The sequence below is a fragment of the Capra hircus genome, chromosome 8 (assembly GCF_001704415.2).
Source record: "Capra hircus breed San Clemente chromosome 8, ASM170441v1, whole genome shotgun sequence".
Classification (NCBI taxonomy): Eukaryota; Metazoa; Chordata; class Mammalia; order Artiodactyla; family Bovidae; genus Capra; species Capra hircus.
Genome location: NC_030815.1, coordinates 84235606 through 84523963, shown reverse-complemented (window position 1 = coordinate 84523963; position 288358 = coordinate 84235606). Strand labels below are relative to the sequence as shown.

The 288358-nt window shown below is 46.7% G+C and overlaps 3 protein-coding genes and 1 pseudogene across 5 annotated transcripts; 2 read left to right on the top strand and 2 right to left on the bottom strand.

The window, feature by feature from the left end:
- On the bottom strand, nt 66462-213870 carry WNK2 (WNK lysine deficient protein kinase 2). Its single transcript, XM_018052501.1, is given in 31 exon segments — nt 66462-66666; nt 69486-69597; nt 89838-89992; nt 89995-90096; nt 91543-91587; nt 98049-98147; nt 98878-99066; nt 99940-100154; nt 101387-102078; nt 102175-102257; nt 104252-104321; nt 104504-105327; nt 137867-137986; nt 138482-138527; nt 138798-138968; nt 139319-139435; nt 139522-139690; nt 140468-140517; nt 141088-141381; nt 143494-144048; nt 145781-145972; nt 146336-146491; nt 149112-149314; nt 152563-152845; nt 160460-160679; nt 162858-162946; nt 165645-165802; nt 169284-169504; nt 169737-169909; nt 212404-213077; nt 213650-213870. Coding segments are annotated over 30 exon segments (6501 nt in total). The 5' UTR covers nt 213076-213077; nt 213650-213870; the 3' UTR covers nt 66462-66640.
- On the top strand, nt 224291-227118 carry LOC102190785 (annotated as a pseudogene).
- On the top strand, nt 252917-264229 carry NINJ1 (ninjurin 1). The gene is made up of 4 exons (XM_018052500.1): nt 252917-253118; nt 261400-261625; nt 262403-262565; nt 263648-264229. Exons 1-3 carry the CDS (start codon nt 253044-253046, stop codon nt 262555-262557), a joined length of 456 nt encoding a protein of 151 aa, XP_017907989.1. The 5' UTR covers nt 252917-253043; the 3' UTR covers nt 262558-262565; nt 263648-264229.
- On the bottom strand, nt 271715-287621 carry CARD19 (caspase recruitment domain family member 19). 3 transcript variants are annotated; one of them, XR_001296018.1, is made up of 6 exons: nt 284519-284581; nt 275787-275929; nt 273836-273989; nt 272558-272617; nt 272245-272316; nt 271715-271979 (listed from the first exon to the last, which is right to left on the bottom strand). XR_001296018.1 is itself a non-coding variant. In XM_005684173.2 (6 exons), the coding sequence occupies exons 1-6, from the start codon at nt 287193-287195 to the stop codon at nt 271864-271866; spliced, it is 552 nt and encodes a 183-aa protein (XP_005684230.2). In that variant the 5' UTR covers nt 287196-287612; the 3' UTR covers nt 271715-271863. The 3 variants fall into 3 exon arrangements, 2 of the variants coding, with proteins under 2 accessions (XP_005684230.2, XP_017907988.1); XM_005684173.2 differs by lacking the exon at nt 284519-284581 and adding an exon at nt 287189-287612; XM_018052499.1 differs by lacking the exons at nt 272558-272617; nt 284519-284581 and adding an exon at nt 287189-287621.

Below are 288358 nucleotides of genomic sequence, written 5' to 3'. Positions count from 1 at the left end.
TTAAAGAAAAAAGTAATTAAACAGAGTCTGTCCCTGAAATAGACTTAATGGAATATATATTTAACAAATGCTTTAAAACAATTGTCCTAAGATGCTCAAAGAACTACCTTATGATCCAGCAGTTCCATTCCTGTGTATATACCTGATGAAAACAAAAACACTAATTCAAAAGATATATGTACCCCAGTGTTCACAGCAGCATTATTTACAATAGCCAAAATATGGACGCAACATAAATGTGCACCATCAGGACACTGAATGAATAAAGAAAATATGATGTGTACGTACAATGTACATTCTTTAATTCAGCCATTAAAGAATGCAGTGTTACCACTTGGAACAACATGAATGGACTTGGAACATATGATGATAAGTGATATTAATATAAATCAGACAAAGACAAATACTGTATGATATCACTTATATGTGGAATATAATGGAAAAGGCAATGGCACCCCACTCCAGTACTCTTGCCTGGAAACTCCCATGGATGGAGGAGCCTGGTGGGCTGCAGTCCATGGGGTCACTAAGATTCTGACATGACTGAGCGATTTCACTTTCACTTTTCACTTTCATGCATTGGAGAAGGAAATGGCAACCCACTCCAGTGGTCTTGCCTGGAGAATCCCAGGGATGGGGGAGCCTGGTGGGCTGCCCTCTATGGGGTCGCACAGAGTTGGACACGACTGAAGCAACTTAGCAGCAGCAGCAGTGGAATATAAAAAAATTAAAAACAGTGACAATGGCATTAAAGGAAAAGCATTAAAGGTGCTTACCATGGGGAGGAGGTGTCCCTGGTGGCTCAGATGGTGAAGAATCTGCCTGCAATGCAGGAGACCCAGATCCAGGTCCAGTCTCTGGGTCAGGAAGATCCCCTGCAGAAGGGAATGGCTACCCACTCCATTATTCTTGCCTGGAGAGGAGTCTGGCAGGCTATAGTCCATGGGGTTGCAAAGAGTTGGACACAACTGAGCGACTAATACTTTTGCTTTCACCACGGGGAGAGGCAAAGGGGAGGAGCAAGAGAGAGAAAAGAGATTAAGAAGTAGGGATAGGATGGGGGGTAGATGGGAGGGGGGGTTCAGGATGGGGGACACATGTACACCCATGGCTGATTCATGTAAATGTATAGCAAAAACCACTATAATATTGTAAAGTAGTTGGCCTTCAATTAAAATAAATAAATTAATTTACCGAAAAAAAAGAAGTACAAACTACTATGTATAAAATAAATAAGCTACAAGGATATACTGTACAGAACAGGGAATATAGCCAATATTTTATAATAACTATAAATGGAATATGGGTTTCCCTCATAGCTCAGTTGATAAAGAATCTGCCTGTAATGCAGGAGACCCAGGTTTGATCCCTGGGTCGGAAAGATCCCCAGGAGAAGGAAATGGGAACCCACTCCAGTATTCTTGCCTGAAGAATCCCATGGACAGAGGAATCTGGCAGGCTAGAGTTCACGGGGTCACACCAGTTGGACACGACTTAGTGACTAAACCACTACCACATAAATGGAATATAACCTTTAAAAATTATGAACCACTATTTGTACACCTGAAACATACAATATTGTAAATCAACTATACCTCAATTTAAAAAGAAACTTCAAAATGCTAATGAAATAATCATGGAAAATCTAAATAAAGAGATACACAACATTTTATGAAATTCAAAATACCTACATTAACCAAAATAACTTTGAAGAAAAAGAGAGAACAGAAATAGAGGACTCACATTACCTAATTTAAAGATTTATTCTAAGTCTAGATTACTTAGGGTAGTGTGATACTGGCATCATGATAAAGAGATCAATGTAACAAAGTAGAGAATCCAGACCTGCACATTTTGGGTTAATATTCAATAAAGATGCAAAAGCAACTTATGGAAGAAGGTAACCTTTTCAAGAAGTGGTGCTTACATAATTGGATATCCATATGGGAGTAAAACAAATAGTTAAGTTTAATCTACATCTCAAGCCATATACAAAAGTTAGTTCAAAAATTAGTAAAAAGAAAAATAATTATTAGACCTAAATGTGCAACCTAGAAGTTTAAAAGGTTTAGAAAGGAACATAAGGGAAAATCTCTGTGTTATTTTGTTTTTAAAGGTATTTTAGATAGTGCCAAAGGCATGATCTGTAAAAGAAAAAAATGAAAATTTAACTTCATCAAAATTAAGAATGTGAACTCTTCAGAAGATACTGTTAACATAATGAAAAGAAAGTTGCAATTGTAGAAAATATTTGCAAATCATGAAAAAATATGAGTTCATACATACATTCATTAATACATATAATACATAATAAGACCAAAAACTCATTCAGAAAATAAGGAATATACAATTTGGGAAATAATTTGATCAGACCCATCACTAAAGAAAATACAGAGCTGACATATAAGCACATGAATGGACGTTCAACGTCATTAGTTATTAGGGAAAGACAGAGCCACAATGAAGTGATATCAGGAAATGCGGCAGAGTAGAAAGCCCCAGGAATTTGACTCTCCACAGAAACGACATGTGAGCTGGTAGGAACTGTCTGAGCAACTATTTTGCAACCCTAGTCTAATAGATCCTGTACAGGATCCAGAGGAGTGCTTAATGAAGAAGCTGGTAAATTTCATTTTGGTGAATTTTAGTGATTGCATGGTAGTGGCTACCATGCCTCACATCCCAGCACCCCACAATGCAGCAACTCAGTTCCTGGTGAAAATTTCTGGGGCCTTGTTCGGGAATATGGACCTTGTCTTCCAAAAACTTCGGATCATAAGTTTTTTATTGCTAATCATCAAGGGGCTGAGACAGAAGTTAGCCATTGTTTCATCCCCAATGGGCTAAAATGTCTTCCTGATTTGTAGAGGATTTAAAGAGAGAGCATCTATGTTTTCCCCTTTTGGGAGCCAAATGCTTAAAGATATCTTTGTCAGGTTGCACTTTGTCTGCAGAGACAAAGGAATAGAAACTTGACTGATCACAGACAAGAAGCACATACTTCCAAAAACAGTTTGGAAAAGTTACAATTGTATGGTTTCAACCTTCAACAAGCAAAACCCAACAATCCCTGATGAGACAGAATTGGAATTTTAGAATTCCCACAGCGTTATAGTTTGAGTTGCCACAACTCAAAATGCTCGGTTTTCAACAACAAAAAAAAATACAGTACATAGAAAGAAACAGTAATGTACAACCCCTTTAGAGGAACAAGAGTTAGACAGAAACCATCCCTGAGGAAGCCCGGACATTTAAGTTATTAATCAAAGACATTAAATTGACTTCCTTAATTTTATGTAAGGAAATCATGGACAGAGAGCTAAAGGGAATTAAGAAAATAATGATTGTAAAAAATAAAAATACAAATGAAGATGAAAAATAAGGAGATAGAAGGAACTGAATAGAAATTTTGGAGGTGGAAAGTACAAAAATTCAGATGAAAAATTCTCTGCAAGTGTTCAAAATCAGATTTGAGCAGGCAGGAGAAAGGATCAGTTGACGATAAGGACAAATGAAATAATAAATACAGAGAAACAGAAAAAAATAATGAATATAAATGAACAAAGCCGCAAAGGACCTGTGGGATACCATTAAGTGTTCAACATATGTATTATAGGGCTCCCAGAAGATATTGAGACAGGAATAGGAAAACATATTTGGCAAAAAAATTCCCAAATCTGATGAAATTCATGAATATATATATCTGAGAAGCTCAACTAACTCCAAGCTGGATACTTATAGACTCTACACCAAGTTGATCTTGAAAGCAGGAATATAGAAATCACTCATCACATACGAGTGATTCTCAATAAAATTAATAGATGATTTCTCTCCAGAAATCACAGAGGCCAGAAGACAGTAGTATGACATGTTTAGTATCCCAAAGGGGGAAAAAAAAGTGTCAGTCAAGAATTCTGTATCTGGCAAAACTATCCTTTAACAATGAAAGAGATATTAAGAAAATCCCAGGTAAACAGATTATCATACAAGAAATTACTAAAGAGACTCCTTCAAGATGAAATGAAAGGACACCAGACAGTAACTCTCAGACATAAAAAAATAATAAGGTCCAGTAATACCGGACTTTTGAATGAATGAAATTGTATGTTTCATTTAATTTATAACTTCCCTTTTTTTCCTAAATAAACTAAATGACAAGTGTGTAAAACAATAATTATAAATTCATTTTAAGGGGATTACAATGCATAAGGTGATAATCTGTAATAATAACAACTCAAAGGGTTGAAGCAGAGAACCCAAAAGGAAATAAATGGAGATGTAAGGAAGCAGAATTTTTGTAAATTATTATGTACTATTATGTATATTCAAACCATGGGTTTAATAAGTTTAACATGGTAATTGATATCCTCCAAATGTTAACAATGGAAAATTGAGGTACAAAAGCATAAATATAAATAGCCACATGGCAAAGTAAATGCTTGTTTTTCAGTAATCAAATTAAATATAAAAGGATTACTCTTTCCTATTAAAATAAAGGTTTAGAAGATTATATTTTAAAAAATAGAATCCATCAACATTCTGTTTACAAAATATTCACTTTAGATATGAAGATGAAGCTAATTTTAGGTAAAAGGATGGAAAAAGATATTCCATGAAAACTATAACCAAAACTGAACTGACTTGGTTGTACTGTTATTTAAAAAGGTTTCATCGTATATTGGGTCTTCCCAGTTGGCTTAGTGGTAAAGAATCCGCCTGTCAATGCAGGAGACATGGGTTCGATCCCTGGTTCACTAAGTTCTTCTGGAGGAGGAAATGGCAACCCACTCCAGTATTCTTGCTGGGATAATCCAATGGACATAGGAGTCTGGTGGGCTACAGTGCATGGCGTCTCAAAGAGCCAGACATGACAGAGTGACTGAGCATGCACCCATCATATACTGATAACATTTAATACAGCAATGTGTTAGTCACTCTGGCATGTCCAACTTTGCAATCCTATGGACGGTAGCCCACCAGGCTCCTCTGTCCATGGCATTCTCCAGGCAAGAATACTGAAGTGGATTGCCATGCCTTACTCTAGGGTACCTTCCTAACCCAGGGATTGAACCCACATCTCTAATATTTCCTGCATTGGCAGGCAGGTTCTTTATGACTGGAGCCACCTGGGAAGCCCATATATACGATATACTGGCCACAAAATAAGTCTTAATAAATTTTTAAAAGATTGAAATCATCCAATGTATGTCTTTTGATCATAATGGAATGAAATTAAAAATGAATAACAGAGGCAAACTGGAAAATTCACAAATATGTGGAAATTAAACAATACAAGGAAAATTAGGAGACCTTAAGAGGGAAGGACACAGCACCTCGAGAGGTGAGGCAGCAGGAAGGATGTACACTCAGCGCTCAGCAAGATATTGAATCCCTAACAGGAGGGCTGACTGCTTCTAAGGGGGTTGATTTTCCAAGATCAAGCCCTGAGCCTTTGATGTGGGAGCACTAACTCCCAGACCCTAGAGTATGAGAGAACTAACCCTGCTGCTGCTGCTGCTGCTAAGTCGCTTCAGTCGTGTCCGACTCTGTGCGACCCCAGAGACAGCAGCGCACCAGGCTCCCCAATCCCTGGGATTCTCCAGGCAAGAACACTGGAGTGGGTTGCCATTTCCTTCTCCAATGCATGAAAGTGAAAAGTGAAGGTGAAGTCATTCAGTCGTCTGACTCCTAGCGACCCCATGGACTGCAGCCTACCAGGCTCCTCCATCCATGGGATTTTCCAGGCAACAGTACTGGAGTGGGTTGCCATTGCCTTCTCCAGAACTAACCCTACTGCTGCTGCTGCTGCTGCTGCTAATTCGCTTCAGTTGTGTCCGACTCTGTGCGACCCCATAGATGGCAGCCCACCAGGCTCCCCCATCCCTGGGATTCTCCAGGCAAGAACACTGGAGTGGGTGAACTAACCCTAGGGAGTATCAAATAGTGAGAACTCACACAAACAAAACCACTTGAATACGAGACACAGCATCACCCAACCACCAATAGCACCCTGTTCAGGGCACCTCATCTTAACAACAAAAAAGTAAGTAAGTAAAAGTAAAGTAAAGTCACTCAGTCGTGTCCAACTCTTTGCGGCCCTGTGGACTGCAGCCCACCAGGCTCCTCAGTCCATGGGATTCTCCGGGCAAGAATACTGGAGTGGGTTGCCATTTCCTTCTCCAGGGGATCTTCCCAACCCAGGGATCGAACCAGGGTCTCCCACATTGGAGGCAGACACTTTAACCTCTGAGCCACCAGGGAAGCCAAACAAAACAAAAATACAAACCAAATCATTAGGAGACAGTATTACCATCTCACTCAGCCTTGCCCATCAGAAGAAAAACAAACAAACAAAAACTCAGCACAAATCTCACCCTGTACAAAGCTTACACAAACCACTGGACCAACCTTAGGATCGCAGAAACCAAAAGGAAAAAAGAATTCAACTTTCCTTAAAGCTTGAGAAAAGGAGAACTCAAACACAATAAGTTAAAAAATATAATGAAAAGGCAGAGAAATACTACACAAATGAAGGAACAAACTAGAAACACACAAGTCCAAATAAATGAAGAGGAAATAGGCAAACTACCTGAAAAAGAATTCAGAATAATGATGTAAAGATGATCAAAAATCTTGAAAACAAAATGGAGAAAATGCAAGAGTCAATTAACAAAGACCTAGAAGAATTAAAGAATAAACATACAAACAACACAAGTACTGAAATTAAAAATACTCTAGAAGGAATCAATAGCAGAATATCTGAAGCAGAAGAATGAATCAGTAAGCTGGAAGATAAAATGGTGGAAATAACTTCTGAAGAGCAGAATAAAGTAAAAAGAATGAAAAGAACTGAGGTTAATCTCACAGACCTCTGGGACAAAATCAAATGTGCCAACATTCAAATTATAGGGGTCCCAGAAGAAGAAGAGAAAAAGAAAGGTTATGAGAAAATTTTTGAAGAGATTATAGTTGAAAATGTCCCCAACATGGAAAAGGAGATAGTCAATGAAGTCCAAGAGGCACGAAGAATCCCATACAGGATAAACCTAAGGAGAAACATGCCAAGACACATATTAATCAAATTAACAAAGACTAAACGCAAAGAACGAATATTAAAAGAAGCAAGGGAGAAGCAACAAGTAACATACAAGGGAAACTCCATATGTTTAACAGCTGATCTTTCAGCAGAAACTCTGCACAATGCTATGAGACTAGATATCAGTTACAAGAAAAAACCTGTAAGAAACACAAACACATGGAGATTAAACAAAATGTTTCTAAATAACCAACAGGTTACTGAAGAAATCAAAAGGGAAATAAAAAAAACTTCTAGAAATAAATGACAATGAAAACATGACAACTCGAAACCTATGAAATGCAACAAAAGCAGTTCAAAGAGGGACATTTATAGCAACACAATCCTACCTCAAGAAAAAAGAAAAACATAGAATAGACAACTTAACTTTACACCTAAAACAACTGGAAAAAGAAGAACAAAAACCCCAAAAAATTAGTAGAAGGAAGGAAATCATAAAGATCCAAGCAGAAATAGATGAAAAAGAAATGAAAGAAACAATAGTAAAGATTAACAAAACTAAAAGCTGGTTCTTTGAGAAGATAAACAAAATTGACAAACTTTTAACCAGACTCATCAAGAAAAAAGAGAGAAGAATCAGATCAACAAAATTATAATGAAAAAGGAGAGGTTACAACAGACAATGCAGAAATACAAAGGATTATAAGAGAATATTATGAACAACTATATGGCAATAAAATGGATACCCTTGAAGAAATGGACAGATTCTTAGAAAAGTTCAATCTTCCAAGACTGAATCAGGAAGAAATAGAAACTATGAACAACCCAATTACAAGCACTGAAATTGAACCTGTGAGCAAAAATCTCCCAAAAAGCAAAAGCCCAGGATCAGATGGCCTCACAGGAGAATTCTATCAAACATTTAGAGAAGAGGTAATGCCCATCCTTCTAAAAACTCTTTCAAAAAATTGCAGAGGAAGGAACACTTCCAAGCTCATGCTATGAGGCCACCATCATCTTGATACCAAAATCAGACAAAGACAACACACAAAAAGAAAACAGCAGGCCAATATCATTGATGAACACAGATGCAAAAATCCTTAACAAAATTTTAGCAAACAGAATTCAGTAACACATCAAAAAGATCATACATCATGATCAAGCTGGGTTTATTCCAGGAATGCAAGGATTCTTCAATATATGCAAATCAATCAATGTAATAAACTATATTAACAAATTGAACAATAAAAACCATATGATAATCTCAACAGATGCAGAAAAAGCCTTTGACAAAATTCAGCACCCATTTATGATTAAAACATCAAAAAACGGGCATAGAAGGAATCTACCTCAACATAGTAAAGGCCGTATATGATAAGCCTACAGCAAACATTATTCTCAATGGTGAAAAACTGAAAGCATTCCCCCTTAGATCAGGAACAAGACAAGGGTGTCCACTTTCACCACTATTATTCAACACAGTTCTGGAAGTGCTAGCTATAGCAATCAGAGAAGAAAAAGAAATAAAAGGAATCCAGATCAGAAAAGAAGTAAAGCTCTCACTGTGCAGATGCCATGATACTGTACATAGAAAACCCTAAAGATTGTATCAGAAAATTACTAGAGCTAATCTTGAATTTAGCAAAGTTGCAGGATACAAAATCAATACACATAAATCACTTGCATTTCTATATACTAACAATGAAAAATCAGAAAGAGAAATTAAGGAATCAATCCCATTCACCATTGCAACAAAAAGAGTTAGATATCTAGGAATAAACTTACCTAAAGAGACAAAAGAACTGTACACAGAAAATTATAAGATACTAATGAAAGAAATCAAGAATGACATAAACAGATGGAGAGATATTCCATATTCCTAGATAGGAAGAATCAATATTATGAAAATGACTATACTACCAAATGCAACCTACAGATTTCATGTGATCCCTATCAAATTACCAATGGCATTTTTCACAGCACTAGAACAAAAAATTTCACAGTTCATATGGAAACACAAAGACCCTGAATAGCCAAAGCAGGGCCTTGCCAACAAATGTCCACCTAGTCAAAGCTATGGTTTTTCCAGTAGTCGTGTGGATGTGAGAGTTAGACTGTAAAGAAAGCTGGGTGCTGAATAATTGATGCTTTTGAACTGTGGTATTGGAGAAGATTCTTGAGAGTCCCTTGGATTGCAAGGAGATCAAACCAGTCCATCCTAAAGGAAATCAGTCCTGAATACTCATTGGAAGGACTGATGCTGAAGCTGAAACTCCAATACTTTGGCCACCTGACATGAAGAACTGACTCATTGGAAAAGACACTGATGCTGAGAAAGGTTGAAGGCAGGAGGAGAAGGGGACAACAGAGGGTGGCATGGTTGGATGGCATCACCAACTCGATGGACATGAGTTTGAGTAAACTCCAGGAGTTTAGGAATGGTCAGGGAGGCCTGACGTGCTGCAGTCCATGGGGTTGCAAAGAGTCGGTCACAACTGAGCGACTGAACTGAACTGAGCCAAAACAGTCTTAAGAAAGAAGAATGGAGCTGGAGGAATTAACCTTCCTGACTTCAGATTTTACTACAAAGCTGCAGTCATTAAGACAGTATGGTACTGCCACAAAAACAGAAATATCGACCAATGGAACAAGATAGAAAGCCCCAAAATAAACCCATGTACCTATGGGTACCTTATTTTTGACAAAGGAGGCAAGAATATACAATGCGGCAAAGACAGCCTCTTCAATAAATGGTGCTGGGAAAACTGGACAACTATACGTAAAAGAATGAAATTAAAACACTTCCTAACACCATACACAAAGATAAACTCAAAATGGATTAAAGACCTAAATGTAAGACCAGAAACTATAAAACTCTTAGAGGAAAACATAGGCACAACACTCAATGACATAAATCAAATTAAGATCCTCTATGACCCAAACTGTAAGCAAGGTGAAAAGACAACCCTCAGAGTGGGAGAAAATAATAGCAAATGAAACAACTGACAAAGGATTAATTTCCAAAATATACAAGCAACACATACAACTCAATACCAGAAAAACAAACAACCCAATAAAAAAGTGGGAAAAAGACCTAAACAGACATTTCTCCAAAGAAGATATACAAATGGCTAACAAACACATGAAAAGATGCTCAACATCGCTCATTAGTAGAGAAATGCAAATCAAAACTGCAATGAGATATCACCTCACGCTGGTCAGAATGGCCATTATCGAAAAGTCTACAAGCAATAAATGCTAGTGAGGGTGTATAGAAAAGGGTACATTCTTGCACTATTGGTGGGAATGTAAATTGATACAACCACTATGGAAGACAGTATGGAGATTCCTTAAAAAAAATAGCGATAAAACCACCATATGACCCAGCAATCCCACTCCTAAGCATATACCCTGAGGAAACCAAAATTGAAAAAAACACATGTATTCCATTGTTCATTGCAGCACTATTTACAATACATAGAAGATGGAAGCAACCTAGATTTCCATCGACAGATGAATGGATAAAGTTGTGGTACATATACACAATGGAACATTACTCAGCCATAAAAAGGAACACATCTGAGTCAGTTCAAATGAGGTGGATGAACCTAGAACCTATTATACAGAGTGAAGTAAGTCAGAAAGAGAAAGATAAATATCATATTCTAATGCATATATATGGAATCTAGAAAAATGATACTGAAGAATTTATTGACAGGGCAACAGTGGAGAAACAAACATAACAGAATAGACTTATGGACATTGGGAGAGGGTAGGAGAGGGTGCGATATATGGAAAGAGTAACATGGAAACTTACATTACCATATGTAAAATAGATAGCCAGTGGGAAGTTGATGTATATCTCAGGAAACTCAAACAGGGGTGGGGAAGGAGATGGGAGGGAGGTTCAAAAGGGAGGGGATATATATATACCTATGGCTGATTCATGTTGAGGTTTGACAGAAAACAACAAAATTCTGTAAAGCAATTATCCTTCAATAAAAAGTAAATTTTAAAAAAGAAATAATGATAGTGCTCAAAAAAAATACAAGCTTAAAGAAACAATGGGTCAAGGAAGAAATAACAAGAAAAATTAGAAAATGCCTTGAGACACATGAAAATAAAAGCACAACGTACAAAACCTCATGGGATTCATCAAAAGCAATGCTAAAGTGGAAATTTACAGTTGTAAATATATATGTTAAGAAAGGAGAAATAAACCAATAACTGTACACCTTAAAAAACTCTAAAAAGAAGAGCAAGCTAAACACAAAGCTAGCATAATTTCAGAAATGATAAAGGTCAGAGCAGAGATAAATAAAATAGAAAGCAGAAAAGTAATAGAGAAAATAAAAATAATCAAAAGCTGGTTCTTCAAAAAGATAAGGAAAATTGACAAAGAATCAGTAAGAAAAAAAAAAAAAGACTAAACTTCCTTAAATCAGAAATGAAAGTGGAGACATTGCTACAGTTTTACATAAATAAAAAGAATTAAAAGTGAATACTAAGAACATTTGTATGCCAACAAACTGGATAACCTAGATGAACTGAACAAATTTATAGAAACATACAATCTGCCAAAACTGAATCATAAAGAAGTAGAAAACCTCCATAAATCCACATCAAGTAAGGCAATTAATTCAGTAATCAAAAACTTCCCAACAGAGAAAGTCCAGTACCAGATGGTTTCAAAGTAAGTTCAACTCAACATTTAAAGAAGAATTTAATTCCAATCTTTCTTAAAGTCTTCAAAAAAAAAATGAAAATAATGAAACACTTTGAAACTCATTCTAAGAGGCCAGAATTATCCTGATACCAAAATCAGATAAAGTGAATACAAGAAAACAGATCAATTTTCCTTACAAATATAAGTGAAACAGTCCTTGATAAATTACTAACAAGCTGAATTCAGTAGCGTATTAAAAGGATTATACATCATAACCAGATGGGATTTATTCCCAGGATGATTCAAGGGTGGTTCAACATTAACAAAAATAAATCAATGTAATACAGCATGTTGGGCTTTGAAGGTGGCACTAGTGGTAAAGAACCTGCCTGCCACTGCAGGAGACATAAGAAACCCAGATTTGATCCCTGGGTCAGGAAGACCCCCTGGAGGTGGGCACAGCAATCCACTCCAGTATTCTTGCCTAGAGAATCCCATGTACAGAAGAGCCTGGCAGGCTATAGTCCATAGGGTTACACAGAATTAACATGTTAGACATGACTGAAGCAACACAGGCAAGCACGCATGCAATACACCATGCTAATTGAATTAATGGAAAAAATCCCACTTGATCATCGCAATTGATGCCAAAACAGAAAAATTTGACACATGTTCTTGATGAAAATACTCAATAAACTGAGACTAAAAGGGAACTTCCTAAATGTGATAAAGGCCAGATATGAAAAGCCCATAAGTAACATCATACTCCATGGTGACAGACTGAAAGCTTTTCCTCTAATAGCAGGAACAAGACAAAGGTGTCCACTTTCATCATTTCTAGTCAACATTGTGTTGAAAGTCTTAGCTGAAGCAAGCAAGCAAGAAAAAGAGATAAAACATTCAAACTGGAAAAGAAGTTAAATTCTCTACACAGATGACGTGATCTTATATAGAGGAAACCCTAAGGAATCCACAGAAGTATTGTTGGAGCTGATAAATTAATTTGGTTAGAATGTGAGGGTGTGAAATACAAAATCAATTGCAAAAATCAGTTATATATCTATATACTTGCAATGAACAATCTGAGAAAAAAATTTTTAAACTGCATTTACAACAGTATCAAAGAGAATAAAATACTTAGAAATAAATTTAACTTCAGAGCAAAAGACTTCTACACAAATACTACAAAACATTGCTGAAAGAAAATTTAAAAACCTAAATGCATGGGAAGATATGGCATGCTCATGAATTGGGGAGTTTAGATTTGATATTATTAAGAAGATAACACTACCCAAAGGGATCTACAGATTTAATGAAACCTGTATCAAAAATCCAACAATTTTTACAGAGATAGAAAACTCATCCTAAAATTCAAATGGAATCTCAAGGAACACTAAACAGACATTATTTTTAAAGTTTATTTGTTTCTTTATTTTTTTGGCCATGCCATGAGGCATGTGGTATCTTAGTTCCTTTACCAGGAATTGACCCCATGCCCCTGAGGTAGAAGTGTGAAGTCTTAACTATTGCACCACCAGGAAAGTCCCAAGACATCATTCTTGGGAAAAAAATTTAAAAAGTTGGAGAACTCATATTTGTCAATTTCTCAGCTTACTTAGTGCTACAGTAATCAAAACAGCGTGGTTCTGACATTTTGTTGTTGTTCAGCTGCTCAGTCGTGTCCGACTCTTTGCAACCCCATAGACTGCAGCATGCTAGGCTTCCCTTTTTCACCATCTCCCAGAGTTTGCTCAAACCAACCCTGAATATTCACTTGAAGGACTGGTGGTACCAACATAAGCACAGACATATGGACCAAAGAGATATAAAACAGCACCCAGAAATATAAACTCACATAGACAATTGATTTTTTATAAGGATGCCAAGAGTATTCAGAGGGGAAAGGGAAGTCTTCTCAAATGGTGCTGGGAAAACTGAATAGCCACATGAGGAAGAATTAAGTTGGACCATTATTTCATACCAGGGCTTCCCTGGTGGCCCAGTGGTAAAGAATCCTCGTGCCAATTCATGATAACCCTGGATCAGGAAGATCCCCTGGAGAAGGTGACAACAACCCGCTTCAGTATTCTTGCCTGGGAAATCCCATGGATAGAGGAGCCTGGTGGGCTACAGTGCATGGGGTCGCAAGAGAGTCAGACAAGAGTTACCAAATAAAAAACAACAGATTACCTCATACCATATTCAAAACTTTTTTCAAAATTGATCAAATACAATATTGTAAAGTAATTAGCCTCCAATTAAAATAAATAAATTTATATCAAAAAAATAAAAAGCAGAGACATTTAAAAAATTGATCAAAGACCTAAACTTAAGAAATAAAAATATAAAATTCTTAGACAAAAACTCTTAGAGCTAAAATTATAAAACTATAAGTAAAAACGAAATGCAAAAGGCAAAATGGTTGTCTGAGGAAGTCTTACAAATAGCTAGGAAAAGAAGAGAAGCAAAAGGCAAAGGAGAAAAAGAAAGATATACCCATTTGAATACAGAGTTCCAAAGAATAGCAAAAAGAGAGAAGAAAGCCTTCCTCAGTGATCAGTGCAAAGAAATAGAGGAAAACAATAGGATGGGAAAGACTAGAGATCTCTTCAAGAAAATTAGAGATACCAAAGCAACATTTCATGCAAAGATGGGCACAACAATGGACAGAAACAGTATGGTCCCAGCAGAAGCAGAAGATATTAAGAAGAGGTGGCAAGAATACACCGAAGAACTGTACAAAAAAGATCTTCACGACCCAGATAATCATGATGATGTGATCACTAATCTAGAGCCAGACATCTTGGAATGTGAAGTCAAGTGGGCCTTAGAAAGCATCACTACGATCAAAGCTAGTGGAGGTGATGGAATTCCAGTGGAGCTGTTTCAAATCCTGAAAGATGATGCTGTGAAAGTGCTGCACTCAATATGCCAGCAAATTTGGAAAACTCAGCAGTGGCCACAGGACTGGAATAGGTCAGTTTTCATTCCAATTCCAAAGAAAGGCAATGCCAAAGAATGGCCAAACTACTGCACAATGACACTCATCTCAAACACTAGCAAACTAATGCTCAAAATTCTCCAAGCCAGGTTTCAACAGTACATGAACCATGAACTTCCAGATGTTCAAGCTGGATTTAGAAAAGGCAGAGAAACCAGAGATCAAATTGCCAACACCCGTTGGATCATCGAAAAAGCACGAGAGTTCCAGAAAAACATCTATTTCTGCTTTATTAACTGCGCCAAGGCCTTTGACTGTGTGGATCACAATAAACTGTGGAAAATTCTTCAAGAGATGGGAATAGCAGACCACCTGACCTGCCTCCTGAGAAATCTGTATGTAGGTCAAGAAGCAACAGTTAGAACCAGACCTGGAACAACAGACTGTTCCAAATCGGGAAAGGAGTAAGTACATCAAGGCTGTATATTGTCACCTTGCTTATTTAACTTATATGCAGAGTACATCATGCGAAATGCCAGGCTGGAGGAAGCACAAGCTGAAATCAAGATTGCTGGGAGAAATATCAATAACCTCAGATATGCAGATGACACCACCCTTATGGCAGAAAATGAAGAGGAACTGAAGAGCCTCTTGATGAAAGTGAAAGAGGAGAGCGAAAAAGCTGGCTTAAAACTCAACATTCAAAAAACTAAGATCATGGCACCCAGTCCCATCACTTCATAACAAATAGATGGGGAAACAATGGAAACAGTGAGAGACTATTTCCTTGGGCTCCAAAATCACTGCAGATGATGACTGAAGCCACCAAATTAAAAGACACTTGCTCCTTGGAAGAACAGCTATGAAAAAGCAGAGACATTATTTTGCCGACAAATGTCCATGTAGCCAAAGCTATGGTTTTTCCAGTAGTCATGTATGGATGTGAGACTTGGACTATAAAGAAAGCTGGGCACTGAATAATTGATGCTTTTGAACTGTGGTGTTGGAGGAGACTCTTGAGAGTCCCTTGGACTGCGAGATCAAACCAACCATCCTGAAGGAAATCAGTCTTAAATATTCATTAAAGTACTGATGCTGAAGCTGAAACTCCAATACTTTGGCCACCTGATGGGAAGAACTGACTCATTGGAAAAGACCCTGATGCTGGGAAAGATTGAAGGCAGGAGAAGGGGCCGACAGAGGATGAAATGGTTGGATGGCATCACCTCAGTTCAGTTCAGTTCAGTCGCTCAGTCGTGTCCGACTCTGCAACCCCATGAATCGCAGCACGCCAGGCCTCCCTGTCTATCACCATCTCCCAGAGTTCACTCAGACTCACGTCCATAGAGTCAGTGATGCCATCCAGCCATCTCATCCTCGGTCGTCCCCTTCTCCTCCTGCCCCCAATCCCTCCCTGCATCAGAGTCTTTTCCAATGAGTCAGCTCTTTGCATGAGGTAGCCAAAGTACTGGAGCTTCAGCTTTAGCATCATTCCTTCCAAAGAAACCCCAGGGCTGATCTCCTTCAGAATGGACTGGTTGGATCTCCTTGCAGTCCAAGGGACTCTCAAGAGTCTTCTCCAACACCACACTTCAAAAGCATCAATTCTTCGGCGCTCAGCCTTCTTCACAGTCCAACTCTCACATCCATACATGACCACTGGAAAAACCATAGCCTTGACTAGACAGACCTTAGTCGACAAAGTAATGTCTCTGCTTTTGAATATGCTATCTAGATTGGTCATCACTTTTCTTCCAAGGCGTAAGCGTCTTTTAATTTCATGGCTGCAGTCACCATCTGCAGTGATTTTGGAGCCCCAAAAAATAAAGTCTGACACTGTTTCCACTGTTTGCCCATCTATTTCCCATGAAGTGATGGGACTAGATGCCATGATCTTTGTTTTCTGAATGTTGAGCTTTAAGCCAACTTCTTTGCTCTCCTCTTTCACTTTCATCAAGAGGATTTTTAGCTCCTCTTCACTTTCTGCCTAAGGGTGGTGTTATCTGCATATCTGAGGTTATTGATATTTCTCCCGGCAATCTTGATTCCAGCTTGTGCTTCTTCCAGTCCAGCGTTTCTCATGATGTACTCTATATATAAGTTAAATAAGCAGGGTGACAATATACAGCCTTGACGTACTCTTTTTCCTATTTGGAACCAGTCTGTTGTTCCATGCCCAGTTCTAACTGTTGCTTCCTGATCTGCATACAGATTTCTCAAGAGGCAGGTTAGGTGGTCTGGTATTCCCATCTCTTGAAGAATTTTCCACAGTTTATTGTGATCCACACAGTCGAAGGCTTTGGCATAGTCAAGAAAGCAGAAGTAGATGTTTTTCTGGAACTCTCCTGCTTTTTCCATGATCCAGCGGATGTTGGCAATTTGATCTCTGGTTCCTCTGCCTTTCCTAAATCCAGCTTGAACATCAGGGAGTTCACAATTCATGTATTGCTGAAGCCTGGCCTGGAGAATTTTGAGCATTACTTTACTAGCGTGTGAGATGAGTGCAATTGTGTGGTAGTTTGAGCATTCTTTGGCATTGCCTTTCTTTGGAATTGGAATGAAAACTGACCTTTTCCAGTCCTGTGGCTACTGCTGAGTTTTCCAAGTTTGCTGGCATATTGAGTGCAGCACTTTCACAGCATCATCTTTCAGGATTTGAAACAGCTCCACTGGAATTCCATCACCTTCACTAGCTTTGATCGTAGTGATGCTTTCTAAGGCCCACTTGACTTCACATTCCAAGATGTCTGGCTCTAGATTAGTGATCACATCATCGTGATTATCTGGGTCGTGCAGATCTTTTTTGTACAGTTCTTCGGTGTATTCTTGCCACCTCTTCTTAATATCTTGTGCTTCTGTTAGGTCCATACCATTTCTGTCCTTTTTCGAGCCCATCTTTGCATGAAATGTTCCCTTGGTATCTCTAGTTTTCTTAAAGAGATCTCTAGTCTTTCCCATTCTGTTGTTTTCCTCTATTTCTTTGCATTGATTGCTGAAGAAGGCTTTCATATCTCTTGCTATTCTTTGGAACTCTGCATTCAGATGCTTATATCTTTCCTTTTCTCCTTTGCTTTTCGCCTCTCTTCTTTTCACAGCTATTTGTAATGGATATGAGTTTGGGTGAACTCAAGGAGTTGGTGATGGACATGGAGTTGGTGACGGACAGTTGGTTGATGCTGCAGTTCATGATGTCTCAAAGAGTCGGACACAACTGAGCAACTGAACTGAACTGAAGGAAAAATCTATGACATTGGATTTAGCAATGATTTCTTAAGTATGACACCAAAACCACAGACAATAAAAGAAAAAATGGAAAACTGGACTTCATCAAAATTAAAACTTTTGTATATCAAAGGTCAGTATCAAAGGAGTATATAGAAACCCAAGAAACGGGATAAAATATTTACAAATCATATCTGATAAGGAATTTAATTTTCAAAATATATGAAAAACTAGAATTCAATAACCAAAAAAGAAACCACAATGATGTTTAGAACGGCTATAGTTAAAGGTGCTTATTACTAAATGCTGATGAAGATGCACTGAAACTGGAACTCTCACATGGCAGATGGTAAACAGTCTGGAACTTTCTTTAAAAGTTCAGTAATGGCGCCCCTGCAAGCCAGAGTGTGGCAGTACCCCTCTTTTGTTTTTTTCCTAACATTTCACTCTTTCAGACTTGGACTGAAGTTGACCCTACTCATGGAGAAGCCCTGCAGAGGCCGAGGAGATAGCAGTCAACTCAGCCCTGAGAGAAGACTTGTCTTTCCAGCCATAGAGGCATGGAGAAGTGTCCCTTCTGAAGAACATGGAAGGAATCTATGTTTCTTTTTCTCCCCTCTCTTTTCCTGAGGGCAGTTCCTTTTGACAATATCATGGGGCACATTGACAGGTAACAGTCAGACAGAATCCCCATCTTTCTAGCCAGATCCCCAGGAAAGGGGGCCCATAAGATCCAGAGAGCCTAGAGGACATCTTGGAGACAAGACGCCTGGAAAGGAGGCTCCCCAGTTCTGGGTATGAACAAACATATGTCTTGCTCAGTACAGAGCTGCACAGCAGCACTTTGAAAATGAACTGATGTTGGAACCATCACTAACAGAGGGCAAGACAAGATTTTTCAGTCAGGCTAAACTGGGTGATTGCCTACTAAAACAAACAAAAAAATCAACTTTTTCCAGATAAATATTTTTAGAATTTTAGCACATGGGGACTCCCAATATAAAACAGATGGTTTTTGTTTTGCCCAACAGTATGGGACCATAAAAATGACTGTGCAAGCTGAAACTGTGCCATATAATTTTAATAACGAAGGGGAAAATTATGACTTTCCCTGACTTCTAGAAATTTTCATCAATACATTAAAAACGCATACTACCACTTATAAATGTATAAGGAAATGAGCAAAGCAGTAAAATTAACCTTCATTTTGTATACTATAATTGAAAACATTAGCAGCACTGAGAATTAAAGTGCTTTTAGTCTTTGTAAAAATGTATCCTGAGTCATTTGAACAGTACTTGTCTTCTTCATATAACTTATTTGACAACTTGTAATATTCCTTTCTAAGTCTGCATTAGCCTCTAACATTTTCTCCTTTATTCTTTTAATGTCATGGACTATCTCCAAGTCTCTTTAATGTGACTTTTTGCTGGAATGCCGTCATTCCTTTCGTCACAAACATTTTCCTTATATATTTGATAAATTTATCTTTACTATGTTCTCCTGGCTACACATCTGCATGTCTGGAATGGTCGCAATACTGACATCCCCACAGTCAGTTACTTCTTGAATGACATATCTTATGATGGATTTAAATTTCACTTTTAGTGTTTCCAGTTTTCTTTACTGTACTTTCATCATTGGATGATCCATGTTTGTAAACTGTCATGTAAGTTTATCACTGAGAGACATGGAGGCAACACAACCACATGCTTTGTCTGTGCATGAATTAACTCCTTAATTAGACTGTTTGTGATCAGTCATTGATAGACTCTGCAAGAAGTGACATCATTGGTCACTGAGCGTGATATCGTGAATTGACATAATGATTGGTGGACTGTGGAGTTAGCAGTACAGTTTGTAGCAAGTTCATTCTTAAAGCATTTACTCACAGTTAATCTACTGTGGTAACTAAAACTTGAACCATGGCCTTGGTGTACTGGTGTCAACCAAACTGTGGTAACTGCAATTTCAGAATCATAAAATGTCACTTCTACTATACTCTATTATTCAGAAATGAATTACCAGTTCTGGCTCACCTTCATCAGGAGGGGAATTGGGCTCCAACTTTTGAATGGAGGATAAGTATGGATTGTGGACATATTTTAGAATCACCATATTCCTGAAGAATATTTTCACTGAATATAGAATTTTGGGTTAATTGTCCTTTTCCGTCAATACTTTAAAGATGTTGTTTCAGTGAATTCTGGCCTACACAATTTTTTTGGGGGTATTTGTGGTTATCTGCAATTCAAATTGTTGTTCTTTGCATTGAATGTGTTCTTTGTCTCTTATTGCTTTCAAGATTTTTTATCTTTGGTGTTCAGCAGTTTAATTATGATATACTGGGCATTTTGTTTAGGTTTTACTGAGATTCTTGAACCTGTAAATTTATATTGTTCACCAAATTCAGTTTTCAGCAATGATTTTGTCAAAACATTTTTCTTATGAATAATTTTTTCTCCTTCTCTTTATAAGACTCCAATGGCAAAAACATTAGGCCTTCTGATATTGTCTCACAGATTCTGAAACTGTTCATCTTCTTTTATCCTTTTCTTTGGTGTTCCTAATATTGGTTAATTACTACTGTTCTGTCTTCAGTTTATTGATTCTTTGTTCTGTTATTTCCATTCTGCTGTATCATCCATTATTATTTTAATTTTAGAAATTGTATTTTTTCAATTATAAAATTCCCAGTTGGAATTTTGATTGCTTCTATGTTTCTGCCCAAAATTTCTGGGGTTTTTTTGTTTGTCTTAAGAGTAGGGTTACTCCTTGGAAGAAAAGTGATGACCAACCTAGACAGCATATTCAAAAGCAGAGACATTACTTTGCGGACTAACGTCCGTCTAGTCAAGGCTATGGTTTTTCCTGTGGTCATGTATGGATGTGAGAGTTGGACTGTGACGAAGGCTGAGTGCCGAAGAATTGATGCTTTTGAACTGTGGTGTTGGAGAAGACTCTTGAGAGTCCCTTGGACTGCAAGGCGATCCAACCAGTCCCATTCTGAAGGAGATCAGCCCTGGGATTTCTTTGGCAGGAATAATGCTAAAGCTGAAGCTCCAGTAATTTGGCCACCTCATGCGAAGAGTTGACTCATTGGAAAAGACTCTGATGCTGGGAGGGATTGGGGGCAGGAGAAGGGGACGACAGAGGATGAAATGGCTGGATGGCATCACTGACTCGATGGACGTGAGTCTGAGTTAAGTCCGGGAGTTGGTGATGGACAGGGAGGCCTGGCGTGCTGCGATTCATGGGGTCACAAAGAGTTGGACACGACTGAGCGACTGAACTGAACTGAACTGAAGAGTAGGGTTATAACAGATGATTTCAAGTTGTTGTTTGATGAGCCAACATCTGGGTCATTTTTGTCTGAACATGTTTTGATTGTCTTTTCCCTTGTGAGGACATCATATGTACCTGCTTCTTTGTGTGCCGAGTAATCTTGTATTGGATATTTTGATTGTTTGTGAGATTTTGCAACCTATTAAAGTCCTCCAGAGAATTCTTATTTTAAGCAGGCAATCATCCCAGTTAAGTTCAGGCTGCAAATTTTGTCTGTCCTTCTATAGGTGGTGCTTCCAATGACAGTTCTGATTTCGGATACTTTATCTACTTCTTCGAATCTATCCATGAATGTGTGTCTCCAACCTGAGGCCAGGGTTTGTGCCAGTGCATAGGCAGAGTCAGGGGTTCCACTTCCCTAGGATTTCCCAAGAACCTGTTTGGCTCACAGGAAATTTTTGGAGTTTTTGTTGCCCATGCTGCCTTTTTTGATAGTACCAGAACTGGAGTCTTCCTCAAGCAGAACTGGAAAAGAAAAAATAGGAAGATATAACTGTGGAGAAACAGCAAATTAGCCTGGGTGGCATGTTCAGGCTCTCTCACCCCACATTCTGTAAATAACGACTGTGACTGAGATCATTTATAGCACTGTGCATATGCATCATGAGGTGCCCGCTTGACCATGGGCTACTTTATGCGTTATGCCCATGCCCATCATCTGCGGTACAGCTGTGTCCATTGGGCCAGCCACGAAAGGAGAGGATAACTATGTCTGCAGTTCCTACAGCTCCTCGAATCTTCTTCCAGCCTCTTAGCTTGAGCCTTGCCTACCCTGGGTTCGGCGAACAGTGCAAACAGTGTGAACAGCAAGACAATTGGTGTCATGAACTGGAATAGTCATACATATAAACATATCTATATCTGTATCTACATCTGTATCATCTATATCTGTCAAGAGCCAGTGCAATCTTTCTGCCTCACTGACCTCTTTCCTAATCTCTAGCCAGAAAGGGCTTCTCTTGGACGTTTTGTAGTGTGTGCCAACTAGGGAGTTCTCTGACTGGGGCTGCTTTCATGTCAAAGCTGAAAGTGTTAAAGGAATGAAAACTAGGAAACTCACTCCTATACATGTTGCTTTTTCAGATTTTGACCCCATACCCCACAAAGTGCCTGTCATTATTTCCTTTACAAAATTTACAGGTGGGTGCTATATAATTTTGTCCAGAAAGTTTAGTTATAATGGAGTGGGAAAGATAGGCTGTAGCATGCCTACTCTATCTTGACTAGCATGAGAAGTCCAAAACTTTGAAATCTTATAAACTGTTAGCTTGAATTTATTTATTTTAGATAAATGTTTTTTTCCAAGTGATATTTAGCATTCTTCTTCTCTTTTTTTATCTCCTTCCCTAGCAACAGGGACTTTTAGAACAGTTTATTTGGCAGGTGAAGAATCTGACGTTATGATTGTTTACAGCTAAATGAGAAGCTGCCAAATTGTACCTTCTCTACACTTGTTCCCTGGTTCAATAGACCTTAACTTTAAAATTTCTTAAAATTTTTCTTAAAGTTTTTATTTCTTGGAGTACAAGTACTGCACTTATTGGCTTGAGTGCACTTATTGAATTCCAAATTTGTTTCTATGTATTTTAATTATATGAAGATTAATTTGTCACTGCTCTATTCAAAACACTATTTGTATGAAGCACATTTCAGTAAGAAAAGGTATTTTAAAGAAGTTTATGATCAGCTTAAAATAATGTCTGTTTCTTTGGTTTAAATATAGCGGGGAAAGATTTAGCTTATTTCAATTGAAAAACTTTTTTTTTAAAAAGATTGCTTTAAAATCAAGTCAAAAAAAGCAGGCAGATTTTAATGAGAAATGTTTGATTTTAAAACACACTTTTTAAATAATTTTGTTGCAGTTTAAATACAGACAAAATTATATAGTCCATCAGTAATACAACCTAAGAAACTGTATCTGTAGTCATTTGATGAGTAAGAGTGTGTGGAGGTTTTGATCAGCTCTTTTGCAGTATGCCATAGAAAGAAAGAGTTAGTTAACCTGTTGCTAAGCAACAATGCTTCATAGATCAGAACTTCTGAAAACCAAATAGAGGGTAGGGGGTTGAATTGTCCAAATTTACAAAGAGAAAGAGACTGTGCAGAGTACAGATGAATAGAGATCCGGGAAACTACCTTTTGAAAGCTAAGCAAAGGCAATTCAAGTGAGTATTTGAGAAATAAACCAAAGGCCCAGTTCTCAAGTTATTCCATGAACATAACACGCTCTGAACTCTAAGGAGTTTTGCATGTGTAACAACCAAAAGATTAACCCCCAAATAGCTCAATGAAATCAAAATTTAAAAAAATAATAAAGTGAATTTTTATTAACACATACAATGCATTTTGCTAAAACTGCCACCTTTTGTAGGTAGCAAAAAAAATAAAATTTTACTGAGATTGTTAAATTTCAAATTTAAAGCACAAAGAATTTAGTAAAACCAAATAAAATGGTTAGTATTATTATATATTTGAGAACTGAATTTTCCCTTAAGTTGCTAATGTTACAGAGAGAAAATGTTTAAAGGAAAATAAGAACATTTCTCTTTTAACACTGTGAAGATATGAAAATTTCAATCTGTCTTTAGAAGATCTTAAATATGAAACTAAAGAGTTTTTTCAAGCAAAACCAACTAGGCCTGCACACATCGCCTTTCTAAATCTAGGAAAAATACTAAACTGAAAATATAGAGAACTGTTGGAATGGGAGATACCATTATCCCAAGTGCTATGGTTACCCAATTTTATTTTTTTTAATGATTTTATTAAAATTTTCCAGCTTTTTTTGAGGTAAGATTGACTAATAAAATTATAATATATTTAAAGTATACAATGTGACGAGTTTATATATTTGTGTGTGTGTGTATGTGTGTGAAGTCACTCAGTCGTGTCCGACTCTTTGCGACCCCGTGAATTGTAGCCTACCAGGCTCCTTAGTCCACGGGATTTTCCAGGCAAGAGTACTGGAGTGGGATTTCATTTCCTTCTCCAGAGGATCTTCCCCACCCAGGGATCAAACCCGGGTCTCCCACATTGTAGGCAGACGCTTTACCGTCTGAGCCACCAGGGAAGTCATATATATATACATATATATATATATATATATTTACAGATTATAAAATTATTCCCATAATCACATGCATAACCTCACATAGTTACTTTTTCTTTTTTTGTGAGAATGCTTAAGATCTATCTTAGTAAGTTTCAATTATACAATACAGTATTATTAACTATAGTCACAGTGCTTTTTAAAATTTATTTTTAATTGGGGTATAATTGATTTACAATGTTGTGTTAATTTCTGCTGTACAGTAACCTGAATCAGCTATATGATACATGTATTCCCTTTCTCTTGAGCCTCCTTCTCACCCTCCCCACCACCATGCTTTACATTAGGTCCTCAGAACTTATTTTTCTTATAACTGAAAGTTTGTACCCTTTTACCAAAGTCTCTAATTTCCTCCATTTCTCACCCTCTGGCAACCACCATTCTATTCTCTAGGTGTTCAACATTTTTTTTCTTTCTTAAAATTCCATATATAAATGATACCATGTAGGACTTCCCTAGTGGTCCAGTGGTTAAGAATCCACCTGCCAATGCAAGGAACATGGATTCAGTCCCTGGTCTGGAAAGATTCTACATGGCATGGGGCAACTAAGCCTGTGCGCCACAGCTACTGAGCCTGCATGCTGCAACTACTGAAGCCTGCATGCCTAGAGCCCATGCTCTCAACAAGAGAAGTCACTGCAATGAGAAGTCCATGCACCACAACAAAGAGTAGCCCCCGCTGGCCACAACTAGAGAAAGTTTATGTTTCATTTTCCCCTGGCTTTCCCCTGACACATGGGGGAGCCTATGACAATGTGTTTGGGAACTGCAGAACTACAAGATGAGAGAAAATGGTATTTCTGAACAATAGTGTGAAACAAAACCACTAGCTGACTTAGACTTTGTCACCCATGACTGTTATAAGACAGAGAAATAAACTTCTATGTTCCTTAAAAAAAAAAAAAAAAAAGACCCAATACAGCCAAAAGACAAAAAATTAAAGGTGATACCATGCTGCATTTGTCTTTCCCTGTCTGGCTTATTTCACTTAGTATAATGCCCTCGTTTCACCCATGTCGTTGCAAATAGCAGAAGTTTCTTCCTTTATAAGGCTGAATAATATTCCATTGTTTTACATAGCTCAGTCAGTAAATCATCTGCCTTCTACAAGACCTGGGTTTGATACCTGGGTCAAGAAGATTCCCTGGAGAAGGAAATGGCAACCCACTCCAGTATTCTTGCCTGGAGAATCTCATGGACAGAGGAGCCTGGAGGGCTACAGTCCATGGGGTCGCAAGAGTTGGACATGACTTAGCAACTAAACCACCACATGTGTGTGTTTGTGTATATCTGATTTTTTTTGTCCATTCATCTGTTGATGGATGTTTTTTCCCACACCTTGATTATTGCAAATAATACTATAGTAAACATGGGAGTATTAAAAAAAACTCTAGGTAGCACAGTGGTAGAGAATCTACCTGCCAGCGCAGGAGACACAGAGATATGGGTTCAATCCCTGGGTCAGGAAATTTCCCTGTAGTAGGAAATGGCAACCTGCTCCAGTATTCTTGCCTGAAAATTTCCAAAGGACAGAGGAGTCTGGCGAGCTGCAGTCGATTGGGTCACAAAGAGTCAGACATGACAGAGCAAACAGCAGAGCAGCAAAAATGGAAGAACTGACATCTTTTCAAGGCAGTGGTTTTATTCCCTTTACATATGTATCTAGAAGTGAGATTGCTAGAAAATATGGTAGTTCTACTTTTATTTTCTTGAGGAAACTATACTGTTTTCCACAGTGACTAGGCCAGTTTACACCCCCTCCCCCCGCAAGAGTGTACAAGTGTTCCCCGTTTCTGGCATCTCACCAAAATTTCCCTCCTGTCTTTTTAATAATGTTAGATTTACTAACAGTTGTGAGATGATAACTCATTGAGGTTTTGATTTGCATTTCCTTGATGATTAGTGATGGCAACTTTTCATGTATCTATTGTTTCTGGAAAAATGTCTGTCTGGTCCTTTGCACATTTAAAAATCTGGTTATTTATTTATGTTATCGAATTGTACGAGTTTCTTATATACTTTGGACATTAACCTTTTATTGGATATGTGGTCTGCAAGTATTATCTCTCATTCCATAGGTTGCCTTTAATTTTGTTGATGGTTTCATTTGCTGTACAGAAGCTTTTTCACTGGATGTATCCCACTTGCTTATTTTTGCCTTCATTGCCTCTGACCTTTTTTTTTCCTTTTGGTGTCAAATCCAAAAACTCATTGCCAAGACCAATATCAAGGAGTTGATCCCCTATAAGCTAATAGTGTCATGGTTTCAGGTCTTAAATTCTAGTTTTTAATCCATTTGAGTTAATTTTTGTGTATGGTATAAGATAGGAGTCCAGTTTCATTTATTTGCATATAGGTATACACTTTCTTCAGCACTATTTGTTTAAGAGGCGATCCTTTGTCCATATATATTCTTGGCACCTTTGATGAAAATTGTTGCTCTATTGCTAGGTCATGTCAGACTCTTTGTGACTGCAAGAACTGCAGCACACCAGGCTTCCCTGTCCTTCACTATCTCCCGGAGTTTGCTCAAACTCACATCCATTGAGTCAGTGATGCCATCCAACCATCTTATCCTTTGTCACCCCCTTCTCCTCTTGCCTTCTTTCTTTCCCAGCATCAGGGTCTTTTCCAATGAGTTGGCCCTTCACATCACTTGGCCAGAGTATTGGAACTTCAGCCTCAGCATCAGTCCTTCCAATGAATATTCAGGGTTGATTTCCTTTAGGATTGACAGGTTTGATCTTGCTATCCAAGGGACTCTCAAGAGACTTCTCCAGCACCACAGTTTGAAATTTGTTGGTGCTCAGCCTTCTCTATTGTCTGACTCTCACATCCATACATGACTACTGGAAAGACAATAGCTTTGACTATATAGACCTTAATCGATCATATGTGTTGGTTAATCTCTGGGTTTTCTATTCTGTTTCATTGATCTGTTGTCTGTTTTAATTATTATAGCATTGCAATATAGTTTGAAATCAGGAAAAAGGAAGCCTCCAGCTTCCCTATTCTTGCTTAACGTTGCTTTGGCTATGTGAAGGTCTTTAGTTTTTAAAAAATTTCTGTGGGTGGGAGGGAGGTTCAAGAGGGAGGGGACATATGTATACCTATGGCTGACTCATGTTGATGTGTGGCAGAGGCCAACATAATATTGTGAAGCAATTATCCTTTAATTGAAAATAAATAAAGGCAATGGCACCCCACTGCAGTACTCTTGCCTGGAAAATCCCATGGACGGAGGAGCCTGGTGGGCTGCAGTCTATGGGGTCATCAAGAGTTGGACACGACTGAGCGACTTCACTTTCACTTTTCACTTTCATGCACTGGAGAAGGAAATGGCAACCCACTCTGGTGTTCTTGCCTGGAGAATCCCAGGGACAGGAGAGTCTGGTGGGCTGCCATCTATGGGGTCGCACAGAGTTGGACATGACTGAAGCGACTTAGCAGCAGCAGCAGCAGCAAATTTATTTAAAAAAACTTCCTGTGGAAAATGTCATTGGAATTTTGACAGGAGTTGTTTTGATAGGATAGGAATCTATTGCTTTCATTAAGGATCTGTAGATTGCTTTCATTAGGATGAATATTTCAAGAATATTAATTCTTCTAATCCATGAGCACAGACTGTCTCCATTTGCTGAGTTTTCTTCAGTTTCTTTTACCAGTGTTTTATAGTTCTCAATGTACAAATTTTTCACCTCCTTGATTAAATTTCCTAAGTTTCTGTTTTTTAGTTTATTGTAAATGAGATTTTTTAAAATTTCTCTTTTCAATTTTTTGTTGTTAATGTATAGAAATGTAACTGATTTTTATGTATAGATTTTATATCCTGCAACTTTACTGAGTTTGCTTATTAGTTGTAATAGTTTTCTTTTGTGGAGTCTTTAGGGTTTTCTATGTACAGTATCATGTCATCTGCAAGCAGAGACATTTTACTTATTTCCAATTTGGATGAATTTTATTTTTCCTTCCATAATTATTCTGGCTTCCAGTACTTCCATAGACTTCCAGTACTATGTTGAATAGAACTGGCAAAATGAACTTCCTTGTTTTATTTTGGTGTTAAAGGCAAAAACTTTTAGCTTTTTATCATCAAATATGATGTTAACTGTGGGCTTACATCATTTCTATTATGTGGAGGTACATTCCATCTATACCTAATTTGTTGAGGGTTTTTATCATTAAAGGATGTTGAATTTTAAATTTTGTCAAATGTCTCTTCTGTGTCTATTGAGTTGATGATATGACTTACCCTTCATCTTGTTAATATATTAATAGCGTTTCACATTTTGCATATGTTTAGCATATGTTGAACCACTATTGCATCAGTTCAGTTCAGTTCAGTCGCTCAGTCATGTCTGACTCTTTGTGACCCCATGAATCGCAGCATGCCAGGCCTCCTTGTCCATCACCATCTCCCGGAGTTCACTCAAACTCACATCCATAGAGTCAGTGATGCCATCCAGTCATCTCATCCTCTGTCGTCCCCTTCTCCTCATGCCCCCAATCCCTCCCAGCATCAGAGTCTTTTCCAATGAGTCAACTCTTCGCATGAGGTGGCCAAAGTACTGGAGCTTCAGCTTTAGCATCATTCCTTCCAAAGAAATCCCAGGCTTGATCTCCTTCAGAATGGACTGATTGGATCTCCTTGCAGTCCAAGGGACTCTCAAGAGTCTTCTCCAACACCACAGTTCAAAAGGATCAGTTCTTCAGTGCTCAGCCTTCTTCACAGTCCAACTCTCACATCCATACATGACCACTGGAGAAAGCATAGCCTTAACTAGACGGACCTTAGTTGGCAAAGTAATGTCTCTGCTTTTGAATATACTATCTAGGTTGGTCATCATTCTTCCTCCAAGGAATAAGCGTCTTTTAATTTCATGGCTGCAGTCACCATCTGCAGTGATTTTGGAGCTCCCCCCAAAAAGAGTCTGACACTGTTTCCACTGTTTCCCCATCTATTTCCCATGAAGTGATGGGACCAGATGCCAGGATCTTTGTTTTCTGAATGTTGAGCTTTAAGCCAAATTTTTCGGTCTCCTCTTTCACTTTCATCAAGAGGCTTTCTAGCTCCTCTTCACTTTCTGCCATAAGGGTGGTGTCATCTGCATATCTGAGGTTATTGATATTTCTCCTGGCAATCTTGATTCCAGCTTGTGTTTCTTCCAGTCCAGCGTTTCTCATGATGTACTCTGCATAGAAGTTAAATAAGCAGGGTGACAATATACAGCCTTGACGTACTCCTTTTGCTATTTGGAACCAGTCTGTTGTTCCATGTCCAGTTCTAACTGTTGCTTCCTGACCTGCATACAGATTTCTCAAGAGGTAGGTCAGGTGGTCTGGTATTCCCATCTCTTGAAGAATTTTTCCACAGTTTATTGTGATCCACACAGTCGAAGGCTTTGGCATAGTCAATAAAGCAGAAATAGATGTTTTTCTGGAACTCTCTGGCTTTTCCCATGATCCAGCGGATGTTGGCAATTTGATCTCTGGTTCCTCTGCTTTTTCTAAAACCAGCTTGAACATCAGGAAGTTCACGGTTCACGTATTGCTGAAGCCTGGCCTGGAGAATTTTGAGCATGATGTTACTAGCGTGTGAGATGAGTGCAATTGTGTGGTAGTTTGAGCATTCTTTGGCATTGCCTTTCTTTGGAATTGGAATGAAAACTGACCTTTTCCAGTCCTGTGGCCACTGCTGAGTTTTCCAAATTTGCTGGCATATTGAGTGCAGCACTTTCACAGCATCATCATTCAGGATTTGAAACAGCTCCACTGGAATTCCATCACCTCCACTAGCTTTGTTCGTAGTGATGCTTTCTAAGGCCCACTTGACTTCACATTCCAAGATGTCTGGCTCTGGATTAGTGATCACATCATCATGATTATCTGGGTCGTGAAGATCTTTTTTGTACAGTTCTTCCATGTATTCTTGCCACCTCTTCTTAATATATTCTGCTTCTGTTAGGTCCATACCATTTCTGCCCTTTATCGAGACCATCTTTGCATGAAATGTTCCCTTGGTATCTCTAGTTTTCTTAAAGAGATCTCTAGTCTTTCCCATTCTATTGTTTTCCTCTATTTCTTTGTATTGATCGCTGAAGGCTTTCTTATCTCTTCTTGCTATTCTTTGGAACTCTGCATTCAGATGCTTATATCTTTCCTTTTCTCCTTTGCTTTTCATCTCTCTTCTTTTCACAGCTATTTGTAAGGCCTCCCCAGACAGCCATTTTACTTTTTTGCATTTCTTTTCCATGGGGATGGTCTTGATCCCTGTCTCCTGTACAATGTCATGAACCTCAGTCCATAGTTCATCAGGCACTCTATCTATCAGATCTAGGCCCTTAAATCTATTTCTCACTTCCACTGGATAATCATAAGGGATTTGATTTAGGTCATATCTGAATGGTCTAGCGGTATTCCCTACCTTCTTTAATTTGAGTCTGAATTTGGTAATAAGGCGTTCATGATCTGAGCAACAGTCAGCTCCTGGTCTTGTTTTTGGTGACTGTATAGAGCTTCTCCATCTTTGGCTGCAAAGAATATAATCAATCTGATTTCAGTGTTGACCATCTGGTGATGTCCACGTGTAGAGTCTTCTCTTGTGTTGTTAGAAGAGGGTGTTTGCTATGACCAGTGCATTTTCTTGGCAAAACTCTATTAGTCTTTGCCCTGCTTCATTCTGCATTCCAAGGCCAAATTTGCCTGTTACTCCAGGTGTTTCTTGACTTCCTACTTTTGCATTCCAGTCCCCTATAATGAAAAGGACATCTTTTTTGGGTGTTAGTTCTAAAAGATCTTGTAGGTCTTCATAAAACCATTCACCTTCAGCTTCTTCAGCATTACTGGTTGGGGCATAGATTTGGATAACTGTGATATTGAAATCTTACATAATTCATGGTATATAATCCTTTTAATTGGAATGTGGGTGTCCAGGAGTCTCCGGCAAAGGCGTGGGTTGGTGGTGGCCTGCTGCAGGGTTGAGGGCACTGACTGTATCAGTACATGCATCTTTTGAGGGAGGTCACCATTATCTTCATTACCTCCACCATAGTTTGGCCCCAGGTAAACAGCAGGGAGGGAACACAGCTCCACCCATCAATAGAAAATTGGATTAAAGATTTACTGAGCATGCCCCACCCCATCAGAACAAGACTCAGTATCCCCTTCAGTCAGTCTATCCCATCAGGAAGCTTTCATAAGCTGCTTCTCCTTCTCCATCAGAGGGCAGACAGACTGAAAACCACAATCACAGAAAACTAACCAATCTAATCACATGGACCACAGCCTTGTCTAACTAAATGAAAACTATGAACCATGCACTGTAGGGCCTACCAAGACGGACGGGTCATGCTGGAGAGTTCTGACAAAATGTGGTCCACTGAGAAGGGAATGGCAAACTACTTCAGTATTCCTGCCTTGAGAACCCCATGAACAGTATGAAAAGGCAAAAAGATAGGACATTGAAAGATAAATTCCCCTGGTTGGTAGGTGCCCAGTATGCTACTGGAGATCAGTGGAGATAACTTCAGAAAACCAAAACAAAAACAACATCCAGTGTGGATGTGACTGGTGATGGAAGCAAGGTCCAATGCTGTAAAGAGCAATATTGCATAGGAACCTGGAATGTTAGGTCCATGAATCAAGGCAAATAGGAAGTGATCAAACAAGAGATGGCAAGAGTGAACGTCCACATTTTAGGAATCAGCAATCTAAAATGGATCGGAATGGGTGAATTTAACTTAGATGACCATTACATCTACTACTGTGGGCAAGAATCCCTTAGAAGAAATGAAGTAGCCATCATAGTCAACAAGAGTCCAAAATGCAGTACTTGGGTGCAGTCTCAAAAATGACAGAATGATCTCTGTTTCTTTCCAAGGCAAACCGTTCAATATCCTGGTAATCCAAGTCTATGCCCTGACCAGTAATACTGAAGAAGCTGAAGCTGAATGGTTCTATGAAGACCTATAAGACCTTCTAGATTAACACTCGAAAAACATGTCCTTTTCATTATAGGGGACTGGAATGCAAAAGTAGGAAGTCAAGAGATATCCGGAGTAACAGGCAAATGAAGCCTTGGAGTACAGAATGAAGCAGGGTAAAGGCTAACAGAGTTCTGTCAAGAGAATGCACTGGTCATAGCAAACACCCTCTTCCAACAACACAAGAGAAGACTCTATGCATGGACATCACCAGATGGTCAACACCGAAATCAGACTGATTATATTCTTTGCAGCCAAAAATGGAGAAGCTCTATACAGTCAGCAAAAACAAGACCAGGAGCTGACTGTGGCTCAGATCATGAGTTCCTTATTGCCAAATTCAGACTTAAATTGAAGAAAGGAGGAAAAACCACCAGACCATTCAGGTATGACCTAAATCAAATCCTTAACAATTATCCAGTGGAAGTGAGAAATAGATTTAAGGGACTAGATCTGATAGAGTAGCTAATGAACTATGGATGGAGGTTCATGACACTGTACAGGAGACAGGGATCAAGATCATCCCCAAGAAAAAAAATGCCAAACAGCAAAATGGCTGTCTGAGGAGGCCTTACAAATAGCTGTGAAAAGAAAGAAGCAAAAAGCAAAGGAGAAAAGGAAATATATACCCATTTGAATGCAGTGTTCCAAAGAATAGCAAGGAGAGATAAGAAAGCCTTCCTCTGTGATCAGTGCAAAGAAATAGAGGAAAACAATAGAATGGGAAAGACTAGAGATCTCTTCAAGACAATTAGATACCAAGGGAACATTTCATGCAAAAATGGGCTCAATAAAGGACAGAAATGGCATGGACTTAACAGAATCAGGAGAGATTAAGAAGAGGTGACAAGAATACACAGAAGAACTGTACAAAAAAGATCTTCATGACCCAGATAATCACGATGGTGTGATCACTCACCTAGAGCCAGACATCCTGGAATACAAAGTCAAGTGGGCCTTAGGAAGCATCACTACAAACAGAACTAGTGGAAATGATGGAATTCCAGTTGATTTATTTCAAAACCTAAAAGACGATGCTGTGAAAGTTGTGTACTCAATATGCCAGCAAATTTGGAATACTCAGCAGTGGCCACAGGACTGGGAAAGGTCAGTTTCATTCCAGTCCCTAAGAAAGGCAATGCCAAAGAATGGTCAAACTACTACACAATTGCACTCGTCTCACATGATAGGAAAGTAACGCTCAAAATTCTCCAAGCCAGGCTTCAACAGTATGTGAACCTTGAACTTCCAGATGTTCAAGCTGGATAGAGAAAAGGCAGAGGAATCAGAGATCAAATCGCCAAGATCCGCTGGATCATGGAAAAAGCCAGAGAGTTCCAGAAAAACATCTATTTCTGCTTTATTGACTATGCCAAAACCTTTGACTGTGTGGATCTCAACAAACTGTGGAAAGTTCTGAAAGAGATAAGAATACCAGACCACCTGACCTGCCTCTTGAGAAATCTGTATGCAGGTCAGGAAGCAACAGTTAGAACTGGATGTGGAACAACAGACTGGTTCCAAATAGGAAAAGGAGTACGTCAAGGCTGTATATTGTCCCCCTGCTTATTTAACTTCTATGCAGAGTACATCATGAGAAACGCTGGACTGGAAGAAACACAAGCTGGAATTAAGATTGCCAGGAGAAATATCAATAACCTCAGATATGCAGATGACCCCACCGTTATAGCAGAAAGTGAAGAAGAACTAAAGAGCCTCTTGATGAAAATGAAAGAGGAGACCGAAAAAGTTGGCTTAAAGCTCAACATTCAGAAAACTAAGATCCTGTCATCCAGTCCCGTCACTTCACAGCAAGTAGATGCGGAAACAGTGGAAACAGTGACAGACTTTATTTTGGGGGCTCCAAAATCACTGCAGATGGTGATTGTAGCCATGAAATTAAAAGATGCTTACTCCTTGGAAGGAAAGGTATGACCAACCTAGACAGCATATTAAAAAGCAGAGACATTACTTTGCCAACAAAGGTCCATCTAGTCAAGGCTATGGTTTTTCCAGTGGTCATGTATGGATGTGAGAGTTGGACTATAAAAAAAGCTGAGTGCTGAAGAATTGATCCTTTTGAACTGTGGGGTTGGAGAAGACTCTTGAGAAACCCTTGGACTGCAAGGAGATCCATCCAGTCCATCCTAAAGGAAATCAGTCCTGAATGTCTGTTGGAAGGACTGATGCTAAAGGTGAAACTCCAATAGTTTGGCCACCTGATGCAAAGGACTGACTCGTTGGAAAAGACCCTGAAGCTGGGAAAGATTGAAGGCTGGAGGAGAAGGGGACCAGAGGATGAGATGGTTGGATGGCATCACTGACTCAATGGACATGAGTTTGAGTAAACTCTGGGTTTGGTGATGGGAGAACTGGTGTGCTGCAGTCCACGGGGTCACAAAGAGTCGGACACGACTGAGCAACTGAACTGAACTGAACTGAATCTTTTTAATGTATTGATGGATTTGGTTTGTTAGTTTTTTGTTGTTGTTGAGGATTTTTTGCAATTATATTTACCAGAGACATTGGCCTGTAATTTTCTTTCTTGTAGAGTCTTTAACTGCCTTTGTTATCAGGGTAACACCAGCCTCATAAAAAGAATTTGGAAGTGTTCCCTCCTAAATGTTTGGAGGAGTTTTCTGAAGGATTAGTAGTTAATCTTTCTTTAAATTTTTGGCAGAATTTGCCAGTGAAGAGATCTGGTCCTGCTTTCCATGTTGGGAGGGTTTTTGTTTGTTCATTATGCTTTTTACAGGTCCATGAATCAAGGCAAATTGGAAGTGGTCAAACAAGAGATGGCAAGGGTGAACGTCGACATTCTAGGAATCAGCGAACTAAAATGGACTGGAATGGGTGAATTTAACTCAGATGACCATTATATCTACTACTGCGGGCAGGAATCCCTCAGAAGAAATGGAGTAGCCATCATGGTCAACAGAAGAGTCCAAAATGCAGTACTTGGATGCAATCTCAAAAACGACAGAATGATCTCTGTTCATCTCCAAGGCAAACCATTCAATATCACAGTTATCCAAGTCTATGCCCCAACCAGTAACGCTGAAGAAGCTGAAGGTGAATGGTTTTATGAAGACCTACAAGATCTTTTAGAACTAACACCCAAAAAAGATGTCCTTTTCGTTATAGGGGACTGGAATGCAAAAGTAGGAAGTCAAGAAACACCTGGAGTAACAGGCAAATTTGGCCTTGGAATGCAGAATGAAGCAGGGCAAAGACTAATAGAGTTTTGCCAAGAAAATGCACTGGTCATAGCAAACACCCTCTTCTAACAACACAAGAGAAGACTCTACACGTGGACATCACCAGATGGTCAACACTGAAATCAGATTGATTATATTCTTTGCAGCCAAAGATGGAGAAGCTCTATACAGTCACCAAAAACAAGACCAGGAGCTGACTGTGGCTCAGATCGTGAACGCTTATTACCAAATTCAGACTCAAATTAAAGAAGGTAGGGAATACCACTAGACCATTCAGATATGACCTAAATCAAATCCCTTATGATTATCCAGTGGAAGTGGGAAATAGATTTAAGGGCCTAGATCTGATAGATAGAGTGCCTGATGAACTATGGACTGAGGTTCGTGACATTGTACAGGAGACAGGGATCAAGACCATCCCCATGGAAAAGAAATGCAAAAAGGCAAAATGGCTGTCTAGGGAGGCCTTACAAATAGCTGTGAAAAGAAGAGAGATGAAAAGCAAAGGAGAAAAGGAAAGATATAAGCATCTGAATGCAGAGTTCCAAAGAATAGCAAGAAGAGATAAGAAAGCCTTCAGCGATCAATACAAAGAAATAGAGGAAAACAATAGAATGGGAAAGACTAGAGATCTCTTTAAGAAAATAAGAGATACCAAGGGAACATTTCATGCAAAGATGGTCTCGATAAAGGGCAGAAATGGTATGGACCTAACAGAAGCAGAATATATTAAGAAGAGGTGGCAAGAATACATGGAAGAACTGTACAAGAAAGATCTTCACGACCCAGGTAATCATGATGATGTGATCACTAATCCAGAGCCAGACATCTTGGAATGTGAAGTCAAGTGGGCCTTAGAAAGCATCACTACGAACAAAGCTAGTGGAGGTGATGGAATTCCAGTGGAGCTGTTTCAAATCCTGAATGATGATGCTGTGAAAGTGCTGCACTCAATATGCTAGCAAACTTGGAAAACTCAGCAGTGGCCACAGGACTGGAAAAGGTCAGTTTTCATTCCAATTCCAAAGAAAGGCAATGCCAAAGAATGCTCAAACTACCACACAATTGCACTCATCTCACACGCTAGTAACATCATGCTCAAAATTCTCCAGGCCAGGCTTCAGCAATACGTGAACCGTGAACTTCCTGATGTTCAAGCTGGTTTTAGAAAAAGCAGAGGAACCAGAGATCAAATTGCCAACATCCGCTGGATCATGGGAAAAGCCAGAGAGTTCCAGAAAAACATCTATTTCTGCTTTATTGACTATGCCAAAACCTTTGACTGTGTGGATCACAGTACACTGTGGAAAATTCTTCAAGAGATGGGAATACCAGACCACCAAACCTGCCTCTTGAGAAATCTGTATGCAGGTCAGGAAGCAACAGTTAGAACTGGACATGGAACAACAGACTGGTTCCAAATAGGAAAAGGAGTACGTCAAGGCTGTATGTTGTCCCCCTGCTTATTTAACTTCTATGCAGAGTACATCATGAGAAACGCTGGACTGGAATAAACACAAGCTGGAATCAAGATTGCCAGGAGAAATATCAATAACCTCAGATATGCAGATGACACCACCCTTATGGCAGAAAGTGAAGAGGAGCTAAAAAGTCTCTTGATGAAAGTGAAAGAGGAGACTGAAAAAGTTGGCTTAAAGCTCAACATTCAGAAAACAAAGATCCTGGCATCTGGTCCCATCTCTTCATGGGAAATAGATGGGGAAACAGTGGAAACAGTGTCAGACTCTTTTTGGGGGGAGCTCCAAAATCACTGCAGATGGTGACTGCAGCCATGAAATTAAAAGACGCTTATTCCTTGGAAGAAGAATGATGACCAACCTAGATAGTATATTCAAAAGCAGAGACATTACTTTGCCAACTAAGGTCCGTCTAGTTAAGGCTATGCTTTTTCCAGTGGTCATGTATGGATGTGAGAGTTGGACTGTGAAGAAGGCTGAGCACTGAAGAATTGATCCTTTTGAACTGTGGTGTTGGAGAAGACTCTTGAGAGTCCCTTGGACTGCAAGGAGAGCCAACCAGTCCATTCTGAAGGAGATCAACCCTGGGATTACTTTGGAAGGAATGATGCTAAAGCTGAAGCTCCAGTACTTGGGCCACCTCATGCGAAGAGTTGACTCATTGGAAAAGACTCTGATTATGGGAGGGATTCAGGGCAGGAGGAGAAGGGGACGACAGAGGATGAGATGACAGATGGCATCACTGACTCTATGGATGTGAGTCTGAGTGAACTCCAGGAGATGGTGATGGACAGGGAGGCCTGGCGTGCTGTGATTCATGGGGTCACGAAGAGTCGGACACGACTGAGCAACTGAACTATCTGACTGAAACTCCTTCCTCAAAATTGGTCTGTTCAGATTTTGTATTTCTTCATGACTCAGTACTGATTGGTCATATTTCTCTAGGAATTTGTCCATTTCCTCTAGGTTATCCAATTTCTTGTATATAGTTGTTTATAATATTGTCTGATGATCCATATATTTTTGTGGCATTAATTGTAATATCTCCTTTTTCTTTTATGATTTTGAGTCTTCTCTCTTTTTTCTTTGTCTAACTAAAAGTTTGTGGGTTTTTTTTTTAATCTCTTAAAAGAACGTCTTCATTTTGTTGTTCTCTGTTTTTTTCTAGTTCCTGTTTCATTTATTTCTGCTCTTTGTTATTTCTTTCCTACTATTTATTTGGGGCTTGGTTTTATCTTCTTTTTCTAGTTCCTTGACATGTAAATTTATCTTGTTTTATATAGATATTTATCTCTATAAATTTCCCTCTTAGAACTATTTTTGTTGCATCTAATAAGCTTTAACAGCCTATGCTTTCATTTATCTCAAGATGTTTTTTGATTTCTCTTTTATTCCTTTTTTAACCCATTGGTTGTTCTGGAGCATGTTGCTTAATCTTCACATATTTGTTAATTTTCCAATTTTTCTCTTGTTATTGTTTTCTAGTTTCATACCATTGGGGTTAGAAAAGATTCTTTTTTAGAATAAGAATGAGTATTTTTCTTTTTAAAGAATTTGCTTATTTATGGCTCCACTGGGTCTTCATTACTTACTGTGTGTGGGCTTTCTATAATTGCAGTGAGCAGGAATTACTCTCTAATTGTGGTGCATGGGCTTCTCATTGCAGTTGCCTCTCCTATTGCAGGGCATGGGCTTAGCTGTCCAACAGTATGTGGAATCTTCCAGTACCAGGCATCTTGTCTCCTGCATTGGCGTGTGGTTTCTTAACCACCGGCCTGCCAGAGAAGTCCTAGGAAAGATTACTGATATCATTTCAATCTTAAATTTGTTAATACTGTTTCACAGTCTATCGCTTGCTCTATCCTTGAAAATGTTCTGTGTGCACCTGAGTGTGTATTCAACTTCTTTCGGATGAAACGTTCTGTACATGTCTGTTAAGTTCATTTAACTTACTGTAAAGAAATCAGGTATGCCTGATTTCTTTAATGACTTTCTGTCTGTATGTTCTATCCATGGTTGAAAGTGGGGTATTGAAGTCCCTTACTATTACTGCATTGTTGTCTATTTCTCCCTTCAGGTCTACTAATATTTGCTTTATACATTTAGGCATTCTGATGTTGCATGAATAAATATTTATAGTTGTTACATTCTCTTGATGAGTTAACCTCTTTATCATCATATAGTGACCATTTTGTCTCATTACAGTCTTTGACTTCAAGTTTATTTTGTCTGATATAAATACAGCTACACTCATTCTCTTTTGATTTCTATTTACATCAAATATCTTTTTTTATATCCCTTGGCTGTCAGTTTAGGTGTGTCCTTAAAGCTATAGGGAATCCCTTTAAGCAGTATATAGCTGGTTAACATGAAATTTACATAAAAGATCTTATAGTCTAATTTGTTAATAACTCTGCTTTGAATATATATGCATACAAAAACTCTACATTTTTATCCTCCCCTTGTTTCTTGACTTTGGTTGTGTTTAATACTTTTTTGTCTTTTAACTTTTATGCTAGAGTTAGAAATGATTTACATATCACCACTGTAATATTAGAGTTATGTATTTAACTCTATATTTACCTTTACCAATGAGTTTTACAGTTTCATCTATTGTCATGTTACTAATTAGTATTCTTTTATTTCAACTTGAAGAACTCCCTTTAACATTTTTTATAAGGCATTTCTAGTGTTGATGAACTCTTTCAGCTTTTGTTTGTCTGGGAAACTTTTATATCTTTTGTCTTTTTCTTTCAGCACTCTGAATATATTAGTTTGCTCCCTGTGGCCTGCAAGATTTTGGTTGAAAAATCCACTGATAGTTTTACTTGCATGTAACAATTTGTTTTCCTCTGCTACTTTTAAGATTTTCTCTCTACCTTTAACTTTAGACCACTTAATTGTAATGTATCTTGATGTGGGCCCCTTTGGATTCATCTTTTTGGGTAGTTTTTTGGGCTTCCTGGATCTGGATGTTTGTTTCTTTTTCCCAGCTTGGAAAGGTTTCAGCCTTTATTTCTTTAAATAAGTTTCTTGTCTCTTTATTTTTCCCTTTCTCCTTCTAGGACACCCCTAACTCATGTATTGGTCCATTTGATGGTATTCTCTAAGTCCCTCATGCTTTCTCTGGTTTTCATTCTTTTTCCTTCTTGCTCCTCCAATAGATGATTCCCATTCCTCTTTAAGTTCATTGATCCTTTCTTCAGGTTCATCTAGTCTGGTGTTGAACCCCCAATTGAAATTTTCAACTTATTTATTGTTGTTCAGTTCTATGATTTCTGTTGGTATTTTAAAAAACATTTTCTATGTGTTGAAATTCTCATTTTGTTCATGCATTGCTCTCCTTACCTTAGTGAGTATCTTTATGACTACTATTTTAAACTCTCTTTCAGGTAAATAGCTAATCTTCATTTCATTAAGCTTGGTTTTTAAAGATTTTTCTTGTTCTTTTGTTTGTAACATTTCCCTCTGTTTTCATTTTTCTTTTAGCTTTCTAAATTGATTTCTTTACATTAAATAAAACAACCACTTATCCCAGTCTTGAGAAATTGGCTTTGTGTAGGAGATGAACCTTGTCAATACACATTGCCTGGGTTCCTGGTTGCCTCTCAAATGTTTGTGATTGTCCAAACCGACTTCCAATAGATTAGAATGAGCCAAGACTCATCAATGTCTCAAAGGTGTTGGAAATGCCCATATTCCTGTTCAGGCTCCTGGAGGACTAATAATTGCCTGCCCCATTCAGCTCCTGGATATAAGTTAAATGGAAGTCCAATCTTCAGGCAGAAGTTGGGAAAATTGGGACATTAACTTAGACTGCATATTAAAAAGTGGAGACATTACTTTGCCAACAAAGTCCATCTAGTTAAAGCTATGGTTTTTCCAGTGGTCACGTATGGACGTGAGAGTTGGACTATAAAGAAAGCTGAGCACCGAAGAATTGATGCTTTTGAACTGTGGTGTTGGAGAAGACTCTTGGAAGTCCCTTGGACTGCAAGGAGATCCAAGCAGTTCATCCTAAAGGAAATCAGTCCTTAATATTCATTGGAAGTGCTGATGCTGAGGCTGAAACTCCAGTACTTTGTCCACCTAATGTGAAGAACTAACTCATTTGAAAAGACCCTGATTCTGGGAAAGATTGAAGGCTGGAGAAGGGGACGACAGAGGATGAGATGGTTGGATGGCAACACTGACTTAATGGACATGAGTTTGAGTAAACTCTGGGAATTGGTGATGGACAGGGAGGCCTGGTGTGCTGTAGTCCATGGGGTCGCAAAGAGTCGGACACGACTGAGTGAACTGAACTGAACTGAATAAAGTAGTAAGGAACCAGAAACAGGTTTTTGCTTAGTCACTCTCTGTTGAGTCAGAGGAAATAGTCACTGGAGTGCTAGTGTGCCCACATAGAAACATTTCTTTGGTTTTCTGTGGCCCTCTGGGACTCACGAATGCTAAGCCCCATTATCTCCCAGAGATCAATGATTTGGGAGCCAGTCCCTCAGGTGGCAGTCATAACAGTTGGGATGCTAGATGCATGGAAAAGCTTTTTTCAGTCATAAGCAAGAGACTTGGTATTACTGTTGGAATGAGTCAGGGATAGATGAGGATAGCTGTGCCCATCAGTTCTTTCAGGCTCCTGAGAGTATCCCAGTCAGTCACATACAAGGAGATTAGAAGCAAAACCCTTAGGTAGCAACTGGAAAAATGTGCTGTCAATTCCCTTCCAGTGAGAAACTGGGAGATGGGTATTTTTGACTGCTACCTCTGTGGTGAGCTTGAAGCTGTAAGTGCAAAGGAATGCTCACTCACTCATTTAAAAATTTCTTCCTTAAACCTGAAATGAATATAATGTTATATATCAATTATGCATCAACTAAAAATGCTTCTTTGTTTTTCATGGTCCTGTGAGACCATGTTGCAAACCCTGTTGATTCCCAGAGCTAGGTGATTTGAGGGCTTATCACTCAGGTGGTAAACTTAAAAACTGAGGTGTTACATGTGTGGTCCAAATCCTTTACTCCTCAGGCATCCTTTCTGATTGTAATGCACTGTGCCATGGGTGGAGTTTATGATGAGAGTGTATCTCACCATAATGAGTCAATGGGCGAAAGTAAGAAAGGAAGAGGAGAGAAATAGCAAAGTGTTTCTCAAAGTATTTCAACCCACATGCCTCCTCTTCCTCCTGTCAGAGAGTGAATCTCACTAAGATAATAGACCCTTCCCATAGCTCCAGTTGGAGAAGGCAATGGCAACCCACTCCAGCACTCTTGCCTGGAAAATCCCATGGATGGAGGAGCCTGGTAGGCTGCAGTCCATGGGGTTGCTAAGAGTCGGGCATGACTGAGCGACTTCACTTTCACTTTTCACTTTCATGCATTGGAGAAGGAAATGGCAACCCACTCCAATATTCTTGCCTGGAGAATCCCAGGGACAGAGGAACCTAGTGGGCTGCCGTCTGTGGGGTCACACAGAGTCGGACACGACTGAAGTGACTTAGCAGCAGCAGCAGCAGCATAGCTCCAGTAACCCATTTCGATCCGTTTGTTGGGAAGATCCCCTGGAGAAGGGAATGGCTACCCACTCCAGTATTCTTGCCTGGAGAATCCCATGGAATGAGGAACCTGGTGGGCTACAGTCTGCGGGGTCACATAGTCAGACACAAATGAGAAATTTTCACTTCAGGTAGACTTAGCTTTAGAAAGGAACGCTACAATTATTATTATTCAACCAAACTTGGATCTCCTCATCCATATGCATTAAAAATAATCTACAGACAGCAGTTTGTGGTTAAGGAAAGTACAGCATTTTTTGCAAGGTACCATTGTGTGGCAAGCAAGAACAGGCAGATCATGCTCAGTAGACCTGAACTCCCTAACGGCTTTCTGGGAAGAACTTTAAATACATTGTGAGGGAGAGAGTCCCAGGATGTGATCAGCTTGTGCTCAATTCTCTGACTGATGGGTGGTGTTTCTGGAGTCAACATCATCAACCTTCTGCTTTGAACTGGCCTGGGTCTACTTGCTGCTGGTAAGCACTTAACTTCTTCCATCAGTTTGGGGTTTTAGAACCTGCAAAACAACTCAAGGATGTGGCTCAGGATATTATTTATAATCCTTGAAGAGAAACTTAATATCCCTGACTTTGTTTTATGACTAAACAATTCTTATTTTGTCTTGCTTAACTTTTTCCCTTTGTTTCTGCATTTTCTCACTTCTCTGATTAAATTTGCTCTTTGGAACTTGAGGAAGGCCTAGGATGTTAAAGGTTTTCTATAAACAAGAGATAGGTAGGGGACATGTTGGGGGGAATGTCCCTGGAAAGGCCCCAAAGGGTCCTAAGCAGGAACATTATTACTTTTTTCTAACCCAAATTCCAAAGCAGGTTATATACAAAGCTTATGATTGAGTGCTTTCAATTTCAGATGATAGAGTAACAATCTACTTCACCTCACCTCCTGAGACCTCACTAAAACTAGACAAACAATGAAACAATAAAAATATATTAAATCTACAACTATAAAGAAAACAGGAAATGAAACATCAACAGTAAGAGTTATTTTTGGAGAAAGAGAGCATGCAGCAGCAGCAACTGGAGTCGCAAAATAGTAGCTAAATCCTAACGAGCTTGCAACAGAATTCACTGGCAGTTCCAACACTGTATACAAAAATAAAATAAAAATGGATTAAAGACCTAAATGTAAGACTGGAAACCATAAAACTCTTAGAAGAAAACATAGGCAGAACACTCAGTGACAAATTATAGCAGTAATTTTTTGATCTGTCACCTAAAGCAAGGCAAATAAAAGCAAAAATAAACAAATGGGACCTAATTAAACTTAAAAGGATTTGTACAACAAAGGAAACCATTGACAAAATGAAAAGACAGCCTACTGAATGGGAGAAAATATTTGCAAATGGTGAGACTGATGAGATTAATTTCAAAAATATACAGCTATACAGCTCAACATCAGAAGGAAACACCTTGATTTAAAAATGAGCAGAAGACCTAAATAGACATTTTTCCAAAGAAGAAATGCAGATGGTTAACAGGCATGTGAAAAGATATTCAACACAGTTAATCATCAGGGAAATGAAAATCAAACACACAATGAGATATCACCTCACACTTGTCAGAATGGATAACATCAAAAAAAAACCCCAAATAACAAATGTTAATGAGAATGTGAAGAAAAGGGAATCCTTGTACACTGTTGGTAGCAATGTAAATTGGTATAGCCACTGTGGAAAACTGTATGGAGGTTTCTCAAAACACTAAAAATAGAATTACAATATGACACAGCATCTCCATTCCTGGGTAAATACATGAAAAAAATGAAATACTAATTTAAAAAGATGCATGCATGCATCCCAATGTTCATAGCAGAATTATTTAAAATTGCCAAGATATGGGAACAATGGAAGTGTCCATCTCAACAGATGAATGGATAAAGAAGATATGGTCTGACCTTAAATGACACATTAGACCAGATGGACTTAATTAATACTTATAGAGCATTCCATCAGAAAGCAGCAGAACACACAGTTTTTTTTTTTCAAGGATATTCTTGAAGGATAGATCATATTCTAGGCCACAGAAGAAGTATCAGGAAATTTTTTTTAGCATCTTTTCCAACCACTGTATGAGATTAGATATCAGCTACAAGGGAGAAATTGCAAAAAACACAAACACATGGAGGCTAAACAATATGCTACTATACAACCAGTGGATCACTGAAGAAATCAAGTAGGAAATTTTAAAAAATAACTAGAGATTAAAAAAAACTTCAACAGTCCAAAACCTATGACATGCAGCTAAAGCAGTTCTAAGAGGGAAGTTAATAGTGATACAACCTTATCTCAGGAAACAAGGAAAATCTCAAATAAACAACCTAACTTTACACCTAAAAGAACTAGAGAAAGAAGAACAAACAAAATTCAAAGTTAGTAGAAGGAAAGAAATATACAGTCTTATTTTTGTATCCATTCTGTGTCTTTTGATTGGAGCATTTAGTCCATTTATATTTAAAGCAATTATTGATATGTATGAGCCTATTACCATTTATTGTTTTGAGTTTGTTTTTGTAGGCCTCTTCTTTCTCTTGTGTTTCTTATCTAGAGAAGTTCCTTTAGCATTTGTTGTAAAGCTGGTTTGGTGGTACTGAATTTTCTCAACATTTGGTTATCTGTAAAGTTTCTGATTTCTCCTTTGAATCTGAATTAGATCTTTGCTGAATAGAGGAATCTTGTTTGTAGATTTTTTTTCTTCTATCACTTTAAGTATATTCTGCCACTCACTTCTGGCCTGCAGAGTCCTTGCTGAAAAATCAGCTGTTAACATTATGAGGATTCTTTTCTATGTTATTTTTTGCTTTTCCCTTGCTGCCTTTAATATTTATTCATTGTGTTTCATTTTGGTTAGTTTGATTAATATATGTCTTGGTGAATTTCTCTTTGGGTTTATCCAGTATGGGACTCTCTGGGCTTCCTTACAGTTAGTCACTCAGTCATGTTCAACTCTTTGTGACCATATGGACTGCAGCACACCAGGCCTCCCTGTCCATCACCAACTCCGAGTTTACTCAAACTCATGTCCATCGAGTCGGTGATTCCATCCAACCATCTCATCCTCTGTTGTCCCCTTCTCCTCCAGCCTTCAATCTTTCCCAGCAACAGGGTCGTTTGAAATGAGTCAGTTCTTCCCATCAGGTGGCCAAAGGTTGGAGTTTCAGCTTCAACATCAGTCCTTCCAATGGACACCCAGGACTGATCTTCTTTATGATGGACTGGTTGGGGCTCCTTGCAGTCCAAGGGACTCTCAAGAGTCTTCTCCAAAAACAGTTTAAAAGCATCAATTCTTAAGCATTCAGCTTTCTTCATAGGCCAGCTCTAACTTCCATACATGACTACTAGAAAAATCATATCTTTGACTAGATGGAACTTTGTTGGCAAAATGTTTCTGCTTTTTAATATGCAGTCTAGGTTGGTCATTACTTTTCTTCCAAAGAGCAAGTGTCTTTTAAATTCATGGCTGCAGTCACCATTTGCAGTGATTTTGGAGCCCCCCAAAATAAATTCTGCCACTCTTTCCACTGTTCTCCCTCTATTTGCCATGAAGTGATGGGACCAGATGCCATGATCTTCATTTTTCTGAATGTTGAGTTTCAAAGCAACTTTTCCACTCTCCTCTTTCACTTTCATCAAGAGCTCCTTAGTTCGTCTTCACTTTCTGCCTAAGGGTGGTGTCATCTGCATATCTGAGGTCATTGATATTTCTCCTGGAAATCTTGATTCCAGCTTCTGCTTCATCCAGCCCAGTGTTCCTCATGATGTACTCTGCATATAAGTTTAATAAGCAGGGTGACAATATACAGCCTTGATGTAGTCCTTTTCCTATTTGGAACCAGTCTGTTGTTCCATGTCCAGTTCTAACTTTCGCTTCCTGACCTGCATACAGATTTCTCAGAAGGCAGGTCAGATGGTCTGATATTCCCATCTCTTGAAGAATTTTCCACAGTTTGTTGTGATCCACACAGTCAAAGGCTTTGGCATAGTCAATAAAGCAGAAATAGAAGTTTTTCTGGAACTCTCTTCTTTTTCAATATCCAAAGGATGTTGGCAATTTGTTCTCTGGTTCCTCTGCTTTTTCTAAATCCAACTTGAACATCTGAAAGTTCACAGTTCACATACTATTGAAGCCTGGCTTGGAGAATTTTGAGCATTACTTTACTAGCATGTGGGAGGAGTATAATTGTGCGGTAGTCTGACCATTCTTTGGCATTGCCCTTCTTAGGGATTGGAATGAAAATTGACCTCTTCCAGTCCTGTGGCCACTGCTGAGTTTTCCAAATTTGTTGGCATATTGAGTGCAGCACTTTCACAGCATTATCTTTTAGGATTTGAAATAGATCAACTGGAATTCCATCATCTCCACTAGTTTTGTTTGTAGTGATGCTTTCTAAGGCCCACTTGACTTCACATTCCAAGATGTCTTGCTGTAGGTGAGTGATCACACCATCGTGATTATCTGAGTCATGAAGATCTTTTTTGGATAGTTCTTCTGTGTATTCTTGCCACCTCTCCTTAATCTCTCCTGCTTATGTTAGGTCCATACCATTTCTGTCCTTTATCAAGCCCATCTTTGCATGAAATTTTCCCTTGGTATCTCTAATTTTCTTGAAGAGTTCTCCAAGTTTTCTCATTCTATTGTTTTCCTCTGTTTCTTTGCATTGATCCCTGAGGAAGACTTTCTTATCTCTTCTTGCTATTCTTTGGAACTCTGCATTCAAATGGGTATATCTTTCCTTTTCTGCTGCTGCTAAGTCACTTCAGTCGTGTCCGACTCTGTGCGACCCCATAGATGGCAGCCCACCAGGCTCCGCCGTCCCTGGGATTCTCCAGGCAAGAACATTGGAGTGGGTTGCCACTTCCTTCTCCAATGCATGAAAATGAAAAGTCAAAGTGAAGTCACTCAGTCATGTTGGACTCTTCATGACCCCATGGACTGTAGCCTACCAGGCTCCTCTGTCCATGGGATTTTCCAGGCAAGAGTACTGGAGTGGGTTGCCATTTCCTTCTCCTTTTCTCCTTTGCCTTTAACTTCTCTTTTTTTCTCAGCTATACGTAAGGCCTCCTCAGACAGCCATTTTGCCTTTTGCATTTCTTTTTCTTGGGGATGTTCTTGATCCCTGCCTTGTGTATGGTTTCACAAACTTTCATTCATAGTTCTTCAGGCATTCTGTCTATCAGATCTAATCCCTTGAATCTATTTGTCACTTCCCCTATATAGTCGGGATTTGATTTAGGTCAAACCTGAATGGTCTAGTGGTTTTCCCTACTTTCTTAAAGTCTGAATTTGGCAATAAGGAATTCATGATCTGAGCCACAGTCAGCTCCTGGTCTTGTTTTTGCTGACTGGATAGAGCTTCTCCATCTTTGGCTGCAAAGAATATAATCAATCTGATTTCAGTGTTGACCATCTGGTCAACAAGAGATGACCCTGTTCAGAGTCATCTCTTGTGTTATTGGAAGAGGGTGTTTGCTATGACCAGTGCATTCTCTTGGCAGAACTCTGTTAGCCTTTGCCCTGCTTCATTCTGTACTCCAAGGCAACATTTGCTTGTTACTCCAGGTATCTCTTGACTTCCTACTTTTGCATTCCAGTCCCCTATAATGAAAAGGACTTCTTTTTCGGGTATTAGTTCTAGAAGGTCTTGTGGGTCTTCATAGAACCATTCCACTTCAGCTTCTTCAGCATTATCGGTCAGGGCATAGTCTTGGATTACTGTGATATTGGATGATTTGCCTTGGAAATGAGCAGAGATCATTCTGCTGTTTTTGAGACTGCATCCAAGTACTTCATTTCATACTCTTTTGTTGACTATGATGGCTACTCCATTTCTTCTAAGGGATTCTTGCCCACAGTAGTAGATATAATGGTCATCTGAGTTAAATTCACCCATGTTAGTCCATTTTATTTCATTGATTCCTAAAAGGTCAATGTTCACTCTTGCCATCTCCTGTTCAAGTACTTTCAATTTGCCTTCCTTTTCCATATGTTAGGAAATTTTTTTACTATAATCTCAAGTATTTTATCATGCTCTTTCTGTCTTCATCTTTGGGGACCCATATAAATAAAATTTTGATGCGTTTAATATTGTCCCAGAAATCTCTGAGACTGTCCTCAATTCTTTTAATTCTTTTTTCTCTATTCTGTTCGTCAGAAGTTATTTCTGTCATTCTTCTTCCAGCTCACTTATCCATTCTTCTGCCTCTAGAGTATTTTTAATTTCAGTAATTGTTTTTTTTCCACTGTTTGTTTATTCTGTATTTCTTCCAGATCTCTGTTAAATATGTTAAATGTTTCTTGCATTTTCTCCATTCTTTTGTTGATATTATGAATCCTCTTTACGGTCATTATTCTAAATTCTTTTTCACATAGATTGCCTATTTCCTCTTCATTTATTTGGTCTTATAGCTTTTTACCTTGCTCCTTCATCCTTAACATATTTTTTTTGTTGTTTCTTTCTATTTTTGATGTGTGGGACTGCATTCTTGTCTCACTAGTTGTTTGGCCTGAGGTTTCCAGCAGCGGAGGTTGCAGGCAGTTGGATAGAGCCAAGTCTTGGTGTTGAGATGCTGACCTCTGGGATACATCACTCTGATTAATATTCCTTGTGGCCTGACATTCTCTGTTACTCCAGAATTTCAAACTCAGTGCTCTTGCCTCATTAAAGGGGAACCCATGAGCAGTGGAGTGTGGGGGGAAAAAAGAAAGAAAGGAAAAAGGGAGAGTAAAGCAGAACAATAACAAAGAATAACGCAAAATAAATAAATTTAGAATAGTAACAGATACATAACCCACTCCAGTACTCTTGCCTGGGAAATCCCATTGGCAGAGGAGCCTGGTAGGCTGTAGTCTACATGGGGTCGCGAAGAGTTGGACACGACTGCTGAGCGACTTCACTGTCACTTTTCACTTTCGTGCATTGGAGAAGGAAATGGCAACCCACTCCAGTGTTCTTGCCTGGAGAATCTCAGAGATGGGGGAGCCTGGTGGGCTACCATCTATGGGGTCGCACAGAGTCGGACACAACTGAAGCCACTTAGCATCAGCAACAGATACATTAGAAAAAGTAAGAATATATTTTAAGTGACTCTGGAGGGTAAAACTGGACTCTAAAAAATATATGTTATTGGAGTCCAGTTTTACCCTCCGGGGTCACTTAAAATATATTCTTACTTTTTCTAATGTATCTGTTACCATTCCCTGGTGGCTCAGAGGTTAAGGCGTCTGCCTGGAATTCGGGAGACCCGGGTTCAATCCCTGGGTCGGGAAGATCCCCTGGAGAAGGAAATGGCAACCCACTCCAGTACTCTTGCCTGGAGAATCCCATGGAGGGAGGAGCCTGGTAGGCTACAGTCCATGGCGTCACAAAGAGCCGGACACGACTGAGCGACTTCACTGTTACTATTCTAAATTAATTTATTTTTTTAATTCTTTGTTATTGTTCTGCTCTTTTCTCCCTTTTTTCTTTCTTTACTCCCCCTGACATAAAGTCAAGAGGGAACAGAATAGTAAGAGAGTAAAAAACAAAATTTAGAAAACTAATAGAAATAGTAGAGAAAATAAGAATATGTAAAATATGTATCAAAAAACCACTGGAGGGTAAAACTGAACTCCACTCTCAAATAGTAGAAAAACAAAACAAACCAAAACTCCCCCAAACCAACAACAACAACAAAGGCAGAAAAAACCATGCCTGTGAAGGGCAGAGTCTAGGTGGGGAAGGGCGTAGGCAGTGTCACTGTTTAGGTGGGGGTGAGATTTAGACAGGGGTGGGGATGTAGAGTCCTGAGTCTAGACCCATGCCTTCAGAAAAGGCCCTAGTGGGCATGGGCTGGGGTGGGGGGTGGGAGTGGGGTGAGGGTGGGGTGGCCTGGTTGCACCCAGTCAAGGAGGCCTCTTCAATGCCTCTAGCTTCAAGCTGCAGAGGAACAGGCCAGGGCTCCAGGAGGCTCCCCAGGGCCAAGTGGGAAGGGGAACACTGGATGGGTTCTCCACAGCTGCAGGGACCCTCCTCCTGCCAACCCTGCTCTGTCTCCCCTCTCTCTTGTACTCACAGGACCTACATGGGCAGAGAGTGCCCTCAGAAGGGACGCTGAAAGACAAAGGGGACTGTAGAGGGTGGAGGTGGGTCCCCAGTAGATGGAGGTGCCGTGGAGGAGGGAGCCCCTAAAGGTGGAGGATATGGAAGGATGGGGGGTTGCCCAAAGGATGGGGGCCTTGGAGGGAGAAGGAAGCTGGAAAGCAGAGGGGGACCCTAGAAGGTGGAGGGGGCCCCTGAGTGGCGCAAATCTCAGCCTGGAGGGAGGAGGGGACCCTGGAGGAAGAAGGGGGCCTTGGAGGGCAAAGGGGATCCCTGGAGAGTGCCTGGAGAGTGGAGGGGATCCTAGAGAGCAGAGGGGGACCCTAGAAGGTGGAAGTGGCCCCTAGGTGGTGCAAATCTCAGCCTGGAGGGAGGAGGGGGCCCCAGAGGGAGGAGGGAGGAGGGGGCCCCAGAGGGAGGAGGGAGGAGGGGGCCCCAGAGGGCAAAGGGGATCCCTGGAGAGTGCCTGGAGAGTGGAGGGGATCCCAGAGAGCAGAGGGGGACCCTAGAAGGTGGAGGGGGCCCTTGGGTGGTGCAAATCTCAGCCTGGAGGGAGGAGGGGGCCCCCGAGGGAGGAGAGGGCCCTGGAGGGCAGAGGGGATCCCTGGAGGGTAGAGGTCCTGGTCCAGAGTGTGGATGGGGGTCCACAGAGGGATGAGAGGGAACCTAGATGATGGCGCCCTGGGGGGAGGAGGGAGCTGGAGGGCAGAGGGTGGCCCTGGAGAGTGGAGGGGATCCCAGAGAGCAGAGGGAGGGCCCAAAGGGTGGAGTGCTAGACCTGGGACCTCAAAACACTCCCCAGGGCCAAGTGTGTTGGGACCTACCAAATGCCATGATAGACTTCAGGGACTAAGGTAGAACTCACGGAAAAGCTGAGTCATTGCCCAGTGAGGTCATCCCCGCGGATGCCAGGACTTGTCTAATCAGCATACTCCCCGTAACCTGGTTTGAGTTTATCAGGACGTAAAAGACATCCCCCTGCAGCCAATAGCCAATTAGTAAATACCAGGAAACCCCTGCAGCCAATAAAGATTAGCCAATTGGTAAATACTAGGAAACTCCTGCAGCCAATCAGCCCTTGCCAACTCTGTTCTAAAACCTATAAATACTGCTGTAAATCTGGGCTCAGGGCTCCTTGCTGCGTTGGATGTGGCAGGAGCCCTAGCTCGAGCTAGAAATAAAACCCCTTCGTGCTTTTGCATTGCTGTGGACATCTTACTCTCTCAGTTTTGGGGACTCGGACTCTGGGCATAACAAAGTGGACATGGAAACACCAGGAAGTTCCCTGCTCTGCAACCCTGCAGAGCCTCCCCCAGGATCCTCCCCTCCTTCTCGTGTCCACAGGACCCACCCTGGCAGCGTGTGCCCCCAGGACAAGAAGACCCTAGAGGACCGAGGGGGCCCAGAATGCAGAGGGCTCAGCCAGGGGCCTCAAGGGATTCCTGGGTGGGGGGATGCTGAATGAGTGGTGGAACGCCAGGCAGTTCTTACCCCTCAAACCCCAGAAGGAGCCTTTCTTGTTGGCTTGGCTCCCCACCCACAGGACCCACCCAGGCACAGGGATCCATGAAGAGCAGAGGGTGCCCTGGAGGGCAGAGGTCTCGGCTGGGAGGGTAGAGAGGGCCCCAGAGAGCAGAGGGTCCCCAGAGGGTGAAGGCCCCATCTCAGGGCTCCAGTAGGCTCCCTGGAGTCAAGAGTAAGGGGAACCTCAGGGGCTTCCCCTAATGGATCCTATGCTCCCCTACTATCCCTCCCCCCATCAAGCAGACACGCCACTCCCTAGCACCCAAACAATCCCCCTCCCCCAGCAGCCCCTCAGTTGCACTGGTCCCCTGGCTTCCACCCTCCCCAACTCCCCGCACCCAGTAGCTGGTAAGCCCAGGGCTCCTCCTGTCGGCCTGTCTGCTGGAGTGCCCCTCCAGCATCTGCTGAGCGTCCTAGGTCGGGGAGGCCCCGGACTTTTGGTCGCCACCTTGGCTCTGTCTTCCAGAACGTTTTTTCAAATGTAGAGACTTCTTTAATTTTACAATAGATCAGTGTTTTCCTTTATTGTTTCTTCTTTGCTTTTATGCTTAAAAAGTATATTCCATGCTTTTTCCAAAACCAATCCTTTTCCACACCGATCTGAGATCAAATCTTAACTATATTTTCCTTTGTTGCTTCCTCAGTTTCATTTATATTTAATTTTTAAATAACTTATGAAATTACCAAGGTGTCTGATGTGAAGTATGATTTCATACATTTTCCAGCTAGTTAATCAATATACTAATCCCTGGGAGGGATTGGAGGCAGGAGGCAAGGGGATGACAGAGGATGAGATGGCTGGATGGCATCACTGACTCGATGGACATGAGTCTGAGTGAACTCCGGGAGTTGGTGACGGACAGGGAGGCCTGGCGTGCTGTGATTCAAGGGGTCACAAAGAGTCGGACATGACTGAGCAACTGAACTAAACTGAAGTGAATCCCTTTTACTCATTTATTTTAATGTTTGAATTAATTTTTATTGGAGTATAATTGATTTACAATGTTGTGTTAATTTCTGCTGTACAGCAAAGTGAATCAGTTATGTATATATTGTAATACACACAAGAGAAGACTCTACACATGGACATCACCAGATGGTCCACACTGAAATCAGACTGATTATATTCTTTACAGCCAAAGATGGAGAAGCTCTATACAGTCACCAAAAACAAGACCAGGAGCTGACTGTGGCTCAGATCATGAATTCCTTATTGTCAAATTTAGACTTGAATTGAAGAAAGTAGGGAAAACCACTAGACCATTCAGGTATGACCTAAATCAAATCCCTTACGATTATACAGTGGAAGTGAGAAATAGATTTAAGGGACTAGATCTGATAGATAGAGTGCCTGATGAACTGTGGATGAAAGTTTGTGACATTGTACAGGAGACAGGGATCAAGATCCCCAAGAAAAAGAAATGCAAAATGGCTATCTGAGGCGGCCTTACAAATAGCTGTGAAAAGAAGAGAAACTAAAGGCAAAGGAGAAAAGGAAAGATATACCCATTTGAATGCAGAATTCCAAATAGCAAGGAGAGATAAGAAAGACTTCCTCAGTGATCAGTGCAAAGAAATAGAGGAAAACAATAGAATGGGAAAGACTAGAGATCTCTTCAGGAAAATTAGAGATACCAAGGAATATTTCACACAAAGATGGGCTCAATAAAGGACAGAAATGATATGGACCTAACAGAAGCAGAAGATATTAAGAAGAGGTGGCAAGAATACACAGAACTATACAAAAAAGATCTTCACTACCCAGATAATCATGATGGTGTGATCACTCACCTAGAGCAAGACATCTTGGAATGTGAAGTCAAGTGGGCCTTAGAAAGCATCACTACAAACAAAACTAGTGGAGGTGATGGAATTCCAGTTGAGCTATTTCAAATCCTGAAAGATGATGCTGTAAAAGTGCTGCACTCAATATGCCAGCAAATTTGGAAAAGTCAGCAGTGGCCACAGGACTGGAAGAGGTCAGTTTTCATTCCAATCCCTAAGAAGGGCAATGCCAAAGAATGTTCAAACTACCGCACAATTGCACTCATCTCACACACTAGTAAAGTAATGCTCAAAATTCTCCAAGCCAGGCTTCAATAGTACATGAACTGTGAACTTCCATATGTTCAAGCTGGTTTTAGAAAAGGCAGAGGAACCAGAGAACAAATTGCCAACATCTGCTGGATCATCGAAAAAGCACGAGAGTTCCAGAAACATCTATTTCTGCTTTATTGACTATGCCAAAGCCTTTGACTGTGTGGATCACAACAAACTGTGGAAAATTCTTCAAGAGATGGGAACAGCAGACCACCTGACCTGCCTTCTGAGAAATCTGTATACAGGTCAGGAAGCAAAAGTTAGAACCTGGACATGGAACAACAGACTGGTTCCAAATAGGAAAAGGACTACATCAAGGCTGTATATTGTCACCCTGCTTATTAAACTTATATGCAGAGTACATCATGAGAAATGCTGAGCTGGCTGAGGCACAAGCTGGAATCAAGATTTCTGTGAGAAATATCAATAACTTCAGATATGCAGATGACACCACCCTTAAGACAGAAAGCAAAGAAGAACTAAAGAGCCTCTTGATGAAAGTGAAAGAGGAGAGTGAAAAAGTTGGCTTAAAACTCAACATTCAGAAAATGAAGATCATGGCATCCAGTCCCATCACTTCATGGCAAACAGATAGGGAAACAGTGGCAGAATTTATTTTGGGGGCTCCATAATCACTGCAGATGGTGACTGCCGTCATGGAATTAAAAGACGCTTACTCTTTGGAAGAAAAGTTATGACCAACCTAGACAGCATATTGAAAAGCAGAGACATTGCTTTGCCAACAAAGGCCCATCTAGTCAAGGCTATGGTTTTTCCATTAGTCATGTATGGATGTGAGAGTTGGCCTATGAAGAAAGCTGAACACTGAAGAATTGATGCTTTTGAACTGCAGTGTTGGAGAAGACTCTTGAGAGTTCCTTGGACAGCAAGGAGGTCCAACCACTCCATCCTAAAGGGAATCAATCCTGAATATTTATTGGAAGGACTGATGTTGAAGGTGAAACTCCAATACTTTGGCAACCTGATGGGAAGAACAGACTCATTTGAAAAGACCCTGCTGCTGGGGGAGATTGAAGGCTGGAGGAGAAGGGGATGACAGAGGATGAGATGGTTGGATGGCATCACTGACTCAATGGACATGAGTTTGAGTAAACATCGAGACTTTGTGATGGACAGGGAGCCCTGTGTGCTGTAGTCCATGGGGTCGCAAAGAGTGGGACACAACTGAGGGAACTGAACTGAACTGATACATTTATGACTCTTCTTTACAGTCTTTTCTCATAGACGTCATTACTAAGTATTGAGTAGAGTTCCCCTTGCTATACTAAGTAGGTTCTTATTAGTTATCTTTTATATATAGTAGTGTGCATGTTGTTTCTGTTGTCCAGTCACTAAATCATGTCTGACTCTTTGCCACCCCATGGATTGCAGCGTCTCCCAATTTCTCTCTCCTTCCCCTTTTCCCCTTGGTAATCAATGGCTTCCCTGGTGGCTCAGAGGTTAAAGTGTCTGCCTCTAACGTGGGAGACCTGGGTTCGATCCCTGGGTCAGGAAGATACTTCTCCAGAAGGAAATGGCAACCCACTCCAGGATTCTTGCCTGGAGAATCCCATGGACGGAGGAGCCTGGTGGGCTACAGTCCATGGGGTTGCAAAGAGTTGGACACAACTGAGCAACTTAACTTCTAATCATAAGTTTGGTTTCTACATTTGTGACTCTATTTCTGTTTTGTAAATAAGTACATTTGTACCATTTTTTGAAGTGAAGTGAAAGTTGCTCAGTCATGTCCAGCTCTTCATGATGCCATGGACTGTAGCCCACAAGGCTCCTCTGTCCATGGAATTCTCCAGGCAAGAATACTGGAGTGGACTGCCATTCCCTTCTCCAGGAGATCTTTGCAACCCAGGGATAGAGACTGGATCTCCTGCAAGGCAGGCAAATTCTTTACCATCTGAGCCACTGCTGCTGCTGCTGCTGCTGCTAAGTCACTTCAGTTATGTCCAACTCTGTGTGACCCCATAGACAGCAGCCCACTAGGCTCCCCCGTCCCTGGGATTCTCCAGGCAAGAACACTGGAGTGGGTATCTGAGCCACTAGGGAAGCCCATTTTCTTAGACTCCACATATAAGCGATACCACATGATAATTGTTTTTCTCTGTCTGACTTCACTCAGTATGACAATCTCTAGATCCATCCATGTTGCTGCAAATGGCATTATTTTGTACTTTTTAATAGCTGAGTAATATTCCATTATAAATATGTACCATATCTTCCTTATCCATTCCTCTGTTGATGGACATTTATGTTGCTTACATGTACTAGCTTTTGTAAATAGTGCTGCACTGAACATTGTAGTGACTGTGTCTTTTCAAATTATGGTTTTCACTGGATCATATGGTAGCTATATTTTTAGTTTTCTTTAAGGAACCTTCATATTGTTCTCCATAGTGGCTATACCAATTGACATTCCCACCAACAGTATAGGAGGATTCCTTTTTTCTCTGCACCATCTGTTGTTTGCGGATTTGTTGATTATGGCCATTCTGACTGGTGTGAGGTGATACCTCATTGTAGTTTTAATTTGTATTTCTCTAATAATTACTGATGGTGACCATCTGTATGTCTTCTTTGGAAAAATGTCTATCTAGACCTGCCCATTTTTTGATTGGGATGTTTGTTTTTTTGATATTGAGCTGCATTAACTGTTTTATGTATGAGATTAATCCCTTCTCTGTCTCTTCATTTGCAAATATTTTCTCTCATTCTGAGGGTATTTTCATTTTGTTTACGGTTTACTTTCCAATTTGAAAGCTTTTAATCTCCCATTAGTTAATTTTTTTAAATCACTCTAAGAGATGGATCCAAAAAGAACTTGGTGCAATTTATGTCACAGTGTTCTGCCTATATTTTCCTCTAAGAGTTTCACAGTATCTGGCTTTACATTCAGGTATTTAATACATTTTGAGTTTCTCTTTCTGTATGGCATTAGGGAATGCTCAAATTTTATTCATTTACATGTAGCTGTCGAGTTTTCCCAGCACCACTTATTGAATAGACTGACTGTTCTGTGTGCACTTGCATAGAAAGTGTATTCTGCTATTTTTGGATGGTGTGTCCTATAAGTGTCTATTAAGTCTCTCTGGTGTGTCATTTAAGGCTTGTGTTTCCTTATTAATTTTCTGTCTGGATGATCTGTCCATTGGTGTAAGTGGGGTGTTAATGTCACCCACTATTATTGTGCAACTGTTGATCACCCCTTTTATGGCTGTTAGTATATGCCTTGTATACTGAGGTGCTCCCTCAGTATATGTTAGGTGCATATTTACTTGTAATTGTTATATCTTCTTGGATTGATCTTTTGATCATTGTGTAGTGTCCTTCCTTGTCTCTTATAACAGTTTTTATTTCAAAGTTCATTTTGTCTGATAAGTGTGTTGCTACTCGAGTATTCTTTTGATTCTATTTGCATGGAATATATTTTTCCATCCCCTCATTTTCAGTCTGTGTCCCTGGTCTGAAGCGGGTCTCTTGTACACAGCATATATATAGATCTCTCTTTTGTATCCATTCAGTCAGTCTGTCTCTTTTGGTTGAAGCATTTAATCCATTTACATTTAAGGTAATTATCAATATGTATGTTCTTATTGCCATTTTCTTAATTGTTTTGGATTTTTTTTTTTTTTTTTTGGTTTTCTTTCTCCTTTTCTTCTACTCTCTTATGATTTGATGACTATCATTAGTGGTGTGTTTGGGTTGTTTTTACTTGTGTGTTTCTACTGCAGTTTTTTGGTGTGCACTTCCCATGAGATTTTGGTATAGTAGTCTATATAGGTGTAGGCTTGGTTTTTCCAGTAGAAATGGATGGATGTGAGAGTTGGACCAAGAAGGCTGAGTGCCAAAGAACTGATACTTTCTAACTGCAGCGCTGGAGAAGACTCTTGAGAGTCCCTTGGACTGCAAGATCAAACCAGTCAGTCCTAAAGGAAATCAACCCAAAGTTAGTAGAAGGAAAGTGTTGGTTTCTGCCATACATCAGCATGAATTAGCCACAGGTATACATATACCCCCTCTCTCTTGAACCTCCCTCCCGCCTCCCAGAGCCCAGGTTTGAGTCTCCTGAGTCATACAGCAAATTCTTTTTATTTCCTAACTGATGCTACATAGTTTGTACTGAAGTTTGTTATAGCATTGTAATTATAAGACAGCATTTTTTAAATTTTGTATTATTTTTAATTGGAGGATAATTACTCTACAATACTTTGCCCACCTGATGAAAAGAGCCAGTTCATTGGAAAAGACCCTGTTGCTGGGCAAGACTGAAGGCAGGAGAAGGGGATGACAGAGAAAGAGATGGTTAGATTACATCACTGACTCAATGGACATGAATCTGAGCAACCTCTGGGAGATAGTGAAAGACAGGGAAGCTTGGTGTGCTACAGTCCACAGAGTGCAAAGAGTCGGACACGACTGAGTGACTGAACAACAACAATATTATTCTGAAAGGTGAAAAGCTGGAAGCATTTCCTCTAAGATCAAAAAGAATAAATGATGATAAATGGGATTGTTTCCTTGATTTCTTTCTCTGCTCTTTCATTGTTAGTGTATAGGAATCCAAGAGAGTTCTGTGTATATATTTCGTATCCTGAAACTTTGCCAAATTCATCGAAGAGCTGTAGTCACTTTCTGGTAGCATCTTTAGGATTTTTCTATGTATAGTATATCATTTACAAAGAGTTAGTTTTACTTGAAGCTGGCTTAAAACTCAACATTTAAAAACTGAGATCATGGCATTTGGTCCCATCACTTCATGGCAAATTGATGGGGAAACAATGGAAACAGCGACAGAGTTTATTTTCTTGGGCTCCAAAATCACTGCAGACGGTGACTGCAGCCATAAAATTAAAAGACACTTGTTCCTTGGAAGAAAAGCTATGACAAACCTAGACAGTGTACTAAAAATCAGAAACATTACTTTGCCAACAAACGTCCACTCTCGCCACTATTATTCAGCATAGTATTGGAAGTCCCAGCCACAGCAACTAGAAAACAAAAAGAAATAAAAGGAGTCCAAATTGGAAAAGAATAAGCAAAATTGTTTATAAAGCACAAATCAAGCCTCAGTAATTTTAATAAAACTGAAATCATATCAAGCATCTTTTCTGACCACAATACTATGAAATTAGAAGTCAGGTACAGTGAAAAAACTGAAAAAGGCACAAACACCTGGAGATTAAATAATATGGCATTAAATAATCAATGAATCACTGAAGAAATCAAAGAGGATGTTAAAAAACATACTGAGAGACAAATGACAGTGAAATCACCATGACCCAGAACCTATGGGAAGCAGCAAAATCCCTTCTGAGAGGGAAGTTTATAGCAATACAGTCTTACCTCAAGAAACATGAAAAATCACAATTAGGTAACCTAACCCTACACCTAATGCAGTGTGGCTTACTCTAGAGATGGTCAAAGAGGATCTTGCTGTGATGCATGGCACAGTGTTCTGCCTACATTTTACTCTAAGAGTTTTATAGTTTCTGGAAGTGAAGTGAAGTCGCTCAGTCGTGTCCAACTCTGTGACCCGGTGGACTGTAGCCTACAAGGCTTCGCTGTCCATGGGATTCTCCAAGCAAGAATACTGGAGTGGGTCGCCATTTCCTTCTCCAGGGGATCTTCCCGATCCAGGGATCGAACCCGGGTCTCCTGCATTGCAGGCAGACGCTTTAACCTCTGAGCCACCAAATCTTTAATCCATTTTGAGTTTATTTTTGTGTATGGTATTACAGTGCTCTAATTTCATCTTTTTAAATGTAGCTGTCCAGTTTTCCCAGCACCACTTACTGAAGACATGGTCTTTTCTCTGTTGTATATTCTGGCCTCCTTTGTCAAAACTAAGGTGCCCATAGGTGTGTGGCTTTATCTCTGGGGTTTTTATCTTGTTCCATTGGTCTGTTTTTCTGTTTTTGTGTCAATACCATACTGTACAAGTTTGCATGCCCACCAACAGTGTAAGAGAGTTCCCTTTTCTCCACACCCTCTCCAGCATTTATTGTTTGTAGACTTTTTGATGATGGCCTTTCTGACTGGTATGAGGTGATGCCTCACTGCAGTTTTGATTTGTATTTCTCTGATAATGAGCGATGTTGAGCATCTTTTCCGCTTGTGCCCGTTGGCTTTTGTTGTTTAGTTGCTCAGTCGTGTCTGACTTTTGCGACCCCATGTACTATAGCTGGCCAGGCTCCTCTGTCCATGGGATTTCCCAGGGAAGAATACTGGAGTGCGTTGCCCTTTGCTACTCAGGATATCTCTCAACACAGGGATCAAACCTATATCTCCTGCATTGGCAGGCAGGTTCTTTACCACTGAACCACCAAAGAAACTCTATGTTCATTTGCCATCTGTATGTCTTCTTTGGAGAAATGTCTATATAGATCTTCCACCATTTTTGGATTGGGTTGTTTTTGATATTGAGCTGCAGAAGCTGTTTCTATATTTTGAAAAGCAATCCCTTGCCAGTTACTTTGTTTTCAAATATTTTCTCTGATTCTGTGGGTTGTCTTTTTGTTTATGGTTTCCTTTCCTGTGCAAAAGCGTTTAAGTTTAATTAGGTCCCATTTACGTGAATCGTGAACTTCCAGATGTTCAAGCTGGATTTAGAAAAGGCAGAGGAACCAGAGATCAAATTGCCAACATCCACTGGATCATCGAAAAAGCAAGAGAGTTCCAGAAAAACATCTATTTCTGCTTTACTGACTATGCCAAAGCCTTTGACTGTGTGGATCACAATAAACTGTGGAAAATTCTGAAAGTGATGGGAATACCAGACCACCTGACCTGCCTCTTGAAAAACCTATATGCAGGTGAGGAAGCAACAGTTAGAACTGGACATGGAACAACAGACTGGTTCCAAATAGGAAAAGGAATATATCAAGGCTGTATATTGTCACCCTGCTTATTTAACTTATATGCAGACTACATCATGAGAAATGCTGGGCTGGAAGAAGCACAAGCTGGAATCAAGATTGCCAGGAGAAATATCAATAACCTCAGATATGCAGAAGACACCACTCTTATGGCAGAAAGTGAAGAGGAACTAAAGAGCCTCTTGATGAGAGTCAAAGAGGAGAGTGAAAAAGTTGGCTTAAAGCTCAACATTCAGAAAACTAAGATCATGGCATCTGGTCCTATCACTTCATGGGAAATAGATGGGGAAAACAGTGGGAACAGTGTCAGACTTTATTTTTTTGGGCTCCAAAATTACTGCAGATGGTGACTGCAGCCATGAAATTAAAAGATGCTTACTCCTTGGAAGGAAAGTGATGACCAACCTAGATAGCATATGAAAAAGCAGAGACATTACTTTGCCAACAAAGGTCCGTCCAGCCAAGGCTATGGTTTTTCCAGTGGTCATGTATGGATGTGAGAGTTGGACTGTGAAGAAAGTTGAGCACCGAAGAATTGATGCTTTTGAACTGTGGTGTTGGAGAAGACTCTTGAGAGTCCCTTGGACTGCAAGGAGATCCAACCAGTCCATCCTGAAGGAGATCAGTCCTGGGTGTTCATTGGAAGGACTGATGCTGAGGCTGAAACTCCAGTACTTTGGCCACCTCATGTGAAGAGTTGACTCATTGGAAAAGACTCTGATGCTGGCAGGGATTGGGGCCAGGAGAAGGGGACGACAGAGGATGAGATGGCTGGATGGCATCACCGACTCGATGGATGTGAGTTTGAGTAAACTCCGGGAGTTGGTGGACAGGGAGGCCTGGCGTGCTGCGATTCATGGGGTTGCAAAGAGTCAGACATGACTGAGCTACTGAACTGAACAGTTTACTTTTGTTTTTATTTCCATTAATCTAAGAGGTGGATCGAAAAATAGTGCTCCAATTTATGTCAGAGTGTTCTCCCTATGTTTTCCTCTGTATAGTATCCAGCTTTCATTTGAATCTTTAATCTATTTTGATTTTATTTCTGTGTAGGGCGTTGTGTTCTAATTTCATCTATTTATAGGTAGCTGTCTAGTTTTCCCAGCACCACTTCTTGAAGAGAGTGTCTTTTCTCCATTGTATATTCTTGCCTCCTTTGCCACAGATTAGGTGACCATAGGTGTGTGGGTTTGCCTCTGGGCTTTCTATCCGGTTCCATTGATCTATGTTGCTGGTTTTGTGCCAGTAGCTTTGTAGTATAGTCTGAAGTCAGGGACCCTGATTCCTCTAGCTGTTTTTCTTTCTCAGGATTACTTTGGGTATTTGAGGTCTTTCATGTTTCCATACAAATTGTTAAAAAAAAATTTTTTTTCTTATTCTGTGAAAAATGGCATTGGGAGTTCGACAGGGATTGCTCTGAATCTATAGATCACCTTGGGTGCATGTGTGCAGGCTTATTTGCTCAGTCATGTCCAGTTCTTTGCAGTCCCATGGACTGTAGCCCACCTGGCTCCCCTGTTCATGGGGTTCTCCAGGCAAGAATACTGGAGTGGGTAGCCATTCACTTCTCCAGGAGATCTTCCTGACCCAGGGATTTAATCTGGGTTCCTGCATTGTAAGCGGATTTTTTTTTTCTTTCTTTTTCTTTTCTTTCTTTCTTTCTTTTTTTTTTTTTTTTTACCATCTGAGCCACCAGGGAAGCCCAAGTCATTTTCACAATGTTGATTTTTTCAATCCAAGAACATAGTATATCTCTCCATCTGTTGGTGTGATCTCATTTTTTTCATCAGTATCTTTTAGGTTTCTGAGAAAGGTCTTTTGCCTCCTTAGGTAGGTTGATTCCTAGATATTTTATTCTTTTTGATGCAATGGTGAATGAGATTGTTTCTCATCTGTCTGATCTTTTGTTGGTGGTGTATAGAAATGCAAGAGACTTTTGCATAGATTTCTCAGTTTTATTGAGTTTCTCATATATTGTCTTTTGGTTACATTGATATTCTCTATTGTTCTTCCTGTTTTCTATTTTACTGATTTTTATTACTCCACTTATGTTTACTTTGGACTTAATTTCTTAAGGTAGAAGATGAAGTCATTAATTTGATCGTCTCTTCTAATATAGGCTTAGTGCTATCAATTTCCTAAGTATTGTTTTAGCAATATACCATCAATTTTGATGTTTTCATTTTTATTGTTTAACTTGTTTTCTAATTTCTCATTTGATCTCCTTTTAATCCTTAGGTTATTTCGAAGTATGTTACCTCATTTCCAAACATCTCTGGATATCTTCCAGAGATCTGTTCCTAATTTCTAATTTAATTCCATTGTGGTCAGAGAATGTCATTTATATGACTTGAATCCTTTAGAATTTAGAATTGTCATTCATTTTTATGACCCCAAATCTGGCTTATCTTGGTATACAGATCACATATACATAAAAAGAATGTGTTCTGTGTGGCAGGTGGAATTTTAGAAATGTTAATCAAGACAGCTGATTGAGAGTGTTGTTCAAGTTTTATATGTTCTCAGTGATTGCTGTGGTCAGAAACAGGAGGGACCTCCAGCCAAATTTTGGCTTGGATATTGAGACACACACGCATACACACGTGCACAGACACACGCACACATCAAAATAAGATAAACAGGCTTGTTACTCACATTATGAGGTGTTAAGATCCAAAACATTGAGTGAGCAGGCACAGAAGACGGGCAGGGAAGGGAGACTGGCTTGGGGTTTCTATGGTTATTAGGGAATACAGTCAGGATGAGGCTTCCACTTATAGCGTGAATTTCCCGTGATGCCAGAATTTCCTGTGATGCCAAGGGATGGGCACTAGGGTTTAGCTAATCAGCATGCCCAGATAGGGAGTGGAGAGGGGAAGTGACGCTTAAAAGCTGGTAGCACTCAGACCTCAAAAATGGAGTCACCTCTATTACAATGGCTTTCTGTCTACTTGTTGGGTCATTTTTTGAAATAGCTAATTGTGGCTGTGAGTTTGTCTATTGCTCTCTTTGCAGTTTTATCTGTTTTCCAGGGTTTTATCTGGGACCAGGGTTTTCCTGGAGGCTCTAGAGAGCCACTGAGCACTTCTAAGCAGTGGCTGAAGCTGTGCATGCAGATCCCCAGGACAGCAATATGCAGGATCCGCCCCCTGGGATAGTGGCTTGACCATCAGCATCACCTGCTTGCTCCTCTGCCTGTGCTGATGAATACAGCAATTGAGCTGCTTCCAGAGGGCCACCCCCATTTTCAGGAGCAGGGGACTGCTCCTGTAGTCGGGGTGATGTTAACCCTACTACATGGGGGTCCTAGGAGGTAAGGTAGCCGCTGGCTTCTGCTCCCAAGATGTGCCGTGGTAAGTGCTCAATGATGCTGTAGTGTGAACAGGTATTCAGTCTGTTCCAACCCAGTCTCTCCCCTTTGCCCAACCAGAAACATACCCCCTAATAAAGGAATCTGACAGCTGCCGACTCACATTCTGGAGGAAGCTTGTGCCCTCATAGGTGTTCACATCCAAGGGCTACTGGATGTGAATCTGTGAGCCCACGCTGGGTTTCCACATTTCAGCCATCTGCCCTTGCAATTTTTGCCATTAGATCATAGCACCCCACTCCAGCACTCTTGCCTGGAAAATCCCATGGACGGAGGAGCCTCATGGGCCACAGTCCATGGGGTTGCTAACAGTTGGACATGACTGAGCAACTTCACTTTCACTTTTCACTTTTATGCACTGGAGAAGGAAATGGCAACCCAGTCCAGTGTTCTTGCCTGGAGAATCCCAGGGACGGCGGAGCCTGGTGGGCTGCCGTCTATGGGGTCTCACAGAGTCGGATGTGACTGAAGCGACTTAGCAGCAGCAGGATGTGCTACTTTTAGCTTTGAGTACAATTATCTTACGACCAATCTTTACCATTAGCTCATACTTGCTTAAAAGGAATGATTTAAATAAATTTGCTGTCTGAAAAAGTAAACTGCGCATTATTGCCATCGATAGAAAACCTAAGTAACACAAGCCACAGACGGACAGTGAAAAAATGAACACAATGAAAATACACAATGTTGTGACACGTGGTAAAACATTTGCCTACTCTGCTTCATCACAGAGAGCACACACCGGCACATGTCCACTTGGCCTGGGCAGCAACACCAAGAGCTGACAAGGGATGAAGTGGGCAGCCCCTATGTATGTCCAAACACTTGACCTGCGCACCCTCTGGGAAGCTGTGGGGAGGCAGGAAGCCTGTGCTGCTCTGCTTCTGTTAGCCAGTTGGACAGGTATTGAGTCTAAGGGGCTGGCAATTTGTGTGACAACCATACGTGATACTTGGGGACACCTTGACAACTACAGTGTCATACAAAGCATCTGTGGGCTCCAGTGGTGACATAGCCCAGGTGCTGCTGCTCCAACTCCACATTCTTCACTGGAGGAAACACTAAATTGCACTCAGAGATTACTGAAAACCAAGATACAATTTTCTCATCCCAATGAATGGGACCCCCTGAATTCTACACCAAACTCCGGGTCCCAGTGTGATTCCCCTTTCCAGCTGGCCAGGCTACAACTTTACTACCACACGCTACTCTGTGAAGCCCCTAGCCGGTTCCCTGGCTTTCACGCTGTGCTTTGGACACCCTCCCATGGTGGTAGTGCAGCCCTACAAGGGCCACTGGGCCGATCCTACCCCCCACTGAAGTCAGGGGCTTCAGACCTGGGCCTGGCCCCTCCCAGTGGTGCGTGTGAAATCCGAACGAAGGGTCATTTCAAGCCACTGTGGATGCCTGTCCTGTGCCTGGGGGGTGTATGATCATGAGTCTTCAAGTGACATAGTAAGGAAGCCTGAGGGGCGGCATAATGAATGGAGCTGTGTGCACAAAGGCCCAAGCCTGGATGGGCCAAGGAGCCATTAACAGAGATGGGTACCACTGTTCAGCCTCCAGGGCTCTGCATAGAATGGGGCTGTCCTGGGTGTGAAGGAGGAGAATGCCTGAAAATTGGGGCTAGGATGCTTGTGATCCACAACCTCAACTGCTTCTCTGAGAGGTGGGTCTTTATCACATGTCTGACCCATCCTAGCTGCTATCCGGACACAAGGACCTTGAGCTATCCTGGGCACTATTAAGCACCATAGAAAGTGTCATCCCTATATTCAAGAACCCCTTAGCTAAGTACAGCTTAGCTAAGTACTTACCCCCAGACTCGTCCAGCTGTGCAATCCCAGGAGTTTCTCCAACACCCTCATTCACTTACCACCATCACAGGTTACCTCCCTGTCTGGGGACCACCAGAAAGGAGAGTTTGAAAAACCAAAGTCCTGTTTCCCCCAAAATATTTTTTTATTCTTGCTTACATTTGTGTTTCCAATTGTGAATAAAAAATGCTTAGAAAGTGATTACAAAACATCGTGAACCGGACACGAGGCGTGGGCTCGCCTTCTCTGCGTGAGATGACACAGGGCCTGGCGTCTGGGTCTGGGTCGGCCTGCCTGGGCTCAGTCGGGCTTCTCACTTTCAGAATCTAGAAAACAAAACCGCCACAGCTCATTATAGGCCTGCCGTGACCACGTGAGGCCCTGGAAGCTGGAATGGTGACACCAGAGTGGTCACACGCCTTGGAGGGCCGGGCCGCCTGACCATGACCCAGGCACTATACAGGTAAGACTCCTGGCTGCCTCTGCCATCTGGCCACCTTCCACACTGAGCAACCGCCTGAACCAGGCAGGGCCTCCAAGGGTCCGCACAACTGTTGCTCTGGAGAGTGAGGGACCTCTGGCTCCTTGGGCACAGAAGCCACCCCGGCCTCTGTTCAGAGCCAGTGCTGAGGCGGAGCACTGCGGGTGGCCGAAGCAGAACGCCTGACTGCACCTTGGTGGAAACACAGGACAAACAGAACTGGGCAGTGACCCCAGCTGGGTGGAGTGGGAGGAACCACAACTCCCAGCTTGAGTGCTTGCAGCAGGCATGCAGGGGCACTGCCAGCTGAGCAAAAGGCCATCAGGGCCGCTAAGCCAGGAAAACGTGCTGAGCCCTGCAGGGCGCCTCCTCCAACTTGCACCCTGCTGGACAGCAGAGCCGCTCAGGTGACCGGAGGGCAGGTGGCCCAGCCCCCCACCCAGCTCTGTCCGGAGTGAGTCACACAAACCTGGCTTTCTGTTGGACAACATGGACAGGGCTCAGAGACACCTTTCAGTTGGCCATGAGACTCATACCCTCCATAGGCAGAGGCTACCATACATCCAAATACAGTTCAGATTCAGAGTCTGAAAGCCAAGTGAACAGGCCAACCTAGGCCCGGAGCCACAGAGCTAGCCTACGAGCCCTGCCCAACACCCCACTCGCATCCTCCGAGTCAGGTCGGCTCAGCGTCAGTCACACCAGATCCTGTCAGGAAGACAGCATCTGCCACTCAGCGCCCTGGCCCCTCCTGGCCGCCCCGGCCTCCTGGATAAGGTGCTGACAGCAGGCGTGTTGCTGAGAGTGAAGCTGTGCCAGGACAGAGCAGTGCTGCCTGCCAGGGCTGCCCACCCAACGCTCCCTATGAGACTGGCTGGTTCAGCTTCTCTGTGGCCAGAAGTTAAGAAAAAGATGTGGCTCCACACTGTTTTCAAGCAAAAATGTTTATTTTTCTCCTTCAAATATACAATCTCTTGGAGAGTCTGTGCCACTGACCATTCCTGTTACAGGCCAGGACTCCAAACCGCATGTCTGGCACAGCAGGGGGAGTGGGAAGAGGGCAGTTTCCACCACCCTCAGGAACCACGCGCACATGATTCTCAATCCAAGGACCCAGGGGCACATTACAGAGAACAGAAATCTCTTACTATAGCTTCATGCCCTGGCAGAAGATTCTGCATAATCACCTAGAAAATTCAATTCTAACTGAATTGATGGAATAATACATTTAAACCAAAAGAATTCAGCCAGTCCTAGTAAAGTCCCAAAGTACAGCAGAACTATAGAATTCACAGCTGGGCAGCCCAACCAGCCGCCTCCCAGTGGGAAGTGGGAAACATCTTGGCCAGTGGGGAGTGGGGCCTTCAGCTCCCACCCTGGGCTGTTGGGTGCCTGTCTGAGACGAGTAGCACTGAAATTTCCAGGAGAGGAACACTCCTACCCCCCAGCACGATGGCTTGGTGCCTGCAGAACAGTCTGGAGGCCAGAGGTGGGCAGAGTAGCCTGTGAAAACATGGGAAAGCTAGGCCCAGATGACCACAGGCCTCTGTGCAAACAACAGAAAAGGAAGGCAGGCTGGGAGGGGAGGTTGGTGGGCCCCCTGAGCAGAAGGGGCCACACTCTCTCTGCAGAGCAGGTGGCCTGCCTGTGCTTCTGCACCTCCAGACACACACCTTTACATCCCCCCCACTCATAGTAGCCCTGCAGGCTCTGGGTCATGTCTGCTTACACAGCACTTTACAGCAGGTTCCACGTAGCCAAACACAGATGCTAACATTCCTGACTAAGAGATCAACTGCCATTAGCAATGCACTGCCCCAATAACCATGCACCCCTGGGCAGTCTGCTGGCAGTGCCCACGGCACTGCAGTTGAGGGAATTTGTCCATCTGTTTGCTATCTGTGACCATACAGCTGGAGAGATCTCATTTTATGAGTACAAAGCAGAGTTACTCTAGCATTTCCAACTCTTCAATATTCAAGGTCACTAGTTCAATTTTTTTAAAGCATGTACAACAGAAAAGATCAGACTTTAGCTTCAGATTTGTAAACCATTCATATCTCTGCAACGTAAAATGGGAAATAGAGATATCAATGCACAAACCAACTATAAATGAAATACACCTTTTCTGATACACGGTTTTTTAAAATACCTCTTTCCATCAGGGAATGGAAAAGCTGGAATTCAAGGCACTGTACTTCTGCAGGGTTATTACAATGTTCTAACCATCGATTCAAGTACAGGAAGTGAGTGCAAAGACAGCAAGTGTTGACCACAGGAACCTAAGAGAAAATACGGTCTGCAGCAATAAAGGAAGCAAGGATTGCTGCCCATGTGCCAGCTCCCTGGCTGGGCACCCATGAGCAGGCAGCGCAGGACTCGGAGGCCAAACCACAACCCGACTCCTCCAGGCAGTTCAGTGTCTTCCACTGGCAAGTAGTGAGACAGACAGCTACATGATCTGCAGCCTGGGGCCGGGCATGCTGACCACAGTTGGCCTGAAGAACACAGGGAGGGCTGGCGCATCTGCTGCCCCCAGGCTTGGCCCCGCGTTGAGGCTCCGGCTGCCTGCCTGGGCTGCCCAGGGACCCCAGGACACTGGAGCTGGGATCAGGCTTCCATACTGGCCCAAAGGTGGGGCTGGGAGGCAGGAGAGGGCAGTACCTGGCATGGGCACAGGAAGGGCTGAGGCAGCTCCAGGAATGACCACGGTGGGTACAGGGCTGGGTACCGGGGCCAGACATGGCATCCCCATTGCTGTTCGAGAGGTGTTCATCTACAAGACAAGAAACATGGCTTCAATCAGCTAGCATAACTCAAGTCGCCTTGGGGGTCCCTGCAGTTTCTCTATCCTCAGGAGAGGGTGGTCTCAGGACCTGCCCTGGGGCACCTTTTAATGGCTGACAACAGAGTGAAAATGTGGGGCAAGAAGGCAGCCACATGCCGTGAATGTCCACAGGCCAGAGTGGGCTTCAAAGCAGACCCAGCAGGACCTAAGCCCTGAGTAACAGGGAGGGAACAACACACCCCCACCCAAAGACGTCCTGCTTGACTAGTCAGTGCCATTATGGGAGGTCGAGAACAGCTGGGAGCTCTGCAGGGTTGTGCCCAGAGATCTGGAGTCGGGGGCAGGGTGGCGCCTCTGCTCCCTGCACCTCAGGTACAGCCCAGGAAGAGAAGCAGCGCAATGACAGGGAAACGAGCTGTGATGGTTAGTGAGGCCCATGGCCATGATGTAGAAACCTGATGAAGCTACTGCAAGAAAAGAGATGACGGACCAACAGCCTTCAAACTCTCTAGACACAATGTTGGCAGATATAACCAAGCAACTACCAAAAAAAGATAAATCAGAGCCAAGTGAGGTTTTGCCCCACAAATGCAATGATGTTGTCTCAGCAAAAATCACTGCATCTTACCACTGTTACATACAAAAGGAGAATTCCATGTGATGCTCCCCACAGATACAGGGGGAGTATCTGAGAAGTTCCACACTCCTTCACAGAAAGCACAGGGGCTGAAGCTGGAGGGTCCCTCCTCCATCTGGAAGAGCCTCTGTAGAACCCACAGCCAACCCTGTGCCAATGGTGAAACGCCAAATGTATTTCCCCTTGCCCCTTGCTCCCCTTGCCCCCAGCCAACACTGTATGGGAAAGTTCCAGCCAATAAAAGAAAAGGAATAAGGAACACGGACTGAAAAGAAAAAGGAAAACCATCCTTATTTGCAGACAACAAGACCATGTATGGAGAAAACCAAAAAGAGCAGACAAACCAATTTCTAGGACAAAGAAGTAAATTTAGCAAGATTGCAGGATACAAGGTACAAAGATAACCACATTTCTATATACTACCAACATAATCTGTAAAAGGATATTTTAAAGTAATAAAATTCATAATCACATTCCAAAACATCAAACTATCTCAGGTTAAATTTAATGAAAGACGTGTAACACCTTTACACTGAAAACTAGAAAACTTCACTGAGAGTAAATTCAGTTCAGTTCAGTTCAGTTCAGTTCAGTTCAGTCGCTCAGTCGTGTCTGACTCTTTGCAACCCCATGAATCGCAGCACGCCAGGCCTCCCTGTCCACCACCAACTCCAGGGAGAAAATTAGACATAAACAAAGAAACATCATGTTTATAGTAGACTCGCTACTGTTAACATGTCAAATCTTACCCAGATGATCAACAGACTTAATACAATCAGAATAAAAATCCAATAAGGCTATTTTGTAGATATATACAGGCTATCTCTAAAATGCAAATGGAACTATTAAAGACCTAGAAAAATCAAGAAATTCTTGGAGGACAAATAAGTATTAACAGATACAAACTATATATAAAAAGAACATCAAGAATTTACTGTGTAACACAGAATTATACCTGATATCTTGAAATAACGTATAATGGAATACAATTTGAAAAAAAAAAAAAAATGACCACTAACTAAGCCTTCAGCAAACAAAACCAGCAAATGCTGGGGAAGGCAGGACTCTGTTTTCCAGAGTTATCACTTATAATATTCAGATGTCCAGTTTTCACCAAGAAATCACAAATATTTACACACCGAAAATGGAAAGTATGATCCATACAAAGGGGAAAACTCATTAATAGCAACTGTCCCTGAAGAAGTCTAGACACTTACAAAATAAAGACTTTAAATCAACTGTTTCAAACACATTCAAAGAATTAAAGGAAACATGGAGAAAAAGGAAATCAGGATAATGACGCATGAACTACATGAGAGTATCAATAAAGTCAAAGAAGTTATAAAAGGAACCAAATATTAGAGCTGAAACATTAGAGCGAAAAAGGATAATAACTGAAATTAAAATTCCACTAGAGGCTTCCCTAGTGGCTCAGACGGTAAAGCGTCTGTCTGCAATGCAGGAGACCTGGGTTCAATCCCTGGGTTGGGAAGATCCCCTGGAGAAGGAAATGGCAACCCACTCCAGCATTCTTGCCTGGAAAATCCCATGGATCACGGAGCCTGGTAGGCTACCATCCATGGGGTCGCAAAGAGTCGGATACGACTAAGCGATTTCACTTCACTTCAGAGGAGCTCAAAAGCAGATCTGAGCAGGCAGAAAAAGAATCAGCAAATTTGAGACCATATAATTGAAATAGGCAATTCTAAGAAACAGCAAGAGAAAAAAAAGAAGAAGATAAGTGTCCAGAGCCTTTCAAGAGGAGAAAACTAGAGACAGGGAAAAATACTTGAAGTACAGAAAGAAAAGACTGTCAACCAAGATTCTACACTGAGCAGGTTGAAGGAGAAATCAAGACTTCTAGATAAACAGAAACAAAGGCAGGTTGTTACTAAAAGATTTGCCTCACAAGAAATGCTAAACGAAAAACTTCCATTTCAGGTTGAAATGAAAGGATAATAGACAGTAACTCAAAAGTCATGAGAAGAAATAAATGAAGCAACTACATAGCTAAATACGAAAGCCAATAGTATTGTTTAAGTTTGGTTTTAATTCCTTTTTCCCTTATATGATTTAAAAGGCAAATGCATTATATAACAATTATAAATCCATGTGAATGGGCAACAATGTAACAAGATGCAGTCTGTGCAAAAACACAAAGGAGAAGGGATGGAGATATACAGAAGTAAAGTGTTCTCACACTATTGAAACAAGGGGGTATCATTCAAATAAAGCTGTTATAAGGCTAAGATTTTAATTATAAACCCTAAGGTAATCAATAAGAAAATAAAAATATACACAGAAAAGTTAAAAGGGGGAGGAATCAAAACAACACACTACAAAAAAAACTTAAGGCAATAATGAAGTAATTGAGGAATAAAAAACTGTAAGAAAAAAAAACACAGTAGAAATCTTTTATTATCCATAATTACTTTTAATGTCAATGGATTGAAATCTCCAAATAAAAAACTGTAAGAAAAAAAAAACACAGTAGAAATCTTTTATTATCCATAATTACTTTTAATGTCAATGGATTGAAATCTCCAAATAAAAGATTGGCAGACTGGATAAAGAAGCACAAGTGATCTATATGCTGTCTACAAAATACTCACTTTAGACACAAAAACACAAAGACGTGGAAAGCAAAAGGATGGAGGAGAGGAGATCAAGATGGCACAGTAGGAAGATGATGCCAACCTCACCCTCCCCCGTGAACCCATCAAAAATACATCTAATATGTGGAGCAACTCTCTCTGAAAATGAACTGGAAATGGAAAGAAAAATTCTTCTAAAACAAAAGCTGTAAAAGAAAGAGCCATATGAGTGACGTAAGAAGGGAAAAGAGCCATGAGGCTGGGATCTGGGCCCACAGAAGAGAAGGGTGATATGTGGTGGTCACGAGGAGATCTCTCCTGGTGGTGATTTGACCTACATATTTGGTACTTCAGCCCTGGGGTTCAACATGCTGACATTTACAGTACAGGAGTTCCAGAAGGATATATGTCTTCTTCAGTGGTCTGAAAATCAACTGGACTTCGAGGAGGGTGAGAAACCTAGAAACCTAGACCCATGCTTGCTTACTCCCAGGAATGAAGTGTAGGATGGGGTTCTGGAGAGTTTCATGAAACTGCCTAGCATGTGCCCAGCCCCTCTACCTCTGGAGATTTCCCACCAGGTTGAAAGCTATCATTGCTAAGAAGAGTGTGTAGCTGGGGGTGGAGCTGGCTCAAACCTAACCCTGCATATACATGGGGCAAGTACAGCCACGGCTGGTACTCAGAGGCAGCAGATCAGGAGCTGATTGGAGCTGACTAGCCTGCTGGGACTGTCCCACTGTACACCCTGCCCCACACCTGGTGCCCACTGCAGCCCTTTCTGCTCTAGCACTGTGCCTCCTGGGGCAAAACTGCCATTTCTAGGAGAGGGCAGAGTGCACTCTTAGAGGGAAAGCAACCAGCTCAGCTACCACCCCAGCTTCAGCACCTGGTGACAAGGCCCCACCCCTGGTAGGGTAGTGATGACCATTCAGCATAGAAGAAGCTTTAGTTCACACTTGGCTATGGCTCTAGTCCCTCCATCTCTAGCCCCATCATCCACCAGGTGATACCAGACAGCACACCCTGGTGGGCAGACATGACCCATCAGATCCACCTCTCACATCAAAACTGCTGAGCACAGGCAGACTGCATAGAGGTCTCCACGTAAGTACAAGACCAGGATAGGCAACAGTTTCACCAAATTTCGTAGCAAGAGGAAATGTTAAGCAAAGTGAGAAAACAAAGGAATGTCTTTCCAATGAAAGAACAATGACAAAACCACCAATGAGAACAGAATTTACCAGATAATGAGTTCAAAGCATTGGTAATAAGAATGTTAAACAAACTAGGGAAAAGAACAGATGAACCGAGAGAATTTTAACAAGGAACTAGAAAGTACAAAAGCCAGTCCAAATTGAAGAATGAAATAACTAAAATGAAAAACATACTAGAAAGAATTAACAGAAGACTAAGTAATAGAGAAGAATGCATAAGACAGAATAATGGAAATCACCCAACCAGAATGGTAAAAAGATAAACAAATTTTTAAAAAACGAGAACAGTTTAAGGAACCTCTGAGACAACATCAAGTATGCTAACATTCAAATTATAGAGCTTCCAGAGAGAAGAGAGAGAGTGAAGAGGGTTGAAAATGTATTTAATGAAATTATGGCTGAAAATTTCCTGAACCTGAAGAAAGAAACAGATATCCAGGTATTCAGAGTATTCCAAACAAGATGAACCGAGAGATATAGACCAAAACGTATCATAGTTAAAATGGAAAAAGTTAAATAAAAGAGAAAAATTGAAGGCAGCCAGAGAAAAAGTAACATAAAGTCACATACAAAGGAATATCCATAAGCCTATCAGCTGATTTTTCTGTAGAAACTTTGCAGGCCAAAAGGGAATGGCATGACATACTCAGAGTGGTAAAAGGGAAAAACCTAAAACTAGGATTATTTCCAGCAATACTATCATTCAGAATTGAAAGGGAAATAAAGAACTTCTCAAATAAGGAAAGGAAAAACCCCACAAGTAAACACAAATATGTAGTAAAGGCTGTGGGTCAATCACTCAACATAAGCTAGTACAAAGATTATAGGACAAAAGTTAGAAAATCCACTATAACTACAATAAACAGTTAATGTATATCTATGAAGATGTAAAATATGACATCCAAAACCTAAAACACAGGGGAAGGTAGTAAAGTGTATTTGAACTTAAATGGCTACCAGTTTAAAAAAGAAAATATATAGGTCAACATATATGAACCTCAGGTAACCACAAATCAAAATACTACAATGGATACACAAAAAATAGAGAAAGTAACACAAGCATATCACTAAAGAAAATCATCAGATCAAAGGGAAGAAACTAAAGGAAGAAGAAAAGACTATAGAATGACAAAAACAACCAGAAAACAAGTAACAAAAAAGCTGTTAAATACACATCTGTATGTATCTAAATGTTTCAATCAAAAGACAGAGCAGATAACTGGACCCATTTGTGTGCAAGAGACTCTCTTTAGAGACACACAGACTAGGATTTCTCTGATAGTCTAGTTAAGAATCCAGCTGTCAGCTGCAGGGGTCATGGGTTTAATCCCTGATCCAGGAAGATTCTACATGCTGTGGGGCTACTAAGCCCGTGTGCCACAACTACTGAGACCATGTGCTGCAAATACTGGGCCAACATGCCTACAGCTGCTGAAGACTAAGTCTAGAGACTGAGCTCTGCAACGAAAGAAGTCACTGCAATGAAAAGCCTGTGCACTGCAACTAGAGAGTGGACCCTGCTCACCACAGCTAGAGAGCCTGCATGGAGCAATGAAGACACAGCATAGGCAACAAATAGATGAAATTTTCAAAAGACATGCACACTATTTTTCATGCAAATGAAAATGACAAGAAAGCTGGTATCAATACTTACATCTTACAAATAAGACTTTAAAGGAAAGTCCATAAAAAGAAAACAAAGGGTATTTTATATATATATATAAAATGATATAGTGATCAATTAAAAAAAAAAGGAATGTAACATTCATACATGCATCCCATATAGCTGCAACTAAATTTATGGAAAACAAATATTAACAGACAAAAACAAGAAATTGACAATAATAGAAAAATGGTAGGAGAGTTTAACGCTTCACTTACATCAAGGGACAGATTCATACAGATGGAAAATCAATAAGGAAACAGTGGTCTTAAATGACACACTAGACCAGATATACATAATATATGTATATATAGGACATTCCATCCCAAAACAGCAGAATAAACATTCTTTTCAAGTTCACATGGAAATGTGTTCCAGGATAGATCACAGACTAGGCCACAAAACAAGTTTCAATAAATATAAGAACACTGAAATTACATCACGCTTTTTTTCCCCCAACCACAACAGCGTGCAACTAGAAACCAATTACTGGAAGAAAAAACACAAACACATGGAGCCTAAATAACATGTCTTTAGAAGAAACAATGGGTCAGTGAAGAAATCTAAGAGGAAATCAGAAAAAAAGAGAAATAAAAACAAAAACACACCTTTGTACCACTGATGTGATGCAGCAGAAGTAGATGTAATAGGGGAGATTATAATGATACATACATATCTGAGCGTACAAGAAAAATCAAGCTATCTTCTACCCAAATGAATTAGAAAAAGAACAAAGCTCAAGTCAGCACAAGTAAAGAAATAATTAAGGCATTATTTTAAAATAATATTTTTATTAATCTTTATTGAAAAATAATAAAGATCAGAGAGGAAATGAATAAAATAGAGACAAAAAATAGAAAAGATCAATGGAAGCAAGAAATGATTTTTTAAAAGGATAAACAAAATTGAGAAGCTTTTAGCAAGGCTCACTAAGAAAAAAAGAGAATTTAAATAAGCAAAGTAAGATAGGAAAGAGAAGATTACAACCAGTATCAGTGAAACACAATACTGTCAGAGAATATTACAGACAGTTATATGCCAACAAACTGAACAACCTAGAAGGAATGGATAAAAATTTGAGAAACACAAAGTATTCAAAGACTGAATCAGAAAGAAAGAAACAAACTGAACAGATCAATAAGAAATTGAATTAGTGTTAAAAAAAAAAAATCTCCCAGCAAACAAAAGTCCAGGAACATATGGCTTCCCAGGGAAATTCTACCAAATATAATGAGAAGAGCTAATACCTAGCATCACAAACAATTCCAATAAATGAAGAGGAGGGAACACTCCCAAATTCATTCTACAAGGCTATTATTACCCTGATAAAATTTAGAAAAAGGTATTACCCAAAAAAGAAAATTACTTCAGTATCTCTGATGAATACAGACACAAAAATCCTCAAAAATATTAGCAAACCAAATTCAACAATATATAAAAAGGATCATATACCATAATCAAGTGTGATTTATTCCACAAATGCAAAGATAGTTCAAAATCCACAAGTCAATCAGTGTGATACACCACATTAACAAATGGAAGGATAAAAATCACAGGATCATTTCAACAGACACAGGAAAAACATTTGACAAAATTCAACTTCCATTCATGATAAGGACTCACAACAAAGTTGGTACAGAAAAAAACATATTTCAACATAATAAAAGCCATTTATGACACATTGACAGCTAACATACTCAGCTTTTTCCTCTAAAATCAGGAACAAGATAAGGATGCCCACTTTTGCCACTTTCAACATAGTACTGGCAGTCCTAGCCACAGCAACCAAATAAGAAAAAGAAATAAAAGGTATCCAAATTTGAAAGGAAAAAGTAAAAACGTCACTATTTTCAGATGACATATTATATATAGAAAATTCTAAAGTCCCAACAGAAAACTATGAGAACTAATTAATGAATCCAATTAAGTTGTAGGATATAAGATTGACAAACAGAAACCTATTGCTTTTCTAAACACTAATCATCAACTATCAGAAAGCAATAAAATAATCCAATTTAAAACTGCATCAAAGAGAATAAAATATCTAGAAATAAACTTAACCAAGGAGGCAAAAGGTCTATAATCTAAAGACTACAAAACTAAGGCAAAGGAAACAAAAATAAAAATAAACAAGTGGGACTTAATTAAACTTAAAAACTTTTGCACAGGTAAAGAAACCTTTGACCAAAAGAAAAGACAACCTATTCAAAGTGAGAAAATATTTGCAAATTATATGACTGATAAGGGGTTAATATCCAAAATAAATAAACAGTTCATATAACTCAATACAAACAAAACACCTTATTTTAAAAAATAAGCAGAGGACTTGAATAGATATTTTTCAAAGAACACATACAGATGACCAAAGGCACATGAAAAGATTTTCAACACTGGTAATCAGAGAAATGAAAGTCAATACCACAATGAGGTATCACCTTACACCTATCACAATAGCTATAACCAAAAAGATCACCAATAACAAATGTTAGCAAGGATATTGATAAAAGGGTACCATAGAGAAGGCAATGGCAACCCACTCCAGTACTCTTGCCTGGAAAATCCCATGGACGAAGAAGCCTGGTGGGCTGCAGTCCATGGGGTCGCTGAGAGTCGGGCACGACTGAGCGACTTCACTTTCACTTTTCACTTTAAAGCACTGGAGAAGGAAATGGCAACCCACTCCAGCGTTCTTGTCTGGAGAATCCCAGGGACGGTGGAGCCGGGTGGGCTGCCGTCTACGGGGTCGCACAGAGTCAGACACGACTGAAACGACTTAGCAGCAGCAGTACGCTGTTGATGGGAATGCAAATTGGTGGAGCCACTATGGAAAACATTATAGAGGTTTTTAAAAAAAACTGAAACTAGAAACACTATATGATCCAGCAATTCCATTCTTGGGTGTGAATCAACAGAAAATGAAAATACTAATTTAAACAGATACATGTACCTCAATGCATGTTCACAGCAGCATTATGTACAACAGCCTAAGAAACAGATGAATGGATAAAGATATGTGGTTCACATATATAATGGAATATTACTCAGCCATAAGAATGAAATTTTGCCATTCGCATCAATATAGATGAAGCTGGAGAGTACTGTGCTTAGTGAAACAACTTAGAGACAGAAAGACAAATACTGTCTGATCAGATATATGTGGAATCTAAAAAAAATGAACATAACAAAACAGATACAGATTCACAGATATGCAGAAAATAAATTAGTGGCTACCAGCGGGAAGCTGGAGGGAGAGAGGGCAAGACAGTGGCTGGAGATTAAGAGGTATAAACCAATATGTATAAAATAAATAAGCTACAAAGATATACTGTACAGCACAGGGAATACAGCCAACATTTTATAATAATTTTAATGATACACATCTATAAAAATATTGAATCACAATGCTGTATATTTGAAACTAATAAATAGTTTAAATCAACTATCAGTTCAGCTCAGTTCAGTTGCTCAGTCGTGTCCAGCTCTTTGCGACCCCATGAATCGCAGCATGCCAGGCCTCCCTGTCCATCACCAACTTGCGGAATTTACTCAAACTCATGGCCATTGAGTCGGTGACACCATCCAGCCATCTCATCTTCTGTCGTCCCCATTTTCCTCCTGCCCCCAATTCCTCCCAATATCAGGGTCTTTTCCAATGAGTCAACTCGTCGCATGAGGTGGTCAAAGTACTGGAGTTTCAGCTTTAGCATCAGTCCTTCCAATGGACACTCAGGGCTGATCTCCTTTAGAATGGACTGGTTGGATCTCCTTGCAGTCCAAGGGACTCTCAAGAGTCTTCTCCAACACCACAGTTCAAAAGCATCAATTCTTCTGCACTCAGCTTTCCTCACAGTTCAACTCTCACATCCATACATGACTACTGGAAAAACCATTGCCTTGACTAGACAGACCTTTGTTGGCAAAGTAATGTCTCTGCTTTTTAATATGCTCTCTAGGCTTGTCATAACTTTCCTTCCAAGGAGTAAGCGTCTTTTAATTTCACGGCTGCAATCACCATCTGCAGTGATTTTGGAGTCCAAAAAAATAAAGTCTGACACTGTTCCCACTGTTTCCCCATCTATTTCCCATGAAGTGATGGGACCAGATGCCATGATCTTTGTTTTCTGAATGTTGAGCTTTAAGCCAACTTTTTCACTCTCCTCTTTGACTCTCATCAAGAGGCTCTTTAGTTCCTCTTCACTTTCTGCCATAAGGGTGGTGTCATCTGTATATCTGAGGTTATTGATATTTCTCCCAGCAATCTTGATTCCAGCTTGTGCTTCTTCCAGCCCAGCATTTCTCATGATGTACTCTGCATATAAGTTAAATAAGCAGGGTGACAATATACAGCCTTGACATACTGCTTTTCCTATTTGGAACCAGTCTGTTGTTCCATGTCCAGTTCTGACTGTTGCTTCCTGACATGCATATAGGTCAGGAAGGTCTGGTATTCCCATCTCTTTCAGAATTTTCCACAGTTTATTGTGACCCACACAGTCAAAGGCTTTGGCATAGTCAACAAAGCAGGAATAGATGTTTTTCTGGAACTCTCTTGTTTTGATGATCCAGCGGATGTTGGCAATTTGATCTCTGGTTCCTCTGCCTTTTCTAAATCCAGTTTCAACATCTAGAAGTCCACGGTTCACGTATTTCTGAAGCCTGGCTTGGAGAATTTTGAGCATTACTTTACTAGCATGTGAGATGAGTGTAATTGTGCGGTAGTTTGAGCATTCTTTGGCATTGCCTTTCTTTGGTATTGGAATGAAAACTGACCTTTTCCAGTCCTGTGGCCACTGTGGAGTTTTCCAAAGTTGTTGGCATATTGAGTGCAGCACTTTCACAGCACCATCTTTCAGGATTTGAAATATCTCAACTGTAATTCAATTAAGAAAAAATTTTTTTAAAGAAAGTACAATGATGTGAAATAAAACTCCTGAGAGCTCATCCAAGATGGTGCAACAGGAAGAGCTCGGGCTCACCCCCTCTCAGGAGCATATATACACAAAAAACTGCTGAGGAGTCATCAATAAAAAAGACTGAAAGTGGCCAAAAAAGATATTTTACATCCAAGGAGAGAAAAAACAAACAAAAACAAGATGGTAGGAAGGGTGTACCTGCAATGTAATCAAATCCCATACACACTAAGTGGACTATCCACAAACTGGAGATTAATCACATCGCAGAAGTTCTCCCACATGAGTTAGAGCTGTGAGCCCCAAGGCAGGTTTCCCAGCCTGAGGCTCTGATATCAGAGGGAGGAGCCCCAAAAGCACCTGGCTTTGAAGGCCAGCAGGGCTTGACTGCAAGAGCTCCACAGGAGCGACTGAACTGAGCTAGGCCACAAAACACTGCAGAAAGATATAAATCATACAAAGTATCCTTTCTAACACAATGGATGAAATTAAAAAACTAGACAACTGGCATATATACACAGACACACACACATACATACATACATAGAAAGTAAATGACAAACTCAAACAACCAAATAGTCAAAGACATTATCACAAGGAAAACTAGGAAACACCTTCAGTTCAGCCACTCAGTTGGGTCTGACTCTTTGCAACCCCACGAACTGCAGCATACCAGGCCTCCCTGTCCATCACCAACTCCTGGAGTGTGCTCAAACTCATGTCCCTTAAGTCAGTGATGCCATCCAAACATCTCATCCTCTGCTGTCCCCTTCTCCTCCTGCCTTCACTCTTTCCCAGCATCAGGTTCTTTTCAAATGAGTCAGTTCTTTGCATCAGATGGCCAAAGTATTGGAGTTTCAGCTTCAGCCCTTTCAATAAACATTCAGGACTGATTTCCTTTAGAATGGACTGGTTTGATCTCCTTGCAGTCCAAGCAACTCTCAAGAGTATTCTCCAACACCACAGTTCAAAAGCATCAATTCTCTGGTGCTCAGTTTTGTTTATGGTCCAACTCTCACATCCATACATGACTACTGGAAAAGCCTAGCTTCGAATATAAGGACCTTTGTCAGCAAAGTAACGTCTCTGCTTTTTAATACACTGTCTAGATTTGTCATAGCTTTTCTTCCAAAGAGCAAGTGTCTTTTAATTTCATGGCTGCAGTCACCATCTGCAGTGATATTGGAGCCCAAGAAAATAAACTCTGTCACTGTTGCCACTGTTTCACCATCTATCTGCCATGACGTGACGGTACTGGATGCCATGATCTTAGTTTTTTGAATGTTGAGTTTTAAGCCAGCTTTTTCACTCTCCTCTTTCACTTTCATCAAGAAGCTCTTTTGTTCCTCTTCACTTTCTGTCATAAGGCTGGTGTCATCTGCGTATCTGAGGTTATTGATATTCCTCCCTGAAATCTTGATTCCAGCTTGTGCTTCATCCAGTCTGGCATTTTGCATGATGCACTCTGCATATAGGTTAAATAAGCAGGGTGACAATATACAGCCTTGACGTACTCCTTTTCCTATTTGGAACCAGTCTGTTGTTCCAGGTACAGTTCTAACTGTTGCTTCTTGACCTGCATACAGATTTCTCAGGAGGCAGGTCAGGTGGTCTGGTATTCCTATCTCTTAAGAATTTTCCAGTTTGTTGTGATCCACACAGTCAAAGGCTTTGGCAAGTTAACAAAACAGAAGTAGATATTTTTCTAGAATTCCCTTGCTTTTTCTATGATCTAACAGATGTTGGCAATGGGATCTCTGGTTCCTCTACCTTTTCTAAATCCAGCTTCAACATCTGGAATTTCACAGTTCACGTATTGCTGAAGCCTGGCTTGGAGAATTTTAAGCATTACTTTACTAGCGTGTGAGATGAGTGCAATTGTGTAGTTTGAGGTAGTTTGAGGATTCTTTGCCATTGCCCTTCTTAGGGATTGATGAAAACTGACCTTTCCCAGTCCTGTGGCCACTGCTGAGTTTTCCAAATTTGCTAGCCTTTTGAGTGCAGCACTTTCACAGCATCATTTTTTAGGATTTGAAATAGCTCAACTGGAATTCCATCACCTCCACTAGATTTGTTCGTACTAATGCTTCCTAAGGCCCACTTGACATCATATTCTAGGATGTCTGGCTCTGGCTCACACCATTGAGATTATCTGGGTTGTGAAGAACTTTTTTGTACAGTTCTTCTGTGTATTCTTGCCACCTCTTCTTAATATCTTCTGCTTCTGTTAGGTGCATACCATTTCTGTCCCTTATGGTGCCCCATCTTTGAAATGTTCCCTTGGTAAGTCTAATTTTCCTGAAGAGATCTCTAGTCTTTCCCATTCTATTGTTTTCCTCAATTTCTTTGCATTGATCACTGAGGGAGGCTTTCTTATCTCTCCTTGCTATTCTTTGGAACTCTGCATTCAGATGGGTATATCTTTCCTTTTCTCCTTTGCCTTTCACTTCTCTTCTTTTCTCAACTATTTGTAAGGCTTCCTCAGATAACTATTTTGCCTTTTTGCATTTCTTTTTCTTGGGGATGGTTTGATTCCCTGTGTCCTGTACAATGTCATGAACATCTGTCCATAGTTCTTCAGGTACTCTGTCTATCGTGTCTAATCACCTTAGAACAAATTAAAAGGAAAACACAATAGTGTCCAGAGGGAAATTTGTAACTGTAAAAGTCTACATTAAAAAAGAAAGATCTTAAGTCAACAACTTAACTGTATACCATAATAAAGATTATAAGTAAGATAAATATGCAAAATACAGAATAGAAATACAATAAAGAAAAATCAATGAAATAAAAACTTGGTATTTTAAAAAGATAAAAAGTTGGCAAAGTTTTTAGCCACCAAACTGGATAACTCAGATGAAATATACAATTTCCTAGAAACATATAAACTTCCAAAACAGACTCAAGAGGAAACAGAAAAATTTGAATAGACCTATAACAAGTATTGAGATTAAATTATTAAGAAAAAAAGAAATTCTCAACAAAGAAAAGCCCCAGGATAAGAAGACTTCCCTGGTGAGCTGTGCTATTTAAAGAATTAATACCAATACTTCTCAAACTCTTCCAAAAAGCTGAAGAGGTGGGAACACTCCCTAAATCATTACATGTAGCCAGCATCACCCTAATATCAAGGCTAGATAAAGATATCACAATAAAAAAATTATAACCTAACACCTTTGATAAATACTAATGCAGAAAGTAGCAAACTGCATTCAGTCAATTCAATGACCAGGTGCAATTTATCTGAGGAATGCAAGGATCATTTAATATATGAAAATCAATCAATATAATATACCATTAATAGAATGAAAGATTGAAAAACTATGATCTTAATGCAGAAAAACCACCTGTCAAAATCTAACACTCTTTCATGACAAAAGCATTCAACATACTAGAAATAAAACAGAATATTCTCAGTATGATGAAGGCTATATATGAAAAATGATGTGAAATATCATTATGATGTGAAAAATCTGAAAGCTTTTCCTTTAAGATGAAGACAAAGATGGCCACTTTTGCCATTTCTATTCAATATAGTACTTGGAGTTCTAGCCAGAGAAATTAGGCAAGAAAAGGAAATAAAAGGCATCCAAACTGGAAAGAAAGAAGTGAAATTACCTCTGTTCAGAGATAACACGTTCTTATATGCAGATAGCCCTAAAGAACACACATATACGCAAATACACAAACTGCTAGAATTTATGAATTTAGCAAAGTTGCAGGGTACAAAATCAACACACCACAGTCAGTTGTATTTGTATTCACTAGCGATGAATAATTTGAAAAGGAAATTAAGAAAATAATTACATTTAAAACATAGAGAATAAAATACTTGGGAATAATTTAACTAAGGAGTTGAAAGACTTATACAATGAAAACTGCAAAATACTGCCAAAAGAAGTTAAAGAAAACATAAATAAATGGGAAGACATCCCATATTTATGGATTTGAAGACAATATTGTTACTATGTCAATACAACCCAAAATGAATCTAAACAGATTCAACAAATCACTATCAACGTCTCAATAGCATTTTTTCAAGAAATATAAAAACTCATCCTAAAACTCATTTGGATTTTTAAGGGATTCCAATAACCAAAACCATTTTGAATAAGATCAAAATCGGAAGACTCTTACTTCTTGACTTCAGAACTTACTGCAAAGCCACAGAAATCAAAACACTGTAACGTTAGCAGCAGGATAGACTGTAGACAAGCGGAATCGAATAGAAAATCCAGAAATAAACCTTTGCATTACTAGGAATTGATTTCCAAAAAGAGTGACAAGAGCATTCGATGGGAAGAGAACACTTTTTTTTTTAAAACAAATACTGCTGGGACAACTAGATACCAACATGCAAAAGAATAAAGATGGTCCCTTACCAAACACCACATATAAAAATTAACTCAAAATGGATTAAAAGTTCTAAACATAAGAGCTACAGATATTTAAACTCAGCATCTTTAGAGAACTCTTAGAAGGAAACATGGAGAGAAAGCTTTATAATATTGGATTTGGCAATGATATACTGGATATGATACCAAAGTCAAAGGCAATAAAAGAAAAAATACATAAACTGGACTTCATGAAAATTAAAAACTTTTATGCACCAAAAGACATTATCAACAGAGCAAAAAGGCAACCCACAGAATGGGAGATGATTTTTGCAAATGATATTATCTGAAAAGAAATTAATATCCAGAATATATAAAGAACTCTTCCAACTCAACAACAACAACAAAAAAAACTCAATTCAAAAGCTCTTTCCAGTGTACAATGCTGGCTATAATAAGGAGTCTGCAACCTAGAAAAAGGCCCTCACCCTAGCATGCTGACACCCTCATCTCAGACATCAAGCACCCAGGACTGTGAGAAATAAATTTCTTTTGTTTACAGTTTAAAAATGGGCAAAAGACTTGAATCAAAGAAGGTATAGAAATGGCCGATAAGCACCTGAAAAGATGCTCAACATCACCTATTATTAGGGAAGTGCAAAATAAAACTAGAAGATATCACTTCATACCTATCAAGATGACTACTATTTTAAAAAATCAGAAAATTTTTATGAAGTGTTAGCAGGGATGTGGAGAAAGGGAAATCCTTATATACTGTTGGTGGGAATGTAAAATAATGCAGCTATCTGGAAAGTAGTTTGGTGATTCCTCAATAAGTTAAAACTATAAATACCATATGATTTAGTGATTCCACTTCTGGAATACCAAAGAACTGAAGGCAAAGACTCAAAGAAATATCTATATACCCATGTTCATAGTAGTATTATTCACAACAGTTAAAAGAGAGAAGCACCCCAAGTGTCCATCAATGGATGAATGGATAAAAACAGTATGGTATGTACATACAAAGGACTATCACTCAGTGTTAAAAAACTCTCACTTATGCTACAACATGAGTGAAACTTGAAGACATTATGTTAAGTGAAATAAACCAGTTTACAAAAAGACAAATACAATATGATTCTACATATATTAGGTACCTAAAGAAGTCAAATTCATAGACAGAATGATAGTTGAAAAGAGCTGCGGGAAAGGGGACATATATAAGCAGTTATTTTTCATTGAGTGTAAAGTTTCAGTTCTACAAAATGAAAAAATTTTGTAGACAGATGGTGGTGATGGTTGGACAATATAAATATAATTAATACCACTGAACTGCATATATTTTAAAAAGGTTAAGATGTTAAATTTTATGTTATACGTTTTTGACCACAATTTTTTAAAAAAACTGAACCTGGAACACATTATACTAAGTGAAATAGGTTAGTGACAAAAGGGCAAATATTGGATGGTTCCTCTTACATGAGGCATGCTGCTGCTGCTGCTGCTAAGTCGCTGAAGAGAAGTCAAATCCACAGAGACTGACAGTAGAAGAGCGGTTACCAGTGGCTGGATAACCAGTTACCAGAAAGAGGGATTGGCTAGTTGTTCCTTACTGAGTTGTTTCTGTCTGGGATAACAAAAAAGTTCTAGAAATGGATAGTCATGAATAGTTAAGAAAAAAACCAAAACCTTATTAAGAATCGCAGATATCTGAACAGCACAATCAGCAGAGCTGACCAACAGGACGTGGCCCAGCACAGATCCAGAGAGTTGATGTGGTGGAGTCTGAACAGAAAAGTAGCGACCAGCCTGCCTGAGGACTGGGTGCAGACCCTGCAGGGTCTTGGGGCCAGGTTATGAGCTCTCCGTTCTGTCCCAGAATAATGGAGCATAGATTTGAGGAGTTTAATGGAGGTGCAGAGTCAGGAGGGTGCTACAGAAGAGGAACAGAGGAAGTTCAGACGGGGAGTGTGGATATGAGAAGGAATCAAAGAGGATGACCTCAAGCACCTGTGCAGCAGTGACCAAGACTGACAACTTGGGTCAAAAATCCAGTCCCAGCAAGCTTTAAAGAACTGAAAACACACAAAATTTGTTCTCTTACCACAGTGCATTTAGGCTAAAAAAAAATAAAACAAAACAAAAACAAAAAGATGAATAAATATATTGCTCAGTTGTGTCCAACTCTTTGCAATCCCATGGACTGTAGCATGCCAGGCTCTTCCGTCCATGGGATTTCCCACGCAAGAATACTGAGTGGGTTGCCATTCCCTTCTCCAGGGGATCTTCCCGATCCAGGATTGAACCTGAGTCTCCTGCTTGGCAGGCACATACTCTTTACCACCTGAGAAGACCCTAATAACTATATTACCTCCATTAATTACTATATTACCTCAAATCACCATGGAAACTATAAAATATTTGAACAGAAGGCTAAAGAAAATGCTACATATCAAAATCTTTGGAATGCAGCTAGTATCAGTAGAAGGAATTTTATATCCTGAATACCTATATTAAAAAAAGAAGAAAGGCTCAAAATCAATGCACTACATATTTCAAGAAACTTTCTAGAAAAAAGTAACCCAAAGATAGAAAAAATAATAAAAGGAAAAAACTAATGAAACATACAATAAAGAATTATCATCAAAGTGATGTGCTCTTTGAAAAGGCTGATAAAATTTATAAACTCAGAGAAATCACCATTATCAGGAATGAAAAATAAGACATCACTGCAAATCCTGCAAACTGTGAAGAGAAGATGTTATAAACAACTTTATGCCAATTAATTGGAAAGCTTAGATAAATTTAGAGATGTACCAATTGTTAGAAAAGAGAATTTAACAGAAAGAATAGAAAACCTAAATGGTACTAAAACTGTAAAGGAAATGAAATCCATAGTGGAAACCTTACCCTCAAGGGATGGAGAGAAATGTGACAAATACGTACAAGCAAAATGTCAACCACAGCTCACAGGCAGAGGGTACCTGAGAGTTCACTGAAGAATTTTCAATCTTTTGTACATTTGAAATTTTTGAACCTTCCCACACTCAAAAAAATAAAATAAAAGGCCATCATCAAAAAATCTACAAACAATAAATGCTGGGGAGAGTGTGAAGAGAATGTTGGTAGAAATGTAAATCGGTACAGCCACTGTGGGCTTCCCTTGTGGCTCAGCTGGTAAAGAATCCGACTGCAATGCGGGAGACCTGGGTTTCGATCCCTGGATTAGGAAGATCCCCTGGAGAAGTGAAAGGCCACCCACTCCAGTATTCTGGCCTAGAGAATTCCATGGACTGTATAGTCCATGGGGTCACAAAGAGTCAGACATGACTGAGCGACTTTCACTTCACTTCATAGCCACTGTAGAGAACAGTATGGAGGCTTCTCAAAAAAGTAAAAATAGAACTACCATTTGATCCTGTAATCCCTCTCCTGGGCATGTATACGGACAAAAACATGGCCCCAGAGGATACATGCACCCCAGTGCTCATGTAGCACTGTTTACAATAGGCAAGACATGGAAGCAACCTACTTGCCCATGGACAGATGCATAAAGACGTGGCACACATATACAGGGGAACATTACTCAGCCATTAAAAAGAACGAACTAATGCCTCTTGGAGCAACATGAATGGTCTTAAAGACTGTCATACTGAATGAAGTAAGTCAGACCAAGCAAGACAAATATTGTAAAATATCACTACTGTATGCAAAATCTTAAAAAAAAAAAAAAGATACAGATGAACTTATTTACAAAACAGAAACAAACTCACAGACTTGAACGAACTTATAGTCACTGCAGGGAAGGATGGGGGAAGGAACAGTTAGGGAGTTTGGGACTGACATGTACATACTGCTATATTTAAAATGGACAGGGACTTCCCTGGTGGTCCAGTGGTTAAGAATCCGCCTTCTGATGCAGGGGACGTGAGTTCCACCCCGGGTTGGGGAAGATCCCACATGCTGCAGGGCCACTAAGCCTGCACATTGGCAACTACTGAGCTCACACACACTCTAGAGCCTGCATGCCACAACTAGGGAGCCTGTGCACCAAACAACAGAAACCCACACACCACAACTAGAGAGAAACCCCCATGCACAACTAGAGAACGCCTATGTGCAACAAAGAGCCCATGGGCCACAATGAAGACTCAGTGCAGCCCCATCCCCCACCAAAAAATGGATAACCAACAAAGACCTACTGTATAGCACAGGGAACTTTGTTCAGTATTATGAAACAACCTAAATGGGAAAAACAATTTGAAAAAAGAACAGATACATGTGTATGTATAACTGAAACACTTTGCTGTACCCTTGAAACTAAGACCACATAATTAATCAACCACATTCCAATATAAAATAAAAAGTAAAAAAAAAAAAAAAACAGAAAATAAAATCTCCTGGCCCAGATGGCTTCACCAGTAAACTCTGCTAAACATTTCAGGTAGAAATAACATAATCTTGCACAAACTCCCCCAGGAGACTGAAAAAGGGAATACTCCTTCAATGTAGGTTTTGAAGTCAGCAGTCCTGATCCAGGAACAAATCACAACAGAACCAAAGACAGCAGCTCCTCACTTCTGCCCTACATGTTCTGGGCACACCTGAGCTAAAACACAACAAGAGGTATTCCCCTGGGTACGTCATGCAGACTTTGCCAGCTTGGGTTCTGATGGAAGACAGTGAAGGTACGGCCATCAGGACAAGGCCATACCTGCAAGCTGCTGGCCAGTCCCACCTAGACACTGCGCAGCACCGGGCCAGGCCCTACTGCTCTGCTGAGATCTGGAGTCATGGCTTCAGTCCCATTCCATCCCCTCAACTCTGGGCAAATCCACCCCCCTTCACCCCCCAACCATGCCCCACTTACAGCCCGTGCCTCGCCAGAGGCCAGGGGCCAGCCTGCTGTGGCTTCCATGTCATGCAATTTCTGCGTCTGCTTCAACTGGTTGAGTGACGGCTTTAGTTGTGTGGTCCCAACCGTCTTGCTTGTCCACTCGTCCACCAGCTTGTGCAGGTCGTCGTGAAGGTGCCTTTCTTGTTGTTGCTGTTGTTCACCTGCGCCTGGATGTGCAGGGCAGGTTGGGGGCCCGGCTCAGGGCCCGGGACCAGGCTGCTGGTGGAGGACCCTGGGGAGCACACACAGGCCAGGGTTGGTGACACCACACGCCAGCACCACTGGCCGGCTGCAGTCATTTAAACCATGGTCTTGCTTAAGCCAGGCAACACCTTGCTTCAGGAGATGGTCTGCATTTGGGGGTCCATGCAGTTTTAGACACAGTGGAGTGATCTCAGGCTACAGGGCTTTGCCAGGCAGCCATCACCCATCTCAACAGTCAGGGGACAGGATCCCAGCTGCTGGCAGCTTTACACAGTATCCCTTCTGTGCCCACACTGTCCAGGACCATCAGACCTCCGTGTGAGGGAGTTCAGAAAACTGCAGGGTCAGCTGGACACAAACTAGGGGCAAAGTCCTCCGGCTTCTGCTCTCCAAGTTCTAACGTGAGTATTCACAGGAGACTCAACAATACTTTGGGCAGAGTGCTTAGCAGCTGCCAATATCCTTTCAGCAAAGGGAAAACACTTGCAATAGGTTGGACTGCTGTTTCTGTAAACGATAATGATTTGGTGATCTGGAATTTAAGGCACAGAAACCATACCTCTCCTTACCAGAGCATGTAATAATAATAAGGTGTACAAACACCCAGAGCCTTGGTGCCAACTAAGGGGCTACTGCCTGTAGAAGAAGGATCTGTGCAGCCCAGATGCCCACGGAAGGCTTGGGGCTGTGGCTTAGGTGAAGCACACCTGGCCACTTAACTCAAAGATCTTTTTTTGGATCAAAATAGACTTTTTAACTTTAAAAAATTGTGTCCCTTTCCTCCTCCAGTACATAATTTCTGGTTGGCAATTTTGGATAAGCCAATTTTTTAATTTTCTGCACTAAATAAATAACCTAATGACCATCTCTTCAAACAAGTCATTGCAAAACACAGTTTACTTTAGAGGCTAGCAATGAAAAAGCACAGACACAAACAGTTAAACATTAGTGATGAGATTTTACACATGTTGCTATTTCTACATGAACATTTCAGCCCAAAAATAAAAACAGAAAAACTTTTTAAATTAAAAAAAAAAAAAAAAAAAGAGGCATGAGATGAGAGCAGTGGGCGGCCCAGGTAAACTGATACCCATTTTGTCCCGGCATCTCTCCTCTGTGGGGGCACTCATCTTTAGCACTTGAAGGAAATACTCATTCCTACGGTTTTGGAAAAGGAGCCAATTAATGATTGGTAATACATGGACGTTTCGGAGAAGGAAAGCCAGTTAGATGTGAACTGGCAAGAATGCACAAACTCTAGGAGCCACGGAGGCTTGCAAGTGTGCCTGAGGGCGGCTATCTCACCAGGTGGAGGCCCAGCAGCACCCACGGAGGGTGGGCACAGAGCGGGTCCACACCCGCCTACCCGCTGGGCCCTCGGCTCCTGGTCCAGCCGTGGAAACCCTAATGCGCACTAGCCACAATAAAGCCCATGCGATGGAAGCGGACAAGGGGTAAAAAACCCGATAATTACGACTGCTGTGCTCTTTGCCTAGACAGAGACGCTTCAAGGCAGACCCTGCAAGGGAAGAAGAAATGACACAAGACCACAGGGTTAGGCAGGACAGCACACAAGGGGGATAAGCCACCACACTCTAAGCAAAAGTCATCAGTGTGCGAGGAGGAGCAAAGGCCAGCAGTTCAGAAAGAAGGGACCAGCCTCCTGGGCTAACTGGGAGGCCCCCAAGTCAGTGTGGAGGTTCACACGAGCTTCGCCGAGGGGCGGAGGTGCAGGGCCAAGCCCCAAGCTTCAGGTAGAAGTGTGTGTGTCTCTAGAAGCATATTCCAAAAAAAAAGAAAAAGAAAAAGAGAGAAAGAGAGATAAAGAAAGAAAAAAAAAAAACAATTAAAAAAAAAAAAAGCAAAGCACACTGCTTGGCTTTCAAATATAAGGTTTTTGGGAGTCCTGCTGGTTGAGGCAGGATGCCCACTAGAAGTCAGCCAGGAGAGCTCTCAATGGAGCACAGCCTGGCCCTGCCTGGCATAAGGCTCATGGGCAGTTTTCCAAGTGTAAAAAGATACATTGTTTTGCAGATTTGAGGCCAATCCCAGATCTTAGGCTGCCCTGAACAAGCCAGTGATGAGCGTGGAGGGGAAAATATGAGGAGCCCTGTCTAAAGAGGCCAGAGGGAAGCTGACCCTCATTCTCGGTAACACGGCTGCCTCATCGGGTATTCCCTGTCCATGGGGCAGGGTGAGAGGCCTCCTTACTGCACCATCACTAAGAGCTCCCAGACCCCGTGCTCCCAGAGGCTGCCTGTGCTAAGACAGATGGGCAGTGACTTTAGTGTTTGGCATTGACAATTAGTGCCCACCTGGAGGGCAGATGAGCTGGCCGAAAGGGGCTGCCACACCTGGCTTACCCTGTGGCACTCCAGGCAGCCGAGCAGGCAAAGGTGGGATGGGCAAGGACGGCTCAGGTGCTCCCAAGGTCACTCAGCAAGGCCACGCTAGCATGGAGGGTCTGTTTGTGCTCCCGCCCATGGCCCCTTACACGATTGCTTACACACCCCCAATCTCCCAAGAGAGTGCCCACCACAGCACCATTCCCAGCCCCCTCACTACGGAAGGCAAGACACTGTTTCCTGTATTGGGGGACAGGGGCAAAGGCTTATTGGGGAAAAGCTGTACTCATTGGTTCAGAAAACTAGCTCACACTGAGCTGCACTTATTTTGGCTCATCCTGTTGTGTTCGCTGTGGCTGACTTGGTAAAAAGGGAGGTGATATTCAGTTGGGGTCTGTTATGAGAATAAAACGGAATTGGGCCAGGCAGGAGCAATCCAGACTGATTCTCAGTGGGAACTCTGAAAAGTTTTTGCAGGTCTGTGTCCTGAGATGGATCTCAGCTGAAAGCACAAAGCCCTTTAGGGGTTCCAAGGTACAAAGGGAGGAGGGTTCTGGGCTCTGTGACCGTGCATGTGAACACAGATTTCCTAGTCGAGATCCTGGGGTTGTACTGTCCTCTGGACCACAGCAGTCCCCTACAGATGACCCTGGGACCTGGGACTAAGTACTTCTGCAAGGTCCCTGCAGTCTAACCATAACAGGTTCTTTCGAAAGGCTGCTCTGTGCCTGCCTGGCAGCTCCTAGTGTTGCTAGAGCTCTGCATTCAGAGCTGTCTCCTATCACCCTCATGGGAAAGAGAACACGCCAGCCAGCCATAGAAGCTGGCTGCTAGAGGGAGTCTGTGCCTGCGATCAGCCAGAAATCAGGGCTCCAGACTGATCTTTCTGGTTACCCAGGCAGGGTAAAAGACATCAGACACCAGGACACCATCCTCAGAGCCAGAAAGCAATACCAACCCACACCCTCACTGGACACCTCCTAAGGGATGGAGCATAGCTCCTGGCCGTCCATGCCCTGGCTGAACACGGGCCCTGAGGTGACCAGAGCCTGGTCAGCTCCCAGTCCTTAGGGTGGATCTTTAACACAAACAAACCAGATTTGGATCCCTCCACACAGGTCACACTGTCTGGCTCTACAAAACCACAGCTGAACAGGCATCATGCGGCTAACCAGTCCACACTCACGCCAGAGCCCTGTCCATCCTCAAGTGGCCCCTTGAATCTTGTCCCCTGTGTCTGTTCCCTGGCCTAAGTCCTGCTCTAAACACACACCATGCAGACAGTGTCTGATGAACAAGTCTCTACCCAGCCCTGCTGAACCCACATTGTGCTAGTATACACATCGAGTTCCTGCCTACAGAGCAGGATGGAACAAGGTAGCTGCAAGGAACATCAAGCTACAAGGGAGCAATGCGAGGGCAGCAGGCCTGCACAGAACCCACAAAGGGCCCAAATGGGATACATCACGGGCCCACTTGTGGCCCACAGGATACCTACATGGGACCCACACATGCCTATAGGAAGCGACATCAGGCGCACATGGGGAATAATGGTTTTAACCAGCCCCACCCCCTGGTTTCCCATGAAGAGAGAGTCCTCCCCATAGCACTTCCATCCTTAGCCAAGGCTTGGCAAAAGCCAGCTTAGCAATCCCAGAAATACTCCGAGAAGCCTCCACATAGGCAGATGCTAGGGATCTGGGGCTTGGCAGCCTCTCCCAGCTACTGAGAAAACTGTTCTTCCCAGACTGCAAAGGAGCAACACAACTGAATGACCTAACACCTTGTCCTGGTGTAGCTCGTGTCTGCAAGAACCCCATAGCCAGGCCAGGAGTCTCAGGCATCGCCCAGGCCTGCATGCAATGAGGCCCCCCACCCCACTTGCCCCTACATTCACTTTGGCATGGAAACAGAGGCAGCTTCTGGTATGGATGGCCAGCCCTGTCAGACACCTGATGCTGTTTAGACCCTTGAAGTGCCAGAAGGACACCTCAAATCCCAGGATACATGATGCAGGCAAACTGCTCAAGATGCGGGCCAGGGCAGCCACTATCACATCTGCCTGGGCCAGGCCCTGGAGCCACTATCACACTTGCAGTTTACCAAGCTTCAAATACTAAGAAGCTCACAAGGAACTGGGGCAACAGGCTCAGTGCAGACCAGCCAGGGGCCTCCCCGCTCCCCCCGGGGAAGAGGCGAGTCCGCCGGTCACCTTGTGCCTGGCAGCGGTGTCAGGTGCCCTCTCCTGGCACAGGAGACAAACGCGACAGAGACGAAACATCATCCTGAGTGTCTCCGTACCAAGCCACCTAGACCCGAGCATGGAGCTGAAACTTTTCTGGGAAGCATGGGCAAGGAGGAAGGATGTGTCTCAGCTCTACCCTAGGATGACTCCACCCTGAACTTCATTCCCCAAGTGGCAGAGGGCCTACCCTGAGGACAGTTCATCCTGAGTGCCTGGATGAGAATAGTCCCAGGTGAGGGAAGAACCTGGGGGGCTGCACTGTGGCACCTAGCGGTCCCAGAGACAAACTGGCTACAGCATGGACAACACCCGGCCTGCTGCTGCTGGACACGTGAGAAAAACACAGCAGACCTCACTGTTCCATGTGCCCGTGCCTGCCTCTGTTCCGATGAAGAGCGGGGGCAGGGAGGACCAACGGGTCTGACCACAGCTTCTGACTAACAGGACACAACCACTTTCTGAACATGACCTCACACCCCTGACTACAAGCTTCCTTGAAGCCTCCACTGGCTACAAGGAGGGGTCTGTGCCCAGAGCCTCACTCCCAAGTCTGTCCTTCCCTGAATGTCGGCCCACCTACGGCTCTGAGGGCTGGCCTGTTCTGACACCCACCGTACGGCAGCACCCAGCCTTCACCCTCCCCTGGCTCTCCATCCTGGGCATGGCTACTTCGCCACCTCAAGCTACCTCCCCACCTCCCAAAGCTGCCTGCAGCTCCACCTCAGGTGCCTCCACCCATCTCTAACCCCTCTTATCTTCTCCAAGCTTCATGGAAGCTGGGACCTTCTTTGTATACTTCAAAGCTTAACACAGGTTTTATTTTGCTAGAGTCCTGTCTCCTGAACAAACCGAAAACATGCTCTTGGCTTTACCTCCAGCTCTGGGCTGGACCAGTTGCCCCCACAACCCCAGAGCCACGGCCCTTAGCACCCAAGCTCAAGCTCCCTCTGCCCTTGCAGCCAACCCGAAGTCCCCCCGCCTCTCAGCCTTCAGGGGCTGAAGCCAGCCCTAAATATTTCCCTCTGGTCTCTCACTGAGGCATATGCTCAGTCTCCTCTCAGAGCAAAAAGCTCTGTGGTCACCCAGAAACTGGCAGACTACAGGTCCAAGAGAACCCCCTGCAGGGCTCAGCAAATGCCAGCACACATGGGACAGGATGGGCAGTCCTGGGGTATCCCACCCCGTTAGAGTGGCAGGGGCAGGGGCACAGGCTCAACCTTCACATGGCTCAGCTGGAGGCTGCAGTGAGCGGGTCCAGGGCAGGAACCCACAGTACACCCTCCTGACCAGCAACCCCAGAGCATGTGGGGGCCACGTTGTGGCCCCAAGACTAGGAGCTCAGCCATGCTGCTGCTGCTGCTGCTAAGTCACATCAGTTATGTCCGACTCTGTGTGACCCCATAGACGGCAGCCCACCAGGCTCCGCCGTCCCTGGGATTTTCCAGGCAACCATACTGGAGTGGGGTGCCATTGCCTTCTCTGAGCTTAGCCATGGTATGCCTAAAAGGGCCACTGTGTGAAAACAGGCAGCATTATTGGATTCATGGCACTGGAGGAAATAAAGCCTTATAGGCCAGCATGTACCATCACCTATAATCAATCTACGTAGGCCAGCTCCCCATTTGCCACCAAGCCATGCCACACACATTTCTTTCTTCCTAACCACACACACAAGCACAGAAGGAAAACATAAACCCTTTGTCCCTACTGAGCCTCAAATAATTTTTTATCTTGAAACAATAATTAATAATGATATAAGTGAAAACCCTTAAAAAAGAGTAGAACCACCTGAGTAGAAAGGTAGCCTGGCAAGGACCTCAGGGGCCACATGGTACTCTTCATTCACACTTTTACCCCAAATGCCCTGCTCTAATCTGCTTCCCACTCCTGGCTAGCCACCCTCAAGCAGTGATACACACATTTGTCTGACTAGGAGATGCCTGGAGATGCCTAGAGGGGCAGGTGCCCTCACCACAGCTTCCCAGGCGAGAGCCAGGCACACACAGGCAGAAGAAAGAGGACTAGTGGGTGATGCGCGAGGTGAGTGGGGAGCCAGGATGCATGCAGGCTCCAGCCCCCTCCTAAACTTGGCAACTAACCTGCAGACCCAAGACACCTGAGCAGAAACGGGGGTGGGGTGGGGGCTGTTAGCAGACAAGGAGCACTGGGCAGTTCCTGCGCATTTCTCCACAGTCTTATGCCTCTGACCTGGCCCTCCTGGGGAGGGTGCCAAAGTCACTCTGATGGGGATGGACACTGAACTCTGATGGATGCCTGCCATGGATGTGGCCTCAGATCCCAGCAAGCACAATGTATCTTTATTGTACCAGCAAAAGCCAGAGGCCCTAAACCAGCATGTACAATCCAATGGGTAAAAAAGCTTAACGCTTCTGTTGAAAAACAAAAACCTGAAAACCTCACAGCTTCTGAATCATTGGCCAATTGGTCTGAAGGATGGAAACGATTTTGGACAGCCTGAGCAGATGTGCCATTCCTGGACACGGAGTCCCTGGGTACGAGCAGTGTGTTCCAGGGAGGCAGATGATGACTGGGACTTGAGTTTTGATTTAGCAGAGCTTTGGGGAACTGAATAATTGACTTCATCTCTGAGGTCGGTGAGATGAGAGGGAAATACACCAAGTAAAGTGCTCCAGCTAGAGAGAAGGCCAGGAGGGGCCGGGCCCACACACAGGGGCACAGCAGGAGGCTTGGAATCTCTCAGGGTCAGAGATTCCTGACGTGACAAGAATGGAGGGGGGGCTGGGGCATCCTAGCTGGAGCACGTTCTCTCAGCATTTCCACATGCAGGGAGTGGGGCAGTGGGTTAACAGTACTGGATGTTGTGATACGGCCCTTGTACAGAAGTTACACCCTCCAGTGACCTTCTAGAACTGTCTCGGCTCGCTACATGCATGTCTTCAGAGTCCAGACACGTGTGAAACACACCATGCGTCTAGAGAAGGCCGGGGTTGTCTTTTTGTTGTCGCTGGAACTGGGGACAGCGGACGTGTAAATCTGCCACGATTGCAACAGAAATAAAACTACGTCCAACATAAAAAAAGAAAAAAAAAAAAAACACTAAACAAACGAGTGACAAAAGAAATGCAGAGCACCTTGGGGCCTGGGGCAGAGCGCCAGAGGCTGGGAGTGGGAAACCACTGCACATGCTTTTGGTGTCCAGGCATGAGCCAGCCAAGAGCATGCACTGGCGCTTTCTGGGGCTAGAAGGGTGGGCATGGACGGGGTTCCATTTTTTATATCAAGTACATGATTTCAATGGGGGTAGGGTAAGGTGTCCTACAAAATGTATGGAAGATAATGAAGACAGGGAGGGGCAGGGGAGAAACCAAGGGCCAGGAGGTGATAAAATACAAAAGAACAAATACAGACAGATGGACACAGACACGGGTCCACTGAGGAATCGAGCGCGAGGTTTGCTACTAGACTTATAGGTCACTCTCTCAGACGTTGGGTGGTAAACCGTCCAGCCTGCAAATGAATATAGAGGGAAGAAAACAAAGAGACAGGCATCAAGTACAGTCTCTGGGATTCCTCCTACACACCACCAGCCATATCAGCCTCTTCACTTAGCATCCACGGCTCCACCTAGCCCAGCCCAGAGGACCACAGCCACTGATCACATAATGGAAAGGAGGCGATGTTGGAGCGGAAGAGAAGCGGACCCCAGGAGAGCGTGCGGGGCAGGGTGGGGGGTGGGCACCAGCAGCGGTCACCACGACTTCTCTGGAGAGAGATGGTGGGGGTGGAGCACCTCATCGCGTAGCCGCTGCATCCACGGCAGCGGTGACGAGCATTTCCTCCTCAAGGCCAATCTCCCAGCTCGAGAGCTGTGCCCTCGTCCCCCCAACTGGCCCTCCTGACGGAAGGACCCATGTTTAGTGGGGAGTGGGGTAGGGTGGGGGTGGGCCAGTGCCTGGGAACTGGCGCAGAGCTCACAGCAGATGCCACATCTGACCTCTCAGTGGTCCTGGCGCCTTCCCCAGGCCGGCTCTTGCAAAGCGCACCTCCCTCTGAGCCGCTTACAGCAAGACTTGATGATGGGCAGGCCATCCACTTTTCTCATTCAAAATCTACATCTAACGTTTTTTTTTTTCCTTAAGAGGCTGTCGGCAGCCTTGGCCGCAGCTCATGTCCCCTCTATGCCACACGGGCCCTATGAGGCTAGCACATGCTCGGAGACGGGCGAGCTGGGAATCACCTGGGCCATGCGCTCCGCCTCCATCACTGGCCAAGCCGGAGCAGATGTCTGCAGACAGGGAGGCCCGCACGGAGCAAGGCTGCTGAGTCTGAACTGCCTTCCCACATGGGTCTGAAGCTGCTGTGGGCCCTGCCCCAGCTTGGGCAGGGTCCTTAGCAGGAGGGGCTCTGCTGCAGTCTGACAAGTGACCTGGGTTGGGGGGAGAAGGGGTGACAGGCACGATGAGGCACCACAGGACAGACCAGCCAGCTCAGGCCACGTCTATCCTCCCTGCTCTTTGCTGGGTGACCTTGGGGAAGCTGAGTCCCTACAGGCAATGGGTACATTGCTGGATAACCCATGTGCAGTTGTCAGGAAGATCGAAGAAAATGATCACTGTTTCCACTGGTGCTAACCTACGTTGCGCAAACACTGTGAAAGAACCACGGCCCATCTGCAGATATACACGTGGGCTCAAAGGGGACCTGTGGATTTCCTAAGTCTCTGAAGTCTCATGTTAGCTTTAGGAATTGATATGGAATTCATGTAATTTTGGGTAATCTTAGAAATTCTTGGGTGTGTATCCTGCAGGTTACCTGCAACATGGAGAGGGAAGGCTTAAGGTCAGCTTACTGCTGGCTTCCCACCTGGCACATTTGGGGCTTTCAGCTCACTGGGTCCCCACCCCAGAGTGTGGGGGCTTGGGGTGTGTACTCTTAGAGCCTGGGCATTGTGGTTAAAGGCTGGGGAGCAGGGAGGGTCCCTATCATCCTCTCCCTCCCCCAAGGCAGCTGCTCAACCCCCACTGTCAGGGGCTGACATACATCTGAGAAATGGGATCAGAGGAAGCAGACCCCTGCCCGGGCAGCACTCTGCAGGGAGGAGCACACTGCAACCCACAGGCAGCTGGGACTCTGGTTCTTCCCTCCTGGCAGGAGGGGTGGAGGCCTTGGCTCTCTCGGGCCTGAAGACGCTTCCTTGCTCCGAAAGGAGATTCAAGAAGCGCTCTTCCAAGGCCTAGTGCCTGCCTCCCATCTGCCCAGCTCCCACGGCTGAGGGTGGCTAGGAGGGCCCTGGGCCAACCTGTGCTGGAGGCCACGACCTTGAGCTGCTGCACCAGGGGGCTCAGCAACTTCCCCGCCTTCAGCTTGCTCTTGCTGGTCTTTCTCCGGCGGCCGATGGGTGGGGCCGTGTGGAAGAGGCCTAAGTTGGGGGGTAGCGGCTTGCCTAGGCGGCGGTACAGGGCCTCAATCTCCTGTTTCTGCTGACTTTGTAGCTCTGAGATCTCCTTCAGATGCCTGTAGGAGGGAAAGGAAGAGGGAAGCCAGGTGGGCATTCTGGTCGTTTCCAACATGAGGCCCCTCCAGGAGAGCCCAGGACTGGTAGGATGGGTATGAGGAGTAGAGCCTGCAGGGTAGGCTGGGCAGACAGGCCATGCACAGGGGACACAAGGGCATTTAAACATCACCTTCTGTTTACACCTAAGCCAAATGGGAGTATCACTGAGACCTCTGGCATCAACTCACCCAACAACAGAACTGCATGAAGACCAGCCTAAGATATTCAAGTTTTCCAATATACCCAGACTTGTAACATTGCTGAGGTTTTTTTTTTTTTGGCGGGGGGGGTGTACCGGGGGAGGATATGAACAACTTCTCACATTTATGCTTACAATACAAACCCTACTCATAAACATGGGTGAAGAAACAAATAATCAGGGCTCAGAATTGGAAGACTGCCTTAGCTTATCAGGCAAATAAGTGTTACTTCCTCCATGTGAGGGAACACAGCACAAGAGGCCTCTCAGAGGAGAGAAGCCTGTACAAGCGAGTCTACAGAAAATATGTTATTACCCAGGGCCCTGGGGGCTCCAGCTGTGCCCAGGAGAGCTTCCAGCTAAGGCTGACCCCACAAGCAACACTATTCCTGAGAATAGAGCCGAGATGCCAGGTCACATGGGTGGGAAGCTGCTGTTAAGACTTGAGTGGAATCACTGACTGTGGGCAAGGGCAGTTTCTAGGAAAGTCTAGGACAGGGCTGGGTGGTCCCAGTTGGCCTTCCTCAGGGAGCATGCAGCTAAGGCTGGGGCCCTCTCTGCACAGCCAAGAGCAGGAGAGAGCACGGGCTTCTCCTGCCCACATCTCCATTTCGGGGCCCACTCCAAGAGCCCATAGCCACTCCTTCCCAAGGATTCCAGCCTCTCCCGAACTTAGTAACTAAAGTGTGGGGCCCTCTTGTCCTGAAGGAGACTTCACGGCTTAGCTGTATCTCAGTGACCCTGAGCACAGCAGGAGCAGGTAAACTTGCAGGGGGAGAGAGCAAGTGTGATCAAGCCCTACGTGTGAGACTGAAGGAGGAGGGGAGGTGTGGGCCCCAGAGACCAGGGACCAGATCTGATGGCAGGGACACTGCCTCTGCCCTGTCACCCAGCCCAAGCAGCTCAAAGTGCGCATGGCAGGACATGGACTTCAGCTGCCGGATACTTCCCCTGACACCATAGCCCAGACCTGACCTGTTCCACAGGACCTACTTCTCTCGAAGACTCTGCAGCTCTTTCCTGATATCAGCATCCTCAATCTCTGAGTCGTTGTCACTGCTGATGTAGGATGACTGGGAGTGGAAGGAGGTCACGCTGATGGTGGGGACCTTCACGCCCATCCTGCTGGGTGTCTCCAGGCCTGGGGAGCCAGCCCGAGAGGACCTCTGCAGGAAGGCAGCGGCCTTCTTCACAAAGTCACTGGCTACACCACCACTGCTGCTGGGCAGGGAGGCATGCTGCTGCACAGAAGGCCTCCTGCGAGGGGACTCGTCCCCAGAGTCACTGGACATGGGCTCTTCCATGCCGACCTCGATGGAGGAGGCCGTCTGTGCCCGCCGCACAGCCAGCTTCATGTCTGGGCTGCAGGGAACCTCGTCCAGGTAAACGTCAGGTGGGGCTGAGTACCGCAGGCTATTGGGGGAGGCCAGAGTCCACTCATCCTGGGTGCTGACCACTGAGAACCGGCCCACGGTTTTGGCTGGCGAGCTGCCATCCTGCTGCCCTGGCCACTTCGGAGGGGATCCTGATACCAGAGTGCTGTGAGGCTGGGGTTGGCTGTCCTTGCCACCCTCAATCAACGTCCCCGGGCAGCTCTGCATGGACTCGGCCAAGGTTTCCCCAGGGACCCTGCTGGTCCGGTCTGTGGGCTCCAGATGGGCAGGGATGGCAGAAGCAGGGACATCCTTGGGAAACAGTGGAAAGGAAAAGATTCCACGCAAACACCATCAGAGAGCAAGCCCGCCAACCCACTGAGCATCTCACTGGAGAAAACTTCTTACCTGGGGGGCACTGGGTGCTGCGAGCAAATCTGAGGCCACCTGTGCTCCCTCACGGCCAAGCGTGTGGCTCAAAGATGATTCAGCTGTAGAAACGTTAAAACCATTACTCAGGCTGGTGCAAAGAACAAAGGCAGCCATCCAGAAGAGAAAGGGAGTGGCAGTGAGAAGCGGTGTGTGTAGCTGGAAAACAGAAACTACTGACATCCTAACCCCATCACTTCACAGGAGATGCCCTGTGATCCAGAAAAGGGGGGAGACATCAGCCCAATACTACCCAGATCCCTGAAGACCCCTGGTCAAAACCCTCAGGCACAGCCAGGCCTTCCATGCACCTGATTACCATCGCCTGCCTCACCTTTCCTCTCTATACCCCTGATGTGCCTTGTCTCACCTGACAGCATCGCCTTCTCTCTCCCCGGCATGTTCTGATGATGAAAGGCTCTTATGAGGCCCAGGAAGATCAGAACAATAAGGCTGACTCCTAATCCTGCTGCTCCAAAGTCTATGGAAGGTCCCTGTCATCTGAGACTGTCCCATTTCCCCATCTACAGATGATACATTTGACCAGCCTTCCCAGGTTGCTGTGAAGAGTAAACAATAGAAGCAGAAGGAGCTGATGTGTGGAAGCCTGGCCTGAGTTGGGACCTGCACATAGCAAAGAAAACCAGAGCTGTGTGTTAGCCTGAGCTGAATTGACATGCTGCCGTGCACAGGGGATTGGGGGAGGCATGACAGGGGCTGAAAGAGCCTCCAGCCAGGCTGGTGGGCTGCCCCTGCAGATTCCTGAGAAGACCCAGATCCATCTGTCATGCAGCCCCAACTCTAGGCAATACACAATACTCCTCCCTACACGACTATGGTGAAGATCATCCAATCTTGCTTTGCACACCTCTAGGGACAGGAGGCTCATTACCAACTGCACTCTATTTCTGATCAGCTCTGACCACCAGAAAAATTAACCTTTTCCAAACTAGAATCTATCTCTTAAGAGTTTCCCTGTCAGTTCCATACTCTGGAAGGCTCCAGCACTCGAAGGCACTGATGCTGCATAAGGTGGCTGCCCATGGTACACAACTCACAGAAAGAAGGCAAAAGGAGATGGAGCGGGCACTCAGGTACAATCTCTCACCTTCTCCCTTGCCCAGCCCACTCCTGCTTCATCCCATGATCCTTATCTTCCCCAGGTAAACATCATATGTTACGCCTTCTGACCCCAATCCCAGAAGCCCCACCCCTCTAAAGTTGTGGCATCTATAAGAATGCAGTGTCCTGGGGTCCAGCCACAGAATCCAACGGTCCACTCCCCTTGTTCTGTGATCTGGGAAGACTGTTCTTGCCACTGATACACACCCATGGTCCCATTACAAGGTCAGCTGGATCCTTATCTTGCCCATCTCTCAAGAAATTCCAGGCCGAGAAAGAACCAACACCTTAGATCAGACCAACTCCCTTGTGCTAAAACGTATGTGTTCAGGTAGACTTCACTTTCACTTTTCACTTTCATGCACTGGAGAAGGAAATGGCAACCCACTCCAGTGTTCTTGCCTGCAGAATCCCAAGGACGGGAGCCTGGTGGGCTGCCGTCTGTGGGGTCGCACAGAGTCGGACACGACGGACGTGACTTAGAAGAAGTGAAATGAGAACAACAGCAAGAATTCCTGCAGAGGTGCACAGTACTCAAAGAAAGTACTGAAGAAATCCTGTTTCAGAACTTCACGGATGGCTCTAGCCCAGCAGCTTCCACAGACCTGTTGGAACTCCCCAGCCCCAGCCCTGCATTCTGTCCAAAATAACCACAGTCACCTTATAACCTCCTATAGAAAGAGGAGCTAGGGGTATCCACCGAATATACTGAGAGCACTGGGGAGCCAGACAGGCCCTGTTAAGATCCCAATACCCAGTCAATAGGGCGTTCACCCATTTCCACAGAGGGCTTTCTCTTGGAGTGTGAACACATGGTTTGTGCTGGAACTACTTCTGCCACATCTGGGTCCCACCCAAGATGCTGTGGGGATGAAGGGAAAAGGAGCAGAATGTTTCAAAGTAAGGAAGGCTGGTAACACCTATGGCTTGTTACCTGTCACTGACGAGGACACGGACTGCTCCAGTGTGACCTCTAATCCAGGGGCCATTTCTGACTTTTCCAACTGAAGAATGAAACAGAAAAAAAGAGCTGTGAGCCTTACTTGCTAACATCTCTGTAGCAAAACTGCATATCCTCTCCTCCAGTTCAAAGGATGGATTCCTTCTCCCTAGGCAACTCAAGCAAAACACGTGTGGGTGGGTCAGACATGAATTGCCTGGAGACAGTGCCTCGGGCAGTACTCACCGCAGGCTGGGGCAGCAGGGCCAGACTGCCCCCAGAGGCCTCTGTACGGGGCTCATCCCCTCTTGGGAGTTCCAGGGTGATGTCTCGGTCACCTGCCTCCACAGGGGTCCCGGCCGAGGCTGAGGAGGTGGGCACGTGCTCCTGGTAGAGCAGAGTCCTCAGCTTCTCGTCCAGGCTCTTGATGGTGCTGTCCACAAAGCCCACCCTTGGGGGCGGCCCTTCTCCATCTGACTCCAAGGCTGAAGGTGGCTGAGGAGGGGCGGTGGGTGCCAGTGGGGGACTGGGGAGCTGGGGAGTGGCCAGACTGATTGCTCCTACCACAGTGGGGAGTGGGGGAAGGGGCTGGCTCACAGTGGGCTGAGGGGCCCCACCAGGGGCAGCAGATGTGGGGGCCAAAGCTGACAGGGGCTCCCCCTTGGTGATGGGCTCTCTGGCTAAGGCAGGATCCCCCAGACCCATGGGGTGAAGGGGGGCCTCCAAAGGTGGGGCACAAGGCCCTCGGCCCATGTCAGGGGACTGTGCAACAAGATGAGCATCAAGAGTCTCCATTAGTGGCCAGGGAGTCTTATGCTCACTGGCCGGCCCCTGAGGGGTTCCTGGGCCCCCTGCCTGCATGGCAGGCCCCGATGCTGGCTCCAGCTTAGGACTGGCAGCTGGTGGGGCCATGTCTTGGGACAGAGCAGTCACGGGAGGGGATGACGGCACCAAAGGGGCTGGTGCACCACCAGGAAGGTCCCTGGGGCCTGCTTGGCTCAGAAGCTGCAGATCAGTTGAGAAGCTGGGTTTCTCCTTGGAGGATAGCTGGTCTTTAGAGGGTGCTGAATCTAGAAGAAATAAGAAAAATGCCTCTATACTAACCTATTCTGGTCCTATTCACCTGGCACTTTGCTAGCTAAAAAGATGCCTTCTTTGAACTGGTAGTGCTCTATATACCAGTCCTCTTCTGCTTTTCTCCGACATGCCAACTTCATGCATGTGCTAGCTCCGGCCTGAGACTCCTTGCACACATCTTCCTGCGACCCTGCTTCCCACCTCAGGTTGTGTTCCAGAAGTGTCCCATTCAGCCGCACTAGCACATCCCACCTTCCTTCTGATTTTTCGGTAGCACTTAGCCATCAGGCATAACCTATCCCTGTCTGTTGACTGTCTTTCCATGCCCCCATGTGCCAGGTGAGCTCCATAAAAACAGCTCTTATGACCCTTGCACTGGCCCATTCCACAAAACTGTAAATAAAATTATAAAGTCTTAAGTAGCAAGCAGTACACATTCCCCTGCCCTGGAGAGAACAGTAACTTCTGATAAGCCAGACACCATGCTTTGGTAAGATCAGAAGCTCGGACCAGAGAGAGATCAAGATGAAAGAGTTGAAGGACAACGTGTTCACCACCCTCTGCGAACACATCAAAAATACATCACAGGTGGAACAATTCTCACTAAAATCAAACTGAAGACTGGCAGGAGGCCTTTGGTACAATCAAGGCTGTAAAGATTGACATTGAATCGGGTAGAAAGTGATCAGGTCAGAACTGATGCCCCTAGAAGGGGACACAGAGGTAAAGGGGGATTACATGGGCTTGGAGATCCTTCCTGAGGAGTGAGCGGTATGAACCACATGTTAGACATCCCATCCCTGGGGTCTGACACCGAGAAGATGAGTCCCCTTGGTTGATTTGAAAACCAGTGGGACCAGTGGGATTTAAAAACCAGGAGGGCTGTAAGAAACCTAGAATTTGCTTGTGAAGAGTGTTTACTCCTAGGAGCAAAATAGAGGAAGCAGATTGAAAGTGCCTGGGACTCTGGTCAGTTTCCTGCAACTGATCCGAGGCATGCCCTAGACCACACTGAGCACCCACTCCAGCACCAGGAGCTTCAGCACAGCTTCCCACTAGGTCAAAGGCTGCTATGGTGGAGGGAAATGTGCATTTGTGGGAGACAGAGCTGGCTCTCACCCAGCCCTGCATCTGGTCGGGGGTAGGGTGGGACAGCCATTACTGGTGTTCACAGAAGCGACAGACTAGAGCTCTGATTGGTGTGCAGGCACAGTACAAGCACACACGCTGGCCTATACCAGGTACCACTCAGATCCTCTTGCTCTAGCACAGATCTCCACTTTAACAAACATTTCATTGTCAGGAAGTGGGGAGCACATACTCAGAGGGAAAGGAGGCAGCTTGAACTCCACCCTCAGGGATTCTGCTCTAGACTTTGGGACCAGACCCCACCCTTGACAGGGCTGTGATGACCAATGAGCATACAAGAAGCCCCAGATCACACCTGGCTCTGCCTCTAGCCTCTCCATCTCCAATCCTACCTACCATCAAGGTGATACCAGCCCGCACACTCTGGGAAAAGATATGACCCTGCTTAGTTCAGATCCAGTTCTCCCACCAAAGCCACTGGGCAAAGACAGACTGAACAGAGATGCTCCCATACAAGCGCAACTCTTTAAGACCAAGACGGGTAACGTTTCACCTAATTTCATAGAGAAAACAGACGTTAAGCAAAATGAGAAGACACAGGGAGAAAAAAGGAGAAAAACCCCTGAAAAAATAAATAATAAAACAGAGATAAATAATTTATCAGAAAGATTTCAAAGCCTTAGTAAAAGAATGCTCAATGAACTAAGGAAGACAACAGATGAACACAGTGAAAATTTTAACAAAGAAGTAGAAAATACAACAAATAAAGTCATAAAATACAACTGAAATGAAAAAACACCAGAAAGGTTTAACAGCAGAGTAAGTGATACAGAAGAATGCCTGAGAGAGCTGGGAGACAGAATAATGGAAACCACCCAATCAGAACAGAAAAAGAATATTAAAAAATGAGAATAAGTTAAGGGACCTCTAGGACAATATCAAGCATACTAACATTTGCATTATTGAGGTTCCAAAGGAGAAAAGGGTAAAAAAAAATGTAGTTGATGAAACTATGCCTGAAAACTCTCTGAACCTGAAGAAAAATAGATATCCACGTACGGTAAACACAGAGTGTCCCAAACTGAACATATACACCAAGACCTACCATAATTAAAATGGTAAATGTTAAAGACAAAGAATCTGAAGGCAGCAAAAGAAAAACAAAGAGTAACATGTAAAGAAACACTCATAAGTCCATCAGCTGATTTTTCTGCAGAAACTTTACAGCCACAAGGGAATGGCTTGACATACCCATAGTGCTAAAAAGGAAAAATCTAAAATTTAGGATAATCTACCCAACCAGATTATCATTCAGAATTAAAAGACAGCTAAAGAACTTCTCAGATAAGGAAAAACTAAAAGTTCTTATTTAACCCAACTTTAAAGGAAGTCTTAGATAGTCTTCTCCAAGTGGAAAAAAAGGCGTACAACAAAAGGAAAGAATTTATAGGAAGGGAAAATCCCACCAGTAAAGGAAAATACACAGTATATACAGCAAAGACTGTGGATCAAATGCTTATATAAGATTAAAAGACAAAAATTAGAAAGTTGACTATAACTACAATAAACAGTTAAGGGATATATATGGAGATGTAAGATATGACATAAAAAAACACAAAATGTGGTGACTCCACTGGTGGTCCAGTGGTTAAGATTCCACACTTCCACTGCAGGAGGCACAGGTTCAATCCCTGGTTCGGGGAAATAAGATCCTGCATGCTGCGTGGCACAGCCAAAAAAACAAAAAACAAAACACTCACAAAATGTGGGGGAGAGGAGTAAAATAATGGAGATTTTTAAGAATGTGCTTGAACTTAAATGACTGAAATGACCAGATTAAAATAAATAGATATTTAGGTCAACATATGGCTCAGAGGGTAATGTGTCTGCCTACAATGTGGGAGACCCGGGTTCTATCCCTGGGTTGGGAAGATCCTCTGGAGAAGGAAATGGCAACCCACTCCAGTACTCTTGCTTGGAAAATCCCATGGACTGAGAAGCCTGGTAGGCTACAGTCCATGGGATTGCAAAGAGCTGGACACGACTGAGTGACTTCACTCACTCATATGAACCCCATGGCAACCACAAATCAGAATCCTACACACAAAAATAGGGAGAAAGCAACACAAGCATACCACTAAACAAAACAATCAAACCACAAGGAAAGAAACTAAAAGAAGAGGAAAAGAACACAGAATGAAAAAAATGACCCAGAAAACAAGTAACAGAATAGCAATATGTACATACCTACATATAATCACTTTAAATGTCAATGGACTAAATGTTCCAATCAGAAGGCATAGAGGAGATGACTGGATAAAAAACAAGACCATCTATTCGAGAGACTCTGTTTGAGTTAAAGATACACAGACTACAAGTGAGGGGATGGAAGGAGATATTTCACAAAAATGAAAAAGACAAGAAAGCGGTAACAATACTCCTATCTTACAAAATAGACTTTAAGAGAAAGTCTATAAAACAGACAAAGAAGGCCATTCTATACTGATAAAGTGATCAATACCAGAAGAGAATATAACATTCTTTAATATATATGCACACTATATATGTAATATATTGACTACACTAAAGCCTTTGACTGTGTGGCTCACAACAAACTGTGGAAAATTCTTAAAGAGACAGGAATACCAGACCACCTTACCAGTCTCCTGAGAAAACTGGATACAAGTCGAGAAGCAACAGTTAGAACTGAACATGGAACAACTGACTGGTTCAAAACTGGGAAAGAAGTATATTGTCACCCTGTTTATTTAACTTCTGTGCAGAGTGCATCATGTGACATGTCAGGCTGGATGAATTACAAAAACTGAATCAAGACTGATGGGAGGAATATCAACAACCTCAGATATGCAGATGATACCACGCTAATGGCAGAAAATGAAGCAGAACTAAAGAGCCTCTTGATGAGGGTGAAAGAGGAGAGTGAAAAAGCTGGCTTAAAAGTCAACAGTTGAAAAACTAAGATACCAGGTCCCATATAGTCCCATCACTTCATGGCAAATAGAAGGGGAAATTTGGAAACGGTGGCAGATTTTATCTTCTTGGGCTCCAAAATCAGTGTGGACAGTGACTACAAGCCATGACATTAAAAGATGCTTGCTCCTTGGAAGAAAAGGTACAATGAACCTAGACAGCATATTAAAAGCAGAGACATCACTTTGCCAACAAATGTCCGTATAGTCAAAGCTATGATTTTCCCAGTAGTCATGTATTGAAATGACCATAAAAAAGGCTAAGTGTGAAAAGCTTTCAAACTGTGGTGCTGGAGAAGACTGTTGAGAGTCCCCTGGACAGTAGGGAGATCAAACTAGTCAATCCTAAAGGAAATCATCCCTGAATATTCATTGGATGGACTGTTGCTGAAGCCCCAATACTTTGGCCACCTGATGCAAAGAGCTGACTCACTGGAAAAGATCCTGATGCTGAAGACATCACAGGACAGAACTGTTAGATAGCATCACCAACTTGATGGACATGAATTTGAACAAACTCTGGGAGATGGGGGAAGACAGAGAAGCCTACACTCCATGGGGTCACAAAGAGTCAGACATGACTTAGCAGCTGAACAAAACCAAATGCAGGTGCACCTAAATATGGAAAGTAAATATTAATAGTCAGAAAAAGGAAAAATTGACAATAGAATAAGAACAGATGATTATAACACTTCACTTATATCAAGGGAGAAATCATACAGACAGAAAACCAATAAGGAAACAGTGGTCTTAACATTAGACCAGTTGGACTTATTATATACCTGTAAGACATTCCATCTAAAAACAGCAGAATATACATTCTCTTCAAGTGCATGTGGAACATTCTCCAGGACAGATCACATGGTAGGCCACAAAACAAGTCTCAAAAACTTTAGAGGACAGAAATTACATCAAGCATTTTTTCTGACAATAATACTATGAAACTTGGGCTTCCTGGTGGCTTAGAGAGTAAGGAATCTGTCTGTAATGCAGGAGACCTGGGTTTGATCCCTGGGTTGGGAAAATCTTTTGGAGAGGGAATGGCTACCCACTCCCATATTCTTGCCTGGAAAATTATATGGATAGAGGACCCTGGTGGGCTATAGTCCATCTGGTTGCAAAGAGTCGAACATGACCGAGCAACTAACACTTTCACTTTTCCACTTTCCACTTTTGGGACTTATTACAGGAAGAAAAATGGAGAAAAAAACAAAAACACGGAGACTAAATAGTATGATATTATAAAAACAATGGGTCAATGAAGAAATCAAAGAGGTTATCAGAAAACATTTGGAGAAATGAAAATAAAAGTACAACTTTCCAAAATCTATGTGACACAGAAAAGGGAAGTTCTAAGAGGGAAGCAATAAAGGCCTACCTCAAAAAGGAAGAAAAATCTCAAATAAACAACATTGGTTACTGTCTAAAGGAATCAAATAACAAAGCCCAAAGTCAGCAGAAGAAAAGAAATAATAAAGATCAGAGAAGAATAAAATAGAGACCAAAAAAACCACAAAAAAACCCACTTCAACAATAGAATAATCAATGAAAACAAGACCCAGCATTTGCTACCTTTTTTTTTTTTAGGATAAAATTGATATCTTTATCCAGGCTCATTAAGAAAAAGAGAGAGGACTCAAAATAAGAAATGAAAGAAGAAATAATAAAACCAATATCAAAGATATACAACAAAATCATACAGGAACAACTTGGACAGCCTAGAATAAATGGATAAAAACCCTAGAAACACAATCTTCTAAGACTGAATCAGAAATAAATAGACAATTGGAATAGACAGTTAAGTAGTAGTGAAATTGAATTTGCCATCAAAAAACTCCCAGCAGACAAAAGTCCAGAACCAGACAGAAGAGCTAATACCTAGCCTTCCCAAACTATCCCCCAAACTGAAGAGGAGGGAGCATTCCCAAATTCATTCTAAGAGGCCACCATTACACCCTGATACTCAGAAAAATACATTTACAAAAGAAAAAATTATAGGCCAACAACAGTAATATAAAAAGATGGTCAACATCACTAATTATTAGAGAAATGGAAATCAAAACCATAATGAGGTACCACCTCACACCAGTCAGAATAGCCATCCTTGAAAGTCTACATATAATAAATGCTGGAGAGGACATAAAGTAAAGAACGCTCCTACACTGTTGGTGAGAATGTAAGTTGGTGCAGCCACTATGAAAAACATGTATGGAGGTTCCTCAAAAAGCTAAAAATAGAGTTGCCATATGATCCAGCATGTATCTGGAAAAAAACTATAATTCAAAAAGACACATGTACCCCTATGTTCATAGCAGCATTATTCATAATCACCGATTCATGGAAACAACTTAGATGTCCTTCAACAGATGAATAGATAAAGAAGATGTGAGATATATATATACAAATACTACTTAGCCATAAAAAGAACAAAGCAATGCCATTTGCAGCAACATGGATAGAACTAGAGATTATTATTAAGTGAAGTTTAAGTTAGAAACAGAAGGACAAATACCATATAATATCATTTATATGTAGAATCTGAAATATAACACAGGGGCTTCCCTGTTGGTCCAGTGGTTGAGAATCCACCTGCCAATGCAGGGGACACAGGTTCGATCCCTGGTCTGGGAAGATCCTACATACCCCCACACTCTAGAGTCCACGTGCCGCCAACTGCTGGAGCCCACACACCTACACCAAAGAGTAGCCCCTGCTCTCTGCAACTAAAGCTCATGCTCAGCAACAAAGACCCAGCACAGCCAAAAATACATAAATAAATAACTTAAAATATAACATATAACACAAATGCATTTATCTACAAAACAGAAATGAACTCACAGATATAGATAACAGACTTGTGGTTGACAAAGAGTAAGGGGACTGAAGGAGGGTGGATTGAGAGTTTGAGATTAGCAGATGCAAACTATTATATATAGAATGGATAAACAACAAGGTCCCATCATATAGTACAGGGAACTATATTCAATTTCCCATGATAAACTATCACAGAAACCAATACCAGACAATGCCCTGTGGTTGGGTAGACCAGCTGAAATTGATAGCAATCAAATTGAGACATTAACTGAGATCAATGTTATACCACATGGGAGACAGCCGACACACTCAAACTATCCAAATCAAGCAATGAAAATCATTTGTACCAGCTTGGTTATGTTAATAGCTTTGATATTTGGGTTCCACATCAGGAACGTCAGGAACATCGCTCAGTCGTTGTCTGACCCTTTGTGACCCCATGGACTGTAGCCTACCAGGCTCCTCTGTCCATGGGATTTTCCAAGCAATAGTACTGGAGTGGATTGCCATTTTCTTCTCCAGTGGATCTTCCCGACCCAGGGATCGAACCCAGGTCTCCCGCATTGTAGACAGACGCTTTACCATCTGAGCCACCAGGGAAGTCTCGTAAGTTAAGCCAAAAAAAAAAAAACCACAGAAACCCTCTTGACCATAAGTCTACATGTGATCCTCTATTGAAATGCAAGAAAAACATTCCATTTTAAAAACAATTTGTGAAGGGTGATGAAAAGTAGATTCTGTGAAACAATATAGAATGGGAGAGATCGTGGGGCAAATGAAATGAACCACCACCAACAACAAAACCGAAGGCCAGTCTTCATCCAAAGAAGGTGATGTCGTGTATACAGTAGGACTGGAAGGGAGTCCTCTATTTGCAAGCTCCTTCAGGAAAACCAAACAATTAATTCCAACAAGTACTGCTGCCAATTAGACCAACTGAAAGCAGCACTTGATGAAAAGCGTCCAAAATTAGTCAACAGAAAACGCATCATCTTCCATTAGTATAACACAAGACTGAATGCTTCTTTGATGACCAGGCAAAAACTGTTACAGCTTGGCTGGCAAGTTCTGATTCATCTGCTGTATTGACCAGACACTGCACCAGATTTTTGTTTATTTAAGTTTTACAAATTCTCTTAATGGAAAAATTCCAACTCCTTGGAAGACTATAAAAGACACCTGAAAGAATTCTTGCTCAAAAAGACAAAAACTTTTGGGAACACGGAATTATGAAGTTGCCTGAAAAAAGGCAGACATTAGTTTTTGCTACAGGCCTGGGAAAACAGTGATTACATGTCTTTAAAAGAAGCTGAATAAATGATCCCTGATTTCACTTCGGGGGAAAAAAAAAAGGAAGCCTACTTTTAGCTGGTACAAACTCAGACAAGCAAAAATTTGCTTCAGAAAACTTTGTTTTGAGATAAATGTATTTACTTCACAGGAAAAATTAAGCTATTGTGCCAGCACTATGACACTTCTTTAAATATTTACAAAAACTGGACAGGGCATGGCTCTTAAAGATAACTGCAGATTGGAATCACCTGGAAGGTACAAAAGAGAGTGATGCTGGGTCTTATGTGTAGAAATGCAGATTTCACTGTGTAAAGCAGGGCCTGGGCTTCTTCGGTATTATTGCTTTTCTTCCTCTCTTTTGTTTTTTCCTGCTTTTTTCTCCTCCCCTTTCTCTCTGTTTTCTCTCACCCTCACTTCCTGCTTCATGTCTGCAATATTTGTGATTTATAGGAAAAACATATATTTGGTGTTCATCCATACCTCCTGGCTCACAGATTCCCCAAATCCTTGGACTCTCCTGACCATTAAAAGCATTAATTATACATTACAAGTATAATATTTGGCCTCTTGCCCTCAGTTCCTAAAAATGCTTCACGGAAGATGACTTTTGGGTCCCACCCAAGGGTGGGGACTGGGTGCCAAGAGAACCAACCATGTGATCAGAGGGTTAGAACTTTCAGTCCCAGCCCCTGATTAAGAGGGAAGAGAGGAGGGAGGTTGAATTAATCACCAATGGCCAATGATTAAGTCAATTGTGCCTATGTAATGAAGCCTCACCCTGCTTATTTAACTTATGTGCAGAGTACATCATGAGAAATGCTGGACTGAATGAAGCACAAGCTGGAATCAAGATTGCCAGGAGAAAATATCAATAACCTCAGATAGGCATATGACACCACTCTTATGGCAGAAAGCAAAGAACTAAAGAGCCCCCTGATGAAAGAGGAGAGTGAAAAAGTTGGCTTAAAACTCAACATTCAGAAAACTAAGATCATGGCATCTGGCCCCATCACTTCATGGCAAATAGATGGGGAAACAGTGACAGACTTTATTTTTTTCGGCTCCAAAATCACTGCAGATGGTGATTGCAGCCATGAAATTAAAAGACGCTTACTCCTTGGAAGGAAAGCTATGACAAACCTCAGTTCAGTTCAGTCGCTCAGTACTGTCTGACTCTTTGCAATCCCATGAATTGCAGCACACCAGGCCTCCCTGTCCATCACCAACTCCCGGAGTTCACCCAAACTCACATCCAGAGAGTCAGTGATACCATCCAGGCATCTCATCCTCTGTTGTCCCCTTCTCCTCCTGCACCCAATCCCTCCCATCATCAGAGTCTTTTCCAATGAGTCAACTCTTCGCATGAGGTGGTCAAAGTACTGGAGTTTCAGCTTTAGCATCATTCCTTCCAAAGAACACCTAGGACTGATCTCTTTTAGAATGGACTGGTTAGATCTCCTTGCAGTCCAAGGGACTCTCAAGAGTCTTCTCCAATACCACAGTTCAAAAGCATCAATTCTTCGGCACTCAGCTTTTTTCACAGTCCAACTCTCACATCTATACAGGACTACTGGAAAAACCATAGCCTTGACTAGACGGACCTTAGTCGGTAAAGTAATGTCTCTGCTCTTGAATATGCTTTCTAGGCTGGTCATAACTTTCCTTCCAAGGAGTAAGCGTCTTTTAATTTCATGGCTGCAATCACCATCTGCAGGGATTCTGGAGCCCAAAAAATTAAAGTCTGACACTGTTTCCACATCTATTTCCCTTGAAGTGATGGGTCCAGATGCCATGATCTTAGTTTTCTGAAAGTTGAGCTTTAAGCCAACTTTTTCACTCTTCTCTGATCAACCTACACAGCTTATTAAAAAACAGAGACATTACTTTGCCAACAAAGGTCCGTCTAGTCAAAGCTATGGTTTTTCCAGTAGTCATGTATGGATGTGAGAACTGGTCTATAAAGAAAGCTGAGCACCGAAGAATTGATGCTTTTGAACTGTGGTGTTGGAGAAGACTCTTGAGAGTCCCTTGGACAGCAAGGAGATCCAACCATTCCATCCTAAAGGAAATCAGTCCTGAATATTCATTGGAAGGATTGATGCTGAAGGTCAAACTCCAATATTCTAGCCACTTGATGCGAAGAACTGACTCATTGGAAAAGACCCTGACGCTGGGAAAGATAGAAGGCAGGAGGAAAAGGGGATGACAGAGGATGAGATGGTTGGATGGCATCACCAACTCGATGGACATGAGTTTGAGTAAACTCTGGGAGTTGGTGATGGACAGGGAGGCCTGACGTGCTACAGTCCATGGGGTCGCAAAGAATCAGACACGACTGAGCACCTGAACTGAACTGAATTGAACTGAATGAAGCCTCCATAAAATCTCTACAGGACGAGGTTCAGAGAGATTCCAGTTGAACACATGGAGACTGGAGAGAGTGGTGAGCCTGGAAAAGGCACAGAAGCTCCACACCATTTCCCAATGCCTTGCCTTATATATCGGTTCGTCTGGCTACTGATTCTTATACTTTTATAATCCTCATGCGAAGAGATGACTCATTGGAAAAGACTCTGATGCTGGGAGGGATTGGGGGCAGGAGGAAAAGGGGACGACAGAGGATGAGATGGCTGGATGGCATCACCGACTCGATGGACCTGAGTTTGAGTGAACTCCAGGAGATGGCGACGGACAGGGAGGCCTGGAGTGCTGTGATTCATGGGGCTGCAAAGAGTCGGACACGACTCAGCAACTGAACTGAACTGATAATAAATCAGTGATCCAGTAAAACACATGTTTCTCTGAGTTCTGTGAGCAATTCAAGCAAATTAAAGGGTCATGGGAAACCCTGATTTATAGCCAGTCACTCAGAAGTACAAGAAACAACCTTAACTTGCAATTGACATCCTAAGTTAGAGGATGTCTGTTGGAAACTCCAGTTTGTAGCAAGTTGGTTAGATGCACAGATAATAACCTGGGCTTGTGACTGGCATCTAATGTGGAGGGTTGTCCAGTGGAACTGAACTCTTTACCTCTGGAATCTGATTCTATCTCCAGGTAGAAAGTGTCAGAATTGAGCTGAATTCTCAGACATCTTGCTGGCATCTGAGAATTGCTCGCTGGTGTAGGGAAGTCTACACACACACACAAAGTTGGAATTGGGTCTGGGAACCCATTTACAATGTCCTACTCTACACCGGGCTACTGAGGACCTCCAGTAGGATACTGAAAATAAATAGTGATAATGAGTATCTTTATATATTGCTCTCCATCTCAAAAAAACCAAAAAACAAAGCAGCATATCACCATTAAGTATATTTGCTGTTATTTTAAAAATAGATACCCTTTGTCAGATTAAACAAATGCACTTTTATGTTTATGTTCCTATTATTTAAAGTCATTAATAGATGTTGACTTTTATCAAATGTCTTCCTCCATCTATTGAGATGATCATATGCTTCTTTAATCTGTGCCTCTGGCAAATCACCATTCCACTCATTGGTTCTATGAGCTCAACTTTTTCCCCCCAAATTCCACATACAACTGAAATCAAGGAGTATTTGTCTTTCTCTGCTTGGCTTATTTTACTTAGTATAATGACTGTGATTTCATCCATGCTGTCACAAATGGCAGGATTTCCTTCTTTTCATGGCTGAATATGCCATGTTTTCATTATCCATCCAACTAGTGACACTTAAGATTGTTTCCATATCTTGACTACTATGGATAATGCTGCATGAACATGGAGATGCAGATATCTCTTTGAAACAGTGATTTCAGTCCCTTTGGATAAATATCCAGAAGTGGGACTGCTGGAACATATGGCAGTTCTATTTTTAAAGTTTCAGGCCTTAAGTTTCAGTCTTTAATCTATTTTAAGTTGATTTTTGTGGGTGGTGTGAGACAGATGTCCGATTTCATTTTTCTCCATTTGGATGTCCAGTTTTCTCAGAACCATTTATTGGAGAAACTAACCTTTCCCCCAACTGTGTACATATGGTGCCCTTGTCATAGATTAGTTGACCATATATACTTGAGTGTATTCTGGGCTCTCTGTTCTGCTGGTCTGTGTCTAATTTTATGTTAATACCATATGCTGTTTTGATTATCATAGCTTTACAATATAGTTTGAAGTCATGAAATGATATACTTTGTTCTTCCTCAAAACTGCTTTGGCTATTTGGCTTTTTTTGTGATTCCATATGAATTCTAGAATTTTTCTATTTCTGTGAAAAATGACACTGGAATTTTGATGGGGATTGCATTGAATCTGTAGATAAGTTTGGGTAGTATAGACATTTAATTCTTTCAATCAAAGAACATAAGATATGGTTCCATTTATTTCAATCTCTTTCATCAATGTCTCATAGTTTTCAGCCCACATGGCTTTCATCTCCTGGTAAAATTTATTCCTCAGTATGATGCTACTATAATTGGGATTGCTTTCTTAGTTTATTTTTCAGATTGGTTTATAGAAATAAAATTGATTTCTGCATGTTGATTTTGTATTCTGCAACTTCACTGGGTTTATTAATTCTAACAGTTTTTTGATGGAGTCTTTAAGGTTTTCTGTATATTCAGTTCAGTTCAGTTCAGTTCCTCAGTCGTGTTCGACTCTGCGACCCCATGACTCACAGCACACTGGGCTTCCCTGTCCCTCACCAACTCCTGGAGTTTACTCAGACTCACATCCATCGAGTCGGTGATGCCATCCAGCCATCTCATCCTCTTTTCCTCTTGCCCCCAATCCCTCCCAGCATCAGAGTCGTTTCCAATGAGTCAATTCTTAGCATGAGGTGGCCAAAGTACTGGAGTTTCAGCTTTAGCATCATTCCCTCCAAAGAACACCCAGGACTGATCTCCTTCAGAATGGACTGATCTCCTTCAGAATGGACTGGTTGGATCTCCTTGCAGTCCAAGGGACTCTCAGGAGTCTTCTCCAACACCAGTTCAAAAGCATCAATTCTTTGACACTCAGCCTTCTTCACAGTCCAACTCTCACTTCCATACATGACCACTGGAAAAACCATAGCCTTGACTAGACGGACCTTTGTTGGCAAAGTAATATCTCTGCTTTTGAATATGCTATCTAGGTTGGTCATAACTTTTCTTCCAAGCAGTAAGCGTATATTAGATTATGTCATCTGTAAACAGACACAATTTTACTTTCTTTCTGATTTGGATGCCCTCTATTTCTTCTTCTTGACTAACTGCTCTGGCTAGGACTTCCACGGTGACACTGAATAGAAGTAATGAAAGTATGAATCCTGTCTTGTTTTTAAACTAAGAGGAAAAGCTTTAGCTTTTCATGATTCAGTATGATGTTAGCCATGGGCTGATTATATACAGCTTTCATTATGTTGAAGTACATTCCTTTTACATTTTATTTGTTGAGATTGTTTTTATCATTTAAATTTTTTCAAATATCTTTTTTCTTCATCTATTGCCATTATCATAAGATTTTCTACTTCATTCTGTCAATGTGTTGTATCACATTTATTGATTTACTTATGTTGAGCCATCCTTGCACCTCAGGAATAAATCCCACATGACTGTAGTGTATGATTCTTTTAATGTGCTCTTGATTCAGTTTGGTAGTATTTTGTTGAGAGTTTTTGTATATAAATGTCATACAGATCCATCAAGGATACTGGGCTGTAACTCTGTTTTCTTATAGTATCCTTGTCTAATTTTGGTATCAGGGTAAAGCTGGCTAGCAAAATGAGTCAGAAGTATTACGTCCTTTTCAGGTTTTTTTTGGAAGAGTTTAAGAAAGACTGTGCTAATTCTTCTTTAAATGTTTAATAAGAATTCACCAGTGAAGTTTTCCAGTTCTGCACTTTTCTTTCTCGGGAGATTTTTGATTACAGATTTAGTTTCTTCATTAGTTACAGGTCCATTCAGATTTTCTATTTCTTAATGATTCAGTCTTGATAGTCTGTGTGTTTCTAGGAATTTATCCATTTTTCTAGGTTATTCGATATTTTGGTATGTACTTATTCATGGTATTTTCTCATGATTCTTTTCATTTCTGTATTATTAGATGTAACATCTCCCCTTTCAATTCAGATTTCATTTTCTTAGCCTAGCTAAAGGTTTGCTGACTTTAACTTTTCCAAGAACTAGCTCTTAGTTTCATTGATCTTTTTTTTTTTTTTCCGAGTCTCTCTTTCTACTCTAAATTTTGTTGTTTCCTTCTTTCTGATAACTTTGGGCTAAGTTCATCCTTTCACTAGTTCCTTGAGGTGTGACGTTAAAGAGTTTGAGATCTTTCTTGTCTCTCAATGTAAGTTTTTGTAACTATAAATTTCCTCTTAAAATTGCTTTTGCTGAACGATGTAAGTTTTGGCACGTCATGTTTCCATTTTCATTTATATCAAGATATTTTTATTTCCTTTTAAATTTCCTCTTTGACCCATTTGTTATTCAGAAATGCATTGCTTAATTTCCATGTATTTCTACATTTTCCAGCTTTCCTCCTGTTGATTTCTAGTTTCATGACATTGCGGTTGGAAAAATAACCTGATGTGATTTCAGTCTTCTTAAATTTGTTAAGACTTGTTTTGTAATCTAACAAACGATCTATCTTAGAGAATGTTTCACCCGCACTTGAGAAGAATGCGTACTCTGCTGTTTTGAGTAGAATGTCCTGCTTATGTCTGTTAAGGTCCATTTGTTCTAGGGTCCTTTTGTTCTATATTCTCTCATGGACTTTCCATCTGGAAGGTCTATCCATTATTAAAAGTGAAGTAGTTTAAGTCCCCCACTGTTAGTGCATAGACATCTATTTCTGCCTGCAGACCTGTTAATACTTGCTCCATATATGTAGGTGGTCACATCTTGAGTACATACATAATTACAACTGCTATATCCTTTTGATAAACTGATTATAGAATGACTTTCATTGCCTCTTGTTACAGATTTTGACTCACAGCCATTTTGTCTCATAACACTGCCCCTGCTTTCTATTGGTTTCCATCAGCCTGTAATATATCCTTCACTTTCAGGATATATATGCCACTAAAGTTGAAGTGAATCTCCTGCAGACAACATACATAGTTTTGTCTTATTTTTTAATTCACTCAGCCACTCTGTACTTTGGCCACCTGATGCAAAGAGCCAATTCATGTAAGATCTTGATGCTGGGAAGGATTGAGGGCAGGAGAAGTGGGAAACACAGGATGAGATGGTTGGATGGCACTGCCGATTAAATGGACATGAGTTTGAGTAAACTCCGGGAGACAGTGAAGGACAGGGAAGGCTAAGCATGCTGCACTCCACAGGGTCCCAAAGAGTAGGACATAATTTAGCAATTGAACAACTCTATATTTTGATTGGAGATATTAATTCATTTTCATTTAAAGTAATTATTGATAAATATGGACTTACTAATTGCCATCTTCTTACTTTCTGTTTCACACTTCCTTTCTTCTTCTCTTTCTTCCTTTCTGATCTGATGATTTTCTATAGTGGTATGCTTTATTTCCTTTATCTTTTATGTATAGGTATTTAGTCTGTGACTGCCATGAGGCTTAAAATAAAAATATAGTTACAACAGCCTATATACTTTTACCACTGAATTTTATACTTCCACGTGTTTTCATGAGGCAGGTACAGCGGTGATGAACTCCCTCAACTTTTGTTTGTTTGGGTAAAGTCTTTATTTCTCCTTCATTTCTGAATGACAGCTTTGCCAGTTGAAGTAGTATTCTTAGTCATCAGCTTTTTTCTTTCAGAATTTTGAATATATCATTCCACCCTCTCCTGCCTTACAAGGTTCCTTCTGAGAAATCTGCTGAGAGTTATTTTTTTCATATAAAACAAGGTTTTTTCTCCCAATTGCTGCTTTCAAAATTCTTTGTCTTTGATTTTTGATAGCTTTATTATAATGTATCTTCAAAAAATCTTCTTTGGGTTACATCTATACAGGGACTTAAGAGATTCATGGACACAGATGTTCATGATCTTGTCCTAGATTTGAGAATTTCTTTTCTTCAATCTATTTTTAATTGAAGGATAATTGCTTTACAATATTGTGTTGGTCTCAGCCATACATCAACATGATCCAGCCATAGGTATACATATGTTCCCTCTCCCTTGAACCTCCCTCCTGGAAATTTCTTAAAATAAGTTTCCTGCCCTTTCTCTCTCTCTTCTCTGGGGATGTCCACACTGAAAATGTTAGTTACTGGATGGAGCCCCATAATTCACATAGGCTTTCTTCACTTTTTTTCATTCCCTTTTCTTCTATGACTTGATAATTTCAAATGACTCATCTTCAAGTTCACAGATTCTGTCTTCAACTTGATCAAGTCTATATGGCACACTTGATCTCTACTGCATTTTTTTAAACCTCATTCACTATATTTCTTCAGCTCCAGAATTTGTTTGGTTCTTCTTACCATTTCTGTTTCTCTGTTAAACTTCTCATTTTTGTTTCTGTGTTGTTTTCATGATTTTGTTGTCTACATGTGTTCTCTTATAACTCACCAAGTTTCTTTAAAACAATTAAGTTTGAATTCTATGGCAATTCATAGATCTCCAGTTCTTTGTGGCCTGTTACCAGATAATTATTCTGCTCCTTTTGGTGGTGTCAAGTTTCCTTGCCTTTTTCCATGTTTCTTGTAACTTTGTGTTGATGTCTGCGTATTTGATGGATCACTCATCTCTTCTAGACCTTACAAACTGATTTTGGTGGAGAAGACCTTTACCTTCCAGTGGGTACAGGGAAGCTGGTTGGATGGAGTATGTTGATTGCAGGTGCAGGGCAGGCCCAGCACTGTAGTCTCTGTGCAGCTCACCAGCTGAGGTCAGTATTGACAAGGATGGTATGAGTCCTCAACTGCAGGTAGCTACAGAGGCTGTGGGACTGTTGGGGTCTACAATAGTGAGTTTGTGGGCACCTTCTGATCCTTTTTTTCCCATGGGGATTTTATTGCTGATAGGCTACCTCTTAGCACTGGATCCAGCCTGTGGACACTCTCCTGGCAATGGTAACACAGGTGTCTGATGTATAGCTGCTGATGGCACAGAGACACAGCAGAGGTCTGGAGTGCAGGCACTCACAGAGGGATGATGGCTCCAGGTTCTGGTGTGCTGACTGGTTCACAATGGTGTTGGCTCCAGCATCTCAGGTGCATGAGTGTGCAGCTACCATGCAGCTGGGATCTGAAGCATGGATGCCACCACAACAGCCAGGGTTCTGGGGTCTGGGGTATGCACAGGGTTGAGGGAGGCAGCCGGCAGTCCTGGTCCCAGGGCAGCAGACCAGCAGCTTCTTCTGGGGAGGGAAGAATAAGGTGCAGCAGCATCTCTCTCCCTAGGGTGTCTTGTGGTGGTGATGGCTGCTGGGCTGGTTAACTCCATGGTGAAAGTACCCAGTGTTCTGTGGAGTAGGCAACTGGGCCCATGCCCACTATCACTACAGGTTCCTCTGCTGTGAAAGCTGTGGGGAAGTTGCAGCTGCCATGGGGGCAGTAAAGGTCCTTAGCCACAAAGGCTAACAGAGTCCTTCATAGACCTGGCCACTGGGGACCATGATGGCACAAGCTGTGTAGCTGATACAGATACCTCGATCTTTTTTGTTCCTTGCCATCTCATCTGCCAGCTCAGCTGATTCCCCCTAATCCTTTCTGTTCATTAATTCTTCATTTCTGCTCCACTGTGTTAACACAGGCTCTTAACTGGATTTCTGAGCCATCCCACGGCCACTTCCGTTTATGTATCTATGTCCAACTGTTGTTTTTATGTGAGGACAGATGCTGATATCTCCTGCTCTGCAATCTTCCTGACATCACTCCACCCCCATTATCCTCTGAGGGTCTATTTCAATCTGATTTTTTAATCTGGGCAGTTTTCCACATCTCACATGAACCTTTTGTCCTTTTCTTTTCTTCTCAACAATTATTACCTCTTTTCCAACATTTGAGTGAGTCCACCATTCTCACTATCATGAACAACTTTCTGGTTTGACGATACAGCATTCATCCCTTCCCTCATGCAGCAGCACTCTTAAATTTCCTCCAGGGAACAGCTTTCCTTATTTTCAAGTTCAGGGATGTGCATATAACTTGGGAACAGGTTGGTCTGTGCATTCCAGGCACCTGGTCACATGACTGCTTTAGTTCTGCATAGTGGAGTTAGGCTCAGAACTTCTGAATCCTTCTGAAAAGTGATAACTCTATTGCCTATATTTGAATCTGGAAGACTATACACTGGAGCTGTTCCAGCAATCTTCTGATCACAAAATATAAATGTGAGGTTTTTAATTATTCAACTTTTTAACATGTATGGCACTCTTCAGATTTTATTTCTTCTTATGTTAGTAAGAAGTGTGCTAAGTTGTATTTCTCCAGGACATAAATTTGCCAGATTGTAGCAATGTCCCTTTTTCATTCCTGATATTGACTGTGCCTTCTCTCTTTCCTAGAGTCAGTTTCACCAGTGGCTCACCAGTTTTATTTGCCAAATCAAAGAAACAACTTTAAGCTTTGTTGATACTCTATATATGAACAAAGCTAGTGGAGGTGATGGAATCCCAGTTGAGCTATTTCAAATCCTGAAAGATGATGCTGTGAAAGTGTTACACTCAATATGCCAGCAAATTTGGAAGACTCAGCAGTGGTCACAGAACTGGAAAAGGTCAGTTTTCATTCCAATCCCAAAGAAAGGCAATGCCAAAGAATGCTCAAACTACTGCACAATTGCACTCATCTCACACGCTAGTAAAGTGATGCCTAAAATTCTCCAAGTCAGGCTTCAACAACACGTGAACTGTGAACTTCCAGATGTTCAAGCTGGTTTTAGAAAGGCAGAGGAACCAGAGATCAAATTGCCAATATCTGCTGGATCACTGAAAAAGCAAGAGAGTTCCAGAAAAACATCTATTTCTGCTTTACTGACTATGCCAAAGCCTTTGACTGTGTGGATCACAACAAACTATGGAAAATTCTTCAAGAGATGGGAATACCAGACCACCTGACCTGCCTCTCGAGAAATCTGTATGCAGGTGAGGAAGCAACAGTTAGAACTGGACATGGAACAACAGACTGGTTCCAAGCAGGAAAAGGAGTCCATCAAGGCTGTATATTGTTACCCTGCTTATTTCACTTATATGCAGAGCACACCATGAGAAATGCTGGGTTGGATGAAGTACAAGCTAGAATCAAGATTGCCAGGAGAAATATCAATAACCTCAGATATGCAGATGACACCATCCTTATGGCAGAAAGTGAAGAAGAACTAAAAAGCCTCTTGATGAAAGCCAAAGAGGACAGTGAAAATGTTGGCTTAAAGCTCAACATTCAGAAAACGAAGATCATGGCATCTGGTCCCCTCATTTCATGGGAAGTAGATGGGGAAACAGTAGAAACAGTGGCTGACTTTATTTTTCTGGACTCCAAAATCACTGCAGATGGTGACTGCAGCCATGAAATTAAAAGACACTTACTCCTTTGAAGGAAAGTTATGACCAACCTAGATAGCATATTCAAAAGCAGAGACATTACTTTGTCAACAAAGGTCTGTCTAGTCAAAGCTATGGTTTTTCCTGTGGTCATGTATGGATGTGAGAGTTGGACTGTGAAGAAAGCTGAGCGCTGAAGAATTGATGCTTTTGAACTGTGGTGTTGGAGAAGACTCTTGAGAGTCCCTTGAACTGCAAGGAGATCCAACCAGTCCATCCTAAAGGAGATCGGTCCTGAGTGTTCATTGGAAGGGCTGATGTTGAAGCTGAAACTTCAGTACTTTGGCCACCTGATGCAAAGCGCTGCCTCATTGAAAAAGACCTTGATGCTGGGAAAAATTGAGGGCAAGAAGAGAAGGGGACGACAGGATGAGATGGTTAGATGGCATCACTGACTCAATGGACATGGGTTTGGGTGGACTCCGGGAGCTGGTAATGGACAGGAAGGCCTGGAATGCTGTAGTTCATGGGATTGCAGAGTTGGACACAACTAAGCAACTGAACTGAACTGATACTCTATTGTATATTTATTTTGTATTTCATTAATTCATGTTTTTGTTTTATTTCTTCCTTTTAACTGCATTCAATTTTCTCTTCTCTAACTTTTTACAGTGGATATATTTTGATTGTTTCTAATCTTTTCTCCTTTCTAAAATGTGCATTTGAGACTGTAAAATTTCTGCAAAATATAGATTTAGCTGCATTCCACACATTTTGATAATTAATGTTTCATTTGCATGATTTTCATATCATTATTATTTAGAATAGTTTCACAACTTACATTATAATTTTTTTGTTGCTTCATGAGATAAACCCATTTCCTAACTGTCAAATTGTGGAGACTTCAGGTATCTTCTTGTTTTTCAATTCTAGCTTATTGCCAATTGTAGTTAAAGAACATGCATTGAATGATTTCAATCCTTTTAAATTTGAAATTAGCTTTGTGTCCTATATATGGCTAATTTTAAAATATCCTTTGTGTACTTGAAAATATTGGCATTCTTCAGCTATTGGGTGTCCTACATATGAAACAAAACTGCTAATTCTACTGTTGAAATCCTTTATATTCTGAATTTATTTTTGTCTTCCCATTTGAAAAGTTAAAACTCTCATGATGATTTTTTTCATTTATTTCTATTAATTTTTGTTTTATATATTTTGAGGCTGTGTTATTGAAGACATGCAAATATAGAGTTATTTGATCTTCCAGGAGAACTGAATCTTTCATCATTACTTTTTTGTCTATTTGTCTGATATAAAAGATCTACTCTAAGGGACTTTCCTGACAGTCCAGTGAAAAGACTGCACTTCCACTGCAAGGGGCACAGGTTTGATCCTTGGTCAGGGAACTAAGGGGCTTCCCTGGTGGCTCAGGGGTAAAGAATCTGCCAGCAGTTCAGGAGCTGCAGGAGACAATGGCTTCAATCCCTGGGTCAAGACAATCCCCTGCAGTAGGGCACGGCAACCGACTCCAGTATTCTTGCCTGGAGAATCTCCATGGACAGAGGAGCCTGACAGGCTGTAGCCCACAGGATCACAGAGTAGGACATGAGTAAAGCAACTTAGCATGCAAGTACATAGGTAAGGAAGATCCTACATGGCCCATGGCTCTGCCCACTCCACAAAAGAAAAAAAAAAAAAAAAACCAATCTACTCTAGCCTTCTTTAGGTATTAGCATGCTTTTTTTTTTCATTTCTTTACTCATCACCATTTGTAGTCTTAGGTCTTAGTTTGTTATTAGTTTGTTCTCTTTTTTCACATTTGACAAAGTTTGATATTTATTTCATTTACATTTAATTACTCATCTACTAGAGTTAAGACTACCACCTTACAAATGATTTCCGATATTTTCATCATGTTCAATGTTGCTTTTTCTCTTCTTCCTTGCCTTTTGTTTTCAAAAAATTCTTCTCTACTCTACCCTTCCCCCATGACTGTGAAAGTTATCTACTACTTTACAATTCTCAAAAGAGTATTCTATCGACTACAGTATACATTCTTGATTTTGGCTCTCTTCTCTAACAATGCAAGAATGCAGGAGCCCTTTGAGTACAATTCCCTTCCCCTGGTAAACACGCCCTTACTTTCGCATATTTTAGCAAAACAAATATATTTCAAATCTCTGAAGACACTATGTTTTTAAACAGTTAACACTCCTTTTGACTGGTCTATATTTTATAATTCCATTATTTTTATTCCTTCCTGTATTTCTGACCTTCCATCTGGCATCATTGTGGTTTAGCCTAAAAATATCCCATCTTACATTTGCAATATGTAGGTATTGAATCCTTTTCATTTTTATCTCATCTTAATTTATGTAGCATGCTAACCACCAGGTAGAGATTCAAGGTTTATGTTTACTTTCCTTAGCACTTTGAGGATACCAGTATTTCCTAACCCAAAGTCATACAAACATTCTCCTGTGTTTCCTACCATAAGTTTCACAGTTTTCAGTTTTACATTTAGGGTTACATTACATTTTGAGTTGGTTTTTTTATATGGTGTTAAGTATGGATTAATATTCATTTTTCACATATGAATGATCAACTACTCCAAGACTAGAAAAACCTGTTCTCTTTTCATTGAATGTCCTTTATATGTTTATAAAAAACTAAGTGTCTTTCTGTCTTCTCTTTATTCTATTTACCTGTAATTACTCCAATACCACCCCTTCATGGATTACAGTCTTGTCATGAGTAACTTGAGTAACTCAATGAAGCTATGAGCCATGTTGTACAGGGCCATCCAAGATGGGTGGGTCATAGTGAAGACTTCTGGACAAAATGCAGTTCATTGGAAAAGGAAATGGCAACCCACTCCAATATTCTGGAGTGGTTTCTTGCATGGAAAACCCCACGGACAGTATGAAAAGGCAAAAAGACATGACACCAGAAGATGAGCAACCCCTAGGTTGGAAGGTGTCCAATATGCTACTGGGGAAGAGTGAAAGGCAATTATTAATAGCTCCAGAAAGAATGAAGTGGATGGGCCAAAGCAGAAACAATGCCCAGCTGTGGATGCATCTGGTAGTGAAAGCAAAGTCTGATGCTGCAGAGAACAATATTGCAAAGGAACCTGGAATGTTAGGTCCATGAATTACAGTAAACTGGATGTGGTCAAGCAGGAGATGGCAAGAGTGAACATTGACATCTTAGGAACCAGTGAACTAAAATGGATGAGAATAGGCGAATTTAATTTAGATGACCATTACATCTACTACTGTGAGAAAGAATTCCTTAGAAGAAATGGAGTCGCCCTCATAGCCAACAGAAGAGTCCAAACTGCAGTATTTGGGTGAAACCTCAAAAATGACAGAAAGATCTCAGTTCCTTTCCAAGGCAAGCCATTCAACACCAGGGTAATCAAAGTCTATGTCCCAAACCACTAACACTGAAGAAGCTGAAGTTGAAAAGTTCTGTGAAGACCCACAAGACCTTTTAGAGCTAACACCAAAAAAAGATGTCCTTTTCATCATAAAGGACTGGAATGCAAAAGTAGGAAGTCAAGAGATACCTAGAGTAACAGGCAAGTTTGGTGGTGGAGTACAAAACAAAGCAGGGCAAAGGCTAATAGAGTTTTGCCAAGAGAATGCATTGGTCATAGCAAACACCCTCTTCCAACAACACAAGACTGTTTACACAGACATCACCAGATGGTCAATACTGAAATCAGGCTGATTATATTATTTGCAGTCAAAGATGGACAAGCTCTATACAATCAGCAAAAACAAGACCTGGAGCTGACTATGGCTCAGATCATCAGCTCCTTATTGCAAAATTCAGGCTTAAATTGAAGAAAGTAGGGAAAACCATTTAGGCCATTCAGGTACGACCTAAATCAAATCCCTTATGATTATACTCTGGAGGTGATGAGTAGATTCAAGGGATTAGATCTGGTCGACAGAGTGCCTGAATAACGATGGATGGAAGTTAGTAACACTGTGAATGAGGCAGTGACCCAAACCATCCCAAAGAATAAAAAGGTTAAGTGGTTGTCTATGGAGGCTTACAATAGCTGAAGAAAGAAGAGAAGCAAAAGGCAAAGGAGAAAGGGAAAGATACACCCAACTGAATGCAGAGTTTCAGAGAATAATAAGGAGATATAAGAACTCTCCTGTTCATAAATGAACAATGAAAAGAAATAGAGGAAAACAATAGAATGGGAAAGACCAGAGATCTCTTCAAGAAAATTGGAGATATCAAGGGAGTATTTCATGTAAGGATGGGCACAATAAAGGACAGAAAAGTTAAGGACCTAACAGAAGTACAACAGATTAAGAAGAGGTGGCAAGAATACACAGAAGAACTATACGAAAAAGCTCTGAAAGAACCAGATAACCACAATGACATCATGTCACTCACCTAGAGCTGACATTCTGGAGTGTGAAGTCAAGTGGGCCTTAGGAAGCATCACTACAAACAAAGCTGGTGGAGATATTTAAAATCTTAAAAGATGATGCAGTTAAAGTGCTGCACTCAGTATGTCAGCAAATTTGGAAAACTCAGCAGTGACCACAGGGCTGGAAAAGGTCAGTTTTCATCTCAATCCCTAAGAAGGGCAATACCAAAGAATGTTCAAACTGCTGTACAACTGCACTCATTTCACATAGTAGCAAGGTTATGTTCAAAATCCTTCAAGATAGGCTTTAGCAGTATGTAAACCAAGAACTTCCAGATGTACAAGGTAGGTTTAAAAAAGGCAGAGGAACCAGAGATCAAATTGCCAACATTCGTTGGATCATAGAGAAAGCAAGGGAGTTCCAGAAAAATAATATCTATCTCTGCTTCACTAACTACGTTAAAGCCTCTGACTGTGTGGACTGGAACAAACTGTGGAAAATTCTTAAAGAAATGGAAATACCAGACCACCTAACCTGTCTCCTGAGAAACCTGTATGCAGGTCAAGAAGCAACAGTTAGAATCGAACATAGAACTAACATGACTGGTTCAAAATTAGGAAAGGAGTATGTCAGGCTGCATATTGTCACCCTGCTTATTTAACTTATATGCAGAGTACATCATTTCACATGTACATCATGCGAAATGCCTGGCTGGATGAATCACAAGCTGGAATCAACACTGCCAGGAGAAATACCAACAATCTCAGATAAGCAGATGATACCACTCTAATGGAAGAACGCAAAGAGGAGCTAAAGAGCCTCTTGATGAGGGTGAAAGAGGAGAGCAAAAAAACTGGCTTGAAACTTAACATTCAAAAAACTAAGATCATGGCATCTGGTCCCATCACTTCATGGCAACTTTATTTTCTTGGGGTCCAAAATCACTGCCAACAGTGACTGCAGCCATAAAATTAAAAGATGCTTTCCCCTTAGAAGGAAAGCTATGAAAAACCTAGACACCATATTAAATAGCAGAGATATCATTTTGCTGACAAAGGTCCATGTAAGTCCAAGCTATGGTTTTTTTCTAGTAGTCATGGATGGATGTGAGAGTTGGATGATGAAGGCTGAGCACCGAAGAACAGATGCTTTTGAATGGTGGTGCTGGAGAAGACTCTTGAAAAGCCCTTGGACAGCAAGGAGATCAAACCAATCAATCCTAAAGGAAATCAACCTGAATATTCACTGGAAGGACTATGCTGAAGCTCCAATACTTTGGCCACCTGATGCAAAGATTTGACTCAATAGAAAAGACCTTGATGCTAGGAAAGATTTAAGGAAAAAGGAGGAGGGGGTGGGAGAGGATAAGATGGTGAAACAGCCATCACTGACTCGATGGGCATGAATTTGAGCAAACTCTGAGAGACAGTAGAGGACAGAGAAGCCTGATGTGCTACAGTCCATGTGGTTGCAAAGAACTGGACATGCCTCAAGTGACCAAATAACATTACCAACAACACCGCACTGTCTTGATCACTATGATTTTATAATAATTCTTGAAATCAGCTAGTGTTAGCATTGCAATCTGTTTCTTTTACTTCCAAATTCCAATGGCTTTTACATTTTCACAGCTTTTCAACTGCTAGAAAAAAACTTTTGGGATTCTGGTGGCAGCTGCATAAAATCTGTTGATCAAGTGAGAGAGAAATAAAACCGTAGTAACATTGTGTCTTCTGACCTGAGAATAGGGTACTTCTTTAGGTCTTTAGCTTCCATCCACATTGTTTTGTAGTTCTTACTGAACAGTCTTACAGATATCTTATCAGATTTAACTCTACATGGTTCATGGAGAGTTTGCAGAGGATACTTGTAGTTGTTGAATTTTGTGAAATTCCTTTTCTGCATTTATTTAGATAATCTTATGGACTGCTTCTTTACTACTTTATCAATATGATAAATTATATCTCTTTCCTATAGTTTTTTGGACATATGGAATACAGCTGTAACTAACTGTATTAATGTTGTCTGCTAATTCTGATAGCTTTGTCAGCTATGGGAAATAAGGAATTTTCCTCATATTGTCCTGCTTGATAATTTCAGTTGGATATCAGACAATGTAAAACTTGCCTTCTTAGGTGCTGTATGAGTTTGTATTCCTAATAACATTCTTTGCTATGGGATGCAGTTAAGCTACTCTGGCTTGATCTTTTGATATCTTGCTCTTATGGTTTGTTCAGCAGGACAAGAACAAATTTTAATTTAGGGCTAATTATTCTCCATGACAGAGGCAAGGCCCTTGTCAGTCCTCTGCCCAATGGCCCTTGAATTATAAGTCCTTCCAGCTAACTGGTAGGAACAGACATTCCCATACTATGAGTTATAGTAGTATTCCCTCTAATCCTTTGGAGTGGTTCATTTCCTGGCATCAGCTAGTTTCCTCACACACAGTACTCTGCAAAATAATCAAAAGGAATCCTCTGTCAATCCAGAGACTTTCCTCTTTGTGCTCTCTCCTCTCCAAAACTCTACCCACAAACTCTTGCCCCTGGGCTTCCCAAGACTCTCAGGTCAGTCTCCTCATTACGGGAAATCTGCTGAGCTCTACCTGGGTCCCTCCCTCCCTGCTTTGGGACTGTGAAAACTTTCTTAGTGCAGTCAGCTGAAATGATCATCAAGTTTTTTCAGCCTTGCAGGAATCAATGTCAGTCACTCCTTTATGTTCAAAGTCTTTAAAAAACACTTCCATATATTTTGCGTGCTTTTTCAGTTGTTTTAAGGGAAAATAAATCCAGTGCCTATTATCCAATGTGACCTAAAGTAAAAGTCTGAGGATCTCTTTTGTTATCTGTTCTTGTTGCTGCTTTTCTTTCATGCTATCCTGTCTCATTATCTGCCAGGTTACATTAGTTCAGCTCAGTTCAGTCACTCAGTTGTGTCTGACTCTCTGCAACCCCATGAATCGCAGCATGCCAGGCCTCCCTGTCCATTACCAACTCCTGGAGTTCACTCAGACTTGCCCATTGAGTCAGTGATGCCATCCAGCCATCTCATCCTCGGTCATCCCCTTCTTCTGCCCCCAATCCCTCCCAGCATCAGAGTCTTTTCCAATGAGTCAACTCTTCGCTTGAAGTGGCCAAAGTACTGGAGTTTCAGCTTCAGCATCATTCCCTCCAAAGAAATCCCAGGGTTGATCTCCTTCAGAATGGACTGGTTAGATCTCCTTGCAGTCCAAGGGACTCTCAAGAGTCTTCTCCAACACCACAGTCCAAAAGCATCAATTCTTCGGCACTCAGCTTTCTTCACATCCAACTCTCACATCCATACATGACCATTGGGAAAACCACAGCCTTGACTAGATGGACCTTTGTTGGCAAAGTAATGGCTCTGCTTTTTAATATGCTATCTAGATTGATCATAACTTTTCTTCCAAGGAGTAAGCGTCTTTTAATTTCATGGCTGCAGTCATCATCTGCTGTGATTTTGGAGCCCTAAAAAATAAAGTCTGACACTGTTTCCCCATCTATTTGCCATGAAGTGATGGGACCAGATGCCATGATCTTCGTTTTCTGAATGTTGAGCTTTAAGCCAACTTTTTTGCTCTCCTCTTTCACTTTCATCAAGAGGATTTTTAGCTCCTCGTCACTTTCTGCCATAAGGGTGGTGTCATCTGCATATCTGAGGTTATTGATACCTTGATTCCAGCTTGTGCTTCTTCCAGTCCAGCGTTTCTCACGATGTACCCTGCACATAAGTTAAATAAGCAGGGTGACAATATACAGCCTTTACAGACTCCTTTTTCTATTTGGAACCAGTCTGTTGTTCCATGTCCAGTTCTAACTGTTGCTTCCTCACCTGCATATAGGTTTCTCAAGAGGCAGGTCAGGTGGTCTGGTATTCCCATCTCTCTCAGAATTTTCCACAGTTTATTGTGATCCACACCGTCAAAGGCTTTGGCATAGTTAATAAAGCAGAAATAGATGTTTTTCTGGAACTCTCTTGCTTTTTCCATGATCCAGCGGATGTTGGCAATTTGATCTCTGGTTCTTCTGCCTTTTCACTTTCTTTCAATATATGTAAATTTTTTTTTCACTTTTTAAATTATCATACAGTAAAATGGACTTCTTTAGCTGCAGAATTCTGAGAACTTTAGCTACATATATCCATATAATTACTAGCATAATGCATAGCAATTCAATCATCCCTAAAAAACTTCCTTGTGTTATTATCCCTTTATAATCACATTCTCCCCTCTATCTCTAACTCCTTGGAACACTGATCTGATATGTACAGTTTTTTTGAGGATGTCATTAAAAATAGGATTATCCAGTATGCAGCTTTTGGAGACAGATTTCCTTCACTCAGTATGCCTTTGGGGTTCACCCATGCTGTTGCATGTGCCAACTGTTTGTTTCTTTCTCAAAGCACCATAGTCTGTTTTTCCAATCACCCACCGCAGGATATTTGGGTTGTTTCCAGTTTGGGCAATTATGCAAATGAACTGCTATAACTATTTACATATAAGTGTTTAGTAAACATGAGTTTTTATTTCTCCTTGATAAAGATTGACTAGTGAAATCGTTGTGTCATATACTGAGTATATCTTTGAGTTTTAAAATATCCAACTAAATATTTTCCAGAATATCTGTACCATTTTGCATTCCCGCTAGCATGAGAGATTCAGTTGCTCCATATCCACACAAAACTCAGTATTGTTAGCTTAGCCAATCTCACAAGTGTGTGATGATTCCTCACTATGGCTTTTATTTGCATTTCCCTGGTAGTCAATGACATTAATTTTTTTAAATGTGCTTAACTGCCATCCTTATATTCTCTTTAGGAACTGTCTGTTCCAGTCCATTGTCCATTTTTCAGTTGAGCTGTTTTCTAGAGTACTTTATTTATTTTGTGAACAAATACTAAGCTGAATATGTAACTTGCAATTATTAGTGTGTAGATCGTCTTTTCATTCTCTTAACAGTGGTTTTCACAGCATAGAAGAATTGACTTTGATGATGTCTGATTTATCCATTCTTCTTTTACGCATTATGCTTTTGATGTTAGATCTAAAGACTCCCTCAGCACAGGTCACAAAAGTTCTCCAAAAATTATAATACAGCTTTATATTTTATGTTTGGATATACAATGACTTTTTAGTTAATTTTTGTATAAAGATGTCAGGCATAGGTCAAAGTTCAATTATTGCAGGTGGATGAGCAACTAGTTCAACACCATTTGTTGAAAAGACTATCCTTTCTACATAAAATTGCTTTTGCATCCTTGTCAAAAAATCAAATGGCTATATTTCTATGGATATATTTCTGGGCTTTATATTCTTTTTCACTGTGTGTCAATTGACCTATGCGTCAATTCTTTTGTCGATACTATACTTTCTAGGTTACTGTAATATTATAATGTCTTGATATTGAGTAGTATGATGGCATCTGGTCCCATCACTTCATGGGAAATAGATGGGGAAACAGTGGAAACAGTGTCAGACTTTATTTTTTTGGGCTCCCAAATCACTGCAGATAGTGACTGCAGCCATGAAATTCAAAGACGCTTATTCCTTGGAAGAAAAGTTATGACCAACCTAGATAGTACATTCAAAAGCAGAGACATTACTCTGACGACTAAGGTCCGTCTAGTCAAGGCTATGGTTTTTCCAGTGGTCATGTATGGAAGTGAGAGTTGGACTGTGAAGAAGGCTGAGCGCCAAAGAATTGATGCTTTTGAATTGTGGTGTTGGAGAAGACTCTTGAGGGTCCCTTGGACTGCAAGGAAAGCCAACCAGTCCATTCTGAAGGAGATCAACCCTGGGATTTCTTTGGAAGGAATGATGCTAAAGCTGAAGCTCCAGTACTTTGGACACCTCATGCGAAGAGTTGACTCATTGGAAAAGACTCTGATGCTGGGAGAGATTGGGGGCAGGAGGAGAAGGGGACGACCGAGGATGAGATGGCTGGATGGCATCACGGACTCGATGGACGTGAGTCTGAGTGAACTCCGGGAGATGGTGATGGACAGGGAAGCCTGGCGTGCTGCGATTCATGGGGTTGCAAAGAGTCGGACACGACTGAGCGACTGAACTGAACTGAATTGAACTGATGATGCTTCCAACTTCATCTGCCTTTTTCAAAACTGCTTTAGCTATACCTTTGTATTTCCATATAAATTTTTAGAGTCAGCCTGTCTGTATCTGCAAAAATTACCATTTGAATTTTTATTGGCATTCTATTAGATCTATATAACATTTTGGGAAGAACTGCTGAAATCTTTAAAAATCAACATTTTTAAGGCTGAATCTTCTAATTCATAAACACAGTATGCTTCTCCATTTATTTAGCTCATCTCTAATCCATTTCATCATTACTTTATAGTTTTCACTACACAGATTCTGTATGTTTTATTAAATTTAAAGCTATGTATCTTTTTTTAGCTACTGTAAATAGCATTCTTTCAAAATATTATTTTTAATTGTTCACTGTCAGCATATAGAAACATAGTTATTTTTGTTGTTGACTACATATCCTATGATCTTGCTAAACTCTCTCATTGGTTCTCAGAGTTGTTTCTGTTTAGAATGCCTGTGAATTTTTTCCACATAAAATCATACTAGCTGCAGAGACGGTTTCATTTCTTCCTTTTCACTCCACATGACTTTAAAAATTTGTTTTGGCTATGGCAGCATAGCCAGACTTATGCTGCACACGGGTTTTCTCTAGTTGCGCGAGTGGAGGCTGCCCTGTAGTTGCAGGCGTGGGCTTCTCATTGCAGTGGCTTCCGCTGTTGCAGAGCATGGGCTCTAGGCCACCTGGGTTTCAGCGGCTGTGGTTCATGGGCCTAGTAGCCTAGTGGCAAGTGGAATCTTCCCAGAACAGGGACTGAACCCGAGTCCCCTGCGCTGGCACACGGATTTCCACCCACTGGACTACCAGTGAAGTCCTCAATCCACATGGCTTTTATTTCTGTTTCTTGTTCATCTGGAATCTAATATTTCTAGTGTGACGTTGACTAGAAATAGAGAGATTAAACATCTATGCCTTGATCCCCATCTTAGGGAAAACACATTTCGCTTTTCATCACTAAACATGATGTTAGCTGTTAGTTTTCTGTAGATGCCCTTTATCGAGTTGAGGATTTTCCATTTATCCCTAGCTTGCTGAGCATTTTTATCATGAATGGGTGTTGTATTTTGTCAAATACTTTTTCTGTATCAACTGATATGATTGTGTACCTTTCCTTTTGTAAGGAAATGAGATTCCCTTTGACATCAATATGGTGAATTAGTTGATTCTTGAATATTGCCTTCCTAGGATATACTCTGCTTTGTTATGGCATATTCTTTTTATATTGCTAGATTTTACTTTTTAACATTTTACTGAGTTTTTTTTTTTTCCCCTTCTATATACTTGAAAGATTAGGATATCAGATAAAATAGATAAAAGTGTCTGTCACTCTTTTTTTTTTTTTGTGGTACTGCCTTTATATAGTTTTGATATAAGGGCAATGTTGGCTTCATAAAATGATTTGAAAAGTGTTCCTTTTTCTTCAATTTTCTGGATGAGTCTGTAGAATTGGTGTTATTTCCTTTTTGAAATGTTTCATAGAATTCAACAGTGAAACTATCTGGGAGATATTTCTGACGCTAATTCAATCTTGTTAATAGGTATAGGAGTATTCAGGTTATCTATTCCATCTTGGATGAGTTTTAGTAGTTTGTGGCTTTCTTACAGTTAGTTTGTTTCAACTAAGTCGTCAAATAAATGTGTGTAGGTTTGTTTAAAATAGTCCATGACTATGATTACATGATCAACATCTCTTTATGCTGGGTCTATAGTGATGTCTCCCTTTTTTCCTGATAATGGTATTTTGTGTCTTTTTCTTTGTCAGTCTTACAAGAGACCAAACATTTTTATTTTTTTCAAAGAATCCGTTTTTGGTTTCATTGTTTTTTCTATTGTTTTGTCTCAAATGTCATTGATTTCTGCTCTTACCTTTATTTCTTTCCTTCTGTTTGCTTTGGATTTTCTACTTTTTCCTAACTTCTCAAGGTGAAAACTTGGGTTATTGATTTGAGACCTCTTTCTTCCTCTAAACATTTACTGCTATAAATTTCCCTTTAATTACTGTTTCAGCTGCACCTCACACATTTTAATATATTTTCATTCTTGTTCATATCAAAATGTTTTCTGATTTTCCTTGAGAATTTTTCCTGCAAAAACACTGGTAGGAAAGGGCAAGGGCCTCACCTGCACTGTGAAGGTAACTGACAGGCCCAAGCCTGAGTGCCACCTTGACTTCACTTATTTGGTGGACAACTGGGGCAGGGATACAGACAAGGACACAGCCCCACAGACTGCTCTGGGCTTTGGGGTAACAGTGCAGGGTGGGGCTTTTGCACTTTGTTTGGCACACAGCACATGCTGGCAAAACATGAGCACAAGTAAAGTCAGGCTGAGGACCATGAGACGATGTGGAGCAATACACAGGAAACAGACAGAATTATCAAGTAGGCAGGGTTGGGAGTTCTGGCTGCTCATACCTTGGCTGGTGTCTGGCTGCAGGGAGCTCAGAGGAAGTGGGGGTGAAGATTCGGGGGCCTCTACTGCTGGGTGCTCGGCCACCGGACAGATGATGAACCACCTCTTCCCAGTGTGCAGGACTAAGAGGCAGGACAAAAACAGCTGGTGAGAGTGAGTAGGTGACCCCTCCCTGCCAATATCAGATCTGTCAAATGGGGATTTGAGGAATTCATCTCACACCAGTGGGGAGGATGTACAGCCCACTGAGGGGGCTCCTCACTGGCATTAGAGGCTCCCACAAGTCTCCCCAGCAAGGGCTTATTTCCAAGGTCACCTGAAGTACATCAGTGAAGCGGTAATGCTGGCTAGGGGACCAGCAGGGCAGTGAGTCCACACTATGCTCAGTCCCCACCCAGACCAGACATGGCTCTTCAGAAAGGGGAGCTGTCCCCAGATGGGGACATGCTCACCATACACTCCAGCAACCCCCCAGTGTGATGGCCAAAACCCCTTACAATATGCTCAGTGGGGGGCCCTTATCAAATGCCCACTGGGAGCAGAGAAAGGACAATGGCAGACATGACTCCTCCAAATGCATGTCTGATTGGCAGGGACAGCCATGAAGGGAGACATACCATTTTGCTGGTACACTGGGGCGTTTGCTTGGGATTGGCGATTCTCCTGAAAGAGGTAAAGGATCAGAACTCAGCCGACTGCATGGAACAAAAACTTCCTTCAGAGCACAACACTGTCTCAAATCATCTGAGAGGCCTCAAGAGCTCGGACCTTTCTAACTGGACAGAAGGCGCCTACCCTCCCGGCCACCTCACCCGACACTGCATGGCACACAGGTTCCTCTAACAGGCCACATCACAGCGCTGTACTCGCAGAGCCTGGAGCTGGGGTATAAGCAGGCCCAGAGCCTCCCAGGACCTCATAAGGGGGACTTACCTCCCCAGCACCCAGGCCACAGGTGCTGAGGTGTGGCGGGCTCACCCCGGGGTCGGAGGCACGGTCCACATCCGTGTCCTCACTGAGCATATCCTCTGCCTTGTCCATGACATCCTTCATCTGCTCAATGAACGTCTCCCGCTCGGCCTGCAGGATGAAGTCGTGCTCTACCTGCAAAACACATCAGCCCTGCTGGTGGGGCTGTGCCTCAGGCCACTGGCCACACAGTGTCTTCACTGATGGATTCATTTGGTTTCTAGTCTGGACTAAGTCAAGAGGGGAGACACGGCCGCTGAGCTCAGTTACCAACATCAGGGCTACACAGTTCAGCAAGAAGCCACAGCAGGCCTCCAGGTGATGGGCCAGTGCTATCTCCAAGAGGCAGCCACTGGCAGAGGTGGGCAACCAGTACTCCCCTCGATGGGGCTGGCATGCATGTGCCCAAGGACACAAGGAGACAGCCTCACAGTCCCAGGGGAAGAGCTATGGGCTCATCTGACCAGGCAAGACAATAGCCTCACCATGTAGGTAGCGATCTCGTCAGGCGCATCCCCATCCAGGTCAAACTTGAATGTCACCATCTTGTGGTTGTGCGTCTCCAACTGGCACTCCACCATCTTGTCACCCGTGTTGCACACCTAAAGGATACTCAGGCAGTGAGACCAGGGAGGACACCGTGCCCAGCCTGCCCTGTCTTGCCAGCCTGCTCTGCCTGGCTACTCACATTCAGGATGGTCAGTCGGGGCCGACTGGCCCTCTCCTGGCGGGAACGCACACGCGTGGACCTGCGGTGATGTTTCCGGGCGGCCTTGCCTTCCAGCTTTCCCCCACCAAATGCACCTTCGCAGCTGTCACTCATCTCTCTTCCAGAAGGGACGTCAGAGCCTCCATAGCTACATGAAAACCAAGAATGTTACAGCACCCAGGGGAACCCAGCCTGCCTCATGTGGGAAACTTGGCTTCCCAGAAAACCAACAGAAGCTTTACTGTCTGGCTGTGCTAGGTGGAAAACCCAGAGGGTCTAAAGCTGGCCATGCACAACAGAGGGACCCTGAGCCCACTGCCCCTCTTCATCCTGTAATATCTGTCCTGGACGGTGATGGGGTCATACAGAGCATATGACCTTTCTGACCCAGGACCTAAGTCTTTTCAGCTCCTGACCTGTGAATCACACTTAATCGGCTCACAGTATATGTCAGGATTAAGACACAACCCACCCCCATGCCTTGGTTCCCCCATCTGTTGAACAGCAATGGGAACATGTCAACAAGGTGGAACTACTGTGGCATTTGAGCAGAGTTTGCAGAGCACTGAGCTTGGTGCTGGCATGACCACACAAGGCCACTTCCTGTAACCAGCTCCCTCCCTAAATGCAACACTGGCCACGCCTGAGGTGCTGGGAGACCTGGGATGTGGGCCGGACTCTGCCCTGCTCTCCCAGCCTTCCACTGTCCCCGGACCTGGTGACTCTCCATCCATAGCCTCTCCCTGCCCTCGGCATTGCACACCAGCACCAGGACCCGGAATATAAGTGGGAGTATCTGACTACCAAACAACAGCAAGCACTGACAAACCCCCCAGAGGAGCTCCCTGAGGCTCCCCCAGGTCAGGCTTGGAAATGGGCGACGTTGTTAGAAGCTCTGACATACGAGGGCAAAGTGTGCCATTACCTCTCACAGCTCTGAGGGAGGCTGGGCTGCTTGTCCTGCGAGGCCTGCTCCTGAAATAAAACCATGGAAAGGAGGCCAGGTCACATTCATTCCCCTGCGACACAGCCGCGTGCAGTCTGCCATCTCCCCACCATCACCGCCCAGCCCGCCACCCACTCCCTTCTGACTGCAGGGAGCAAATCACGTGCAGGCTGGCAGGAGTGATTTTATGGCAGGGATTTTATGTGTAACACTTAGAGCCAAGCAGATTCCTATAAGCTGGGGCCACCTCCTTTCCAAACATGCTAACCCACTTTGATCATCCCTACGAGGGAGCACATGGCCCAGGAAGAATTATCACAGGTTCTTCCCATTGCCTCCAAGAAAAGCACTCTGAATCCATGTGTAAAAATCAGGGTCTCCAGCTGGATGTGTGATTAAGGAAAATCCATCCAGGGATAGCAGAGGGAGAAGAACAGCACCTGCGGTTGTCCCTGGACACACACTTCCACCTTCCTGAGGGTATTCCTGACTTCTGGAGCTGAGCCGCAAGGTCACAGCACAGGAGGGCTGCAGTGATGCTGGGGTCAGGAATCAGGGTGACGGACTGGGGGCTGAGCCTCTAGGGGAGGGCCACACACCTCGGGGGCTGGCTCCACCGTCAGCTGAACGGTCGGGCAGGGACCAGGGATCCCAGGCCCACTGGGCAGCGGCAAGTTAGCAGGCGGCAGGAAAGCAGCGGTCTGGACAGGCACGCTCTGAGGAGCCGCCATCACTGTGGGGGCCAGAGAGCCGGGGAGCTGAGGCAGGAGCTCGGGGGCAGGAGGCAACAGCACTTCTGGCAGAGGTGGGGAGAGAACGGCGGCAGGCGCGGGCACTGTGGCGACCTGGGTGGTGACATCCACAGCATATGTAGGCGGGTGGCCAAGCAGGATCTAAGGACACAGGCAACAGGGATGCGACTGGGGTGTGGGCCATCGCCTCCCCTGAGGGTCCTGGACCAAAGCAGGCGCTTCCATCACCCAAGGGGGTGAGCAGGTGATGAGGACGAACCTCCCCACCCAGCCACACCCCACAGACAAATCACAGCATGCGTGTATGCAGACTTAGCAACACCAAGGACAAGACACTCTCATGTCCCCAAGTGTATAAAATCAAACCTAAAACCGCACTTCATCCATGAACCTCCAGCTGTTGTCAGGCTGAGAAGCTGGAAGTGCGGCACACACTTAGCACCTCTCTGGGCTCCCTGCCACCACCCTACAGGGCCAGATCACCATGCTACTCCACCCCAGCCTCCTGTCAGGTCAAAGCCTGTGTTCCAATCCCAGCCGTGAGCAAGAGGGGCTGCGGACCTCAGTCTTCCATGGGGTGACTTAGAAACTGGGCCAGATTCCCTCCTGTTCCCTCTTTAAAGGCTTTCAGGAGAGAGGCTAAAACAGGCTGAAGGAGAGCCATGGCCTGAAAGGGCCCCAGTTTGGGGTTGAGGTTGGGAATGGGAATGACCTGCTACAGGGCCTACAAGTATGAGACTGATCAGACACGTGGTATGCGGGCTGAGATGGGAAAGCCACAGGCTGTGGAACTTTCTCTCCTGGACAGATGCCCCAGCCTCCAGGGGAGTCTCTTCCCTTGGCACAGGGAAGCCTCTGGGCAGCCAGCCTAGCTCATCGGTAAACTCCAGACCCTCTGTTGGCAACACCACAGGGAGGCCACCAGGCCTGGGCAGTGACCTCTAAGCACCCACACCTTCTCCAGCCACCAGCTAAGCAGACGACCCAGTGTCAGCAGTGTGCCGGGCCAGCACAGGGCACAAGACACAGGCCCAGCAATGATACCACACACCCCCAGGCCTCCACTCAGCCCTAGGCTCTCCCCAAATGACCCTGAGCCCTGAGTCAGTGTTACTCCAAGTAAGAGATCAGGCAGGTGGTCGCTCAGTCAGGGCACTGGACTGATGACAGGCCTCCTCACGCTGGTTTTGAAACAAGCACCAGCCTACTGGGCAATGGAAAATCACCCCTTCTTTCTTGAAATACAAACCCCTTCTCGAAATCAGGGACAAACATCCAGGAGAATCCATGCATACTTATGACAGTGCCTCATTCTAGAATGGATTCAGTGCAAAATGAGTTAGGGGGACACCTGGCCCCGTAGCACACTTTCAGTATGATTCCTCACAACAAAATCAAAAGGGCAGGAGCCTGAGCTTAAAAGGCAAAGGACATGCCCACTGGCACATGGCCATTGAGGCTTAGAGCCAAGGAGGATCCCTAGGTAAGAGGCTCCCTAGGTAAGAGGATGCCCAGGTGAGATCCCTGCCCCTAAGATGAGAGCCCTAGGCCAGCTCCTCTCCACACAGGAGGCTCGGTAACAGGCTTAGAGTTACAAAACGCGCATGGGCTGTGCAGGTGTGTGGAGCCACAGGGAGGTCCTCCCAGCCAGCAAGGGGCATGTCCCTTCACTGGCAGCCCAACAAGCTGCCCTCACCTGGCTCTGAGACGACATCCTTGGGACCAGTGGCCCATGTACACCCAACACGGCCCAGGTCATCACCAACAGACCCCATTAGAACCCCATTTTCCTCATTTGCTGACTGTAGAGATGGGGGCTGTCCACCTACTTTCCTTTGGCAGGTAACAAGATAAGCAGTGTAGCCTCTCCAGCACCCATGGAGGGGCTGATGTGGCTGTACCAAGACTGCCAACTCTATGCATGTAAGGGCAAATGCCACAATGCCCAGCATGGCCAGGGACCCTCCGCCCCCACAGACAGCTCCTCCAACAGCTGGGAAGGAACCAACAGTGAAGCTTTTAGTCACCCCAGTCCCCAAGGCTCCTAACACATGCTGGGAAGTGAGAGGAAACATTAGATATTCCCCACACTGGGTGAGACACTGCAGTCATGGGACAGCGCTGCCTGCTTGTCCATTCCCACTCTGCTACCCGGGTGAAGATCCTGAGAAGGAGCAGAGATCTGTGAGCCCGTTATGTGCTAAGGGGTCTCCCAGCGCCTGAAGGATGGGCCCTGGCCAGCAGGGGGGTTACCTGGCTTCCAGCACTGGCAGCCGGAGCAGCCTGCTCCGGGAGGCGGGCAACACTCGGCTGGTGGGGCTGTGGCAGCACGGGGGGTGTCGGCTGGGGAGCGGCAGCCTGCACACTCTGCGCTGTGTGGAGGGGAGAAGGCGGGACGTCGCTGGGCACCATCTGCGGAAAGGCTGCTGGGTACACGGGCTGCGCCGGGAGTTGGGCCACAGTGGGGTGAATGGACAGGGTGGCCACACCCTGTGGGGCCACAGCCAGCAGAGGGATGGCGGTGGCAGTCGCCGCCACATTTGGCACAATGGTCCGGCATGGCACAGCCAGCGGTGCCCCAGCAGGGTGAGGCAGCTTGACTGTCTGCAGAGGCAGAGCCGGCGAAGCAGGCAGGGGAGCAGTGGTGGCACTGAGTGGGAGGCTTGGCAAGATGACAGCTGGAGAGAAATACTGAGACGGGGGAGGCACGGTGGGCCCACTGGTGGCTGGCAGGTCAGGAAGGGCTGTGGGGAGGCTGTCAACTGTGGCCAGCGGAGCGATGGGGGGGACAACAGGAAGTGGAGGCATCTGAAAGAGAACAAGCTCATCAGGACTGGGACCTGCCAGCGGCACACTGCACTGGGTGAGAGGGTCCACATCGCCCCACCAGGACTGGGCCCTGCCGGCGGCACACTGCACTGGGTGAGGGTCCACATCGCCCCACCAGGACTGGGCCCTGCCGGCAGCACACTGCACTGAGTGAGAGGGTCCACATCACCCCACCAGGACTGGGCCCTGCCGGCAGCACACTGCACTGAGTGAGAGGGTCCACATCACCCCATCAGGACTGGGCCCTGCCGGCGGCACACTGCACGGGGTAAGAGGGTCCCCATCGCCCCACCAGGACTGGGCCCTGCCGGCAGCACACTGCATGGGGTGAGAGGGTCCACATCGCCCCCGGCTTCTGCCCCCAAGACACTTTTCATGTAGCTGCTGTGGAAGGGAACCAAGACATAAACCCAATTTAAACAAAACCAAGTATGTACGACACTCAAACAGAAGGAAAGACAGGAGACCTTAGAAGGATGTGGGATATAGACACAACCTTCAAGACAGCCCCCATTTAGCACCACCTCAGAGAGTCTCAGGCTAGCCCACTCTCCTTGGTTACTGCAAGGATACTAGGGGTCATAATAGTGACCATCAGATACCCAGCTTTGGCATGTTCTCATTCAGAAGTACCACGACTGTCCGAGCTACCAGGCTGGCTCCAAATATCTGAAATTACTTTGGTTGATTCCCTCCAATCTGTGTAAATTCACAATGAGACCAAATTCTTCAACAAGTTTTCTCAAAACAGGCAAATCTTCCAGCCTCTCCTCGCTGGCTGAATGCCCCTGCGCCATGCGGCCTGGGAGAGAACGGCATGATGCAACAGCAAAGCTCCAGAACCTTCTGTGTCTGGTCTTCTATCCTGGAGACATCTCGTGGATTTAGCACTTGAAACATTTCAGCAGATTCTCTGACAGTCCTAAACTAAAGCCTTTCTGATTATAGACACATGTGCATCACACGACATGTACCTCTGTGCAATTATAAGACAGAAAATATGCAAATTGACCTCTGTGTATTTGAAAAGCTACTAAATGCCACGACCACTGGGAGCAAGGTGTTGGATTAACTAGATGCTGAAAGTGACTCCAGTGTAGGAGTGATGAGGACAAGGCAGGTGACAGGCAACAGCTGACATGAAAGAACCTTCTGACGGGTGCCTGCAAACCGTAGGAACACTCACATCCTCCCTACAAAGAAGCACTTCCCGTCCTAGCCCCACCAACACGCAACAATGGGACCCATGAAATGAAAGCTGTCCTGTAGTCAAGATTCACTAGAAACATGCATGAGCACCGAAAGCATTAGCCTGAGCAAGAGCACCCAAGTATCAACCACAAGCTATCACATGATACTGGTCACATGATGCTCCCCCAAAGACAGTCCAATCTCTGCGGCTGGCAAGCTGCTCAGCTGTCTACTGGACCCCTAAGAATCCACGGTCCACACAGCCTCAGGTAGCTCCATAGAAAACAGTGACCAAAGCTTTGTGCTTACAGCTCCATCCTGGCTCTTCTGGCCTAACTCTGGACTAAACCTTTCCCAATCTTGGATGCATCTGGGGCAGAAGTCAAAGGCAGAACACACCAGCCCAGCTGTCTTGTCACCAGGGAGTGTTTCTTGAGGCACCCACGTGCCCTGAGGACAAGGACTGGCCAACCAGGCTGGGGGAGCAGGCCAGGCTGGAGAGCAGGGAACAGAGAGGTACCTGCGGGGGGATTTGAGCAAGTGGCTGCAGGGGCGCTGGAGGCATCTGGAGGGGCTTCAGCTGAGCAGGGGCCACCACCTGAGAGGTTGGAGCCAGGTACGGAGGCAGGTGGGAGGGCGCTGGCTGCAGAGGGCCCACGGGTTGTGGAGCCAGGACCTGCGGCAAGGGTACCGGCTGGGTCAGGAGAGAAGGCTAGAAAGAGAGAGGGGCTCCTCTTAGATCAATGTCCTCCTGAGATATATACTTAGACATAACACACATGCACACATACCCACAGTGACACACAGTCAAGCATCCAGCCTGGGGCCCAGGACACACAGATCTGAGAGGACCACTCTGTGCAATGGGGGCCCTTCCAAATGCTGTGCAACCCTGAGCTCCACAGACACAAGAGACCCATCCCCACTTCTGTCTATACCCCAGACCCTGGGGAACTGCAGAGAAGGAGCACAGGAGGTTTGCAGGCCCTGGGCTCAGGCCAGCCAAGATGGACAGGCAGGGCCTGGGGAGACCAAGATACCCATGGCACCCATAAGGAGGGCAGCCAGCACTCACCTGGTGGGCAGGGGCTGTGGGCTGGCCTGGGCCTGTCGGCACAGGGGCACTGGGCGGTGGTAGTACAGGGGCGAAGCTCATGGCTGGCTCTGGGAAAGGCTGCTGTGGGAGCGGAGGGCGGGCGGTGGGTGGGACAGAGCCCACCGACAGGCCAGGCTGCAGAGAGCACACAGAGCCACGCTTAGCAGCTGCCATAGGCCCACCACCAAGCACACACTCACCATCTTCAGGGACCCACCTCTCATTCCCTACGTCTGCCATCCTGCCAGGGACACTTTCCTAGGAACAGGATTCATCAGAAGCAAGATGTGATGGCCCCCAAACCTCCCAATCAGGGAATGTGCTAGAATTTCAATTCCACAGAGTATCATGCAACCAAGAGATTTGTGGAACCTTGGAAAATGCTTGTGATGGCATTAATTGAGGGAAAGATAAAAATGCACACATCTCTCATTTATAGAGCTGAATAAAAGGTGTACATGCAGACATATTCACAAACAGAATATGGAAACGTGAGGATAAAAAGCGGGACAGAGCCTGAGAGAAGGGTGCTCTGCAGAGCTGAGTCTCCCATGACTCGCCATCAGGAGAGAAAAGAGGCCACAGACGTGAGCCTTCAGCACCAGGCAAAGCATAGACACGGAATGGGAAAGAGTCAGAAATATGAGCACTGGATGCTTGATGCAGCTAACTTGTTCCTTTTTAGGTACAATAATGGTACTGGGTTTTGTTTGCAGAGTCTTGATCCTGCAGAGGTATAGATGGAAATATCTTGGGGGCAAAATATCTTTCTGTCTAGGATTTACTTCAAAATACTGGGGGTGCGAGCAGGTGAGAGCTATGGAAAAAAACACCGAGATGACTTCTGAAGCTGAGAACACACTGACATCAGAAGCTTCTCTCACTTGAGGTTTTCTAGATGAAACAGGTGACCATCATTTCCAAAACCATTATCACTCACTTCATCTTTCACAGTAAATGCTGTATGAAAAGCAGCGTGGGGTAGGATGGAATCTCTCCTTTGCATTAACTTGAAGCCACAGGGCAGAATGAGTCACCTGCGCACATGTTCCCAAAGCCGCAGTCCCCGGCCCAGTGGGAGTCAGGCGCTCAGGCGGCCCGGAAGCCTCAGAGAAGCAGCTTGTATTCCTGACTCCACCGGCTATGCCCTTCCTTCCCTGAGTCCTAGGGGCACATTACCATGGCAACACTCCCCAGGAACCCTCAGTGCACCCTGGGGACCCCTTCTGTCCAAGGTGCTTCTGCATAAATCGGCAAGAGATGGGAGAAAGCACCCCAGACAATGTCAGGTGCTTCCTGGCCTGGCCCCCGACTTCCCTATGCTCAGGCATCCTGGCCTGTGAGCCAAACCTAGGAAACGCACAGCACTGCAGAGCCCCGGGTAGAGAACACACTGTGTGACCTGCCCTAGAGGGGATGAGGGCCTGTGGACGGGTCTGGCTCAGCCCCGGCACGGGCAACCTAAAGCCAAGAACCACTGCTCTGAGCAGTGAATTCTTCTTGCTGTAAAATCATATTTTACTTAATTTTGTAAAACGAGTCAAACTGCAAAATGCAAATTGCAAATGAATCCTGGGCTCCAGTTAGCAGAGGCAAATGCTTCAGCTGTTTTCCCAAGGGGACTTTTCTGAGCCTGAGCAGACAGGAGGGGAGGGAAAAGAGACAGAGGTGGCTGGAAAGGCTGGCACCTGGCATTCAGGGAGCCCCAAAAGGCAGCCACAGTGTGAGAACACATGATCGAAAGGACACGCGAAAGCGAGGAAGTGAGAGCATGTCTGGGCGCTGTGGTAACAGAAGACCAGGCAGGAGAGGCTCCTCGGGCAGAGGTTCCTGGGCCTGCTGCTGCTGCTGCCAAGTCGCTTCAGTCGTGTCCGACTCTGTGCGACTCCACAGAAGGCAGCCCACCAGGGTCCCTCGTCCCTGGGATTCTCTAGGCAAGAATACTGGAGTGGGTTGCCATTTCCTTCTCCAGTGCATAAAGTGAAAAGTGAAAGTGAAATTGCTCAGTCGTGTCCGAGGAGCATCTAAATCTCCCTGTGGACCCCTCTCCGCAGCCCAGCTCAAGGGCAACAGAATCTGGGACTGACTGATTGGGGCCTGGGAGATAAGCAATTGTTCTGCTTTCTTTGGCATTAGAAAAAAATCAAAACAATAAATGAAATGTGACTCCCTCATCTAGCAATTTCCATCTCATCTAACAGCCTTAGGTTTTCCATATCTTACAAATTTTTCCACAGGCATAAGCATGAGGCCCTTTCAATCCCACTTCTGAAATATCACTAAAAACATTTCCTATGATTTGGTTGTTTGCATACCTCTAACTTTTAACGGCTGTATAATAAGCAGAGGAGAAATGCAGGGAGGTACTTAACACTTTCTCAGTGAAGCTGGAAACTAACACAAAATCAAAGATTTCAGTGCTATAAATGATGCTTTCCCATCACCTCTGCAACAGTCAGAAGTTATTTTTCAGGCCCAGCATATAGGGCAGGACCTCACCAGCTTTATCACAGCTTTGTATGTACAGGTGTCACTGGGCTCTGTTTTCAGGACTTTCTCATCAAGCAGGTCTTTGAAGGTACATCACAGGCTGCTCCAGCCTGCAGCCCTGCAGTTACCAGCAAGGATGGACCACCTGCAGACCCACTTTTGCATGGTTCTGAACTGACAACAGGCCAGCACAGACTGAATGAACCATCACAGACTCTAGGCCACGTGGACTGGAACACTGGCCAGAAGGGTTGGGCTGACTCACCGTGGCAGGCTGCTGGTAGGCCCCCAGGGAGGGCAGGCTATGTGGCAGGACAGGCCCATCACTCACGCTCACAGGGGGGCTGCACACACACTGGGAGGGGGGTGGCGCTCCGTCTGCCAGTGACCCCAGCACAACACTCTGCTGGCTACTCTGCGAGTCTGAATACACCGTGGAGCCCTGGCCACTGTCGAACGTGCTATCCGCTGGGGAGGGAGGAAAAAAAAGCATGGGTCAAAGCAGGCACCTCCAAACATCACCCCCACAACACGTTGTACAAGTCCCAGGGAATGCAAACGTGGGACAGCTTGTCTGTATGTTTTCTTCTGTAAAACAAGACTTGATTGCATTTCCAGATCACAAACATAATAAATGTGCATCATTTTAAACAATCACCTATACAGAGGCTATAACTGCACCACCCAGAAATGGCCCTGGGAGCCCGTACCCAACACTGCCTGACAACTGTTGGTGCTCACCATGGACTACCACGGATCCCAGGTGGGCAACTCACACCATCCCCTGTAGGCAGGACGGCCACCTCCACCAGCTTACAGATAGGGACCTCACCTGCCACCTGCCCTGGCCCTGAAAGTGGGCGCTTTCAGCTCTTCAAAGGTAGAAGATCGAATGTCCAAGTTAGGAAAAGCTGCAGTCATGTGGAGGAAACTACCAGCTGTGTTTTATAGTGGGAGTGGGCCCTGACCACCTCCATTCACCACAGCAAAGAGCCTAAATTAGGAAGACTTAGGTCCAAATCTAACCTCTCAGTTCACAGGCTCAGGTCTAAAGAGGCTGGAAAATGGGGCTGACAAGGCCTCTGTCCCACAGGGAGGCCATGAGAGGAGGACCCAAAGGCTCTGCAGCCTCAAGACAGCCTCCCAAGAGGCCAGCCTTCCGGGGTAAGCCCAGACTGGCCTGTCAAACCCAGCCTGGGTGGAAGAGCTGCCTGTATAGGTGGCACAGACAGGACCACCACGGCCCACAGGCTGGTCTCACCAAGACACACCTGGGAGGAGAGGGCACCTGTATGGGCGTGCCAGCCAAGAATGAAGAGCAGAAACCTGTGTGAAGTGGCGTTTTTGTTCTACTGCCTCCATATTCCAAAAGCTACATAAACATTAGGATTTGCCATCCATGAACACCAAGCTAATTCTACAGGACACCTTTTGGTGTGGATTTAAACTTTCAATTTTCACTTTAAATAAAGTACAAGAGAACTCTAGTTGGCTTGCAACAAAATAATTTTTCCCAAGAGCTGAGCAGAACTTATTTTGACCCAGAAGACTTATGAATGGTGAGGTTTGATTGTGAAAAACCAGTGAAACACGTGGCTCTGATTTCTGATGAGGTGGCCAGTAGTCATTGTTACTTAGAGAGAGAGAGAGAGAGACAGAAACAGGCCAGGTGTGTGCACATGAGAAATGGAGAGTGTGGGCACATGAAAGAAAGATGAGACAGAGAGAGTGCACGAGAGTGAGCGAGACCAATCTCAAGCAGGGTGATTTTAACCATATACGTGACAGTTTAACCATATAAGTGAATGTGTTTATTTGTATAATAAAAATTACTTAAAAAAATCATTTCTAAGCTATTGAAAACTTGTGTTCTCACAGTCACTGACGCTGGCTCGAGCTTGGTCTGGACTGTGGTGGGTAGCTTACAGAACGCATAGTGGGAAGTTTTCTGATACTCGCTGCACCTGCTGATAAATGAAAGTCTGTGTGCCCATCTTGTTACCGAAGACCAGGTCCTCTACAGTGATGTGTGTGCTGCTTGGTGTCCCTACTAGTTCGTCTTTATGAAGCCAGCGTGGTCCAGCCAGCTACAGGCACTGCGGCCAGAGGGATGGCTGAGCACAGGCTTTCTGCTCTGACCCACAGCAAGGTGCAGAAGAGCATGCGCAGGACGCTGGACTGTGGATTACAGGGAGACACGGGGCCTGAGTGCACGGTATGTGTCCAGATGATGTCTGGAAGGTGTAATCGCTGGAAGTGAAAGTTAAAAGACATTTAACATCAGCGACCTCCAGGGAAGAAAATTAACTGGCTTTTGCTGTATATCCTCTCGGATTTTCTAAATTGTATACAATGTGACTATATTATCTACTTTAAAGAAAATGATTGAGTTGGCCATAAACTTCGTTTGGGCTTTTCTGTACGATGTCCTGGAAAAACCCAAGCAAACCTTTAGGCCAACCCATTACAATAAACAGGTAAAAATGTTTTTGAGAACTATGGCCATGACATGAAGCACACTCCTCATTCCTAGTCAGGAAGCAGATCCGTGTGCAGACACAATGTCCACTCTAAACGCATCTGTCGATTCACGTCTATGCAGCAGGTCAAGCCTGTACCATGACATCTTACCACAGCACAGCCTATTCTAGGTCCCAGACTGTATCTCTGCAAAGTTCAACAAAAGGAGATTTCTTAATTCCTGTCCTAAAAATTGTTCAACCAAAAATTATGTTCTCAAAGTATGTAGTGGTATGCCAGGTGTGGAAAGCTTTTTCCTACAAAAAGTTTATACCTGTGAATTAATTTTTTGGTTTATCCAAAAATGTAGTAATGATGTAACGATTCTATTCTCCAAAGCAAACTTGAGCAGGTAGGAGACAAGTAAACAGTTGGCAACTTGTCTTAAAGTGATGGCCAGCTGCTGGTTTGAATTTAAACAGCCTACTTTGGAAGAATGTTCAGCTACTCTACTGATAAAGAAAGGATGTAACTATTAAATAAAAAGACTATTTTGGTGTTTCCACACAAAAACACCTAAAATAGTGGCCTGGGAGGGCAGCTCAGCTCTCCACGCTTATTCACAGGACAGAAAAGACCATATCCTCCATCTGTGGCTCACAGCTGAATTTTGAAGACACTGAGGGTAAAGGCAGAATTTCTACTCAGACTTAAAGAAGACACTGGATTCTCCCTTCCAGCGGTTTGAGATGAAGCCAGGTACAAAGTAATTCTCACCAATCCATTGGTGACATTCCCTGGGAAACATACTAAAAGTCACAAGTACAGTACCAGAAGGGAGGTAACCTTGGGGATGGATAATCCAAGCAGTAAAACTCACAACCAAGACCACAGCAAGACTGGAGGCTGCAGCCACTGGCAGCCTCAGAACCACAGCATGCAGGTCAGATGCCTCCACTGGTCAGTGAATCCAGGGTGGAGGTACAGCCCTCAGGTGCCCTGTGAGGCTGGGCTGAGAGCCTCCAGAGGGGATAAGTAGCTGAACTGAGTCAGCTCCAGCCCCGCTGGCTTAGTTCGGAGTCTGCCCTGGGAAGCCAGACTTCAGGGACACATAGATCTCTTTGCCACATGGGGATGCCTCCCAGGAGAATCCCTCCCTGAAGAAATGCTTGCCCACATCAATCATTCATACCCACAGGTGGGTTAGAGGGAGGGGTGGTGCAGGGGGAGGGGGCGCCTGGAGAGGCAGCACTCACAGGCCAGGGAGGTGGCGCTGGCCGGCAGCGCAGGGGTGAGGAGGTGCTGGTCGGCCTCGGGCTCCTCGGACTCTGGCAGCCCGGCCTGCGAGTGGTAGGTCACCTGGACCTGCAGGGGCGTGGGTGGGCCCCTGGCCTTGTCAGGACTGCCGAGCTCCCGCTGCTCCTGGGGCTGCAGCGCTGGCCAGATCCTCTTTCGCCGCCACTGGATCAGTGCCACACGGTCACGGATGGACTTGGCCACAATCTTCACGTCACTCTCATGGAAAAATCCTGACTCAATCTGCAAAGGAAATTGCCATATCATTACCGGGACCAGCTCCAGCTGCACACCCCACTTCCAGGGGACCCTGCCATCTGCACTGCTACCTCCTGCCTGGGGAGTCTCTGCCCTAAGTCCCCTCCTAGGGTCCCTCACCCTCATAACCAAGTTTACCAAGCTCATCCCTGTCACGGACACTCTCATCATCCCGGAAGTAAACATCCTCCCACCACCGACTGTAGATCCACGGGGAGACTGACCATCTAAACCTACAAGAATCCAGCTCCTGGGTCTGTGGCAACACAGCCGATGCTCGTAACCATGGGCCAGGTGTGTGAGGGGAAGAGAGATCCCAATCTGCCTCTTGCAGGGCCAGAACACAGGGCAGACTCCCACTGGCTGGGCCCCAGGGCTTTCCCGGAGCCCCTCCCCCAGGCTGGCCAAGGGCAGGAAGGAGGTCCTGGCTGCATCTGTGTGCTCAGGGACAGGTACAAGGAGCCTCAACCAACACTGTCCTGAGTGTCGTCCTGGGCACTCTCTGAGAAATCACAGAGGCTGAAGAAAAGAGGTACATTTAGTAACAAGAGACCAAGAAGGTATGTAGCCATGCCTAGCAAAACTCTGAACCCAATTCACCCAACAGAGCATTTGAGAGCATCTGTAAAGGAGTCAACAGTCTCTAGGAAACATCACGGTGCCCTCTGAGAATACCTATGGCAAAACCACGAAACAGCGGAAGCCGGGCTCCTCACCATCACTGTGGGATTCCCCACGTGAAAAGAGAGAAAACAATAGAACAGGCCTTGTGGGGCTGGATGGGAATGGTGCGAACTCACAGTTTTCAAAGCACAAGACACAAATACACCAGATGTAGATGTGAGCACATATAATACACGGCGTAGTGCGTGCTTTGAACCGCCCACTGAGTGGGCCTGGGGCAATGACAGCCAACAAGTGGAGCCTGGCTGCGGTGACGTGCAGGACTCCCCATGAGACGCCAGGTTCAGGCTTGCGGGGAAAGGGCGGGGGAGTTGGACATCTCACTGTGCCTGAGATCGAGGACCTGCTGGGAAGACGACAGACAGCAGGACAACACGGAAGCCAGCATCCAAGCCTCCTACTGGCTGAATCCGGGGCACTCTGAGCACTAAAATAAAGTGATACCACAACGGTTTGAAGGACATGTCCACAAACGCACACAGGGGAAACGGAACTGATCTGCGGTGGCAGAAGTCCTTGGTTTGCTGCCAATATGAGGCTACACAGAGAACTGCCACATACATGCAGCTTGTCTCTCTGCCTCTCAGCCCTCTCGGCCTCTCTCTGTGCCTCTCTGTCTCCGTCCTTCCCTTTCTCCATCTGTCTCTCTGCCTCTGCCTCTGTCTCTCTTTCTCTCAGTCTGACTGTTTCTTCCTTTATTTCTTTCCCTCCTGTGGATCACTTTCTACCATGAAGCCACTCTTGCCATGAAGGCATCACTGGAAGGCTCCAGACCCTTGGTGGGGCAGGGCTGCTCTCGGGATTCTGACAGCTGAGGCAGCTGTGAGCAAAGTCCCCATCTGTGGGAAACAGACACAGATATATTCAGGGTGCTCAGTCGGTAAAGAATCTGCCTGCAGTGCAGGAGACCTGGGTTCGATCCCTGGATTGGGAAGATCCCCTGGAGAAGGAAATGGCAACCCACTCCAGTATCCTCGCCTGGAAAATCTCACAGACAGAGGGGCCTGATGGGCTGCAGTCCATGGGGTCACAAAAGGTCGGGCACAACTGAGCGACGAACACTAATTAAAGTCATCTTGAACGGACCTGTCCCATATTTGCAACTTCCCTCTAAGTTTGTGATCACTTCAAAAGACTCCTGTCAGAAGACAGCTCCACTGGACAGAATGAACCGTGCAGACGTCCACCCTGAGGCTCCCACCAGGCTCAGCCCAGGATGGCAGAGGTGCAAGCTGGGCTGTGCCCACGGCCAGGACCCGCTGAAGAGGCCAAGCAGGTTCCGCGCCCACCCTCAGTGCTACCCACGTGGCCGACCTGACCAGAGGCCGCTGAAAAGAAGGCATCCCACAGACGCACCTGCCTGCCATTTCTATTTTCTGCCCATGACCCATTTTTCCTTACGTCTCCATTTTCACAGTCACCACCCAGTGATCCTCTCCAAAGTGTTCCTTCTATTTTTTCCCATTCAGGAGAGAATTTGGCCACACTGGGGAATCCTGTTATCTGGAAGCTGTGAAGGTGGAAGGGCTGGTACCACTGACACAAGAACCCTGGGCTAGGCTCCAAGCCCCCTGCCCTCCCACCCTTGGGGGGTCTACACAAGGGGTCATTTCCAGATCAAAGCCAGCCCAGGTCCCTAAAGAACTCACCCTTCTCTAGGCCATGGGGCCATCTTTGTTCTGATCCACATCCATGTGGGTCACCTCACTGCATCCTCTACCCACCCCCAGTGGCCCCCGCCTCCCCTGCTCCACACAGGATCTGCTGCAAGTTGACGGTAGAGGGAGAAGAGAAAGCTATCCCATCGGCCTCCTCCCACCCCCAGCAGCCTCAGGAAAGCAGCCTCATCATCTTCAAAACTTAACGCTTGCTAATCTTAGGCGTTAACAACAGGGCAGCCCAGAATGGGGACCAGGTCCTAAAACTGTGTTGGGTTAAAGCTATCAGCAAGTGACCACCCAGCAGAGCTGCCAGGAGGCTGTGAGCTCTGGAAGTCTCCCCAGCTCAGGCTGTCTCCAGGGACAGCCCATGAAAGGCTCAGGCACCTACCATCAGGACCCCAGGGAGAAGAGCCTCAGACCCCAGTTTTGGGTCTGGTGTTTACAGATGTGTGGGGAGGGGAGAGGAGGGAAAGGGAAAGAAGGGGAGTCAGACCCTCACCAAGGGCTGCAGCACTAGCACTGACCTACAAGACCCAGCCAGGAGACAGGAGTTGCAACCAGTAACAACCGGGGCATTCACGCGGGAGGAAGACCCCACTGTGCAAATGCGGCCACGTTCTACTCATCATAGGCACCCAGGGCTCTGGATTCATTCTGTTTCTTAACAGAGTGCTGGGTATGTGTTGGTTTTTATTATTCCTTAACTGAACACAATGATGTGCCGCCCTCTGCACAGCTGCCATACAGCATGGAGGGTGTGCCTATGAAAAAGTGCTTTTAAAGGAAACACAGGAGAGGAAAGGGGGAGAAGCTGGGCCCAAGGCCTGTGCTGTGAACTCTCAGAGACACCTTCTGCCCATGAGTCCAGGCAGGTGCTAGAGACTTGGTGAAGACAGGGCCACAGCTATAGGCACAGGCGTGGATCCAAGGGCCTGGGGGCCATGGGCATTCTCTGTGTTAAGCCATAGGAGGGATGAGTCCTCTCAGGAAGGTAGGCAGGTCCTGGGAAGGGGCCCAGGCCACATTTGGGCACCGCCGTCCTATAATTGAAGAGTGTCTGGAACAAACCAAGAATGGAGCCAGAGCTGCAGGACGTACCTGGCGTAGCTGAGACACAGATGGCTCCAGCTGTCTGGGTCCCAGATGCCTCCAGGACACACCACCACGTGAACCTGTGTCCCCTGTCATTCTCAGACCACTGCTATGTAGTGTTCACGGGGGAATGAGAACACTGTTCATCACCTGTGCTTTCTGAGGTGCCTGCACGTTGACAGTCACAATCCCTCAAGGCCATCCAGGGTCCTACCTCACCTCCAAGCAGAGCTGTCCCAGCCCTCAGCCTGCCTCCCCTCCTCGTAACACCGGGACAGCTAGAGCCACAGTCCCTCCAGGATGCTCGTCAAATGCAACTCACCCTCATGAATCTCAGCTCACAAGATACCAGCCTACATACAACCTTGGCTGCTACTTATGTCTATGCTTTAAACTTCAGCAGAAAACTTGGAGGGACCAATGTCACAGTATGGGGAGAAGAAAGGTCCTGAATTCATAGGACTAATGGGCTGGTAACTCTTTTTTTTTTTTTTTTAACTTTTTTAATGTGGAATCTAAAATATAATTAATCTACTGATATATATAAAAAAGCATAGACTCACAGACATGAAAAACAAACTATGGTTACCAAAGGAGAAAGGGAGGGGGAGGGGCAAATTAGGTCTAGGGATTAACAGATACAAACTACTATACTAAAATAGATAAGCTGGTAATTAACTTAATGCAACTCTCAGCAAATATGCAGCAATTCAACAGCACTATGCAAGGTCATAGAAAGATACTCCGGGAAGCCACGGAGCTAAATAATTCTATTCAATCCGATTATAGCAGAGGTGTCTGTTTCTAAGTCCAGGAATGTGACCAGCAGCTGGGCAGGAGTCCTGACATGGGCACCATGCCATCAGCAGGACGTCATACCCGCCACACATGCCAGCAGAGGCACAGGCTGCTGTCAAGTGCAGGGCAGGGTCCTGGGTGGCCATGCACCTCCCACTCCTGTCATGCACCAACCTGCTGCAACCACCTAAACCAAGCTCCATGGACCCCTCACCTGACATGTGCCCAGTCCCCCGAGGTCCCCTTGCTTTATGACTCCCACACCTTACATGGCATGGCCAGCCTCAGCTTCCTCATCTGACCAGAGCTCCATGGCACAGTGGTCAGCAGAGGCTGGACCCAAAGATATGCTGCTCACAAGAGCCTGTGCAGGCAGTCTCCCCTCTACCTCTTGTAGCCCACCTTCTAGGGCCATACCAGGGTCCTTCCCTACCAAATTACCAGTGGCCTTATTAACTCTGAACAAAACAGAACAAAACAAACTAGAACTAGAACAAAATAATTTTACAATTTGTATGGAACCACAGCAGACCCCAAATAGCCAAAATAATCTTGAGAAAGAAGAACAGAGTTAGAAGAATCATGCTCCCTGACTTGTGACTATACTACAAAGCTACCATTATCAAAATAGTATGGTACTGGCATGAAAACAGAAATATAAACCAATGGAATAGGACAGAAAGCTCCCAAATAAACCCATACACTCATGGTCAATTAATCTACCCCCCAAACAGGCAGGCATATACACTGGAGAAAAGACAATATGTGGTACTGGGAAAACTGGACAGCTACATGTAAAAGGATGAAATTAGAACATCCTCTAACATCACATACAAAAATAAACTCAAAATGGATTGAAGACCTCAGTGTAAGACTAGATACTATAAAATTAGAGGAAAATACAGGCAGAACACTCTTTGACAAAAATTACAGCAATATTTTTTTGGATCTGTCTTCTACAGTAATGAAAACAAAGGCAAAAATAAACAGGACCTAATTAAGTTTAAAGGCTTTGCATAGCAAAGGAAACTATAAACAAAACAAAACAAAAACCCTACAGAATGAAGTAAAACATTTGCAAATGATGCAACTGAAAACGGATTAACTTCCAAAATATGCAAACAGTTCATATAGCTTCCCTCTCTCTCTCTCTCTCTCTGTACATATGTATGTGTGTGTGTGTGTATGTGTATGTGTATGGGTGTGTATATATATATATATATATATATATATAGCCAAATTTTCACTGGAAGGAATGATGCTGAAGCTGAAACTTCAATACTTTCACCACCTGATGCAAAGAACTGACTCACTGGAAAAGACCCTGATGCTGGGAAAGATTGAAGGAGGGAGGAGAGGGGGATGACAGAGGATGAGATGGTTAGATGGCATCACCAACTCGATGGATGTGAATTTGAATGAACTCCGAGAGTTGGTGATAGACAGGGAAGCCTGGCATGCTGCAGTCCATGGAGTCACAAAGAGTCAGACACGACTGAATGACTGAACTGAACTGATATATATATATCAAAAAAATGGGCAGAAGACCTAACTAGATACCTGTCCAAAGAAGACATACAGATGGACAACAGGTACAGGAAAAGATGCTCAACACTGCTAATTATTCAAGAAGGGCAAATCAAAACTACAATGAGATATCCCCTCACACTTGTCAGAATGGTCATCTTCAAAAGTCTACAAATAATAAATGTTGGCAAGGATGTGGAGAAAAGGGAACCCTCCTACACTGCTGGGGGGAATGTAAATTGATACAGCCAGTTCGGAGAACAGTATTGAGGTTGCTTAAGAAATAGAGTTACAATATGATCCAGCAACCCCACTCCTAGGTATATAACTGGAAAAGACAAAAACTCTATTTTGGAAAAAATATGTGTACCCCAGTGTTCTATTTACAATAGCCAAGACATGGAAACAACCTAAATGTCCATGGACAGATGAATGGACAAAGAAGATGTGATACTGTATACATAAAGGAACATTACTTAAATAAAAGGAATATTGAAAGTGAAGGTGAAAGTCACTCAGTCGTGCCCAGCTCTTTGCGACACCACGGACTATACAGTCAATGGAATTCTCCGAGCCAGAAGACTGGAGTGGGTAGCCTTTCCCTTCTCCAGTGGATCATCCCAACCCAGGAATCAAACCGGGGTCTCCTGCACTACAGGCAGATTCTTTACCGGGCTACCAGGGAATATTACTCAGTCATAAAAAAGAATGATGTCAACCGCAGCAACATGGATAGACTGAGAGATTATCATACTAAGTGAAGTAAGGACAGATATAAACATCATATAATATCACTAATATGTGGAATCTTAAAAAATGATGGAAATGAACTTATTCACAAAACAGAAATAGACTCACAGACACAGAAAACAAATTTACAGTCACCAAAGAGTAATGGAGGGGAAGGATAAATTAGGAGTTTGGGATTAACAGATACACACTACTATACACAAAACAGATAAACAACAGGACCTACTATACAGCACAGAAAAGTATATTCAATATGTTGTAAAAACCTATATTAAAAAAGAATCTAAAAAAGAATATACATACACATATACATAAAAATACATAAATATATATAACTGAATCACTTCACTATACACCTGAACATTGTAAATCAGCTATACTTCAATTTTTTAAAATATATTTTATTGATTAAAAAAAAGAACCTGCTGGGGTTGAGGGAATCCACTTGTAAAGAAAACATCAGCCATACCTTTGTGACTTACTGCATTTCTGAAAGATGTGCTATTTTCAATGACACATTATTTTTTTAAAGAGAAAAAAAGGACACGCACTTCTGTGGTGATGACAGGTGCAGCCAAGTACTCACTCTATTGCAATAAACATGTAGATTTTCACTTTTGCTCAGACTGTCTAGTAAAAATCAGTGTCTAGTTTATTCCTCTTCTTTCCCCCTGTGATATGACGCGTCTCTATACTCCTACACTCGCCAGGCTCTTCAGACCACAATGCCCCTCAGAAACAAAGTGAAATAAAGATCAAAACTCAAAGGCCTACATCTGCACAAAGTTAGCAAGAATCTGGTTAAAACAGGGCTCTCCCTAATATGCGAAAGTCCCCAGGGGCATCTCTGCACTGGTCCACAAAATCCTTTCACTGCACCATTTCCAAGGTGATATCCTACTGTGCAGCATTGTGATTGTGACCTATGTTGTCCTTCACAGCTGCACTCAACAACTGGGGGTCCTTGTTCCCCAAACTGCATACCCACTGAGGGACCATGCTCCTTTTCTGACTTCATTCTAATGTTTGGAAACCACACACTTGCCAGGCACGCACCCAGATTTGCCGAGGAACAAGCACACATTACCATTTCCTGTGCCACGTCATCTGGCGTCTCCCTCTCCAGGTCGAAGGTGAACTCTATGGCCCCGTTGTCCTTGGGCTTGCCCTTCAGTTTCTTAGGGTCCTCAACCCAGAGCCGCAGGGCAATGGTGGACTTCCTGCCATGGTCCTCCTCGGCCAGCTCCACCCTCACACCTGTGTCCTCCGCGAAGAAGGCGTGGCTGAGCAGGTCCTTGATCTCATACCTGGGAAGGAGGCAGCTGTCAGGCAGGGCACGGGCACACTAGCTGAGAGGGTCCTGTACCTGCCCAGCTCCCCCTGGAAAGTCCTCTGACCTACTCACTGGGCATTTCTGCCCCCGAGGGCAGCATACCTCTGCATTCCCTAACTCTCAGGGGAAGATGAAAAATCTGCTACTTGAACACATCTAACTACATACTATATAAGACCTTTTTTTTCCTGTCATTATAAAAAAAAATCTCCACTATTAAGAAATGTGGGTAATTCCAAAAAGAATTTGTAAATCAGGCTCTGCACTGTCCAGACAAAGCCTGCTGAGATGCTGGGGAGCTCTCAGCTGTCATAGGATACCGTGAATCCAGGTAAAACTGAACTGGACCAGGACAAGGCAAGTCCCAACCTCCCCAGTTCACCACCCGAGGGACCCTGGCCTCCAAGAAGCAGGGATAATTTTGGAGCTTCCCAAGGATGGGAATTGGGGGCGGGGGGTGGCGTGTTGCCCTGCTAACCACTCTGCCGCCCAAATCCACATCCCTAAATGCTTGCCTAGTTTCTGATCTCTGGCACAAACAGATCCCAGTGCTGTCCAGGGCCTGGCTTCCTCCCAGCTTCCTGTCTGTGGTCACTGTGGGCTTTGAGTTCCAGTGGCCCATCACCGATTCTACTAAGGGCAACACATCCCACAGGCGGTGGAACCATGCCAACTGGATAGCTGCATGCATGAAAAGGGGAGAGTAGGGTGAGCAACTCTCACACAGGCTGACAAATGCCTGTGGAGACCGTGGGGAAGCCCAGAAGTTAGGGCCCCTAGGGGTGCAGAGGGCACAGGCCCTGGGGGCTCTGTCCTGGTCTGGGAGGTGGCTTCTGTACTTTTCTGATGTGAGCTATAGTGCACAGGTTTTTAGTATTTTCTCTAAGAAACAAAACATAACGTGCAGGGGGCAAAAGAGAAGACTCAGGAGATCAGGTCAGGCCTGAGAGATTAGGACAGGCCCCTACATGAAAGATGACAGAAAGGACAGAATCACAGTGCTGCCCAGTGTTGGGCACAGTAACATGGGGGAAAAGGCATGAGCTGGCTGTGCAAGGGCAGAGAGGGAATATGAGGGGGTGCTGCTGCTGCTGCTGCTAAATCGCTTCAGTCATGTCCGACTCTGTGCAAACCATAGATGGCAGCCCACCAGGCTCCATGTCCCTGGGATTCTCCAGGCAAGGTGGGTTGCCATTTCCTTCCCCAATGCATGCATGCATGCTAAGTCGCGTCAGTCGTGTCCGACTCTGTGCGACCCTATCGACAGCAGCCCACCAGGCTCCTCTGTCCTCAGGATTCTCCAGGCAAGAATACTGAGTGGGTTGCCATGAGGAAGAGGTATTAAGGGGAGACACGGAGGAATGGGGAAGGTGGGGAATGGGCAGGATAAGGGGGTAGGGGAGGAGGAAGCGGGGGAGGGAGATGGGAGGAAAGAGGAGGCATAGAGGGTTGACGGGAGGGAAGGAAGGAAGGTAAGGAGGAGTGGGGAAGAGAGAGAGTAAGGAGGGAGAAAAGAAAGCAGAGACAGAGGGAGGAAGGAGCAGAGAGGAGGGAGAGGGAGGGAAAGAGGAAAGAGAGACGGGGGAGGAAAGAAGGAAGGAAGGAGGAAGGCTCGGACACACACCCAGCTTCCCGGCTGACCAGTTGAGGAAGGAACAGCCTTGATCTGAGGAGGGAGCTGGTCTGGGGGCACCTGGAGGGCTCTGACTTGAATGTGGGACTTTGAAATGGGTCAGACAACAGGCACATGAAAGACGCAGCCTGGAGGTGAGAGAGCGGGCAGAATGAGGCTCGGTGGGAACCCTGGTATGGGGGTGTCCTCCAGATTGGGGGGATGGATAGGCTTGAGAGGGACAACACAGAAAAAAAGCAACAAGGGCAGAATGAGGCCCCAGTAGCCCCCACACTCCAGGCTGGGTGGGCGAGAAGCAGCCAGTAAAGGGGATGGGGACTCTAGGATAGTACCCAGAGCCAGGGAGCGTATTCCAGGCAGCAGAGGTCAGCCAGGGGCTGCCCTCCAACTGCCCAGTGGGCTTGCTGGGACCCAGTACATCTGTGGCCTGAAGTGGCCTGTCTCCCAACTCTCGCCTTCTCTTGGGATGTGATTTCAGGCAGAGCAATAGCCCAGATCCAGCGCTGCCTGGGAACTCACCTTTCTTCCTTGTTTTTGCAGATACACTCCCCAATAATCTCCTTGATTTCAGGATCGTGCACTTTCTCAAAGCTGGCTGGCTTGATGCCCTGAAGATGATATGAGCAGAGTCACCTGACGTCGAATTGGGGTCTGTTTCTTGCTCACCTCACACTCACCCCCGTAGAAGAGAATATGGGAAGTGCAAGAGGCTTGCTTGGGGTTGGAGGGCAGGGGCATCATTTCATTCTAAGGCCCCACTGAAGGGTTACTGGGAGTAGTGAGGTCTGAGGATGAGAAAGACTCAGGGGAGACTCGGAACAGACACGCAGGATGCTCGCTCTGCCCAATCCAGCTCCACACAAGGGAGCATTTGCACTCTTGCTGCACAGAGAAGGTGGGTGTGAGGGAAGGCACACCTACCCAAGGCCACACACCAGCCAGGCAGGACCTCCCATGCCAGCTGCCCAGAGGGTCTCAGAGGTTGGACAAGGAACCCTAAAGAGCTGGCCTTTCTTGCCATACCTCCCCGGAGGATGCAGAAGTCACTCTGTGGTCTCTGTTGCTGGCCAAGGGCCAACAGAGACTCTGGCCACACTGCGGTCACAGGCAGGGCTGACTTCCAAGACCTAGTGGCTGGAGAGGGTTGCAAACAAGTGTCTGCACCATGAAGGTCCAGAGCCGGCGGCCAGATCAGATGACTTTCAGGCAGCAGGAGCAGGAGGTGGCCGAGTACTAAAGCGGACCAGAAAGCCAGCGGGTACCAGGGGTGTGCAGCCAGAGGCATGGGGGGAGCAGGGTTCCGATCCCACAAGCAGATGGGATTCCAAGAGAAGCAGGGGCTGGATGGCAGGGCTTATTCGCAATCTGCCCAGGGAGGGGTTTGGGTGGAGGGGATCCTGGCTTTTGAAGATTTGGAACATAGTGAGGGCTCAACCATCATGTTCTTCCTTCTTCAAGAAAACTGTCTTCAAAGGTCTCGTCCTGGCTTTTTTTTTTTTTTTAAGCATACATTTTCCCACAGAGAGGGATGGGGGAGAGAAGAAGTGTACCCTGGGAGTGCAGGTGAGGCCCCAAAGCGCCCAGCAAACTCCTGCCTAGGACACCTGGCCATAACCAATGGGTCATGCTGTGTCTGACATGCAGGGGAGTTTGTGCAGTAACAGACACAGCCCTTGGCTTTAAAAGTGGGCGAGGGGTCCTCCTTGAACATGAGACCCCCGTGGTACTCCACTGAAGCCAACAGAAAAAGAAATTTAATTATGCCAGAAAGAAAGGCCACAATCCTACCAGGGGTGGGAACCAGTGGTCTGAGAAACTATAAATATAGGTAAGGTGCACAGAAGCAGCATTTAAATCTCTGGAAGCCTGTGGCAGAATGTGCCAGAACAAGGTGTTGTTTTGAAGGGGTTCACATCTCTGGGCTTAGAAGCACAGTCGGGGCAGCTGAGAACAAAGGGTACCAAGACCCTCCAAGGACTGGAGCAGATGCTGGCGGCTGGACCTGTGTGTGGGTGTGGCATGAGGGCCCAGGGGACCCAGAGCACGAGGGTGTCATGGCAAACAGAGGAAACACTAAGGATCAGGGAATGCACCTTTCATCAGATTTCCTCAAGGAGGCAGGGTAGGTAGGGCCTTGCTTTACTCAGACCAACACGGGTCCACATAGGAGCCTTGGGACCCTGACGAGTGTCCTGTTTCCCAGGGCCTAAATGGGGGGCAGAGGTGCTACTGAAAGAACCCAGGTGGCTAAGGAGAATGTGCCCAGGAGACTCAGTCCCTGTCTCCCCAAGCCCAGCAGAGGGACCACCACCCCATCCACACACGCAACCAGGACCAAGGTCAGCAGCAGCTCCACCTGCACCCTGGGCCCCAGCGCTCCTCCAAGGCCTGGCAATGAAGCCCTAAGCTCCCTTGAGTCCCTGTCCCCCTGGAGGACCTGCCCATGGCCGATGGGTCACCTCTCTGGTAAGCACCTCTGGGGAGCTGCGCACCTCCATGGGTATCTGACTCACACCCACTAGCGCCACTAACCAAGGACTCTCTTCATACCTTGCACCCTCAGCAGCACACAGGAGGCGCTTAGAGTGAAAAAAATGACTGATAGATAACTGAAAAGGAAGACTCAAAGGACAGAAACAAGCTGTGACCTACGGGGAGGGCTCAAAGTAGAGGACGGGATGAGGGCAGGTGCTCTGGGGTTCCAAGAGCCGTGGCGCCTCACGCTTCTGCAGAAGTGAGGAGGCTACAGGGAGGTGGGGGCTGGGGTTGGGGAGAGGCAGCCAGCACTCGGGCGGTGGGGCCTGGTACCTGCAGGTACAGATGGACAGTGAGGTACCAGGGCCCAGAAAAGGCACAGCCCCAGCTGCCCTGGGCTGGATGCTCCTGCTGCACTCCCCACCCAGCAGGACAGCCACAGCGGGAGGACAGGATGCCGTTTTCAGAGCTGCAACCACCTGATCAAAGTCTAGGGACGTGCTAGAAGGCGGGAGGGCCAGCAGCCTCCAGGTGGCACAGAGGAGGGTCTCTATGGACAGGTAGCCTGGGCCTCCTGCAGAGGCCCCTTTGGTGCTCCAGCCCCGCAGCGCTGCCTGAGGCCCCGGTGAAGGCTCCAGGGTCCACCCACAGCCCACGTTACAACCGCTGCTACTCCACAGAAGCTAGGAGACCCCCTACTAGTCCTCTAATTCTCCATCTGTAAAATGGCTTCCTTCCCTTCCTCACATGGCTCCTGTGAGGATTTTACACAGCACACAGAGCTCAACGTGGGACACACGGCCAGCCCATCACAGTGGCCGGTGGACTCACACAGGTGACCTTCCTGTAGATCTGGGCGGCATTCTGGCACTCTGAGTAGGGGTACTCCGAGGTGGCCATCTCCAGCATGCACATCCCGAAGGCATACACGTCCACGGACTCATCGTAGTGCTCCTCGTACATCTCTGGTGCCATGAACTCGGGGGTACCTGCACCCAGGAGCAGAAGACGTAGGGTCAGTGGTCACTGGGCCTCGGAGCCCCCTGGGCCTCTCATCAGAGTCCCACACCTCCTTCCCCATCCACAAGCCAGGATGGGCCTGCCCCCAGGCTCCTCGCCACTGGTTCTAGAATCCAGGATTCAAACAGGATTCTGCTTTACTGATAGAAGTTTCCCCAAATCCGCGCCACCACCCCCTGCATACCCTCCCAATTCTAGGGTGGATCAGTTTATAGCTCCATCCCCTGATCACAGAGGTGGGAGACCATTGCTTCCCAGGAGACAGGGTCTGTGCCAGAAATGATGGAGGTGCCTCTCTTGGAGGAGGCAGAAGTCTGAGCACATCCCTCCTGGCTACAGGCCCGGATAACCCAGAGCAGACAAAAACTTGGGGTCACCACAGAGCTACGTAGGTTGTAAAAGCCCAGAAAGGCCCCCATGTCCCTAGACAGGCAGAGCATCAGGCAGCACAGTGATCCTCTTCACTAAAGATGGCTGCCTGGGGACAGCTGGGCACGCGCCAATCATCTGGCAGGTACCAGCAACGTGTTATGGTGAGAACTGCCCGTCCATTCTAAGCACAAGAGATTTTAAAACAAAGCTCACTCTGAATTTGTAAGGACATGATAGACTCACATAGGCTGAGTAAAATAAGCAAAATATATGATTGTACATGCATGCTGGCCATCCCATATAAGACCATAAGCACAGACAAAAATGACTCATCTAGAAGGTGGCGTTACGGCTTTTTCCTTTAGTCCGGTGTTTTTAATTTTTCTGTAACAAATATTTGCTTTAAAAATCACAAACTCTTTTTTTTTTTTAAAGGTCCAACTGAGCATCTGTCAAGCTGAATGCAAAGAAATGGGGCCATCAATTTCAATAAGACTGCTTTTAATTTCAACTTCTCCATCTTTGTTGACCTTGGAAGATTCTCAAAACGTTCCAGTTTTTTTTTCAAAAAGCAGATGTAAAACAGTACAAACTAGTGTGTTAAAAAGCATGAGGTTTTGGGGTACCTGGCATGCAGGGAGATTAAGGGTGATTTTAATTTTTTCTCCTTTACCCATAATTTCAACTTAAGATGTATTATATATTTACCAAAAAAAAAAAAGTTAACAGTTTGGGTAAAAAATGGAAAACACAAGAATCTATGTTGAGTTACAAACATGCATGAAGAAGTCTCAAAGATTGCATCAGAAATAATGATGAATAGAGAGAGAACTGGAGTTCAAGGGACCTTGCACTGGCCATTTTTCATCCTTTTGGGTTTTTGGACCATACGATAATACTGAAAATTTTGGCATTTGGCCATGTCCATCTACAAGGATAAGAGAGAGGAGCCTCAGGGCTGCTGGCAAGCAGCTGGGAGCAAAGCCGGCTTAGAGAGGACCCGACTTACCTGCCCAGGACTCCTGATCACTCAGCTTAGTCTCTTCTGAGACCCTTGGGAACCAGAAATGCTGCTTTGCAAGAAATACCCCAAGGACCCAAGATGTTCTGACTTTGTGGGAGCAGAGTGGACAATGGGTGTGTGTGGGGCCCAGCTGCAAGGTGGGATGGTGGTGATGCCAATTTTGTACTTGTGCGAGGGCCATGGACACCAAACTTTTTTCTTTTTCCTTACAACACAGCTGTTTAAATCTAAATGTTAAGAAGAATGTATGTATGCTGGCACCCATACACACATGTGTCCAGGGACCTCTGGGTGCACCTCCTATGCCCCACAGCTCTGCATCCCCCAAGTCCCAGCCTCCATGGCTGTGAACACCTGCAGGAAGGACTGTGACAACTTCACCTCCACCCACTCAGGGCCCAGCCAGCACAAACGCAGTGAGAGCACACCATGACAGCGTCAGATCCAAGCAGCCCTCAGGGACAAACCCCACAAGGGTCATGGGGAGCCTCTAGGAGGCTGCCACCGCCAGATATCTCAAGTCATGTCTTATTTGCACAACACCTCTCTGACGGCTGCACCTAGAATGGGTCCACAGTATCAAAGGCCCCCATAGGTACCCTGGACACAGCATGGAGAGAAAAGCCTCATTCATAGGCCTAGGGGATCCCTCACCTGACCACAGACCCCCACTCAGCTGAGGCCCCTTGCTGGGGACAGGGTCTTGCTGCCCACCTGTTTAGATGTGCTGACCAGCCCCCATTTACAATGAGCATGGAACTTCGAGGGCTCCAGCTGAGCAAAAGGTGGGGTGATCAGGGAGCCCTGTGGAGCTAGACACTGAGTGGGGCTCACTGTGCCTCCAGAAACATGCAGGCTTCATCTCACCCCACCGCATCACTCAGCAACTGGAAGTCCATTTCCAAGAGGAAAAAGCTGTCAAAGAAGCCCTGACTTCCAAGGCCAAACCTGCAAACCTGCCTGGACACCTCTAGCAGCTCGGAGGCTTGGTGGTGTTTCCCCCAAATCCCTGGGTCCCACAGCCAGGCCCTCACCTGCTCCACCCATTTCACAGACAGGGAACTGAGGCCCGAGTCAACCCTTGCATCACCACTCAGCTCCCCTATTCAGCCAGAGGCCACAGGCCTCACATCCGCAGGACACTTGGTGGCTACCTTGTCCCAGATGTTGTCACATTCCAAAACCACTAGGCTGCCAGAGAAGTTTTCAGATTCCCAGCAGTTCCATGTTCCACAAACAAGTCAATTCTGTCTCCAACCATACAACAAAACCATGAACTTGCCAAGCCCTAATCACTCTCTCATTTTGCTTATGTGGGAAGAAGCCGTCGCATCATGGCATGGAGGAAAGCCTCTCCCAATCTTACCTGATCCAAACTTCCAGAGCCATACCCTACAGCCACCTGACCCTGCAGCTCACTGGCACTTTCCAACATCCTGAACCCTATGAATGGCTGCCCCACAGCCCCTTCAGGCACATTCTTTGCAAAACCTAGGAAGGGCTCCCCACAGCTCTGGTGGACACACAGTGCTTGCTGCATGCAGGACCAAAGCTCAACCCCACATGGGGCTGGCATGAACTGCAGACCATGTCCTCACGATAGCCACAGCCACAGAGGAGCTTCTCTGAGGAGGATAAGAAATGCAGAGGCTAATAGCCAGCAAACTGCCATCCACATGAAATCCCTCAGCCCCCACACCCCTCATGCTCACTCCATACCCCAAACTACCCCAAAGGTTCCCTCTGTGGGTCTTGGGGTCTGGGGTACCCTCCCCACCCTCAGTCCACTGAAGGCAGCTCCAGCCTCAATGACCACAAAGTCCCCACGTTCTTCTGTCCTCCAGATCTCTTTCCCACACCCAAATACCCTTAGTGACCACAGGCCCTTGGGTGCCAGTCAGCCTCAGCACCCAAGGGACACACACAGGGCATCCAGGGCTGCAGCCAGGCATAGGGGGCGCAAGCAGCAGAGCCAGCACTTGCAGGATGGTGATCCCAGGCGGGTGGGGAGGTGCCCTGAAGCACAGGGGCATGAAGAGACAAGACGGGCTCACCTATCACGCTTTTAGCAAAGGATGCTCTCTTGAGGGTGGCCAGGCCCAAGTCGCCGATCTTCACAGACCCTGTGGGCCCAGTGATAAAGATGTTGTCACACTTGAGGTCCCGGTGGATGATGGGGGGCGTCCTGGTGTGCAGGAACAGCAGGCCCTTCAGGATCTGCCGGCACCAGCTACGTAGAACCTTGGGCTTCATCACCTTGAACCGCTTCAGATACCTGCAGGTGGGGGTGAGGCTCACCCACAGCTCGTGTGGGGAAGGGGCTCCCAGTTGCTGAGGGCTGTGTATTTATTTCCCAAACAGGGGCACTTCTGAGAAAGGGCTGCTGGCCACACCAGCTAGGACCACCCCGAGCAGACGCAGGCCCAGGGCCTCAGTCATTGCAACTCTTGAGCCCCAGGCCAAGCCCACCCCAAGGCCCCAGCTGGCTGGGTGGGTAGCATGCTCACGTCTTCAGTGTCCCCGAGGTCATCAGTTCGGTCACCAGCACGATGCACCGCTTCCCCCTGGCACTGGACTCCCAGAAGTCATAGAAGCGCACAATGTTGGGATGCTGCAGGCCCTTCAGCATCTCGGCCTCCTCCTTGAACCGCTGCCTCTCCAGTTTGGTGAGCTTCCGGTCCTAGAGAGAAACACACACGGACTGAGAGGGACACTTGGCACAGCCTCAGGCAGAGGCCTTGCAGGGAGCCGGGGCCAGGACTCTGCCAGGCAGCTCTCTCGGCTCTTAACACACAACACGGCAGGAGGAAAGGACTAGATATCTGGAGTTGAGGGAAATCTGACCCAGTTTCAAGTCCTTCCCCTCTTTACCCACAGAGAGCAGGACAGGCCTCTGATTCATGAAGCCAGCACAACTGTTCACGGTTCTCCAACATCTGGACCATCAGACCCTGATATCTCATCAATTTCAAATTAGCTTCTCTCTGCTCAAGAAGCTCAGCAAAAAGGTCTCTGGGAATCAGAGATACCGCCAAACCCCACACTGTAATACTCATGTGTTTTTTCCCCAAAAACACCTCTGAGGGGCAGCATCAAGATGACAGAGTAGGAAGACGTAGAGTTTGCATCTGCTCACAGCTAGGGCACTGACGAGGCCCTGGTGTGGGACCCTGGACACCTGAGGGGTGGGAGGAATTCCTGAGCAACCAGATAGGATGTGGGAGGGAGGGAGAGAAGAAGAGTGGCGGTGGGACCAGACAGGCACCACTGAGGGTGTCTGGAGGAGAGGGAAGGTTTCCGCACTCAGAGGAGCCCACTCACCACCAAGGGAGGAACCTGTGGGAGGCTGGGAATAGAGGGGAACACAGCCAGCGTCTCCTCTGCCCACTCAGCCCTGGTGAGTCTGTGGGGGTCCTGGGCCTGAAAGCCCCACCACCCGCTGGGACCCCTCCAGCTGCACAGATCTCAGGCCTAAGACCACCCGGCCCCCCTACCACCCCAAGCCTCTTCCAGACGCTTGCATCTTAGGCCTGAGTCCAGCCCCAACGCCTCTTCCAGCTGTGTGGATCCCAATCCTGAGCCCTCACACCCACGAAGGCCTCTTCCAGCCACACAGTACTGGCAGCCCAAGTCCCGCCCCTGACAGAGCTTCCTTTGGCCATGTAGGTACAGGCAAGCCGGACGCCACCCGCCTCCAAGGCCTCTTCCCTGGCTGCGCCAGCCCCTATGGGCACGCCAGTGGAGGCCTATGCCCCAGCTGGCCTACATGGCATGTGTGCTCCAAGCCAGCTTCAGGAGCAGATGCTAGTGAGCGGAACACCAAAGCGGGTCCAGAGACCTATCTGGAGGTCTTGGAGGGTCCCCTGGGGAGGCAGGGGGAGGCTATAGCTCACAGTAGAAGGAAGAAGACTGGAAGAGGAGGCATGGAGAGTATTTTATTTTTTTTTTCTCAATAATTACTTATTTTTATTTATTTATTTGGCTGTGCTGGGTCTTAGCTGTGTCACGTGAAAGCGAGATCTTTGACCTTCCTTGCAGCAAGTGGAATTTTTAGCAAGTGACATATGGGATCTAGTTCCCTAAACAGGGATCAAACTCAGGCTCCCTGCAATAGAGCACAGAGTCTTAGCCACTGGACCACCAGGGAAGTCTTATTTTTATGTCTTTATCTTTTATTTTTATTCTTTTTCTAATTAGTTTTTAAACTGCTTTATTGTCTTTCTTTTGCCTTTCTTTTTTCTTTTTTTTTTTTTGCTGTTATCATTCTGTTTTATTTTGTCCTGTTTAATTTTTAGAGTTATTTCGCTAAATATAGTTTTTACTTTCCTAATTACCTTACTTTATTGTTTGGTATTGTTCTGTTCTTTTCTGCTTGTTGCTTGCTTTTTTTTTTTTCTTTTTTCTGCACTTTAAGGCTTACTGGGCCTTAGTTCCCAGGCCAGGGGTTGGGCCTGAGCTCCTGTGGTGGTAGTGCCAACTCCAAACTGCTGAATTAACAGAGAACTGCAGGTCACAGGGAAATTAGTCAGTGTGAGGTCTCCCAGAAGTCCTCATCTCAGCACCAACACACAGCTCCACTCAACTGTCTGCAAACTCCAGTGCTGAACTAATCAGGTCAAACAACCAGCAAGACAGGAACACAGCCCTGCCCATCAAAAACAATGGGATAACAAAAAAAAATACGTTACAGATGTAGGAGCAAGGTAAAAACCTTACCAAATAAATGAAGAGGAAACAGGCAACCAACCTGAAAAAGAATTCAGAGGAACAGTAATAAAGATGATCCAAAATCTTGGAAATAGAATGGAGGTGTGGATCAAGAAAATACAAGAAATATTTAACAAGGACCCAGAAGAACTAAAGAATACACAGTGATGAGCAACACAACAAGGGAAATGAAAAATACACTGGAAGGAATCAATGCAAATTATCTGAGACAGAAGAATGAATAAGTAAGCTGGAAGATCAAATGCTGGAAATAATTACTGAGGAGCAGAATAAAGAAAAAGAATGAGAAGAAATGAGGACAGTCTCACAGACCTCTGGGACATCACTGAACACAACAACATTCGAATTATAGAGGTCTCAGAAGAAGAAAAGAGAAAGGGTCTGAGAAAATACTTGAAAAGATTGGTTGAAAACATCAACATGAGAAAGGAAATAGCCACCCAAGTCCAGGAAGCACAGAGACTTCCCTACTCAAGGAGACAAACCCAATGATAATCACACTGAGACACATATTAATCAAACTAACAAAAATTGAATTCAAAGAAAATATTAAAAGCAGCAAGGAACAGCAAAAAATAACACACAAGGGAATCCCCAAAAGATTATCAGCTGATTTTGCAGCAGAAACTGTGTAGGCCAGAAGGGAGTGGCAAGATACATTTAAAATGATGAAAGAGAAAAACCTACAAATAAGATTATTCTAGCCAGCAAGGATCTGGTTCAGATTTGATGGAAAAATCAAAAGCATTACAGAAAAGCAAAAGCTAAGAGAATTCAGCACTTCCAAACCAGCTTTACAGCAAATGCTAAAGGAATTTCTCTAGGAAACACAAGGGAAGAGAAAGACCTATAAAAACAAACCCAAAACAATTAGAAAATGGCAATAGGAATATACATATCAATAATTCTCTTAAATGTAAATGGATTAAATGCTCCAACCAAAAGACTGGCTAAATGTATACAAAAACAAGACCTGTATACATGCTGTCTACAAGCGACCCACTTCAGATCTAGAGACTCGTACAGACTGAAAGTGAGGGAATGGAAGAAGGTATTCTATAGCAAATGGGTATCAAAAGAAAGCTGCAGAAGCAATCAGATAAACTAGACGTTAAAATAAAATAAGGACTATTACAACAGACAAGGAAGAACACTACATAATGATCAAGGGATCAATCCAAGAAGAAGATCTAACAACTGTAAATACTTATGCACCCAACATAGGTGCATGTCAAAACATACGGCAAATGTTAACAGCAATCAAAGGAGAAATCAACAGGATTACAATTACAGTGGGAGGACTTAACATCCCACTTATACCAATGGACAGATCATCTAGACAGAAAATAAATTAGGAAATACAAACTTTAAATGGCACAACAGACCAGATAGACTTAACTGATACTCAGAGGATATTCCATCCAAAAGCAACAGAATACACATTCTTCTCAAACGCACACAGGAAATTCTTCAGGATAGATCACATCTTAGGTCATAAACCAAGTCTCAGTAAATTTAAGAAAATTAAAACCATATTAAGCACCTTTTCCAACCACAATGCTATGAGATTAGAAATCAATTATAGAAAAATAACTGTAAAAAGCACAAACACATGGAGGCTAAATAATACGCTACTAAGTAGCTAAGACATCACTGAAGAAATCGAAGGGAAAATTGTAAAAATACCTAGAAATAAATGACAACAAAAACATGACAACCCAAAACCTATGGGATACAGCAAAAGCAGTTTTAAGAGGAAAGTCTATAGTAATTCAATCCTATCTCAAGAAACAAGAAAAATATCAGATAAACAACCTTATACCTAAAGCAACTACAGAAAAAAGAACAAGCAAAACCCAAAGTCGGTAGAAGGAAAGAAATCACAAAAATCAAAGAAAAATAAATGAAATGGAAAGGAATGAAATAATAGCAAAAATCAATGACACTAAAAGCTGGTTCTCTGAAAAGAAACAAAACTGATAAATTGTTAGCCAGATTCATCAAGAAAAAAAAAGGGAGAGGATTCAAGTCAATAAAATTAGAAATGAAAAAGGAGAAATTACAATTAATACCACAGAAATACAAAGGATCATAAGAGACTGTGGTGGTGGTTTAGTTGCTAAGTCGTATCCAACTCTTGTGACCCCATGGACTGTGTAGCCTGCCAGGCTCCTCTGTCCATGGGATTCTCCCAGCAAGAACACTGGAATGGATTGCCATTTCCTTCTCTGCTGCTGCTAAGTCACTTCAGTCCTGTCCGACTCTGTGCGACCTCATCGACAGCAGCCCACCAGGTTCCCCCGTCCCTGGGATTCTCCAGGCAAGAACCCTGGAGTGGGTTGCCATTTCCTTCTCCAATGCATGAAAGTGAAAAGTGAAAGTGAAGTCGCTCAGTCATGTCCAACTCTTTGTGACCCCATGGACTGCAGCCTACCAGGCTCCTCCGTCCATAGGATTTTCCAGGCAAGAGTGCTGGAGTGGGGTGCCATTGCCTTCTCTGATTTCCTTCTCTATAAGAGACTATCCAAGCAACTATAGGCCAATAAAACAGACAACCTGGAAGAAATGGGCAAATTCTTAGAAAGGTACAATCTCCCAAGACTGAATCAAGAAGAAATAGAAAATTGTTTTAAACAGATCAATTACAAGTAATGAAATTGAAACTCCAATTAAAAATCTTCTGACAAACAAAATCCAGGACCAGATGGCTTCACAAGCAAATTCTATCAAACATTTAGAGAAGATCTAACACCCACCCTTCTCAAACTCTTTCAAAAAACTGCACAGGAAGGAACACTCCCAAGCTCATCCTACAAGGCCACGATCACCCTGATACCAAAACCAGACCAAAAAAAAGCACAAAATAAGAAAATTACAGACAAATATCAGTAATGAACATAAAGGCAAAAATTTTCAACAAAATACTAGCAAACAGCATCCAAGAACATACAAAAAGTATCATACACTATAATCAAGTGGGATTTATCCCAGGGTTCTTCAATACACATAAACCAATCAGCGCAATAACCCATATCAACAAATTAAAGAATAAAAACCATATGATCATTTCAATAGAGACAGAAAAAGCTTTTAACAAAATTCAATATCCATTCATGATAAAATCTCTCCAGAAAATGGGCACAGCAGGAACCTACCTCAACATAATCAAGGCCATATATGACAAACCAACGGCAAATATGCTCAGTGATGAAAAACTAAAAGCATTTCCTCTAACGTCAGAAACAGACTTAGTAAGAATGTCCACGCTCACCACTATTATGCAACATAGTTTTGGAAGTCCTAGTTATGAAGAAAAAGAAATAAAAGGAATGCAAACAGGAAGAGAAGACGTAACACTGACACTGTATGTAAATGACACAATACTATACATAGAAAATCCTAAAGATGTCAGTAGAAAGCTACTTTAGCTAATCAATACATTTGGTAAAGTTGCAGGATACAAAATTAATGCACAGAAACCTCTTGCATTACTATACTATGACAACAAAAGTTGAGAAAGAAATATCAGGGAAACTCCCATTTACCACTGCAACAAAAATAAAATATCTAAGAGTAAACCTACCTAAGGAGGTAAAAGACCTGTACTTAGAAACTAGTACACATCAGTATATGACACTGGTGAAAGAAATCAAAGATGACACAAACAAATGGAGAGATACCACACTCCTGGATTAGAAGAATCAATATTGTGAAAATGACTATACCACCCAAAGCAATCTATAGATTCAATGCAATCCCTATCAAATTACCAATGGCATTCTTCACAGAATTAGAACAAAAAATTTTATAATTTATATGGGAATACAAAAGACCCAAAGAGCTGAAGCAATCTTAAGAGAAACAGAGCAGAAGAAATCAGGCTCCCTGACTTCAAACTATACAACACAGCTCCAGTCATCAAGACAGTATGGTACTGACACAAAAACAGAAACGCAGATCAGTGAAACAGAACAGAAAGCCCAGAGATAAACCCACACACCCATGGTCACCTAATGTATGACGAAAGAGGCAAGAATATACAATGGAGAAAAGACAGTCTCTTCAATAAGTGGTGCTGGGAAAACTGGACAGCTACATGTAAATGGATGAAATTAGAACACTCCCTAACACTATACCCAAAAATAAACTCAACATAGATAAAGACCTAAACTTAAGACTGGATACTATAAAACTCTTAGAGGAAAAGACAGGAAGAACACTCATTGACATAAATCACAGCAACACCCTTTTTGACTCACTTCCTTTACTAATGAAAATAAAAACAAAAATAGACAATAGGACCTAATTAAACTTAAAAGCTTTTGCAAAGCAAAGGAAACCATAATCAGGACAAAAAGACAACCCCCAGAATGGGAGAAAATATTTGTAAATGAAGCAACTGAAAAGTGATTAATCTCTAAAATATACAAATAGCTCACACAGCTCAACATAAACAGGCCAATCATAAAACTGGTGGAAGACCTAAATAGATATTCCTCCAAAGAAAACATACAGATGGCCAAGAGGCATATGAAAAGATGGTCAACATCACTAAGTTTTAGAGAAGTGCAGGTCAAAACCACAATGCGGTATCCCCCCATACTTGTCAGAATGGCCTTCATCAAAAATCTACAAACAATAAATGCTTGAGAGGGTATGGAGAAAAGGGAAACCTCTTGCACTGGAAATGTAAATTGATACAACCACTATGGAGAGCAGTATGGAGGTTCCTTTAAAAAACTGAAAATAGAACTACCAAATGACTCAGCAATCCCACTACTGGGCATATACCCCAAGAAAACCACAGTTTAAAAAGACACATGGCACCCCAATGTTCACTGCAGCACTATTTACAATAGCTAGGACATGGAAGCAACTTAAGCATCCATCACAGACGAATGGATACAGAACATGTGGGACAGGGGAATTCCCTAGCAGTCCAGTGGTAGGATTCCATGATTCCACTGTAACGGGCATGGGTTCAATCCCTGCTCAGGGAACTAAAATCCCACACTCCCTGTGGTGTGGCCAAGGAAAAAAGAGAAGACGATGCGGTATATATATACAATGGAATACTACTCAGCCTTAAAAAGAAACAAAACTGAGTCATTTGTAGAGACGTGGATGGACCTAGAATCCGTCATACAGAGTGATGTACGTCAGAAAGAGAAAAACAAATACTGTATATTAATACATATATGTGAAATCTAGCAAAACAGGACAGATGAACCTATCTGCAGGGCAGGAATAGAGATAAAGAAGTAGAGAATCTTTGTGGACATGGGGGGTGGAGGGGAAGTGAGAGTGGGTTGAATTGGGAGATTGAGACTGACATGCATATTGCTCGTGGGGACCTCAGTTCAGCCTTCTGTGGTGACCTAGACGGGTGGGATGGGTGGGGGAGGGCCAAGACAGAGGGGATATATGCATACATATAGTCAGTTCACCTCATCGTACAGTAGAAACTAATACAACATTTTAAAGCAACTATATCAAAATTTAAAAAAGAAAAAAAAACCTCTGAAACCTTGCTCCCTCCACACCCACTTACTGAGTATTATTAAGAGAAAGAAGCATCTGTTTACTTCTAATTTACCCGTAAGTTTGAGGACATGTCCACAACCACAGCAGATGACAACCAGAAAATAAGGAAACAATGGCATAAGAGGTAGAGACGAGTAGCAGAGTCCCAGGCTCATCTGCATCAACGCGAGAGGACACAGAAGACACACTCGCTGGGGCCTGGGGATACCTGCAGCTCGGGCACTGAGCTGGGACCGCAAGGTTAAGTAGGGAACTATAGCCCACCATCACGGTACGGGGAGGCACCCCTGGGGTGTCATCCATAAGTATGCCCAGCCACATCTTGGGAGGAAGACACGGACTCCTCAGCACAGTCCCACACATCAAGCACCTTCCCTGCCCTTGATCCATCTGCTCCAGCATTACCCGGATCCCAATACACCAGCAACCCGGCCACCTGTCTTCATCCCTCCTCTGCAGCCTAGATCCTGGCCCTTCCCTTCTTAAATCCCTCCAGTGGATTTCCACCAGAGTTCTGTTGTTTTCAACTTCACCTCATGGGTGAATCTTACCCCTAGAGGCCCCAGCACAGCCTTCTCCCCAAGCCTGAGTATGTGCCCCCAGTGTCACCTCCATCACAGTCTAATCAGCCTACAAAGCCCACCCTTCACCTTCCCACCAGAAGAACTCTCAGAAGGAAACATAAATACAAATGAACACAAACCATCAAGTTTTTGAGGAGTTTTAGGAGAAGGCAATGGCGCCCCACTCCAGTACTCTTGCCTGGAAAATCCCATGGACAGAGGAGCCTGGTGGGCTGCAGTCCATGGGGTCGCTGGGAGTCGGACACGACTGAGCAACTTCACTTTCACTTTTTACTTTCATGCATTGGGGAAGGAGATGGCAACCCACTCCAGTGTTCTTGCCTAGAGAATCCCAGGGATGCGGGAGCCTGGTGGGCTGCTGTCTCTGGGGTCGCACAGAGTCGGACATGACTGAAGCGACTTAGCAGCAGCAGCAGGAAGACAGAAATGGATACATTTCAAAAATCAGAGCTGAAAAAAACACAGCCCAAGACCTCTCAGGTCCTTTGAAAGACCCCAGAGGACATCAAGCCAGACTCCAACCAATCCAAAAGAAGAGAAGGGCCCTAGGGTCATGACAAGATTAGCTGGTTAAGGAATTCTATCCCAAGTAGCACTGTACCCATTAGGCATTCTCCCACCCACCAGGCCCACCTCAATAAACCGTCATCAGACACTCCAGGTACAAGCAGGACTGAATAGAATAATCACCAACAAAGCAGAGATACAGCAAGACTGATTCCAGAAAAACAAGCAATTCAGGCACAAAAGCCACTTCCCCAAAAATCTAGTTCATGTCCTCATAAAAATCCAAGAGCTTGACACAAATAAATAAGAGCAGCTTCTATTTAAATAGGAACAATCAAGGAAGAGCTTTTGCAAATTAAAGCTCTGTATTTTAAGAATAAGGTATTCTGTAACCCAATGAAACAGTAAATACAAAAAAGTTACCATTTCACCAAGACAATAACATGGAAACATGTTCTGCTCATCGAAAGCAATACTTTGTTTTAGAAAGTAAGTCACCAACATATTCTCAATAGGTGCTTTTGACATGGAGTTACATCCAGAATATAGATAGAACTCCCACACCTCAACAATAAAGACATAAAAAGAAAAGTCACAAAAGATGCAGAAAAGGCCAATAAGTACATGAAAATGTGTAAAGCACCATGAGTCACCAGAAAAATGTCAATTAAAAGCACAAGACACCACTTCACACCCACCAGAAGGGCTAAAATAAAAAGATGGATCATTCCAACCACTGGGCATCCGAGAGCAGCTGAGCTCTCTGGGCACACAGCTGTTGGAAACACAAGCTGGTACAAGCCTCAGAGAGCCCTTGGCAGGTTCATCCCTGCTCTAGGTCCAGCTACTCCCCTTCAACTTTGTTGCTGTTGTTCAGTTGCTAAGTTATGCCCAACTCTGCAACCCTATGAACTATAGCCCATCAGGCTCCTCTGTCCATGAGATTTCCCCCACAAGAATACGGCAATGGGTTGCCATTTCCTTCTCCAGGGATCTTCCCAGACCAGGGATTGAACCTGCGTCTCCTGCATTGGCAAGTAGATTCTTTACCACTGAGCCCCCAGGGAAGCCCAGCTCCACTCCTAATATCTCCTGAACTCCAGAGAAGGCAAAACTCACACATGGGGTTGGAACCAGAGCAAGGGCTTGCCTCTTGGGTGAGGGGCAATGCAGAAGCTGCAAACCTGGCGGGGGTGGGGGGAGGTGAAGGATGGGGGGGTAGTGGTGGGGGATGAGGGCGTGACAGAAACATTCTACACTGTAACTGAAGACAAAGGTTACACCTTCCCACGCATATGTCAAAGCTCATCATGTATACACTTGAGATCTGTGTTTCATTATATGTAAGTTATACCTCAATTTTTCAAATGTAAAAAGTAAAACGAAAGCATCACAAAGCCAAATAGATAAAGAGAAGAAAAACATCTAGAGACACGAAAGAACCAGCCGGAAGTCCTAACAACACGGAACAGGAGGAGAGAACAGGTATCAGGAAAGAAGACGATAGCAGAGTAACATTTCCCCAAGCTAAAAGGAGAACTATTTAGAATAAAAGCATACGCCACGGCCGAATCAATGGGAAACGACCCACCTCCAATCTCATTCCAGAAAAAATCAGATTCCCAAGGACTGAGAGTAAGTCCTACCTTCCAAGGAACACCCAGACAGGCACCCAGTCTCACAGGTAATACTGGCAGCATCCTCAAAATGCCGACTCAAACCTGCAATTCTATCATCTGCCAAAGGGACATCAAACCATGAGGCCCAAAGACTTATTCTCAGACACTTGAGAAGCCAGAGGTTACTTCACAGCACCCCAGGTGAAACAGCTACTGGAAGCGTTTCTGCAAAGCAGAGAACACAAAAAGGAACTCGGTGAAGCCCCGCTGGCCTACAAGGGGTGACTGAACTTGGCTGCACCCTGTGACAGAAGCCTGAAAGGACACGGGGTGCAACACTGTGCCACTCCCAGACCCAGCAGCCATCTGGGCAACGACACTTCAGTTACTAAACCATCTAATGGTCTAGTCATTTATTCTAAAGCAAACTCACAGGATTACTTACAATAAAAATTATTTTTGCCAGTATTTCAGTATCAACCAACAGTAAAGCAAAAGATTTCATTTTAGTGCAGAGCCAAAGGTTCATGTTATAAATAACCTAACTAACAACACTGAGAGGGAGAGGAGAGTGCCCTGCATATGCTACAGCGTTGATCTGCAGATGCCAGCTAAACATGGTAAAGCCAAGACTCAAGTATGACACAAAAGTCAGATCTTTAACAACAGCGCCACTTGGAGCTGGACTGGGTGTGGAAGTGGGAGGGAGCCGACCTTATTTTATGTTCTAAGCCACTGGGCTATTTTTAACTAGGTGACACACTGCTCGATAATTTAAAAGGTCAGCTGGCATGTCCTCAGAGCACTGTCCAGAGCTGCCTGCAGTATGCTGCCCAGCGTCCCTTCTCTCAGAGCTGGCTGGGGTCCTTTCCAGTTTGTTGATTGCTGGCTGGCCCCATCAGCTCAGTGACTCCATGAAGGCAGGACCACCACAGTGACTGACGCATTATCACTGTTTGTGGAGTGATTTCATTCTTTGATGTGCTGGGGGCTCAAGTCATAAGTCAGGGTAGGAAGAATGCACATAATCCCTTTGAGACCCCCAAATCCTGCCAGAGTCAGGTTGTTCTGGAGGTCTGATGTTGAGGAGGTGGGCTCTGGCTGGTCACATAGTATCGCTACGGGACAGCTCACCCCCACCACACAAGAAGGTGAGGTCTCTTAGACCAGCCTCTCTGCCACCAGATCCCTGGTGGAGGGTAAATTATTGGTAAATAATTTATCGGGTAAGGATGGTCAAAGTCAACCAGATGATAAAGGATAAATCCATTCTGGGACAATGCCAGCCCTTTTCTCCTACAGGAAAAAGGTCCAGCCAGTCACAGATGGCACCCTCTGAATAGGGGCAGGGAGAAAAGATGGCCAAGGTGGTCAGAGGAAGAAATCCCTGGATCTAATAGGCCCTCCCAGCCACCAAGGGGTCACCAGATCTGCCCAACATCACACGAGTGAGAGCTGAAATCATCAGACCCAGAGGGTCACCCTGGCTGTTCTCAGGGGATTCTGCAACCATCTCCTTTCTCCATGCAAAGCCAACCAACCCCATGAGGAGCAGAGCTGCCTGGCAACCCTGAGTCCAGACAGGGAAAGGCAGGATCCACACACACAATACAGACAGGGGACACGAGCAGCTGGGAGAGTGTCAAGAACAGCCAGAGTCCTAGGGTTAGCAATCTGGACCTCTCTTCAACCCCATCTGGTCATAAAACAAAGTGTCAAGGGTCTTTGTTGAGAACAGTCCCATGTACAGAGAGTCACCTGAGGACAGGGGATCCAGGAATAGAGCGGGCCCAAGGGCGGGGGTCACTGGCCCTGCACAGTCCTCTGCACACTCTAGGCCCTGGATACCACTGGTAGGAAGAGCCTTCTCAAGTCTAGAGGACCTGACCCAGGCTCAAGCTGCTGCGGAGCTGGCCCATTCCTCACCACTCTCTCACCATAAAACAGAGAGAAGGCACAGGGTCTCGGGTCCAAGGAGTAGTGGGACACAGGGAGTGGAGATGTCAGTGGAGAAGAGGACACTGCTCTGTCCCTGACTCCTACTTCAGGCAAGGATCCCTGCACCTCGCTCAGTCAACCAATGGTCACTGAGGCTCTAGGCATGCAGGAAAAGCCGTGGACAACCTCAAGTGCAGCAGGGATGGCAGGCAACAGAAAAACACGCAATTACACTGCACCAAAATCAGAGCAAAGGGATAGGTGGGTGTGCCAGCTGCAGGCACCATGAGACAGAGAACATTCCCAATGGCTTGGGGAGAAGGCCGCCCCCACCTACCCAGGGCACTGGCAGGGCAGGGATTCCGGGAGGAAGCATCCTATATGAGGGTGTGAGGTCCCAGAAGAGTAGGCTGATTGTGGTTTACAACCCACCACAGGGGCTGGTGGCTACAGGGACAGCAGCCAGGTGCTGGCTCTGCCCCCAAGGCAGGTGGCTCAGTGGGGCTATCCTGACCTCTCTCAAGAGCTACGCTCCACCTGGGCAGCAAAGGAGAGCCCTGGACAGACGGTAATATCACATACATTGGGCTGTGACCTGTTCCCTCTAATATTTACTGTATTTACTTCTTTTAAACTCAAGTGCTCTCTTCAGCTGCATCTAAGCAAAAAAATACACAAGCTCACAGAAAAGGGAGGGATGTTTTTTTCTAAATCATTTCCAAACAAAGGCATCAAATAGTATGTACTCTAGAGTATGAGCTCACACCTTTCCACTCTTTGATCAAAGAATACAGTTTTCCTTTGCTTCTGAAGAAATACAAGATAAACTAAACTGAACTAAAATAAAGGCACCATTACTGAAGTGAAAAGTCCTCCCACTGCTACCATACGATGGAATCCCGCTTCTCAGGAAGTACAGACCCAACATAAAGGGTCCATGGAGTCTCAGAAAAAGGAAGATCCCACTGGGCACGGGCTGAGAGTAAAATCTCAGCAGACAGACAGGTCAGGGAGGGCTGGACACTCCAACACTCACACTTTCTTTGTCATGGGTGCCAGCAAGCTTATAATTGCTGAGAAGGAAGCGTGAACATCACCATCCAGCCTCTCACTGCCTTTGTAAACAATACTGTCTTCTCTGGGGTGGAGGGAGGTTTAGGTACACAAATGACTCAAAATTAGAGTCTCTAAGGGCCTTTGCTCTTTCAAGGCCACCCAGGCCACTGCCCTTCCCACAAAAGGCAGAGCCACCGGTGGCCAGCCTCACCGGGCCCCGTTCCTTCTGCCACCTACAGAAGGACTATGTAAAACAAGGTGCCCTCACCACACGCAAGCTGGCATACAACTATGTCACAAGTTTAACGAGCTGTAAAGGACGTCATCTGCAGCATACTGGAAACAGTGTCATTATTTCAACGCTCTATGAAATGGCTCCCATGGAACTTCATAGTATCCCAGCTATATTATAAAAATACACCAGGAAAAGCATCTCTAATACAGTTCAGATTCTTATTTTCACTCCACAGACCTAATATAATACAGGTTTTTCCTAAAAGCCTTTATTGATCACCTGACCACACTTCTCTGTCACAAAATGATGCATATTGGAATTTAGGATTTTTATTTCCTATGGTCACGTAACTTTGAGGTCCAAACATGTTTCTTATGCACCGAGTTATTATTATGAAACAGTAGTGCATAGTTGATCAAACAGATACCAAATGTGACTGAACATGCATTTTTTACTGAGCCAGGTGGAGCCTTTTCCCTACCATTTCACATACTCTCCATGACTGAATCTTAATTATCACTCGATTGAGGCTGAGCCAGCATCAGTTCTTTCACCTCTGGCTCTAATCAGCCAGCAGATGGGGTGAGGGAGCAGTTACGGGCCCAGCACAGACCAGTTCTTCAGGACCAGCTGGCAGCCCCATCAGGCCCGCCTTCATTTCTGTGAACATAGCAAAGTGTGTCAACCCCTCCCCAGACCCTCACTGGGGTCTACTGTCACTTTTTACTCTGGGTAGGGCTAGAGGTGAGGTCTGGTGGGAGGTGGGAGGATATAGGAGATGGCCCCTTTCTACCCTTTAGGAAGCCCTTATTCCAGGCATGAACACAGTGGGTCAGTTTTGAGACGGCTCTTTATATTGGGCACTCCTGGGGTGGAGGCCTCTGCCCCATGCCCCACCCCAGGCTCAGGGTCATGGGCAGGCTACACCCTACCCCAGGCCTGCTCATCCTCCTCACCACAGGACAGGCAGGGCCACAGTGAAACTGGCAGGAGCTGTCACGACTTGGTAAGGACAGGTGGAGAAAAGGAGCCAAACGGGGAAGAGGACCAGACACAGGGTGGGGATCATCTCAGAGAGCAGACAGGCTGCGGGGGGAGAGAGGGGCGTTGAGGACAGCACCTGATCAGAGACGGAGCCCACTGGCATCCTCAAGGGCAGGAGCTCACCAGGCAGGCCCCGGCCCCTTTGCAGGATCCAACCCCAAGCCCTCCAGTCCATAAAATCTTTCATGGGACCTCCCTGGTGGCTCAGCCAGTAAAGCATCTGCCTGCAATGCAGGAGACCTGGGTTCGATCCCTGAGTCAGGAAGATCCCCTGGAGAAGGAAATGGCAATCCACTCCAGTACTCTTGCCTGAAAAATTCTATGGACTGAGGAGCCTGGTAGACTACCCACAGGGTCGCAATGAGTCGGACACAACTGAGCGAATTCACTTCACCTCACTTCAGGCCTCACACAGGCCACAGACAGACCTGACCCAGCCCTGCAGATAGTCTCAGATTATGACAGATGGTCATGGCCAAGACACACTTCCTCCTATCACAGCCGCCTTGAGCAGGTCTCCCTGGCAAGTCCTGGGAGTCAGCCCTCACGGTCTAGCTCGCCCCTCCTGGCCGAGCCATGGGGTCTTAACTATACAGTTGTGGTCTCGCCACACCTCATTCCTCTCCATACAAAGGGGAAGGATGGAGGTCTTATGCAGGTGGCACCACAAGCTCAGGTCTGTTCTCTCCTGGAAACAGGCAGACAAGAGAGAAGAGAGTAATGGAGTAACCCTGGTACCCTGGGCCAGAGCAGTGGGCCATCCATTGTGGTGTGAAATGCAAATAGGAGGTTAGTGAGCAGGGGAGCTAGTACCTGGCCCATGCCAATCCCACTGGCCACTCCCTGCCCCTGCCCTAGCTCCCCCTCTACCCTTCAAGCAGGGGAAGTCATCTGAGGTGGCCCCAAGGCCCAGCAGGCAGAAGCTCGGGAGCAGTCACTCACTGTACGTGGCCACACCACGTGTCTGGTTTCTAGGAAGGGCCGGCTCTAGCCCAGGCCACATCTGCACAGAGACACCTAAAGATAGATGTGGACACACCACGGACAAAGGTCAGTTGAGGTGAGTACCTCACCGAGGACAGTGCCTGTGCGAGAAGTGGGACAGGACGGCAAACACTGCAGCAAACGCCAGGGCCAGGCTGCTGACTGGTCACTCCTTTGGGGCCTCCTCATTGGCCCCATTTCCTATAAAGGATCTTCCTGCGGCTGGGGCACCCTGCTGTAACAGCAGGGTCCATGGTCCTGTATCAATCTGCTGAATGCTATGGACACTCCCCCAGAAAACAGACCCTCCCCCACATACCTCCAAGCCCAGGAACACCTAGACCTGCAGCTCTGACTGCTCACAGAAGCAGAAAGGAGGGAGAACCCAATGCTTCGTACTATGGAAGGTCCCATCCAGCCAAGTCCTCTAAGCCCCACCCCACAAAAAATGTGGCCCAGACTCACTCCACTGCTATCCAGAGGCCCTGGGCAGTCCAAGTAATCTAACCATCAGAGGTAAGATGACCACACGGGCCAGGTGGCAGACTGATGGCCTCAGGTTAGTGTCTGCTGAGTGAACATGCTCCCAGGCCTGAACATCCATGGTGTCCCTCTGGGCCAGGCACTCTGCACCAGGGTATAGGGCGGTGGGGGGGAAGCAGGGTGAGGGGAGAGCTGGTGTCCCCTCTGGGCCAGACGCTACCAGGATACCAGGATGCAGGTCAGGAAGCTGGAGATGTCCCTCTGGGTCAGGTGGTGCACCAGAATGCAAGGTGGAGGGAGGCATTGTCAGATGGACAATGCAGGGGATCAAGAAAACAAAGGACCGCAGACAGAGGCTCAGGGCTCTCTGGGGTGAAAGAAAGGCTAGTGGCTCCCATCTGTCCCCGTCCTGTGAACCAACTCCTTGGTTCCTCCTCAAGATGGCAGCAAGAGCCCTGGGGCCTCAACGAAAACAAGAGAGCAGGCACAAAGGGCACATGCATGTGAAACGGGCAATAAGCCGGGTCTGCTCCTCTGAAGAGAAGGGAACCCCACACTCAGCCACATCCTCCTCTAGAGTCGTGCGGCCTAAGACAATAGCTATGAGTCACATGTGGCTATGAATACGTGACATGAGGCTAGTGCAAACTGAGATGCTATCTAAACCTAAGATACACGCTAGATTTCTAAGACATAGCATTTTTAAAAGTAATTTTTAAGTCTGGTTAATAATCTCATTTTAATTACAGCTGACCCTTGAACAATATGGGGGTTATGGTCGATGATCCTCTACACAGTTGGAAATCCACATTCAAATTTACAGTGGGCCCTCCATACTCACGGTCTGCATAATCTGCATCTACAGATTGAACCGACCACAGATCATATAATACTGTCACATGTATTTACTGGAATAAAAAATCCACATAGTAAGTGAGCCCATGCAGTTCAAACCCACATTGTTCAAAGGTCAACTATACACGTTAAAAAGATATTTTTGATATATTAAGTTAAGGAAAATATATTATTAAAGTTAACTCTACTTGTTCTTTCTATACTTTAAAAGTGGCTTTTAAACTATGTATTACATATATGGTTCACAACAAATTTCTACAGGACCAGTGCTGCTCTCGGAGAAGGCAACAGCACCCCACTCCAGCACTCTTGCCTGGAAAATCCCATGGATGGAGGAGCCTGGTGGGCTGCAGTCCATGGGGTCGCGAAGAGTCGGACACGACTGAGCAACTTCGCTTTCACTTTTCACTTTCATGCATTGGAGAAGGAAATGGCAACCCAGTCCAGCGTTCTTGCCTGGAGAATCCCAGGGACGGTGGAGCCTGGTGGGCTGCCGTCTCTGGGGTCGCACAGAGTCGGACACGACTGAAGCGACTTAGCAGCAGCAGCAGTGTGCTCTACCTTAGAGCATCGGCACTACCACCACAGACTAGACACTGAAGGGCTTGGCAGAGCTGCAGCAGTGTGACAGGGTCTGCTGAGGCAGAGAGGCCTCAGTGAACACCCAGGCTTCAGTCTAGTCCCCCCAGAAGTGCTAAGTGCTAGGAACATGGATAAAAGGGAACAGAGCAGCCCTCACAAAGGGTGAAGCTCCACTTTGAATCAGCTTAATTCCAGACTCGATTAATATGATCTCCTCTTATTCTAACTGCCTCTGGGAACAACAGTAAATCTTCTCCAGAGAAAGACAAAATCACCCACAGCCTCCCTCAAATATCTCCATAAGTTTTCATCACATCCATCAGAAATGGCCAGGCAGACTAGGAGACAAGGTCAAACGATAGGAAATCGAGAGGGAAAACAATGGCAACAGCCAAAAAAAGACAGTGACAAGGAGCTCCAGGAGGACTCAAATATTATAGTTATTTGACACAGACTTTAAAATCCTGATTAGTGTGGTCAAGAAAACAGATAGTGAGACCGATAATTTCACCAGAACCAAAATCTACGGAATAGAAATCAGATGGAATCTAAAACTAAGAAATGAAAATGGAAACTCAATATACAAGTTTAACAGCAGATTAGACATGGCTAAAGACTGGATCAAAAAACTAGAAGACAGGGGTGTACAAAATATACCGACTGAAAACGTGGAGACAAATGCATAGACAATACAGGAAAGAGGATTTTTAAAAACTCATAGAACACAGTGAAAAGGTCCAACCTTTTCATAAAAGGGATTCTGGAACAAGAGGGCATAAAGAATGGAACAAAAGCAATGTGTCTAAAATAACAGCCCAAAGTTTTCTAAAACTGAAACAAGACATCTAGACATAGATTCAGTAAGTACTATAGACCTTAATCACGTTAAATATAAGGAAAATCACCCACGGGCACACTGCAGCCAAATAAAACTCCTACAGAACAAACACAGAGGAAAATATTAGATACAATATCACCAAAGGCAGGCAGGGGTAGGTAGATACAGTGCAATGTTCTAAGACCCTTGCTTTCCGTGCCCAGGATGCGGTCAAAGTTCTAGTTCATTGTTGTTGTTCAGTTGCTAAATCATGTTCAACTCTTTGCGACACTATGGACTGTAGCACGCCAGGCTTCCCTGTCTTCCACTACCTCCCGGAGCCTGCTCAAACTCATGTCCATTGAGTCAGTGATGTCATCCAACCATCTCATCCTCTGTCGTCCATTCTCCTCCTGCCTTCAATCTTTCCCAGCATCAGGGTCTTTTCTAATGAGTCGGCTCTTTGCATTAGGTGGCCAAAGTATTGGAGCTTCAGTTTCAGCAACAGTTCTTCCAAGGAATATTCAGGGTCGATTTTCTTTAGGATTGACTGGTTTTATCTCCTTGCTGTCCAAGGGACTCTCAAGAGTCTTCTCTAGCACCACAGTTCACAAGTATCAATCTTTTGGCACTCAGCCTTGATAGTCCTACTCTCATATCTGTACATGACTACTGGAAAAACCATAGCTTTGACTATACCAACTTCTGTCAGCAAAGTGACGTCTGTTTCTTAATGCTGTCTAGGTTTGCCATATCTTTTCTTCCAAGAAGTAAACGTCTTTTAATTTCATGGCTGCAGTCACCGTTCACAATGATTTTGGCACCCAAGAAAAGAAAGTCTGTCACTGTTTCCATTTTTTTTCCATCTATTTGCTTGAAGTGATGGGACCAGATGCCATGATCTTAGGTTTTTGAATGCTGAGTTTTAAGTCAGCTTTTTCACTCTCCTCTTTCACCTTCATCAAGAGGCTCTTTAGTTCCTCTTCACTTTCTGCCATAGGGGTGGTGTCATCTGCATATCTGAGGTTGTTGATATTTCTCCTGACAATCTTGATTCCAGCCTGTGATTCATCCACCAAGCATTTTGCATGATATACTCTGCATAGAAGTTAAATAAGCAGGGTGACAATATACAGCCTTGACATACTCCTTTCCCAATTTGGAACCAGTCAATTGTTCCATGTATAGTTCTAACTGTTTCTTTTTGACCTGCATACAGGTTTCTCAGGAGACAGGTAAGGTGGTCCGGTATTCCCATCTCTTTAAGACTTTACCATAGTTCTTTGTGAGCCATAGTCAAAGGTTTTAGCATAGTCAATGAAGCAAAAGTAGATGTTCCTCTGGAATTCCCTTGTTTTCTCTATGACCCAACGGATGTTGGCAATTTGATCTCTGCTTCCTCTGCCTTTTCTAAATCCAGATTGTACATCTGGAAGTTCTTGGTTCACATACTGTTGAAGCCTAGCTTGAAGGATTTTGAGCATTACGTTGCTAGCGTGTGAAATGAGCACAATTGTGCAGTAGTTTGAACATTCTTTGGCATTGCCCTTCTTTGGGATTGGAATGAAAACTGGGCTTTTCCAGTCCCACAGCCACTGCTGAGTTTTCCAAATTTGCTGGCATGTGCAGTGCAACACTTTATAGCATCATCCTTTAGGATTTTAAATAGCTCAGCTGGAATTCCATCACCTCCACTAGCTTTGTTCATAGTAATGCTTCCTAAGGCCCACTTGACTTCACACTCCAGTATATCTGGCTCTAGGTGAGTAACCACACCATTGTGGTTATCCAGGTCATTAAGACTATTTTGATACAGTTCTTCTGTGTATTCTTGATACCTCTTCTTAATCTCTTCTGATTCTGTTAGGTTTACTGTTTCTGTTCTTTATGGAAAAACCATAGATTTGATTATATAGACCTTTGTTGGAAAAGTGATGTCTCTGCTTTTCAATACACTGTCTAGGTTTTTTATAACTTTTCTTCCAAGGAGCAAGTATCTTTTAATTCCATGGCTGCAGGCACTGTCCACAATTATTTTGGAGCCCGAGAAAATAAAGTCTGTCAATGCTTCCACTTTTTCCCCTTCTATTTGCCATAAAGTGATGGGACTGTATGTCATGATCTTAGTTTTTTTAATGTTGGGTTTCGAGCCAGCTTTTTCACTCTCCTCTTTTACCTTCATCGAGAGGCTCTTTAGTTGCTTTTCACTTTCTGCATATCTGAGGCTGTAGATATTTTCTCCTGACAATCTTGATTCCTCCTGTGTTTCATCCAGCCCAGCATTTCACATGATATATTCTGCATAGATGTTACATAAGCAGGGTGACAATATACAGCCTTGGTGTACTCCTTTCCCAATTTGAAATCAGTCAGTTACTCCATGTATGGTTCTAACTGTTGCTTTTTGACCACATACAGGTTTCTCAGGAGACAGGTAAGGTGCCTTAATCTCTAGTTGGACTACTAAAAAACTTAGGAAAGAATGCATGAGAAACTTTCTAAGTACAAAATCTAAACTGCTCAAAGCCTAGAGAGCTAAGATTGGTTCATCCAATTACAAGGCATACACACCTGAAACCACAGCTCAGTTGTTAAAATTCCCACTGTGTGGATACACAAGTATGTAATGAAATAATGACCGAAAATCGCAAATACACAGCCAAATGAAGTAAAATGAAATACCACTGAAATAAGCACACCACCCCAATTACCCTGCTCTTTGTCACCATTCATCCTGCCCTCTTCAGTTATGCAGCCCTACCACCCAAGTTTCCCCAGGGCATGCCTACAAATGACAACATCTTTGTGACCCCAATCACCTATAGGATGATGGTACAATCTTCCCAAGATAGAAAAGAATCCCAAATCCAATGCAGAGCTAGTATTCAGTGGGGCTCCCTTCTGCAGGAGGGTTTGCTCCCCAGGAGATGGTAAAGCCACCTCCCCGTTGCACGGTTGAGACCTACAGATGCCAGGCCTGGCACCTCACAGGGGCTGCTCTGCCTCCATCTGTTATATCTCACCTTGGACAGTTAGGAATGACTCCTGAGGCCAGAAGCAAACTCTGAGTTCTGACACCCTGAGAACTCAGGATCGGAAGAACCAGTGTCAGGGAGTCTCTCTCCTGTCACTAACACCCTGATGGGTGAAGAAATACCTCCACCTCCTCCATACCTCTCTCCCTGAAGCAAACACTTACCAATAGCCATGCCCTGCTGGACAGCCACACACTGAGCTAAGGTGACCCTAAGACAAGACCTCTGCCTTTGCTGTTCAGCCCCATAAGCCCTGCAAGTTGGTGCTGCCCCATTTTACAGAAGAGGAAGCTGAGGCTCAGAGAAGCCCAACACCTCCACAAGCAGCAGGTCAGAGCATGATGCTCAGCCACCCTGGCTACCACTCCCTCCAGGTGTGTGCAGGCTCCTGGGGACATGGTTGAACATGGGCGAAGCATGACTGCAGAAGACAGGCAGATCTCAGAGTGGGGGGAACACATCACTCCAATGAGGAGCCTTGAAAGAACCCAGGACCCCTGCACAAGCAAAGAGCAGGGCGAATTCCCGAAGCTCACCCTTCAGCTCCCCCACCCCCAGGCCTCTCAACAGATAACCAAGTCCCTCACATACCCTCTGCCAGACAGCCTGCCTCAGTCAGCACCCACACTGTGGCAGGGACCACAGCCATCAGCACAGGCCCCAGGACCATGCGGCACCTGCACCCCCCTCCACCCATCCCAGCTACACTCACTCCAGAGTCTTCTAACCATAGCCCTGTGAACATAAACAGCTCCACCTCACCCACACCCCCAGTTGTCCTCAAATCCACAGGCAGGGGCATCACAATGTAGAGAGATGGCCAGGAGAGGGTGGAATGCCACTCTCCATCAGGGACAGTGCCTGGAGCAATCAGCACGTCGGCCACCTGGCCATGGGGCCTGCCCACCCTGCCACATGGTCAGAGCCCTGACTCTCCCCAACTCCACCATTCACACAACGCAACTCCCCTTCCCACTGGAGACCAGGGCATTGACCAAGTGACAGTGCTCTTCAGTGACCTTTGGCACACCACTCCTCAGGCCAGTGTGGGCTCCTCCCTGGCTGTGCCTCAAGGCACCCATGACTCCCTAGGACAGGGTCAGGGCTCAGGCACTGTGTGACCCACACGAACCAGCCCCATCAGCCTCCTAGCTACTGACACGGGGAACCTTCTTGTGTGGTCTGGCTGCACAGGAAATGCCTAAGACAGGTGTAGATACTCGGCCAGTGTAAGCCACAGGACACAGTCAACTCACTCGCTCGCAGCCTCCTCTACCAGGGTCACCATCATCTCGAAACTCTTTGCAGCCATTCCCCTTCCCACCCGTGACCCAGGAGGAAGCCGGGGGCGGGGGGTGCAGTGGGGTGCACCGTTTGAGGCCACTGGGCAATGGTGACTCCCATGCTCACAGCACCCTCACTGACTGCCAGAGGCCACACAGACATACACCCAGCTCCCAGCAACGCAGCATTGGTTCCCTCTGCCAGGCACAGCTGTCTCCTCTGAGCTGCTCCTCCTCAGCAACGCCCCCCAACCCGCCGTCTGAGCAGCCAGGGAAGTGCTGAGCGCAGCCCGACTGCACGTGTGTGAATGCACACACACAGAAGGACACGGGCAGGGGCACGTTCCCACCCTCGGACCGCAGACAGGAGTCAGGTGTCTCTTCCCTACAAAAAGCTACTTCCTCTACTGTATTTACAATATTTCTCAGAGAATACAACGTAAGAGGGCGGCAGATAATGGTAACACTAAAACTTCATTTGCAGTTGTTCACACTGTCCAGCAGGCACCGCAACCCAGAAATGCACCCACAGCCTGTGAGTCCTGCAGAACCCACCTGGGATTCTCAGCCTTGTGCTCCTCCACAGGGAAACCATCCAAAACCACAATGCCTCTGTGTGTGTGTGTGTGTGTGTGTGTGTGTGTGTGTGTGTGTGTCTGGAATTCTTCACTGGATGGTTATTTATAATTTTGAGAAATAACCGGACATCCCAGGACAGGCCTGGCGGCAGTGACTCAGATCATGTGGTCTACAGGGCAGTTATAATCCCCAACTACCAAGAAAAGTGGTGAGACAGCCAAGGGTGAAAAGCACCATGGGGGTACTTAATAAAATTCACATGGTGAGAACAAAACGACCAGTGAGAACGGGGCGCGGTGGCGGGGGGGGGGGGGGGGGGGGCGGGGGGAGGGGCTGAGTTCAGGGAGGAGGCCATAGGGACTTTTCTCTTCCTTCCTTCTGTTTCCCCCACTCTCTGCAATCTGCTAAACTTCACGAAACTAAACACAAAAAGCACTCGCCAGCTACATCCCCGGATCATGTTCTGGGCAGCAGCAATGCTTACTGCAAGGCTATTTTCCTCCCCAGGGTGAGGTTACCATGGCGTTTATTTCAAGTGCTCCCTTTGGCATCTGTTCTATAAATGGCTTTGGGTTTGCCCCAAACACACTCATTGGAGACAGAATTCCTGATTCTGTAAAACCCACAAACCCTGAATGCTTCTTCCTGTTGAGCTCCATCTCCTCTGGGGGGCAGATGGACCAGTCCAATCCTCCCATGTGTGCACTGAGCACTTACTGTGTATTGATTAATGGGAAATGCAACCTTCGGCAGGGGTTGGGGGGAACTGGCAGATATTGCCTGTCAATGATGGTAGCTAAGGTCCCTCCAGAGATCTGGGCAGGTCTAACCCCTCAGGTCTGTACTTGAGAGCTTATCCAAAACTGAGAGATAAAGTATAGGAACCTCCTGATAATAATTTGGGGTGGGATGAGGTTTATTAGTCTACTTTCTGACGTATATGGAATTTCCATGATGATAGATCAGAAATAGCAGCTGGGTTGTCTGGCCCTCAGTCAGCACCAGTACCCTTGACTCTGATTTGGATGCCCTGTCATGACCCTTGCAGGAAACCTGGCCAGGCATGGGCATCATGAGCAATGCCACGGCCCCCTGCAAGCTGCCATCATGCCCATGTGGAGGATCAGGGAGCAGCTCTTAGTCACCCTGGGGTGCAGCACACCCAGCCACCTCCTCAACAAGGAAACCCATGAGAGGGGGTTGGACTCCCTCCCCGAGAGGCCACAACTCCCCACCAATGGCAGCAGATGCACTGTGGGCCACCCTCAGTGACAGTCCCCCAAGGACAAACCAGCACACATCAACCCCAGCACTGGCTCATGGGAAAACCTGTCCATTCCGTCATCCATCTGGCTGCCAGCCCCCCTGCTGTCTCAGTAAAGGACACTGGAAACCCACGGCCCCCAGCCACATGCCAGGGTGTGCCTGGGCCAGACGGGGCAGATCCCATGCCCCTGGGGTCTCCCAGGCATCCCACTGGCATTCCCAGTAAGGAGCAAAGCTGTGTCGGGGCAGGTGCCATATGTGTGGGTCACCTCTACTCGCAGCAGCCAAGACTAGAGCAAACGAAGGGTACAGTCCCAACCCGCAAAGAAATAAGGGGGCCCACAAACACTAGGGGAGGGCTTCCCTGATAGCTCAGTTGGTAAAGAATCTGCCTGCAGTGCAGTTCGATTCCTGTGTTGGGAAGGTTCCCTGGAGAGGGAATGGCTACCCACTCCAATATTCTGGCCTAGAGAATTCCACAGACTATATAGTCTATGGAGTCACAAAGAGTCGGACAGGACTAAGCAACTCTCACTTTCACACACTAGGGGAGGAAGCTGAGCCCAGATATTTTGCCATCCGTGGGTCTTGGGGGGACAGGAAGACGTCTCAGAAGGAGATGTCTAGCCAAGGTGCTCAAGACGACCCTGGTGGCATCAGTACCCCCAGCCTGTAAAATGGAACCCAGGCAGCATCATGGGAACTTACAGCGTCAGGCTCCAGGGCCAGCACTAGGTTGGCTGGTGCCCAAAAGGCCAATGCCCTGCATGCTCCCAGTGAGCTATTATTGTGACTACTAGCTCAGGCCCAAGGCCTCGAGGCTTCAGTAAGACCACTCCTCAAGTCCAGGCTTACCCCGCTGGTTTCTCCTGCTGTCCAGAGTCACTGCCCCAAACCTCCAGTACAATCTGTGATCCCATGATCTACATCCCCAGAGGCTGCTCAAAGGAGCCATCATCTCTGACTGGGTCTACAGAATCCCCTAGGGAAGGGCCCGCGTCTACACAAGGCGGCTCTTGAGCCCGGGGCCCCTCCCAGTGCAAAGCCTTCCTTGAACACTGCCCCCGGCTCTGTCTGTGTAGTGCTCACTCAAAGAGGAAAAGTCAAACCAAAAATAAAATAAATATCTCTCTGCAGTGCCAAAAATACCTCCCCATGGGATGAGGAGGCAGGCAGTGGCTTCCACAGCAGCAACTGTTGCTATGGATACAGAGCTCCTGTTAAGCAGGGGGTGGGGACAGAGATGGGGGAGGGGGTCTTTTGGGGGAGGGGAGTACAGAGACGAGACTGCAGAGAGATGGTGGGGTACAGACAGTGCCAGCAGCAGGCAGGAGAGAAGGCTGGTCAGCCGGAAGGAAGCACCTGGCCAACCCTGGCCCTCATGCCTCCCACCATTGGTAAAGCTGATCTGCAAATACAGACTTTGGGGAGGGAGGTCACTAAACAATAATATTTGTACCAGAATGGAGGGGGGAAAACAGGATCTCCCACAAATGCAACCACTTTTCTGATTTGAGCACAGTCTAACATATTTCCCCAGAGAGCCTTGATTCCTACTATTCACTGACTCCTTTACCTCCTACGGGCTGAATTTACTCTTGGCCGGTAGGAAGTAGCAGGACAGCCCTCCAGGAGGGAGTCCGAGGGAATGGCCACAGGACAGCTAGCTGTGTCCTCTCCTGCAATCCCTCTCCCTGCCATGGAGACCCCAGCCCTGGGAGGTCCCATCTGGCAGGTAAGGTCCACTCAACTCTCTGGCCACAGGACATACGCAGCTCTGTGACACGTAGAGGGGGTACATGTGCCATCAGCCCAGAGCCAGGCCCCAGGCAGGAGCTTTTAGGATAGACCCCTCAGAGCCCATGGGCTGGCTGCACATGCCTCCCCCGAGAGCAAAGCCACCCCTTCCTGGAGCCACAGGCAGTTCATCACATGCCACAGGTGGGGCCTTCTTTTTTTCTGCCACCCCCAACATTGATGTGAGGCAGCAGACTGCCCGCATGGACAGATCGCAAGAAAGGGCCACAGCCACCCAGTGCCGCTACTGTTCCCACCATCTCACACGCAACTGTCAAGCCCTTGTCCCTGAACCCTGTTTTCACATCACCCCTGCAAGGGCCTGCAACACCCCCTCACGCGCACTGACCAGGTTAAGACTGCCAGTGCGCTTCCTTGGCCGGAGCCCCTTGTCCACAGCACTCACACCAGACACGTCTCTCCCCAAGCCCGCCGTCACCCAGTCTCACAACTGACACTCAAGCGGTAATGCCATCTTTTTAATTCCTCTTTTCCCTCTCTAGATGAAGAAGGAAGCCCCACGTGGGACCTCTTCCATCTACATCCCATCTATCACTGCCCACATGGGGCCATCTGTCCACGCTGCCAAGACCTGAGCCCCCTCCTGGCCTCCACACCTTCCTCCAGCCACACCCAGCTCAGCAGGCCCGGGGGCCCTCCCTCCAGCTTCACATCACAAACCAGGTTCAGCTAAGCGTGCTCAAGGCTCCCAACAGTGCCCTGCCCCTCTGCCTGGGTCAGACTGGCTGGCCCTCTTCCCACAGCCCCCAGAAACGGCCCCTCCAGGTCCAGGCAGCGGGGGCTCCCGCCTCGCCCCTGCAGCAGGACTGAGAGTATTCTGAGTGGCCAACAGGAATCCCAGACAAAGGCAGCCCAGGGCAGTGGAGGACAGCTCCAGCAAGCACAGCCTTCCTGGGCCTCAGAAGATAAACCAGCCTCCTGAGGCAGCAACCGGGACTCAGAAACATAAGCACACACATTAACACAGGTCCTCGGTGAGCTTTCAAGAAATTGCCATAGCTCTTATCATGACCATTAATAATTATACTCAGAGACAAGGTCCTTTGAAACCCTCGTTAATTCAATCTCCACCAAACTATACCTGCCCCCACCCCGCCCACAATATCTCCCCTCCTCCAAAGAGAAAACACAGCAGAAACCCTTCGTTGAAAGGCCATCAGCCATAAACACCCACCTGGAACACCCTCCTCCACCCTCAGGAGCACAGAGGCCCACTAGCAGTTCTTGCCCCACCCAAAGAGAGGGCCTTCCCTGTCTGGTAGGGCTGTGGCCCTGACTCCAAAACCCTGGAGGCCTGCTCCCCCTCTGCAAGGCTAACTCAAAGGGTTTGTCATTCCCACGGAAGCACCCACGGGCTAGGGAGGCCTCTACTCTGGCACACAGACCCAAGGCGACAGGTCTAAGTGCACACAGAGGCCAGCACAGCCTGACGGGGCATCTTCACCACACTCACAGCCTACACGAGCAACAGACAGTGGCGGGGAAGCCAGAGTCAGGCACCGCTGCTGCCACATCCAGGTCACGAGGGAAGGACTATGGGAGCAGGACCACAGGGCAGAGCCATGGGGACAGGGCCACGAGGTAAGGACTAAGGGAGCAGGACCACAGGGGCAGGCATGTGATATACCTGTGACACTCCAGCTAAGCCCACAGGGCCCAACAGTACTGGCCAGCCACTAACCTTTCTGCTATAAGGTCTGGCGCCTATGCCAAATCCTAGTCCCCTGGCTTCTCTGAGCTCCTCCCCAGGACCTGTGGCCAGGGGTTTGTCCCAGGTCACATCTGAAGGGCAAGATCCCACTGTGAGCCTCGGCCTGGCCAGCAGCACTCACAGAGGCCCAGCCAGGCTCCAGGTGGAAAGTTGGCTACACTGCCTCCGTTCTGCCTTGCCAGACTGAGAACACAAAGGGCCTGCCTCAAAAAATGCGTCTATAAACCTCTCCAGGAAGCAGTCAGCAGGGCCAGAACGTTCCAGAGTCACCATCTTGCTCCCCTCCAGGAACAGAGCAGGGCTTTGTTTTTTATCATCGCCGTCATCAAATATTTACAGAGGCTGACGGACATCTCAGGCAGGCCAGCCGTGAGCCAAACACCACGCTTCCCAGGACACGGGGAGCTGCAGGTGAGAAGGCGGGGCGGCGAGAGGGCTGGGGTTTCCTGCCAGGCAGCTGCTCTCTCCAACCAGAACAAGCATGCCCACTATGGGTCTGGGTCCTTGCTGTCTGGACACAGAGCCCCAGGGCAGGCTGCCTCCACGCTGACCCCACTGCAAGTACAGAAGGGCTCTCCATACTCAGGACTCCCAGGAAGTCAAGACCAAGGGCATGAGTGGGCATCCACGAGAGCCCGGGCAAGCAGGGGGCCTCATGCCGCTGAGGACAAGGAGAGAGCAGCCCCTGACCGCCACCTCCGCCTCTGCGGCCTCCCTCCAATCCGTTACAGTCCAGACTGGAAACCACCCAAGTCTGTCCACAGACTGACAGACTGAGGACACCTACACAGCAGAAAAGAGACTGGCTGTGATTGGTGCAGCCAGGGCTGAGTCCCAGAGGCATACTGGCGTGCATGGGCAGCAGACAAAAGGCTGAACATACACTGTGTGATCTACGTGCAGGAAATGTTAGGGCAGGCAGGCGATCCGTAAGATAGCAGCCGGGCAAGGGGCCCTGGGGCCGGGGTTACAGGGAAACGTCTCCTCTGCCAGGTGGGGCTCACAACACACTGACCTGCTCTGTGGGCTCCAGCAGTTTGATTTCCACGAAAATGAACGAATGCCCCTCCATCATTCAGCATTTTGTTTTCCTTTACTTTCAAACAGTATCGTGTATCCCTTTCTTTTTAAAAAACTTTCACTGTTTATTTTCATCTGCTGTTGCTTCATTTTATTTCTGACAGTTTTTTAACATGTTTTACCATTTTCCCTAAACTCACCCTGTCCTCTTCCTCTGAAGTATGCCTAGCTGATTTATTCACTTCCCAGTTTCCCTTTTAACCTTCTTTTCACAAACAGCAAATGCAGTCACCTGTGCATACCTCCCCTCAGGCTGAGCTGGGCCTGCAGCCACGACAACCAGACCCCAGCCAGGGCAGACCACCCAAGGGCCCTAAAAACCCACACTAGCTCTGCAGGTACCCCAGGGGTACTGTCCAGGGGATGTTAACCTCAAACTTGCAAAGACAACTAAGCAAGATGGGCAGAGGCAAGGCAAGCCCTCCTGAGACTGGGCCCCAAACCCCAGGAGTCAGCATAGGTAGGGAAGGTGGGTCCACTGGCCAAGAATCCCACTCACAGTCAGGGTCGCCAATGCCTGGGGACACCCCTGCCATCCCTGGAACCAGCCCCCTCTGAGGGGCTCCAAATCACTCACAGCAGCACACCTGTGCTGACAGAGGAGCCTCAGTGCTCACCATCACCCCACGGGAAAACTAGGACCCAACCGAGACATCAGGAGCCCGCCACCCTCCCCGCACAACACAGCTGCTGTCCCTCTCCGTGAAATGGAAATAACACCCCCCTGATTACCTTCTTCCCACATGGCAGCACCAGGGTCCAGACCAGTCAGCACCCACACAAGGTCCACAGTTCAGGGCCCATGTCCTCAACCCAGGGTCCTCACCCAGAAACCTCAAAGGCAGAACCACTCCAACCAGATGCCCCTAAGAAGCTTGCCAAAAGACAGATAGCCACCACTGAGGGCCACTTTTTTCCCCCTAGGAGCCCAACAGTCCAGGTGACCAAGTCAAGACTTACACTGGCAGGGGTGGGGGGAACACGACCAACCAACCCCCAGCAAACGTTAGAGCAGATCATTCTCATATGTCACAGGTCCAGTGCACAGCTAGGGAGAGGCGGGGTGCTACCTGTGTCCCCAGGGCCCGAGACAATGCAGACATCTAGACTGTTCCACAGGGTCCCCTAGAACCAGCTCACTCTGCCTGTGGCTGTGGCCATCAAGACCTAGACCTTTGGGAATCTGCTTCCAACTGGAAACACAGGATGGTCCCAAAGACCTGAGAGGACGGGGGGTGTGGGAGGCTTTCAACAGTGGCAGAGGACCCTCGCATTGCTGCTAACCAAATGACCCTGCAGTCCCCTTAAGTCAATCCTATTACCACAAAACACTTCAGGATGATAGGGTATTTCTAAAATGCAAGGACACATGGGCCCTCACCACACCCAGCAATATACCTGGGGACTACACCACTGCCCTCCCTGTCCCCCGTCCTTGCTCCTTCACCCTTCAGGCTTACAACACTTCTTCCAAAAAAGCCGAATTTATTCTCCCACTTGAAACTTTTAATTAAAGAGAAGAAATGCCTCAGAACCTGTTGGGGCAGGTGTCAGGGGATTGCTGATCTTCCTGGCTTGAGACACAGCCCAACAGCCAGCTCCTTGTGGGGTGCCCCAGAGACCACAGCAGCACCAGGGCAGAGACGCTGCATCCTCCACGGTGCAGGGGCAGGCACCCTGGCAAGTCTGGCCCCAATCTGGAGATGAGAGGGGCATGCCAAACCCTGGGCCCAGCTGTGCACAGGGCAGGGGGTGAGCCCACCCTGAACTTACCCCCGAGGGAAGAGGGAGGCTGCCAGACCCACTCATCCCTGTGGTGGGCTCTCACCAAAACTTAAGGAGGTAGAAACTGCAGGCATGCAGTGTTTCACCATCACCACACACGTTAGTACAAACGCTACAATTATGACTTTGCAAAATACCCAAGAACATAAAAAGAGAGACAAAAAGGGCACGTACCAAAGTGAAAACTGCTATGTCAGAGGAAAGACATTTGCGGCAGTTTTTCCTTTTTTAGGTTTCAGCACGGTCATGTCCATCACCCTCCCAGAAATTAGGTAGCGGGAAATGTTCCCCTAAAAGCTCACAGTGGCCTCCCCATCCACTGTCCACAACCCCCTCCATCCTCACAAGCCCGACACACTGGAGGGGCCCAGTGCCAGCACGCTGTGGGGGAGGACCGTTCTAGATGAGAACTAGCATAGCAACCAGATGCAGTGCATGACTCTTGACTGTATCCTGGATCCAAACAGGAAAACTATTAGGAAGGCACAGTCCACATCAGACGTGTGGCTGACAGCATCCGAGTTAGACCTGAGTGGGACACTGAGCTGTGGTTTTGCAGGAAAATATCCTCACTCCTATAGGAGACACGTGCTGAAGTGTTCAGGGCAAGCTGTATATGGGCCAAAATAAAACACACGCAGAGGTACAGAGACAAAGCTAACATGCCAAAATGTTAACAGCTGATAACTTCAACTCTTCTGTCCAAGTTTTTCAAAATAAAATGTTTGTGGGGAAATGTAAAGCTCAGAGAAAAAGGAAAGAGGGCACGTAGAGAGCTCCCAGGTCACAGGATCCCAGCCACAGACTCTTGGAAGTGAGAGGTGGGAGGAGTATGGCATAGCAGCCCCTGGAGGCACCTAAAAGAAGCAGAGTGTGTGGGCTGTTCTGTCCAGAAGACAGGCCCAGGTGGAGGAGGGCCTCATCAAACATGAGCACCAGTCAGATCCTGGGAGGATAAGGTAACCCAGACAGACATAGGAAGGCACCCCTCTGCACTTGCCCACTGCCTGCCACACCTTTCTACCAACAAAACCCACTGTGCCCCACCCCAGGAAACAAATCACAACCCATCTACACCATCGAGCCTTTCCCAGATGCCCTCACAACTAAAGGAGACCACACTATCTCACTGCAAACCAGAAAAACCAAAGAAGCTTACCGGCAAATATTTCCCTTTATGGATTAAAATATGGACATCTTACCTAACTGCCACCTAACCACCTACTTGCTTCCTGTCTTCACATATGGTTGTGATACCTGGAATCATGGCAGCTTTTCTGCCACCATGAGACAATGAGACAGGGGACAAATTCAACAAAGCTGAGGAAAGTACCCTATTGACACTGTTGAGTCTCTAAAGTCTTGGACTGGCCATCCCCAGATTTCAGATTCAGGGAATTATCAAAGGTCTGCCCTGCTTAGCCACACTTGGCTTACAGCTAAGACTTTTCCCAGTTTATCCACTTCTGAGAAAGCACAGAGAGAGTCAGGAAAGCAGGAGGCCTGGGAGTTGGGGGTGGACATCAGGAGGAGGACAGGTCCTTCCAGGGTAGCTTCTGGCCTGAGACAGGTAGAAACTCTCAAGGGCAAGGCCAGCTTTCCATGTTTAGATCCAAGTGCTGCCAACAGCACCAGCAGTGAGTGAGATGGGAACTCCCATGGTGTTTGAAATGAAGCCAAGACATGCCACGGGAATATACGTATCTCGACCAACAGTCAGCCAACAGGATGCCCCCCCAAAGCCCATCCTGGTCCCACGAGATGTTCAAAGAGCTAAAGAAAAGGTGGAGGGGATGCAAGGCCTCCCATGCCCCATTGAGAGCTTCACAACACAGTGAGTATTTTAAAGGCTCTGAGAAGTCCCACAATAGCAATTCATGCTTGACCCAGCATTCCCCACGCCTATGTAGTCATACCTCCCTTTCCACAGCAACCCTCTGAACACACGTGCTGTGCTATACTGAGCTGCTTGGTCGTGTCCGACTCTTTGCAACCCCATGGACTGTAACCTGCCAGACTCCTCTATCCAAGAATACTGGAGTGAGTTGCCATACCCTCCTCCAGGGGATCTTCCCAACCCAGGGATCAAACCCAGGTCTCCCGCATTGCAGGCGGATTCTTTATCATCTGAGCCACCAGGGAATGCCAAGAATACTGAAGAGTGTAACTATCCCTTCTCCAGAGGATTTTCCCAACCCAAGAATCGAAGCAGGGTCTCCTGCATTGCAGGTGGATTCTTTACCAGCTGAGCTACCAGGGAAGCCCCTGAACACACATGGAAAATGACAATCCAGGGGAGAGGCCTGAGGTATGCCACCAGCTGCTGCCCCTTAGTGTGAGCTTAGGGTGCCACCTCCCCTGAGTCTCCTTCTCATCAGTGGAAACAGAGTCCTAAGACCTCTCAAAGGTTCCAAGGACCTAATAAACTCACATACGGGTCTACACATCCATTTCAAGTTCTCCCCACACCACAGCTTCCTCCCTACCCTTGTGCCCACATCCTGCTCATGGCCAGCCGATAGTCAGGCCTGAACCTCACTGCCAAGGAGCACCCCCCCACCTGCCAAAGCCAAGTGAGGACAGCTCTGTGCAAACCACCAGAATAGAGGGGCACCAGGCCTCATCTGGCACCCCTCTTTCCTCCACAGCCTCCTCTGCCTGTGTGCCTGGGCAGGGTTCATGCCATGCCATCTTTAATTCCTGAAGCCACCAAAGAGACCCCACTCCTGAGCACCAGGGGAATATCCCAGCTCAGGAGCTGGCCATCCCTGGTCCCTAGGAGGTGGGGCATGAGGGGGTCCACTGTCTAGACCCTCCTGATTTGTGCACAAGGCATAAAGACCACTCCAGGAGCACAGAAGCTCCTGGAAGCAGATGCTTAGGGAGCCCACAATTCAAGACCACCTTGCCATGGATAGGGATACTCTGCCCAGGCTGCACTCTGCTCCCTACCTTCAGAGCACAGCTGAGCAGGGCTTTCTGGAAAACCCCTCCAAGAGGACCAGAACAGGAAGCACAAAGACAGGAATGGACCCTAAACCACAGACTCTCCTTGCAAACCAATACATAGGATTAACAAACACTCAGAAACATAAAGATAAACTTTAAAAGCAATGACACCTAGAGACTATAATGGTATTTATAAAAGCTATTTATGGGGAAACAAGAACTTGAAGGTAATATGCAAAAATAAGTAATTATAATCACTTAATTATGAGTTTTTTCATTTCTGCAAACTTCTTTAATGTAGCTGTTACACTGCTTTGTTTTGTTTTTAATTAATAAACTATTTTTTAAAGACATTCTCAGCTTATAGAAAGACTGAGCAGAAAACAGAGTTCCCCTATATGCCCTCATACCTGCACAGTATTGTCTATCATTAACACCTTGCTTTGGTGTGGTACTTTGTTATAAGTGATGTGTCAATATTGATAAATTATTATTAACTAAAGTCCATATTTTACATTTCAGTTCTCTCTTGGTGTTGCACGTTCTCTGGGTCTGGACAAATTTATGACATGTATCCATCATTATGGGCTTCCCTGATGGCTCAGGCGGTAAGGAATCTGCCTGCAACACAGGAGACCTGCATAAAGCTTTGCCTTATCCAAAAAGCCATGGAATTGGGATTATATAGTATGCAGACTTTTCAAATTGACATACTTACTTTATGCATTTCACTTACTAATATGCATTTAAGAGTCATCCATATCGATCTGAGAGAACAGCATTGAAACATGTATATTAGCATACGTGAAATAGATCACCAGTCCAAGTCTGATGTATGAAGCAGGACACTCAAAGCTGGTGCACTGGGACAACCCAGAGGGGTGGGATTGGGAGGGAGGTGGAAGGGGGTTCAGGATGGGGGACACATGTACAGCGGTGGCTGATTCACGTCAATGTATGGCAAAAACCATCACAATGTTGTAAAGTAATTAGCCTCCAATTAAAATAAATAAGTTAAAAAAAAAGATTCCCCCATATCTTTACACTGTTTGATAGTTCCTTTCTTTTTAGCACTGAATAATATTCCACTCTCTGGGTGTACTATAATTTATCTGTTCAACTACTGAAAGCTATCCTGGTTGCTTCCAACTTTTGGCAATTATGAACAAAGCTGCTACAAACATCTGCATGCTGGTTTTTATGCAGACATAAGTTTTCAACTTATCTGGGTAAATATGAAGGAGCATGGTTGCTGAATCGTATGGTAAGAGTATATGGCAGTCCTCTTTTGCATTCCCACCAGCAATAGATGAGTGTTCCACCTGTTCCACATCCTTGTTAGCATTTGATGATGCCGTGCATGCGTGTGCTAAGACACTTAAGTCTACGGGCTGTAGCCCACCAGGCTCCTCTGTTCATGGGATTCACCAGGCAAGAATACTGGAGTGGGCTGCCATGCCCTCCTCCAGGCGATCTTCTCAACCCAGGGATCGAACCCGTCTCTTGCATCTCCTGCACTGGAAGGAAGGTTCTTTACCACTACTGCCACTCAGTGATGCCATGTTCTGCATTTTGGCCTAATAGTTGTTTAGTGGTATCTCGTTTTAATTTGCATTTTCCCCAGTGAAATAAGATGTATCTGTTCAATGGTTAGTATATTTCCTTTGATGAGATGTTTGTTAAGGTCTTTATCCTACTTTTCCCTCCAGGATCTTCCCTCTGTTCTAGAAGCCAAGGTCAGAAACAAGGAGAAGACTGTGGGTCTATGTTCACCTTCCCTGACTCATAAAAAAACACAGTTGACCCATTTTTTAATCTGGTTGTCTGATTTCTTACTGTTAAGTCTTAAGAGTTAAGAGCCCCCGTATTCTGGGGCTTCCCTGGTGGCTGAGATGGTGAAGAATCTGCCTGCAATGCAAGACTCCCTGGTTCCGGGTAACAGCCCTTTATCAGATATGCATTTGGCAAAGATTTCCTCCTAGTCTGCATTTTGTTTTCTCATTCACTTATAGGCCTTTGCAGAGCAGAAGTTTTTCATTTTAATGAAGTTGAACTTAAAAAGTGTTTCCTTCACAGATCATATCTTTGGTGCTGTATCTAAAAAGTAATTGTCAAACTCAGTGTCACCTGTTTTCTTCTATGTGATCCTCCAGGAGATTTGTAGTTCTGTGTTTTAGATTTAAGTCTATGAGCCATTGTGAGTGAACTTTTTTGAAAGGTATAGAGTCTGAGCACAGATTCCTTTTTTTGTATGTGGATGTCCAGTTGTTCCAGCAATGTTTGTTTAAACGACCCATTTTTCTCCATTGGGTTGCCTTTGCTCCTTTGTCAAAGGTCAGGTCATATATTTATTTGCATTTCTTTCTGGGCTCTCTATTCTGTTTCAATGATCTATTTCTCTATACCACATTGCCTCTTTTATTCAATTCTTTTTTAAAAACTTTAACATTTACTTAGAGAATGCTGACATAAATCGAAGGCAGTGATCAAGTATTCCAGAAAATCTTAGAATTTAAGTCAGGAGCAGATCTGGATTTGAAAACTATTTGAAGGATGAAAACCCACAGCTGACTCAGGAGGCCAACCTCAGACAGACTGGGCTTCGGCATCCTCACCAAGGGAGCCTCTCCACCCAAAACACAGCTCCTGCATTGTCTGTGCCCAGAAGCAGATCCTAATCTGTTTCTGGGAGAGTGCAGCTGCTTCGTTCACACCCTTTCCTTATCTGCAGCTCAGATGATAAGATGGCAGCAGTCAGGTGTTCAGGCAGAGGCACAGGCCCTCCAGCCTCAGGCAAGCCTCCCTGCTCCTCCAGATAGAGCTTGCTCTCCACCTCAAGCTCAGCTTCTTAAAACTGTTTAGACCAACACGCATGGGTCCAAAGGTAGCTCAGATGGCAAAGCATCTGCCTACAATGCGGGAGAGCTGGGTTCGAACCCTGGGTCGGGAAGATCCCCTGGAGAAGGAAATGGCAACCCACTCCAGTATTCTTGCCTGGAAAATCCCATGGACCGAGGAGCCTGGTAGGCTACAGTCCATGAGGTTGCAAAGAGTCAGACACGACTGAGGGACTTCACATGGGGTGAGAAGAGTGCCTGCTCTACGTTCAGTGCTGAATGTACTTCTCCACACTCCCCATAACCCTGTGAGGGTTGGCTAGCACTATCTTCATTGTACAAAGAGGCAGGCGCCCTCTCTATGGCCTTTCTGCTGGGAAGCTGTGGGGCTGGGACCCAAATGCAGCAGGGTACCTTGCTCCCAGAGTGGGTTCACACAGTGTGCCCTGCCTTCCTACCACCTCAGGCAGATGCCAGCACCAATCTCACTGTTCAGCCAAGGCAGACCACAAAGGAGATCCAAGCCCATGGCCCAAACTCCTGCAGGACTGGGTCAAGTTCTCCTGCTTCAAAGTGGTGACCTGGAGCTCTGTGGTGTCACCTCCGGCATCATCCAGCTCCAACCCAAGCCAACAACCCCAAGAGATGCCTACAGCCAGGCAGAGGGCTACTAGAGTCAGCCATTCTGAAAGGTGAGTGGCAAGCACCCAACAAGGCCAGCCAGCCCAGGGCCGCAGGACAGTCTCTCCACAGACTCACTCTCTTGCCTCCTGCATTCTTCTCGCAAACACCCCCTCCTCCGAGAGAACTTGGCTCTCCCATCAAGATGCTCCTGTTCACTGTAGTATCCAGGGCTGGAACCAGCTCATGTGCTCAAAAAACGCCAACTGAACCAATAAACCACACCACCCTGCACTGCTGAGCCCAGACACAAGACCCAGCATTGGGAACCTTCTTGAACATCCACTCTCTGCCCTCCTCTCAGCAATTCTTTCTCTTGCCACCATCCTATTCCAGCTTAACGTAACAGTCCACCAGCAAAGCTTCACCCACCTCAGACTTACACCCCAGCTACCACCTGAAATGGCACAGGGGGCGGAGAAATGCCCACTACCCCTCCACTCAAGTTAGACAGTCTGAGGATCCTCCCTCTGGGCTCCAAGTCACTGGGCAATTCAGGCCTGAAACGCTCAGCCTGGTATATGCCAGAGCCCTGAGAACACCTTGGGACACACATACTTAGCCAGAGAAGCAGCTTCTTCCAATGGGGAATGAGCCACAATGCCCAATGTGCCCACAGTGGTGACCCACAGTTCAGGCTGCTTGTCCATCACTGCTGACCACACTCTGACCACACCCCCAACAAAGCCTGGGGACAGGGGAGGCCCCTCTGGGTTCTGGACGTGGACACTTCAGCACTGGTGGGCCCCTCCCCAGTGCATTCCACAGGCTTCTCAGGCAACTGGCACCCACCTTTCTCACCAACCAGACCAGAACTGTGGTCAAGGTGGCACATGGAACGTCATTTGAGAAAGCAAATTCAGTGCCAACACCCAGCTGCTTTCAAAATATACCTCTCACAACAAAATTAAGCTCTTAAAAGATTTCTTTTTTAATAAAAATAAAAAAGTACAGTGACTGCCAATCAAATTGAGCTGAGCCCTTTCTAAGCACCCCTGGTGGCTCAGACAGTAAAGAATCCGCCTGCAATTAAGGAGACCTGGGTTCAATCCCTGGCCTGGGAAGATCACTTGGAGAAGGGCATGGCTTCCCAGTATTTTTGCCTGGAGAACCCCCATGGACAGAGGAGCCTTACAGTCCATGGGGTCACAAGGTGTCCGACACAACTGAGGGACTAAGCACAGCACCCAAGCATCCTACTACAGCAAGCAAGCACCATCTCCTCTGCACATCCCCTTGACTCCCCATGTCAGCCGGATCCGGCTGCTTGTGGCTCCTCTGAAAGCAGATGAGGCAGCACCTGAGTCTGCTTTGGAGGCCACAGGGAACACCTCTCAATCCCAGGCCTGAGGTTGCCCAGCACAGCAGGACAGTGCCTGGTCTGTCCATGAAAGATGACGGTACGCTTGTATGATCAGAGTATGAGTTCAGCACCCAGTACAGCCATGGGAGAGGTTCCAGGCCACACCAACGGCAGGAAGACCTGGTCACCCTTTGAGGACAGTAAGGGGACCAGCATCCTCAAATGGCTGCACCCGACAGACCCCTAGAAGCATTATCCACATCCGGGGTGCGGGGAGGCGAATGGGACAGAGGTCTGGCTGGAGTGGGTGGGTTGGGAACACAAGTCCTCCACGGCCACAGGAAGGAGATGGCAGTAGGTCCTGCGGTCCTCACGACTCTCAGGCCTGGAGTCCAGGCCATCACCAGCCCATGGGGGTACAGTCACCTCTGGACAGTACCAACCAGCAGGACAGCTTCATGATGACACCTGAGGGACCCAGGCACCCGTCCCTGGCTGATGGGGACTCAGGCCCTATGGTATCTCTTTAGGGCTCCCATGGCCCTCAAAGCCCCTTCAAGTACTCCAGAAAGGTCAAGACCTGACACCTCCATGAGGCAAAATGTCTCCCGCACTGGCGCAGGCCAGGAACAAGAGCAGGAAACATGAGCTCCAGGTGGAATCCCCCGGAGGCAGTGCCCAGCCCTGTAACAGCAGCTTTCTGTGGGGAGGAGGAAGCACACGGCACCTGAGACCTGTCTCCCTGGATGCAGGGGCCTGCTGACGGGAGGGGCAGTACTGACCAAGGGGGCTGAAAACCAAGGTTCCTTCCAAGTTCTCGAGAAAGAGGCTTAAGCAGGTGGTCCAAAGGCCATCTCCCACGAGGCTTCTGGACACTGGCTGGGATCTGGGGTGGCTGCATTTTCTCTGCTCCGAGGCCCCGCCCATGGCTCGGCGGCATCAGCAGGTGAAACAGGGTGCCTGGGTCACTTGGGACCATGTCAGTGATCCACATCTATCCTTCCACGGCAACCCAGAGTCAACCAGAAGCCCCAGCTATCCCATGCACTGTCTGACAGGATGGGGTCTGAGAGGGGCCAGAGCTGGCCACACAGACGTGGGAAACGTGAGTTAAAGCCAGTGGTTCTAGGTCCCTGTTGCTACTGTAACATGTCCTGGTGCCAGAAATACACGTTCATTGAAAATAAAACAGAAGGGGAGGTAATACTTTAAAATGGCTTCCCCCTCAAAATCTGTATCAGTTCTGAATGTCTGGAGAATTCAGGAGGTAAAAACATATCGTTGCGCTTCACTGTGACGTGAACACATATTGCTCTTTCCGCAAAGCTCTTTCAAAACTAAATTCTAGAAGGAAACTGGAAGTCATGGGGATCTTACATCCTCCAAGCCAGACTTATTAGGTCCAAAAATGCAGCCTTTCCTTCCCTTGGTAGGGAACCCTGGAAAAATCAAATAGGCGACACTGTCTCAGTTCTGGGGGAGGCAGGCAGGTGCCAACATCTCCCACGACCCCAAGGTTGAGAGGAGGAAGCAGACTTTTGAGGGTTGATTTCCAGGGCATTCCAAAGCTGCCTGCTGAGAAGCCTGTGGGGACTGGGGAAGGGAGGGTTGGAGAGCAGGAGGAATCCTGCAAAGCACCCCGAACTGAAGGCAATGCTCCCGGCAACCCACCCTCCCCGGAGCCCTGATGCCGGGGAATTCTGGGTGCTGGGTGGAAGATGAACATCTCCACCCTGTGCACTCGGAAACCCCTTCCCCACACACAAAGCCAGCAGGCCACTTGTCACCCTCCCCGGTGCTTGGTGATCTAAGAGGACTGACTCGGCATCTTGCCCTCCACCCTTCTCTCCTCTCCTAAGGACGGCTGGTGGCCTCTTCCCACAACGCTGCCATCCCTTCTATCATCTGGATCCTCACAGGTGACCTTGGTGGGTGCTCAACAACCAAATGAGGGTGACAGCAGCCTCCTGTTTAGTAAAGAGGAGAGTACACACAGCAGACGCCTGGCTGCTGCCCTAAGCTGGGTCCCAGCCCCATTTGGTATAAAACCCTCTCAGACCCGCCCAGCAGAAAGCAGCTGAACCCAAATGCTGCACCATCAGCCCTCTTTTTAGCGGAGATACAGGAACAGTTTTCTGGCTGGCATGGGGCCCCCAGTAATTACTGTAGAAGAAGCAAAACCAGACAGAGTAGAAGCCAAATCTCCCACCTTCCCACTCCCACCAAGAGGACAGGAGGAAAAGCCCCCTGGATAGCTACACTCTGGTGCCGCTCTGCTCAGGGACCCAGAGGCAGAACAGCTTGCCTTGCCTTAAAGGGAATGGGAATTAACAACCTCCTCCAAGGGTCACATGAGCCTGCAGCGCCTCAGCGAGATCAGCTGGGCTTTGCTGCTGAGGTCTAACTCAGCTCCTGCCTGCTGCAGCACCCCACTCCTGTCCTCTACCCTGCAGAGGCATTCCGTGGCAGAGCACCAGTGGGTGCCTGGAGCACCACACGAGAGGCCACTTGGCTAGCGTAAGAAGGGAGGGAGGGAGGGAAGGCACATGACCGCACTCTAGAATCAGGAGTCCTTTTTCCTCTCCCATCTTCCCTTTCCGGGTCCCCTCTCTCCTATGTGTTCACACACAGCAGTGATGCCCAGCCCACGACTGTGCCATCCCGGCACACCATCCCGAGGGCCCCAGACCACAGACTACTGAGGCCAGCCCTCAGCAGGGCCCAGAACCTGCAGCCATGAGGGATAGGGTCTCAATAGAACACCACTGGCTTCACCATGAAAAACCTGTATTTCCACCAAAGAACCAAGGAGCTGTGGGGAAGGGTAGGCTCCAGAGCTCTTTGTGTCAGGAGAAAGGCTGAAGACAGGTGGACACTGGACACATTAGCCAGCTCCACACACACACACACACACACACACACACGCCACCCTGCAGGGGCCCAGAGGACAAAGCAACCAAATCCCATTTCTGAGCCAAAAAGGAAAGCTGCCTGCAGTGTGGCAGGCAGCCTGCGTCAGGACTGGCAGGCCCAGCTATTATAACTTTACAGGGTGCTGAGGTAGGCTTACACCCTCACGGCCAGCTCTCGCATAGGCCAGCCCAGTGCCTGACAGCTGTTCCCCCAAACAAGGGAGGGCCCATAAACACCCACTGTGACAGGCGCTGCCCCAGCTTCCAGGACTGGCCCAGGGCAGCTTGAGTTACCATTTATATAATCTTCTAGGGCTGGGGCTGACACAGCCAACAGGAGGGCAAGGTTATGAAAAATGCATGTCCAGAGCCTTTATATCCACAAAAACAAAACAAAACAAAACCAAACCCCACCTGCATTTTGCGTGACTTAACTTTAGGACTTCTCACACATCCACATCGTGAACTAACTAGTGACAACACCTCCAAGTTTTGTCCCCCAGGCCTCACTGTAGACAGACCCTAGGTCAAAGGAAGCCCCTCAGATATCCCCAACTAGGGCGTGTACACTCTGCAAGATACAGGAAGGTGTTCATTTATGAGCAGCTGAGAGTCCCCCAAACCACCCTGTGACCACTTGGACACAGGGCTCTGAAGCCCCCACACCCACTGTCTGTGTCAGTACAGCCCAGAAGAGCAGCACTAACACACACTGGAAGACACACCCTCCAAGTGCCCACTCTTCATCATGGGCTCACATCGTGCCAGTCACACACCGCACACTGGGAGGTCCGACCTCCATCACCCAAACCTTCACCACACAGACCGCCAGCACAACCAACCACCCACACAGAGAGTGACAGACAGACGGCCGCCGCCAGGGTTGGCTTAAGCCAGGCATGGCGCCATGCCGGAACTGCACTCACCCACCACCCACCTGCGGCCAGCGCATCCCTCACCTGCAGCTCGCACCAGGCTACCTCCACCCAGGTCTCCGTATCCAGCCCCTTATAGACCGTCTTGAAAGAGCCGCGGCCAAGCTCAATGTCAAACTTGAGGAACCGGCCATCCAGGGAGGTGGCCACAGCCTTCAGGTCGTCCTCGTCGTCTTCCTCCTCCTCGGGCTCCTCCCGGCGTGCGCGCCCGAGCTCCGGCCTGGCCTCGGGAGCCCCCGTGTCCTCCTTCCTCGTGGCCGCTGTCTCCTCTCGGGGACCGCCGTCGGGGGCGGGCACGGGAGCGGGCGCGGGGTCCGGGCCGGGTTCCTGCGCTCCCGCCGGCTCCAGGCCGGGGTCGGCAAGGTTGCTCGGCGGCGCAGCAGGCGCGGCGGGCGCCGGGGCGGCCGGGCGACCTCGGGCGCGCTCGGCGATGAGGCGGCGCGTCTTGCATAGCAGCAGCACCCTGCGCTGCAGCGGCTGCGGGGGCTGCGCGCCCGGCGCCTCGGCAGCCTCCAGGCCCGGCGGCTCCTCCTGATCAGACTCCACCACGCTGCGCCGCAGGAAGCGCTGGGGCCCCGGCCGCGCCGCCCGCACCCGCGGCACTGCCGCGGGCTCCGCCATGCCCGCGGGCCCCGCACCGCGCCCGGCCTCCATCAGTGCGCCCGGGGCGTTTCGGCGGCCGCCATCGTCGTCCATCTCTGCGGGCAAGGACACACAGCGCTGTGTGAGTGCTGGCCTCGCCGCACCTGCCCGGGCCGCGGGATGAAACAGCACCGCCCCAGAGTCCGCACCCTGCCCTCCCTGGCCGCGGAGGGAGACCTGCCGAGCTGTCCGTGGGGAGTGGCTGCAGACCCGACCCGGAGGCCGGGTTGGGTGGGAGGGGGCCGTGCCCTGCTCCGGCCTGGGCCGCGGAGGAGCCCTGCAGGGCTGTCTCACGGGGGACCGGGGAAGGCTGCAGAGGGGACCAGGAGGCCGAGGAGAGCACACCTGTGCCCTGCCCAACCGCGGGGAAAGGGGCCTATTGGGATGTCCCTGGGAGGTGGAGATGGTGAAGACCGAACCGGGAGGCCGGGGCTGGGGGAGTGGGGGCGCCGTGCCCTGCTCAACCCTGGGCCGGGGAGGGGTGAAGGAGATTGGGGAAGAAGGAGGTACTGGCCAGGCGGCGGCTCCACAAAGGACGCGGCCCGGGGCGCAGGAGGGGCGCGCGGGGAGGGGGCTGCGGCGACGCGGCGCGCACACAAAGGCAGCGGGCGGGGGGCTCTGCACTCACAGGGCGAACGGGCGCCGTCCATGCCCGCGGCCCGGCAGCAGGGTCGAGCGAGGCCGCTCTCAGGGCCGTGATCCGCGCTCGGTCTGGGTAGCTTTCAGGGCCCGGGTCCGCGCTCCAGGCCCGGGTCACCCTCGGCACCAGGGCGCGACGCTACTCCCTCTGGCCGGCCGGCGCCGGGGCCGCGCTCCCGCGTGCTGCTCCGGCTCCGCGCGGCTGCGCTCCGGCACGGGATCCGACCCGGCGCGCGAGGAGGGCGGGGCATTCGGCTGCCCGCCCCCGGCCGGCGCGGCGGGGCGGGGCCTGGCACGCCCACCTGTCCTCGGGCGCGCGCGGCCACCTGCAGGCCAGCCCCCGGGGCCGCGCAGGCCCGCTGCAGCCCTCTTGTTCTCCCTCCAGGGGGCACTGCTGGCCTCTGAGGATCTTAGGAATGCCTCACCGGACTGCTGGCCGCGAGTGGTCTGTTATACCCCCTGCAGAAATGGCTTGACCATCCTAGTTTGTCCGCCTTTTGGAAAGGCTGCCGATTTCATCAAGATTCAATCAGTCCAGGAAGACATCCTAAATTACAAGCCTATCCTTTTCAAGCCTGTCCATGACGGACGAGCCTAGGCCTATCAAGGGATGAAGCTAAGCATGTTCCAGACACACATGCAAGTCAGTCTGGCTTCCTCCGTTCTCCCTAGGACATGCTGGTGGCATGCGGGCATCATGCCTGCCCGGTGATGGAGGAGATGACAGGCAATTCATGTCATCGCTGGCAGACCACTGCCCACCCACACCTGGCAGATGTACATAATATGACAGCAAGTATCCCCATACATCGAAGGGGCAACTTAAATGCTGGGGGATCGAAGAGAACCTGTCCCTGACCGAGTGCTCTGAGCTTGCTTTCTGTGCCCTTAGGGGTACTTCTGGGCAGCCCTGCTTGCCTGACTTTCGTTGACAGGGAGCTCACTCTCTCTGCTGACCCATGACCCATGAGTACACAGCTAAGCAGCTAGTGGACATGTTGCAGTTTGCTCATCCATGAGATTAACATAATGGTTAGTCACAGCTGGTATTCAACAAATGCTTACAGAATGGGAGGAGTGGAGACAAGGCCTACCCTCTGCCTCTGCTCCAACCAGTTCCCAGCACAGCCCACTGATAGGAAGGTCAGGGTCTGGCCTTGCCCCCAGGGAGCCCAGTCAAGGTGCACTGAGACGACCCAGAGAGATGGCACGGGGAGGGAGGAAGGAGGAGGGTTCAGGATGGGGAACACGTGTATACCTGTGGTGGATTCATGTTGATGTATGGCAAAACCAATACAATATTGTAAAGTAATTAACCTCCAATTAAAATAAATAAATTTATATTTTTTAAAAAAGAGGTACTTTTGAGGGTGGGCCTGCCTTTAAGTGGGCTCAGACAGCCTGGGGTCAGTCTAGCGGTCAGACCCAGTGCAGCCAGGCCACTTCCCTGAGTGCCCCCCACAGGCTACTGCATGGGGAGGCAGTCCCTCACTTGATGACTATGTGGGGTCCACCCCAGGCACAGGTGATATAGTGGAGAGCCAGGTCCCATAAGGGGATGGGGCAAATGAGGGGACTGTGTCAGGAGAGCAGAATTGGGGTAATGGGGGCAGAGCAGACTTCTTGGGGACTGAAGAACATATGCTGGGACAGGGAGATGGAGTCGGGGCATATGGGACTCCCAGGCTTGAGCTCCGAGGCCCTGGAGGCTCCTGCAACTGAAGGTAAATGGTGGGGCACCTGGGGCTCTGGCTCCTTGGGGAAGTCTCCCCATCCAGTGGGGGCCGAGCAGTTCTATAATGCATTGTTTTCTTCTTTTATAATAAGATGATATAACATTTCTTTTACTCCCAAATTTGAAAATATGTGTTGATTTTTTTAAATAACAACTTTATTAGGATATAATTTAGTTACCATGAAATTCACTCTTTTAGAGTGTACAAGTCAGTGATTTTTACTATATTCACAGAGTTGTGTGACCATCACCACTGTCTAATTACAGAACATTTTTATCACCTCCAAAAGAAACCCATGCCCATTAGCAGTCACTCCACATTACCCCTTTCTCAGTCCCAGGCTAGCAGTGATCTACTTTCTATCTCTATAGATTTGCTAATTTATAACATCACATATGAGCTTTCCCAGTGGCTCAGTGGTAAAGAATCTGCCTGCCAATGCCAGAGATGCAAGTTCCGTCCCTGGATCAGGAAGATCCCTTGGAGACGGAAATGGCAACCCACTGCAGTGTTCTTGCCTGGAAGATCCCATGGAGAGAGGAACTTGATGGGCTACACAGTGCATGGGGATGCAAAAAAGTCAGACATGACTTAGCAACTAAATAACAGCACCATCACATAGAAATGGAATCATACGACAGTACTTTGTGACTGGCTTCTTCCATTCAGCATATACAGATGCAGATGGCACCACTGACTCAATGGACATGAATTTGAGCAAACTCAGGGAGATAGTGAAGGACAGGGAAGCCTCAGTTCAGTCGCTCGGTCATATCCAAGTCTTTGCCACCCATGGACTGCAGCCCACCAGGCTTCCCTGTCTATTACCAACTCTCGGAAAGGAAGGGAAGCCTGGTGTACTACAGTTCATGGGGTCACAGAGAGTCGGACACAACTTGGCAACTGAACAACGACAACAAGTGTGACTTCAACTGCGCCACCTGTAGCAGGCACGTCTTTCCATATGCAACTGTCCACTCAGAAGATGCTCATCAGGCTTGCATCAAATAACTGAATAACGATTCAAACCTTTTTCCCCTGTGCAGCGAATGACTTAAATTTATTTAACTTTACTCAGCTTGGCTGGTACCAGATGCTACATCATATATCCGTGTGGGTTCAGTCCAGAGAACACGGCTTTAGCCCTCAGATATCCTGAATGTGCAAGTGTTTGAAATCCTCTCCCTATGACCCTGCTGTGAAGTGAGCCTGCCTCCAGGTGTGGGAGATTGTGTCAGCCCTCAGTCTCCCATCAGGGACCACCCCCAAACTGCACAGCTCACTTCCTGACCCCAGGCTTTTTTTTTTTTTTAATGAATTCAACTTTTAGAAACAGTTTATTTCCATTTTATGATTAAGAGTCTGAAGAAGAACAGCTAAGACCATTCAATGATCATTCCTACCCATTCAGTGGCCTGAGCTGTGTGCAGATCAGTCTCAGCGGGAACTACTAGGTGGGCACAGAGGGAACCTGCACACTTTCAGACCAGCCTTCACCCTCGGCAGGAGTCATGGTAAATTCTGGAGCTGAAGCAGTGCATTCAGCTCCCAACCATCATCCTTGGTCACAGCCTGCCCTTCATTCTCTGTCTCTGGTGGAAATAGATGGAGTGTGGCCCAACTCCTGGTTGCACAAAAGAGATGATGCTTGTGTCCACCACCTGAGACCCACTGAATGAGCACTCTTTTTGTGCCTCAGAGCAGGATTGACTTTGCTTTGTAAGAAGAGGGTCCTCATGGCTCTAGAGACCTGCATGGATCATAGGGAAAAGGGCAGAAGAAAACACAGGCTATTTTCCATGTTTTCATCTCTCCTAAAGCCCCAGGAATTTGAATCAGGGATCTTGAGTGACATTGTTGTTGTTCAGTTGCTAAGTCATGTTCGGCTTTTTGCAACCCCATGAACTGCAGTGTGCCAGGCTTCCCTGCCCTTCATTATCTCCCTGAGTTTGCTCAAACTCATGTTCATTGAGTCAGTGATGCCATCCAACCACCTCATCCTCTGCTGCCCTCTTCTCCTTTTGCCTTCAATCTTTCCCAGCTTCAGAGTTTTTTCTAATGAATCAGTTCTTTGCATCAGGTGGCCAAAGTATTAGAGCTTCAGCTTCAGTCCTTCCAATGAATATTCAGGGTTGATTTCCTTTAGGGTTGACTGGTTTGATCTCCTTGCAGTCCAAGGGGCTCTCAAGAGCTTCTTCTCCAGCACCACAGTTTGAAAGCATCAATTCCTCCATGCTCAGTCTTCTTTATGGTCCAACTCGCACATCTGTACTTGACTCCTGGAAAAACCATAGCTTTGACTATATGGACCTTTGTTGGCAAAATGATGTCTTTGCTTTTTAATACATTCCCTAGGTTTGTCATAGCTTTCCTCCCAAGAAGCCAGCATCTTCTAATCTCATGGCTTCAGTCACCATCCACAGTGATTTTGGAGCCCAAGAAAATAAAGTCTGTCACTGTTTCCATTTTTCCCCATCTGTTTGCCGTGAAGTGATGGGACCAGATGCCATGATCTTAGTTTTTTGAATGTTGAGTTTTAAGCCAACTTTTTCACTCTTCTTTTTCACTCTCATCAAGAGGCTCTTTAGTTCCTCTTCACTTTCTGCCATAGCGTGAGTGGAGTACCCGATAGCCATCGAAAATAGGGATGAGTCACTGAGCCCAGTGGGTGATGGGGCCTGAAGTAAGTCATGCTGCTGAAATAACGATAATGATGATGATCCCCAGTGCTGAGCTAAGTTTGCAGGAATTCTCTTGTCTTGCCCCACACTGTCCTAGGGGGCCCTGTTATCAGATGGGAAGCGCAAGAGAGGCTGAGTCTTGCCTTAGTTTGTTGATTGCAGGCAGTTGATCTGGAGGTGAACCAGCTCACACCTCACTGTGAGCTGCCTCTCAGCCTGAAACTGCTGCCTTCTAGCCTTTTCAGAGCTTTGTGGCTAGTCCCTCCCCATTGACTTTTTGCTAGTTCGAGGGGCTGGTCTTCGGCAAGCTGGTACATGCCTCATCACGCAGCTCTCTCGCATCCTCTCTTAACACCTCTGCCTATGTGGCCCCTGGAGCTCTAACTCTGCTGGCTCTTCTGTCACATGCCCACAATCCATCCCACCTCCAGCTCCACCCCATACAGCACTGAGGCTGGGAATCTGCGCTCCATCTCTCCCAGCCTCCAGTGGCTTCAGAAAGGCATTGTCAGAGGAACTGCTGGCAGCAGCAGATTGAAAGGAGCTCCTGTCCCCATCCACTGAACAGGGGGTATACAGTACTCTCCATCAGACTTCTTTTGGTCCCCAGAGCCGGTCACATGGCTCCACTCCTCTCCTAGGGAGCAGCCAGAGCACAGCAGAGCCCCCTTCCACACTCCCAGTCCCCGAGGCTGAGCATCCCCTGAGGTGGCCACCCATCCAAGCTCCACAGCTTCCTTCTGTCCATACTCGGAGTATGCACTGCTGTCTGGGTTTCAGTGGGAGCAGAGTCCCCAGTGTGCTCAATCAGCCTGTCAACACCTGGTATCTAAGCCCTAGGATTGAATGGATGCTCTGCCCAGTCTCGGCCTCAGCTCTCTCCTCAACTCTCAACTCTTGGGGGATCTGTCTTAATGGGCAGGCTGAGGAGTGAGAGGTGGTGGTTTAGTCACTAAATCATGTCCAACACTTGCAACCCTATGGACTGTAGCCTGCCAGGCTCCACTATCCCTGGGATTTTTCCAGGCAAGAATACTGGAATGGATTACCATTTCCTTCTCAGGGGATCTTCCTGACCCAGGGATCAAATTCTGGTCTCCTGCATTGTAGTCAGATTCTTTACCGACTGAGCTGACCCTCCCTCAACTCTAGCTTGACCCCAACCACATCTATCTATTGTCCTCTGCCTGGGATTTGGGATGCCAAATCCCAGTTAAGGCCCCAAATTCTGGGCTGTGTTCTATTAGTCCTTATGGCTCACGCCAGCCCTTGCTTACCATGGCCCCACTGCTTCTCTTATCCTATTGCCCAAATGGATCCACTGAGCAGGCTAGCACAAGCTTCCTGGAAAGCAATTCATAGTTGGAGCAAGAATGTAAAAAAATGTTTATACCCTTTAAGTCAGTAATTCCCTGGTCACAAATGAAGTGAGCAGCTATGCAGATAGTGGTGCATAAAGATGTTCACTGAAGGGTTGTTTATAATAAGGATTAGGAATAATGTAAATTTTCAGCAATTGGAAAATGGCTCAGTAAACTGTGTTATTCTGACATAATCAAATATGACGAAGCCATTTAAATGCTCTTGGAGTTTTATAATGAGGCAGGAAGTGATTAGAGAAAATTTGAAGTGACAATGTACTGGAGAAAAACCAGAAGAGAACACACCAAAATGTCAGCAGTAGATGGTCTTGCTTTTGTGCATTTTTCTGCACTTTGTACAAGAGGTAGCTTCACTTAATGTGTGGCCCATGTCTTTGGAAAAGGGGGCGCACTGATTCAGCAAAGGTCTGGAAGCCTGGATCTGATTCGAATCCTGGCACCATCTGTTGGCCATGAACTGCAATTCATTAATTAATGTCTCTGAACTCGTTTCCTGATTAGTCACAGGGTGGTGGCAGCACCCAGTTCCTGGGGTTGTGACAGAATCACTAAACGAATCCCCAGGGCTTCTAGCAGACCAGTAGGACTGAGACGTTGTAGCCATCCTGGACTCTGACCACCTCCTACCTTGCCACCTATCTCCTTGCTGGTGGGACCTGACAGAGAAAAATGGCCCTTGATTCAAGAGAGCCGCTGAATCCCCACTTCCCCAAGGGGACGTGGAGGCTGGATGTCTTAGCAATTTGCTTAGGACCGCAGAACTAGCGAGGAGAGGGAGGACAGACATGTGGGCGTGGAGAGCCAGGTGCCGCAAGGCCTTGGCTGGAGTCCTCAGAGCAGAGCCAGGCCACTGTCTAAACAGGTTCTGACAAGTGGCCGAGGTGGGCTATGCCACCATGCTTCACAGGGGTCACACTCACCCAGAGTTTCCTCTTTACATTCAGTGGGCCCCATCAGCCCCCATGAGCTCTCAGAGGAGACACATAATTCTCCATGTGATGCCAAAGAGGCTTTTTCCACTGGCTGGAAACTTGGCCTACTTGACTTGGGGTTTTCCAGCAGACCCAGTTTAAATTGCAATACCTGCCCCTGGGAATGCCTGTTCATTCAGAATGAAAAGGTGTCCGGGTCATAAAATATATCATCACCAAACACCTGTTGAGTCCTCTAGAGAAGTCTCATCCTAGTGAGGCCCCAAATTCTGGCCTTTCTCCTACTAGTCCTGTTGGCGCATGCCAGCCCTTGCTTGCTGTGGACCTACTGCCTCTTTCATCCTGCTGCCCAAACAGATTCACTGGTGGCCAGGCCTAGTGCACACTTTGGAAAATGACCACATCATAAGAAGAGGCACTGCCTGTCTTTCAGCGATGCTTCCTTCTCTGTTGGCTTCACGTACAGTCTGACTCTTCCTGGAGGAGCACCCATGCCCACCAGTAGCTCCACATTGACATTCCCAGTGTTTCCCTCCACAGCTCTAGGAAAAGCCTTGGAGATGGATGTCTTTAGCTGAGAGGTCACGTGTTCATCCCTGAACCACCCCTGGGGACAGGGCTGGGATGTTCTGACATGCCAGACTGGGCACATGTCCCCCATTGGTCCAAAGACTGGATGTGGGAAGAGGTCTTGTTCCAAAATAAGGAGGAAGCATCCCACTTACACCCTGACCTTGACCTTGGGGAAGGAGGCATGGCTCCTCTTTGAATGTCTGCATCAACCCCCATGCAGTCCTCTTATACTTGTGGCTTCAGTTTGCTCATCTGCTGAATGGCTCACCTCATCAGACCATGCAAGGGAGAGTGGGAGGGTCCTAAACAACCTGGCACACAGTAGGTGCTCATTAAACATTAATGCCACCCTCCTAGGCTCAACACTCTGCACACACCTGCCAAGGGAGTGGGTCACAACCTCTGAGGCCATTGAGCTGCAACATGTTTTTCTATAAGGTTTCATGTGAACTACACATCCAGGAATGAAGTCACTGATCAATAAACCACAGCAGTGACTCCAATGCTTATTGGTCTTAGAGATAAAATTGCCATTTTACAAAGTAACTGGGCAGGCCCCAACAGCCAGAATCATACTCCACTTTGAATAAAGACCTGAACTATAACTGGCATTAGTAGGATACTGCAGGCAGCCTAGGCCCTGCAGTGGTTTCTACATCAGCATCACAGGGACAGACAAGCAGGAGCTGAGCCCTGGATGCCATGGGGTAAAGATGTGGGGTATAGTGGGCTGCAGGGGGCTTGACATAGTTCTGGTCTGTCTGTGAGGATGTGAGCGGTAGGAGGGCTAGGGGGCAGGGTGCCTTGGTTCTGAAGCTGAGGAGCAGAGGCCAACACAGACACCAGCAAGAGCAAAGTAGGGCTTTTAACAGGAGATACCAAGGCTAGAAGAGGAAGAAGGAGCTGCCCAAGAGCACACGGTGATCAGGCTATAGAACTAGGCCTCCAGGGTCAAAAGAGGCCCTGTCTCTTGCTGGAGGGAGCTTTGAGTGATCATTTATTAGATGTATGTGTTTGCGTGTGTGTATTGGTTGTAAGGGGACACAAAAGCAAAAGGGGGCAGGGCAGGGAGGAGAGATCAGAGATTTAAAAAAGAAAGATAACATTGATCAAATTTTTAAATATTAAGAAACAAGATCTAAAGGCAGCCATTCCCTTGAGGAAAAAGATTCACAGCAGATACAAAGGGCAAGGAGAGTTATCATTAATATACAGAAATTCACATGAGTCAATACGGGTTCAGTATTAGCGGAAAAAAGCCAAATTCCCCCAAAGAAAAGAGGATGAAAGTCATGCCAACAAGCACAGAAAGTCTCGGAATGTATAGAACCACAGTTTTGTCTCACCAGGAACTGTTAGAAGGCAAGTAAAACAAGCTGGCATCTTCATGTGGAGATTAGCAGTCCTGGTTTAATAATAAGGCCCGGTGCTGGCAGAGGGGAGCAGACAGACAAGCTGTGAGCAAGTAGTCAGTCCCAGCCTTTCAGGAAAGCAGCTTGGAAAAGCCTCACACTTATTTCTTACTCTGTTTCATTTTTGGCATCTACCCTGAGGAAAGCAAAGATTTAGACCTAGAGTAGTTTATCTCAGAGTTACTATATATACCAAAAGATTGGAAATGACAAGGTTCCAGGGGGAGGCCTGGGTAACCCTTTGTTATCCTAAACCAAGGAGTTTGTGATAATTTGTTACTGCAGCAACGTGGACTGATACACTCCACACTGGATTCCTGGCACAAGAAAGCCTGATGTATTCTGGAAGCTCAAGGAACAATTGTTAAAGCAGCCAATAAAGGAATAATCTCAAAGAAAATACACCAGATATCAGCGGTGGTTATTTCTATCTGGGCTTCCCCGGTGACTCACCTGGCAAAGAATTCGCCTGCAATGTGGGAGACCTGGGTTTGATCCCCAGGTTGGGAAGGTCCCCTGGAGAAGAGAACAGCTACCCACTCCAGTATTCTGGCTTGGAGAATTCCTTGGACTCTATAGTCCATGGGGCCGCAAAGGGTGGGACATGGCTGAGCGACCTTCACTTTCACTTTTATTTCTATCTGGGTGAATTCCATTTTTCGTTTTCATGCTTTTCTAGTATTTTCAAATGGCAGTCATGGCTGGCCTACAGCTCGTACCATGTACTCACCTGCTTGGCCAACCCTGAACCAGCTGCTCGGTCAGAAGTTCATGCATTCATAATTGTGACAGATTTTGGCAAACTGTTCTCAGGAGAGGTTGTACCAATTTACACTTCCACCAGTGTTGTAGGCTTGCCCACGGAGCACATTAATTGACTTTTGCATTAGGAGAAACGCTATATCCCCCCAAGGATTTAATTTCCATGTCTCCCGTCACTTGTGAGCTCAGCCTCTGCCCATGGGTTCAAACCAGCTTTCTTTCCTTCAAACTGTCCTCATAGAGGCTGACATCTCCCTGCCCTGCTGACCTCCAGACCACCTTCGCTCAGCTTCTGAGTGACTGGTTCCATCTCCTTTGTCAGCCCTAGGCTCAGAAGTCACCTCTACAGAGGGGTGAGGTCCCTGAGGGGCCCACAGCCCTGCCTGACGTGGAGCCACCATCAGAGCATCTGCTTCTCTGCAACAGGCACTCAGGTCGCAGCCCAGAGCCCCTGCTCCTCTGCTCTGGCAGCCCCCTCGCCCCAGCAGGGCCTGAGCCAGTTGGAGATGAGTCTGTGCTAACTGACCCATCTCACTCCTCTGGGCTCCCCATGGAGCAAGGCCTTTGGCCTCAAGATGAAGGCCTCTATGGCGGCCATCAGAAGTGCAGCTTGGACTCAAGTCCAGCCCCTTGGCCACCCTAGGCCACACCAGCCTGAGGGAGAGACACCTAGGCTGGGGGCGGGGGGTGGGTGGATACTGCAATAAGCTCGTCCCCTGGGCCTTAGTTTCCTATCTGCCAACCAGCAAGGTCACCGTCAGGGTGACAGAACAGACATCTGCAGTGCTTCCAGTGGGCAGCCTAGGCCCAGGCACAGGAGCAGTGGTCACTGCAGCTCTAGGCAGCTGAGGGCACGTGCCCTGAGCTCTCCATCCTTCTCCAGATAATGCTGGGCTGGATCAGCATCTCCGTTCCCAGGGCCCACTTTGCCTGTGCCACAGCTGGGTTGGAGGCTGTTGGACTGATCAATTAGTGCATGCCTGGTCCCTGCCAGCCAGACCCCTGACCCTGGGGTCCCCACACCTGCCTGCAGCCCATGCCTGATTCTGGTGGTAGAGGCCAGTGCCTCCCATACCACATGGACCCAGGGCGGTGGACAGTGTTAACTGGAGTCCAGGGTGTTCTCAGAGTGGCACCTGGGGAAGGGCCAGCATGACCCAGGACTGCACGGGTACCTCTGTTCACAAAGCACCAGCATTCATTCACAGAGGTCCAAGGAGAGGGTTAGTAGTTTGCCTGGGAGGACCAAACCTGCAGCCTCACACCCTCATCTTCTTTCACAAGAATTTAACACAAATGGCATGAGGCCCTTCAGACACAGATGGAGGCAGCCAGGAGGCTCAGCGGCCTTAAGCACGTGGTGGTGCCTCTCTCCAGCCTTGGTTTCCCCACTTGCAAGGAGAGGAGGACAGCCAGATGAGTGAATGAACATGTTCATTCATGCTCATTCATTCATGAGCGAATGAATCTGCTCAAAGGATTGGAGGATGGAAATAAAGGAAGGAGGGAAGAAGGTAGGGATACAGAGAAGGAGGGAAGAGAGAAGGGGGAAGAAAGGAGGGAGGGAAGGGAGGGAAGATGAATAGGCAAAAAGACAGGATCACAATCTGCTAAGGATAACCTAGAAAGTTGCCCCCGTATGGTCAGCTGGGAAACCCTGGACAGATTTGCTGATCTCTCTGAGCTACCCACTCCAGTACTCTTGCCTGGAAAATCCCATAGACGAAGGAGACTGGTGGACTGCAGTCCATGGGGTCACTAAGAGTCAGACACGACTGAGCAACTTCACTTTCACTTTTCACTTTCATGCATTGGAGAAGGAAATAGCAACCCACTCCAGTGTTCTTGCCTGGAGAATCCCAGGGATGGGGAAGCCTGGTGGGCTGCCGTCTATGGGGTCGCACAGAGTCAGACACAACTGAAGCGACTTAGCAGCAGCAGCAACAGCTGAGCTTTCCTTGTTGACCTGCAGGATGGAAACCATAATAATAGAGGTGAAGATAGCTTGTCCTGCATCCCCAACACCCGGAGCTCCCACACCCTATGCTGTTCTGGTACTTTTCTTGGCTCTGCACTTTTAGAAGCACACCATGAAATTCAGCACGCGCTCACGGTCAGCTCATGATGAACACTCTGCTGCACTTGGTTTCTCAGGGTTGGGAGGTGCTGCCTCTGTCTGACTTCACCCTAACCTCACCGCAGGTGCCAGAGGTAAGATGTCATCACAGGCAACTAGGCAAAATTCTGAAGTCATGACAAGGATGTACCTTTCAGTGGTTTTTTCGCAGCTGATAGTAGCTGAAAGTAAAAAGTCGCTCAGTCATGTCCAACTCTCTGTGACCCCATGGACTGTGGCCCACAGGCTCCTCTGTCCATGGGATTTCCCAGGCAAGAATACTGGAGTGGGTTGTCATCCTCTTCTCCAGGGGATCTTCCCAACCCAGGGATTGAACCGAGGTCTCCTGCACAGGAGGCAGATTATTTACCATCTGAGCAAATAGGGAAGCCAATTGTAAAACAGCATTTATTTGTTAGGTAAATAAATTAGTCTACTCTGAGGTACGGTTTGTAACTCTGGAACTCTTTTTTAAATGCATGCATGTTGTGAATAACACAGAAAATCAACATCATCTGGTCCAGCCCTGAGCTGGTACAGGAAGCGTCTCTCAGGACCTGAGGGGTGTCAGCCAGCTCTGCTGGCATCTCTCCAGGATGGGAGCACATGGCCTTCAAGATGCCCAGATGGACCACAGACCTAGAGCTCCTATGCCGCAACTGCCCTGGGACAGCCAAGCAGAGTCCCAGGGACGGTGAATACCCCCACCCCACCCGTACAGCCTGGCCCCCAGCTGTGCTTCTGTCTGCCACACTGCAGTTTTCCATCACATCTCCCGACTGTGCCCTAGAGAAAGAATCACAGAATCATAGGGTGAAATGAATGAGGATATGAATTTGACAGAGAGCTGAAATTGTCTGGAAACTGCCCCTCTTCCCCCCTCCCCCCCCCCGGGTTGCCTGCCTCCCCCGCCCCCAGGGGGCAAGATGGGAGAAGGCCAGAGTTGCAAGGACATGACCAATACTCAGCCACTACATTTCACTCTGACCAAGAAAACCTTTTTTTTAAAAATTGAGACATAATTTGCATGCCATAAAAACCCCCCTTTTAAAGTGTACAATTCAGGGGTTGTTAGCACATTCACGGACTAAGGCAATCATCATCACTAAATCCAGAACGCTCTCATCATCACAAAAGAAGATCTGGCCCTCCCAGCTGAAGCAGGAAGCATGATGGCCTTTCTCTGCCACAACCTACCTCTTTAACTGAACAGATAAAACAAAATTTAGAAACTTGATTTTTGCCTTGAAGACCAGAAATTCAGACACTGTAAGACTGAAGACAGAGGTAATCCATGACAGTGACCAACCCAAATGCTTTGAAAAGTTTCTCAGAGATGTTCACTGTTCTTTCAAGATTCTAGATGGACAAGAAGCAATTGGCTGGATTCTTGGTTTAGCTGTTAGACTTGGATATGGAGATAATGCTGAAAAATACAATTAGTTGGTAACTGATAATGCAAAAAATGCTGACAACACAACTAAAAATGCAGAGCCCATGATCAATTTGGACATAAATAATCCTAATTTTAGGGCTGGTGTCCTGGCCCAGGCTACCTTTCAGAGTCAACCCATGGTGATTACCTGGCAGTGCTTCAAGCAATTAACATTTTGGTCCAGGAACCCTGACATGGCATGCAGTTGCTAACACAAACCCAACAGAAGAGGGCTTGCCTGCTGCTTAAGACAAGCGTATTCTTGGTTTTAACACAGGAGCTGAGGTTCTTAATGAAGCTGCTCAAATTCTGCACTTGGTGCATATAGAAGAGCTCAGAGAGCTGCAGACAAAGATTAATGCAGCCATAGTGACTGTTCAGATGATTACTGCTGGTCCAAAGACAGATCACAGACTGGGTGGAAGATGACTATTAGAAAGTTCATCCAAAATTAGAATTTCAGCATCGCCCCTACCTAGTACACACTGGCATATATATGGAACCAAATGCTATATTTTCAATGGAAAACTCCCAGAAATTTGACTATGTTCTAGAAAGCAATCACTGTTGCTCTTTCTTCAATAAAGTTTGGGAAAGAAGAAAACAAAAAATAGATCCTGTACCCAACAGGCAATCAGCCCCCACTTAGGGCCCCCGCACCCTGACATCCATGAATCTGACTCTGAATCTGCCTATTCAGGACATTTCATATGAATAGAATCATAACATATATGAGCTTTTGTGTCTGGCTTCCTGCACTCAGCGTGTTTTCTAGGTTTATTCACACTGTAACATGCACACCACTTCACCCTTCTATAGCTGATTAATATTCCATTGTTTGAATACACCACATTTTGTTTAATCTATCATCTAATCGTGTACACTTGGGTTGTTTCTGGGTTTTGACCATTATGAACAATCATGTACACATTTTTGTATATACCTAAGTGGTCTATGGGAATACCAGACTACCTGACCTGCCTCTTGAGAAATCTGTATGCAGGTCAGGAAGCAACAGTTAGAACTGGACATGGAACAACAGACTGGTTCCAAATAGGAAAAGGAGTACGTCAAGGCTGTATATTGTCACTCTGCTTATTTAACTTATATGCAGAGTACATCATGAGAAACGCTGGACTGGAAAAAACACAAGCTGGAATCAAGATTGCCGGGAGAAATATCAATAACCTCAGGTATGCAGATGACACCACCCTTATTGCAGAAAGTGAAGAGAAACTAAAAAGCCTCTTGATGAAAGTGAAAGTGGAGAGTGAAAAAGTTGGCTTAAAGCTCAACATTCAGAAAACGAAGATCATGGCATCTGGTCCCATCACTTCATGGGAAATAGATGGGGAAACAGTGGAAACAGTGTCAGACTTTATTTTTTTGGGCTCCAAAATCACTGCAGATGGTGATTGCAGCCATGAAATTAAAAGACGCTTACTCCTTGGAAGAAAAGTGATGACCAACCTAGACAGCATATTCAAAAGCAGAGACATTACTTTGCCGACTAAGGTTTGTCTAGTCAAGGCTATGGTTTTTCCTGTGGTCATGTATGGATGTGAGAGTTGGACTGTGAAGAAGGCTGAGCACCGAAGAATTGATGCTTTTGAACTGTGGTGTTGGAGAAGACTCTTGAAGAGTCCCTTGGACTGCAAGGAGATCCAACCAGTCCATTCTAAAGGAGATCAGCCCTGGGATTTCTTTGGAAAGAATGATGCTAAAGCTGAAACTCCAATACTTCGGCCACCTCATGAGAAGAGTTGACTCATTGGCAAAGACTCTGATGCTGGGAGAGATTGGGGGCAGGAGGAGAAGGGGACGACCGAGGATGAGATGGCTGGATGGCATCACGGACTCGATGGACGTGAGTCTGAGTGAACTCCGAGAGTTGGTGATGGACAGGGTGGCCTGGCGTGCTGCGATTCATGGGGTCACAAAGAGTCGGACACGACTGAGTGACTGAACTGAACTGAAGTGGCCTTGCTGGATCCTAAGGCAATTCTATGTTCACTGTTTGAGGAACCACCAAACTGTTTTCCACAGTGGCTCTATCATTTTGCTTTTCCACTAGCAGTGTATGAGAGCTCCAATTTCTCCGTCTCCTCACCAACACTTAATTTCCGTGTTTTTCTATCCTATCCATTCCAGTGGGTGTGAGGGGCACCTCACTGTGGTTTTGGTTAACAGTTGTGATGCTGCGCATCAAAACGTGTTTATTGGCCATTTATATATCTTCCTGGGAGAAATGTCTTTTCGAGACCTTTGCCAGTTCTTGAATTGTGTTGTTTGTCTTTTCGTGGTTGACCTTTGTGACATCTCTACATATTCTGGACACTGGATCCTTGTGAGATCTGTGACTTGCCAGTATTTTCTCCCAGTCTGTGGATGGTCTTTTCACTACTTCGATAGTGTCCTTTGATTCCAAAAGTGTTTAATTTTGATGAAGTTGATTTTTCCTTAATGTGTCTTATTTTGTTTCCTTATTTTTCCCTTAATGTGTCTGTGCCCAACAAAATCTTTGACTAAACTCCCACACCCCTCAGACCAAGGCCTGTGCCCTCTCTCCCTGCTCACTCTCCTGGACAGCAGGTCCTTTCTTAGATGCTGGTGTGCTGCGCCCCCTGGTGGCGCTTGGCCATTCAGGATGGGTGTGCAACTCAGGCAGGGAGGCACAATCAGGCGCCAGGGGCATCGATGTGAGATTTGACAAAGCATCTGCACTCAAGGAAACCTCCTTTCTCTGGGAAGAAAGAAAGAGGAAAACATTGCTGCTTCCCAATCCCAGACACAGCCGACCACTGGCCGTCTCTCTTTGTACTCTGCCTACTACACTGTAAGGTGAGGATTCCAGTTCCCTTTCTAATAGGGGAGGAAGCTGAGATTTGGGTAAGTGCAGTAAGTGTCCAAGGTCCAGAGTTACTGATGGAGATGCTGCATGCTAAGTTGCTTCAGTTCAATTCAGTCGCTTAGTCATGTCCGACTCTTTGCGACCTCATGAATAGCAGCACGCTAGGCCTCCCTGTCCATCACCAACTCCCGGAGTTCACTCAGACTCATGTCCATCGAGTCCATAATGCCATCCAGCCATCTCATGCTTGGTTGTCCCCTTCTCCTCCTGCTCCCAATCCCTCCCAGCATCAGAGTCTTTGCCAATGAGTCAACTCTTCTCATGAGGTGGCCAAAGTACTGGAGTTTCAGCTTTAGCATCATTCCTTCCAAAGAAATCCCAGGGCTGATCTCCTTTAGAATGGACTGGTTGGATCTCCTTGCAGTCCAAGGAACTCTCAAGAGTCTTCTCCAACACCACAGTTCAAAAGCATCAATTCTTTGGCGCTCAGCCTTCTTCACAGTCCAACTCTCACATCCATACATGACCATAGGAAAAACCATAGCCTTGACTAGAAGGACCTTAGTCGGCAAAGTAATGTCTCTGCTTTTGAATATGCTGTCTAGGTTGGTCATCACTTTTCTTCCAAGGAGTGAGCGTCTTTTAATTTCATGGCTGCAATCACCATCTGCAGTGATTTTGGAGCCCAAAAAAATAAAGTCTGACACTGTTTCCACTGTTTCCCCATCTATTTCTCATGAAGTGATGGGACCAGATGCCATGATCTTCGTTTTCTGAATGTTGAGCTTTAAGCCAACTTTTTCACTCTCCTCTTTCACTTTCATCAAGAGGCTTTTTAGCTCCTCTTCACTTTCTGCAATAAGGGTGGTGTCATCTGCATATCTGAGGTTATTGATATTTCTCCCGGCAATCTTGATTCCAGCTTGTGTTTTTTCCAGTCCAGCGTTTCTCATGATGTACTCTGCATATAAGTTAAATAAGCAGAGTGACAATATACAGCCTTGACGTACTCCTTTTCCTATTTGAAACCAGTCTGTTGTTCCATGTCCATTTCTAACTGTTGCTTCCTGACCTGCATACAGATTTCTCAAGAGGCAGGTCAGGTGGTCTGGTATTCCCATCTCTTTCAGAATTTTCCACAGTTTATTGTGATCCACACAGTCAAAGGCTTTGGCATAGTCAATAAAGCAGAAATAGATGTTTTTCTGGAACTCTCTGGCTTTTTCCGCCGGCCCGCCGTAAGTTGCTTCATTCATGATCAACTCTTTGAGACACACTCTCGCCTGCCAGGCTCCTCTGTCCATGGGATTCTCCAGGCAAGAATTCTGGAGTGAATTGCCAGGCCCTCCTCCAGGGGACCTTCCTGATGCAGGGATCAAACCCGCATCTCTTGTGTCCTCTGCATCTGCAAGTGTGTTCTTTACCACTAGCGCCACTTGGGAGATGGAGCTGCAGGGGCGAGCTGACCCTTCACTTATTCACTCAACAAACATTTGTGAGGATGCCTCCTCACACAGACACTAGCTGAACACTGGCCAACTCAGCAAGGACAGACTAAACAGCCTTAATGCCATAGGAAAGTACAGGCCAGGCCCCCAGGCCCCCCTGATTGCTGACTGAAGAAACCCTGGGAGGGAGATGTCAGAGACCTCACTGGTCTCCTGTGAGTGGAACCCTTTGCCCATGAAGCACTCAAGTCCCCCAAGAGCTGGCCAGGAGGCCCATCACCTGAGAGAAAAGTAAAGGAACAGTGCAGGAGCAAGAAGGGGGCAGGAGCGAGAGGAAGAGCTTTCAACACACTGTTTTGAATTTCATACTGTGTGGTCAACCTATTAAAAAAAAATGTAGATATAAATAAGATTTAAACTTGAACAATGATTAGAACTTATCAGAATGGTGGCTCAGAGGTTAAAGCGTCTGTCTGCAATGCGAGAGACCTGGGTTCAATCCCTGGGTTGGGAAGATCGCCCTGGAGAAGGAAATGGCAACCCCTTCCAGTATTCCTGCCTGGAGAATCCCATGGATGGAGGAGCCTGGTGGGCTACAGTCCATGGAGTCGCAGAGTTGGACACGACTGAGCGACTTCACCCACTTCACTCACTCAACAGAGATGGCTAAGTGCTCTCCAGCATCCATTCTCTACCTCTATCACAGAAACCCTGAACTTTCAGTTAGGAATATGGATGCCTGGAACATAAAGGACATCTCCCTGCTTCCCTTCCACCTAGGTATAGCCACGTGGCTAAGGTCTGACCAAAGATGTGAGTGGAACTGTGCAGAAACTTCTAAGAAGTGTCTTAGAGAGTTCCCTGGTGGTCCAGAGATTAGGACTCAGTGCTCTCATTGCCATGGTTCAGTTCCTGGTCAGGGAACTAAGATCTCGCAAGTTGCACAGTGTGGCCAAAAAAATAAAATAAAATAAAGTCTTACAATGTAGGATGCATATTCCTTTCTCTCTTCCTCCTTCCTGCTAGCTGGGATGCAAGCAGGATGGCTGGAATTTAAGCAGCCATCTTGGGCCACAAGGTAGAGACTACATGTTAAGAACAGCAGGACAGGAAATTAGGAGGAACCTGGGCTTCTGACAGCATGGAACTGCCACACCAGCCCCATCCTGCTTGCCTTAGGACGTCTTCTGTGTAATAAGAAGGAATGTCTTTCTTGATTAAGTGACTGATATTTTGGGGTTTGTGCCATCACAGTTGCACTTGCCCTGAGTGGCACATCGTATAAAGCACCTGATAAGCATCCAGCCAATTACAGGTATCCCGGCTGAGGATCCAGCCCAGTCACACCGTGTGACAGGGGTGCAGGAGAAATGCACCCAGGCCTGTGAGCCTGGGAGGGAAGCTGACACCGAGAAAACCACGAAACTCCACTGCCCTGTCCCAGCCCTGGCCCAGCTGTTGGTCCTTAGTCTCTGAAAGCCAACGCCACCTAACAAGATGACATGTGTTAAGCCACATGCTTTTCTGACTCTGTGTTTTGCCAATTGAATTAGATTTTCCCCTGGTTGATATTGGAGTGAGCCTTCATTTCCTGACCATCTGCTGTTTGGGTGGCAGGAAAGTCCTCTGAGTGCCAGAGGAGAAGCAGCCCGGATTGAACATGCTCCAAGAACACCCCAGGAGCAGAGGGACTGACGGCGGGCTCCCAGGGAGGCCCCCACAGCCACGCCGCACTCAGGGACTGCCAGCTCTGAATCTGAGCCTGGGTCCAGGGTCCTTCCTGCTCTGGGCACTGGTAACATAATTCAGTTTAAAAGAAGGAAATTTTGACACGTGACACATAGTTGAACCTTGAGGACATTGTGCTAACTGAAATAAGCTGGTCTTAAAAGGACAGATACTGTACGATTCCACGTGTATAAAGCACCTACAGTTATCAAATCATAAAAACAAAAAGTAGGATGGGGGGCGCCAGGGACTGGGGGAAAGAGAATGGAGAATTAGTGTTTAATGGGGACGGTTTCTGTTTGGAATGATGAAAAAGTTCTAGATCTTGTGTACAACAAGGTGAAATCATTTAACACTGCTGAACTGCAAATTTAAAAGTGGTTTAGTGGCTAAAAAGCAATTACCTGTATCTGTATTGATGGATCTCATGTCTCATTGATCACAGACCTTGGAGAGTATCTCTGTGGCTGTATTTATCTGTGTCCAATCAGATGGTAGGGACCACACAGTGACCTGAACAGGATGTCTAATAGGCCCAATTAGTAAGCACTGATGAGACCTAAAAGAAAGCCCTAGGAAACCCCAGGGATGAGGGAGGGAGCTTGAGGAGGTCAGCTTGGAGAGAGCTGGGCCTCAATGGAGAAGGCATGCCTGAACCCACTAGTTGGCAGGCAAATCTGCTAGTCTGTGTGGGCCAGGCTGGTCTGCAACCACCACAGCCCAGGCACTGTGCCTATTGGCCTGGGTGCTAGCAAATTCGGAGCATCAAGAAGGAGCTGGAGGCCAAGAGTGGGGAATCTGAATCTAGAGGCCTCGGGAAGGTAACCACCAGGACAGGGCTGCAAGGTCACAGGAATGTCATTTGAGGTGCATGGGCACCAAGTGTCCTGAATCCCACACTTCAGACCCCCAGGTATCAGAGCTCTATCCTCTTTCCACCCTTCCTGTTCTCTGTACTGGGGGAGCCTGACATTTTGCTCACCAGGAAGGAGAAATGTCCAAGGGTATTTGGAGCTCAGAGGCAATGGACTGGTATGCTGGCCTTACAGGTAAAGGGGCCTCCAGGACAGGATGCTAAAAAAAATACCTAATCAGAAAATAAAAAATTGTTTTATCTGAATTTACTTATCTGAATAAAATCTGGTAGATTGGACTTTATAAAATTGAAAACTTCTGCTGATCAAGTGACATGACTAAGAAAGTAATAGACAAGACACAGATTTGGAAAAAAATACCTGTATTTGAAAAAAACACATGTGGCCATAGTGTGTAAAGAACTCCTTTGAAAATCAAGGATAAAAAGATGAATAACCTAACATTTTAAATGTGCCAAAGACTTTAACAGACACTTCACAAAAGATGATATATGAATGGCTGGGCCCCTGAAAGTGTGCTAAGTGTCATCAATGAAGTACCTCCACCAATCATTGTAACATCTAAAAATTTTAAAGATAGAAAATAACCAGTGTTAGGGAGGCACGGAGCAACTGGGACTCATGTTTTGTTGGTAAAAAATAGTACAGCCACTTTGAAAATGGTCTGGTGGTTTCTTATAAATATACACAAGAGATTCCTCTCTGTTTGGCCAAGAGAAGTGAAAACATGCTTGCACAAGTCCTTACACACTGCACTAAGAGTAGTTTCATTCATAACAGCTGCAAACAAGGGCCACCTTGATGACTGTCTGCAGGTGAATGTGAAAACATGCTGGGTGCCCCCGCATTGGGATGGGCTCAAGAGGGAAGAGGGATGGGCTGCTGATACATGAACAGCTCTGATGAATCTCAGAAACATTTTGTGAGTGAAAGAAGCCAGACATGTAATAAATTAATCCATTTATTTGCTGATTCAGAACAGGCAAAGCGGATGAGAACAGGGGTAGCAACTGTAGTGGGGAGAGAGGGCTTGACTGCACAGGGGCCTGGGGAAGCTTTCTTGGGGATAGCAGTGTTCTAGACTTGATATTCGTGATGATCAGTCTATACAGTTCTCAAAACACATCAGTCTGGACCTCCAAGATGGGTGCTTTCTTGGTGTATGTGAGTAATAGAGTGAAAGTTAAAGTTTAGTCACACAGTCGTGTCCGACTCTTTGCGACCCCATGGACTGTAGCCCACCAGGCTCTTCCTGTTCACGAGATTTTCCAGGCAAGAGTACTGGAATGGGTTGCCATTTCCTTCTCCAATGTGACTAATAATCCATTGCTGAAATCTAAAACATGTCTCACCCTGCCTAGCCCTGTCCATCCCACAGGATGCCATATCCCAGTGGGCCCCTTTTTAGAGGGAGACCCAACCATGCAGAAGAGAAAGGCTGAAGATGGTGAGAATTTTCTGTCTGAAGAGAAGCAGCTCCATGTGATGAATCAGCCAAGGATCAAGCTATGAAATGACATTTCACTCCATCGAGCAAACACCAGGGCAGTGGGCTTACTGTACTGACACCTCCCGAACAGCCACTGTTCCCTTCTTTCTTGTGAACAAAACTCCAGTGAGCTGAGATGACGGTTTGGAACTCAGCTGCATCTGGCTGTTAAGAAGACAGGAAGAGGTGGTATCTATTTGGGGCTAATCCAGTTGAAATGTGGGGGTTCAGTTACTAAAAATCAAGAAGGAAAGAATGAATACTGCGTGGCAATCTCTGCCCCAGGGACAGCATCTTCAGCCCAGGTGACAGGTGACTGGGCCAGTTCTGTTCCATATTTCTGAGCCTCCCTTGCAGTGAGGGGTGGCCCTAAGATTTAAAGGGCCGTCTGCTGGAGAAAGGCAGAACTTCTGCTCATGAAGGGGAACAGATGTGGCTGTTGGTCTTCTCCCCGGTCTGCACACAGATGTGATACCTGAAGCTGTGGGAGTTAAGTTATGACCATGAGGGAACAACTCCAAGGAGAAGGCCAAGATCATTGCAGTTACTGTCCAGACAACGTCAAGCTTATGAGCAAGGCAGCAGCTGTTTGGGTCTGATCTAGTGATGGGAGGGCGGGGGGATAAAACTATGTCTATTATTGATACCCCATAAATCCCTAGTGGATAGACAAAGCTTAGCTTATAAGCCAGCCAGGACAGCTGCTCCCAGGGAGGAGTTCTGAGGATGTGGTGAGTGCTAGGAGTTCTCTGGCTGCTATCACCCAGGTCAGACTGCAGACCAGAAGGGAAGACACATATTTAGTGGCACAGTTTGCGAAGCTGCCTAAAAACTAACTCACACTGCCTTAATCGTTTCTCCTGATGCCCCAATTTCGAGGTGAAGAGTGAGCATCGCACCCACTTTTGGGTGCACCCATCGCATCCATGACCACAGGCCTGTGTGGTTCCTGGAGCCCACCTCCAATCAGTCTGCTGCCTCTTTCCATCCCTGGCTGGGCTGTCAGGAGCCCAGTGTGGTGGGGAGGAAACACTTACCTGAATCCACTCTAATCAGCATGCGTTTTAAAAGCAATTTCTGGGCAACATAAGAAAAAAGGCAGAAAAATTAATGCTATCATTTGCCGTTATGGCTGATGCTTTTAAACAGGAAAAGAGCTTCTGAAATTCTCAGTCCAATTGTCTTTTAGATACACAGGGTGAAGGGTGGACACCACAGGTAGCCTAGCGGCAGTAATTGCTTCCTGCCTCTCACCACAGCTCAGGGGTGAGCTGCCAGCTGAATCAGAGCCCCAGGGAGGGAGAGCAGCTGTTAGGACCCACTATTGACTGCTGTGAAGTTGGGCCTCATGCCAGAGGCATACCCATCAGGGGATGACCCAGGGTGATGCCACCATTGCTGGCCTTAGTGATGGTATGTGCTGTATTGGAGGAGGAACTGCCACCTCAGTGGGGAGCTGGGCACCAGGATCTGAGGGCACAGGGGAGAGAGCAGACCCCAGACCAAGGAATGCCACAGGGCCACCTGCAAGAGTCACTCAGGCCCTCACTGCATTACGCACCCCTTCCCAGTCAGTCACTAAGCAGCTGGCTGCCTCTCTGGAGATCAGAGCCACCACACACCTGAGCAAAGCCAGAGGGAGGTGGGCGGTGACTTCAAGGGGCGGCGAAACCGAGAACAGGAACCGGTGGGGGCAAGAGGCAGACTCACCTGCCCCACTCCCTGCCTTTTCCTTCCTCCTTTCCTTTCTCCCAGGTTCTCTCTCTCTTCCTACTCCCCTACTTCTCTCTTTCTTTCTCACTGCTCCTCTTGCTTCTGTCCATCTCTGCACTTTCAAATCTCCATCTTCTCAGCATCCTTGACAATAAATGCAGGCAGTGAAGTGAGGCAGTGACTGTGTGCCCTTCCTTCACACTGATGGATTGAGAGCTGAGTTCCACATTAGGCGGGTCTCCCATCCTCATGCTGTACCAGCCACGTGACCTTAAGTCAAGCACCCCCTCTGCCTCAGGTCCTGCTTGAGACAGAACTAAATGGACCGTCACATGCGGAACTTTGCGAAGCGCCCGCAGGTTTGGGCTTTTCTCTGCTCCTGACAATCACATCACAGCGTTGGACTCATGTCCTCCCTGGCACTTTTAATCCTCCAGCTGCCTGGTTTGCCTTGTTCTCATGCAGGCCCTGAGCCAAGGCCAAGAGCCTCTAGAGATTTGGGGCGCACCACAACCTGGCCATCTTCCTCCTCTCCTCCCTTTCAGCCTCCCTAGGAGGCTCCTCCCTAGGAGGCAGCCCCTGGGCCTGACACAGCAGCTCTCTGCAGCCTGAGTTTTGGTGATGACCCCTATTGGGACCAAGACCTGAGCCTTGTGACCCATCCTGTGTCCCTGTCCGCTTGAACCTGGCCTGCACCAGGGTGGAGCTGCCCCCTCACAGAAATCATGTGAGAGAGCTCTGGCTGGACCTCCAGGCTTTCAAGTCCTCTCCTCCACCCATTAGCTCTGCCATCCTCTGGGCCTCAGTTTCCTCATCTATAAAATGGAATAATAGTATCCACAGTTTGGCTTATGAGCAATGTGTGCAAGCCAGTCCCCCTCCCTCTAGGACACCATTCACCAGGATCAAAGGTTGATGTCCCTCAGCACGCAGGCCTGCAGAGACAGCTCTAGCACAGTTCAGAGAAGTAAGACCGAGGCCTGAGGCCAGCCTTGAAATGAGTGGGTCCCCCGGGTTCCCTCTGCCCTCCCCAGCCCAAACCCTGGTGACTAACTTCTGCACCCACTCCTCTGTCCACCCAGCCCACACCCTGTGGTGTCTGTGAAGGACAGTACACTCAGCAGGTGGTGGGCTGGGAACAGAGGCCACCTTTGAGGGGGATCCCTTGGTATCACTGAGGGTCTATGGGTCTCATAGGGCCTTGGATATCATGAAGGTCATGAACATCACAGGGGCCATGAGCGTCACTGGGGCTACATTACAGGGGGTCACGGACATCCTGGGGGCCATAGGTACCACAGAGCTATAGACACCATGGGAGCTATAGGCAGCAGGGGGGCCAGGGGCATCATGGACATCATGGACGTAATGGGAGGACATGGACCTCATGGGGGGCTATCAGCATCATGGAGGCCACCAACTTCTGGAGCCAGTGAGGTGGGAGATGTCCCCAGCCTTAGGCTGGGCTCTCACTTCAGCCTAAGAGGGTGGTGCCCAGGTGGGTTATCCCAGCCCCATCCCTGGGGATGCAGGACCAGCACTCTGATACGCTTTGAAGCGTCTCTGCTCCTGCCTGGCCTGCACCCTCTCCTGCATCCATTCCTGGGGAAGCTTAGGGAAGCTCTCACCTGGAGGGGATAGTGAAGCCAATAGATGTGACTTTGACTAGGGATCAGAAAGACCAGCAACGCTTTTTAAATTGCTTCTACCAACTTTTTTCTGGTTATAAAATGTGGTAGGTTATAAAGAATGTAGTATTTTCTCCCTGTGTTTGTATCATTGAAATAATTTAATTTTGCGACGTCTCCCCATAACAGTATAGTGTCAGCTATGACGAGTTGCACAGCAAGCATCTCTTATAATGATTATGTAATATTTTATCATGGAGGGGGTGACAAATTATCCTTTCCCTGGCATGCATTTCAGTTGCCTACAATTTTCCATTACTTCTTATAATGTTATGGTGAATTATTCACAATTATTTTGTCATATTAAACAACATCTTTTTAGAATAGAGTTCCAGCAGCAAAATTATTTGGGTCAGTGTGAAAGTCATTCAGTCATGTTTAACTCTTTATGACCCCATGGACTATACAGTCCGTGGAATTCTTCAGGCCAGATTACTGGAATGGGTAACCATTCCCCTTATCCAGGGGATCTTTCCAACCCAGGAATCAAACTGGGGTCTCCTATATTGTAGGCAGATTCTTTACCAGCTGAGTTACCAGGGAAGCCCCTATTTGGGTTTGAGGATATAAATATTCTAGAGGCCCTTGGTATAGATTGTCAGATTGTCATATGGAAGAGTCACTGTATTTGTACATGTTTGTCATGTAGCAACTCTGGAAATTTGAGCACCCTCAGGATTTGTAGTTCATTGTGAATCATGATTTCAATATATAGATCTTTAGTTCTGAGTCTACCTTTTAAAAATATATAGTAACCATTTATAGTTTCTTTTGATTCATTAGCAGAGATAATGCTCAGTGCAGTTCAGCTCAGTCGCTCAGCTCAGTCGTGTCTGACTCTTTGTAACCCCATGAACCACAGCACACCAGGCCTCCCTGTCCATCACCAACTCCCAGAGTTTACCCAAACTCATGTCCATTGAATTCGTGACGCCATCCAACCATCTCATCCTCTGTCGTCCCCTTCTCCGCATGCCCTCAATCTTTCCCAGCATCAGGGTTTTTTCAAATGAGTCAGCTCTTCGCATCAGGTGGCCAAAGTATTGGAGTTTCAGCTTCAACATCAATAGTTGGTCAAATTATTTTCTGGGTCCCATACATCTGGGTGTGATCACCTGCCTAATTCTCACCATCTGGATGTGAGGGGCAGTGATCTGCTTCTCGACTGAAATATGCTGGGTCCCTGGGCACTACTTAGTTGAAAAGCAGAGGAGCTCCCTTACCCACATTAGGTGTGTGGGAGTGAGAAATAAACCATACTCTGTTAGCCACCAAGACGCTGGGGTTTATCTGATAACAAAGTGGAACTGGGCCTCGCAATCAAAATATTCACACTATTACATATCTATCACTTTAAAACAAATAAGTGGCTTTAAAAAATAATCAGTTAATGTCTCCAGCGGTTTCTGTTGGTCAAGAACTCAAGAGTGACTCTGCAGAGTGGCTCTGAGCCAGGAGAGAAAGGCAGAAGCCGCAGTGCCCTCTATGACTCAGCCACAGAAGTCACACACCATCACCTCTGCTGTAATTGATTGGCCATAGAGTCTGGCCTTTAAGAAGACACTATAGAAGGATGTGAATAAGAAAGCGAAGATTATTGCGGCCATCTCGAGGTCAACTATCTCCCTCCCTAAACCTACTGTAGAAATCTACTCTTTAAAAATGTCATAGATAGGGCTTCCCTGGTGGCTCAGTGGTAAAGAACCTGCCTACCAGTGCAGGAGACACGGATTCGATCCCTGAGCCAGGAAGACGTCACATGCCTCGGAGCTTGCCCTTGTGGCACAACTGTTGCGCCTGTGCTGTGGAGCCCGGGAGCCACAACTGAGCCCACGGCTGCAACTACTGAAGCGTGCACCCCAGAGCCCATGCTTCGCGACAAGGGAAGCCACTGCAACGCTCATACACCACTAGAGAGTAGCCCCTGCTCCCCCAACTAGGGAAAAGCCCCCGCAGCGACAAAGACCCAGCATAGCCAAAAACATAAGTAAAAAAAGAATGATTTTTTAAAATCATGGATATACACAAAGACTTAGGTACCAGGAGAGGATAGTCACTGAAGCATTGCTTGTAGAAGCAGAAATAAAGGGAAGGGATATAATGTCCATTAAGTTGAATAAGGCATCATGTGACATTAAAATAGAATTGTATGCAGTCATATGTTGCAGAATGATTTTATGACATAGAAAGATGTACTTATAATTAAGTGACAAAACAGAGGAGAATGATTCTGCTGTGTAAAGAACGTGCCTTTTACTATTTATTGCACTGGGTTTTCATTGCCACATGTGGGCTCTCTCTAGCTGTGGCAAGGAGAGGTTCCTCTTCCTTGCAGTGCACAGGCTTTTGATTGCAGTGTTTTCTCTTGTTGCGGAACACAGGCTCAATAGTTGCGGCACACAGGCCTAGCTGCTACGCGACACGTGGAGTCTTCCTGGACCAGGGACCACGCCCATGTTCCCTGAACTGGCAGGCAGATTCCGATTCACTGTGCCACCAGGAAGGTCCTGAAGTACACGCATGTGTGCTAAGTCGCTTCAGCTGTGTCCGATTCTTTGCGGCCCTAAGGACAGCCTACGAATCAGACTCCTCTGTCCATGGGATTCTCCAGGCAAGAATACTGGAGTAGGTAGCCATGACCTTCTCCGGGGGATCTTCCCAACCCAGGGAGAGAACCCTCATCTCTTATGTTCCCTACATTGGCCAGCAGGTTCTCTACCACTAGTGCCACCTGGGAAGCCCCCTAAAGAACATGCCTTTATATAAAGCATAGAAAATGTAGGAAAGGCTACACATCTGGGTAATTTGGGATTATAGATGGGCATGTATCCACACACCTCCCCTTCAATTGTAAGCGGAGGATACTTTCCCATCATGTTGATCTTGGGCTTGGCCCAATGGCTTGTTCTGGCAGCAGCATCAGTAGCCAATTCCAATTCCAAACCTTCAGAGGACTTGCATGCTCTCCTTGCCAATCTGGGAATTCCAGACTCTCAGCAGGGGAGGAGCATCCGAGTAGCAGGCAGTCCCAGGAGAATGGGAGAATTGTGGAGCAGACCTGGACCAAACTGGAAGCTGAAGCCGAGCCCTAGCCAAGTCATAGGTACAAGAGCAAGACCTGCCCTTCCCCTCCAGCACCTCCTAGTGTTCACAATGGCTGTGACTGATTCAGTTCAGTTCAGTCGCTCAGTCGTGTCCGACTCTCTGCGACCCCATGAATCGCAGCACACCAGGCCTCCCTGTCCATCACCAACTCCCAGAGTTCACTCAGACTCACGTCCATCGAGTCAGTGATGCCAGCCAGCCATCTCATCCTTGGTCGTCCCCTTCTCCTCCTGCCCCCAATCCCTCCTAACTGATTACACAACATCAAAATAGGAAAAACTGTTATTCCTGCGTAACAGAATCAATTTCTTTTTTTCCCCCTTATCCTCATTTTCTAAATTTTCTGATATGAACATAATATTACATTAATCTAAGTATATATTTTATTCCATATATTTTATATATATTTAGTCCATTTTATTTATTATTTATATATTATATTTTATTAAGCATAACATTTTACTATGTACATTTTTATTGTTTATGTGTGTTATTATTTATATAAGTTTTTTTTATATAAAGAAATGTGTATGTGTGTATGTATAAAACAAGCTTTTGGGATGTTTACAAAGAAAACCTTTCCTTAAGGCCACTTGGTGTTTCTGTTCCCAGCCTTCTGCAGGTGCACAGTAACTAGTAATGACTGCAATGCACATTTTGATATCCTGACTTTTCTCTGAAGTTACATTGTAAAAACTCTTTTTGTTACTATATGTCCTTCATGAGTAACATTTCCAGTGACTGAACATCCCACCAAGTGAATATAACATAACAGGATCATGTGTTTTCCCTGCTGGAAATTTAAGTTACAGTCATAACTTCTATTGTGCTTTGGTTTACTGCGCTTTGTAGATACTGCATTTTTCACAGATTGAAGGTTTGTGGCAATGCTGCATCAGATGATAGTTAGCATTTTTTAGCAATAAAGTAGCAGCTGAGCTACTTCTTAACCTCTCCAAAACATTACGAGCATTGGCTTTAGCAAACTGAATTTTTAAAAATTATGTATAGGTGTCAAGGAAGACTTAACTGCTGCTTAATTGGGCATTTTTGGAGGAACGTTATAGGCAGAAGGAGGAGCACCAGCAAAGCTATCATGGAAATGATAGCCATTTTCAGAAACACAAGAGTCACTTCCTGGAGCATGACATCATCCAATCTCATCTTACTGAGAGGATGTCAGGTAAGACACTAATGCATGTCACTCCCATCATGGAGAACCACCAAGACACAGCATCTCAACAGAAACTCAATCTGTGTTTTCATGTTTCCAGTCTCTTTCTCCCCCTCCACTCTCTCCCCCTTCTCCCCCTCTCTCTAACAGTTTTAGCAAGAGAGGGATCAGTGAGTCCTCTGTCCAGGACAGGGTGAGTAACTCACATGAAAAAGGGACAAGTTGCATAGCTTGGAGAAAGAGCTGGAAAACTGACACCCTCAGAGCAGGAGAGCCCAGCCCTGCTGGCACTCTGTGAAAGGCTATTTCTGTCCTCCCTGCATTCAGATGGAGACATATCATCCAGTCCAGTAAATGCCCCTTTGTGCTAGATGGGTTTCCATCAACTTACGAGATGTCTTTAGTGAGAGCTGGTTGCACCCTGCCTGGCCTCTGCCCAGCAAAAGTCCTGCCAGCTGGGACACCAGAAGAGCCAGCAACAGCAGAAGGGCATTTGGGGGAGACACCCTGGAAATTTCAGCCTCTGCACAGCGCAGGCAACATCCATGGGCTAGATGCACAGCTAGCCCCACAAAGAGGCCAGTGACCACAAAGGGTCCATGCAGGGCCTAGCTCTTATACATGCCTGGAATATGGAGCTGGAGGCCTCAATGGTCTGGTGGTTTGGACTCCCAAGCAGTGGTAACCCCAGAACCAGCCCCTGGGTATACCCAGCCCCCATCCCACTCCATGTTGGACCAGGAGGATACACCTGCCTCCAACCTGCTCCTGAAGGGACAAGGGTCCTTTCCTGGGCAGGCCAATTCACCCCCCAAACCTTCATACCAGATGTGGAATCGAATGGAATATCTCAACTTCCAAGTTCTTCCAATTAGCCTAGGCTGGAAGCAAGGAAAGAACCAGAGGCTAGCCAAGCAAATGGAATTCATGAGCAGCTTGAAAGAAGAGGCTGTGGAGACCAACATTGTCAGACTGAGAAGCACAGCCCAAGGGTTACAGCAGGCAAGCAGCAGCCAGAGGGCAAAGAGCAAGTTAAAGTAAAACCATCTTGCTCCCTCACCTGGCTGCACCGCAGTTATTCTTAGTAAGCAAAGTCCTGTGACACCCTTGCTTTTTGACGGCATAGGCATAGGCAACCTTGCTATCTGTTGGACCGAATTTGCTCGTCAACTATGAGAAATGACCGATGACAGGTCATCAAGAACCCAGCCAACATGAAGACTGTGCCGGCAGACCCTGAAATCTGAACAGGATCCCTCCTTAGGACTCTTTCCTTCATGAATTTATGCAAGTGAAATAAAACGGTGCCTTTGCAGTACAGGCATTTCTAACATGTTACCCTGAGGAGTCTTAGCTTTTCCAAAGCAGGATACACGTGCCCTGTGCTGAGGGGTCATTGATGACAGCATCTGCACAAAGGCACCAGGGCCAAGGCTGGTGCTCAGCAGTGGGGTCTCCTCCCCTCCACACCCCTCAGTCAAATCTCCTTGATTCAAATTCCCAAGCTGGGGCTGAGTGGGGTCCCCAGAGCAGCCACACCAGCTTCCCCAGGACCTGGGCAGAAATGCAGGGAGTGGGTAGCGAGCAGTGTCCCTCGGGAGTTCTGATGCTGGCCCAACCAGGGTCAGAACAAGGACACTGACGTGGATGGCACCGCATGATGTCCACAGACACAGCGGCCACTGTCCCCTCCCCACCTCAGAGCGGGAGGCTCAAATTCCCCACCCTGCTGTGGCTCCTAGGGTATTTTCAGGGGTCTCCCTAAGGAAAGTGAAGCCGTGGGTCAGCCCACAGCTGAGGTGGGCCTCGCTTCTCCAGGGAAGAGCGGAAAGGGCCTGGGGCAGCTGAGTGCACCTGTGAGACTCACCTGTTTCGTGGTAGCTCCCAGTCCCCATCTGGGGCCGGTGGGGTGGGCTCAGGAGACCTGGGTTCAAACCTCAGCTCTAGGAGCCTTAGTTTCCAAGCAAGCCGAATGGGCGCATAGTGAGAGAGTTCACACCAAAGCCCCAGACCAGCATCCCTCAGCAATGCTTGCTAGTTCTATCCTTGACCTCTTGGTGGCGGTGTCTCCACTTGTCCACAACCTGTGGGAAGTTGTGGGTGCTGAAGGAGCCAGCCCCCAGCCTGAGCCTTGAGACCCTCAATGTGGGTAGGAGTCTTGGAAGGCAGTGGGAGAGACCTGAGGGTGTGAAAGCATGCCTCAGGGGCATCTTGGGGTTTCCCAGAGGAGGCAGCCCCCAGGCTTGGATAAAGAGGACACTGACCCTGGCAGGGGAAGGCAGGAAGTGGCAGGGTGGTCTTCAGGCTGGAGGTGCACAGGCCCCACCAGTCCCTCAGCAACTTTTCTCTCAGCACCTGGTGTGCAGCTTTGAGATCCAGTTTACTATGGAGGAGCCATCGTCAGTCCATAGGATGTCATCATAGCCTGGGTTTGGGCTTTCTGCCTAGCTGGTTCCCTGGACAGGGCCAGGCCAATCAACCTTCGGAACAGGAAGTGGGGTACCTACACTAGACTTGACCTGTTCCCAGAGGACACCTCTTTGCCAAACCACAAGCCACCTACCCCACCAGCGCTCCAGACGCCTGTTCTCACTCCCACAGTCACCTGTGGCCCAGTAGCTTCATAGTTTGAGTCAGTGGTTCACTGTCAGAGCCAAGAATATGGAGCCCCCTCATTAGTGGTTTGCAAAGCACAGGCTGAGCTGAGCTGGTTAGGCTGAGGGACTCCCGAAGCCTGGACAAAGTAGGCACGGCCAGGGCATGCCCGAGGCAGCCACTAGGCGTGGGCTGAGGGTCAACAGTACCTGGGGCTTTGTGTCCAGGTGGGGGAGGAGGCAGTTAACACACAAACAACAAGCATGGGGTTTTCAGGGGCTGATCCAGGGCACAAGCTGAGGGAGGCCAAAGGCTACTGCAGACAGAAGGTAAACAAACAGATGGGATACAGTCAGATGTCATGAAGAAGCTGGACATGTGGAGACCTGGGAACAGGATCTTCAGGTGGGGAATATGGGAAATGCAAAGTCCTGACACAGCGATGAGTCCAAGGAACAAACAGAGGGGCAATGAGGAAGGTGAGGAGAGGGGAGGATGCTGGGGTGTCAGATTTATAGGTCCCAGGAGTGAGGATTTTCATAAGGATTCAGAGGGACTTAACCTGGTGAGGGATATAACCTGATTTACTTTTTCAAACTAGGACTATGAGGAGGGGTGAGTGTTTTAATTTGTTTTATGTCCTGTGTTTAAAGTGGGGGGAAACCTATTTATCAATGAAAAATATAAACATATATAAAAACTAGGATTAAGATCAGCTGTATCAGGAAAAAAATAAAACAAAATTCCAGTATCCTAAAACAAGATAGTTTTTGTTTGTTTGTTTGTTTACACTTAGGAAGTATTGAAGCGGGCAGGTTAGGGAAGGCCTGGGCTCCAAGGGGACATAGGTTCCTTCTATCTTTGGCTCTGCTGTGTGAGATTCCCATGCCCAGTCTCATGGTCCAATATAGCTAGTGGAGCTCCAGTCATTACATTCATGCTTCAGCCAATAGGAAGGTAGAAGTAATTAAAAAAAAAGAAGAAGAAGAAGAAATGGTATTCCTCAGTCCCTTTCCTAATGTTGCACACCTCTTCCATTGCCAGGCTGTAGCCACACAGCCACACTTCAGTGCAAGAGAAGTTCAGAATTGCAGGAGAGACCTCTCTTCTGGGAAACCATTGGCTAAGCTAAAACTCAGGAGCCTGTGACTGAAGGAGAAGTGATGAACCAATAGCAGGGATGGCCGTTATCCCTGGCCCTTTGACATGCTGTGGGAACAAGGACTTGGCTGGGCCCAGTAGGGACTGGGGAGAGAGACGGATACACAGATGGCAGGACAAATGGGCGGATCAAGTCTCCTTGGAGGAAGCTGCGTCTCACTGCTCTCTCTCCACAGTACTGGGTGGGTGCCTCCAAGTCACCCAACCTGCCTGTCACACTCTGTTGATGGCTACAGAACATCCAGACACTGTCATGTTGGTGATATTCCAGAATAAGATGAGCGTAACTCAGCGACACCCTCGTGGGAGAAACCCACTTTGTTTGGGGGGTGAGGGCCTAACACCGTGACCTTAGGCATGTCACATCTTGCAGGAGGACTGAGTGAGGTGATGCATATGCCTACCTGGGTGCCCATTTCATGCTACCTAGTCCATTACCGTGCATGACCTTGGCCAGTGCCACCCCGTCCTTAAAATGAGGGTGATAACACAGAACCTCCTCACATGCCTGGCCTCCCTCCTCTGTCCTGGAAATGGGGTGGCAGCCCTGCCCTGCTGCCTGGCTCTGAGCACTGAACTGGTGGGAAGCGTACTGCCTGGAAGTGCTTGATAGGAATGCAGAATCCTAGGCCCACCCCAGAGCCATGACAAGGTTCCCCTTGAGTGGGTAGCAGGCAGTCAGGCTGCCAGCTCCCAGGGAGCACCAATTGCCCCAGGCTGACTGCCAGTTGGTTGCCCTCCTCTCGTTCTCCCTGGTGGTGGGCATGTGTGGGCTGGTCTGGGCCCTGGCAGAGGCAGGAGCTTCAGTTGCAAAGCCTGCCTCCCAGAGCAGGATTGAGCACAGGCCTGCCTCACTGAGCCTGGGGCATCCCATGCATGTCACAGCACCTTTCCAAACTTGGTCTCCTCTCTCTCTCTGTAAATGGAAATGGCCTCCCTGTCTCCTTGCCTCTCAGAGATGGAAAAGGGCCAGGGATTCAGCCATTTGTGAAGGTTCCCATTCACGTGATCTATCTGAATGTACATCTTCCCAGATCCCAGCTGACACGGCCATGCTCTCCCCACAGTAATTCAGGGGCACAGGCAATATTCATCCTCCTCCTGGTGCTGTGTTGGGTGGAGCGGGGCCCAGGCCCCTCTAGCCATGAGACTCCTATCCCTCCTGATGAGGAGTGAAGCCACCCAGGCATCCGGTCTCTGTCTCACCCAGAGCGTGAAGCTACCACCCTAACAGCCACCTGATTCTGAGGCCTATTCCGGGTGATGTGGCTCTTGACTATCATTGGCCAGCAGGATTTCAGCACCTGCTCGAGGTGGCAGCACGGGGAGGGAGTGAGGTCAAGACTGTCATCATCCCCATTACTGGGAGCTGGTCTGCGCTTCACCCGGGCTGGGTCACTTCATCTTCAGAGCATCCCCATTTTACAGACAGGAAATGCACCTCCAGTGACACAGATCAGAATGGGCAGGTGAACTAAACATCATGCGACATATGTGTGTCTGAACGTGTGTATTGACTGCACATGAGCCCCTCTCTTGTGTGTCTCTTTGCTGTAGAACAGTGCCTGGCCCTGTCCCTTCCCGGCCCACCTTCTCTCCTGGGACATTCCCCAATGGTCACTTCCCCATAGACCGAAGCCTCTCAGTCAGAATCTGGGAACCAACTTCGGACACCCATGCTGATCTCTCCAGCAGGAGAATCTGAAACCAAGTAGATGTGAGGACATCCAAGTATGGACTGCCCCTTTCAGTCTGTCCTGGGAACAGTATGGTAAACAGACAGCACAGGCAAATGAGGATGACAAAGCAGACTGGGAAAGTCCCTCCCTGAGACAAGCACATCTGGAGGATGAGACCCTGCCAAGGACTGACCATGCCCCCATCAGCTCTACTCAAGGAAGGTGAAGTGCCTGCCGGGGTCCCTGGTGGTCAGTACAGAGCATGGTTACAAACCCAAGTCGGGCCTATTATTTAGTCAACCATGATCTCTCCTAGCTTCCTCCTTTTGGACAGAGGGAATAATGAACCTCAGCACAGAGCTGCCATGGGGCCCACGTGAGAGACCCTGGTGACACCCACCGAAACTCTCTCACCCAATAAACAGGCAGGAACAGAGCCCTCTCAAGCACTCTCCTCCCACCTCCCCCCACCTGCCCCACCCCTGCACCTGGAGCCTGCCCTGTGCCCTCAGGGCCCTCTTTCCTGGCTGCCCTCTCCCAAGCCTCTCCAGGGGCCAGGCTGCTGCTGCAGCAGAGATTTCCAGCTGCTTGTGTTTAGTTACATTTAGGTTTTGTGAGAATAACAGTAATTGCTACTTGTAACGGTCACCACGCCTGGGTCTGACCAGACCCCCAGGCACTGCTGTCTCCCCACTCATGTTAGCCTTGTCAGCTAGGACTGAGGCAATAGCCATCTCTGTGAACCTCAGTTTTCTCAGCTATGAAGTAGTGGGACAACAGCAGTTCCTCCTTCACCAGAGGGCTGTGAGTGGGCAGAACTGAGGCCCCATTAAGATGCACTGGGTCCTTAGCAGTGCTGCAAGTGGGCAGGGCCTGCCCACACCTGCACAGAATGGAGGCCTGTTGGTCTGAGCTGTGGCTGCAGGACTTTAGGGCTGTGGTCAAGACAAGTTCCCAGGCAGCCTAGCCCATACAGACCCCAGTGTCCCACCGCGGCCACAGCCCTGAGGAATCAAGCCCAAACAGCTCGCTGAACAGAGGAGGAAATCATACAGTCACATCATACAGTTGGTAAATACTCAGCTGGGTTTAGCCAGGGCTGTGGGAGCCCCAAGGCCCCCAGCCTGTCCATCACCACAAATGGTGCAGACGTGCCAGCATGTCAGGAGGATTTAGAGGAAGTTTCCCTTTTCTGATAAATCTCCAAGGTGACTTACATTTTCCATGGTTTCAGCTTCACTTTCAAAACTTCTTCTAGGGATTCCCCTGGTCGTCCAGTGGTTGGAAGCCTGACTGCTAATACAGGGGACAAGGATTCCACTGTCCCCTGGGAGGACTGCACATGCTATGGGACAGCTAAGCCCATACACCACAACTAAGGAGCTGTTGCAGGGAGAAGTCAATTCTGACTCCATGTTGAAATGGTTTCTTTGACTTGCTTTCCATTGCTTTTATTATTATAATTACACATAATGGCCTGCCTCAGAGAATCCTACCCCTCTGCCTAACTATTAAACTAAAGTGCCTTTGTTCAGAACCCTGTCCTTGTTTAGATGGCAAGAAGGAATTAACACATCAGTCTGCTTGAGGCTTGCCGTCTAGGAGATACTTGCAAGATTAAGTGGCCTTTTAATTTGTTTCCTCACCTCCCCCCATCTCTGGTTCATAAAAGAACCTGGCATCCAGACCCTAACAAGATGGTTATTTTGAGGCATTAGTCTGCCATCTTCTCTGTCTGCCAGCTTTCTGAATAAGAATAAAGTCATATTCCTTGCCTCAACAACACCTTGACTCTTGGACTCATTGGCCTAACGTGCAGTGGGCAGAGTGAGCTTGGACTCAGTAACAAAGCTATTGCAATGAGAAACCTGCACACCACAACTAGAGTAGCCCTCACATGGTGCAACTAGAAAAACCCCTCATGAAACAACTAACACCCAGCACAGCCAAAAATAATTAAATCAATCAATTAATTTTTAAAAGATAAGATCGTTTAAAAAAAAAAAGCTACTTCTAGCAGTAAGGGTAAGGCGTTGCTGCTGCTGCTGCTGCTAAGTTGCTTCAGTCGTGTCTGACTCTGTGGGACCCCATAGATGGTACCCCACCAGGCTCCCCCGTCCCTGGGATTCTCCAGGCAAAAACATTGGAGTGGGTTGTCATTTCCTTCTCCAGTGCATGAAAGTGAAAAGTGAAAGTGAAGTCGCTCAGTCGTGTCCGACTCCTAGCGACCCCATGGACTGCAGCCCACCAGGCCCCTCCGTCCATGGGATTTTCCAGGCAAGAGTACTGGAGTGGGTTGCCATTGCCTTCTCCGATGGGTAAGGCATTAGGCAGGGGGAAACAAGGAGGTCTTGGTGTGGAGGGAAATCACTGGTGAGGCAGGTACTAGGTTACAGTGCTCATGGATGCCCACCTGCTGGCTGGTGTTGACTGAAAAAATACTCACAGCCTAAAAGTTGAGAGTTATATTTATTCCGTGGAAACTTTTAGCACTTCTAGTCCGGGAGACAGCTTCTCAAGTAACCCTGAGAGAAGCGGCCCGAGGAGGCGAGGGGAGGAGCCAAGTTTTGCAACAAAGGGCAGGTAGTCTGATCATCAAAAGATTATTGTTATTTAAAGAAAATGAGACATCCCAAGGTAAGGAAATCAGCACTTTTCTATTTATAGGAAGACGCAAGAGTCTGCGCTCACTGAAATCATTCCTTTCACATGCACCTCGGCTATCTGGGGCCAGTACCCCGTGTTTTCACATCTTGAACTTCCTTTCCTCCGGGCTCACCATAGAAAATGGCTATAGTCTGCTGGCTGCTAGATAAGCAGGTATTCTTTGCCTTCCTGAATTCCCTTAGGGCTCACTAGCTCACGTTGGAGGGCTGCAATCACTGATGACGGTGGCATCCTTGTTTACGGACACAGCAGGAACTATTTCATTTCTCACTGGCTAGACCAGCCAAGTGGAGAAGGCAATGGCACCCCACTCCAGTACTCTTGCCTGGAAAATCCCATGGATGGAGGAGCCTGGTAGGCTGCAGTCCATGGGATCGCGAAGAGTCAGACATGACTGAGCGACTTCACTTTCACTTTTCACTTTCCTGCACTGGAGAAGGAAATGGCAACCCACTCCAGTGTTCTTGCCTGGAGAATCCCAGGGACAGAGGAGCCTAGTGGGCTGCCGTCTATGAGGTTGCACAGAGTCGGACACGACTGAAGCGACTTAGCAGCAGCAGCAGCAGACCAGCCAAGAGAGCAACAAGTCCACTACTTGCAGATCCATGCAATCCCCCCGGTTCTGAGCATGGCCCTCCTAGGTCTCTTCCCATCTATGCCTCAGTTTCCTCCCATGTCAACTGAGAGGGTAACCCCTGTTTCACAAGGCTATCCCATATCACCTCCCATCTGCCCCATAACCCTGTTCCAGGCCACAGCACCCAGAACAGGGCCTAGCATAAAGCAGGCACTCTGGTTACAGGAGAAGGCAATGGCCCTCCACTCCAGTACTCTTGCCTGGAAAATCCCATGGATGGAGAGCCTGGTAGGCTGCAGTCCATGGGGTCGCAAAGAGTCAGACACGACTGAGTGACTTCCCTTTCACTTTTCATTTTCATGCATTGGAGAAGGAAATGGCAACCCACTCCAGTGTTCTTGCCTGGAGAATCCCAGGGACAGGGGAGCCTGGTGGGCTGCCGTCTATGGGATCGCAGAGAGTCAGACACGACTGAAGCGACTTAGCAGCAGTAGCAGCTGGTTACCGGATGAATGAATGAGCTCTAGGTTAATGTAACTATCTCCCGACCTTGGGCACTGCTGCTTACTCTCTCTGATCTCTGGTTTAACAGGAGGGGTAAGGTCACGCCCACATGGCCTTGGTCAAATGCCTTGTGCTAACAGAATTTAGCAGACACTGTGAGAGAAGGCAGAAAGTGGGGCGGGAATGGGGGTGGAAGTGGACAGCGCAACTGGGAGGAGTAAAAAGCTGTTGGTCCTGGGAGCCAGGTCAGGGTCAGGGCAGAACACAGAGACCCAGACCTTCGCCTACCAGGCTGGGGAGATAATGCTTGGCCTCTGCACCCTCCTGACTTCTGGGAGAGGCCTGCGTCCCGGGAAACAAGGGCTGAAAGTGTCAAGGGCTGGAGGAACCAACATTCTTTTGCCACCCCTAGCGGCTGGCACCAGCACAGACAAGGTGCCACCCCAAACAAGGGGCCCTGCCTGAAGACACAGAGGCTGCTCCATGATGGGCGGCAGGCACAAAGAGGGCCCAAGTTGCAGTGATCTGCTGTCTGCCCCCTCCTGGGTGAGTGGGAGGCATTCATGTCCCCTTTTCCTAGAGAAGGCCAAAGTTCAGAGGGTGTGAGACCCAGGCGACTCTCAGGTTTCGCGTGCGGGGCGAGCGATGTGTTGGCGAGAGCTGCACCGGGGCCCCGGGGGTGAGCGTCATCCGGCAAAACACAAAACCACACCCGCTGCAGTACCCGCTAGCCTTCATGCCAGTTAGCGAAGCGGCAAGGGAAAGGCCGGTTCTTGCCCTCGTTTTATGGATTAAAAGTGTCCACGATAGGAACACAGAAGACGACGTGCGTTACCACGAACACTAGAGGCCGGGGACCTAACAGAACCGAAATTCAGCGCTGGTTCCCCCTACCATAGCGGACCACGCGGGGCAAGCCCCGGGTAGCCTAAGCCCCGCCCCCGGCCTCCGCCAGTGAGTAGGGGGCGGAGTCTGAGGGTGGTTGCGTGCGCCGGGCCGGAGGAAGGCGGGCAGTGGGCGGGCCCGCAGCGGGGTCTGTGTGCGCAGCTGGGGAGCGGGCCACGGTGAGACCCGGAGCAAAGCTGACCCAGTGCCTCACCATGGACTCGCGCCCCGAAGAGTACGAGCTCAACGGCGACCTGCGCCCGAGCTCGCCCGGATCCCCGGACGCCTCGGTAAGCACCCCCTCCATCCGTGCCGCTGTGCGACCTTGTCCGACGCCCGCCCTCTCTGAGCTCTGCTCCCACGGCTCCCAGGCACCTACGGGCGCCGACCCGCTGCGCGCCGCGTCCGCAGTGAGGGTTGGGGTGGTCGCCATGCCCCCTGCGTCCCGCCCCCTTGCCAGCGTGGTCGCGGGGAGCCCAGGGATGACCCGGGGCTCAAGCCACTCTGGAAGGTTGGGCTGGGGCGCGGGCGGTTGGCAGGCTGCCGTAAGTGGCCCGGGGCAGGTAGCGCCCACAAGGAGCTGCGCAGCCGTGGGGCCTGGGCTCCACCTTCACTCCGCTTTGCGCGGCCCCTGCCTTCCTGGCTCTCTCACGGCGCTCCAGCTCTGCCTCTGCTCCGGTTCGCTGCGCGCCGGGAGTAGGCGCGGAACGGATCCCGGCCTCTGGGCTCCGGGCCAGCAGCGGGCAGACAGTTACGTCACTTACGGTGTCCACAGCGACCGCACAGTCTTGTGCATGCCCTGATGGAGAACTTGGGGCTGCTGTGGTCTCCTCCCCTCTCTGCACCCTCGGGTTCTTGAGCCTCAGCCCGCCTTGCTGGCCTTGGAGCGCTGTGAGCATGGGGGCAGGCCCTGGCAGTGGTCCCATTTAGATCCAGTACCCTCCCACCCTGGGGTCCTGTCCCACTGTTGGAGCAGGGCCAGAGTAGCGGTTCGTAACCGGCCTTGCCCAGGACCAGCACTTCCCCCGGGCCTCTGTTTGTGGCGCAGGCCTGAGCACCACCCTTTGGTAACTTGTTGACATTGGACATTCTTTCAGTTTCTGACCCCCTGGGGGCAGGGACAGGACAGTGGCCTCTCAGACATGTACATCAGACTAAGGCCGAGACTGACCCTGCTCAGGTGTGGGTGACCAGTCCTAGGTGATGCTGTAGTAACAGGCCATATTTAGGGAGTGGAAGGCAAACATGTGGGGCAAGTAAAGCCCTGGCCTGGGGAACAGTCCCTCAGCAGGCAGGGATCCCTGTGCTCAGGGGTCACTGCCATTGGCTTTAGGACCAGTTGCGGGTGCTAGAGCCCTGTTCCACTCAGTCTGAGAGCCTAGACCAGTCCTCACGGAGAAACCATGGGCAGAGTGCTGAACACAAAGGCGGGTAGGAAGACTTCCTGACCAGTGGGGACCTTGGCACTGAACCCTGGGGTGTGAGTATGTGTGGAAGGGCATCCTAGGCAGGAAGAACAGTGGGAGAAGGGCCCAGGGGCTGGACCACCAAGTACATCGGGGCTGGGGATAGGAGGTCAGACCTTGCCAGCTGCGGAGTCCATGGAGGCTCTGGACGCTCATGTGAGAGTGGACACATTCTTCCAGGGGGCTCCAGTCACAGGCAAGGAGGCTCTGGGAGAGAAAGTCAGGACTGACAGCTGCTCTGCTCATCCAGCCTGGGGTCCAGGCCCACCCAACACTGCTCTCTCTCCAGCCTCTGCCTTCCGCTCCCCCGCCTCAGGACCTGCCTCACTGTGCTCTTAGGCACATTACTCTGTGTCTCAGTGTCTTATTTGTGAAATCGGGTAAGAGCAGCACCTCCAACAGAGGGTTATGAAAGAAAGTAAAAGTGCTAGTCACTCAGTCGTATCTGACTCTTTGTGACCCCTTGGACTGTGGTCCGCCAGGCTCCCCTCCGCCAGGCTCCTCTGTCCATGGGATTCTCCAGGCAAGAATACTGGAGTGGGTGACCATTCCCTTCTCCAGGGGATCTTCCCAACCCAAGGACTGAACCCACATCTCTTGCACTGCAGGCAGATCCATTACTGTCTGAGCCACCAGGGAAGCCCTCAGAGGCTTGTGGTGAGGACTAAATGGGCTAATGTGTGTGCGGTGCTGGGGTAAACTGGACACATAGTATTAACATTCCTGCCTGCCAAACTAGATCCTCTTTCAAAGATGACATCCTGGCAGGGTTTAGGAAGGGCAGCACCTTCCCCCAGGCGCAATCCGCCCTCCCCCTACCCCACCATAGGCACAGCCCTCCCCCTGCACCTCACCTGGCTCTTCCACAGCCTTCCCTCCCAGTGGCCCCTGCCTGAATCCTAGTCCCAAGGTCCTGCTTGAGGGGTAGAAAGGCTTACTGGGAGGAGGGGAAAATCCCAGGATCTTCAGATATGTCCCCACTTGAGCAAGAGCCCCCAGACAGCAGGATGTGTGGGCTGAGTCACCACGATGTTGTCAATGTGCTCCTGGCTAAGGGGAGGACCGACTGGGAGCCCAAGCCCAGAGCCCCATCGGTCTCAAGATGCCCTGCCGCATGGCCTTGGGCAAGTACAGACTCTCTCTGTGAACCTGTTTCCTCTTCTGTAGAGTGGGGAAGAATCACTCACCTCCCAGTGTGACTGGGCTCAGAGGAGAGTTGTATGTGTAATCCAAGGGCAGATGATCTGTCAGGCCAGGGCAGTGAGGGAGCACCACAGATGTCCACCTCCACAGATGTCCCCCTCCACGTGCTGCCTACCCCTGTGGCCTCCATGCCAGGCCAGTCTGCTTAGGGCTCCTGCTGGAGTGAGTTGGTGTCTTTAGTCAATTAACTCACTTTTGGATGGCAGCAGAAGAAATAAGAAGCCTTAGTTATATTGTGAAAATAAATGTGGCCATGCCCAGGGTTTATCTGAGGGGGCAGCTGCCTTGGACACTGCAGCAGACTCTGGGGCTATAGCCAGCTGAGGACACAGTAGGGTGCTGGCAGGACAGGGTGGAGTGAGGCTCGTAGGGCAACATTTGGGCTTGGAAACCAAGTCCTGGGAGGGAGAGTTGCTTGCATAGCCTCAGCTGCTGGGAGAGGTTTGCTCTTTTTCTCTTAAACTCTTTTTTTGGCCTTGCTGAGCTGGCATGTGGAATTTTAGTTCCCCGATCAGGGATTGAGCCTGTGCCTCCTGCCTTGGAATCGTGGAGTCTTAATCATGGGATCACCAGGGAAGTTCCGAGTTTGCTCTTTTTCTCATTTCTGCTCTTCTGGCAGATCCTGAAGCTGGCAGGGTCTTGGCCATGTTCCAAAGGGCAACCCTGACGTGGCTGCGTGGTTACTCCTGGTCAGTGTTGAGCCCACAGGAAGCAGGACTGCCCAACCCTGCTCAGCTGCTGCGAGGACCTCCCACCCCCACCCCGGGAAACTTCCTGCCAGGAACTCAGACATGGAACAAGAGACCTCCCGAGGCTGGCTGGGCACAGATGGTGTGGGGACAGTGCAGGAGTAAGCTAGTGTGACCTGGGGTGGGTGCCTTCACGCTGAGCCCAGGCAGTGGGCACAGTAGCAGCTTATGCTTCACACTGATGGATCAGACAGATCCTACTCGGCCCCAACAGATCCTGCTTGGTCGGTTCTCAGGTCCCAGCCCAGAAGTGAGGACTCCAGAACCCCCACATCCACTGTTGCCCACTGAGCCCAAGGGGAGGGGCCCTATGCAGGAGGGCCCATCTGGAGCTGGGCTTCACTCAGCTCATGCAGTTTCTCAGGCTAGTCCTCTCTCTTCCTTGTTATGGACTTCTACAATAGAATTAATTACAAATTGTTACAGTTCATTTGGGAGGCAGCCTTTCAAAGCCTGAGGCTGGATGGTGAGGAAGAGGAATATCCAGTCCTGCCCTGCCCCAGCTGTGCTCTAACCAGCCACTAGGCTTCTGAGCGCTTCATTCATTCCCCATCGTATGCCCGCCTGCCCATTTTATAGCTGAGGAAACTGAGCACAGACCAGTCACTCTGCTGGTCTGTGGTGTGGCAGGATGTGGAGATAATAAAGGGAAGGCCCACATCCACATCCCACCTCTTCCCAGAGCAGCTGATGAGCCTCATAGATTTTGGGTCTATGAGGGCCTTGGACTCTCATTCTTTAGATGTAAAATTGGGCTCTGGGAAGGGGAGCAGGAATTCCCATGTAGGCATCTTGTTCCATGCTTGTACCTGGGATTTTGAGTCAGTGGCAGAATTGTGGGCAGGCAGGATTGGAGGAAGTCCATAACCCAAACCTTGAGGTCCTGCAGAGATTCAGTCAGCCACGGCCCTGGCCTGCCTTCATCTCCCAAGGAAACAGAGGGTTTACCGGCAAGAGGCTGAGGATGGGCCAGACCTCGTGGGCCCAGCTGGAGGCCATAGGCAGCCTCTCCAAGCCCAGGGTGAACTGGAGGATGCGCTGTGTTGAAACTGGGTACTCTGAGTACCGCAGACCTGTTTTGAATCTCGCTTCTGTTCCAACTTACCTCCCTGTCCAAGCTGAGGTTGCTCACTGCAGTGTGACCCTGGGCCAGGTGGCCTGGGTCCCTGCGAGCTGCCTATGTACAAATGACTGGGATGATGCACTCTGTCCACAGAAAGTAGGCTCAAGGAGCCAGCCTTGTGGGCACCCCTGCCAAAACCAGCTCCTCCTCTACAGGCTCCTTCCTGGCTTTTAGAAGGAAAAAAAAGGGGGGGGGGGCAGCCCTGAGCTCACTCAGCTTCTGAGATGCCACTGGGGTTTCAGTGAATTCCTTTTGGCCCCAGGGACACATTAAACTGGCCGTTTGTTCCCTGCACTGCCCAAGTCATGGGCAGAGGTCTCAGTGGGAGGGTCCCAAGCATGGCTCCTAGCAGCTGGGTGGGGAGGTGAAGCTCCAGACCTGTGCAAAATGGGCTCTGACTTCCCCCCAACTTGGGTGACCTCCTCAGGATAGCGCCTTCCCTGGGATTCACCTGTACAGGGGTCACCTCTCGGGCCCAGAGCTCTCCCCACAGCTCAAAGCCCCTCCCCAGAAGGCTGGGGTACCAAAGTCAGGCATGAGGGAAATAAGTCAACCCTGAAATCCACCCCCCACCCAAGGCCCTACCACATAAAACTTCCTGGGCCTCCTCCCCAGTGTAGACATGAGGCTGTGCCATGTCCTGGGTGGCCCTTAGCTTCAAGATGGACAAGCTGGGTTCAAATTCTGATCTGCCTCTCCCTCACGGTGGCCCTGAGTAAGCCCCCTTGAGCTTTAGCCTTCCACTCTGTAGAATGGGAGAACGGTGCTCTTTCTCACTGTTAGGGTACTTGGTGGGTGGTAGAACTTCCCAGACTGTGGCCTGGGGTGTACAGATGGGAAAACTGAAGCCCAGGGAAGGGAACATGTTGTCAAGGCTACACTGCAAGCCTGTAGTCAGCTAGGGCTTGACCAGAGTCCCCTCCCCACCAGCCGTCTGGCCTGCACCCTCTGGCCAGTGCTCCTTATCACTGCATGGGTTGAATGGGAAGCAGATGGCTCTGTGGGCAGGAAATGACCTGGCTAGGAGGGACATATGGGCTGAGGCTCTTGCTTGCTACCCGGGGCCCTGAGACAGTGACCAGACTCCCCAGAACCTCCTGGCATGTTTGCTCCCTGGCCCTGTTGCACATCTAGGGAGCTCAACCGCAGAGGGGGCTGGGGTCTTCAAGCACTCAGCCTCACAAGTGACCGTGACCCCATTGCCGCTCTGCAGGGCCGGAGGAGACTGTGGTGTCAGCTCTCAGAGCTTCTGAGCCCTGGGACCTGGGTTCAAATCCCAGTGCAGCCCTCACTTCCTATTGACTTTGGACGTTTCCTCCACGTACAGCCTCAGTTTACCCCTGGTAAATGGTTGTGGAGACAGGGACTCCCTGGAGGAAAGCACTGAGCTGAAGGGTGAACAGGATGACGGGCTGTGCCCTGGGCACCCAAGGTGGAGGACAGTGGGGCACGGGGTCCCTGTGATGGGGCACTGCTGCTGCTGCTGGCATTGTGGATTTGAACGCGTGTGTGGTTGCAGAGGCGTGAAATATTTTTACAGCTCAAGAGAGTTCAAAGTAAAAGAGGAATTCTCCCTCCTGCCCAGAAGCCTCCACAGTTAGCCATGTGTGTGTTTGTTAATGCGTACATACATATACATTGTATGTGTGTACATGTATGTGTACATGTATCTACACGTTTGTGCGTGTGTACCATGTATACATGTGTGCTTACACACGTATATGTATTGTGCTTCTGTGTATGTGTGTATAGATGCGTGTGTATGGCATGTATGTGTGTATATGCTCATGAATGCGTGTATTTGTGTGTGTGTAGCTCCCCTGCCCCCAGAAGGTGGAAGCTCCTTGGAAGACCTGCACCTGGCTTTTCCTCTGGGATTGGTTGGGATGAGCCCTGGGGTGGCCTCAAGGGAGGACGTTTTGATATTTCTGGTTTATGAAACTTAGGGGCACATGGCCAGCAGGCCAGGGCCTCGAGGATGCCTGCACCCAGTGGAGCACGTACATGATGGAGCATGGCCAGCTGTGCCACTTCGCAAGAGCAGAGCTGGGAGACAGCCTGGGTGCTTTTGAGGCAGGGCATAGACCCTGGGGAGGAGTGGTGTGCCCTGGGTGTTCTTGGCCTAGGTGGGTGGCCCACCCAGCTGTGAGTGCAGTTGTAGGCCTGGCATGGAGAGTCAAAGGAAAGACCCCACTTGAAGAAAGAAAGAGGCTGCACATGGAATTTCCCGGAGAGCAGGGCCAGGGCGCTAGGTTGGACAGAGAAGGCTTTCCCAGCGAGCTCTTGGGTCTAGAATTTTAAACCAAGAGGATTTGCTGCTTAAGAACAACTGAGACTGAGGGAACACAGGACACGGGAGTCTGTTCCCATGCACACCCTCCTGTGCCTGTTATTCTAGATTCAATTTAAACTTTAAAAGAAACAATGTAGTGATGACCTAGAGGGGTGGGTGGGGAGGTTGGGAGGAAGGTTCAAGAGGGAGGGGATGTGTGTATACACACAGCTGTTCACTTTGTTGGACCGCAGAAGCTAACACAACATTGTAAAGCAGTTATACTCCAATTTAAAAAAGAAGATATAATGTAAAAGTAGTTTTACTTCTGTAAAACTTCTGTATTTCTGTAATTTCCATTGTATAGTTCTGTAATCTCTATGCTTTCTCCAACTGCAGAAAGTAGAAGTTTGCCCTCCCCAGAACCCCCACCTCCCATCCCTGCATCTTTCATGAGTCTAGAAATAAGATCTCCCCAATGGCCCCAGGAGGCCTAGGCTCAGGGAGGCCTGTGGACAAGTGGCCAGGGCTGAGGGGTACAGGTTAGTTCTGGGGGGTTGGGGAGGGGCCTGGCCGGGGCAGCTTGAAGAGGGCGGATGGGCTGGCTACCAAGAGGAGGCCAGGCGGCCTCCAGTTGCCTTCAAGTGAAACAGCCGTTGCAAGAGGCAAATTCCAGTGCCTCTCGGGAGGGGCCTTTGTGGCCTGGACTCCAGCTTCTGAGGCCAGCCTTCTTCCGCCTAACTCCCCTCCCTGCTCCTGCCCCTGCAGAGAACCTAGCCTGCAGAGAAGGTCGGCTCTGGGTGGGGCCTTGAGGCACGGCGGGTGCTCGGGAGTGACAGGGGCCTGGCCTTGAGGACTGGGGACGTTCTCAGGCAGAAGCGAGGGAGGAGGTAGCCGAACTTGTGTCGCATTTTATCAGCACAGACATGAAGCAGGATAAGCTCCAGAGCGCCACACGTCAGGACCAGTGGGGCACTCTAAGGGGGACCTTGTGCCTCCTATCACAGATACTAGTAATGGCGGGTCAGGAGGAGACTCTGGAGGTGTAGATGTGTGGCGGCCTTGGTGTGATGATGGTGTCACGGTGCACACTTAGCTCCACACTCCTCAGGTTGCTCATGTCTATTATGTACAGCTTTTTGTGTGTCGATCACATCTCACTCAGTAAAGTGGTTTAAAATTGTTTTTAATAAAAAAATAAGGAAGAAGCTAAGTTTAGCTGTAGATTAGAATACTGAGGCATCTCTTGAGCACCTGCTGTGTGCCTGCACAGCTGGGAGATGGCCTGGGTGGATCAGCCGTCCCAGGAAGGCTTATTTCACAGGTGGGCAAGTGTGTGGAAATCTGGGATCCAGCTGCTGTCACGTCACCTCCCTGGCACCAGTCACCTCCTAAAGGGAAGGGCGGGCAGGGGCACGCAGGGGAGGCTGCCAGACGGCCCCACCCATGGCAGGCAGATGGCTGGCAGCATTTTCCCGTCTAAAACCAGAGTGTGTGCTGAGGCTGTGTTTTGTCTCCTTTCTCTTCCAGGACTTGATTCCTAGGGTGGGTCTTGCAGGGCTGTACAGTCTCTTCTCTGGGCCTATTGTTCTGTTAACCAGCACATCCCTTTCAAGCCTCATCTGCTGACCCGATCTACCCCCACCTTCTTGCCAGTACCTAGGAAGGAGACCAGGTTCAAAGTAGGGGACACCAGGGTGGGCCCAGGCCTACAGTCCCCTGCTGCAGAGCCTGGCCTGACCACCCTGCTCCCTGCAGCCTAGCCGCTGGGGCAGGAACCAGCCCATCAACATGAACCATTATGCCAACAAGAAGAGCGCAGCTGAGAGCATGCTGGACATCGCACTGCTGATGGCCAACGCCTCCCAGCTGAAGGCTGTCATCGAGCAGGGCACTGGCTTCGCCTTCTTCATCCCCCTGGTGGTCCTCATCTCCATCTCCCTCGTGCTGCAGATTGGAGTGGGCGTGCTGCTCATCTTCCTCGGTGCGTGCCTGGGCAGGGGGCTGCAGCAGCGGGAGGGCCCTGGGGTACCCCTGCCCTACAGCCAGCTGATTCTGCCCGCATACACTCTGGGATGGGTCACAACATTTTACAGGCCCTCATGAGCCGCATGGGAGCCCAGCCCGCCTCGCTAGGCCAGGCGGTCCAAAATGTATTAACAGCTCCCACTGTGGCCCCCAGAGGGCCCCTTACGTCTCTATCCTTCCACTCACCCAAGCTGAGAACACAGGAAAACATCAAAACCACACAAAGAGTTGACGTGTATTGGGCACCTACTATGTACCCGCTAGTCCTTAGGTGGTCTATAGGGACCAGGTGATGGTCCTGCACCCCCAGGTGAGGGTCAGGTGTAGAAGCAGCAAGAGTTTGGGTTCCCCTCCACCTGGCTGTGTGACCTCAGGCAGGTGGGCCTGTTTCCTTGCCTAGAAAGTGGGCGTAAGGACAGCCTTGGGTACGTGTGGGAATGGCTTGATTATCACGCACCAGTGCTCAGAATGGTGCTTGCCTATGTGTGTGCAGTCCCTTGTGCCTTAGAATGCAAGCCTGGGCCTCGGGCCTCCACGCCTTCCACTTCGTGATGAGGTGCCAGGCCCCTCTGAGTTTCTTTTCACAGAGCAAGCAGGGCTGTAGCAGTCAAGCCAGAGATAGCAGCCTGCCTGGGCCAGGCCCCATTTTTGGCAGTGTTTTAAAGCAGGCATGTCTCTCTCTGGGGGCGCAGAAGAGGGCCCCATATCTCACAGTGCCTGCTCCCTCTCACAGTTAGGTATGACCTCAACAACCCTGCCAAGCATGCGAAGCTGGACTTCCTCAACAACCTGGCCACTGGTCTCGTCTTCATCATCGTCGTGGTCAACATCTTCATCACTGCCTTTGGCGTCCAGAAGCCTACCATGGACACGGCACCCCGGCAGTAGGGGCTCAGGTGAGCTGGCAGGGCCGTCCCCAGCAGGGTCTATTCCTCCACGAACCCACCCGCTCACCCCACTGGGCTGCTGACTCAGCGTGGGAAACTCAGGGTCTTTTGTGCAGACCTCCCGTGACTGCCTCTGTCCTTGCCTGGGCCTTGCACGGTGGGTGCCCCTGGGCATGTGCACCCCCTACACCATACTCAGCCCACTGTCCTTGCTCAGAGAGACCCAGTGCCTACTCAAGGTGACCCCACTTGGGAGCAGAAGCCACAAGGAAGTCAAGTGAGCCTCGTAACACACTCAACAAGCCCCTCCTATAGGGAGGTTGTGGGGGCTCAGATGCAGGCAACCTGGATTGTCACGAGGGCAGATACAGAAGGCTGGCAGGTCTGGCATGTGTCCTGGCCAGGGTCACACAACACAGGTCCACGGGGCCCTGGACCCAGCAGTCCTCAGGCCTGCCACAGAGGCAAGGTGGGTGCTATAGACAGACAGCAAACACCTGTGTGTCAGGGACATAGGAGGAAACCTTCCAGATTGACCAAGTGGACAGTGAAGCAAGATGCTGGGAGCAGGGCCTTTGTGTGGTCCCATTGTGAGCATCTGGCTTTTACTTGCCCCCGCCATCACTGTTGGCTCCACCTGGCATCAATTCACTGCCCAGCTGCTGGCCCCAGATTATTGTTCAGTCTGTCCCCCATGGAATCCTCTGGATACCAGCCTGCTCCCTCACTTATCACATGACAACCGGGCCATTTATTAATCACCTGCTGTGTGCCCCAAACAGTCTTGAGTTCCCCAAGCATCAGTCTAGTGAGGAGACTTCAAGGTCCCCACCGCATATGCCCACCCACCAGCCCCTGCTCTCAGGGGTGCCCTGTCAGAGTGTGCTGGGCCAGGCTTTTAGACCCTGACAGTGTCCCACGGGGGGACACCGTGGCTCTCCCAGGTCAGAATTGGGCTGACTCTGGAGTCAGAGTGGCCCCGACATTTATGGGCTGGTTAGCAGACACCACGCTAAGGCAGGGTCACCAGAACAGAGCTGGAGGCTCCTCTGGCCTTGGTGACTCCATGCCTCTCCTCTTCTTCTCTGCAGGTGCCCCTGGATTGTGCCTGGCCGCAGCTGCCTAGACACAGGAGGTGCCTCGCCCTTGAGGCCCATCCTCCTGTGCACGGGATTCCCCTAAACCGCCGGAGCCCAGGCTGGCCCCACCGGACTGCATCCAAATAAGCCACACGTGCTCAGGCCACTCTGGCCACACAGGGCCTGCCCCATCCTCAGCTGCTCCTCCTCCTGGAGCATGGAGTAGCCAGGCCCAGAAGATGGAACTGGTGAGCCTTCAACAAGGGTCATCACTGCCGTGGACATGCAGCAGGCCCAAGGATGGGGGTCAAGGGGCTGGCCCCATCTAGGGACATTTCCAGAGAGACGAGGCGATGCCAGTGCAGCAGCATCCTGGCCTTGTGCGCTGCCCACCCTGGGTGACCTGTGACCTCTGCACTTCCTGACCCAGGACTATAGACCATTAGTGACACTGTGGGCCCCCCACCGTGGCCACTGACTCAGACCTCACACCTTCCACCAGCAGTGACTGGGCAGGGCTTTAGCCCCTCCTTGGGGATCTGAGCCCCCACTTTTCTATATATAAGTAACCAATAAAGCTGATTCTTCTCTTCATGTGGCTCCCAGCACCACCCTCCCTGCCACCCAGGCCTGGGTGCAGCACCGTGCCCCTCAGAGTCCCCAGCCTATACAGCCCTGCTCTGTCCCTCCCTCTAAGCCTGTGGTCTATGGGAGGAGCAGCCTTTGTTGGCATCTCCAGACATCACCCCCACATGCATGTCCTCGGGACAGTCAGCTCAATGATCCCTGAGCAGACCCTCGTGAAAAGTTCCATCACTCCCACATTTCCTGCAGTTTACATGCCCAACTAGCTCCCTTCTATACCCACAGTACTGGATCAAGGAGAGTGGGGCTGATGCCAAGCCAGCTTCGACCCTGCAGAGACACCAATGAGAGCCAGGTGCTGTCTCTGGGGGCTCACAGAGCCACCTCTCACCTGGCTGGGACCCCCAGCTCCCTCAGTCCACCCTGTGACCACTAGGGCCTGAACCCTCACTCTCAGCCCCCTTGTCATCTCCTTTCTGACCCTTGTTGGCCCCATCCTTCATCTCAAGTCAGCAATGCCCTCACCTGGGCCTCTCCAGGTGGGATACCTGAGAACTCCCTCCAAGCAACTGGAGCCCGGGGAGGCGATGCAGCCCCCAGGAGCTCCCAAGGCCCCTCCCCCATCACTTCTCTTGCCCTCCCCACTCAGCCTGGGGCAGCTCCAACAGACATTCAGATGACCCCACAGAGTCTTCTGTGGGCCTGAAAGATAAGCACAGAGTGATTGATAGACAAGAGTGCTTATGGGTGAGATGATCTAATCTGAGCTTTGCTTTAAAATGAATAACTCAGGGAAAAGGTACAGGGAAATGGATGAAGCAAGATTGGAAGTGCTGGGACTGCAGAGCTGGGGCCCCAGAGCCAGCTCTCTGCTCTTCTGAGTGTCTGAATGTCCCATAAAGAAGGCTACTAAAGGTGATTCACACGTGGGATGAGATCCCTGAAGAAGCAAGACCAGTGGGTAGGCAGTGGGTGGACACGTGTTCCCAGAGGAGCCAATGAGCCTGGGGCCAACCTGGTCAGAGGCAGGCAGATGTACAGCTGTCAGGGGGCTGGGCCCTGGGAGCAAGCAGTAGAGAGGCCAGTCTCTGCGGCTGGTCACCGCGAGCACGTTGGCTGTCTCATTGCCAGGAAGCAGCAGGGGTCAGTCTCCTGGCTGTGAACCTGCCCCACTACCTGGCCCTCGTGGTGGATGCAAGGTGGTATCTGGGCCCATGCTCCCAGGTCCAGCCCCACTCAGGGCTCTGCACAAGTGGAGGCTGCCCAGCACCATAGCCCTGGGGTAGCCTGAAGCTGTGGCCTGTGGTGTGGGCTGAGCCACACCAGGGGGGATGCCAGCCTGTGTGGACCATGGGCATGGCCAGCAGATGGCTGAGTTCCTCCTTTGGCCAGGACAGGAAGTTTGCCCAGACCTGACCAGACAGGGTAAACCCCAGATGGCTGGATGGGTCCTAGGTCACCAAATCAGACCCGGCCCCCTGACCCTCACTCTGGATGCACCCGTCTCAGGGCCTGGGCTTGTGCTGCAGCTCTCTAGGGTCAGGGCTGTGCCCGGAGGTCTTCCCCGCTGGCCCTCCTGACCCCTACTTCTGGTCACTGTCACGGTGGGCCATTTGGGTTTGCTCTGCCTTTGATGTCATTGGTCATGTCACTGCCCACAGTGTCCCCCTGGGGCCCTCATCTGAGCCCTGACTACCCCCACATCATCTGGCCCATGATCAGGGCTGTTGCCTGAGAAGGAGGCTCCTGCTCACCATCTCCCTGAAGGCTACGGGAGCTCTGCCTGAGCTGGGGAAGGAGGTGGACCTTTAATCATACTTGTAGTTCTATTTGATCTGCCCTGGCCCTTCCACTTGATGCAACCACTCAAAGCCTGTGCTCAGCACTGTGTCTGGCATACTTAGTCTAGGTACTTAGTAAATGTCTACAATAGATCTACTCCTCAAGTTCCAAGCTCTGCACATGTGTTACAGTGGCCAAGGGATAGACAGGAAAAAAAAAAAAAAAAAACGGGGCCTAGAGAGTCAGTCAGGGCCAAGCCCTGCTATGTAGCTGCCCCATCTGGGGAACCCACTCTGCCATCCCAGGGGACGGCAGAGACCCTGAGAGTAAGCAAGGGGCTCGAGGAGTAAGAAGCAAGGAAATGTATGTGCCCCACAGAGGGATACATACAGGGAAGTCAAGACGGAGGGAGCTCTCAAAGCTGATGCTCTGGGACCCAGGACCAGGAGGGAGCCCTGTGGAAGGACAAGCCTGTGGTGCACAAGCCCCAAGGCTACATGAGCTGGGGCTGGCCTTAAAGGAGTGTAGGATGGTCAGTGTTGGGGAGGGGGAAGTCACGAAGAGCTAGGAATTGGGGCGACTGAGGGAGCTGGGAGGATTTTGCGCTTAACTTCCTTGTTTTACAATATAGAGAGATGATGACGGATGGAGGACAAAAAGATTATAGACTGATGGACAGATGGGTGGAAGACAGACAGATAGATGATAGATAAATAGGTATAGATAGATGACAGATAGGGGTAGGGATAGATGAGTCATCCCAGGTCACCCTGGGGTTCTCCTCCCCTGACTCTCCATCCCCAGTGTCCACCCTTCAAGGCCCAGGCCCACTTGATCTGAGAGAGGGAAGGACAGGGTGAGGCAGGGAGCTCTGAGAAAGGTAGGCCAGGATGAGACGGGCTGGGATGGGGCCCGTGGAGCGAGAAGGTAGACTTCCGCTGCAGGATTGAGTGGTTCCTTCCTTCCACACCTGCCACACCCACGCACCCACTTCCCTCTCTCTCAGGCACCTTTTCTCCCACCTTCCTTTAATGGAATTTAATTCCTCTTTTCTCACGACATTACTTTTAAGAATCCACGAGCAGAATGTTCTAACATTTTTCTTCTCTCTCTCAAGTATTTATTTCAGGGGAAACTAAGCTAACTAAGCGGCTGGATCTGCGTGTGGCCCAGGGAAGATGCCTCATGGCAGCAGTGCCCCCCAGACCCTACTCTAGGCCTCAATGCCCTCTGAGGGGATATGGGGCTCCAGCCCTGCCTCCAAGTGGGATAAGAATTGAGGTGCCAGCTGCCACCAAGCCAGCGCTGAGGAAGGGCAGCAGCTCCACACTCCCACCCCCACCCCACCCCCCACAGTCTACAAGGTTGGGGCCCCATGGCCCATCCAGCAAGGACCTGACATGCAACTTGGTCAGGCCTGGGGTTTGTGCAGAGGTTCCTGGGTGTGGGGTGGGCACTGTGAGATAGCTCTCAGAGCACTGACCTGGTGGGTTGAAAATAACAACCCCCGATTCCAGCAGTGTCAGCACCCCCACCCAGACCGCGTGCCTTCTCCCAGAGGGGAACCCTGCCTTGTGCAAACAGCAGTTGCGTTTCTGGCTCCACAAGCAGCAGCCTGTTACTTCACTGGGCCTGAAACCACATCCCTGAGAGCATCTAAGGCTAACTGCCTCCACCACAGGACCTCTGCTCTTCACCGACACACCTCCTTCACAGACACACCTCCTTCACAGACACGCTTCTCCTGAATGCCCCCATCACTTCCGTCCCTCCCACCCTCCTCACATCCCCCCTCACTCCCCTCCCAACACCTGGGAGCTCTTCCCCACCCAGGCAGACTGGAGATGGGACAGTCATCCCGGCACTGTGGTAGCTGAGGTACTGTGATAGAGGAACTATTCTTACTAGAGTTTGGTGGGGGGACTTTCCCAGTTGAGGTGGCATTTTACCAAAGATCTGAAGGTTCAGTAGATGGGGGGAGTGGTTAGTAGTCTTCCAGATGAGGGAATAGCATGTGCAAAGGTGGGGGGTATGGATCATGAGCAGTTCCAGTTGTTGAGCTATGGAGGTAGGGACAGGGGACAGAAGGTAAGGGCCTGTCCCAGGGGGCCAGCAAGTAAGACTGTGGCCCTTGGCATCTTTTGCACCTTGATGGACTTAATTCATTACAGGTCATGGTTACTGACTGAGCAAGTATTTGGCAGGGGCCCCTCATGGGGAGAGGGGCTGTGCCTAGACATGGATGCCCCATTGTTCCACCTCACCCAGTCCCAGCCTAGGAGTGTGGTCACTGTATGGCTGGCACAAGCCAGGGGCAAGCAGATGGGAGAGGGGCCTGGCTGGTGGTCTGGGCTGTTGCCACAGACTTCAGCTGTGGGCACTAGGTCCAGGCACAGTTGGAGAAGAGGCCATTGAGGCTGGGATCCACGGAGGGGGTCCAAGAACAGCCTGAACTCAGGGGCTGCTTTGGACAAGGGCAAGGCCTTGGGTGGGTCATTGCTGGAAGAAGAAAGTCAGCAGTCACAAGGAGCGGCCCAGCTGGAGCCAAGGGAATAGGTGCCCTGGACGGCCACGGCTCACCAGCTCCCCTGAGACCCGGGACCGGCACTAGCTGCCCCTCACTCCGAGGACGGACCCTGCCACAGGGCCTCACAGATAAGTACGAGGACCTTCCCTGCCACAGCCTGTTTCTGGGATGTCCCCTCAAAGGCACTTCTACTTAATAGTTCAGGATTGCTAATGGCAAAGGACTGTATTCCGGGGGGTATGTAAGTCACATTTATTTCGGGAGACTGGAAGACTGAGGTCAAGGCACTGGCTTGGCGTCTGCTTTGCCTGCAGCCTACACACAGCGGCCTCGTTTACCCAGATGTCTCTGTCACCTGCAGCCAGGCATCTGGCGCCTTTACCCGGCGGTGTCCTTTACCCAGTTCTGTCACTCCCACTGGCCGTGTGTCACTTCCACCCAAGCACGTCTGTCAGAGAGCAGGACAAACATCAGTAATGCCTTGGCATCTGCCAGGAAGCAACTTCCCCCGGGAATCGGGATCTTACCTGATTAGCGGGTAGAAGGGCTGCAGACTGGACAGGATGTGCTGGGCTGGCCTCAGGGTTCTGCTGACCTACCTTCTGAGCTCGGAATCCAGAAACTAGTTCCTTGGTCTGCATGGCTAGCCAGCACGGCGGCCACTCTCTGCTAGCAGTAAGAGCAGCTTACATGCGGCAAGAGACCTGGAGTGCAGTGCCTGTTTACAGCTCTGGGGAGGGAGGGGAGTGGGTATGTTCACAGCATCACTCCCTCTAGACCCTGAGTGAGGAACCCTCCCGTGGGGCCCAGCCTTGAGGGTTCTGTTCAGCTCACACGGCTCAGGGTGCTCACTTCCCCCAATGAGGGTCTGTTCCAGAGGAACATGCACTGGCTGCACCATTAGCACAACTTTAGTGGTAAATTCAGGAAGCCGTTTCCAGAAAACGGCACTCGGAGCAGTGCTATCCAGCTCAGGATATCCATGCTCAAGGAGGAGTCTTGTCTCTTTGAATAGATGGGTCAACCAAGGCTCAGAGTCTGGACACAGCCCCCCAGGACCAACAGGGCAGGGATGGCAGAGCTAGTGGTAAGCCGTGCTGTCCTGGGCTTCAGGGCAGGCGGGAGGGCTCCTCTGCCTGGCTCTCCCATGCCCTGGCCCTCACTTGAATGACTGGGCATGCAAACGAGTGAATGAACCCGCAGGCTGACTGAATGAGGGCCAGAGACCACATCATGCAGCTAATTCCTCTGCTTCCCATCTTGTTTCCCTCCCACATGCTTCGAGAGACTGAGAGACACGGGAGTGGCCCAATGGCAGCATCGTTCCTAGTGTCAGCCTGCGGTGCCTCTGGAAACCCCCTATGGAAAATGCAAGCACATGATGATTCTCGGGTTGGCATGCTTCTGTTTCCCCAGAGAGGCTGGAGGGGAAGGAGATGACAGAGGGAGGCAACGGGGAGAGGGATCCATCAGGGCCCGGCCCAGGCCCCAGCGGCCCATGCCTTGTGCGCGCACACATGTGAATCTGAGCACTGTACACACTTCTCAAATCTGTGTGCATGTGCATGTGTGCGCACACGTGTGGCACCTCTCGGGTGCCGTGTGGTCCTGGGCGCTGAGCTTCGGCTCCCTCACTGGTAATGAGGGTGGTGACAGGGCTCCACGGAGGACAGGGGCCATGCAGCCATAGCCTGGAGGGCAGTGGGCACCCATGGGCCAGCAGTGGGGATTCGGCTCATGGGGCCCCCAGGGCCAAAGGCAGAGCACCAAGCGCTCTTGGATGTGTACACTCACCCTTCTGTGTCCACAGGGACTTTCCTATGACAAGATCCTAAGCCTGAGGCCAGGAGGTGAGACAGATGGGTACAAACTCCCTGGCTGAGGAGACAGGCCCATCTCCCCAAGGCAATTACAGGGCTCGGCTCTGAGAACAAAGGGCTGTGTGGGGCCAACAAGGGGCTCCCCCAGGCCGTTAGGGGAGGGCGTGAGGAGCCAGAGCCCAAGACTTCAAATGGCACAATTACACTTTTCATCTCTAAAAGTCCTAGAGGGTTCTGTGGACTCTTTCTATCTTAACCTCCCCTCCACCTAGGATCAGGGATAAGATTTTGTGTTCATTTCTAGGCTCTGACCATACATGTGTCCCTGACCCCTAAAGCCAAGGTCATTGCTTCCCCAGGAGGGAGGGGATCCATCTCCCGGATAGTGGGGTCTGAGGAGCCGCACAGGGCCCAGGAACTGGGTGTTGGCTCTGGTGACTAGACAGAGACAAGAGGGCTGATGGGGGGTATCTCCCTGGGACATGTCATAGGAAGGGAACGAAATTGGTGGTCGAGCCCCTCATGTGCCGGGTTGTCCTTTCTTGGCTCAGTGACCTCTCCTTTCAGTCTCAGCTTCTTCATCAGGAGAGCAAGGGCAGCAGCCCCCGCCTTCTGGGGCTGCTGGGAGGAGTCAAGGCAACAAACGCAAGCATCGAGCATCACAAGGCATTTGGCTGGTGCCCTCCGTGGCCCTCCACCAACGGCCTGGGGTCTGGCCACAGGCAAGCCCCTTGTCCTGAGCCAAGCCCTGTAACTGCCTTGGGGGCAAGGCCTGGCCCCTCAGCCAGGGAGCTTGTACCCATCTGTCTCACCTCCTGGCCTCAGGCTCCGGATGTTGTCATGGAAACTTCCCTGAGAACACAGAAGGACGAGTGTACACATCCAAGAGGGCTCGGTGCTCCACCTTTGGCCCTGGCGGCCCTGTGAGCCGAGGGAGGGTAACAGAGGCGTCCAGAGGGCCTGCCTGTCCATCCTCTGGGCCCGCAGCTGAGGACTGGGATAGAGAGCAGATGGGCAGGGGCAGGTATCGGGATCAACAGTGCTCCAGGGTGGGGATAGCAAGAAGGGCTCAAGGTAGGGAGTTCTGGAGAGAAGCGGTGGAAGGAGGCCCCAGAAGGAAGGGACAGGACACGCGGCAGGGTTCCATCTGGAAGTGGGCACTGGGGGACAGCCGGGGACATTTGAGGTGGGTAGTCCACATGCAGGGGTGAGACCCAGGCCCAGAGGAGTCTGGGAAGGCAGCCTGAGCAGGACCTGGGTCTTGGGTTGGACTCAGAAGTGAAGAACCCACAGGATCAACCTTAGCTAGAGACGCTGTCATGTCTTGAATTGGAATCATCTAGAAAACACTCCTAAGAGAAGGGATGAGACTCAAACATTTAATATTGTTGAACACCTCTGTACAATGAAAGCAAAGTGCTTATTACACAAATTATAAATAGTAAGAAATAAACACTTAGGAAAGAAGAAAGCCCCTGGAGAGCAAACACGCAGGCGGGCAGGGCTGGGGTCAGTCAGAGGCCCCCCAGGTCATCTGTGAGAAAGGCCAGCAGGAAGCGGCTGGCGTGCCTGTCAATGATGACCGGGGAGAAGCCCAGGACACGCCGGGCCCCTGGAAGCACCTTGGGGTCTGGAAGACAAGGGGGTCTCAGAACTCCTCAAGAAGGCACCTTCTCTCATCCTCGCAGCATCACAGCCCATACCCGAGTGATGTGGGTCCCCATGCACTGCTCCCACCCAGGACCTGGGCACGGTCAGCATGGCAGGAAAGCAACGGCAGGCATGCCTCGCTGGGCCACAGCGGGGGGCCTCAGGTGCAGGCCCCCGTCCATCTGGCAGGGCTCAGCCCCAGGGCGTGGGGAGGACTGGCCGAGGCCTGGCCCGGCAGCACCCACCTGGAGGGCAGCAGTAGATGAGAAGCGCCAGGCCTGCGGCCAGGCCGAGGCAGGTCAGGAAGGCCACAGGTCCTGGGGAGAAATGCGCGTGAGCAGCTCCCCGAGCCCTGAAGGGGAGGGGTCCGGAGGCCTTGAGGACAGGCTCACACCCTGTACTAGGGTGAGCCAGGAAGGGATACCCCTAGCGAGCACCCTAAGTGGGTCTGTCCAATGGGCAGCCAGGACCGGAACCCAACTTGGAATGAGAAGCCCCCGAGACAGAGGTGGAGCCCTGGGTCAGGGGACAGAGAAAAGGGATGTGGGAGGCGGTTACCCCTGTCACTGAGCTCACAGCTTGCGGTGCCCGAGTCTAGCTCTGTGCAATCTGAGTTCTCTGGAAACAAAATCACAGGGCGTGGTTAGTCACGGGGGAGCTGGAGAGTAAAGTGGTCGCCTGCCATCGAGAAACCAAGGGGGCTGCCAAGGCCCCTCCCCGCAGACCACCCAGGCCCCTTGGGTTGTGTGGGTGCTGAGCCCTCCAGGCTGTGTCTGGGGCGGTGCAGGGAGGGGAGCAGTCAGCACCAGGCAAGGAGCCCTGCACAGTCCAGGGTCTTCTCCTTTGTCTACTTCATGGGAACTTGAGGACCATGGATGGGGATTTCATTGTTCCCTGGCAACCACAAGGCACCCAACAGTGCGAACACCTTTCTGTCCCAAGTCTGATTTTGCTGAGTGAGGGCAGGGCGCCTTCTCTTTCCCCAGACCCCTCTGGGGCTCCCCAATCAACCAGCTCCTTGATAACCCCGAGGGCACCCTGGAAGGTCCCTGACTCCAGGCAGGGCTGTGTGGTCCTGAGAGCTTGGGTGACAGGACCGTTCCATGCCGCAGCTCAGGGCCCAGGCCTGCCAGCCCGTCCTTGGGGGCCCTGGTCCAGCTGAGTGGCCTGAGGTGAGCCACCTCTTCCCTCACGGCCTCCAGCCTTTCATGTGAGGATTGAGGGACAGTAGCCACTCCCCCTGGGGACCTGGGTGCAGAGGCCTCAAGACTGAGCTGCCATCCCTACCTGTGCCATCCCTACCTGTGCCTTCCCTGTACCCATCCTGGCTCAGAGGATCCCTCTCAAGCCTCCTGGGCCACGGGCTGGCACTTCTAAACCCAAACACACTGTCCTGGACCAGCCATCTGTGCCAGAGACTGTTGTGCAGAAACATCCACACCGTGAGGATCTACCTGGGTGAAAGCAGATACAACCTCTGTCGTGGGAGGCAGTTCACTCAAGGCTGGTATGGCCTACAGCTGGGCGCTAGTTCTGATCAGAAGGGTAAGGATTCCCAGGTTCATTAGATTATAGAGAAAAGGGCAGGACCACACGCACAAGATACTTTCATGTAAGAAATAAAAAGCAGAAGAAAAAGGGAGACAGAGAGAAGTAGACAGACACACACAGTGACATGGAGAGACAGAGACAGGGAGCCTTGGAGACAGATATCTGTGTTGTCTGAAATACTCTCTCCACTCTCTGAGGGACACACAAGACACAACCAGAGGGTTGTCTCTGGCGAAGGGCTGAACAAGGAGATGCCAAGGCCAGGGGGCCGGGGCATGCACTTACGCAGGGCGTGCCGGCTAGGCAAGCAGCTGTGCAGGGGCTGGGCGTGGATGTACAGGGCCCGGTAGAACTCCTGACAATCCCGCTCACCGCTCTGCTGCAGGTGGCCCAGGAGATCGCAGAGACGCACTCGCAGAGACACCTTGGGGTTCCGGAACTGGAGGAGGAAGGGGCACAGAGAGATCAGGCTGGAGGACTCTGGACTTACCCCCCAGCCCCAGCCTTGTCAATGGCTGTGATGCCACCTTCGTGGCTGGAACACCCATGGGGGGTAGCAATTGCTACCAAAGACTCAACCACTCCTATGCAGTGCCCAAGACTGTGCTGCTGCTGCCGCCGCTGCTGAGTCGCTTCAGTCGTGTCCGACTCTGTGCAACCCCACAGACGGCAGCCGACCAGGCTCCCCTGTCCCTGGGATTCTCCAGGCAAGAACACTGGAGTGGGTTGCCATTTCCTTCTCCAATGCATGAAGGTGAAAAGTGAAAGTGAAGTCGCTCAGTCGTGTCCGACTCCTAGCGACCCCATGGACTGCAGCCCACCAGGCTCCCCCGTCCATGGGATTTTCCAGGCAAGAGTACTGGAGTGGGGTGCCATACGGCCACTAATCCTTGCACTCCCATTGGAGGCCTAGACAGGTCACCAAGAAAGGTGGTAGTGACATTATTCCAAGTGTGGAAACTTAGCGGCTTGCTAACTTGGTTTTCCCACGTGTAAAAAAGGAAATAATAATAAACCCACACAATACGATCATTATAGGGACCCTTCAAGGTAATGGCATAAATGGTAACTTCTAGTAGTTCATAGTCCATGGGAATGTGATTCGAGTTTTAAAAAATATATCAAGGGTTAAGCAGAAAAAATAGGTGGCTTTTTCGATGTGGCTGATTGAGAAATATGTGGTTGTAAAGGTCAATGGACAGGGTACCTGCACTGACTCCCAGAACATGGAGGCTATGGCCCGGTGCTGCCACCTGGTGGTGGTGGACCATTCTACAAGAAACTAGAGTTGACCCACAAAAGGACAGAAACTGCAAAGCACAGGCAGCTGTGCAGCAGAAACCATGGGTACCTATGAGGAATGGAACCATGGGGGGGGGTTGGGGGTGGTGGTGGGGGTGGGGGTGGGGGTGGTGTGTGTGGGGTGTGTGTGTGTGTGGTGGTGTGTGTGTGTGTGTGTGTGTGTGGAGTTTCCTTTTTCTCATGTGAACATCTGAAGCTTTTCAAATTTTTTTTAAAATAGTGAATGCATATTCGACTTTTAATTACAAGACAGAAAATTGAGCCCCTACTTTTTAACTTACTGGACTACTTTTATAACACAACAAGCATCTGAGCCAGTAGCAGGGTGTGGGTGGATTCTAGCTCTGTTGAGGATCAATATCATCTGTCCCCTGGAGAGGCCCCAACCCTCCAGAGAGCCCTGCACGTGGCCCCAAGAGGAGAAGGGCTCGCTCTGTCACCCGGCTGGGAGGCAGGCCATGTGCCCCAGAGCCCCAGCTAGTCTCTGGCACCCACCCCCAGTGCCACAGGGGAGCCAGAGAAGTGGGTGGGGTGCACAAGGAGCACCCACTCTCATCCAATGTCCCCGAACAGGACATGCCAGATCACACCCAAAATGATTGCCCATTTTGAACTTTTGGAAGATGCTGAGTGAAGAGTTCTACAGCACTAGGTAGAGTGAATCTGGCATCCCTGCTCCCCTCCCACCCTGGTACACCCCCGTTCCCCCTCCCAGGTCTGTCTCATGTTGTCACACATCTTCTGTGATCCTCCAGCATTTTTGAAAGGGGCTAGAAGTTCTGATGACATCTAAAGAGACTAAAGCTCAAAAAATGATGTTCTAGGCCCAAGGTCACCCCAAGGAGACAGGTTTTCACCTCCAAGCTGTCCTGCCCCCGGCTTCTCCCAGCCCAGAGAGGAAGGGATGGGAGAGCAGCCTCAAGTTCACTGGCACCTTTTCCGCGTCCTTGTTGCTGAGGATCTGGGGATAGTAGCGGTTTAGCTGGAGGATGATCCTGTCCACCTGCTGCTCACTCAGGCGTCCGAGGCTGGTGAGGAAAGGAGTGTCCTGGACTAGGCGATCACAGTAGGTTTGCTCTGAAACAGAAGCAGAGAACACAGAAGGACATGAGCCAGCACAGCCCAAGGAAGGGGTGTCGAGTCCCACACACCATGACACAGCCATGGCAGGGACTCCGCACAGTAAGGTCCCGTGCCCACCAAGAGGTGTACCAGCTGTAAGTATCTGGACAACTGCTGACATCCCAACTCATGCACAGCCCAGGATTTCCCCATGTCATGCCAATCCCCTTGCAAAACAGTGGGGTGGGTGGGTGCAGTGATAAAGGTACAGAGCTCAAAAGCAGAGCAGAGCCTCCAGCTCCTCCTCTCTTCTATGCCTGAGAGCTTATCACCAAAAAACTCAGGAGGGTGAAGAGTCTGCTGTCTGCAGGGTCCCCCAGTGCTCTCTGGAAATAGCAGCCTGAGGAAGGACACAGCAGCACAGAGAAGGCCCAACTCCAAAGCTCCTACAGCCACTGTTGTCATGGGGACAGGAGACACACAGACAGAAGCACAGGGTTTAGAGTGGCCTGGCCACTTTTAGCTGGCATGGCCACTGGACATAGTATCTGCAAGGCCTTGGGAAGCTGCCCCAAACAGCAGACCAACATGCCTGCTACCGAGGAGGCTGGGAAATGCTTTTCCTTTTTTTTTTTTCTTTCAGAATCATCATTAAAACATCACTGTTACACTATCTTTCCCATTAAGAATGTCCCTTAGAATGACAAGCCTTTAAAGGCAGGGAGTGGATGGGGAGAAGTCAGTGGGCAGATGGCAAAGAATCTCTGAGGGAGGGTCCCAAGTGCCTGCAGCCCTAGCTACCTGAACAAGTGCACCACCTTATCTATGTGAGGCAGCTTGTCCTCTTTCCTGGTGGACCCAGGGGATGGGGGGGTTGGTGTGCAGGCAGGCACAGCTGTATAGGAGGAGTTTCTGTATGTGACTGAAGTTAAGCTGGTATCAATCCAAATTAGGTAGCTGTAACTTTACAATATTAAACATAACTCCCCTGGTAACCACAAAGAAAATGTCTATGGAATATACCCAAAAGAACATCAAAATGTGTTACTACAGAAAATCAACACAAAAGGAAGTAATGGAATATGTGAAGGACAAAGAAGCTACAAGACATACAGAAAACAAACAGCGAAAAGGTAAAAACAAGTTGTCCCTTATCAGTAGTTAAATGTAAATGGATTAAACTCTCTAATCAAAAGACACAGATTGACAGAATAGGTTTGTGATACTGTGATTTACAGTAAGATATATTCACTCAGTCGTGTCCGACTCTTTGCAACCCCATGGACTATGCAGTCCATGGAATTCTCCAGACCAGGATACTGGAGTGGATAGCCTTTCCTTTCTCCAGGGGATCTTCCCAACCCAGGGATCGAACCCAGGTCTCCCGCATTGCAGGCAGATTCTTTACCAGCTGAGCCACCAGGGAAGCTCATGCCTACCTAAGAAAGCCTCCATGACCTTCCCCCCATCAAAGCGGGGTGTGGAGCACCTCCCTGTTACTAAATGCTTGGAGGTGCCTGGGAGGAGCACGGAAGCTCCATGCCCCTTCTCATGTGTTTTGCCCCATGCATCTCTTCCACCTGGATGTTCACTTGTATCCTTGAAACAAACTGTGAATAGTAAGTGTTTTCTTGAGTTCTGTGAACTGCTCTAGCAAATGACAGTCAGGGGAACTCTGATTTATAGCCAGTCAGTTAGAAGCACAGGTGGCAGCCTGGACCAGTGACTGGCATTTCAAGTGGGGGCAATCTTGTGGGACTGAGTCCAAAGTGAACCTATGGGGTCTGACACTCTCCAGATGGATGGTGTAAGAATTGAGTTAAATTTATAGGACACCCAGTTGGTGTCCACCAAAGAACTGGAAAGCTGCTTGACAGAGGAAAACCCCCCATACATTTGGCAACCAAAAGTGTCAGAAATAAAAGTGTTGAGAAATATGCATTGAGAAAAGAAATGCAAGAAGGCAAAGCGGTTGTCTGAGGAGATCTTACAAATAGCTGAGGAAAGAAGAGAAGCGAAATGCAGGGTGCCAGAGAATAGCAAGGAGAGATAAGACGGACTTCTTAAATGAACAGTGCAAAGTAATAGAGGAAAACAAATAGAATGGGAAGACTAGAGATTTCTTCAAGAAAACTGGAGATATCAAGGGAGCATTTCATGCAAAGATGGACACGATAAGGGACAGAAACGGTACAAGGACCTAACAGAAGCAGAAGAGATTAAGAAGAAGTGGCAAGAATACACAGAAGAACTATACAAAAAAGGTTTTAATGACCCAGATAATCACGATGGTATGGTCACTCATCTAGAGCCAGACATTGTGGAGTGTGAAGTCAAGTGGGTCTTAAGAAGCATTACTACACACCTCCTTTCACTCTGCCAATTGGACTTATGTCTTTATTGGTCATTCAAATGGGGCAAAGGAAATAACCTTTTAAAACTCAGGCAAACTGGGTGTTTGTCTTGTAACCTGTCAGAGGAAACATTGTAAAAGAAAAAAAAAGAAGACGCATTACTACAAACAAAGCTAGTGGAGGTGACAGACGTCCAGCTGAGTTATTTCAAATCCTAAAGGATTTTAAAGCGCTGCATTCAATATGTCAGCAAATTTGGAAAACTCAGCAGTGACCATGGGACTGGAAAAGGTCAGATTGCAATTCAATCCGAAAGAAGAGCAAGGCCAAAGAACATGTAATCTACTGTACTATTGCTCTCATTTCACATGCTAGCACGGTTATGCTCAAAATCCTTGAAGCTAGGCTTCAGCAGTATGTGAACTGAGAACTTTCAGATGTACAAGCTGGGTTTAGAAAAAAGCAGAGCAATCAGAGATCAAATTGTCAACATTCACTGGCTCACAGAGAAAGCAAGGGAATTCCAGAAAAACATCTACTTCTGCTTCATTGACTATGCTAAAGCCTTTGACTGTGTGGATCACAACACACTGTGGAAAATTCTTAAAAGAAATGGGAAGATCAGACCACTTTACCTGTCTCCTGAGAAACCTGTATGTCAGTTAAAAAACAGCAATTAAAACAGGACATAGAACAACTGACTGGTTCACAACTGGGAAAGGAGTGTGACAAGGCTGTATACTGTCACCCTTATTTAACTTAAATACTTATTTAACTTAAATGCAGAGTACATAATGTAAAATACTGGGCTGGATGAATCACAAGCTGGAATCAAGATTGCTGGGAGAGATATCAACAACCTCAGATATGAAAATAATACCACTCTAGTGGCAGATAGTGAAGAGGAACTAAAGAGCCTCTTGATGAGGGTGAAAGAGGAGAGTGAAAAAGCTGGCTTGAAACTCAACATTCAAAAGACTAAGATCATGGCATCCTGGTCCATCACTTCACAGCAAACAGAAGGGGGAAAAAGTGGGAGCAGTGACAGATTTAATTTTCTTGGGCTCTAAAATCACTGCGGATGGTGACTGTAGCCGTGAAACTTAAAAATCCTTACTCCCTGGAAGAACAGCTATGAGAAACCTGCTGCTGCTAAGTCACTTCAGTCGTGTCTGACTCTGTGTGACCCCGTAGACGGCAGCCCACCAGGCTCCCTCGTCCCTGAGATTCTCCAGGCAAGAACACTGGAGTGGGTTGCCATTTCCTTCTCCAATGCATGAAAATGAAAAGTGAAAGTGAAGTTGCTCAGTCGTGTCTGACTCTTAGCGACCCCATGGACTGCAGTCCACCAGGCTCCTTCGTCTATGGGATTTTCCAGGCAAGAGTACTGGAGTGGGTTGCCATTGCCGTCTCCTATGAGAAACCTAGACAGCGTATTAAAAAGCAGAGACATCATTTGCCAACAAAGGTCCGCCTAGTCAAAGCTATGGTTTCTCCAGCAGTCATGTATGGATGTGAGAATCAGACCATAAAGAAGGCTAAGTGTTGATCTGATGTTTTCAAATTTGGTACTGGAGAAGACTCTTGAGAGTTTCTTGGACTGCGAGGAGATTAAACCAGCCATTCCTAAAGGAAATAAACCCTGAAAGTTCACTGGAAGGACTGATGCTTAAGCTCTAATACTTTGCCCACCTGACACAAAGAGCTGACTCACTGAAAAAGGTACTGATGCTGGGAAAGACTGAAGGCAAAGGAAAAGGGGCTGGCAGAGGATGAGATGGTTAGACAGGATCATTGACTCAATGCACATGGATTTGAGCAAACTCTGGGAGAGAATGGAGGACAGGGGAGCTTGGCGTGCTACAGTCCATGAGGTCAAAAAGAGTTGGACATGACTTAGCAACTGAACAACAACAACATATTGAGAAGGCCCACATGCAGCCATGAAGACCCAGTGTAGCCAACAACAACAACAAAATCAGCGCCCTCCTTAAAGCAGCCCTATAAGTGCTGACCCTTTCTGGCCAGGCCAGTGTCAACATCGGGAGCCTCATCTGCCACATGGGGGGCTGGAGGGTCTGCCCCAGCAGCTGGCACGGCACCAGCAGTAGGTCCAATCCTCTTTGCCACTGCTGCCCTAGCTGAGGAGAAGAAAGCAGAGGCAAAGAAATAAGAATCTGAAAAGTCTAATGATGACATGGGCTTTGGTCTTTTTGACTAAACCTCTTCAGTAACACATTCAATAAAAAGCTGAACTCTTAAAAAAAAACTTAAAAAAGGAATAAAACACTTAGAAATAAATTTAACCAAGGAGATGGAAGACTTGTACACTGATCTACAAAACACTACTCAAAGAAATGTTAAAAGATACAAATAAATGGAAAGACATTCCATGTCCACGGTTTGGAAGACTTAATATTGTGAAGATGACAATATTACCCAAAGTGATCCAGGAATTCAATGTAACCCCTATCCAAACTGCAGTAAATCTTTTTTTGTCTTTTTTTCATCCTAATGTTCATATGGGATCTCAAGGGACTTGTACAGCCAAAACAATCCTGAAAAAAGAACAAAGTGGATGATTCACACTTCCTCATTTCAAAATTTACTACAAAGCTACAGGAATCAAAACTGTGGTACTATACAGACCAATGTAATAGACTAGAAAGTCCAGAAATTAGCCCTATTTTGAAGAAAAAAAAAAGAGTGAAAAGACAATCCATAGAATGGGAGAAAATATCTGCAAAGCATATATCTGATTAGGGATTAATATATATAGAAAGAGAGAGAATACAAAAAGAACTCCTACAACTCAACACAACAAAAAATCCTACAAAATAACCAACACAATGATGAGCAAAATACTTGAACAGGTATTTTTCCAAAGGTGGACAGATTACTGCTAAGTACATGAAAAGATGCTCAACATCACTAGTCATTAGCAAAAAGCAAGTCAAAATACAATGAGATACCATTTCATACTCATTAGGGTAAAATAAATATTGGAGAGAGGGAATATGAATACGAGGATGAGAAAGTGGAACTCTCATGCACTCCTGGTGGGCAGGTAAAACGGTGCAGCTACTATGGAAAAGGGTATGGCTATTCCTCAAAAAGTTAAATACATCCGCAATTCCATTCCTGGGTATACACTCGAAAGAATTCAAAGCAGAGACTCAAATAGATATGTGCATGTCAAGTTCAGAGTAGCGTTTATTCACAAAAGCCCAAAGGTAAAAACAACCCAAGTGTCCACAGACAGATGAACAGATAGACAAAATATGGTATACATACAATGGAATACTATACAATCATAAGAAGGAACGGAATTCTAACACATGGGTTCAAAACCATGGATGAACCATGAAAACAATATGCTAACTGAAATAAATTAGACACAAAAGTACAAATGAAGTGAAGTGTTATCTTAGTTGCTCAGTCATGTCCGACTCTTTGCGACCCCATGGATTGTAACCCACAAGCTCTCCGTCCACGGGAATTTCCAGGCAAGAATAGCAGAGTGGGTTGCCATTTCCTTCTCCAGGGGATCTTCCTGACCCAGGGATCAAACCCAGGTCTCCTGCACTGCAGGCAGACGCTTTACCATTTGAGCCACCAGGGAAGCCCATACAAAAGGACAAATGTATTATTCCACTATATGAACTATCTAGAATAAGCAAATTCTAAAACAGAGAAAGTACCATAGTGATTAACAGGAGCTGCAGGTAGGGGTGAAAGGGGAGTTTTTGTTTAATGAGTACAGTTTCTCTTTGGGATGATGAAAAAGTTCTTGAAATGCAGTTTCACAGCACTGTGGATGTATTTAATCCCAATGAAATGGTTAAAATGGTAAATTTTACGTTCTGTGTATTTTACCACACATATACATATAAATGGACATGAATCTGAGCAAACTCCAGGAGACAGCTGAGGACAGAGGAGCCTGAGCAAGCTTGCAGTTGGCCATGACTCAGCGACTGAACAATAAAATACATATCAAGGTAAGTGGATAATATATGAAACTGCGGTTCAGTTTAATAAGTTACAATGGAATATAACCCAGTGATAAAAAAGACCTACGAAGTTACAAAAAGACATTGAGGAAACAAATGCATTTTGTTAAAGGTTAAAGAAGCCAATTTGAAAAGGCTATATACTATATGATCCCAAGTATATATTTTAGAAAATGCAAAACAATGGAGACAGTAAAAAGATCAGTGGTTGCCAAGGGTTATGGAAGAAGGAGGGATAAATAGATGGAGCACAGATGTTTAACCCAGTAAAACTTCTTGTATGATACTGTAATAGCAGATACAGGACATCATGAATTTTTCAAAAAACTCATACAGTGTACAACACAGGAATGAACCATCATATTAATATGGACTTTAGTTAGTAACTGAAATTAATAATACTGTATCACTATTGGCTTATTCAGGTAACAACCATACAAATGCAAGATATTAATAATAGAGGAAATGGGGTGGGGGGAGCCCTCTGTGCTATCTGCTCGATTGTCTATAAACTAAAAATGCTCCAAAAATAAATTCTAGTAATTAATAAGAAACACTATTTGGAAATTCCATTGTTGAATTTTTTTTTCTTTTAAAATTTTATCTACTTTATTTTTGGCTGTGCTAGGTCTTCATTGCTGTGCGGGCTTTCCTCCAGTTGCGGTGAGCAAGGGCGACTCTCTAGTTGCGGTGCACAGGTTTCTCACTGCAATAGCTTCTCCTGTTGCAGAGCATGGGCTTTAGGGTGCACGGGGCTCAGCTGTTGCAGCTCCCAGGCTCTAGAGCACAGGTTCAACAGTTGTGGCACAAGGGCTGAGCTGCTCTGCAGTGTGTGGGATCTTCCCAAATCTGGGATAAAACCCATGTCTCCTGCATTGACAGGAAGATTCTTTACCACTAAGCAACCAGGGAAACCCTCCACTGTTGAACTTTAAAGATGAAAAAAACAGTCACAGAAAGGAGATGGATTCTTGGATTGGGTGGTATTCACTGGAAAGGAGCATGAAGGATTTTCTGGAGTGACAGAAACATTCTATCTTGATTTGGCCTGGACCAGTTGTTCCATGAGTATATACATTTGTCAAAACTTAAGAGAATTTTTTCAATAAAAATGAGTGTATTTATAAGTAAACAATACTTCAATCAAGTTGATTTTTAAAAAACAGCGTCACTGAGTTGGAACAAGTGGGGCCTCCTCCCGATTTCTTCCATGGGCCCAACTCAATAGACCGTTTACCTTCTCACCTCTCTCTCCTGATGCTACCTCCTCCTGGATGGTCTATTCCCCCTAGAATGAGAATTTCTAACTTTTGATTCTCCCAGTCTCTGAAAGTATATTTTGAAGACAGACTTGTCAGCAGCTCCAACATGGTAAAGAAGCCATGGACAGGGATGCAGAGACATCTGTCACCAGCATGTGGCAGGACCCTCCTGGCCACCCGGCTTCATCACCTGTAGCCTCTCTGATTAAAGAGTTAATAATATTGGCCATAGTTCATGGACTGGGACCCATGCTTGGGCATTCTGGGAGCTCTGTGCATCATCATTCTTCCATCAGCTCTGCTACACAAGCATGACCACTACCCTCATTTTCAGAAGGAGAAACTGAGGCACAATAAGTAGATAAGGTACCTGCTTAAGACCTTAATCAGCCGGAGAGTGATGGACTGAGTTCAGGACCCAGGCACAGTGTTGGGGCCCATTTCCGCCTCTCTGATCAGTCTACTAATTAATCATGCAATTTAGCTGCACCGTGTCTGCTTCTGACCAAACCATGGGCTGTCCTGCCCAGTGCTGCCAGCGTGTACACTGTGCACAGGGCTGGCACACACTAAGCGCTCACTAAAGAGGTTGGGAGTGAATGGACATAGGCCCAAGGGGCAGGGCAAGGGCTGTCAGTGGACAGTGACCAGCACTTCTGCAGTGGCTCTTCCCACCCTGCAGGCTGCTAGCCAAGGGTGCCTCCACTGGCTGGAGCTGTGAGTCACTTGGCATAATGGCATAGCCTGGGGACCACAGCTCTGGGCTCTGCCGTGCCCTGTGCTTCCTGTGGTCGTTGTGAGCTGTGCACACAAACCACACCCGGGCGGCCATTCACAGGCATAACAAAGCACAAGAAAGGAAACCAGTGTGGTCCCAAGTGACAGTCCCAGATAGGTTTTACAGGAAGGAGGAAGAGGAATGCTCTGGCATAAAAACTCACCAGACCTTCGCCAGCAACCTTTGCTAAGCCCTACCTCCCCCATCGTTGTTTTTTCCTTTGGTTGCGCTGGGTCTTCACTGCTGCATGCAGGCTTTCTGTAGTTGTGGCAAGCAGGGGCTACTCTTCTGTGTAGTGGCTTCTCTTGTCGCAGAATACAGGCTCTAGGCACACAGGCTCAGCAGTTGCAGCATGCGGGCTCTAGGGCAGGTGGACTCAGCAGCTGCGGCACACGGGCTCAGTAGTTGAGGCTCACGGGCTCCAGAGCACAGGCTCAGCAGTTGCGGTGCACGGGCTTAGAAGCTCCGTGGCATGTTGAATCCTCCCAGACCAAAGATCAAACCCGTGTCCCCTGCATCGGCAGGTGGATTCTTATCCACTGTGTGACCACAGAAGTCCTCCTCCCCCGTCACCTTGCCCTACTGGCACCACAAGCATGGTTAGGCTGGCCAACCTGTTAGCCTGACCTGGCACTGGAGGCCCTGTGGGAGCTGGCCTCACTTGCCCTGACCAGGTCTCCCAGCCCCTGAGCCAAGCCTGCACAGCAACGCCCAACTGCAGCATTCTGCCTCAGATTCCCAGGGACCAGAACACCTCTCCCTACGGTTTCCACCTGGCTAACTCACACTCACTGTCCTCCCCTCAAGAGACTTTCCTGAGTTCCCCACCCACCACCACCCCCAACAAAGTCCAGATGCTTGGGCCTCAACCTCCCCTCCCAAACTGAATCTCCCAGAATCCCCTCCTGTCCCAGTGTCCAACCAGGCATGGAGCTGCGAAGCCCACTCCCCAGCACACCACAAGGAAGGGGCTGGTTCTGCAGCAACAGTAATTGCTACAGTGACACTTGGTCAGTGTGGGCCCTGCACAGATGCATCGGGCTCCACACGCTCACTCTGCGACCCTTCGTAAAGGCCCCAGAATGAGACAGGTTGCTATTGCTGCATGGAGACAGTAAGCCAGGAACTTGGGACCTACAGCCTTGCAGGCCTGTTCATTTGGCCCTCCCAGGCCTGTACTCTCTGGGCCCTAGTTCCCCATCCCCAAAATGAAGGGCTCTGAGGGAAGAGGTCTCTAGAGGCCCAGGACACTGAGACAGCAGGGAGAAGGGGGACTGGTAGGCATGCGAAGGTCTAGTCCTGGATCCACCACTGACTGCCCCAGCAGTCTAGGGCACCTGCCCAAGCTGAGTCTTTGTTTCCTCATTCACACACAGAGATATTCCATATTTCCCCATACAGCAGGCCTGAGTAGCAAGGACCTGATGCAGGGCCAGATGCACAGTAGGTACAATAGACCTTTGAACAGCAGGGGGTTGGGGGACAGACCCTGAGGAGTCAAAAATCCACACATTACTTTACTGTCAGTCCTCCGTATCCATAATTTTGCATCTGAGATTTCAGCCAACCTCAGGTCAGGTAGTAGTATGTATGCATTGAAAAAAATCCACGTATTTGAAACCATCACATTTGACACCCTAGGTCAGAGGATCAACTTTACTCAGAAATAGCAGCCACAGATTAAAAACAGTTCAGAGAAACGACAGGGGAGTGAGTAGTACCAGGGGTCTCTTCTGGCTTAGGCTGGTACACTGGTGTCCTGGAAATCACCAGGTTCCTGCCCATCAAATCTTTCTTGTATGCGGGACTTAGGCTGGGACTCCAGTGACAGCTATGGAGAGAATGGGGACTTCAGGGGCCTCCCAGACCCTGTGGGTCACCCTAGGTGACTTTTACCTCAGAAGCATTCCCTGAAATAAGGTATGGCTTCTGGAAGCCACCACACTCCCTGATTACACTGGCATGGACTCTCATCAGCCTGTAACTCTCATGGAGCTTCTCCTAACAGGGAAAGGTCCACAGAGTAGGGTCACTCTGCTCAGGATCAGGAAGGTGGTGGGCGGTCTCCATTCAAGAGAGGCCCTTGGAGGATGGCTGGGCTGGGGACTGCATTCTGGGGGGAAAAAAAAGCTGGAAGGGCTGGGGCAGTCCAGATGGGGCACAAGGCCTTGGGAAACAGAGTCTGTGTGCAAGATTCCCTCGGGCCTGTCCCTGGACAAGGGGTGCACCCTGGGAGATACCAGAGTCCCACAGGTACCACACACTGCCCAGGAAGGCACCACCTGTTGGGCAGACTCCTCAGGGGACTCCTAATAGAAGACACAGCCTTCTGTCAGGAGTTTCTATATCTCCTGATAGAAGCACAGTAGAACCCCAGAGATTATTCCTTACCACCAATTTTACTTTCACCTCCCAGTGCCAGGCCACAGATCCTCACACCAGCAGTTCCCCACTTGCAGACATACGTTAGCCCCTGCCCTCCTGGAATCACCCAAGACCTGGTCCCCGCCCACTAGAGCCTTCCACGGCTTGACCTGGCCTCACAGCACAGAACACGCCAAGGCTCGGCCCCTAACGCTCAGAAGCCTCCAGGGCATGACGTGGCTTTGCCCACCACAACTCTCCAGAGGTTGTCCATGGCCGCCGCCCCCAAGCACCCTCCTAGACCTGGCCTGGCCTCGCCCCCATAGAACCCAGCCCTGGGCCGGCGCGCCGCTCTGCCGTCGTCCTGTCGACAGGGCACGCAGTCACGGGCAAGGTCACTCGCCGTCGCAGCGAGGAGTGGCATCGGGACACTCGGATCCTACGCGCCACCGTAGCCGCGTGCCTGTCTCCGCATGGCAGGCACGACCCCGGACCGCGCTCACCTGTCATGGCGGCGGCACACCGTGCATTCGGCCGACCCGACCCGTCCCCCTGCCGCTGTGAGCCCGTGTGGTTGTCCGCGCGTTGCCCGTGGGCAGGGTTGACCGCCTCCAGCTCTGGCCCGCTTTTTCCCGGTGGGCCCCGCCCCTGGTATCCTCTCGGCTAAGCTTTAACCCCGCCCTCACTGAGCCCGCCCCTTCCCGCTAGGCCCCGCCCATGTCGTCGGCGGCGCTGCGGCCGGGGCTAAAACCCCCAGTCTTCCCTACAGTCCAGCTTCCTAACGCGTGGGCGACGGACGCCGCTGAGCCCTTAGCCCCGCCCCTCGCTGGGTCCGCCCTTCCGGGAATCCAGGGTCTAGTCTTTGTCAACGCTAGGGCTCTAAACCCAGCCTTCCCTGAGCCCCACCCTTGCAGACCTTAACTAGGTCGCGACCACAACCCTGAACCCCGCCCCTCGCTCGGTCCTTATTAGTTACCGGGCCTCCGAAAGCCTTGAGCCTGACTCCCGCCCACAGGAGGTGCCCTCAGCTCCGCCCCTCACTCAGCTCCGCCCCCGCTGCTCTGGGCTAAATCACCGCCGGATCCTGACTCTAAACACCGGCACCACTCTAGCTCCGCCCCCTCGGCGCTAGCTACGTTGCTGAGCCTTCCTGAGCCCCTCCTCTCACTCGAGCCTCACCCCAACTCTGGCTCAACTTCGTTTGTAGCCCACGCTCTTCTCCCAGTCGTGGCTCCACCTTGGGTCTGCTCTGGCCCCGCCCTGAATTGGCCTGGCGGGCCGGCCAGACTGTAGACATGGTTGAGCTCTTCGCAGCACAGTCAGCGGTGCTTCTGCTTTCCGCGCCGCCCCCCACTCCCCCAACCACTAGCGCGTTCCCTTCTCCCATGAGGGAACTGGAGGATGCTTATTGGAGGGGTTCAGTTCAGTTCAGTCGCTCAGTCGTGTCGGACTTTGCTACCCCATGGACTGCAGCACGCCAGGCTTCCCTGTCCATCACCAACTCCCAGAGCTTACTCAAACTCATGTCCATCAAGTCAGTGACGCCATCCAACCATCTCATCCTCTGTAGGCCCCTTCTCCTCTGGCCTTCAATCTTTCCCAGCATCAGGGTCTTCTAGTGAGTCAGTTCTTCGCATCAGGTGGCCAGAGTATTGGAGTTTCAGCTTCAGCAT

What these genes read in the sequence shown, in the direction of transcription:
- NINJ1 (XM_018052500.1), top strand. Translation starts at nt 253,044, where the DNA reads ATGGACTCGCGCCCCGAAGAGTACGAGCTCAACGGCGACCTGCGCCCG. An exon ending in CCGGATCCCCGGACGCCTCG is followed by an intron (nt 253,119 to 261,399) that starts GTAAGCACCCCC and finishes TGCTCCCTGCAG; the next exon opens with CCTAGCCGCTGGGGCAGGAA. An exon ending in CGTGCTGCTCATCTTCCTCG is followed by an intron (nt 261,626 to 262,402) that starts GTGCGTGCCTGG and finishes TCCCTCTCACAG; the next exon opens with TTAGGTATGACCTCAACAAC.
- CARD19 (XM_005684173.2), bottom strand. An exon ending in GCAACAAGGACGCGGAAAAG is followed by an intron (nt 273,990 to 275,786) that starts GTGCCAGTGAAC and finishes TTCCTCCTCCAG; the next exon opens with TTCCGGAACCCCAAGGTGTC. An exon ending in GCCTAGCCGGCACGCCCTGC is followed by an intron (nt 272,618 to 273,835) that starts GTAAGTGCATGC and finishes TTTTGTTTCCAG; the next exon opens with AGAACTCAGATTGCACAGAG.